We start from the raw sequence: 232,163 nt of genomic DNA, 5'->3' as shown, positions 1-232,163 counted from the left end.
AAATGCAATCAAATACATTTTAGTGATATAATGCTGCAGAACTTTTAAGACATCAGATGTGCTGGAGGCATCAACCTCGAACAGAATAAATCATCTTTATTGTATAAATAAACTCTTTTATCACATTTATAATAATTTGCTGTGCGCCAACAAGCTTCACCTTTGCTGTTTTGGCATCAACTCATAGATATTTTGTTTTGGGCTCCTTCTCCAGGGGGTCATGGGTTGCAAACTTTTGTGGTAGAGATCTTCACACAGAGATAAGATATACTTTATTCATCCCAGCAGGGAAATTTAGGTGTTCCAGCAGCCAGCATACATACAAACACATATATACATACATATCCCACCCATACAAAAAACATGAGCCCACAATACATAGCCAGGATAAAAAAAAGTGGTATGGATGGTCCATGTGCATAAGTAGCTGTTACTCATAGATAACAGTACAAAATACTAGCTCTGCCAGTGCATAGTATGATAGATAAATAAAGAATTATTATAAAAAAGCAGTCAAGTGTGCAAATATACAGTTTGATGTATATATGCAGCTCAGGCTAAAGTTTAAATGTCTTCTGTCCTTACTTAAAGGGGAGTCGGTTGCCATCATCAGTCATTGAGGCGTTGTCTTTAAAATTGATTTGTGAAACATTTATTTTAGGATATTGAAATATTTCTGTGACAGTATTGTTATTGCTTATCCTTTCATACAGACATCTTTTTATGTATGCATAGACGTCAACGCAGCAGCTTGGGATCAAAGAAGAAATATTGATTGTGTTGCCAATATTGTCTACTTTCTGCCAGTTGGATTTAGATGTCAAACGTGGGTTATTCTTTTACTCTGCCGTGCGATTGAGGTTACAAATATGTCTCAAGAAACCTACCCTAAGACACGTGAGGTTGAGGGTATTGTGTAGAACATGCAACATCAAATTTTATTTTATTTGTGTTTGGTACAACTGATTTGCTAGCTACTTTCTTTTTGAGTGAAAAAAGGTAATTCAAAGTGTCTCTTGTTCTTCATCTTTTGCAGGATTTGCTCACGGACAACAGCACCAGCGCTGCCCTGAACAACAAAACTTTATACCCCCGATTCTTTATTTGAGTTATCGTCCGGCCAAAAAACGGAGGTCGTGGGGCTAGAGTGTGTTCTCATGGCGGAGTCAGAGACTGAATGTGACACACCCGGCCTTGACACGCTTGGGTCGGAGTGTGTCATAGCCCACAGCCATGTCGACCTTCATTATGGAGCAGAAACCGAGATCATGACTGAAGAAAAGCGTGGATTAGAGCTGGAGATCCATGGCTCAGACTTAAAGATCCAGGGGCTGGGAGAAGGGCTCGGAGCTGTAGCCTGTGTGGATGCAATTGTAGCTGAAACAGACCACGATTACATAAAGGTGGAACATGGCGAGATGCACTGTTTCACAGGAGCAGAGATCAAGACATCAGGGAGTGAGGCTCTGCTGGGCGAGGTGCTGCTCAAGGCGGAAAGCGAACACGTGGTAAAAGTGGAGTCTGACCATGGTGGGGAGTTGACAGTGGAGTCCGAGAATGGTGTGATCATACATGAAGCTCATGGTCTGCAGTGCAACGAGTGTGGAGAGATTTTCGGCAGCATAGCTGATCTTCACCAGCATTTTGAGATACACAAGGACCTTAACCCTTACATCTGTGTCCACTGTGGTGAGAGCTTTGCTGTGGAGGCCAGCCTTAAGCAGCACATGAAGATTCACATGAAAGAAAAGCCCTATGTTCCCCCTGGAGTTGATATTATGGGCAAAGATGTTATTGATGCCTTCAGCCTCAAGTCCCATCAGATGATTCATTTACCAGACAAGCCCCACAGATGCTCAGAGTGTGGTAAGAGCTTTGCCGCTGCCATCACCCTGAGAGAACACATGAAGATGCATTCAGAGGATAAACCCTACAAGTGCACCCAATGCAGAAAGAGCTTTGTCCGGAGGAGGCATCTGAAAAAACACCAGGAGGTCCATGCACGTGAGAAGCCATATACCTGCGGCCAATGTGGCAAAGGCTTCGCTACAACTTCCAACCTGAAGCAGCACCAGAAGACTCACGCTGCTGTTGTGCTTGGTGACAAACCCCACCGATGCGCACAATGTGGAAAGTGTTTTGCTGCAGCTGCCACTCTGAGAGAGCACCAGAGGATCCACTCGGGTGAGAAGCCATACAAATGCAACATGTGCAGGAAGAGCTTTGTCCGCAAACGCCATCTGAAGAAGCACCAGCAAGTCCATGCCGGAGGGAAGCCCTACACCTGCAGACATTGTAACAAGGGCTTCAATCATTCATCTTCTCTCTCTCGCCACCACAAGACCCACCTGCAGAACCCAGTGTTTTCTCCTCCTCAGCCTGGAAAAACCCTGTCCTATGGCACTCCCCCCAAGCAGCGGGTGCACCAGCAGGGAGACAAGCCCTACATGTGCCACCACTGTGACAAGGGCTTCAATCATTCCTCTTCCCTGTCCCGGCACCAAAGAGTCCACTCTGAGGGAAAGAGTTATACGTGCGCTCACTGTGGCAAAAGATTCAATCACTCCTCCTCCCTGGCTCGGCATCAGAGAGTCCACTTGGAGGGCAAACAACAGCAGCAGCTGCCACAACCGCCGCCACCACAACCGCAGCAGTACACCACCATTCCCACAGGGAAGGGTTTCCCTAACAACGCCTTCCCAAAACAGCGCATCCTGTCTGTTGAAAAACCATACAGGTGCTCCCAGTGTGGAAAAGGCTTTAACCATTCATCTTCGCTCTCCAGACATCACAGGATCCATGTAGATCAGTAAGCCCCTTCTCCCACCCTGACATGCAAGTGCAAATATCCATGCTCCCACACCCTGTTTCTGTTCTAACAATGGTCCCATCGTTAATATTGGAACACCACAGGAAACACCAGTTCAACTTCCATTGACAAAAATGGTCAGGACAGCGAATTACTACGTTAAAGTGGAGCAGCTGAGACTAAATGGACAGTAACACTCAAGTCTTCAAAAGGAAAGGACTACGTGATCTTTAATCCAGAGCTGAACCCGGGACTTTGTGCTCAGTATAAAGAGGGTGATATTAAATTGTGAAGGAGCCTCTGTTTCCTGTTTGTGATTGTGCTTCACTTGCTCCAGGACCTCTTTTGAACACTTTTAAAGGAAAAAAAAAAATTGACGATCGATGTGAAAAAATTGTTACCCGGGGAAAATTTGCTTCACCCTCTGAGAAGTCGTTTTGATAAAAGAATTCAGTTTATGTACCTTCAGGTGGGCACCTGCGCTTTTCAGCTGCAACTTTATTCAATGCTACCAACACAATTGGTGAACTGTTGTCTCAATTTAAATGTGTCCTTTTTCACCCACATAACCCATTTGAAGCAAACATCAGAAATCCAATGTAAATACTTATTGATTTTTCTTTTATATATATGTATAGGTGACTAGTGTGCTGTTCCAAAAGATTACATTTTTGATAGAAAGATCCACTTTGTCTCCACCTTTTTTTTTTTTTCTTTTATGACTTTAATTTGTTTTAAGTGTTGGAGATAAACAGGTTGCAGGTGTTCTCATGCAGCTTGTTCTTGAATTTGGGCTCCATCAGACAAGAGCCATCTTGTATGTTTATAAGGTTGTTTTCTTCTATGTCTAAGATGGGTTAGCACTGCTGCAAAGACTGTACAGAGAGCAATACTGGCTGACACCCTAATTCTATTATGACATGCAGTTAGCCATGAGGAAATGCATAATAGAAAATAAAAAACCTACTGGGTAGCATATAACAACATGACCTGTGTCCTAATTTTTTACTGTGCATTTTCCTTTGGTACCTGCGCACCAAATGTACATGAAATGCAAAATCACACTTTAAATGCTTCGGATACTAATTCAATTACCTGTGTGTTGAATAAAGGAAACTCAGTCATGTTGATCTGCGACTTCTCACAATTTGATCTGAAAAAAATAAAGTTGTGTGTACTAAAAGACTACAAGAGGTTATCTCACTTTTACAAGACTTTAAGATTTTTTTCTGAATTCTAATGGATTGCGCTCTATTTACTGTTCTGTGTAAAATATCTTTTACAAACTGATGTATTTTTTTAGATATGGCTTGGGTTATATGAAAGGGAATGAGAGATATACAGTTTTTATGGGAGTGAACATGGTGAGCAATATTTTCTTTTATTTGGATAACAGTTGTGCTTCAGACTGTAGCATAGTTTTCTTCCTTGTGTTAGATAGGTGCCTTATTGCATGCTATGTAGAAATGTATGCCGAGCTGTTGAGAAAAAAAGTTAGGGATTTTTCAGGCGTCTTTTGTTCTTACTCATACTAACTTACCCTACATTTTAATTTGATGTCACTGATACCTGTTGCTTTTTTTTTTTTTGTTGCTTTTGTGTATATTACCATGTGTTTACACTGTTACGACCATATTGTCTTTATTTCCTTTCCCCTTCATTTTTGTCAATGGCCTCATTGTAGAAAGAAATTGTAAATCATCCATATAGGCTTCTCTTAAGGGCAAATCCTGTAACACCTTCCCAATTTCTGAGTGGCACATATATGGATAAATAAAGGTTGTTGACTCTCCTGTGGTGTTTAATCAATTGATTTTGGTATAGAAAAAGAAAGGACATATGTCTCTAATTTTTGTATTCTATGTAGATAGCATGTAGCTTTTGAATAAAGGCTCAATATTAAGTAATAATAGTCATCTTATAAGATATATTTGACTGAGCAACTCAGAGGAACATCTCTCATAATTGCACTTCCTTAATGTGTCCACATGGTGTCACTCTTTCCTAATCTAGCAAGCAGGATGGTAGTAAAATATATTCAACAGTGATGAAAGATGTGGGAAAGGAATTTATGCCCCTCTGCTTTTTTTTTTTTAAAACTCAGATTATAGGTTCATTGTCCTTAAGGCTATAACAGTAAAGTCTGTGACTGTCATCTTTGGCTATTAAACTGACTCAAGCTGTCATTCCAGCTGAGTTAGTTTTAAAGGTAATCTCTGTGAGGTTAAACTCATGGGAACTGTGTTAAAAAAACAATGACAGGAAACTATCATATACTCTGCTGGTTTTCTTTCATTCACAGCTGGAGGTCTTTCATACCGTCACTGTAACCTTCAGGATGAATGGCTTATCTGCCCTCAGGGTCCATAAGGATGTCTGGTTAGTATCACAGATATTTACACTATGCTAGAGATAACACTAACATGCTTTGAGCCCATACAAATGTAAAATGATCTCAAACCAACAGTCCACCAAAAAATACAGTAAACTGCAAATTAAAGATAAATATAAATAAAATCTGGTAGTTGGCTATATGATATCCATAAATAAAACCATAAATGCAAAGTCAACTATTTAAAAATACATGCATGTTGAGATAATTTGGATTGTTTCTGTGGGTAAATTCGTTTTTCTTTTCTTTTATGTCATTCAGGTAAATGTTTTTCAACAGTGCAAAAATCTGGAAAAGAAAGACGCATGGTTTGACATACACAATTTTATTTAATAATTCCTACTTAACGGGTCAAAAGGTTATGCAATGAGAAGTTAATGCTTTGAAAATGATAGCCAATGGCTCATTTAAAGAAAGATAACTGTACATTTATATCGTATTCAATGACAATACACACAATTAACAGAAGACGTTCATTGAATGAAAAAAAAAGTCAGCATATATTTAAAATTATTTACAGAAAGAAAAATATTTATTTATACTTTACACCTGTACAAAAGACTAATTGTTGTCAGGTAAACGTGTTGTTGGATATGTTTCTGACCTAGAAATTGCATAGAACCAAATATTCAATCTTGTAGTTTTGGCTTTTACGTATTAAAGAAATCATTCTTATACGTTCATGACTGGAGTCAGCTGTAGCAGCGAGCTCTGTGGCCGAATAGCGCTGCTCTTTGCATGCAGTTTCTCCAAGTTTTGTAGAAAGCCTCTCCTCTTGAGACCCTCCAGAATGACAGTGTTGCTGGAGGCCAGGCTAACACGGGTCCTGTAGAGGAGAAAGAGGTGTGCATGAGGTTGATTACATCTATAAATATGCCACATAGTTTGTAAAGGATGATGTTCTCATGAGCACCATCTGTCCTCCGATAGCGTAGGAGCAGAGAGAGTTCAATGTCAGAAAAAGAGTCTTTTCTGCCTCTTTGATTACAATATGAGAGTTTAAGTGCTGCTCAGCAATTACACATAATTATCAAAATGACTCCCTTCTGTCCAAATACTGGATGCTGTAATTGGTCACAAGGTGTTTGCTCAGCTTGACTTTAAAGGAAAAAAATCAAATTGGGAGGAAGGCCAACCACAGGCAAATAACCTAGAGGTTAACTAACCAAAGTATAGTGTTTATTTTGCCTGTCTCCTCCAGAATGCAGAGGGATAGAGTCTAGTGTAAGAGGTAGAACTGGAGCCTAAGGTGTGAAATTACCACGTTAAAGAAAATTTGGATCTTTGTTATGCATTGGGAGTTTTTTCTTTATTGGTTGTGATATTTTTTCCTTTTACAAAAACCTGTTTTTCTTCAGTAAGTCTGTTAGCTGTCTCACTTTCAGTAAATATAGTCTCTTAGGAAAGATGTCCCTTGTCTCAAAGTGCACTATAATGAAATGGAAACACAATACAAGGTATCTAATAACACTGTGTGAACAGCTATAAAGGAGAGGCACTCACCGAGGAGAATCTATACCACTGTCGCCTGTGATACTCTGGTTCTCTCCCATTTCCACCACTTCCCCAGTATCTGCCCCTCTGGCTCCACTGGCCATGCTCATAACAGCTCTATGGGTTTGAGGACCTTCTGTCTGGTTGAACTCATCGTTGTGCACTTCCTTCACATCAGCCATCCATCGAGCTGATTCCCCGTCGCCCTCATCGGCTGACTTGCGGACAGTTTCTGTGTCTGACTCTACCTCACTAGTCTGACAGTAGTCGAAGATGCTGCTGTCTGCAACTTCAGATGGTTCGGGACAATCCAAATCCAGGCTGACCTCATGTCCTGTGTCCTGGGTCAATGTTACTTGCCTGGGGATGGAACCACTTTTGGCTCCTGGTGATCTAGTCCTCTGATGGTGATGGTGGACTCTCCAGCTGGTCTCTCCAGGTCTTGTCGGGCTGAGGGAAGCTTCCCTCTTGGTTTCTTTAAAAGTGTTGTCCCTTGAATCTTGTATCAAGGCAACTTGTGGTTGGTGCAAGTCGGAATTGTAATAGTGACTGTTGTTTCCCTGATACTGCAAATCTGATTCATGACTACGGTAAACCAACGGGTGGTCGCAAAAGTCCCCTAATCTTGTTTGGTACACATTCCCAGAATCAATTATCTCCTCCTCATTCAGACACAAGGAGCTGCAGGCGTCTTCATCCTCCCGCTCCTCTACTCTCTGATAGAGTCTGAAGTCGTCTTCTATGAAGCCGTCAGTGTCCGTTATAGAATGAGTTCTATCAGCTATCAGATCCACCCTGTCTCCTTTGCTCATAGTCCTTTCCACTCTGTTACCGACAAGGAAACATCTTGTATCCTGATGTTCCTCGAAGGCTGTAATTTGACTTGCCTGCTGGAGTGAAAGGAGTTCGTCAGGTAATTGGACGTCATTCCTTTGAGGGTTTGAGAGTCTGAGGGAGTGTTTACGCTGTAAAGAAGGCTTCGGCCAGGGCAGACTTGGGTCGTATGAGTGACTGATGGCTTGCTCATGGGGATGGGCAGGGCGGTCGACATTAGTATTGGAGTATTGTTGGATATGTGAAAGACAATCATCTATGGTTTTGGTTTGGTTTGGTACTGTGTTGGACTCAACCTCCGGAAAAAATCCCTCTTTCTCCCAGCTCTCCTTGCCTTCCCTCTGATGTCGGACCTTGTCGTCTATCCGGAGCGTACTGCTCTGTGGGTAGGCTGAGCTGTAGTCAAGTGGCAGTTCTCTGCTTATCTTTATGCCTGCTTGGCTCGGATGATCATCAGTAAGGTCCCTCTCATGGACACAGTTGTACCTGTCCTCAGATGTTGGGGACTTTCCTGCATTCTCACCATCTGCTGGGATCACTTTGGCTCGATGCGGATCCCACGATTTGGAGCGGTGACCGGCTCGTTCCTTCCTCCCTGGCCCTGAAGCCTTTCCCTCTTTCATGTCTCGTCTTCTGTTCTCTTTGTTGATGTTGGAAGGTGTAGTGGGGTCAACTTCTTTTATTGGATTCGTTTGGAAAGGGTTGTCAATACGTTTCTTATACAGAGATTTTCCCTCAACAGCTCCACCTTCTTCCACTTGATCTGGTTCGTCAGCAGGGATTTCCACTCTGAGTCGAGACGGTATCAAATCCTCCCCCTCCGGATAATCATCTACACATATAGGGGCCTTACTCTTAATCCTCTCCTTCACCCTTTCCCGCTGCTTCTCTTTGGAGGAATGGGCCCTCCTCCTGCTTCGAGAGGCCTTCTGAGTAGATCTTTTCCCTGCCACTGCCTTAGACGAGTGATGATGCCTTGGTTTGGAAAAGGTTAGGATCTCAGTAGACATTCCCTTGTCAACTCCCTTATCGTCCTTTTCCAGGGCCCTGTCTAGCACTCTGTCATTCCCTCTCTCTTTCCTCTCCTCCAGCTTCTTCATTAAGACCGTGTGGCGCGTCAGGTTGTCCACGGTCAGTTCAGGGTTGATCCGTTTGATGATGGCATGTTCCAGATCACGGGGTAAGTTGTTGAGGTCGTCTTCGTCTCGCACCGGCCACTCTTCTGGAGGAAACTGTCCTGAAAATGATGCATACTCCTTCTTTGGCTTCTCTTTTTTACCTCCATTCCTACGAAACAAACTGAGACCAAACTTCCTTCCTGGTTTGTTGTCCTTTTCTTTGCGGCCAGTGGCGTTAGTAGTGGCTGTAGTTTTGCTGATCTCACTTGCCTGACAATCTGCAGCTGTTGAGGTGGACTGATGCTGCACTGTGGGTTTGTGATCTAATGGCCTTGGCCACTTCAAGCTCTTGCCTGTGCATTCACTTATCGAAACAGAGACAGAATGCTGGTCTGGGACAGTAGAGGGTGGGATGGTAGCTGTTAAAGTGGTGGAGGTAATATTAGAGGATGTTTGAAGAGGACTGAAGCAGCTGCAAGACTTGCAGTGCGCCACTGGTGGAGTTTGAGTGCTTTCCACACATGCATCGTTGCTCAATAGGTAAGTAATGGGAGGAGGTGAGGGAGGGTCTTCAGCTGAACCAGAAGTCCACCAGCTCTTCTCTCGGACCATGTTGTTGGTAATGAAATAGGTCTGAGGTGTGACGATGAAGTATCCCTCGCCTGTATGGTAGATTTTGCGCTCCTTTATGAGAGTGCCAAGAGCATTGTAGAGGATGTCCTGAGTGGGAATAGTTATCCCTAAAACACAGAAAGAGGAAAAAATATGTTAGGAATAAAAACCCATGTCTTAAAATCCTATTAAAAAAATGTTCTACTATTGTGAACCAGGACAATTAGTTAATTAATTAAGAGGATTGAAGTAATACATGAAGCTACAGCCGTCAGAACTTAAGCTTAGCCAAGCAAAAAGACAAGAAAACACGCCCCCTGTACAGAGATTATATTCCTCAAAGTGGGCGGCCCTGAATAGTATGCCAAGGTGTAGCCTACTAAAGAATTAACTTTGATTTTTTTTTATTTAATAGGGACGATGCAATTTAACAGTTTCAATAAAAGACATGAAACTAATGTGCTGCAGAGAGTTTGTAGCTAATGCTAATTTCCAACTCCTGATCATACAATAACACAATAATATTCAATAACATACAACCCAATAACACTATATGAGGATACATTAAAATACATATACCACAATATGAAAATACAAATAGTATATAAACTAATGTAAATTTTACATTTAAGATACAACAATTTAAAAATGGGTACAGCTCTGTGTCGCTTTTATCTAGCATTTAACTTTTGTTTTGAAAGATTTAAAAAAAATATCTACACAGGCACACAAGGTGTGAAACTAAACACAAAATATCCAGTAACTGCTTAAAAGCTTTAAAGCTGGTTAACAGATTGTATAACCTTTAGAGAGACCCTCGGTTGTTTTCTTCCTGTTTCCTGTCTTTGTGTGAAGCTAACAGGCTTCCTATTTCTGGTATGGGAAATGCATCAATCTTCACATCTAACTGCAGCTGACACGAGATGAGGGAGTATATTATGGATTACCTGGATGGGCTTTGCTCATGTAATTAATAAGTGCTTCCTGGTTGACGATGATTTGAGAGGAGTTCATATCTGAGATGACGGAGCACAACACCTCAGACAAGGGAATGAACTGGGACTGTGGGACAGCAGACATCTGCACTGGTGACAGATCACCTGAAACACACAAACACACACAAACAGATTACTGGTTGAAAACAGGTGGGCCCGCTGCAGCACATACAAACACACCTGGGTTAGAGAGGTCTCTCTCCGGCTTGTGCTGCCAGTGAAAACAACCTCAAGTTGACATTCCTCTCCAGACCACCTTCTAAATCATGGCCGAGGTGGTCTATTTATGCGAGTTATATGAACCATGCCTGACTGCCTTTGAAAATTCCATCTGTATTGGGATAGACCGCAGAATTCCATTACTCCCACAGAAATGACCACAGGTCCGCCTGCTGGGCAGATCAGATATCCTGCCCCACATATCACACGGCCCCGAACGTCTAGGAGGTGCCCTAAGACAAACATGTTACCGAAAGTGAGAGAGACCCAGAAAAAAGACAGAGACAGTTCGGGAAAAAATAGCCTTTGAAAAAATATTATTAAACATGCAAACAAACCGAGGGACCCTATTAGACAAAAGCCACAAGGCTATAAAGCTTTAAAGCTTACCAGACATTTTAGAAATATTTCAGAATCAATAAACAACCAACAGAGTTTCACATATGGAGAAATGTAATTAAAGCAACATGCAGTGGTTATGCTCATTCAGGCAAACAGGGTTTTCTTGAGCAAAGTGAATGGAAAAAAAGGAACAGGCATTATTGGACAGGCAATCATGACATGACACAGTTGTATTTCAATATTTAGTATCCTCATCGTACACATGGCAGTCTCTAATAGGATCATTGCCTATTAAAAAAAAATCAATCCGATAGGGCTATTGTGGGAAGAGAAGCTGGTGGTTGTCTTCAAAACATGAAAGTGTATTAAGGCATAATAATGCATATATATTTTGTTTCCTTCAGGAAATAAGAGACAGGGTTGAGTTCAAATGTCTATGTATGTTTTGGTTTGGGTAAGGCATTGCTTTGTTGTGGTTATGGTTGCAATAAGAACGCAGACTGCGGTTTTGTTTCTCTGCATAACAATGGAGGGATCGCCAAGAAATCAATACAAACCCCTCTTCAAAAATGTAAAAGGACAACAGAGAAATGTTTGCTTAGCCTCTGCAGCCTTAATGAAAAGTTATTTATTTTACAAACTAAATTATGATCAAAAACATGAACATGAGGGCTCCTATGTCTGCTGTTTTATTCTCAACAATAATACACTCATACACAGGGCACAAAATGTCATGTTTAGTAGAGAAGTGAGCGAAGAAAAGGCACTAAAGCAAACTATCTCAATGCTGGTGAATGATTAGCACTTTGGCTAACTTAACACAGACTCCCTTTATATGAAAAAAGCCTTCATGGGCATGAACATGTCCTTACCCACAGGACTGGAAAATGAGTTTTAGTTAATCAGCTACACCTGATTTACGAGAGGAGGAGAACAGGTAACAGACAAAACTGATTCAACACAAAAATACTTTTCTGCATTGTATTAATCTCATCTGTAGGCGCCTTTTTGACTTCGATATTTTTCCAATGTAAATTCAGTGTGGTTATCAGTTTTCATGACTGCACTGCATGAGAAAAGTCAGACCTGAACTTGGCCACGTGACGTCTGTGTGCGACCGTGAGTGATTCTCCCGTCAGTCTCAGGATGTTCAATGAAAACACTGCCCAGCTCTCACTTGGTGTAAACTAAACATTTACAACTCTCACACTTGAGCCACTTATGTCCGAGGATGGTAAAATAAACAACAAATCAAATATATGCTGCGGTAAAGCATGACAGAACACACACACACAATCAATCAGGGCACGCCCACCAATAATTTTAGTTTGACAAGAAATGTGTAAACAGACTTTTTCTTTTTTTGCTGCTCACCGTTAATACGACCAATGAAGATATGACTGAAGCAGCCAAATGTAAAACCATTAAAATGGAGAAAAATATCATCAGAAGAGGGATTAAAAAGGGTCAGTCTAGTTGAAATAAACTAAAAGTATTTAAGTGCATGATGCATGTTTAGGTGAGCGAAATAAAGACTTTAATTCTAGGCATGTGTTTTAACTCCTTCATTGCTTGTAGGTGTCAAACAGTTAACTAACCAAAGCTGTTTTCAAAAATTGCTGAAAAACCATGAAAACCTTCGGTGGGCTACATTTGTGTACGCAAACACATTTTTCAACACGACTCCTGCCAGTCCCGACTAAAATCTCAGGCTGAGCCAATGTGTGAAATGTGCAGAAAATATTCAAAAATTATCACTGCAAGTCTATTTTCTGCTAGCCAGTATGATTGAATTGGTTCTAGATAATGTGAATATATCGGATTACTCAAAGCTATCGTAAAGTGTCAGTCTGAACTGTCGCTTCATCAGCAATCCTCCATTTCTTTTTTTATGTCAAGTCTTGCCTCCTGAGACCCCCACCTCCCATCCGACATCATTCTGTGAAGGACACGTGAAGAAGTAACTCAGGTAAATTCACAAACAGGCTGTCCTAACATTGTCTACAAACTTTCCGGAGTGCATGTGTGAAAACAGCTAAAGACGCTTATTTAGGGCCTTCCTGCTTTCAATGAACACTCATGGGGTTGAACCGCCACATGTTTAAGTTAAGGTCTCAATTCTAAGATTTTTATACACTAAGTTATACACAAGTATTAATACATGAAGTTAAAAGAGGAGAGAATTGGCATATTTATTGTAATTTTGCCCAATTTCCCAATTTACCAAAAACAATTTCTACCCGCCCAATAAAAACCATTCTGCAGTGATTTATCGGGCAGAAAACACTTCTCCGTCAGGGGAGATAAGGAGAACATTAAACAGAAAATATTTCATCCTCATGTGTCAAGCAGAGTCAGTTAAAAAAAAACACAATTATCAGCACAGTGAGCTCACTTAAGACTCGTAATTCTCACAGAGAGGGGTCTTTCTCTCTAAAACGGATCCCATGACACACGGTGGGATTGTAAAGAAAACCCATCTGCTTCGCCCCAACTCCGACAGAAGACGTTAATCTGACTAAACCTCAGAGCGGATATCTCAATAGGAGTCTCCCTGGGCAGTGAATTAGTGCTGCTGACTTAGCTCCTCATTGTTGTCAACTTCCTATAGGAATGTCTGGCTGGTCGTCCAAATAGCAACCACTTAATGCAGCTGTTAACGGGGAAAAGGCAAGCAAAGGATACGAAGGGGTCAGAGGACGGGAAAGCACAAAATGTACATCTTAATCAATAAACTTAGGGGAAAAACTACCTTTTTTAAATGGAACCCAAGAGAGAGAGAGAGAGCTCAAGTGTTATCCATGTCCTGTTTCAAAGCAGGATATCCTGTTGGACACCTGCTAGCAGGATTTATACTCTTAAGGAAGTTTAAAAACAGAAATACACACCCAAATACCAGCCCGTTATTACAGTCTCAGAGCAATACTGAGTAAAAAATTCAACAGAGAAGAGAGAGTGACATGTTAAAATACAAAAAAAACACCTAGAGATGTATATTTGTGGGAAAAAAGATGAAATGAAAGAGGATTGGTGTTTATTGAGTCTAACATTAGCAGGCGTGACGGTCAGGGGAGTTCACTGTTGTAACCGTCTCCTCTTGAGGGGAAAACAGACCTCTGTGTTCATGTAATCTAAGACCAGGCCACCGACTTTACTCTCATTGTCATACACTGAATGAATACCGTGCTGGGTGCCATGGCAGCCGAACCCCGTGCAACAAGGAAGAGGGAGGGAGACGAACAGGAGACGAGGTGGTTCTAAATAAAGAGATTGGCCCTTCTCTGCTTGGGAAGATAAAAATGTAATTTTTTTTGTCTAGAGGGGATTTTTCAAGGTGAAGGAAATGCCCCGTATGAAGTCACAATGATATCGTTACTATTGATAGAAGCGTCAGCTAAATGAATTGTAGAATTTATATCAACCTGGGGTTATCTCTGCTCGGGGTTACAGAGTACAGATACATTTATATTAAAACGAATGACTTGTAAACTGGCTTGGAGTTTAAAACGAGGGAGTTTAAAAGGCCAGGAGAGTCTTAATCTTTCAGTGTGTGTTCTGTAAAATGCTTTCAGTTGATAAAATGGTGTGCATACCGCCTCACCTCTGCATCAACTATGCAGGATTCACACAATGATAAAGCAGCCGAGCAAAGATGAGAAGGGCATCAAATTTAGTTTCAGCTCTAATTTCTATCCCAATTCAAGTAAACAATTGAGTATGACATTAAGTTGACCCTCGAGGAGACAATTAAAATGTTTGCCTTAATCTGTTAATTAAAACAATATCTGCAACTCTCCGTGGTATTGTCAAGGACAACTACTTTGATTTCGATCAAACTTGTTCTGTTTGAGTATAAACTCAATTCAAAGATCAAATATGTAGGCAAACTACTCTATCATTGGCCGTAATGCAATCCTGGATCTTATCTGCCATCATCTAAAGAGGACAATTTAGTTATTTATTAACTTTATCAACAGATATCTTAATGCAAGTGCAACTTACACTCACTCCACTCTTAAAAATCTAAAGTCTCTCAACTCCATCCTTGCTTCTCAAGTTGCTTGTCAGACCTAACAAAATTCTTTATGGTTAACTTTCAGCTACACTAGAAGCACTGAAAAGTTGGCCATTGCTCGTAGAGGTTATTTCTGAGCCCGACCAATATGGGATTTTTGAGGCCAATATCAATATTGGGGAGAGAGAAAAATCTGATACCGTTATATTGAGCGATATCTTTCTTAGATCTATGTTCGATCTGTAGAGATAGAAAGATATAGATATACCCATTTATTGTGTTGATCCCTCAAATGCACTTATCAAACAACTTCTGGAAAATATATTCAGTATAAGGTAAAAAAGATGGTCACTCAACTTGAAAGTAACTGCACACTGGAGAGTGATAATGCCTGTTGTAATCCATATAGCGCACTCCGCTGGGGAAAGAACTGCTGGTAAGTGCAATATTCATTCCTGGAGTAAGAGAGGAACATTCAGAGAAGTTTATAAAAGAAACGTTTTTGATTAGGTTGAGGTCTGGATTTGGATTTATTTAAAGCGAGACACCATGACCTCAAAAACTGTAACCCGAGTGCTTCTACTGTAAAGTGTAGTGTGTACTATTGCCAGTTTGGCATGAAAAAGAAAATTGCAATTTCATTTTTAATATCATAAAAATAAATTGAAAATCCATACTTTGTGCTCTACACAGGACTAAAAACATGCATTTCATCCCAAGTCATTAACTGAACATCTGAGAAAAAAATGCAGCCTGGGGCATAAAAAAGAAAAATGCCGAAAGCTGAGTGCTCAGATTGTTGAGATGACTGACGCAGACCTTCCCTCTCTATTCCCACTGAAATCTTTTTGGCAGCAGACGCTGATCAATGCCACATGTATTCACATGGCTGTGTCGTTAGCTGCTCTCAGAGCCACATGAGTCCAATTTCATAAGTGATTGCATTACCTCCAGTCCCTTGAAAAAAAATCGTACTTACACACCATACAGTACACACTGTAGACCTTCCATCAGCTGCATTCACTCAGATTGAAAGTAAGGTTTTTATTGTGAATGTCATACTATCTCGTAATTATCTTACTGAACCGAAAAGTCAGAATCCTTCCAATAATGAGTTCTGCAATGTGATGTTCAAAGCCATTTAAAAGAAGGGGCATTTGAGACAAACAGTGGAAGTAATAGAATGCAAGATGCAGACTTCCAGTGATTAAACACGCTGTTCACGATGCATTTATCGTAAAGTGGTAACGCTTAGCTTTTATTGCAAATATTCAGTCAACCCAACAAGAAAATGCTTACCGGTGCTTAAAACAGAAATACAGATAAAGCCTTAATGACAGCTTGCATAGCATGAATCAAATACCTGCAAATCTAATGATATTCTCATGACAGTCAGCCCTACTTCTGTTTAGTGCTAAACTCACATGTGAGCACACTCAAATAATATATGTGGTAAAAGTTTAAACACGCATAAATAAACAAGTTCCATTTTCAAAATGTATATGTTTGCACGCTGAGGATAGAACACTGAGGACGCTGAGCGTGTCGCTAAAACACGGCTTGTCGTAAACCAACCAGGAGAAAAATGGGAGCGCTCCTGCTGCTCACAATTGGAGGATTGTTCTTTAAAATATAATCATCATATATCGACAAGTTTTTACAGGAATTCATCAAAATCAATGTCAACATGGGAGAGCAGAAAAGGTTGCGCAACATGTGACTGAATCTAGTCCATGACCCCTCACCTTCATTTTATCACAGGTAAAATCTAACTGAAACATCATGCTTGTTGTCCCAGTCCCTCCATCCAGGGCCCCTCTGGAAACACAAAAACACACACCATCTTATCACATCCTGGTATCGTCTAATCTTATTGGCTCAAGTAAGCAAACAGGCTAATCTTCTCGCTCCCTCGTTAAGGACACACTGCATGGCATTCAACATAAACTTGAGTACTGCCCAAATGGCAAACCCCCCCTCCCCTCATGTCTACCATCTTCTGAGACCCTGTGACCAACATGCTTCAGCAGATCTAGAGGCTGAACGAGAAAGATCTGTGTTAAATCTCTGGGGAGACAATGTCAAACATTCATACAGTTAGATTTAGTGTAATGGGAGGAGATGCTGACTGGAACTTATGTCATGGATCCCTCCGAGTCCCACAACCACTTCCCTTTGTTATTGGGTCTAACAGGCCTCAAAGACCCCGCCTTTCCCTTCTTGTGTGTGTGTGTGTGTGAGCCCATCAGCCTTTTTAAAAGAGCTTTACAAGTTTTTCACCCCCGTACAACACACAGACGTTCAGAGGTGGGCGTTGCAGTTAAATGGCCCAATAAACTGTGAAAAGATCCCTTCAGAGAGCAATCACAGGCCGAGTGTCCCAACAACCAAACCTCGCCCAGTCTGACAACAACAACAACACTGCCCTTTCCTGTCCTTAAACTCTGAAAAAAAAGACAAGTCAAACTTTAGCTATACACATTACAGGTTTGAGTTTTCATTAAATGCATAGAAAATTAAAAAACATGACCTATCTTTGTAAAGTTGGCAAAATTTTATCATCATGTCTCCCATTGAAGCCGTTAAAAACATCAATAAGCAATAAAATGGGAAACTCGTCTTGAGCCACCAATCAGTTAACAGCTCATTGATTGGTTCACAACAATAAAATCTGAAGGTATTAGGTAAATATTTAATCAGACCTATTGACAGTTCAGTGTCTCAAAGTGCTCGTGTTTAAATATTAAGCATAGTAGGAGGAAAACACTAAAATCTGGACTGTGCCCTCCTTGTAATCCGCGTTTGAGAAGCCATGTTTTTGGCAATTCTGACACAGATAAACTATTTTAAAAAAACCTGCAAATCCTTCTTTATCATTCATTATATGTATGCTTTTTGAATGCTACATCTAATACAATACTCATAAGAACAGATCAGGTAGAAAGCCAAAACGACCAAAGAGGATTTGGCTTTGTGTTGACTCATATCACCATAGAAACCTTTACTGTGGCAGCAACCTGCCACATGCAATACAAAGCCGAAGCTAAAGAAAAAACAGCAGCAGAAGAGTAATATGGGTATCTGTGATTCAGCTAGAGCCTTGGGACTCATTTTGCCATAATCATCCCTTTGACATTTAACATATGTTGGCAAGAAAGCACAAACAGGCTGTGACTAAGAGCCTCAAACGCGCTTTAAAAGAGCTAAAAAACATCTTTGCGGTAACCACAGATATTGGCCACAAATCCCTGCAGCGGCTATGTCATTAAATTATGTTTTTACCATGTGATTCACAGGAAAAACAATCTGAATTGTGGTCAACCTCATACAACCACAAACAAAAGACCTGGTACTGAAGTAGTGTGCAAAAACCTTTTATCATGAAAAAGGAAATATGCTCGACCAGGTGTTTACCAATGTGTCCAATCTCTTTACCTCGTACCTCTTCAGAATTAACAGGACACACCCCAACATTTCTGTCTCTCGTCTGCTTTCATGAACATGAACATTACCCCCACAGCCTGCCAGAGGCCTGGTTAGTCCCAATCATTTAAAAAATATCTTTCCTTTGTTAACGGGCACATGTGTTTTCCTCACTTCTTTAAGAATCCCTGCTATGTATAAGGTATTTTAAACCATGCATATCATCTTAATTCATGGTCTTAATGTTTGGTTACAGAGACAAAAATGTGGGATTTACAGACAGATTGGAAAAGGGAGTAGTCAACATTTTCTATTAAACTTAATAGACATCACTATAGGGGAAAAGAATAAGCCAAGTCAATGCCAGATGTTCTGCAAAAACTTGCTAATTACTTTTCTATGGATCACAACGAGATTTATGAACCAAATGTCTGTAATGACTGTTTTTTTATATACTGTATTTTTTTTTAAACACTGAAGGGCATCCATTGCTTCGCATGTTCTCTCACTGCAAAATGAGGAAAACAAATTTCCCAATAATTTATTGTTTCAAATTTCAAAATTTGTATTCACCGTCTATTTTTAATCAGTCGGACTTCAGATCTAAACAAAGTCACAGCTACTTTCTAGTGTGTATGCTTGAAAAAAAAACGACAACTACATAATGTTGCTCTGGTTGCTGATTCTTAACTGGAAGTCAATGATTTCCTGATTTCGTGAGGACTTTTTCTGGCTCTGAATATTTTTTTTTGTGGGTTGATTTTAATTTATTGCCCGATACCAGTATGTGTCAAACACAAGGTGTTCAACAAGGTGTAATGCTTGGCCCAGTCATGTTCACTGTTTAAACATCAGTAAACGTTAATTGGTTTCACTGTTTAAGATAGATGATATAACTTAATAGTGCTTGTACACGTTAGTCCTGCACTGCTTGTCAGAAATAAGCTTGAGCTTTAAGTTTTTACAGTTTCATTATTGTCAAAGATCTAGGTATTTTCACCCTCCTCCATGTAGCTTTTCCCCACTGACACCACACAACCAAAACATATGCTCACAATCTCAGTGGGTTTCTAGCAGATCCACACCACTTAATCAAGAGTGATGGCAGTCATTGCTGGCAGATGAGACCCATTTCCTCTAATTAAACCTAGCTCAAGCTACAGTGGATTCCTGCATTTGTTATCCCAGTATTTAGAACAGAGCTCCTGTCCAGTGTCTGCAAAAAGATCCATTACATTTTAATGCACCCTACCTGGTCAGCACAAAGCTCAGTGTTGGTCCTTGAAAGCATCTTTCACTCTTGAACTACAACAATAACACAGCACTCTGCTATCACAGAACCAATGTTGGCATACCGTTGCATTTATCACTGCTAAATGAAGCAAAGAAAACATCCTGTCAGGAAAGGGAAGAGTAATAGTAATACCAAATTTAATGTAATATAGCTTCTCTTTGTGTCAACCCATTCATCTGACCAGAGAGTGAATGAATATAAGTCCCACGAGGGAAACCCAAGCAGCTGCTGACAGGGTGTATAAGCTGATGGATACAGAGGAAACTCCTCAACTGTTATTGTTGGCAACGCTCCACTCCAACGCTACGGGTGAGCCCAATATTTGGGTCGATAAAGAGGCCAAGATGCCTGATTTGCACCAAGGGTGAGCTTCCTGCTCAATGGAAAAGGATGTGGCTAACAAATGATGTGCCGAGTGTCATGCACACACATGTGTAGACACTGTGGAGGGTCATGTCTGAGAACAGAGGTCAAGGTTTCTCATATCTGAACCGTATAGGCCTACTAAAACATTCTTACAAGTGTAGGTAATAGTAATACATTCGAAATGCAAGGACGTACCCTTGGCATTGGTCTGTAAAAGATAAAAAGGAGCACTGCTTGTTTAATGGAACTGCAGATTGAATTGACTTACCAACAATACACTTTCAAAAGCAATTTCAAACTTCAAGTAAGCTGATTTTCTTCATTAAATTAAGTCAAATCCTTTCAAGTTACATTTCAATTAATCTTCAGGCAACTGTTTATTTAGCATGAATAATTGAATAGGCTTTGATCAAAGACATCTATCAATAGTACCCCCACACTGTTTAGTCCCAGCACATGGGATGTTTTATTTGGTGTATGGTTCCTCTTCTGTTTTTACAAGAACAAGATCGCACTAACCGCTGTCAAAATCCAGACTCTTCATCATTTTCAGCCTGGAAAACTACAGCGTGTATTTTGTTTGACAGCTTAATGTTTTTATATTGATGTTGTTAAATCAGTGTCAAGGGAGCTGGAGAGTGATTATCTTTAACCAATATTGTTTGAGATCAGTTATCCATGACGGAGCAGGAGCTGATCCCAAACAACTGTGCGCCTGAGGAGTCCGTTCATTTATCTGTTTAACCAGAAATAAAATACACAGAAGCCACATTCAGACTACTACAGGGATGATCAGTAAAGCTTAAATAGCCTAACCAAACATTTTTACAAACACCTGATCCTTAAATTTACAAAGAAAACAGTAAAGTGTGTAAAAATAGTCATTGATAAACTACGATTTGTTAGCTTAAAGTAGGCTAATTAACATTTAAAAGAAGCTAAAAGTAAAAGATTGATATGGATAGAAATATATGGATCGATATATAACATTTTCAAGAATTAGCTTAAAGTAATGAATAAACAACTATAACTAGCAAAAAGCACTGAATAAAAACTTAAAATAGCTAAATGCTAGATGTAGGCGAATGTATTAAAAGTCTGTAACGCAAGCTAAGTTGAAATGGTTTGCTAAAAGTAATAATGCATTGACATGTTTCTTAGCTTAGTCTAATAAAAGTGTAAAGTACTGAAAACTGTTTTTAAATAGCGTGCTAAAACAATGAAAGTTGTTAGTTTAAGAATAAAGATTAGCTAAATTAATGCTAAACATATAGCTGTTAGCTAAAATAAGTCTCATAACTAGACAGCCGAAATTGGCAAGTGGATATAGTAACAATAGTAAGCAAAGTAACAGATGAAATATTAACAGAAACTAATGGGTAAATGGTTTAAATAATCTTAGCTGAAGTAGATAAGCTAATACAAATGTAAAGTTAAAAAAGGGAATCATTTAAATAATTACTATGGTATTTGAAAGGGTATTAATCTAATGCGATTAAAGTGATGATTTTTAAAAACATCAATGTTTTGCCATTCCAATAATTCAATAGTAAAAGCCAACATTAACCACTTAAATATATGAAATATTTGACATTACATTGATTATAATTTACATGGAGGATGATTGGATTGTGTTGCCAGACTTAAAATGTTGGTAACTTCTGTTTAAACTTCTAACAAAGGCTGAACGTCTGTGAGTGAAAAACACCTGGATACTGTATTGATGCATGTTTTTATGCGTTTTGGCTAACAAGCACTCTAAAGCTGTGTGACCTCAACGTAGCTTGTTAGGAAGAAAGGTTGTAACCTTTGACCTGTGCTGCTTAGTTAGGACAGGGTGGGCCATTTAAAGCTGGTAGGGCCCTGCTAGGGGGTGTCATGGTTAATAAGCCAACATCTGGAAGAGTTATGACCATTAGAGAAGCGCTTTGAGACTTTGACAAAACACCCTCATGAAAGCAGACACCCCCAGTGTGAAACTGGGACACTTTCAAGTGAGAAGTAAGGAGCAGAAATGAGGCTCTCTGAGCCAGCGAACTCAGGAAATGATCTCAAGAGTAAATGAAGCATTTCAGGAATGCCTCGCATAGATGGTATGGCGAGTTAAATGAAACATACCATTGAAAAAGAAAACTTGGCTTAAATAGTACAGCATAGCTTTGCTCTAGCTCTCCAGACCTACCAGGTCCCACAATGGTCAAAAAGTGTTTTTCAAGGAGAAAGTGAGAGGTCTGTCCAGAGGACTCATTCATGTCCATGTTCAAGAGGACAGTTTACAGAGGTTGATTGTAGGGGGGGTATAGGACACCTCATTACACCACTGGCTGATTCCATATAAATGTTTCATGCTCATCTTGCTGGAGGGACACTAGTCAGACTCTAAATAATGCAGGACCTGCTAACAGTCGTTATGAAGCCTCTGGTTTCAACAAGAGAGCCTGGTTAGCCTTGATACTGTCAGAAAGAATTTATTCAGACTGTCGAACTAGGCTATTTGGAAATGCACTAACTAAATTTCAAGCTAGATGACAACTGTGGAACTAAAGACAACAGACAACTGACTTAGCTTCCCTGGCTCCTGCAAAATTTGACACATGAAGAAGAAGAAGAACTTTAAACTTTACAAAATAACATATCTGGAACTCCTTCATGAAACTTAGCAAATCAAATATTTTCTACCAATTAGATTTATTTAATGAAAAATTTGCAGTTGGGACCTCAGAGGGAACATTATGTGAAATAACAAAGAAATTGGAAAAAACATGTTTAAAAATCGTTTCATATACTTTTTGACACCTTCGAGACCAACTGTAAACAGCACCTGCTCAAAACCGTATCGGCGTCTGATTATCAGGACTAGTCAGGGTACAGTATTAATGCAGACATGCTAAATATTTCTGTTCTCAACAATAGGGATTTCCTTTCTACTTGTACTTACCATGAATCAAACTATTTTGCAGTTGAACTTCGGCGTGACTTCGAAAAACAACAACTAAGGAAGATATGAAAGGGAGGGATGAAGAGATAATTTCAGAGATTGAGAAACACCCTGCAGACATTCACGAGTTGAAGTGGAAAGGTCAGCCTCAGTACCAGCAGGGCCCATTCCCACAAGGATAACAACACATTCTGTTCATACTAACTCCTCACCCTGTCTGTCAAGTTCTGCCTAACCTCAGCACCATCCCAATCCTCTATTAATCCTCCTCATCTCCCCAACACCTCCTTTTTCTACAGAGGACGCTCAGAGGTGACTGACAGAACAGTCTGTCTTCACTCAGGCTCTGATAATCAGTCAAATCAAACAGGAACTAGTGTATTCAACTAAGGGTCTTTAAGTTTACAATCTTTATCTCCAATTTACAACACTAATTTAAACCACATCTGGAAGCTTTACGCTGATCTTTTAAACCTGTTCCTTAACTTTCCATCAAACAAAGTCCTCTTGCTAGTAAAGTCACGTCTCAGCCTTGCTCTGACCTGGAGAAAGGAAATAGGGTTGTTCAGCATTCACTGTAGCCCATAACTCATAACATTTCTGTTTTCTAGCTGACATATTTATATCAGGACGATGTCAAGGCCTCTAAGTCCGTGCCGGATATCAATCCAGGGGTCTGACTTCCACACTCCCTCGCTGGCCATGAAAGTAGAGGGACATTAATCCTGGGTAAGAGAAAAGCGGCGGTGGTCGGCAGGCAGTCGCTCGGTGATTCACTGCTGACCAATTCTCAGTGAGAAGGCAGTAAAGCAGTTTCTGACAGGCTGCCAGCGCTCATTTCCATACAAATTGCTGTGGTGTGAGGTGGAGGGTGTGTGAAGGAGGAGAAGCAGGTGACAAGTCCACACACAAACGTGTTTGCTTACAAGTTTCCGGTGTGAAGCTCAAACACAATGACTGATCGATTCCTGCCTTGCATTCAACTGCAGAGGTTAAAAGTAGTGAAGAAGAGACCTTGCTGAGAAGAGTTAGAAGAAAAAAGATGATTCCTAGGTGTGTGTTCAGGCGCAGCGTGCAGCTGTTTTGCCTGGCGTGGCCCAACTGCAGCAATGACTTATGTTTATATCTCCACTAGTCATTTCTACTTTACCCACTTACATTACAGTAACAGAGTGATAACATGTAAATCTTTAGAGCTCAATTCTTAAAGGGCTCAAAAGGAAAATGTTAACACTAAGTAAACATTTAAAGGAAATGTGCTAAATTGGAATCCACTTTTGGTGTCCCAACAGTTTTCAAAGGAGACTCTGGCCACTCCTGTCCATCCCCTGGAACCCCCGTGTATCTTTCACCACATATCACACACAACAGATGAAACATCATGAAACAAAAACATATCAAAATGAAATTCACTAGAAAGAGAAACTTGCATGTAATCACTTTTTTCAGTGTTTTGAATTGATTTTAAGATAGAATGATAAAAGACAAAACAAAATCTCCCAAACTTCACTTCAGTTATCGCTGCACAGAAACAAAGAGTGGACATTTTACTCAGATGATTTGAACTTTTTTTTTTAAACTAAGTGTGTATCTTTGACTTAAATTGGACACTTAAGTAGGCCTATTGTTAAAGTGTGACCTTGACGCCTCTATCCAACTGTTTCTTCATGCATGTTCAACTTTACGCTGATGCAGTGGATAGTCAAAGCTCAACTCCACCTTTGGCTAGCATACATTTTGTTTGCTTGCTTGGTTGAATCTCCGGGTCAGAAACTGTCTCACAGCAGGTTGGCATGTTAGCATCCACCTCCCCCCCCCCCCCATCCCGCAGACGCTCCACGCCCTCCCACATCTCCCCTTGTGTGGTCTCTTCTTCCCTTCCTTCACATCACATTCCTCCCTTCACTTGTCTGTGCACCGCTCAATCTGAGAGAGCTGACATACCGATACAATGTCAACAGAGGCGAGGAGTGCAATCCAGACTAAATAACCCTCGAACAAAGAGAAACAAATTATTGGAAAGTTGGACTTAGAAACTCGGGCAAGGCAGCTGGACCGAGTGGCAAATTCAGAGCCAATGTGTGTGTTGCTGGGTCCCTGTTTCAACAACCAAAATTAACATGCTACAGCTGAACTAACATCCAAACATTAGGATAACAGCTTCTAACTCTTTTGCATCCTGTGATATAATTTATATGTTGGAGATGGTGACCGTTAAGTTAACTCCTCAGTTTCTGCATTTACAAGAATCTAAAATAAAGCATCTTTCTACCAAAACATGTGAATAATCTGCTTCTAGATATCACCGTCACAAAGTCTGAAACCTCTGCATGGTTGTCATTTACTCCAGCAGTGGGCCTGTCATGCATTTACAGCCCATGAGATCATGCTATAGGAGGAGACATAAAGCTTTCCATTCATTGTATCTTCAAGCAGTTGCTTTAAAACACATCTGTGTTGGAGAAGAGCAATTAGAAGTAATTACATGGTATACAGAGCTTTGTTAACAAGTTTTGGTAAACATATCACAGCGTTGACAACAAAAGGGAGGCCGACTGGTCCTGAAATCCAATTAAACGCACCAGACAATGATCGGGGGAGGTAAAGGAATATCAGCAATACCAATTAAACTGATGCTGGCGTGCAACGCATGTGTTGCTGAAATGTGTCTGTGTTTTGGTAAGCTGGAGAAATTGCTATTGCTACTCAAGCATGGCAACAATTTGTGGTTTCTATTTAGTTGGAGAAGGGTTGTTGTAGAGAGGTGCAAGACAGAAAGCTTGCAGACTCTCTCAATGCCACACTATGCTTAAATAACATTTACACACTCTCAGCGTACGCCTATGTGTAGAAAGGATTTGTTCAAATAATGCCTCTCTTTATTAAAGGAGTTGTGTATGTTAAAAAAAGGAGAAAAATCATGTTGTTTCAGGAATTTAAACAGATGTGTCCTTTTTTGTTCTGATATTTCTTTATAAGTTTCATCATTTTGCAGCATCCAGGAAACAAGTGACTGATAGAAACATACTTTATAAGAGTCCAAATCTGTTGATAAAATAGTGTTGGAACTAAAAAATACTCCACCTTTTGGGTAAAAGCAAAGAAGAAGTCCGACATGGTGAAGATTAAGGGTTAGAAAATCTGGTCACTGATCAAGGTTTATGACTTTCACACATTTGTGTCAGTGTGTAAAACAGTGTTACTGGTCGTGTGACTCTACAGTGTGCCAGGAAAGTTGTTTTACAAGATCTGATTGATTCATAACAATACTTTATATAATCATTTCTGACAGTGCATTGACAAGACTGATGCTACATACCGACAGCTTTGATGATAAATCCCTTTGGTGACCTCAGAGCTCTGCGCATCCACGCTTCTCTCAGCACCTCCAGGTTGTTTGCGTTGCCGTGAATGAAAAGCACAAAATTTTCCATCCATCCCTGAAAGTACACTTCAGCTATGGCCTTGACGAGTCTCTTATTCCAGAAACTGCGCACGTTTTGCGCTTTAAAGTCCGCAAAAATCTCCTGACCGCTTGTAGTAGTATTGGCGTTAAGTTTCCCTCCGGCGGCGCGCAAACTCTCTTCGTCCGGACCAAGGACTACGGCGAGCGAGGCGGCAGCGAGCTGGACAACCCGCTGCTGGTGAGACATTTCTAACGCCTGTATGGTCTCTAGGAGAGAGCTATCATACCAGGGGTGAAAATGCACTTGTTAAAAGACACTTGTACCCTCTGAAGATTCGAGCAAACTCCGCGTTTTGAAGCGCATTCCTCCACTGTGCGTCTGAGTGCCGCAGCGAGTGAACCGGAGGCGAACAGAGCGTCCGACTGGTTTCTCTCGGCTTCCAGGGAAACCAGTGACGGTGGCAGTGAGGAGGAGGGCTCACCAGACTTGCTGCTGCGGCTTGGTCACACAGGTAGACCTCCCACTGATTGTGCACCAGTGTGTGTCTGTGCTTGTGAGTGTGTTTGTGTGTTGCTTCTGTCCAGCAGAAACCTGACTGCAGGTGCTGTTTCATTGACGGCGTACAAATGAAGCATATTAAGATTTGATTGTGTATAATGTTTATTTTTGCCTGTTTTATTGTTTGATTAGATTAAATGCAATGTATTTGCATCATTTTTTCCATGAAAGAAAGAAAAAAAAAGCTCAAATCTGGACCCAAACCAATGAAAGGTGTTAATTAGGAGAGTTAGGAGAAATTGTAAAATACTTCCTGCATGCACAGAACATAGAAACACACATCAACATCAGAGGGAGCATGTGGACTGAGGTGTCACTGCATGCAGCTTCTGTGTAATGACAAAAAATGAATTTTTATTTAGTCTACTTCCTTTTTTGAGGCTTTATGAATACAAACACACAGGACCAAGGCGGAGACAGACAGGGAGGAGATATCACAAGAAACCGTAAATAATACCAGCCTTCAAACAAAGCTAGTAGTATACCAGCAAACATACAGGCAGATAGGACAAGTCAAGAGAAAGTATTCCAGTAATCAGAGAATCAAATAAAAGTGCATAAATATCTCAAGAATAAAACGACTGGATATTTGTGAATGTGTGTGTGTGTGTGTGTGTGTGTGTTTGGGAGAGTATATGTGTGTTTCCTTAAAAGTCCAAAAAAAGATAAAGCATAACCGTATACAGTATGAACATGGACACAGTCTCAGTGACGTCATCCATCAGGAGCGGACTTTGGAAGCCCATTGGTGAAGTTCGTCGTATTGGACATGCTGTCTTCGGTCAACACAACCTAGCAACAGGCAGGACTGAAGCCTCATGACAAGCAGCTACAACACACTCGCCTATACATCAGACCAGCCACTCCCGTAATCATGAATAACTCTTATCCTTCATGAAATCAAAACGGACAAGTGGTGAGCGGTGTGCCGATAAAGAAATTTGCTATTTGTATCAAAGTTTTTTGTTTTTTTTAACCAGACTGTATTTATTTCTGGATTTTTTTAGTGTGTTGGGGCGTTTGCAGCCAGCCAGTGGACCATCAACAAGTTTTTTGCACTCAACTCTTGCATGTGTTGCCGCTTGATATAAAGCTAAAAAAAAAAAAAAAACATGAAGTGAGAGAGAAGCATGACACTCACTCGTCTCCTCAGTTGCCATGCCAAAAATTTATATTCACATAGGCACCATAACTAGTTAGGTTTTATGGTATACCAGGACCTCTTAAGAGAGAAAATATGTATTCCCCTGTAAAACAGAAACTTAAAATATTGGGTTTCACAACAATAACTTAACAAGAGGATACTCTTTTTCAATAAAAGCGCAGGAGCCTCAGGGAGCACATTTGCCACTAAAATGAGAACCATTCCTCCCAGTGCTCTCAGAGGAGGGACCCCATTAGTCCCAGCTTTTACTGACATGTAACAGGCTGAAGTCTGAGGCACAGACAGACACACACACCTCATATATCACAGCTTCAGACTCAGTCCCCTGGCTTTAGTTTCAGGAGCACTCAGGCCCCTGAGAGGCCGGGGGCCAGTCTGGCCTCAGTGTGGTTTTAGAGGCCGTGCGGGAACAGGATATTGCGCTTCCTCTGTACATGAAAAGAATACATCACCTCAGTCACACAGGGTGAATTATGTGCAGTCAGTCTTAAAGAAGCAGAGTGTGGATGGAATTGGAGTTTGAGAGATAACTTGCAAAGAGCCGGTGTGGGATAAAAGATGCATGACATTGAAGTGATATCAATCTGAGGGATTTTGTGGCGTGTGATTTCTGAAACTTTCGAATATTGACGAGATCTCTCACAAAGAGAACAGACTCACAGTGTGCAGCCATATTTTCCTCAAACACACAAAACTTTCTTAAAGCTCAAGAAGATATTCCAAAGATACAAAAAAAACAGATTGTAACAAGACATCAAACATCAAAACAATCAAAAAGTATGGCTGTAAAAAAGTAAAGTCTTCAGTTTAAATATTTTAGTCATCGTCACACATCATTAGCTACTAAACTACAACTTTATTATTAGTAGAAAGGATCTGCAGCAGTCATCGAGATGCAACAGAACAGGAAGACAACATCAGAAATATAAATACAGACATACTGAAAATCCACAGCTCCAATGAAAAACAAAGATACTTCAACCACACTGAGACAGGTCAGACACAGCACATTAATGCATAACCTTAGAGCAAAGAATTGAAACAAGCCTGCATGGAAAACATAGGAAATGATACAGTCAGAAAGTGTCACATAAGATGCATGTCCATGGGTGACTGGTTGTGATAATGCACCAAAGAAGACGTTGAAGAGGAGGACTGCAAGCAAGTGAACGTGGGTGTAGCCATTTTTTTCATTCATTTATGTATTTATTTGTACGTTTCATTAGGAAGGAGATTAGTTCAACATGTTTGTTTGTCCTCCAGGATATACACAATGCATATTTGAGGGTATAAGTGAATGTAAACAACTTTTGTTTATACACCAGAAAAACTCCACAGGGCAACTTTAAAGAGTTTCTATCCATCTGCATCACACACACAAATCACACACAGAGACTGATGCATTTCATTGATGGGTCTATGAACAGTTGGACAAGATTACAGCAAATTGAAGGTGTAGTTAATGAATTTACAGGATCATAATGTGTCTCTTGTTTATACATTTTAAGATGAACAGGATCAGATTTTGAGCAGAAGAGTTGATCTGTGAGAGATAGAGAGCAGGTTAAAAGGAATAGTATGTCACCGCCTTTACTCTTACCAATTTATGGTGGAGAAGGGGGTAAAATGTCCGTAAACAAGGCAACGTGTCTGCTTTAATCTGACCCCCTTTCAAGGCAAAAACTCGTGCCAAACACTGGTTTTGCTGAGATTTTTAAATCAATGCTGTTTGAAGTAAATAATGTTCAGAGAAAGTGCAAAAGTGTATTTCCCAATAGATGTATGTCACTCTGGACAAAAGCATCTGCTAAATAAAATAGTAACACTGTACCATCATTATTAGTTCTCTTTGAATTTAAATAATCTGAAACTGTTTTTTAAATGTGTAAATAACCAATAACCACTGTTTTCTGAATGAACCATTAGGCATCAGAGCTCTCAAAGTCCTCTTTTGGTCCGTCTCCTTTCTCTGCGACGGGGTCAAAACTTAGGAACTCTCTACCTACCCCCTTAAAACTAGAGACCACCAGCAACACTTTGAACAGAGGACTCAAACAATGGCTCAAATCTGATCAAGCTGCCTTTGTTTTACAGCTTTTATATGTTATTTATTGCTTCTCTGTTGTTATTGTATTATTATTGTTCATTTCATAATTTCTGTATTTCTCTCATTATTTATTTCGCATTATATGGAAGTGTTGGATGGAAAACAGTTTGTAGCTAAAATGAATAAAGGGAACGACCACTGGGAGTGAAAATGTCCTCAGTCAGACTAAATAAAGGTTACAATCTCAAAACCTGCGCCTGAAACCTTGAAAATGTGAGAACCAGAGATATCAGCAATGATGAAAAAACGTTTCTTGTTTTTCAGATTCCTTTGGCTACAAAAACGGTGCTTTGTGATGACAATCTGTGACTACTTCTGGTACATAAATCATGTGTGGTACTACGCACATGTACTAAACACACAATACATTTTTAGCGCTGTGTGCGTTGCATGGATGTTTGCAGAAATGCTCCCATTGTTTGATACAGTAAACTTCCTCCAGATAAAAACATTGGCACACAGTTTGTTTTATCAGAGCGTGGACAATGGGAGTCGACCCACAGACCTGAACCACATTTACAATGTGAGGGCTCTTTCTTCCAAATGTTTAGTCTGCCGGTTGGACTGATTATCAAGAAGCAAAGTTCACCGAGGTACCATAATTACGTGAATTCCTGCTCTCAGGCCCCTTGATTTTCAATTAGCATACCACTATGTATCTCTCTCTCTCTCTCTTCTGTGCACAGAGCAATTTTAAAGTTGTCTCAAGTTTCTCTGAAGGGCCAACGACCTTGAAGTGATCACTGTGTATATTTTGAATATGATAATTTTAGTGAACCGCAATCCTGAATCTAAAGTTTGAGTCTGTACAAACTGAAACATCTGGTCCTGCTATAAGATCTTGGCTTTTGGGAAACATTGTGACTAAAACGGCCCCAGAGGGTTTCCCCCTTTACCTCCATGCCAAGAATAAATTTGACCCAAGTGGTCCCCAAACCTCAGCTGGATTCCCGCACATGGGCCTGGACGTGTACGGTAAAAGATCTGCATCAATAAAACCTTCACTTGTGTAAGTCTAACATGTGTCTCTCCTCTTTGTTAGGGTTAGGGCGGCCGGTGAGGAATTTAAATCTGAGTCGTAACATGGAGGAAACAGAAAGGGTCAGTGCTTCCTGACATGGTGGAGGTCAGAGGTTCCTTAGAGGGTCAGGTGTAGGCCATTTGTTCGCTAACCTGTCAAAATGGTATTCCAGAAAGGATATCAGGATTTAGACAGCAGAGAAAGAAGCCAAACAGCTATGATTGATTTCTTGTATATTTAGCCGTAAATGCTATTTCTCATCAAGGCATATGTATTTGGTTGCCTCAGCCCTACATATCCAAAGAGCTAGATCAACAATTTAGGAATTCTGCATGTGTGCTGTCCTGCCTTGAGTTAGATTACAATCAGTAACGCAGACAAAATATCTGGCAAGTACGTACAGCTGCAAACGAACAAACATAGGAACAGGCCTAACTTCATGAGTTTGGGCACAAGCAGCCTGGCATGTCACAGTGACCAGGATAGTGTTTTGGTTACTAGATTGTCAAATTATCCGGTTATCATGAGAAAACAAACTTTTATCTTGAGACAATAAGAAAAAAAAAAGGGGGGAGCTCTTGGGAAAACAACCGAAATGGCTCGTTAGCGCTGGAGAATTGAGTAAATTAAATGTATGGATGCAACGTATAGTTTGGGTACAAAATGTAAAGAGAAATACTTAAAATAATGTCTTATATTTTCTGAAAAGGTTGTCAATGGAGAAAACGTTTTCCGTCACTTTGTTGCAGTTAAAATCTGTCATTGTAGCGTTGAATGCTGTTCTCCTGCAGTCTTGTAGATCTGTAACCGTTGCGTCCTTTTAACGTCATCTCTTGTTTTATGAGCAGCAGCAGTAGAGAAAGGAAAGCCATTTTTACACACAAAGAATTTCTTAGAACTTAAAGATAATTGTGGTTAGATTTTTGAAACTTTGGCTGCTTTATACTAAAACTCACTCACTCTCAGCTCAGGCTTTAGAGGAGCTTTCTTTTAGCTTTCTGAAAGAATGTTTTTACCCCCCAAAAAACTAAAACTTCAAGGATCAGAAGCTGGACTTAAAAACATAAAAGTGAAGCTCAGCCAAGGAAGCTGACATTAATGTATTCTCTTCGACCAAAATATAATTCTTTCATCAATCCTCCTTGTTAAGATCTTTTTTCTTCCTCCACGTCGGAGTTTTCTTTTTTGAATCTTTAAGCCTGAGTGAACATGCCCCGGCATCAGCCCTGGTACTCTGTTATTACAATTTCATTATTTCAGCGCTCTGCCATCGCAGCCGAGATCAAAGGACGCCCTGGCTGCTTTTTGGTTCAGTCTCGGCTGTGTTTACAGACATTTAAGACAGTAACGTATGCACACTCGAGTGCGCAGGAGCACAAATCAATGCACATCTTAAGTGAAACCTGCAGGAGCGTACCACTTTACAGAGCCGGTAGGCAGCCAGACAAAAATAATGATAGTGGATCTGCCATAAAACATGATTACTTAAGTCTGGATTATAATTGAGTCATGTTGTTTTAATAAGTCTAGGAACGGAGAGAGAATCCAGAAAAGCACTTTGCTCTCAGAGGGGGAGGGGCTGAGCTTTTTAGAAGACATTTTAACAAAGAGGAAAGAGAGAGATTTAAAGCTACTTTGAGCTCTGTGTGGTGTGTTAAGGTGGTGAGTGATGGTTTACACCCACATCCTTATGAACCACTCACACACACACACACACACACACACACACACACACACACACACACACACACACACACACACACACACACACACACACACACACACACACACACACACACACACACACACACACACACACACACACACACACAAACACACACACAAACACAAAGACCCTGTGGACATGCTGGAGATCACAGCCATGTGAGAGAAGTCTACAGCTGCACTTTGAGGTTGTGTGAGAGCACATGAGGGTCGGGTGGTTCAGTCTCCTCTTTCTTCAAAACTTTCTTCGTTTGGTGATCTGTCCTCGTACACACCGAGGAGTTCACAGGTGCAAACGAGTCTCATCAAACACTGACCTCCCTAAAGCCATAACCCTGTGTTTTAGTACAAGTAGCTCTCTGTGCTCCCGTGTGATAGATTTCTCACAGCCTTAAATAGTGTCTGAATACACAAAACTGAAGATATAGGGCTGGTCAATGTTTCCTGAAGACACAATGTTCTTGTACATTTATGAAAAGTAGTGATAAAAGCCTTGTGAGTTTCTTTGTGCCATCACGCTGCTACCAAGGGAAGAACAGATTCATGGCAGTGATGTGTTTTGCATTTATTTGGTCATGGCAGTATCAGACATTTTGCATATTTCACCTGACAGTTCATGAGAAGGGAACAATAACAAATGTAAATCAACTGATTGAGGATCATTATCATGCAAAAGTCATGGAGCATCTGCCCTCCTTAGAGATGTTTCAATCCTGAAAGAGTTAGCGCTCGACTCAAATGTTTGCAGCATTTTTTCTACATAACGTCACAAGAACTTTGTTTCTTTAGATGTGCGACAACAAGCAATCAAAAGTTAGGATACCGGGAAACTGAGACATTACTTTTTTCACTATTTTCTCAAATCTAAAGTTTATGTTATTCAACTTTACCCACTCCAAAATCAGTGATCTGTAAGATCATCATTATCTTTATTTCAAGACTGTAGGTATTTAGATTAACATCTAAAAGCTCTAATGTTTGAAAAGCCCTCTTTGTCTACATCAAATCGAAAGGAAAATGACTAATATTGTACTTTATGCACTTTATGTTCATATTGTGAACCTGTGTTTTCAGGTCAGACCATCAATCAATCAATATTTATTTGTAGAGCGTCAATTCATTACAAACATGTCAAGACACTACAAAAAGAAAAGGTCTATACTCTTTCTGATACTATTTAAAATGCTCAACATTAATCCGTCATGAGCACAGCACTCAGCAACATTTAACAAAGTCAAGGTGGCAAAGAGAAAAACTTCCTTTGACAGGCAGAAACCTCCGACACAACCGGACTCACGTTGAACAGCCACATGCCGCTCCCGTGTTGTTATTGAACGTGGGATATGACAATCTATGTCGTCAAAGTATTTTCAGAATTACCTCTGCTTCACTTTACCGACCGTTGAAGAAATGACTAAGACTTGACTCCACACAATAAGACTCAGTTGACTCAGACGGCTTACGTTGATGAAAGTTTATACATGAGATGAATACTCGTCGAGGAGACATGATTCAACGTCACACTTCTGTACTCGTGTCTTGCTCAAGCACATCTGCCGAACTTCTCGAAAGGCATCGCATATATCCTAAAAGACTTTATCATTATCAGGGTCACATTGACCCACCTAGACTAAACTGTGACGTCTACAACACTGGAGCAGATAATAAGTCTACCAAACATCCTTGCAGATATCAGGAAGAACAGTTGACACTCTCCAAGCTGTACTTGGTGTTCTAATAACAACTGAACTCTATCAGGTCTGACTGACATTAGAGAACAGTGAATAAACCTAATGACATCTGTACATTACATGACAACTACTACAACTTATCCCTGGATCTAATTTAAAATTTCCACCGAACAAGCAAGATCGGGCTCCAATGTTTTTGAACTCTTGGGCCAGGTTCTGGCTTTTGAACTATTCCCTAAGTGCTGCTTCAATTGGACGCCATCAAGTAATTGGCAGACTTCAGGAGGAACAAGGCTTACTGCAGTCTGTGTTGTGTCACCTGTCACTATAAACATGCAGGCAGCCAATAACTGTATTAAACTGGGACGTAAAAGACTGGAGCTTTGAACTGAAGAAGCAGAGCGTAAAGCCTCCATGGTTACATGACATCAAAGACGCGGGCAGCATATGAGCTTCATTAGTGACCGGCACTGCTGAGGAAAAATGACCTGCTGTCATCAAGCTTCAGAAAGAGACATCAAGTAAAACATGCTCGTATTATAAAACACAGATACACATCCATGCATACACAGAAGATACTAAAGAAGAACAAGTGTCCACTGTTTACATCAAGCTTTAAGGAGAAGTATGCAGGGAATGGCTGACTGCGACTTGAGTACCTGTTTTAGAGATCAGAGGAAGACAGCTGGAAGACTGAGGAGATAGAGAGGAGGCTTTTCAAAGACAGTGACCGTCACCTTATACTGGGGACATGTTGTCTGATCTCTGAAGAGACAGATGTTTCCCTCCAGGGCAGGCGGTGCTAAAAACAAAACAAAAAAAAAGTTATATGTTTTAATAGATTGATAAAAAAGATGTCTCCACTTTTCCTTCCTTCAAATTGTTTGGAGGATGAGAGGGGTAACCATGACAGAACAGCCCAGGGGAAAAGAGGGAGGGAACACAGTGTTAGCAAAAGTGAATAATTTATTTACAAAGGAATGAAAAATCACAACTCAAAACCGAAACAGATGAAAAGCTGATCTATTTTTTTTTACAAAGTCAAAACATTATTTACTAGAATTGCAGTAATGAGGAAACACCTTCCTTCCACAGAAGAAGTTAACACTGAGCAACACGACGTGAGACCGAGACTTGAGATTAGTTTATATTTCGCTTTTGATATATACAGTAACTTATTCTTTTGACTTATCTGTTGTAAAAAAAAAAAAAAGAGAGAGAAAAACATCAGCAGAATTTTCTTCTGAAAAGTTGTAAAATATGCTCAAAGTTTAATTTCCTGTGAGCGTGTTACCAGGAAAAAGTTAACAGTAGATGAGGGCCAATAATCTGCTCATATAAGGACTTGTAGATACAGACTCAGTTTGAGCCTTTAATGAGACATGAACATATGATGTGAAAATTTGACATTGCTCCCAGACAGAGGAGGAGAATCAAATCATAAATCAAGCCTGGACTCCTCGCCGTATTTAAATGAGTTTGGGTTCTTGGCCTGCTGACCTGCACCACTGCAGTGATTTCGTCTGATTGCTGGTTGACTACCTTCTGACCCGAATTGGAACGTTTCCTGTGTTTACCAAGCAACAACACTTACACCCACATTGTCCCTGCACAGATGCACAGACCCGTGTTTGCATGCACCGCACCGTGTCGAAGCCAACTCTGCAATTTTACGAAGGAAATGTTTGTTTTTTTCCAAATAACAAGCTGGCACTGGCAGTCGTAGGTTCCCACTGTATTATTATGTTATTGAGTGACAGAGTTTCCTTCAGGGCAGCATGCAGTGGCAATTAGAGAACGTCTTCTTTTCCCCCCGTAGTGTGGATGCTAAGCTCAGATGAATGCTGCGCTTTGTGTGACTATTGTTAACTGCTGAAATGTGAAACTTGCTTCAAATTGATGCGATTCGGTGTACAGTTGCATTAAAGGGCCGTATGATTTAACAGCCTTGTAAGTGCCTGTCATAAGGGATGATACAGTAGTGTAGTGGACTGTCTCCGGTGGTCCTCAAGGTCGTATAGGACAGCGGTCTACGTGCCACAGAGGTGAGGCGATCTCATGGAGACGCCCCAGAGATTCGCTGTCAAAAACAACTGTGGAACTTTCTCACACTGTAACCCAGTATTCCCAGGGAAAGTCCTTTTAGAGGGGGGATCGTTTCCTCAACAACTACACCACTTTGCTGCGCCGCTCCCGAGGAAGCCTGGTTCCTGCAGCCCCGGCTGAACAGGGCCCCCACTCTCTCTTACTTTACTCCAGCTGGGGCCCATGCAGACTGCAGATCCGCTCAATGCAGCCTCTCATGTATCAATTACCTGAAATATCAAACAACACGTAAGAGGGCGGTCGACCGGTTTGTTTGACTTCGGTGGTCAGAGGGATTTCTGGCAAATTTCAGACGGACATGCGGGGGAAGCTGGGTCATTTGTCGCTTTAATGACATATCTCTATCGCATTTCATCGCCCGGTGAAGTTTAATTCTATACTGCACAATTCAGCCAGATAATAACGAGCAAAGCATCAATCTTGCACAGTTTCAGAGGTGAAAGAAAGTTCAGCAACTTCAGGCACCGCTGTGGTGCTAAAGGACACAGCTGGAGTTCAGTGACTCAATGTTCATTTGATTTCTGAAGTAATAATGTGAATTTTCTGACGCAATGAAGTGACACAGAGTTTTTATGACCCGCGGTTGTGTTTGGCTTCATTTTTGCTGAGACCTCTGTTTGTGTCTTATCATGTAACCATCAGAGGCAGAACAGTCCGGGAACAATGCAGAGAGCTAACAAACACTGACTCCCGACAGGTTTTGAAAAGGGGCTCTATAGTCCGTGTGTGTGAAGCGGGGCAGCTGCTTTTGTCATGATAACTACGACTCTGAACTTTTGACATGCACATAGAAAGCGGGGTGTGAATGGAAAAAGAGTGGTTTGCCAAAGTGTCGACAAGGGAGAGGGGAGATTTTAAACAAATCAACAAGTGTGAAGAAACAGAAGGAATTAGTTAAACTAACAATGAGAGCTGTGTAACATCATGCTACATCTGCACAGGCTCCATAACCACACCCAAAGACTCCAGCGGTCTGATTTGCATGAAAAGCGAGGATCAGCAGAGGGAGAGAGAAAAAACGGAAACGTGAGCAGTCACTAAAGCAAACTCCCCGTTTCTGACCCTGTCTGCCCCCCTCCCCTGGAAACTGCAACCCTGCATTGAAACGGCCTGATTGTCAGCAGACCGGCCTGTGACCGCTCTTTGATAGCAGGACTGAAGGGGGTTTGAAGAGGAGGGGCGGGGAAGTGGCCACAAAAGCCTTCTGTTGCAGTCTGGGAGTGGGGTTACCTGCCCTGCTCTCTGCGGTGGGGTCTAATTTCAATCATCACATCTGCATGCATATGCGTATGCGGGCACCTCCAAAGCATCACTCAGGAGTTTGAGGGTGGAGGAGGAACGTGCGCGTGGTTTCCTTAGGGGACAAATGAGGTTTGTTTGTCGAGCATTCACAGCTCGAAACAAGGACAAAAGCAGGGACATAACCAAAGTACTGGGTAACACGCAGTCATTGTTCTCTAGGAAGTGACACAGACGAGCTGCTGGAAAGAGACAGGGAAGCTCTGAAATAAGAATATACATGAAATAAATCAAGACAGAAAGGTGTTTCCTGACTAAGCTGATGAGCTTTAAAAGATTAGATTCAGACCTGTTTTAAGATTATTGAAGACAAGCGGTAGCAAAAGTAAGCATGTAAGTCACTTACAATGAAGTAAAGATACTTGTTTTAAAAAAAAGGTAAATGTAGAATAATTGACTCGAGCTTTTCACTGAAGTAAAAGTGAAGAAGTACGGGCTCTGACATGTACTCACTTAACACAGTAGTCCCCTGGAGGACATTTCTACCTGTTGTTTTGTGCTCAGGTCTTACTTTAGAGGCAATTCAACTTTAATCATCCTAATCTTAAATTTGATGACAGTATGTTTGAATGTACTGCAATCTTTTTTTTTTTTAACTACGCTTTGTTGTGCAGAATCAATCCTGTCTGTGTTTGAGCTGCATTCCCTTAAGGCCTCTTCTCCGTGCTCCAGTGTCCCTCACTCATGTTCCTACTGGATACCGTAACATCTTTTATTGTTTTTGTCATGTTTGGTTTGTTGTGCTCGATCGGCACTAATAAAAAAACAAACAAAGAATTGCTTTTCTGTAATATCATTGTTGCATAAAATCAGGATAAAATCAGGCATAGTATAAGAAAGATGCAGGCCCAAAATGATAAATATAAAATGAAATGACCCCCTCTGATAAGAACGCATTAAAGCCACGGGGTTAAATTATAAAATAGTCAAACAACTATACTCAATAAAGTTTAAAGTTGTTGTTTTTCCATCTCTTTGTCAAAACAATAATTGATCATTAATCAAAACTAGTCTGTGGTACTGCGTGTGAAAAGAGGAAGTGTAAAGGAAAGTGTTTGCTCCTGAAGGGAGTGGCGGGAGAGGAAGCAAACCTAGAATTACATCAACAGGAGGTCACAGAAGTCCAGCAGCTCAGAGACATAAAAGAGACACGCCGGGAAACCAAAGCTTCAAAGGTAAACGGTCTACATGAGAAGCACAAACCTCCCTGCCCCTCAGACACACTCAACGACGATCTGCTGCATAAATAATATTCCTCAACCAAACTGTGTCCGCTCACTCCCATTACTCTCGCTTTACAGCCACGGGGGAAACGGTTTCAGATTAATGGCAGGAAGTTCCTCTAAAATGAATGAAACTGTGCTTCCCATAAAGTGAGGAAGAGGTTTCGACAGTTCTTATAGGAGGCACTACATAAATAAATAACATCAATAAAAAGGAGGAAAAAGTTCTGCCTACAGTGATTCATTGAAGACAAGAATGTCTATGCTTGTAATTTGTTCAAAGTCATGTTTTATTTTTATTTTGAGAAAACAGGCTTTACTATCTCCCCATACGAAGGTAATCATAATCACGTGTTTGTTTTCCTCTTTTTCTGTTCATCAGAGATCAATGCCAGCTTGAACAACTGATTTAAGCTGAAAATGTCAGATCAAGTAATGTCCATGAGTTCATTCACACAGACAGTTCAGTCATCCATCCTCTCTGAAAGTCACAGCAATGATCTTGAATGCTGAGAGCTAAAGGTCTAAAGCTGGATCCCCAGAAAACTACCAGATTTCCACAACATACTCGTTATCACAGGAAAATGGATTAAAGACGACATAAGGAGGCAAATGCCCGCTTCAGGCTTTAAAGGTTATTCAATTTACTTAAACAGCTTGAAGACTGCAACGTTTCAAACTTATTCATATGATGACTTTGACTTTAGAGTTTATATCAGTTTTTAGTCGAGAAGCTGTTATACTGGACACAAAGCGAGGAGTGTGATGGAAGTGTGTGGGCAAAGTGAAATGCTGCTTCTAGATATATAGAGATTGTGAGCTTCTCTTTTAGATAGAAAACACCATCGATCCCATGAAGTGACATTAGTCTTGTCCAGCTTTTCAAACATTATTTTTTTCATTTAAATGTGCTCTTTTTTATTTGGCTGTGGACTTATTTATATGTCGTGTTCACAGCAGACACCTTTTCAGAAACAGGAGCAAATCACAACATCGAGCAGGTGGAAAAATGCAGACACCATTGAGTGTTAAAATGGACTACTTTACTCTTGCACAAGACAGTCAGAGTACATTTCCAATAGAAAAATAAAACCGCCTGCTTTGGAGCACATTTGAATGTAATTGTGCCGTTTGTCTACGACAAACCCAAACCAACGCACACAGTTCAGAGATGGATTTTAAAATGTTCATGTCTTTGCAGAGCACACATTCATTGAGCTTTTCTTTTGGTTCGTGTGTGGTTTTCTTCGTCAGAAAACAAAGAGAGCTGCTTGTCACAGTAAACATGTAAACTGTTAATGGCGGTGCAGCATTCAGGGGACACAGTCAGGAGATGCAGACAGTAAGAAGGTCCAAGAGAGGCAGGATCCATGCATAGCCATGAGTTTGAAAAAAACAAACAGGAAACTGTATAAATCAGAAGGAAAGTTGTTTCTGAATTAAATTGTTTTGTTTTTAAACGACCATGTCTAAACAGCAGACTGGGACAACTTGCAGGAAATGATATCTGAACATCAAGCCCCCTTCGACCCTCTCAAACCAAGATGAGTTTCTTTTTTTTAATATAGTGTTTAATGCATCCTCTTGCACATAAATAGCATCATTATTGCTCATTAGAAAAACTAAAATCTCAAACAAGAAAAATCAAATCAGAAATACTGGCATTTCAATCTACATGGAGGCGTTTCTTTTGGCCATGACCGACTTAACCAACGAAAAAAAGGTGAGCAACTGAACACAACCCACTCTTAACTATGAACATAAGCGTTTCAAAGCGTTGTCACAGCTATTCTTTGTTTCGTACAAAATTAATCGCTCAGAAAAAAAACGAACGATTGTAAACAGAGAGTCGGAGACTAAAGTAAAGTTAACACAAGAGAACTAATCATTTTTAATTTAAACATGTTATTGGGAAACAATAGGTCCAAAAAACAAAAACAAAGTCAAATTAAGCTTGTTTAGTGAATATTTACAATTCTTAAGATAATCACCGTTACAGTTTAGCTTCAGTTAGAACAAACGTGTCTTTCATTCATCAGCGCCGTTTGTTTGAGACGTCTGTATGTGACCCCCACAGACTTCATCAGCAGACTCGTCGACCTCCTGATCCTGAAGAGAAAAGAGAGCAATCGATGAACAAAGACCTTCTTAATGCAAGAACACGTTCATCTTAAAAAGATAGAATCATAAAGGGACAACATGTCTTTTACTTCAGCGGCTTCTGCTGCATTCTAGAAAGGCTGCTATGAGTTTTGTAAGACACTAGAGGGCGCTGTGCTGCTGAGATTTACTCCCCGAAGCTTCCCAAGGGTCTCTGCATCTATGACAACCCTGGCATTAATGTAATGACTGCTATTGAACTAGGTCAGACCTGGTTCATTTGCTTTATGACTTTCAACAGGACAGCAGTCTGAACAGTCACATTAGTCTGCACGAGAAAATAATCAAACATGCAAGGACGGAGAGAGATAAAACACGTGACCTGTACATTCTTCTAAGATCAATGCGATAATGTTCAACATTGAATTCATGGTCCCTCATGGAAATATGAATGAATTACAATCCTGTTGAACTGTTTACATACAGTCCTGTTAGTGACCCTTGTATCAGAAGTCTCACGATTAGAAGCAGCACTGAATGTTTCTCCAGCTCACAATGGATATAATGATTATCCAATTTGTTTAAAAATCCAACTGTGCTGCAGCCTGCTGACCAATCACATCATTGTATTTTGTTGGAGTTATCTGTCTCTGCCTACTCCCCCTCTGAAATATTGTGAGTACATAGATGTGCTCGTGTCTAAATGAAACTACGTTAAATGTTTAAAACAAACCATCACATCAACATTTAGATGAAACCAGATATTTATGTCTCCCATTTCTGAAAAGGCAATGTGCGCTAACTTCTTGTATTAATGAAAAAAAAAAAAACAATAGATCAAGAGGAATGTCATGCTTTTAAAAATGTTGCACCTTTTTCAGCAGTGCCATTAGGCCTTTGACGGTGGACATCAAAGTGCTGGATGTCCTGCTAAGGTGGTCATGGTAGGTCGTCTTCTGGTCCTCCACCGACTTCAGAGTCTCCTCAGTGTGGCTCAGACTGCTCTTCACATCCTCCAGCTCCTTGGACAAGGATTTATTGGCTTGTTCTAACTGTGCTTTAACCTTTGCATCTTCATCTGGAATGAAACATGACACAATGACGATTACATGGCAGGCAGGAAAACAGTCAAGAAGAAACTTCAAGTCAGAACACACTCATAAGCTCCTTAAACTTAAAAGTAGTTGAGAAACAAGAAGAAGACATTGGGTTTCAAACATTTTTGAAATAGAGCTGCAGTAAAAAAGAGTCACTTGGACAAATAAAATGTACAGATTGAACGTGGGAGTCGTTCGCATTGTGCCAGTCTTTGTGTCGACAGAATTCCAAGGAGGAGTTCTCAATGAACAGAGACTGAAGAGACTTTGTTATAGCAAAACTCAAATTGAGCCAGATCATTGTCCAGCCGGACTTCTGACACAGAGTGTAGCTTGCATCGATGACGTCATGAAATTATTTTCAAAATTAGAACACAATAATGAAATGTTACCCATTTTGGCATCCTGCACCATGAGCTTCTGTTCTATCTCTTCTCTTGACTTTTCACTCTTCTCCAGTTTCTGCAGCATGCTGCCGATGTCGACCAAGGCCCCGTTATAAACCATCAGATTACTGGTCTCACTGGTCTCTAACTGAGAATGAGCTTTAGAAGCAGCAAGTAGTCCCCGGTTACCTGACAAGCACAGTGAAAAATATATTAATACATTTTTTTTCCTTTAATTTTCCTACAGCAGTTGTCCACTGTATGTTTCTTCATAGTTAAACAAAATGGGTTCCTAGTAGACCGTATAACACAACAAACCAAAACATCCATATAAGCTCACCAGTGAGGTTCTCTATCTGGGCTTCATTCAAGGAGGGGATGGGTTCGTCTTTCCCCCGGTCTGTCAGTTTACGGTAGTAACAAGATTCTCTGATCACCGGTTTGTTCAACAGCTTCTTAATCTGGAAACAGACAAAAAAAAAAAAAAAACATCATCGCATGTTATCCGACTGCCCAAGAGTAATTCATGTGAACGAGACAAAGAGTCTGGGATTCACAGCTCCAGATACATTATTATGGGTTTGTTCACCTGAGCACGAGAAAGATGGAGTCCCAGTGTGTACAAAATCTCCTCCAGGTCTCTCTCCAGCAAATAGCCACAGTGGCTCTGGTCAAAGTAGACAAACGCCATCAGCAGATCCTTGTTGTGTGTGACCATCTGCTTCTTCTCCTAAAGTAAGTGTAACAGCCAAATTCATATTTTGAGCTTGGTTAAAAAAAAAAAACAACATCACTGCATTTCAACATGACAATAATAACAACAACAAACCTTGTCCTTTGAGGACCTCTCCTTTGAAGACTTGCGGTCATCCTTGCGGTCTTTCCTGTCTCTGTCATTGGAGTCGTCATCATCTTTGTCTGAGAAATATCAAGTTGGGAAAGTGAGAACAAGGTTAAGAGATATAACATATTTTATTATTTTATATGAATTGAGCTTTTAATAAGTTTTAATACAAGAATAATGCAAATATTCCAGGTTAAAAAAAAAAGGCCTCAGAAACAGTGGAAATGTTTTCCATCACGAACTCAGCGTGGTGCATGATTTCTCATCCTTGACCCCATCGTTTTCTGGAAATTTAAAAAACCATCTATTAGGTTTAGTTAATAGAGAAATGGAAATATTAGTACCATCCTCCTCATCGTCATCTGCATCTTCTGCCTCCATGGGGTCATATTCCTCAGCATTGGCTGTGCTGCCATCATCTTCATTCTCGTCCTCATCTCGAGACGACTCTTTCTTCACAGTCTTTTCATCACCCTGGTTAAAAACAATTATCACATAACTATCAACAACAAAACATCGCTTACAAGGTGAACAAACTTCAAATATGAGGTCGGTTTGAGTGGCTTGCCTTCTTCTTCTCTTCCTCATCCTCTTTGGTCTTCTTCACAGCTGGTTCTTCATTCTCCTCTTCTTTTTCCTTCTTTATTTCACGCTTTTCTGCCTCCTTCTTTTCTGCCTCCTTTTTGGCCTTCTTCTCTTTTTCCTTCTTCTCGTCTTTGGAAGGAAAAGCGGCGAAGGCTTTGTAAATGCGGTAGCCAAAGTCTCTCTGTAGCATCTCATTAAACAGCTCAGCAAATAGAGAAACCTGGTCGGAGAAAAAGACATTAGCAGTGAGTTGACTACCTTAGTTAATGTGCAGTGTAGCCTTCCTTTATTTGCTGTTCTCAGTTTGTTTCTAACCTCAAATGAATGCTCCTTGTTATCTTCCAGTCTGTAGTCCAGCAGCACACTCAAAGACATGACACTGCAGTCAAATTTGCCATTTTTCGCTGCCCAGTTGGGATGTACAATGATGGTTGGCTCATCAGGGAGAATGTAGCGCCTTTCCCTCCGCTGGCGCTCAAGCTCTTCCTGCCTCTTCTTTTCCTCCTCCTAAGACAGAACAGTACTTCAGTAAAAGGAACACTTAGGACATTATCATTTTAATCCTTTTTCTGAAAAAAAATATACAACATTGAAAATACTCTTTGGAATAAGTGTCTTAAGTGTCACAATACAACATACTTAAATACAATAACTCAAGCCTCTCATGTCATTAATATTGATGTATGTGTATCATAAAGTCTCTGAACCTCTCTGTCTTCCTCTGCACGAGCTGGCTCCTCCTCCTCAGGAACTTTGATCTCTGGCTTCTCTGGCTCCTTGGACTCTTCCATCTGCTCCTCCACCTTCAGCTGCTTGGTAAGGCGAGCTATGAGCTGTGACTTTAACCCCTTAGAGCTTAGAGAGCGGCAATCGAGCTCTTTGCGCAGGTCATTCACCTAAAAAGGAAGGGTTGAGATGCTACAGGTTATGACTGGGTGGTCCAATGTAGCTGCCCCGGGTTTCCAGGTGTTTTTGTCTTATGAAATATACAAGCTTTAGGTGTTTAGGCAATCTCCTTGAACCTTACCTTCATTGATTTCGGGTCAAGTTTAGCCCAGTGAGAGGGAGTGCTAACATCCTTTGATTCATCATCATCCTTCTCCTCTTCCTCCTTGACAGGCAACCATTGCAATAGAGACAGGCAGAGAGAGAGAAAAGTGGGATAGAAAGCAGTCAGTACAAAACTCTTGGCCTGGGTGAGCTTAAAAGATAAACCGTGCAAGAAGCAAGGTCAGATCTGTCTTTCTTTGTCTCGTCCTAGTGAGCTCTCGACTGTGTTTAAGTCCACTGCTACTGAAGCATACACAGGGAAGCTCTCTAGCTCTTATAAAAACCAACAGAAATGCCCCCAGCTGCCAATCAATCAATCTGTGGAACACAAAAAAAAGGTAAAAATCAATGAGAGGTGTGTCAAAAGGATGTTGGAAACATCAGGACAACTGAAGCTGGTCTCCAAACGGAGTGAGGATAGGGTGGCCCTATGGTCTATGACTGGGGTATTGGAAATAGCCATTTATGGATTTTATACACCTACATCAGATAGAGGCCATCTGTCCTTCTGTCCAACCAACTGCCCTGGAAAAACCAAGTTCTACATAAAGTCCAAATGAAAATGTAGAATCCAACAACAGGAAGAGACAAGAAACAGGAGTTGGGGGAGGTTCTCATTTTGGAATAAGAAGCTATTAAACTGATTTGAAAATTATGAAAACACATTTCTACAACACACACATTATTTACACGCAACTGAATCCACAGATTCCAGCCTAAGAATAATCACCTCTGGCTTATTATTTCATGGAGTTTGGCAGACAAGTGTTAAACCAATTTGCAAGCACCCAATTTCAAAGCAAGTTAAGCAAGTATTGTTTGAGATAATGCACAACAAAATGCCAGGATTACAATGATTTGTTACACCCAGAAAAGCACCCAATTAGGAGGTGATTAAGGAGCTGGAAGCTGCTTTATCAGATGCAATCAGGGCCTACACAACCCGACCTAGTCTCACTGCTTCCACTGTATGTGTCTGCTGGATGTGAGGGAAGGTGAATGTGCTGATGGAGGAATGGAGGAGTTGGAGCAGAGGAGAAGGGGCAGGTGGAGGTGTAAACAGAAGAATTCTAGGTGAGGTTTGGTGGGGAAATAATCTGCCTGTGTTGGCGTCTGTCTGCGTGAGTGGTGAGGTATGCTTTGTGTCTGATGTGTGTCTGGTTTTTTTGTAATTCCTGTGCCTTCCTGTGAGAAGCGGAAATGAGAAGAGAGGGATTAGCGGTTCAGTGCCTGTTCTCCATCCGCCTCCTTTCGCTCGGCCGACAGCTTCTCAGCCAGCTGCTCCCGGAGTCGCCGTGACAGCACCTCCCACTCTGAGCGGGTAGGAAGACAATGCCAAACATCCGGCAGAAACAAAACCACTGTCTCCACATGAGCAGGGACTGTCCGCCCCTTGTGTGTCTCCTCCGGCCGATGATAGCGAATCTCTGCAAAACGATACCTGTCGCAAAGGAAGAAGGTGCATTGGAAAGAAACATTCTGGTCAGGGCACAGTATAAAAGGCAAGCCTTGCTAGGGCGAGCCTTCTACATCTACTCCCCTCCCAAGAGTCCACTCAATGATTGTAAACATCATTACAGTGACCCTTCTCCCACACAACACACAGCAAAGACATATGGACCCAGTCTGCAGCTCTCCAACTGTTGTCACAGGTTACGGCAGCCGTTTTGAGAAAATTGACAGACAATCACACAAAGTAAATCATTCCCCCAAATTCATCCCCATTATCGCTTCAGCCAATTATGGATGTGTTCTGCACTTAACCTAGGATACACTTAATGCACTACGTTAGGGTTGTGCAAAGAGAGAGAGAATCCACAGGACAGTGAAAGCCAGTTAAATATGTAAGATATTTAACAAAGAAAATAGAAAAATAAAAAACAAAGAATTGGTAGTGTCTTCTGGTCCAGGCTTCTGCTTCCAGCCACAGTCCATGCGTTAGATTTTTTTCACAATGGAATATGCGTGTTTATATAGAGAGAGTATGAAAGAAAGAGAGAGCCAAGACGACAACACACAAAAGGCCGAAAAGGCCGTAGCACAACACAATAAACAATAACAAGTAAATGATATGTAGCAAATCAATAACACACTTCCTATTAATAGAACAAGGAAACAAAAATGTCACTGAACATATCCAGGATTGGATTTATTATAAAAGTAGTAAGAGTAAGCAGTATATTTTAGTTACTCAATCCAAGATTTTAGTCCAAGATAAAAACTCATAGAGACAATCTATGAGAAACTTATGAGAGTAATAGCTCTTACCACTGAGTGCACAGACTAAGGTCTATGCCTGTGAGGGCCTTGCAACAGCGTATGGCTGTCTTTATAAGGACAGAAGGATCCTTCTCTGGGTCAGCTCCATCCAGAGAGGGAGACCAGTGACCACCAATGGCCATGGCCTCATCTTTACCTCTCATTCCCACCAAAAACTAAAGGAGAAAGACAGACGGGGACAAAGAGAGCCACAGAGTAGCATAGGTTAGATGGAATGGGGAATGATAATGCGGATAATGGTTAGGATCGGGAAAAGAACAAAAGAGGGTAGAGACAAAGAGAGATAAAAAGGTCAGCAGTACGTCCAAACAATTTTACCTCTGAGGCGCCACAGGAAAGCCAACCTCAGTTAGGACATTTCCACATTGTAGAAACTCAGCAATGGAATAGGATCATTACATCACTGTCAGCTCACGTGCATCAATCAAGCACGTGAAAAAAAAGTGTGTGTTGTACCTTGATGAGTCTAGCAGGATGTTGGAAGGAGTCTTTGACTTCCTGGGTGTCCTCTGCCAGAGCACAGGACTTGTGATAGAGCTCCTCTATACTGGGGTTAGCCAGCAGCATCACCTGTAACATCAGGAAACCCCGTTGAAGTCATAATCCTTCAAACTTTGATTAAACCTATTATTATAAGGTAATAATCATTTTGCTTTTAAGAGTAAAAAAAACGGACAATACATCGAACACAAAATGCAGGCCCATTTCACTTACAGCAAGTGATACACACACGTCTGCTTATGTTACATGTTCAAAACTTGTTTTTGTTTGTTTTGTGTTATAGATTACAGCAAATGTATTATTCTCAGATGGGTTTCTGTGTTGAGTTTGTAATGCTGTGATGCAGGGGCGATTCCAAAGGGTAGCAGGGCTGGCCTGGGCACGACTACCTTCTTTAAGAATAGAGGCAAGCACATTCATTTTTCATCATTTCACAATTTCCTGATCTGTGACTTAAATTTGTGATCTGATCTGTTGGAACACAACTGAAAACACAGAATTCAGATGTTAAAATGAAAAAAAACTATTTGGGATTTTTTTTTTTTAACTGAATCTGGAAATATTTTAAATGTTTTAATAAGGTGTACAGTCTATCTGTTTCAGTTCTATAAACAGACACATCCCCTTAGTGAGTCCCTAAAAATAACTATTTCTGCGTTGGATTTTTCCAAAATGACGGCGCTAAAAACTGTTATTTCCAAAGTTTTTACCGATTAGGTTCACACTTTGGATGAACTCAAGAGACAGCCTCCTAAATGGTAGACTTAGAGTCAGACACAGACATCTGAGGCAGAACTAATCCTGTTGTTTTAAGGATTGCTTCTGGTTTTAACAAGGCTCTACACACAAGGCTCATCTGTATTGATAACGGAATCTAAAAAACATCGTTTCAGTATGAAGCGCTGGAAGCTATTTAACTACCCTCGTTCATGCAACAAGCACCACGGACAGGAGTAATGAAGTGTGGGTAATACTGGCTGGGAAATCTGTTTAGAATATTTGTAATTAAATATAAATATTGATATTTGGGAACAGCTGATAGATAATTGGATTACCCATCTAGTTGACGATATATTTCCATATCAATATTTGGTCCCGCCCCTACTTTCAAACCATAAAATGCATCTTACTGAATATGAAAGACAAACTAGTACAATGTATTTGATAGTGACAGTTGTACCTTTGCGCTGTAGGTGTGATTGGCATCTGGAGGGTCCAGCACGGCCGTATTCTTGACTAGAGGATCCACCTCTTTGTGCAAGATGTGAAAGTTACAGGCATTACTAAACTGGAAGGGCCTGGTCATAGGGAAGGCATCCACCCATGTGAAGACAGCATCAAAGAAGTCGCTGGGAATGTAGAGGCTCTGATAGCGCCTTCTCAGCTCCATCATGTCACAGCTGGACCTGAAAACCCACAGATGACAGTTTACTTACACAACACTTGACACACACACCACTGACAACTTTAGATACAGTACGATGCTGCAGGGATATGTTTAAGACTGTACTCACCCATCTAAGCTAAACTTCGAAAACTGGACCGTGTAGCGAGGAACCACCCTGCGAGGCCGTCGAGGTGAGCGTTCACGTCTAGGAGAACGCTCTCTGGAACGTTTCCGTGTGGGTGAGCGTTCACGTGACCGCCTGCGCTCCCGATCTCTGTCCCTGTTGAAATTGAGAGTAAAAACACAGAGGTAGATAACCAGGGGTTGACATTTGCCAATTGGGCCATCACCACCAGTATAACTCGAAAACGATGTGAAATGATCAATTATGTGTTACTACTTTTTTTATTTTTTCTGGCAGTATTTGAACCACCCCGTGCAGGTCAGTGGGATGTGTATTCAGCTGGCCTAGAGTCTTTCAATTGGGCATCTGGGCCAGTTATAATTGAGGCCCACAAATAAAAGCATATTACATATATATTGACAAAATCTGACTTCTTGGTGACATTTATCACCACCTCACCTGCGTTCCTCTTTAGTCCTCAGGATGAGCTCAGGGCCTCTGTCATTGCGACTAGGGAAACGAGGTGGAGGCTCGATTCTTCGTACTGGCTGTGGTTGAGGCATCATTCTAACTGGAGGCTGAAGCAGACCGCCAGTAAACACATCTAAAAACAAGGGAAATAATGCAAAGCAACAGCTAGTTCAGCCTACTTATATATACCACAAAGACGTCTTTGATTTTCTTGTCAATGCTGTGCCAAATTGCTGGAAACTATGACAATGCAATTCCACTGATCAAGATTTCACCTTTGGGTGGAGGCTGTGGCAACAGAGGCTGTGGGGGGTTTTGGAGGAGAGGGGCCAGAGAGGCAGCAGAAAGCTGGGCCTGGAGGAGAGATGGAGGGGGGGCCTGGTTCGGAACACCGAATGTGTTTGGAGGAGGTAGTGACTGTAGCATGTTGGGGGCTGTCTTCATCATATTAGGAGGTTGTTGTTGGCTCTAGAGGAGGAATGGAAAAAGAAGGAGATAGTTAATTTTTAAAAACCGATCTGCTGAAATCTACATGTCTGTGCAACTTATAAGAAGAATTCAACAAGTCAGTTGCTGCTGGAAAAATGTATATTGGAGGTTAGGTTTCCTAATCTACAAAATACAGAATGTGAAACGAAGTCTTGGTTGCACTTCCTATTTTTTGACTAGGCTAGCTGTAATATCTATATTTAAATTGAAAAAAAAAAAAGGTCTGTCTTATCCAGCACTACCTGCACGAGACAACCTTAAAGACTAAAATTATATTTTATCCATGTACCCTGCTGAAATAATCACCAATAATATATTAAGAAAACAAGAGTGCAGAAACACCTATGAAAAAAATAAACAGCTCTAGCGTCATTAATTTGTTAAAAAAAAAAAAAAATGTATCCTCAAAAAAGTTGTGATCCCCAACAAAGGCACATTAAGAATTTTAATATTTAGTTTCACTGTTTCCAAAAAAATTTGAATTATCCATTCGGCAAAGACAGCAAACTAAGAGTCAAACCTGCGGTTAGGAATAGATGAATGTATTGAATTGGATGAGCAAGAAAGCCTGGAAACAAAAGAAAAGGCTAAGAAATAAACTGAATAGAGAGAGAGTTAGGGGGTTACATTTTGTCTGTTGTCCACAGCGGAGTGCATGTCTGAGTAGCGCAGCTGCATCCCTGGCTCATTATAAAGGCCGCCCAGCTGTGGGGAAGCTTGAGGTAAAGGCTGAGGCTGCTGCTGATGCTAGGGAGGGAATGAGAACACAACAGTCAATAAAATACAGGGAGGCCCAGGAAAAGATCAAATCTGAAGAAAGAAATAACTCTTAACACTTAAACATATGATGCGTCTCCTCAGACAACGTCCTATGAACAGTCCAGTATTCAAAATAAAACTTTGGGAAACAAAAATTTGAAACAGATAGCTTATTATTATCTCCATTAAGCTCCTGCCACAGAAACAAAGAAGTGAGTTTAACTTTGTAAGATCAAATGAATTGATAAAAATGACTGAATTAAAAAGACGGAAAGTCCAGAAATTATTTTTGAGGCTTTTATTTTTACTAGCGTTTCTGAGAAGTGTACTAAACCCCCCTCCAGTTTGTATGTATGTTAGAAAATAGTGTTTCCCATCCTTCTTGATGACACAGTGCAGCCTCTGAGTGTCCTTACCGACTGATTTGTTAGCTGAGGTAAGGTTTGGATGCGCTGGGCGTTCCACTTGAAGGGCATGTTGGGGTTGTACACAGCTTCCACTAGGACCCTGTCACCCACTTGTGGAGTCTTTCCCTTTACAGCACTGGAAAGATAAAAGACAGCATTGGCTATATGCAAAAAAAGACCTGTTTCATATTTCAAAAAAATGCATGCATCCTATGAAACTGTCTGTTGTGGCTGCCTGGGAAATGACAATGGCATGGTAACACTGACCTAATAAAAAGTGAGTGACAATTTTAAGCACAGAGTGAGAAAAATATACAAAAAAGGCATACAGAGAAATCAACTTTATTCCACTAACAGGCTCATTTGTCTACTATAGGTCTTAAAACCACAAAAGGCCCCATTGTTGTCACCTTAGCTGAAAGAAGACATCCTCATCTACAAAGCCAAATGTGTCATGTAGCTTGTTGACGACTCCAGTGAACACTCGCTGCTTCTGTGGCTGCGTCTGCTGTTGGTGGCTTGAGCGGGGTGTTGGATAGGATACAGTAATCTGGGCTGTTTGCTGGGGGTTGGACAGACTAAGGCTGGTGGGCAGGGCAACTGGGGGCTGAGGGTTGGGAAGAGAGAGAAATTTTTTTTAGCTGTGAACAACAATAGTTCACATGACTAAAGAATATCAGTAAATGTAATGGCTACTCAAGAATAACTAAAATGTATTTTTGAAACAAATAAAAATGTGTGTTTTTTCTGTTTGTACAGTTCAGTAAATAGATATGACTATTCCAGGCATTTCTTCTTCTTCTACTTTGAGAAAAGGACAAACAACATCATGAAGAGTTGTTCTGGGATAAACTAGACGAGAAGTATTTACAGGGTAGTTTTTTGTATGTGACAATTTCAGAGATGGTCTGTTGTGTTATCTCTCAGCACCTCTTCAGGTTTCTGAACATGTTTACATGAAAAATGTATGTGCACAGGTTTCAAAAATACATCTGTATAAAATGTAAATGAAGTCACATTTGTGACAACCCTATTTTGGCCTCTTATATTTGTATTACTGTAAAAGTATGAGATGAGCGGCTGATTTTGCACATTACCTGAGAGAGCAATGCCTGTTGAGGCTGTGGAAGCTGAGAGGAACAAAAAACAAAACAAGAGTGAGGATTTATTTACTTGACAAAAGATTACACTTCTCATCTGTCATGTCATTATTCTTCAACTGAAAACGGGTTCTTAAAACACTAAGAAAACACTCTAACTGTAGCTTGAACATTGTATTTGAATTAAGCTTACAGAACATTCACATGATGCCCTTCACAAGGGACAATTCATTAGAAATATGAATCACTATAGCATTCTTTTTTTATTGATGGACTATAAAGATGAAGACACAAAGTAAAATGAGTCAGTGTTTCACCTGATGAGGTACATTGTACAGTTGCTGTTGAGGGGGTTGCTGCGGAGGTTGCTGCTGTTGCTGCTGCTGTTGTTGTTGTTGTTGTTGTTGTTGTTGTTGTTGTTGTTGTTGCTGCTGCTGCTGTTGTTGCTGATACTGCTGGAGGGCAGAATTTATCTGGGACTACAAAAATAAATGAGAAATTTATTAAACAGTTATTGATGTAGCCACGTAAGGGTGAATAGATTTATTATTCTTAAATCTTCCCGTCTGTGACTGACCTGCTGTAATGCTGCAGCAGCAGCTGCTGCAGCCTGCTGCTGCAAGGCAGCAGTTTGCTGAGAAAGCTGATAGTTTGCAGCAGACTGGTTACTGAGGGAGACTGCAGCCAAGGCGGACTGCTGAGAGTACACTGAGGGAGAGGCTCCCAGAAGAGATGACTGTTGCACACCAAGAGCTGCAGAGAAAGAAATTATGGCAACAGATTAAGAGAAACGAGAGAGAATAGGGTACAATGCACACCTTACAGCAGAACAGGATAAGATGATGTAATGTAATTAAGGTGTATGAAAATAATAATTCCACATATTTAAACATTAAATATTTGAGAAACTGTGTCGCCAATACAATAGGAACGAAGAAGCTCAGAACTTTTTGTTTGATATACTCACAGTGCAGACTGTTGAGGTCAAGAGACTGTCCCGAGTGGCCTGGCTGGGACACCGCTGTGGTTGCAAATTGAGTTGCCCACGGCGGATTCTTTTGTCCCCCAAATTGGGCCATCGCTCTCTCAGGTAATGGGAAATCTCTGCTCACAAGGCTGATGATTGGCACTAAAAACAAACACATACACACACACACACAAAGACAGACTGTTAAAAACCAGCAGATAATTGTGATCATTTTTAACCTAAAAGGAAGATAAAGATTAGAAGAGATGAAACTCTGTGGTATGAGTGATAACACACATTACAGATTACATTTGCCTTCACAGTAATCAAGCAGAGAGATAAACAATGAAGCATTTAAACTGCAAAAGAGCCAAACAAGGTGTCAAGAGGAAAAGTTGTGGCGTATGTGTTATACTTTGGCTGTTAAACTTGAGATAATTTACTTATTAGAAGACATTTTCTAGCAGCTTACATGACAATAAATGTAAATCTTAAATGCTGTTTACATCGGTAAACTACAATAAAAACCTTACTCAGGCGTTTAATCATGTTTCAATCAATAGTTTGACGCAATTAGCCTGACGTAAATGGCTGAAAAAAATGGGTATTTTGAAAGAACCAGTCATGTATTTACCTTGCTTTCTGCAGAGCTCTGTGGATAAAGAGCTGCTGACTCGACAGGTTAAACGCCTGACAGACTCGCTAACATTAGCATAGGCTAGCGCAGCCTGCTAACATTTGAGGTCCGTTTAGCAATGTTTTTCTTTAGTTAACAGCAGCCAGCTAAAGCTTAAAGTCGACGTCACTCTGTCGACGTGATTAAAATATAACTTAACTTATTAAAGCATTAAAAACTGGCAGTGTTTACGCGTCTGTAATAAAGGCAGAGAAGCTAACAGCATTAGCTTCGCGCAGGAGGCCCGGCTCTCTGTAACAGATGGTACTGACCGGTCAATGATTTTAAATCTTATATTCACTGATGGCAGAAACTCTCCTGCATTTATTTCATTAAAGTTTTTCAATTATGCATCAAACGGACATGATACCTAACGCATTTACGTCTCTGAATAAAACATAATCAACACAGCTTACCGTTGTCCTTTGCTATTTAGACATCAACTGCGCATGCGCGGGTTAGAGAAAACGCTTCGTGCCTGAGGGGGTAGTCCGGGTTTAATAGTTTTTGTAATTTTTTACTTTTCTGTTAAAACTACTATACCCACACAGCATGAACACAAATCATAGTATAAAATAAAATAAATGATGTAGTGTCAAGACTGTTTGAAATTCCATTTAATTTGCTTTTTATTCCAGCAGAGGACTAAAGTGTGTACTGCCCTACAAAGGCAAAAGACCTTAACTTGCCAGAGTGAAGAACTGAGAAAAATGACTTTAAAGTCTTTCTGTTGTCCAGCCAAATGAGTTGCAGGCAGAATATTGGAAATGTGGCAATTCTTTGAGATTATTAATGTTCATAAAAATCTTTAGCTTTGACCTTTGACCCTTATTTGGAAGTTAAGATACTCTGCCTTTGCATTGCCTGTACAATAATACAGGGTTAACTTCCATTTGATACTGTATTTCACTTGGTTGCATGGTTAAAATAACACAACCAACACTATTTCTTTGCTATACTTTAGTCAAGCTACTGTGTGTGTCAGAAGTGCTTGATGACAGATATTAAAACAAAGGCATAACACCTTAACTCCACTGCAGTGAAACAGTAACTTCACTTTGATCCGCAGCAAAACAAAGGCAGAAGACCATAACTCAGTTTGAGTATTTCGGAATGCAAAGGTAAAGACCCTTATGAGTGAAGTTACTGGACTCTGCCTTGGTTTCTCGAGGGCTTTTGGAAGTTAAGGAAAATACAACCTACTATTTTCTCAAAAAAAAAACAACACAATTGACTCAAGATATCCGTCCACATAATAAAGCACATCTGTAATGTTCCAAAAATGAAAAAAAAGTTACTGCCTTTTGCCTTTGTAGGGCAGTGTAGTCATAAATTAGTGAGCACACGACAAGAGTTGCTTTCAAACTTTGAACTTTGATTTGATACAGTACATTTCAGGCAGAGCACAAAGCAGATAAATATAGCATACAGATCGTAAGGACGTGAGATGGTTAACCTACTTCAGCCTTATGAAAAAGTGTAAGCTAAATACACTTACAATATAACCGTGTTATATTGTAAATGATGCACAAGAAAAAAAAAAAGGTTATCTTCTATTTTCTCGCAGCAACAACTGGAATTCTATCAGATCATCATTCTGCATGACCATAACAACCGTCAAAGACTTTCACAATATCTTCTATGAAAATATTATTTCAAAATATACAATATTTATAAGAAATAAATACGTCAAAACATTTACAAGCATCAGAGCAGAAAATTTAGACAGATAAGAATAATAACTTTTTTTTTCAGGATCCAGGAATTTCCTGTATCACCTGCTCTCGGTGACATGGTAATACAGTATTCACATACAAATTACAGCTGGAAGGGTTAACAGTTTATGGCGCGCACACAAAAAGCAGGTAATAATGTCTCTCTTCTTTTTTACGACAGAGAGGTAACTAGTGATGGTAATATATGGTTGTGTTTGTTTACACAGTGGAGTCATCACATCATCACAGTCATCATTTTCATTTTACGCAATCCATGACTGCATTTTTAATCTTGTAATTTCCGCTCCAGCTCCGTGAAAACCTTTGCGTTGATTTCGTCCACTTCGTCTTCCACCTAGGAAAACAACGAGTTAAATATTAAAATATTTGTAGAATATTTTTTTTACCATCCGTCCATAAATATCATTTTAGTATCAGGTGTTTAATGCATTTCAAAATCAATCTTTCCTTTTTTTCTCAGCATTTTATTCCATTCTACGTAACAAAGTTAGACTTGAGAGGCCAGAATTGAATAGACTGAATTCTGTCACAACAATTTCCTGCATTTGATGATTCAAACTTTCATTCAGCAAAGTAGAGAGCAGTAAAGCTTGGTCTACAAAAAATAACTTGTAATATTCACTGTCCATTCAAATTGATCCTACAAGCAAACCAAAGTTTATAATCACCTGCTCCACATTGTCCACTTCTGGAATATAAAACTGCATCATGTTCTGAATACCGTTCTTCAAAGTGACAGTAGAGCTGGGACACCCTGTGCAGGAACCAACCAGCTTCAGCTTGACTGTACCGTCCTCAAACCCCTTAAAGATGACATCTCCTCCATCCTCCTGCACTGTAGGTCTTGACACACAGGAACCACATCAGTTAAAACAGAACAAAGCGGCACACAGCAACACAAAGCACAGACAAACTATCTCTCGCTTAATTTGGAGCCTCATTCTCATACGGGCTTTGTAAATCAGTATAAAAGAGACACATTGATCAAGATTAAAACTATTCCTAAACACACATTAACTATCAAACAGTAGGCTAAAAGACAAACAAACAAATGACCCATCAATTCTACTGAAGGTGGCACATTTTGTACCTGATTCTGGTGTCCAGAAGCTCCTTAATCATGGAAACAATATCATCATCATCTTCAGAATGACCTGCAATAAGGACAAAGTTTGGGTACATTTACAAAAATATGCAGTGAACCAGATGCCTAAATCTTTAACATGGATTAGGAGAGACAGCAGACAAAAACACAGTCTGAACAGAACAGGAAAAAACATATAATAAAAAGAGTTGAAATTATATTTGAGTGTAGGGATGTTGTATATTTATTAATGATAACATATATTATGTGTATATATGTGCATTAATCCTTTCTTTTACATTTTAACATTTTAGGTAATTAGTTTATTAATTAGTTGTGGATAGTAAAGAGGAATTCTACTTGGTTTATCCGTTGTTTGAGTTTGTGATACAGATAAAGTGTTGTGGCTTTTAAATTGTATGGTTCAACCGTGAGGTCCAGATTGCCGTGTTTTCTCTTTGTATCAGGGAGCTACTTCACACCTGGCCGTAAAATCTATTAGAGAAGGTGGTAATAAGTTGACCTATACAGACTTTGGACGGCAATGCCATATACCGTTGCCAGTATTTTCTGCCTCCCTTTATCATTCTGCTCTCATTAACTGAAATGACATTTATACTTGCTGTTTACTATCGGTTAAAACCCACACGTCTGCAGCATCACTCCAAGAGGAGTAAAGGGACAGTTTCAAACGTACTGCTTTCATTGTGCACTGCCCCCGTTGTTATCGGATCACCACTCTCAAAGAACTTAGCAATGGCACCCAGAGCATGACGCTTAATGTCCGTCCATTCAACGTCCTCGTCTGTCTGATAAGAAAAACAAAGATCTCATGTGATGTCTCCCAAAGGAATGTTTTAGGTGAGTGGTATCACGGAGACAACGTGCAAAAGTATATTCAATACTTACTTTAGTGACTGTGATAAAGTCAGGACCAAAGAACACACTTTTCACTCCTTCGATCTCAAACAGGTCCCTGGAATAAATATCAAATCATGTTATTGTTCGTTTAAATGAGAAGGATTGCAGCATGGAGTCTGTGTCCACGGTATTCTATTATTTGCGATAAACACATCCACTTGTACCAGCTTTTATCAAGGGAGTCACTCATAAATGCGCTGCTTTTTTCAGTTTTATTAATTGAAATGAAGTCATTTAAGTTTAAGTATTGATGGAATAAATAAGAAAACACATCATGGTATCTACATAATGTGTTAATTCAGCTCATGCTGTCAGTTCCTCTAATTCACAGATACCATGAGTATCACTTTGTGTTATTTGCAAATGGTGCACTGATATCTTCTTCCTCTCCTTACAGGTAACTTTATCACTGTCAGAAAGTGATGATGCTACCATAACAAGATAACAACCATAGGAAACTATTGTAAGTGAGGGTTTGACTGTGCTTCTGCTTTAAAAAAATATATTAAAAAAAAACGCACAAAACTACACACCGGTTTCACTTCTGCCCTTTCTGTCAAAAATACTCGAGCACACGGTCCTTAGTCAAGAGTCTGAGTTCCTGTCCAGAACGATCTGTTTGACCCAAATCAGTCACGCTTTAGGAAGGTTCACTCTATTGAGACTGCACTACTGTCGATAACAGAATCACTACGTCTGGCCAGAGCTGCTGGTCAGTCCTCAGTTCTATTGCTGCTAAACCTGTCTGCTGACACAGTTAACCATCAAATCCTCCTATTCACGCTCTCTGAACTTGGCATCACATGATCTTTTAGAGTGTCTTGGAAGGGAGAAGTGTCCGAAGCACATTTTTCCACAGGGGGGCATCAAGGGTCAGTTCTCGGTTCCCTTCTCTTCTTCATGTACACCACCTCACTTGAGGCAATAAACTGCTCTATGGCTTCTCATCACACTGCTATGCTGACGATCCAGCGCTTCCTGTCATTCCCCCCAGATGACTTTACAGTGATATCACACATCGACTATTGCAACTCCCTACTGGCAGGTTTTTCTACATCAATCAATCAAACCTCTGCACATGATCCGAAATGCAGCAGCACGACCAGTCCTCTACCAACCCAAAAGAGTACACCTCCCTCCGCTGTTCACCTCCATCTAATGGCTTCCAGTTACTTCTTGAATCAAATTTAAAACAATGTTGCTCACTTACAAAACAGCGATAAAAACGGCTCCTAAACATACAGGTCTACATTTCCTCCCGCCCACTACACTCAGCCAATGAAAGGCGTCTGATCCAACCTTCACAACAGGGCCCGACGTCTTTAGCTAGACTCTTCTCTTCCGTCAACCCCCCAATTGTGGAACAAACTACCAAACTCCATTCAATCTGGAGAGTTCCCTTTGCTAAAGACCCAGCTCTTTCATGAACAATTACACACTTAATGATATTGATGAAGATGATGATGATATTAGGCTGGTTTTGATGCTGATAAGATCTCTAAAGAGCAGCTGTCGATGTTGCTGATGATGGTATATTAACTTTAAATAAAAGCGTATGCTAAATACATTTTAGAATTTTAGAATTACCAATAAGAAAGAATTGGGAGAATGGAGAAACCAACACACTTCTTCTACCCTCAATTTCAAGTGTCAAAATGATGACCCCTGCAGAACACGTCGTAACAAGCAGACACAAATAATGAGTTACAGGTGTTCATTTTCCCCATTCTCTTAAATTCTGATGTCCACCTGTAAATTAAAACACCTTTTGACATTTCATTGTGCCTCGTTGAGTTACTTTAAGTTCCTGTGAGGTGTTTTTTTGGCTGGTTATGAAACAAACTGAAATTAAGACTAATGTATCTTTATTACTTTAACCTACAAAAGCAAACCGGCCGATCTAGTGTAGTTTTTCTTTTATGTCTGTCATCACCTCAGGATAGTTGTCAGATGGGGTAAATAACAGCAAACTGCCTAAACAGCATTTTCTTCAGTGTATCCATACCAAAGATTCTTTCTAAGTTAGACAATTCGAATATATATGAGACTTTTTTGTTGTTGTCTGAAAACACGTTTTCTAACCTGTTCCAGACAAGATCAGAAAACAAGTAATTCGTCAAGCTTTCCCAGCAGGGGACCAACAAATCAGTTCAAACAAAAGCTCCTAACATGAGCTTTAAACAACTACTTCTACAAATGAAGAAAACGTGTCTTGAAACAAACATTTCTTGTCTACAATTCACTTAGCAGACGCTTTTATCCAAAGCGACGCACATCAGAGAGTAAGAACAACACTAATCCATTCATACACCGCCACGAAGCAGCGGGAGCAATGCGGGGTTAAGCGTCTCGCCCGAGGACACATCGGACATGTCGCTCAGCTGGGGATCGAACCCTTGACCTTTCCGGTTGAGAGGCGACGACTCAACCAACTGAGCCACAGCCGCCCATAAGTCCTGCTGCTTATTCCAAGACTGTATATTAGATTTCTGTCTCTACAAGAGGAAGCACTGCCAAACCTTCACATGTCCAGAAAGAGTAAAGAGAAAACCTGAAGCACCACCTGGCTAATGATGAACACTCGGCAGAGCTTGGAGAGGGAAAGTCAAGCGTCCCACTTCCTAGAACAGCTTTTCCAGGAAGAAACTTCAAGCTTCTTGGGTTTGGAGTGTCTTGAGTCTGGATTGACAGGAGTCTTACTGAAAAGTATTAAGGGAGGGGGGGAGGGGAGGGGGAAGGTATCTTTGTAAAGTTTGTGATTTGTCGTCTTTTTTCACCTGACATCATTAGACAAAGATGAAAACTATAAATGTGTCCAAACACCGGTTCGGTTTCTCACTTGAGAAGTGTGTGGTTCCTGCCCCGAGCTGAGGGAGAGGTTTTCTGAGGCTCTGGGTCGAGCACTGAGAGTGGTATGAGCTTCTGGTCTTCTCTTGAAACCTTAAACACAAAAGAAATCAGAACACGTTTTGCCAATTAACACTTGGGACTTAAACTCTTCCAGTAAGAGATTAAAATAAAAAAGTTTGATAAGAGGTGAAAGCAACACTTGCACATTTATTTAAAAAAAAAAGAAGAAAGAGTCGAAACTACATTATCCTCAGGCTTTGACATTGACATCCTATTATTAACTTAAGTACTTTACACTTCTAGTTGAGGTAGCTAACGATAGCGGGATCGACTTAAACAATAGTTTTTTGCAATCACCAAAAATGTAAAGTTAAAGATGAATGGGATTAAATTGAAAACCCGGTTATCCTACGGAAGTGTCGCAGTTTGCTTCACGGCTAACCAGCTGCTAGGTGGCTAACATCGTCATCTCAATAAACACGCCCGAACATCAAAGTTTATGCGACACAGAAGCATCACACCGGCGGTACAGACGCTGTTGAATGCGCTTTTTTTCCTTTTTTTTCTAAATCTGGAGAGGTCCAAACCTAAAGTGAGCCGTATTTCTTGCCCGTAACAAGTGGCGAATTCCCCATCTCATGTGCGACGCCATTTTGTTTGTTTTGAAAATGAGGACCCCCGTGTGGTAGACCGCGCGAACTCCTGAACAGGAAGTTAATTGTCTCTGTTACATTTCTATTTACAAATATTTACCTACGTACTTTTCTTAAGGGATAAAAATACACAATGAGATAGTAAAACTGTTTATTTTTTTATTTTTTTTATCAGTAATACAAGTTGTATTTTTTTATTATTGTCTAGTAGTTACTGGTGTCATAAACTGGGACTAACATAACAACTCTTTATTGTATCCTAATATATTATACACAAGCCTTTAAAAACTAAAACTTGCACTACAACAGTATGATGATTTCATTTTTGCTTTTACCCTTTTTAGGCCTACTGCATCATATTTTATACTGTAGTCTTACACTGCAGGGTGACAACATTTGTTTCCTTATTTCACCTGATAATTTGTATTGCCTATTTATTTTCTTGTATTTATTGAGTTATTCATGTTTTAAGTGGATGTGGAAATGACAATAAATGCTCTGAGGTAACTTTAAAAAACAGCTTTTAAGCAGCTTTGTTTAAAAGAAGTAAAGTAGCACAAATAATTTCCTCTTAAAAGTATAAATATTTAGTTGCATGAAAAGAAATAGATCTACTCAATGAAATCTAAGTGGCATAAAACTGTACTTACTTGTTTAATAGTACTAACAAGCAAATTTTTCCCCAGTCTAGTATTTTTTAGGAAGGACTCTCAAAGTCAATATGAAATAAATACACACAGACGCTGCAAGACTTTGTCAGTCATATGTATCGTCACCTATTGTCTAACAACCTCTGTGATGCTTGAAAGGTGGAGCATAAAGGTGAGTCTGTCTGGTATAAAACCAACAATGTTACAGCGTTGAGAAGGCCAACCCCATAGTTCTCAACAGTCATTCCTACAGGGTAAGGCGTAGCTCTGAAGGAGTGGCAGAGAAACAGACTCTCCCATAAAGCAGGACTGTTCTCTGGATGGACGAGGTCTACACCTGACTATACGACAGAGCAGCTATCTGATTAGGACTTTATTCTTATTTTTCCCAGTACAAATCTTGCTATGCAGGTATGATGCTGACTTTTTAAGGAATCTCTGATGCCCTGAAGAGATCTACTGCTGACTTTTTTTTTTTTTTAAAACACCTCGACTTAAAGAATCTTTATTATATCTTTGATATTTTTTACTTATTTTTCTCACCATCAAGACATGGTTCTCTGGATTATCTTCCCCATCCTCCTCTCTCTGGTGTCCTGCATTGGAACATGGAGTGTGTAAGTTTGCAACAATATTACACTTTATCTCTACGTGCTGCTGACATGATCAGAACATTTGGTTTTACAACCTTTATTCTTCGTCTGTCTGTGTGCTGACATGCAAATGCAGAGTGAACACAGTTTTAGACTTTAGCTGATAATATACATCTCAACTTAAAGACTGAATCCTGAAGCTGCCAGGTGCCAAAAACACATCACAACTTCTTCACGATTATTAAAGGTGCACTATGTAGATTTGGTAGTGAAAATTGAAAGTTGGAAACAATTTAATGCTTTATTTTCTGAACTAAATACACAAATTTTACTCAAAGACAAAAATGGGTCCCAGGAACACAGTTTTAATCTAAAAAGCTACCAGGAGAGTTATGGTGTCACTCTTGCGGGCTAACCACCATAACTTCTCACGCAGCATTTTATCTTCAAACAGTGTTTCAGGGACTACATTTTCCACTGAGGACTGTTTGTGTATAGAGTTATGAACATATACCACAAGTTCTGTACATTTCTCCAACTTTCACATTCCTCTACCACAACACCATAGTGCACCTTTAAGATTGACATTTGAGCTGTGTATGTTCTGACAGCGAGCTTGAAGTCATACTGATAAGACTCTGCCTTGAATAGGGAGTGATGAAATGAAATCACATTATTTATAACAATCTTTTTCAGCAAGCTGTTTCCCTTTTCTGTGAAAAAGCAGCATTTGAATTTCAAAGCACTTAGTGTCATGATTTGGTTTCTTATTTTCAGAGTTTATGTTTTCTTGTTGTTTTAAGTTCTCATTCTTCCCTGATGGTGTCGTTTCCCTTGTGTGTTTTCTAGGTTAGTCTTTAGTGCTTCATGTGTTATTTTGTAACTTCGTATCCTCGTGTTTCTTTATGTTCTAGTGCGTTTTGTTTCATTCTTGAGTTCTGTGTGTCAACTAAAAACAACAAGAAAATCTAAACTCTGAAAATAAGAAACCAAATCATGACACATAGTGCTCCGTACAGGTATGCGTTATGTGAAAGAAATTGAAATATGTGTTCTGACTAATTCGGTCTGACGTAAGGTACAGTACGACACGTTGTGTCAGCAGACAAAATTGTTCCAGAACTTGTTCCATCATAGCCGTTCATCTTTTTGGCAACCGTTACACTCTACAGTATTTTTAATAACCACAGCAATGACGTTTCTTCATTCTCTTTTGTCATCCACTTCTATGACGTATTTATCTTTGATCTCGTAGTGACTTATCTCTTTTCAGATGGTAATGGTAAAAACAATACACTAAATTGCTGGAGCTTTTTGTTCACACAGTTTGTCAACCAGAGGTTCTGTAAAAACAATGTCTAGAAAACAATTAATCTGCATGAAAAAAAAGTTAGAGCTTAGCAGACATTCTTCTTCCACCTAAGTATATTTCATTACATGTTAAAGTAATCAAGAAAGTGTCGTTAATGACATCTTAAATATTGTCTTTGCAATGTCAGATATATGTGTGCTGGTTAACCAATGAATCAGCATGAGAATAAAATGAATTAGGCGTAGTGTTTTAATTTCTACAAATGTTTTTTGTTTCGGCTTAACGCTTTAGAGTTAACAAAGAGATGTATGAATTCATCCCTGAAATCCTTCTTCGTTGTTCCTGTCATCGAAATGATACTGTAACTAAGATAAGATATATTTATATCGTTATTGTCCCTGTACAAGTACAATAAAATACTGTTGGAGCAAACCTGTAGATGCCTAGTACTTCTACTAGGCATCTACAGGTTTGCTCCAACAGTATTTTATAGAAAGATAGAAGATAGAATAAGATAGAAGATAGAAAATATAATAAATACTAAACACGCTAATATACACATTTTAAATAGCCTAAAACAATCAAATTTACAATAAGGTTGACCACTTTGTTTGAACAGGGGGAAATGATGCCTTTTAGATGAAATAGTACTGCATTTCAATGATGCCTTTCATACAGTAATATACTGTAGTTCCAGTACAGCCCCAACATTAAATGGTGATGTTTTAGTTTCTCTTTTGTTTTATCATTTCAGATATGGCATTGCTCTCGCAAACTATCACGTGTGCTCTCTCAGTGACTGGTGAGTTTGGTCTCTACTTTACAGATGAACATAAGAATGATGATGCTGCAGATTTTCCAGCACCTCATATATTGTCTTTTCAGGGGGGATGACAACTATTGCAAAGGGAATCAGACCACTGGATGCTGTTTTGTTCCAACTATAAGGTGAGCTATAGGCCTACTTGCTCATTTACCTTCTGCTTATACTTTCCATTACAATCAAATAGCGGAAAAATAATAATTTTTAATGTTCAATTCCAGCTCAAGTGGAAAAAAGGCACCAGAAAATTCACTCTTTACAGCCACGATCAACGCTGGAGCCTTCATGTGTGAGTTTACCTGCTAAGTACCGGACACATTATGAACCCACATGATTTGATTCTTATTTGCAATACCAACTGTGCTCTCCTTTCAGTCCTGCTGTTCTGTATGTTCCATCATGCACACGTTATGGAGAAACATGCGTGTCATGTCATGCAGAGCAGGATCGCGCTGGCGTTCGGTGTGGTGGCATCCATGGGGGCATTTGCAGCTGGAAACTGCAACGTGAGTATTAATTACTCCTCCTGCTGAATGTGTGAAAAGAAGTAACGTGCCGTTTTAATCTGCCGCATCTTATATCCAAACCATGACCTGACTTCATAAGTTAAACAACAACAAAGCTGCACAGCCTTGATTTGCACCCTGGGCGGAAACAGCGAACAAAGCTGGTGAACTATTTGTTTTAATGTCTCCTGTAATGATTTGGAGCACATGCAGAGTTTGTACAGCACGTTCCCAGATGTCATGAGGTTTAAAACTAAATGCATTTCTACACAACTTAATGTGTGCTAAAGACACAATGTCAACATCAGCACTGTAATCTTTTCCCGTTTTAAGCTGCACAAACAAAACAGTTGCACCACTGTTTCTCCTGCATCATAAACTGAAGGTCAATATTTTGTTGCTATGTAGTCACACAGAACCGTAAAACCAGAGTGAAACACAACTTGTTATTGTTCTTTTCTTCATACTACCATTTGTAAGATTTAGATTAAATTGGGATATTTCTTAGAAAGGCATAATTAATGTTTCTCTAATTAAAACTGCTATTTGTCACCTTACAATAACCTAGTTTTTTTTTCTAGCTGCATGGACGTGGAGGTTGTTTTATATATTTCACTGATTAAAAATTCAGTTAAAACACCAACACGTTGTTTATTCAAGCTCTGCCGTGATTCCAGCTTTCAAAACATGACAATGAAAACTGTCTGCCTCTCCTCCGCAGCCGGGTTACCTGGCTCTCCTGCACTACTTTGGAGCTGCCGTCAGCTTCACGTGCATCTGCTTCTACACCGTCCTGCTCACCTCTCTGACCAGGAAGTGTGTCCTGACTGGCTATGAGAAGATTCTCCACCCGCTACGCACCTTCTCTACTGTAGTCCAAGCCATCGTCACCATCTGCTGTATCCTTTTGTACATTTTGGAGCTGAATTAACGGCTGTTTGTCGGCTTAAGAGTTCAAAGCTCTTCTATTTGAGGGCATTTGTGCAAGATGGATAATGCTAGTAATTTATTGTTGGTATGACTGGAAACAGGACATTTGATCAAATGACTCCAGTAGTGACGCCTGTTACCTTCTCCAGCTGCTCTACAACCCTAAAGTTCCTTTGTGCCATATGGATCCAGTCTGCTGCTCTGTTTACAAAGTGGGAAAGGCTGAATGACAGTCATGTAGAACAAATTAGTAGTATGTTTAACCACATCAATCTTTAACCAGTGATTTCCTGTAACACCATGGTAGAAATGTAACACTCTTATACCTTGAAGCTTCAATGTGACATATCAAAAGTCCTCCGGTGGAGCCGTTTATGGTTTGATTTTAAGGTCAAAGGAACTTTAACATATTGACCTTGTGGACTATAAACAGTATGTAGTGTGAAGTCCCCATTTAAAGCGCTGGTCCAAATTTGGTAACACTTAAAAGTCTGTATCAATCCAGTTTTTTCTTTGAAAATCCAGGATAAAGATGATCTTGATAAGGTGATCGTTGGTGGAAAAAAAGTGGATTACCAAATCCAGATCATTTTTATCTGGATTAAACATTTTAAACAAAGGTCCAGGCACTTAAAACTCCTGTGAAGAGTTTTTTTTTTCTGGTCATGAATCAGACTTATATTAATATGAATGCCTCTTTGTGACCTAAAAAAAGACAACAGGACCATCAGGAAGAGGATTTCCTATTTCCGTACTGTTATTATTCAAGCCTGAAACCACTTCTGCAGCGTAGGTGTCAGGTAAAGGGGTAAAAAACATACTGAAGGAACAACCTTTTCTTTGTCATTTTCCGCAGCAAAGATTATCGATGCGTGATACATTTGTTAAAAAGCAATACTTACAAATGTACTGCATGGGCAAAATCAGCAAAGAGAGGTCCAAACCTAACCTAAAGATCCTCAGGGGAGCTTTAATATGAAGTTGCTCGAGTCAAAATGTATTTGTTTCTGTGCTCACTCGTGTACAACATGTGTGCAGAGCAAACATTTAGGCCCTTTAAAATGTGAAATATAGCTTGGGAAAAATTAAATAAAGTAGCAAACAAATATGTGAGGTAATGTATCACATGCAGGACAATAAACTGTCCTCTTCCAGCATGTTTGATCTGTGGTTAACATATAAATGTCTGTTCGATGCATCCTTAACTCAAAACCCTTCAGATACTGTTTTGTTCACCCAGGAGCAGTACTTTTACGTCCACTTGTCGGCTGTATTCGAGTGGATGCTCAGTTTAAACCTTGAGCTTTTTGAGCTCAGCTACGCCGTGGAGTTTTGCTTCTTCTCGTCCTACATGATTACAAATCTGCTGCCCGAACGGGAGGAAGAAAAGCCTTTGATGATGACTCTGTCGTGATATGAGGCTGCCAGGGTCCAGCTGAGGAGCGTGGGCGCTGAGAATGGACTGAGTAAGACATCCTTAGAAACTGTGGCTGGACAGTAACATTTTGAATTAACATGAAAGAGATGTTGAATGACACCTGTGGTGAGAATTGGTTAAAAAATGTGTATTTATATATATAAAAAAAAAAAACTAACTTAAAGCATACGAACAAAACACAAAGGAATGTATTTTACTTTTGCCACATTGCTGCCGTGCCGACAGAACAACCTAAAGGTGTCATACTTTTGTGTACTTTATTTAACACTGATCAGCCGTGACCATTTTGACAACTGACAGGTAAAACAAACAACGTGAAACATCTCTTTACAATGGCCCCTGTGAGAGGTTGGGATATGTCATGACAGCAAGTTGTCCTCAAAGTTGATGTGTCTGAAGCGGGATGAATAGGCATGAGTAGGAATGTGAGCGACTTTGACGAGGGCACAAATTGTGAATGGCTAGAAAACAGGGTCAGAGAATCTCCGACTGCAGCTCCTGTGGGTTGTTCGTCCTGCAGTTGTCAAAATGCACCGTAAAGAGTTCAAGTAAGGAAAACCAGTGAACCATTGAAGCCATTGAGGCCCCAGATCGCAACTTACAGGACTAACAGGATCTGTTGCTAACGTCTTAGATAAATCAGCACACCCTCAGAGGAATAGTGGCGTCAGAATCAAAGCAGCCCTGACCTGACGAGAGGGACACCTACACAACATTAGGCAGCTGGTCATAATGTTATGGCTGATCAGTGTATATTTTAATTAAATGTTTTTTTGTTTTTTTTGGCTTGTTCACATTAACAAATTCTTCATGTTGTGCAAAAGCAACAAGCTGTGTAAACTTCCCCTTTGTTAGCCTAACAATGTGGATCTATTAAGTCTTTAGCGCTTCATAAAAATAACATATATAAGTCTGGTTATTCTCTGTATGCACATATAGGATAGTGTAAAGATAAAGATAAACTTTATTGATTCATTCATTAGGCTTAGGTACAAGGTTGGAGAATGTTGCAGTACACCCATTCACATAGTCTAAGCCCCTGTGACGAAACGAGAGCCAGTTAGACTGGATGATTCATACTGAGTGGCATTCACACAAGTCACTTTTGACAAGTTACTCACACTGTGTACTGAATACAAGGACGTTAAGAAAAAAAGTGACAAATCCTGAAGAGTTAGCTTGGTTACGCACAGAACAGTGGGTGTAGTCTGTGTCAACATTCCTAGGTGTGGGCTGGTTACAGGTGTTTACAGGTATCTCAGATCACGTTTTACAACAAAGCAGAGGGCTGTTTGCTGAATGTATTCCCGACCGGATAATAATATAATTTATATTTCATTGAATGGTTTATAGATTTAAATTGGCATATCTCAGTATTTGTAGTCTAATCTTTATTTTGTCTTTGAGTGGGCGTGGCTTACTTGAAATAGGTGATGTCCCATACCTGGTTCAGTTAATGTGAGCAGACTGAATGTTTTTGTCATAGTTTTATAGAAATATAAACGATTGTTAGATTGCAATAAGGATGTTAGAATAGAGCTTTACAGTTTTATGGATATGCACAGATCCAGGTTATGATAATAAAAATTATCACAATAGTATTTTTTTTTTTACATATTTATTCTATTTTATCTTTGCTTACTGTTTTTATTAAAATTTAAATATATATCCCAAAACAAGTGTTGTGGTTGATGATTAATCTCAATTAGAGCCTTAATAATATTGACACAGTACATAACAGACTGTTGAGTAACTAAAGCTGGTGCAATGACTGAGGATAGCCAGACATCATGAAATGACGGCTCTCTGAGTACAGCTGAGTTTTACTAAATTCTAAAATTCACTTATTTGTTAAAAAATATTGTATATATGAAGACATTCATACATACGCTATTTAGAGGATATGATGTACAGGAAGTTGTCAGTTCTTTAAATCAGCAGTTAAATTATCATTTGATTGTCAGAGTATCAAATACGATGTGTAACAGTGTTTTTGTAAAGATGACGTTTCAGAGACTTCCTGCCTTCAATGTCGCTGCATAACTGTTGGGTGTGTTCACAGAGGACCGTTTGCCAAAAACCTTAAAAACCTGTTCTTAAATCTTGTTTCTGTCGCCCCCTGGTGGTGATAATGTTCTTGTTGACAACAGGTTATGATACATTTTTAAAACGCATACAGTTTCTGAAAACGAGACATCATGGTTCCGGTTTTAATGCAAAGCACTTAACCTTTACTTGAAAGAAGGTAATATACATCCTGGAATTACAGATAATAAAGATACATTATGAGCAAAATCATTTCACAATGAATATCGTCTTTCCTTTGCACCAACCAAGATAGGAGTGTGACATTATCTACAGTTTGTTAGGAAGAAAACAGTGAAAAGCACACCTAGTTCTGTCAGAATCTTTACTGTATAGTACACTGTAAAAAATGTAACCTCTATGCAGTAGTCCACATTATTGACTTTAATAACAAAAAAGAGAAAAGAAATAAAAATCAAATTGAAAATAACAAAAAAAACAAGTTTCATGGTTTCCTTTAACTAAGTAGTTCAACTGCAATGCATACATTATAAATAAATGTAAAGGGAGGGAAAAAAAGTTCAAAAAGTACTACAAGCAATATTCCACAATTCCAGCGTGGCTGAAACAACAAGTGGCCTTAAATCCAAACCCTACACGTTGGAGTGTGACCAGGCCTTTTACACACCTTTAAGATACTGGAGATTCTTCATGCGTAACACTTCTGGATAACTCAAGTTAAAAAATTGACCTTAAAATTTGTTCAGTGAGAGGATAAGTTGCGTACTGTCTTTTCCCGTGAGGTGAGAAACACTTTTTGTATGGAGTGAGAACTCAATATGAGAAGAACACAAGAAGAAGTAAGATAAGAAATGTTTTGAAACTCCAAGCCATTAAAGTAGTTTGAAAAAAAAAAAAAAAAAAAGAAGCTCGTTCTCAGCTATGCACAGAGAGGTCATTAGTATCTATCACAGAACTCTTCAACTCTAAAAGCAAACCAATTGTGTTCCCCATATCTTCTCCTTTAAGACCTCATTATATTTAACCACTCTCTTGTTTGGGGAAGCTCCGACTGTACACACAGTGAACAATTCTCTTTTTAATAAAAGGAAAAGACTCTATAGTAGTCGACAACTCGGAAATTATTATTGTGATGATGCGGTTTGGTAATTGTTTAAATCTACAGCGAGTTGAAATAGGGGAATATTGGGGGGAGGGTTTCAAACTGAGTACATGTTCTTGGTGGTGGATCCGCTCTTGCTGGATGTGTCGTCATGTGACTGGTAACCGATCAAGGCTTTAATGGGGACGGTCAGACGCTCTTTATAGAGTTGCCTGTGGAAAGAGAAAAAAGTGAATTACAGCTTAGTGTCTCCATCTAGTGGTCAGTCACAGTAAGCAAACCTTGAAGGGATAGTTGATTAGTTTTGAAGTGGGGTTTATAAGAGATACTGTTCAATAGCAACTGAATTTACATAAACTGTTTTCACACTTGAAGCCTGGAACATTTCTGAAACATTTCTGGACAGCCTTCTCTCTGAAGTTTTCTAAAGTTGTCACTCACACATGTCCCTCACAGCAATTTACCTGTGCTAAAAAAAAAGAGGAGCTGCTTTATAACACACACCACGATCCACACCTCACTAATCACGTGATATAAATCTCTTTATCAACAACTGCTTGTCTGCACTGCCTTTTTTTTTTGCTTTGTTCACACGTCAGCTCATCCCAACTTTATGCAGAAATTTTAAGAGTCTGGCAGAAAAGAATCGGGTGAAAAATGCCAGCGTTTGTGTTACCACAAGAAGCTCACCCATAGAATTCAAGACATTTTCAGGAGTTTTGTGAATGTGTGAAAACCCCAACAAAGAAGAGAACAGTCAGCATGGACCCTGTTTAGAGACGCCACCCTGAAGAACTATATGGAAGTTTATCCTTTCATCGCTTTGAACCGGATCACGCAAGAGAAACATACTTAAGCCACTTGAAAAAGTCCTACATTAATAAAAGGTTTGAAGCTCCTGTTAAATAGTCATGAGGAGTGTTGTCTCTTTATGTGCTAGAAAAGCCAACAGGACCATTAGAAGATCTACTATTTCTATTCTGTAATACCTGAAACCCCCACCATTTGTTAGTCAGACAAAGTGACTCAGATCATGTGACAGGAACATCCTTATTTGACATTTTTCACTGCAAAGTTTCTTGATGAATGATACAATAAGAAAGCAGCATGACATTTTCTGTTTCAAAATCACTTGTTACACAAAATCAGAGAAGTAATACGAGGTCCTGGTTTGTCCAAAGGAGCCAAAATCAACACAAGCCAAACCTTCCTTACAGAGTCTTCAAGAGCTTTTATTTGTGAATCTCTAACAGCACTATGCGGCATCTTCCCATAGCTTACATTATTTATCATTGAACGTGTTATTTTTAACTCACCCTATCGTCATGATGGCGTCCCGGTTTTGGCAGTTGCTCGTCCAGATGGATATTTTGTCACCTTTAGGTCTGACATTGACCACGGCTCCACACACATCTTCACTTGCCTCATCAAACGACTCGCCAACTAAACACAAGAGCTGCAAAACAACCCGAAGCGTCATGATCCGAATGAATCATTCAGTTTCATTTAACAATGAATCACAAACACGAGGAACGTTTCATTTTTGATCTGTCATTTGCCATCGGTGGCCTTACAGTCTCCATCCAGTAGCGGTCGAGGTCATTGTGTCTCTGTTGTTTGTTGAGGGTCATCAGCCATCGACCCCCCAGCTTGTTCCTGTCGTCCTCCCACATTGGCTTGATCCCATCCTACCACACGAATTAATTATCTGTTAGCAAAGCATGGCGCTAATTTGACAAATAAGTCTGAACGGACATGCTGTCATTTAAAAAAAGAACTCACCTTAAATAAACAATAATCACAGCCAAAGCCGAGTTTGCTAGGTTGCTGTATGTGGTTGTATAATCTGTAAATTACACAGAATAGTGATACCTGTTTAGATCAAATGTACATTCAGTAATAAATTCTTCATCAATTTGACACAGAGTGCTACCTAACACTAAATCTGTACGTCCTTTGGGGCTTGTGAAAAGGTGCCCGTCACTTTTCTACTGAAGTTGTTCGCATAACCCTGTGGAGAAGAAAATTATAAAATATATTTTTATATCTAAACCGGATTTATTTTACTCAATCAGCTTCAGAGCTTTTAAAAAAAGAGGACGACTCATCTCACTGCAGAGTCACAAACTATGACTGAGCCGCAGACAACTAAGGAAAAAGAAAGTGCATCTCTTTCATTTTAATGAAGCTTTATGACACATGGTGATCTTCTCCTCCTCTGCAGTATTGGGTTTAATGTACTCCGGCATGATAAAAATACTGATCAAATCTGCAGAAATATTCTTATCCAATGTTTCATTTATACCGCTATAGAGTGAACAACCATAACGACATTACACTTACGCCCAGAAGTCTTCCACTGTGTCAAACTTGGAAATGAGACGCAGGTTCTCTGTCCAGCTTTTGCTCTTGTCATTTTTGAAATACCACAAGGCCCATCTGAGAGAGGAAAAGAAAAGATGAAAAAAAAAACTGTAAGAAAATGAGAAATGGTGTAGATTTGTTTCATACCAGAATCATATCAGCCAATGAAACTGCCCAAAATGCAGAATCAGGTATCTCTAACTTGTAGACCAGTCAACTAATCAGACCCCCCCCCTCCTGGTTTCAGGTTAACGTCTGGATTACAATAATCATCAACAACAGTGAGGTGCTTGCCGAGAGTGTGATGTTAGTCAATCCATCAAAATGAAAGTAACATATTCATGTTTTTTTTTTATCACAGGTGTATCAGAGAGGTTCTCGGCCTCTGTCAATTATCAGAAGCTAACTATTGGAATCACATCAATAACAAACAAAATATATAAGAACAGACACATGAAGAAAAAAAAAAATCACAATCAATTCATTGTTTTCAGATTGTCGTTTTTTTGTACAGTAAATAAAAACAATATTTCAGAGAAGTGTTGATGCCACAGTTGGGGTAGAAAATGATTTCACAGGTAATTCTAAAGTTTAAGTACATTTTTAAACTTAACTTTCATTTTATGTTTTATTTTGATAGGGGCAGATACAATAAACAGACAAACTGAAAAGGGCGATCCAACGCTATAATTATAGTGTTTAAAGCGGATGCTAATTTGCAACACTTGAACCTTGACGGTCTTTTGTGCAAATAGAAGATTCAAACAGTTAAAAGGGAACAAAGAAAGAGTAAACTGGGTACAGCAGGATACAATAAGACTCACATTTAGCAGACATAGCTGCAAACAATTTAACATGAGTTCAAGTCTGTACTCGTGGCATTTCATTTGAACTTTGGTAACTCTGCCACTGTCCAAAGTAGCACAAGACCTTTCTTCAGAAACATGGAGAGTGCCAAAATAAACTACAAAGTGAGGAGTTTAAAATTAAATATACAACATCTCCTTGGCTGTCAGTGTCGGGTTAACCATTGACAGCTACATTGTCTGTATGAAGTCTGTGGCAGCTATAAACAGCAGCAATATTCATCTATTCTGGCATTTGAAACAGAAGCATGAAGATGATAAGGGGAACTTTGTGGCATTGCGTCACAAGATAATCCTGAAAAAACACGAGACTCATTTCCACCAAGTGGTCCAGTTCAGTTTTGGTATGGTAAGCATTTGTTGGCTTTTCCACTGTCAGGAGTTGGGAATGATACCAACACAACCCAACCGTACCGTCCTACTTTTTTGCTACCCTTCTGTTGGGATGCCAAGCGTACCGATCCGACCCTAAAAGCGTAGTTGTCACACACTGCAGTCCGTTGATAGGTTGAAAGAATCGCCACTTCCCGTTTAAGAGCGCTAATAAAAAGGACAAACACCAAATGTGCCACGTTAAAATATCCCGTGGATTTGAGGGAGTAATTTCTGTCTTTCCTTGCAGCCTTCTCTAAAATAAAGCTTGTCTTCTTCTTCTTGTGATAAACAGCCACATGAACACAAAATGCTTGACGTCCTCCATTGTTGCCCGTCGTTTACTGCGTCACATTATTTAGTAGCTGACGCGGCTATCTCCAGACGTTACCTTAGCTTCCAAGTAAGGGTTGGCTGGCTGTGGAAACGCAAGCAAGATCAGGGTTTACTGTACCCAACTACTAAACCAAACTGGACCACTTGGTGGAAACAGGGCTATATAAAGCTTTAGCACCAGTTGTATCCCATTATAGAAAGGATCCTGAAAGAAGTTGGAGAACTTTTCTCATTGTCAAAGACTCTGATGCCAGTGGACATACTGTATGTGGCATAAGGATTATAATTGATTTAATGCATAAGAACCACATCTGCTATCAAGCTACCTAAATGTCATGCTTCACCCATGTGGATTGATCAAAATGATAAGTGTGGTGGGAAATAAAAGAGATAAGGTTTTACTAGAACAGGTATTCCCAGCCCTACGCCTGAGTCCTAATAACACAGATATGCACCCTATTTCACCACAGCTAGTGACAAAAACATGCAGATCAATGCAACAGCACAGAGAAAGCCAGCCATCATCAGCACCACAAATGCAGCCTTTGTTTCTGACGGTAGCTGTGATTCTTTCATCTATTCCCAGGAGGGGTGGGGTGCACTGAGAGGACACCAGCTGAACCCTGTGCCCCCCCCCTCCCCCCTCCCTTCACAACTACAACAGTAACCACCCATCAACCCCACCCATGTGCGATAAACACACGTTACTACTACACTGAACCGAGCTCAGGCAGAGGGTGAAGCTGTGCTGTCTAGCAGCTCCACTGACACACATCATTACACAACAGCGGCGGAGAGTCGAGACAGGCGCGACTCCACTGATGGTGAACCCAGCTGAGGACACAGTTTGTTTACATGTCCAGTAGAAGCAAGTAAACTAATGTTGCAGACAGTAGGTCAAGTCAATGATGGATTTATCGAGGGCTCTGATCCTCTTATGACAGAAATTCTGTACGACTAATCGAATGTGAACTTCTTCAAAAAGTCTCTGACTGCTGATCCAGTTAACTCCACCTCAGGCGTGGGTGTTGTTTTGCAAAAAAGGGTGAGGCGATGTTGTCTTAACGTGGGCTCATGTTTGGAAATAAGGGCCAAAGGAGTGAGAGACTAAAGGAGGATCAACTGACAAGCTCTGGCAGCAGTCACTTTGTTTGAAACATTAGGTTACTGAGGTTATGAGAGCCTGAGGAGGAGAGGAATTATGTCCATGTTTTACCAAATTACACATCTTGTTTGATTCCAGGATTTTTATTTTCTGATCTATCCTTTGTATGACAGCAGAAATAATTGATACATAATGTGAATAAATGGAATTAAAGAGACAATGTCACATCAACATAAAATGTGTAAGAGCTGTAGTGACTCATTTTTAGTTGATTTATAATTTCAAAGGAACGAATGGTCTTCACCAGGGCTGAAAATGAAGACCTTTATGGTTGAAATGTGTCGGCTTTTTAAAATGATCTAACCTTTATAATAAAGGATTTTAAAGTATTTTTCATGTTTGGTGTGCCTTTTGCTGGTTCAGTTTTCTAAAAATGTAAGGGTTTTCTGCTTTTTGTCACTTATAAAAGAACCTGAACAGTCTTTGGATTGTGAAGGATCAATCCTTGATTTATTGACATTTCATTCAGTGTCTGGAAAAATCTGGAAGAATCACTTCTCTGTTGTATTTGAACGTAGAAATAAATAAAAGATTATTATTGGATATTTAAAACCTCCATACATTCTCAGTCTCCTGTTGTTACCTGATGAACTCCTGTATTTATGTATTTAACGCCGCTCACAGTGTTTGTTGTTTCTATTGTCGGATTCTATGTGGTGGTTGTTTTTTTCCCTCATAGTTGTTCTCACCTGGCTGCGAAACAAATTTCCCCCCGTGGACAATAAAGTAAAGTCGAAAGGTTCAGAAAAATATGTTTTGGCCGTCATTATCTACCAATCTGCGCTAATCATATCAGACATTATTTGTGTTACTGTAGATTCATCTCTCGAACACAAGAGCATCTTTGCATTTTGATTATCTCTGCAAAAAAGAAAATACATAGCCATGTATAAAAAACCCTGAAGATTATTGTACGAAAATATATATAAAAATAGATAAAAGTAATACAAATATGTATGTATTTGCAAAGTATAAATAAAGTGTAAAAGTAGTGTTAAGTATACGAGTGTTATTCGTTTGTTTACCAGTTCATTAGAGTGAACCTATTCCTCATGTTTTAAACAAACTGAATATGTTTCTCTTCACTTCCCACAGATGTTGGTTTCCCCTGATTTCAGTAAATGTAAATCTAGTTACATGACCTGAAACTCTAACTTGATCATCACACCTACTTATGTTACAGCTTGGTAAGAGAGATGTGCACACTGTACTGTTCAAATGTACCGTCACAGAACACACAGTGATGATAACCACGCTCCTGACTGTAATGACAGCAGACCAAACATCAACGTTGTTGGAAGTCTTGTCCAGACTAAAGACTCCACATGCCTCTTTGCTGGTTTGACTTCACTGACCTGCAGCTCTTTGCACAAGTGAGGTTAGAGAAGCGTTTCCAACTAACACCCGATTTCTCCGACTTTGTCTGAGGCCATTTAAGAGAAGCCACAATGACAAAATATGCAACAACATACTTTAAGTCACCACTTTAAGGCACACCTAGCTTAAACTAATACAGTTTAATTCATGTAAAGAGGTGGACTAAATAACGGAAATGGTGACATGCTGATGATGTACATAATATACTGCTTATCAAGTCTATATTTGTGAATACTATTTCACAACACACCAACTTCCTCACAGTCAACAAACTGTTGTGAGGCATGAGAGCAGCTCCAACATGTGGCTGTCAAACCTCCATCATTAGGATGATTAGGAGTGGATGAGTGGAACAATCAGCGTGTAATAACTCGGCCACAGTATGTTAAAACACCAGATGATGAACACCGGCACGACAGCAGACACCACGACCTTGATCTCCGAGGCTGGACTGGACAGGCAGAATGGTCTAGAAGTGACTTTCTACGTGAACTGCTCAGCATTTACTAAACGGCACAATGCTCCTGAATGGGTCCTCACTAGCAAACAAATGTGATAACATTTCTAAAGGACAATAGTGAACGACGGTTAACACCACCGACATGGAGAACAGGAAGCTAATTCTTTTATGTTTAACACTAAAGCCTTTAAATCAACCTCTCATTTTCAGGCATTTGTGATGAGGTTTTTTTTTTCTCAGTCTCTTTTTTGAGTTTGCTGTGGCACACTACAACTAAATGCAAATAACATCCAGATGTTACAAAAGTGAGTTTAACATCATGCTCTAAAATCAGTTTGCAAAAAAGGAACTGATAAAAAAAAAAACACATTTTAACTCAGTTTACAGGAGATTTGGGGTAAAAATGAATCTTCAGAGTCACTACTAATCAGGAGGCTTTCACAACCAGCTGACTCTCTCTTAAAACTGTGCAAGGAGCATGTCTTAAAACATATTCATGTCAATGTTCAAGAGTCAGGAAGTTTATAACCTTTGAGTGAGGAGAATAAGATTGGAGAGCTTAAGTGAGACTTTCCATGAGACAGGCCAAAGATCAAATGAGTCATTCAGTACAAAATTAGACCCATCAGACCTCTTCTCTCTTTTTTTTTTGTGACAAAGTTGAAATAAATCAGTTAACAATTAAATATATAGTACGCAACTCTTGAATTTTTGGACAATAATTCAGCTTTATAAAAAGCCACAAAAAAGGACTAAAAAAGACTGCATATTAATCCTAACACATCTAATATAAAGTATGGAGTGGAAAAAATGAAATACATTATTTATACCTTTATATCAATGACACTTTTTCCTTTTCCTCTCTTCTCAATTACTAAGAAATAAATACGACCTGCTCTGAATCCATTCGGTTTCATTCCTACAAACTCACAACCACATCAAATTAAAGACAACTTCTTTTCCAGATGGAATTTTTGTTGTTGTAGATCCTTCTTTCTTTCTTTCTTTCAGCAAAGTGTATTATTAGTGTTATTCAATTGTCTCATAAATAGAAAATACCCATAGATTAAATTAAAAGAACTTTGAAGGTTAGAGGAGCACACGAGGGTCTTGGCAAAGCGTCACTGACTAAGCAGAGGTAAACTAAAACATAATTCTGGCAACCAGAACCAGATGGTCCTAATGTGACCCGTCACTGATTGTCACTTACTGCAGCTTTTTTTTTTTTTAGATAGATAGATAGATGCACAGGTAAAAAGCAGTACAGGTACATTGGGATGTGTGTGCAATGGCACACTCTTGCATCTTGTGTTACATCATTTGTTTTTCTTCTAGTAAAAGACCTTAGTCCCAATATGTCTTTCATGTTTCTTTACATAATCTTGCGTCTATGCCAAATATTTAAAAATAATAATAATCAGGGCCTTCTTACAGCAGTTGGGCTTTTAGTTGAGAAATGATTAAAAGTGCTAAAAAAGCTAAAGACCCAGCTCTTTCATGAATACCTACTAACTTAATCATGATGGTCTCCATATTATTGATGATGATGATGGTTGTGACGATGGTTTCTGTTTGATAACGACGACTTATAAGATGGTTTCAATACTGATTAGAGCTCTCAAGAACTGCCGTCAATGTTGTGCTTTGCCTCTGGTCACTTCCTGTCAGCACCTGTGTGTCCAATCAGACTCAAAGCTGATCGTTTGCTCTTACTGACATTGTTCCCTTTTTTTCTAGATCCTTGCTTGTGTTGTACTTACTCTCTGATGTACGTCGCTTTGGATAAAAGCGTCTGCTAAGTGAATTGTAGAAGTGCAGAGTGCAAAAGTTTTGACATTAAAAAAAAATGCTTTTTTACGTTCCAAACCCAGCACTACGAGTGGTGTTATGTAAATTTCCCCGAATATCAGAAGACTGCAGTGTCTGTAAGCGAGAGCACCTTTCAGTAGAGACATCCTGTGAAACAGCAGCTGTTTTATTCTCACCTGTTTTGCAAGGGGTGCTTGATATACTGCTCAGGATTCGCAACAACAACCTGACTGTCGGTCGGTTGATCCTCAGTTTCAGGTGCTTTCTGAAGAAGGGGACAAAAAGGCACACATTACATCTAAACACAAAGCTCATCCAATTTAAATAAGCATGTCTAATCCCTGTATGCATGTGCTTTGATTTGCATCATTAAAACAGAGCTTGCAGCAGTTGTGTGCAAAACTATGACAGAAAAAATTTACATTCAATCAATTACATTATAATAAGATATATATGGGATTGTGTTGAAATGCTGATTTGATTCAGGTTCTCAGGTGACTTTTTTTAACGTACTCTTTTAATGACATACAGCCAGATAATTAAAATAAACTATTATCAAGATTTTAAACCTCAAATGGCATTCAAACATTCATTGTTTATCCTCAGGGGATCATCCTATCACACACTACAAAAATACAAACACTAAATATTCATAAACTTTTGATATAAAAGGTGTTTTTTTTTTAAATAACTTATAAATCTGACTGTTAATGTTCAGGTCTTGAAGTTTAACATTTTAAACACATTACACTCAACAGCTCAGAGAAAACAACTTCCACAGGGCTCAAAAGAAGAATAAATAGTTAATATACTGTCTATCATTTGGTTTAGATTACCATCGCCAGCACTAGTTAGAGGAGAAATGCTAAGCTAGCCACAAGCTACACCCACACGTGTCCAGATTATCAGAGATGTAATAAATATTATCATCGAATTAACATGTTCACGTATTGGTAGTTGACCGGCATATGTTTTGGTTGGGTGTATCAAAGTGTAATAAAACAAATCATCGGCTGGAGTTTGAATGAACGACGTCCAGGGAGTCCCCTCCCTGCCAACAAAGTCAGGCACAGCCTCATCCATCACACTGCTGAGCATGCTAACGCTAATGCTAACTGTGCTCCACGCGAACTGGCACATCTGTTCACGAAAACGCCGGTAATGTGTCAAAATGACGGGCTACGTTTCAACGAAGCAAGGCTATATAACAAGGTCGTTTGATATAGCTAACATGCAGCGAGTATTTCCCATGAAGAATGGTCAAAATGTAAGGTATCTCTTGTCTCTCTTACCGGCTCCGATGTCGCCATCTTGACACTAGAAATGTTCTGCCCGTTCAGCGCTTCTGCGTCACACTCCAACCACTCACACAACTACGGAAGTCGCCCAGGTCCAGTTTAATGTGCGCGAAATCAAAGAACCTCAGGGTCTCCTTATGAAGAGGAAACATGTCCAGATGTCTTTCTTTAACGTTTGATTGCTGTGTCTATGGAAGCCCATTTCCGCCAGTTAAAAAAATAAAAATGAAAATAATAAAGTCATAATAATGAGATAAAAAGTCAAAATTATGAGATATAAAGTCATAATAATGAGATAAAAAGTCAAAATTATGAGATAAAAAGTTGAAATTATGAGATATAAAGTTGAAATTATGAGATATAAAGTCAAAATTATGAGATAAAAAGTCAAAATTATGAGATACAAAGTCATAATAATGAGATAAAAAGTCAAAATTATGAGATAAAAAGTCAAAATAATGAGATAAAAAGTCAAAATTATGAGATATAAAATCATAATAATGAGATAGAAAGTCAAAATTATGAGATATAAAGTCATAATAATGAGATAAAAAGTCAAAATTATGAGATATAAAGTCATAATAATGAGATAAAAAGTCAAAATTATGAGATAAAAAGTCAAAATTATGAGATATAAAGTCAAAATTATGAGATATAAAGTCATAGTAATGAGATAAAAAGTCAAAATTATGAGATATAAAGTCATAATAATGAGATAAAAAGTCAAAATTATGAGATAAAAAGTCAAAATTATGAGATATAAAGTCATAATAATGAGATAAAAAGTCAAAATTATGAGATAAAAAGTCAAAATTATGAGATATAAAGTCATAATAATGAGATAAAAAGTTGAAATTATGAGATAAAAAGTCAAAATTATGAGATATAAAGTCAAAATAATGAGATAAAAAGTTGAAATTATGAGACTTTATTATTTTCATTTTTATTTTTTTTACTGGCGGAAATGGGCGTCCATATATGTCTCTACATCAGGGATGGGCAACTTTGGTCACAGCAAGGGGCCACATTAATTTAATTCTCACTGCCAGAGGGTCAAATTGTAGAATACAAAAAACAATTACAGTCAAGTTTGTCTCCAATTTAACTCAACATATGCCAGTGATCAAATATTATTATGGACATACTTCTGGTTTTCATGATTTCATGGCAGATTTTGTAATGTTTTCTTCATGTTTCCAATTAATTGATGTGTAAAAATTGACCTGAGGGCCACGTTGAGGGTTGATGGGGGCCGCCAGTTGCCCACCCCTGCTCTACATGGAGATTGCTACGGATAAAAAAGGAGATAGAAGATTGATTATTATTTGTCAAATAAGAAACATAAAACTCACCAGCTTACATCACATTTTTCTAAAAGATGTGATGAAGCACACATGGGTCTTCAGTTAAATAATAAATCCAAAAATCACTGACAGCCAGGACATGTAATTATGATCTGTTAGACTTTTTAAACACAGCAAGGGCCACATTCATTTAATTGTCACTGCCAGAGAGCCAAATTGTAGGATACAAAAAACGATTACAGTCAATTTTGTCTCCAATTTAACTCAACATATGCCAGTGATCAAATATTATTATTATTAGTAGTAGTAATAATTTATTTCGGTCACAAGAAAAAACAAAAAAAAAATTTTGACCGAAAAGGTGTAGGCTGAAGCTTTAAATTATTACACCTACCCTTATTACGAATCGTATTATTTAAGACACTACTAGGTTACAAAAAACAAAACATATCAGAACAAAATTTGTTCTAAGAATTTCTTTCAAAACAAAACAAATGAAACAAACAAAAAAACGAGACAGAAGTCACACTCACAAAAAAATAATCAAACCGACCTTTTATATTTGTTAAACACCATTTTTTCAAACAAAAGTTTAAATCTGGAAAGTGAACTACACATTCTTAATTCCATGGCACAAGTATGCCACAAATTAACCCCTTTTACCGAAATACATCTGTTCTTTATGTTTGTCCTTACCTTTGGTTTTTTATACACACCTATTCCCCTTAGTTCATACCGGCTCTCTCTAGTTTCAAAAAACCTTTGAATACTGCTCGGAAGCAAAAGATTGTGCGCCTTCTACATTATCTGAGCAGTTTTTAGTTCTACTAGGTATGTTAATAAAAAGTGCGTTAGTTGGTTCGTAATAATCAGATCTATTTACAATTCTTATAGTAATTATTATGGACATATTTCTGGTTTTCATGATTTCATGGCAGATTTTGTAATGTTTTCTTCATGTTTCCAATTAATTGATGTGTAAAAATTGACCTGAGGGCCACGTTGAGGGTTGATGGGGGCCGCATGTGGCCCCCGGGCTGCCAGTTTCCCACACCTGCTCTACATAGAGAGTGCTACGGATAAAAAAGGAGACAGAAGATTGATTATTATTTGTCAAATAAGAAACATAAAACTCACCAGCTTACATCACATTTTTCTAAAAGATGTGATGAAGCACACATGGGTCTTCAGTTAAATAATAAATCCAAAAATCACTGACAGCCAGGACATGTAATTATGATCTGTTAGACTTTTTAAACACACTATTAACAAAATAAACCAATGTCTGCTCCTTCTGATACACACTACATTTCAGTGTCATATATTATCTACTGTCTTCCTCTACATTCATTGGTGTATATATAATGGGCTATTATACCAACAGACAGATTATGATGTGTTATTTATAATATATCTCAATAGGTTAAATTCACATGCATGCCAGCTGTATACAAACTAAGCTAAATAGATAAAGAAAGCCCTTTAACAAGAGGCCTACATTAAATCAAGACAGTATCTACGTCATTTTTATTATTCTTAAATCACACCAATTAATGAGTGTGATTTATTATATTTTTGTTGATTTTGTGTCTTTGACTTTTCTACACCATTACAGTAAACTTTCTACATTAAATATCTTTGTACTTTTATCATCACAGACTGAGTCACTATAACACTGAAATGATCCCTTTGATTTCCATGGAGTCAACATAACAACAGAGTCTGCAATGAATCTATGTAAATATAGTTGATTTTGCAAACATTTTTCATTTATTATCACTTGAAATAGTTGTAAGATTTAAAAATAGCCATGCTGAACTCTGCTGATTATATTTTAGAACAACTAAGCTCAGCATAATTACTAATTTTTCTCTAAGTCTGTGTAGGCTCTCAGTTATCCAGGAGCTCAGTATATTTTTAGTTGTGTGGTGATGGTTTTAAACCTTCTTAAACCTTCAAATTTAACTTAATACCTGAACACTTGAGTTACTCACTGAGTCCGTATTAGATGATCTCAACCTCAGTGACATCATCCTATCAGCTGTCGACACAAAACTCCCAAAATAAAGTAATGATTCATGCCCGCACATCAGGAGGACAAAGTGACTCACATTCCTCAGCAGTAAGTCATCCAGTATGTTAGTTTGGGTAACTAAGAGAGAAAACAAAGTGAAAGCCTATTTGGCTTTCTTGAACTGAATAAAGGCCATAAAGTGTCACGCTTGGTTTCAGCCATGTTTCTATTTAAACAAAAAATATGACGAGAGCTCGGACACATACCTAAACTAAACAACACAGTTCTTCTTCTGTTACATGTGTACACACACCCACACAGGCATACGCAACAAATGAGAACACAGGAAATCGTGGTAAGGTCCAAAATATAAATATGACTTTATTTCACAATCCCGAAAGAGATCAGCCATCCATTAAAGGAATGCTAAATTGAGTCTCTTCTCAAGTCTAAACTGGATATACTTTCAGCAACATACAGTAATTTAGTTTCAAAATAAGCAAAGTCATCCATTGTCTAAACACCATTAACAGTACAGTAAAAACAATATGGTTCACATATGTATTTACAGCTTTTCTACTCATAAAAGTTTTTTTTTTTTTCATATTTTTTAATGCTGGTGCTCGTTGTTAGTTCCTCATTGATACAAAGACTTTCAGAGTGGACTGAGAGCGTCGCCCACATGAAATCAATAGAAACATTTACTAATGTAACTCTACCATGTTCAAAAATGTTCTTATCTAAATCGGCTTATTTAAAAAAGGTTTACATTCATTATATTTTGTGTGTGTTTCAGAATAGTTGGAGCATGTGGTTACACGTGGAAGACTTTTGAATTATTTGTGATGGAAATCTGCAATCATTTGCTTTTGACCTGCACTTAAACATCTCGATAGATGGTGGGAAACAAACACCTCTCAGCCTGTTATCAGCCAGTTATCATCCAGAGAAACAATAGAACTTCCCCTTTTTTTTAAACCACATAACAGACCAGTGTGCAGAGTTTTTAATCACCATTAAAAGCACCATGCAAGCACCGCTCAGTGTAAGGTTATAGGTCAATGAACTCTGACATCTTGATCTGTTAGCACCAAAGGTCAAAGTCTGTAGAGACCAAAATGTTTCTCCAGCACCAGTGTTAATGTGAAAGAGTTTGTGATGAAATGACAGATTTCTAAAAAGAACAGCTTCTGTGTCATGGTTATAAGAAAAATAAAAAATCCTGACTAACCAGGATTTGAACCTCCTTATTCAGACCCTGTAAGAAAGTGATCTGTAAACAAATTCTTCACAAGGGTTAAGCACCCTGAAATCGTCTCATAGGTAAATTGTCTGACTGTGATGTGGTGTTAAAGTGGTTTTCAAAACTAAACAGAAAATAAAGCAGAAAGGAAGAAAGAGTTTGAAGAGTTTGCGTCGGCTAAAACAGTTTTGTATTTTAGAATATTAACATTAAAAAAACTGGCAAAATCGTGTTGACATTTTAGACACTTTGTGACTTCTTTAAAAACAGAGGTATATTTAGCACCATTTGAATGTACAGTAAGTTGGTGAAACAATCACACTAGTGCCTCATGAAATAGTGTTTTCAAACATGCACAAAACACCTGAACATTTATCTGACATTTTGGAGATGAGCTGCATGTGTGAACTCAAACTTTACCCGGACTTTTTCCTACCAGCACCATAACAAGATTTCCGCTTTAAGTAGTGTGAACACAGCAGGAAATATTCAGGAAAAGTCACTGCAAGCGAGCAGGAGGGGGTTATGGCATTTATATGACAAGACCGGTGTGATCATTGTGCAAGCAATGAAGCTGCTTCACACTTTTTTAGCTCACCAGTTTGTTCTTTTCCACTCGTTTGATGACTGGCAAAAAAAAAAACTGTCATTATTGTGTCTGACTTGCCATCATGGATTTCCCAATTGTCATTTTTCTGTCATGTCTTGCCTCCTCAGACCCCTCCTTCCCCCATCAGACAGGGAAAACGTCACGCTGCGAAAACAATTGTGTGAACAAGCACCTCAGGAAGATTTCCGGAGCAGGCTCTCCTGACATTTTTGAGACATTTTCAGGAGTGCATGAGTGAAAACAGCTAAAGACTTTTGAATTTCTTTTCCAGAAGGTGAATATTAGTTAAGTGCCAACAGTGATAAGCACTTCATTGTTGCAGCATTTCACAATCCTATTATACTAAATTTCACGAGATATGTATCAATCAAAAGAATAAAAATCCAATAATAGAGAAATACTGTAAATATAAAACCGGGTTCATGCTTAGCTGTCATATATATCTCTATCTGTACATACATATCAGGCCTATGTATTGGGACCTTTTTCAAGTTAAGTTTAGAAAAACAAAAAAGTGCTTTTTTAATATGCCACACGCAGCTGTGAATCACAGACAAACAATCCAGATGGAGAGAAAAACAAAGAAAAACAACAAACCAAAATAAAGTACATCTCTTCCAACACCTGCCCACAGACGCCAGAGGCAGCAGAAGGAAAAGCACAATGCTACATGTGACAATCTGTAGTAAATATATGTACAATATGAGTCTTGGTTTTGACATTATGTGATGGGATGAGTTTGCTTAACGAAGGTTACAGTGAGAATGGCACCAATGAAAAGAGCCGATAAGAAAAGAGACTCTCATGAAAAGAGAACTATTGGCTGAAAAATAAAGAGCATAATCCTATTGTACAACATAAATCTGAGCGTCAACACATAATGAAGGGTATCATAGAAATCTTGCAGTAAACAGGCTTACACCAGGAATTAAATAGAAATCGTTCTGATCAGAATAAATAATCACATCTTTTTTGTTCTCAATCATGTATATAAAACCAGTTTTAAAACATCTTTAAAATGCTTCAAAGCACCATCTCTTTACAATAAAAACACCCAAACTCACAGTTAAAAAAAGCCAACAAACTTTGGTCTTCCTCATCACTCCGAAGTCAGAGACAAAGAAGGACAAAGTGAAACAAACCGATATTAGAAAAGCACAATAAAAACAACGTAAAAATGAGAGTAGCAGATTGAAGTGGATTGAGGTAAGGCAGAAGCACAGGGTGTAGGAGTTTTCTCTGTGTGTGTGTGTGTGTGTTTGTGTGAGTAAAACATGGTGACTAAGTCCAGCGGTTGTAGGGACCCGTCACTTGGGTGAGAGCATAGGGGGACACAGTGATGACGCCGTCCCTCGTTCGAGTCCATGCTTGACGTGTTGGGACATTCATCATCTTCTTTTCCTCCTCTGCCTCCTCCCCCGTTTCCTTCTCCGGATCCACACCTCCGACTCCGTTGCCGTTATTCATTGGGCTGTCCTCCATCCTTAACCTCTCCGCCTCCTCCTCCCGGTCTCGTTCGCGCTTTGCCATTTTGGCGTCCCACATGGCCATGCCGTGACCTGGTTCATTTAAGGATTTGTGCTGGTAGAAGACCAGGGAGATGCGGGTGGGGTGGCTGCGGTTTGGGCGGAGGATGGGGGTGGTGGCGTGGAGCTCTCGCCTGGCACACTCTATTAAGATGGAGCCGTGTGATGGTGCCACCGCGACCCCACCAATATTGTGGTCCAGGAAGTTGTGCTCGCTGTCTGACCACACCTCCTCCTGCTTGACTTCCTCTGGTTCGAGTGGGAGAGTCTGCTGGGAAAGAGGGAGAGACGGGAGCTGATGGAGGCCATGGCCCCTGACCTCTGGCCTGACATCTCCGCCAGCCCCGTGGAGTCCATTGAGCCTGCTGAAGAGGCCCTCAGAGGTAGGTCTTGGGGAGAAGGAGGAGGGAGAAGGAGCACTCCCACTGGGGGAGGGTCTGTGCAGAGGAGAGCACTGCTCCTCGTTGGGTTCGGTTTTAAAAGTACGCGGGAAGTCACTAAGGGCGTTATGAAGAGGTATACGTTCTGACAGAACACTGTGCTCACCAGTCGATGGACGATATCCATTCACGGCATCACTCACTGTCTTATAATAAAGAGCTGCACCATTCTGTCCAAACGGGACATGGTGGTTGGGGGAGATGACCTCCTTCTGTGGGCTGACCCCTGCATCCAGAGGGGGGTAGCTGCTGGTGCTCTGGTTGTAAGTGCTGGGTTGGTTCCTCTCTGGTAGGTACCTTCCAACGCTGACTGGTCTGGGTGGTACTCTGTAAGAGCTGTAGAAGCCCTGTGGCTCTGTTTTGGATGGAGAAAGATGCACATGTGTACAAATAAATGTCGTATCAAAAACACATTTACACTATCATAGTAATATGACTGGATCATTTCTATTCAGAGGTGGGCACAGTGAATCAATAAATTGACTCCCATTAATTGGTTAAAAAACATGTTCACTTCAATAGCAGTAAGTCAGTTCATTCTGACTGTTATTAAAGAACTAAAGTTAACAATAACTGGTTTCATAAAAAGAAAACATCAGCTCTTTTTAATGTCGGTAGATTTGAGTTCTTAAGAAGCCATGGTGCCTGGGAAAACTTTCAATTACACACTGTGTCTGTATTGAAACACTACAAATAATAGAGACTTTCTTGATATGTCACCACGGACTTCTTTCTAGCAGCGCTCTAGAAGAATCTTCATGTAGGTACAGCAGATTCGTACAACAAAAAAGCGCCCAGAGGAAGAGATGGACATTTTGGCTCGTTATTCATTAAGCTTTCCAAAGTACAGGAGACAGTCTGCTCTTGCTCAGGTTGTCCGTGAGCCATCTTACCATGTGAGAGCGGAGTATGCACGTTAACTGAGACCAAATGAACCAGAAGTTAAAGGTTTCCATAATCGGCTGTCCACTCTAAAAATGACTAAACAAATAAGTGCTGATAATAACGATTCACGGATAAACAGAGGTGTGCACAGCTCTGTTTTGATTGGTAACATGCCAGAGTCTTCGATTAGATACCTTTGTTGGGGGTTTCACTCTTCACCTTCCCGGGTGTCAGAGGAGTCAGGCCCAGCTTTTTCTCCAGTTTTTCTGCTTGAGCCTTCTGACGAGCCTCTTGTCTCAACTTGCGGGCTGATTTCACTGGCTCAGCCAGAAGACGCACCTGAAAAAAAGAACGTCCCCTATTTCAACATTGTACTTTTTTTTAAAGAAGTATTGTTTGAGCTTTTTATACCTTTATTAGACAGAGGACAGTCGATAGAGTCAGAAAGAGAGGGCGAGAGTGGGGAATGACTTGTAGGAAAGGAGTCACAGGTGGGATTCGAACCCAGGCAGCCAGATCTCGAGGACCTCTTTACATGGTGTGCACACGCTAAACACTAAGCCACCGGTGAAGCCAAATTATCCGTTTTTATTTTTGCAGCAGTGGTCCCAAACCACTGAGTAACTCCATGCACTGTCATTGCATTTAGACACAAAATACAATTTAATAACAAGTGGTTTATAATAAAGTACCACTTGTGATAGAGTATAATAATAAAGCAATCATTCAGCTATTTTCATGATCACTTACCTCTCGAGGAAAGGAAGACAGAACCTGCAGAGCTCCACTTCTCATCTTGGCCACCTGGCCCTCAAACTGACCGAACTCATCCCTGTCAGAGATCCGGTAAAGTGGCAAAACATGGAGCTGCTCATCCTCTGGTATGTTTCTCACGGCACGGTTATCTTCCTTGGTTAAAGTGCATACCTGAAAAGATTCAAAACAAAAGGCGTGTTGTCAAGCAGCCGATATCCAATCAATGCCTCAAGAGAATGAACCTAAACTAGGATCAATGAAGTTACACTCAAGTTGGGGCTTGATTAAACATATGGAGTGTAGAAGGAGTAGATAGCATGCTTACCACAGTGCTGCCGTTATTCATGTTCTGAGTGTCCTTGTGAGCGTGAGCACAGAAATCCACACAGGCTGTGACCCCAGAAAAAGGTCGACCTTCCCTCCTGCCCAGCCGGCAGTCTCCTCCTGCCGCCTCGTTCTCCACCTATGAGAGGTAGGAGGACAAGACATCGAATCAGTTTTGTCATGTCATTGTCAATATGGTAAAATGTTTTTTAAGGTTCTTTAAAAAAAAGACAGTCTAAAATGTACACTGAGGCTGTTCCAAGTGTCTTGGTTCTATATGAACTACATCAAACTGGGAAAACGTCCTTGATCCAATCTGATGTGAGACTTTTAAAAATAGATTCTACTGAGATTCTACTAATGCTAGCGTTAAAGCGTTAAAGAGCAAAATAATTAGTGTTTTAGCAGTACATTTTACAGCTAATATTAAAGCTGTCAGTATTAACTAGTCAATCACAATTAATTAATGTTTGAAATTAATTATCATGATTAATCTCATGCTATGTTGCCCCTTCTTTGGATAAGCCTCTGCAGTGTCTCCCTGTAGTCACAGTGATAGAAAAGAACGACACATCTGCATCTTTGAATGTCTCATTTCACTTTAAAAAAACACCTCTGAAGAGTCAAAAGTGATATGCACCTTATGACATCAAACATTTCACTTTTTTACCGTTCCTTCGAGGCCCTTTTTCTGTGGTACGGTCAATGTCGTAACCTTTGACCTCTATCAGAAGGTCCTTACTTTATGTCAAAATAAAAGGAGGTTTGAATTCAAACAGAAGAAAGTATTCTCAACTTCAGACAGTACAATAATCCAAAATAAAAGCTTAACATTTTTTTATCTTTGAATGCAAAATAATGGCATTTCAAACATGCGATTCATTACGATTAACTATTGAGATTGTGCGATTAAAAATTTTAATCATATGACGTTGCTGGTTCAGTGTTAAAATGTTACATACCTGGTTTTGGAAGGCTTGAGGAGCCAGTCTCTTGTAAAGTGGTGCGAGGTCAGTGGCGAGATTCTGAAGGTTGCTTTCTAATTTCCCCTCCTTAAGAAACAGACAGATTTATGAGTTTCTGTTTGAGTCAGGGTGGACAATGTAACAAGCGTTCTCTGTTTAAACTGTCCTCCCTACAGGAGTGATATTTCAATTCATCGTATACCAGCAGAGGGCAGACGTTTGGCAGATAAGATCAACTACAATTGCACATTTCAGATAAAACACAGAGAAGCAACAGAACAGAAAAAAACCCTTACATCACCATTACATCAGGAGAAACTAATAGAAGAGATTGTTATGATTGTTTCCCTCTCTGATTTTTAAATTGGAAAACTCCCTCACCTCCTCCGGGTAGTCTCCAAGCAGGCGGAACTTGCGTGGCACTTTACTGCGGGCAAACTTACAGCCATTGAAGTACATACTCCAGGAACAGCCGAAGGAAAACGATGCTCCGCAGGTGTCAGGGTGCAAACCCTGGCAGGCACACGTACGACTGCAGAGTAATAGGAACATTAAGAAACCAAACAAGGCTGGGATGAAGGAATGTCGCTGCAAAGAAAAGGGAAGAGGAACTCACTCTTCATTGAGGGCACAGCGGCGGCTGGTGGGGGAGCCATGTTTAAAGAGACTTCCTGTGAGCTCCTTGTAGAGGTGGTCTGCTACTGGCCGAGGGATTCCCTCCCAGGCCAGGATGAGTATCACCAACACGGCCGTGTCACAGTAGTGACCGGGCCTCTGGCGGACCAAACACAGCAGCTTCTCCTCTTCACTGCCACGCCGGATCACCTGCCAGACGATAGTGAAAACAATCATATTATGACAGACAGCACTGCAACAGAAAAACATACAGAAAAAAACAGGCAACTTTGATGCTTTTAGAACTGATCATTGTTTTATTGCCAGACGAAACATTACAACTTTAACACATTTTTCTGTTTGGAAATAGATCATCTTTTGGTTTTGTTTACAAATTTCAAACACACAAACATCCACATACCCATTTAGCTATCGGACAGCCCTGGGAGCTCTTTCCTTCCTTCCCAGTGTAAACAACAACTTCCACCCGTACTGCATTCCCTTTGGTACCATACCTGTGACACACAACGCACATAAAAGAAACTATAAGATTATGTTAAAGACACATGTGCACATACAGCTGACAACACATTTAGACAACATCACAGCAGAGAGTTAAACCTAAAGGGCAACTATCAATACACAAGCACGTACAAGTATGCAAAACGAAAGGCAGAGAATAAATACATAAATCTTCTAATAACAAAACCATTTTTATCAGTTAAGTGTGGCTTTCAGATGGACCCTGATGGACCTCAGGTTGTTTTAACAGGTTGTCATCTTGGTTTACGGGCCCCTCGCTTCAGCTCTAGGGGTTTCCTGTTTCAACATGCTGTGTGAGTTGTGCTGGGTTGTGTGTACATGTGTGTAGCTCAGTCAGGGGGGCTTGAAAATGTTGAGCTAGCTCAGCAATGCTTCCTTTTTAATGACAGACTCTTTCGCTGTGAACCCACCCCATTCCTCCACCGAGTAGACTCTCAGCATGTTTGGCAGTAAAGACAGCCGCATGAAGACAGTGTAAACACAGCTGTAGCAGTTACTCTACCTGTTCTCCATCAACTCCCTCACTGCAGCAACACTAGGTCCTGCCCCAAGGTGAGTATAGTAAGGGCCTTCCTCCTTTTCAATGATTTGGTCTGTGGGGAGAAAGAACAAGATCTTTTGAACATCTTTGCGACGTAACTTTGCACTGTTGCCTTGTCAAGAGACATTGTCAATAATAAAGCTACAGATGTGATTCCTCTGATTGAAGCTCGAGGTGAGATTCATATTAATGTGGTGTACACTGCAAATATAGCTGGATCAAAAATGTAGGGGCCATCCTTTTTTCTAAGTCCACATTAAAAGACTGATAGCATTAAAACAGGTCGACAAGGCTCCACAAAGTATCGCAAAGCCTCCTCCAAATGTGGCAGAGAAATCTGGCCTCATTTTGCATGAATTGCCCCCTGAATTAGGACACAGCTTGTGGGTGTGGGTGTGTGTGTGTGTGTGTGTGTGTGTGTGTGTGCCAGAGAGAAACAGAAAATGAGAGTTAAGTTAGTTTGAGGTCAAAGAACTGCAGCGGGATTTAGTCACAAAGTATCTGATTTGCAGTTGATCTGAGGTAGCACCAACTCACCCATGCATTGACAGGAAGGAAGATCAGCCAGTTTTTTGGAAGGTGTATTGAGCAGGTTCTTGGTCGGGGTATCCAGAAAACTCATAGGAGACTCCAGAAAGCTGTTGACATTGTTCTTGATCGGAGTCGACTCCGCAGAGTCTCCATCAGTAGCTGTGGACAGCACAGTGACGGGTCCTGACCTCTCCAGCTTGTAGTAGCCCTGTTGGCTGGGAGGTGGGGACCTTGTAGCCCCTGAGAAGCCATTAGCCAGGCCATGGTGCCCATTAGGGGGGCTAAAGAGAGTGGTATTTGCTGGGCTGGTGTAAGGATCCGCACTGTGCTGCGCAACCTGAGATAACAAATGCCTGCCATACTCTGGCACCGCTCCTGCAGCATTACCATTGCATGGATTGTGTTGATGGAGCGGTCCATTTGAGAGGGACCATGGCTGGTTTACTTGACCAGGGGTGTGGTGGATCCGTGTGAGAGTGCTGTAGTTCTGAGTCTGCAGCCCTGCGAAGGCTGTATTGTGTGCATTACTGTGATGGATGATTTGCCTCCTCTCCTCCTCAGCCTCAGCCAGGTATCTCTTCAGGTCAATTTGAGCCTGGGGCAGAAACAGGTTCCTCTTATGATGAAGGCCTGATTGCCCCTGAGGGAGAATCTTCTGGCCTCTGCTCTTACTTGGTGTCTCTCCATTATGCATGCGCTTTGAGAGGGGGGTTCTGCCATTGATTCCTTCATCATTAATCTTCTTCTTTCTAGGCTTGGAAGGTGTGGTTTTTGTTTTCTTCATTGGGGTCTTTTTCTGACTCGGGGATTGCTGTGAGTTGTAGTTGTACTTAATGGCCGACACCGGTGTTCCTTTTGGAGGGTTGTTCTCCGACTGTAGGCTGTGTCGAGCCTGGATGATGAAGGCCAGGTCTGCCAGCTGGGCTGCCACCTCCTCCTCATCTCTGTTTCTCCCTCCTTTGCTGACAACCCTTTCTTTGTCGCCCCCAAACAACCGATTATGATCTTTTCTGAACTTCGCGTCACTGTGATCTTTATAGCAGCTTTCTGATTTGAAGACACAAGAACCAAAGCCATTCTCTTTCCTGCCCGTGCTCGTCATTTTGTCGCCATCTGAGCTGGCATCTAGGAGATCCTGCAGAGACAGCCTGGTGCTAGAGCCGGACCCCTTAGAGCACTGGATGACATTTCCTTGTCTGGCCACAGGAGGGCGTATGACTGACGTCTGATGTATTGGAGAGCTGATGACAGAGACTTTGTTGTAGCAGATAGCTGCTGTGGGTTTAGCTTCTTGCAGGGATGTATTTGTATTGGAGGTTGAAGTAGAGATGGGATGTTCACACTTATTTTCAGCTTTAATGGACCCTTGGGTGCTTTGAGGAATAGCTGCCAATTGAGTCAAGGCCTCAATAGCAATAGCTTGTTCAAAACTAAGATTTCTCTTCTCTGCCAGAGACTGCACGCTTGGCAGCAAGACACTTGGGGGAGGTTCACTTTTAATAGCCTGGGGAGTCCTTTGCAGGCTAACAGGAGTGCTTTTCTGTCTCAAGTCATTCTGTAAGTCCTGTGGCTCCTTCTTGATGAAGTGCAAATCTTGCCGCTCTGTTTTGATGGAGCGAAGAATGGAAGAACGTGAGCTGAAAAGTTTCTCTTCCAGCCCCTTTCTCTCTGTGACAGACAGACACACCACCGTCGCCAGCGTGGACAGCGGGTCCACGCAGACCTCTTCGTCATCACTTAGCTTAGAGGTGGCCTGTTCACTGATCCACATCCAGGGCTCCTCCACTTTGATCTTCTTCAGAGGAACTGCCGCGTCATCGTGAGGCATCTTGAGTCCACTTTCAGAGCTTTCTTTAGGGATCGCAGCTATTATAGTCCTTTGATGCTCGGACGCACTTGTAGTCCTTTTTAATGTAGATATCAGTTGACAATGTGACCCTGTGGTCATGTTAGCACCGTTAGGTTTAGTCGGGTTCTCAGTAGAACCGTTCTGAAAAGTCACAGAAGAGCGTACATGTTGGAGTCGTGCATTGCCGGTCAGCTCGAGCCCCGGCTCTCTTTTAACAAGTGCTGGCCGCCCGCCGTGGTCCGAGGCCAGGTTGTAGGTTTGCGAGTAGGCGATGTGGGGAGATTGTGTATGAGGTATGTGTCCTTCCTCCCCCTCATCTTCCTCTGCTGCTGTGTGGGTTTCATCCATCTGTGCCTTGCCTTTGCCATTGACCGGGCCACTTTCTGGAACCACCTGAGACAGAGAGACATGGAGAGAGAAACGAGAGGAGAGAGGTGACTCAACAGGCTCTGGCAGAACACGGTTATTCAGCTTGTTCTAAACAGTCACGGCACACAGCACAACAGATTGCCTCCCAGCATGGAACGAGCATCTGCTACAGCCACTCTCAAGTCTGTGGAAAATACAACGGCATGCGAAAACAAAGAATCTGCTTTCTTTAGATCGTGTAGAAATCTATCTCTAAACAAAGCTCGTAAAAAGTTAAACAGTGTAAGTAGCATATTAAGACTTCAATCAGGACTGCATTCCTGTCTGAGCAGCGGAGTGTTGAAGCCGCAGATTTAAAGGTAGGTTACATCGACTGAGTCAGGAGTCGCGCTCAGTTTATTATTGCGTCACTACACTCAGGGGTTACTAAGGGCAAGAGAGCAATGTGCATGTACTTGTTGTGTTAGTGCTGGCTCTGTCGGTGTGTTCCTGTGAATGCGAGCACATGTGATTATTAACACCGCAGGCTTGCCATGCTAACCCCATTGTGTTGTAAAGTAAGTGATTAACCCACTCCGCGTTTTATCCTGAGTCAGTGCAGCTACAGCGTTGCTTGACCCTTAAGCAGAGGTGGACGACCATCCAAAGGTCCGCAGTATTGACCGATTGATCACCTCCTGAAGCCACATTCAATACAAATACCACAAAAGCAACGAACCCATTAGAAGGCAAAAAACATCAATTAATTTAGAAACAAATACAAGCAAAGGCGTTGAGGATGTCTTCCTGCTACTGCAGTGTGTCAGAATGTTGCTGTTCATATTTGCTTCACATTTTCTAAGAAACAAAGGGACATTAAATGCAAATAGCTTTCTTTCTTATTTTCACCATTAATGTGCATGTGTATTAACTGCAGTATTGTCGAGCTGCTTCTTCTTTTTGGATTTAAACCCGCATCATATTCACAAAGTAAAGCCTTCAGCGGTGGAAGAATGATTAGAAATGTTGCAGCGTGACAAAGTAAAAAAAAAACACTGCATCATGTGCCAAGACTCAGCTGACAAAAGGATCTTAAACTCGTTGAAGGAGCTGGAGGATATGTGTGCACTACTAAGAGCTGTGTGTGTGTGTGTGTGTGTGTGTGTGTTCACTGTGTGTTTATTTGTGTGTTTGTGTGCAAAGCATCCAATTTTCCCTCTAATGAACCTACACAACTGCAGGGCAGCTGTCGTTCTGTTCTTTATCAGTGTTTACCTGGCATAAACACCCATTAAACTCCATCACTGACACAGTTTAATTCAGTTTACAGCAGGAGATGTGTACTCAAAGCTGACAGATCAAGAGCAAGCAGCAGCAGCGCCACTTCAATATAAACCAGACTCCTATGAACCCACAGACAGAACACAAAACACTGCTTGTTTGACTTTGTTCTTCTTCCCAGCACACAGGATCTCGGCTGAACAGACATACTAGTAGGGATGGGAATCACAGGGTAACTCAAGAGACGATGGCCCATAATAATAACTATGATGTCACAATACAGCCAGTCTGCAATAACTGATGCATTGCAGGACATTCAAATAATAATAACAAATTATAACGTCTAATTAAATGAGGAAAACTAAATGCCCTTAAAAAGGTGAAAGTGCAGGATTAATGTATTAATGCACTTTGATTTGTCCGTTTCTCCACCTACAATATTATTAATTATCCTCCCTTCATATTACCCTCATTGTTTCATCAATGCCACTGAAAGGTGACGTGAAGTGGTGATGAGGTGAGCCAAACTGCCGGAAACATATCCTTAGTGCAATGGATTTTTTTTATTGATATTAGCCAACCAGGATTCCATAATTGTGTCACACTAGTCAGAAAGATAACAAAATCTTTCAGTATTGATATTTAGGGGGGGGGGGGGGGGGGGGGGAGCACTTATGAGGCAACATTTAGCCATGAAATGTCCTATCACAAACAGTGGGTTGGGGGCGCAGATGGCCTAGCGGTTAGGTCGTGCCCTATGTACGGAGGTTAGAGGCCTCCAAGTGGGTGACCCGGGTTTAAGTCCAAACTGTGGCTCCTTTCTGGCATGTCATTCCATGCTCTATCCACTGTCCTATCAAATAAAGGCAAAAAGCCCCAAAATAAATCTTTAAAAAAAAAAAGGAACAGTGGGTTGTACAAGGACATCTGTAAGGAACTGAACCGTTAACCCTTTGATGATTTATGACCCGCTCTATACCCTATACAGAATGCACCACTGTTTTCAAACATACCTATGTTCTACTCCTTTTTCACTAAACTTCTTCCCACTCCTTTTCAGACATGTCACTTAAATAGTTTAGTGTCCGACATTTTTTTCTGAATTACACTTTACACTGTTTGTAATTATGATTTGCTTTGTCTTTGTCTTATGCTACATGTTAGGAATAAGAATTATAATCAAATTAAATCAATCATTTTAGCCCTCCTGATAATCAACCCACGAGTGGAGCTGGGCTTTGTCTCTTCAACATATTCTTATAAATCCTGGATGGAGTGGAAACAGTGAGTTTAACTTAGCGGCATGTGAAGTGAAAGAGAAATGGAGCCTTGTGACATCCCACATGTGATGGCAGCTGAGCAGAGTCATGATCTCTCATTCATGAGGCAGAATGCACTGAAAGCAAGACATGCAGCAGTCTACCAGAGATAATAAAAAAACAGCAGTCTCAATCTAAGTAGGAGAATAAAATGTGTAAAAAGCAGGGCCGAGCAGACCTAAGAGGATTAATACTGAGCAATCTGCTGCACTGGTTTAAAGCAGGTTGTTAGATAACACGAGGAGATCTGTTACTGTGCTCTGTGAAGTCGAAGAGGACTTCTGTTTGGTTTGAAGGCCGGCTCTCAAACGAGACGCTGTTTTTGATTAGTAAATTTTACAACCAAGAGGCTTCTGCATTTCATTTTTGACTAACAAAGTGCTGGAGAAACAGAAAGACAAGCAACAAATTGTTGTCAGGGAAAGATTTGAAAGGCAATATTTGTCAAAGCTGTTAGCCAATGTCTCTGGAACAACTTCTACAGCTTCTGGAATTATTTATTTGCTGTCAGTCCGCTGCAAATCCATTAAACAAGCTGTTCTAAATAGAAGCCCTCGTGTTCATACTGTGTGGAGCTGCCACTGGAGGATCCCATGTTCACCACTAGTGGCTGAAAATGTTTCTTATAATTAACTCTTTCTGTAGTGCAGCTGGAAATACATCAACATGGATACACCTGGTTCATGTTTCTGTGATCGTATCAAGAGGCACTAAAGGCACATTGCTAAAGCTGTTTATTTGTATTAAAACATTATAAAGAGCTGTTTGGAGAATGTTTGGTTGAAGTGGAGGTTTACCTTTTATTTGACAATGCAAAGGGTCGCAGTGACCACTGTACTGTTCATGATGAATAAAAACTGGAGATTACACATGATTAAAATGGGTGAGCTAAATAATCCCCGGGCCTGTCCACTGATGGGGTTGTCCTCTTCCCTCTCGGATCCATTGCCGCCACTCTCCGGTCAAATGCACTCCTCGTGGCTGTCACGACTGCGCCTTACTACTACTACTACTACTACTACTAGAAACACACTGATGATGTAATAGATAGCTGGATCCCAGGCTGAGGCAATACTCACGCTGCCAATGCAACAGGGCGAGCTACGCGCTCCGCACGGCATGTGGACCCACCGCAACGTTTAAATGAAAGCGTGAAAAAGACGAGGTGCACGGAGGAAAGAGGAGGGAAAGGCAGTGTGTCATCCACAATAACTGCTTTCAATGACAAAGCAACACTGGCAGGCTTCCAGCACTGCACCACACACACACACACACACACACACACACACACACACACACACACACACACGCGCGTGTCTCTATGTATGTGTATGCCTGTGCATCTATTAGTGTATCCAAATGTGTAGGCTGACACTGAATTATGTCACATTCAGGCTTGTGAGAATAGAAAAGCCTGATGCAGGATGAAAACACACAAGGTCATGTGCTCTCATTAAGTCACCGTGTCTCGGGGGAATGCTGGATCTGTGATGCGTTTCGTCTGTGTCTTTGTGTGGTGTGTGTTGTTGTGTCTGCCTCACGGTTCCTAAAGTCTAAACGCAAACAGAGTTTTCTACTTCTATCTTAGACAAACACGTTTGGCAACCGCTGCGCCTGTCAGTGCTCTCAAAATCAACAAAACACATGCTGAAGTAGTAGCTGAAGGGAGAGTGCTTTACACAAACACACGCTCGGAGATCTTTGCTTAGCAACACAAGTGTGACCACCGGCACCACATGAATCTTAACAGCCCCCCCCCCCCCCCTCGCTCTCTAATGGGTCTCCAGGGAGAATCAAAGAGGTGTGTACCTAATTATAATCCAACAACATAACGTATGAACAAGAAAACATGTTCACGTACACACACACACCTGAAATCAGACTACTACTACAGACAAGAGTGTGCTTGCAATTCATGAAAAAAAACTCATTTCATTTTGTGGCATGTGCAGAAATCATACGCCGTTAGGATCTCAATTTCTACTTCACAGCAATAATACAACGAAACCCTGAAAGAGCGTGTTTCCTTCCTGGCTGAGTGTGAGTCGTGGTTTGTGTGCATTCTTTCTCAACACGTGAGAATTTCCTTCATTCATTAAGTGAGCGCTTCCTGTTGGCGCTGAGCTCGATATCACAGAGTCGAAGCACAAAACACGAAAAGGTGGTAATGAATCCAAAATACACAACAGTACAACAGCACCAACCGGAGCTTTATTTACCATAAAATTGTACACATTAAGACCTTTTCTTCAAACCGCACAATAACAACACCATTACTACGGCAGCCAAACAAGTAGAGCCTGCCAAATTACAAGTTACGACCCAAAGCTTACAAGCACTCCACTTCTCTGCAAAGCTATCAGAAAACAGCAGGTGCAGAAATATGGCTGCAAGAGAGAAAAAGGGGAAGCAAAGGGACTCCTCACACGGTACAAAACAGAGATGTCGGGGGGGGGGGTGGGTTGGGGGGGGGGGGGGGGGGGGACAAGAGCGGTGTCTGTTACCGTGGAAACTCACCTTTTTATTGCTTGACTTTGTTGTCACCTGGGAAAGACAAGCCAAACACTCACAAACAAAAGCTCAGTAGGAAACAATAACAACACCAGCGTCCAAGTATAGCACTCCAATCAGATAAATCCAGGAGGGCAGCGAGAGATACAACAGAGGATAACCTCTTGATGAGCTATAATGTAGCCGCCCCCATTTGCAGAGAGACAATGGACCCCAGGGTGAACACTCTTTACCTTGTCTGTCCTCAGGAGAAGCCCCTCCAGTTCAGGCAGCATATCCCCTAAAAGGTATTGGTGGCCATCTTGCTTCGCCTTCCCTCAGCCTCAAAAGAAAACGCTGGCTACAGTATCCGTGCACAGGGCAAAGCTCCTGCGTGTCATGACTAGGGCGACTGTGAGCCGCTGTAGCAAAGTGCTGCTACAGCAGACGCAGACACACAATCCCTGCACGCACACACAGACATATAGACACACACACGTAAGGGATGCCTTTCGCAGACGCAGACAGAGACTCATCAGCCAATGGCGTGAGGACCTTAGCGGCTTGTAAATTATCTTCCATGCCTAGACTCTCCTAAACAAAGGATCCCCTATGTGGGCTCTTTACTCCAGCCCTACACACATGGACTGGAGGCAAGCTGTGGAACGGATACTGCACACATGCCGGATCAGGATCAGAGAAAAACAGCTCCCTCAGCGTGGAGATATTAACCCCTGAGGCTGCTCACCAACACTGCCTCTGAGCTCTCATCATGGTTGAACAAAGTGCTGATCAAGTCGCAAATGAACTGTTCACTTGAACTTTTACAGATTGATTATTTCAACACATGCCTTTTTTTTATTTATTCCAAAACAAGTAGCATAATAGATTTTATTTAAAATGTTATACCAAATCCTGACAGCTGTTTTTTTTTTTTTTTTTTAGCATTTTCTGACAAGTAACAGTCCATATAAAGAAAAAGCAAACACACTCATTACTAAGATAAATTACAACATTGATTGTTAATTCTGCTGAAGAATGATCAATTCAAATGTTACATTTCCACAAGTGAAACCCTCCATCTCTTAGGCAGAAGCAAATATCATATGACATCATGACACCACATCACATGCTTAAGTGCGTGTCTCCCTCCTTCTTTCACTACCTCCAGTTTTTAGAGAGTTTTTAGGCATGAGGTCTATTGTATTAGAAATGAGGAGCTTTAGTCACATAACTTGAATTGCCCTTTAAACAATTATAAACAGGAGCAGCTTTTTGGCTCTAATTCTCACGTGATTCAGATACATTGTGAAACGATCTGGTGGGAACAGAAGAGAGGATGTTCATAGCATCCATACTGTTCTTCTTCATTCCCTCTCGTTCCACCCCCAGACATTTTTTTTATTTCTCAATGATTCCCAGAGGAAACGCTGTGGTTAGAGAGAACACATGGGTATAAAAAGAACAAAAAAAAAAGTTGAAGAAATGTTCTGAGCGAGTAAAGCACCCCCCCCCCCCTCCCCCCCTCCTCCTTTCTAAAAGTGACCATGTGGCTAAGATGCTGAGGTCACACGAGGACAAGGAAGCATGAAGGCAGCCGGAGCCAGTGCCTGTCGGTAACACTCTAGTAACCAACAGTGTGTTTGATTGTGAAAGCAGAGAGCGTGCAGCTTAATCCACACATAACAATGAAAACTACATCAGCAGAGTGTCAAGCAAGCAATAAACATGCAAAGGTATTCATTCACCCAAAAGGACTAAATTACAGCCAATATGACCGATGGTGTAATATGGCTCATAGTCAGGAAGGACTCAGTCTTCATCACCTCTCTGAAATATACTCCATGTAAACATCAAATATCTGTTTTAAACACGATCTTATGCCTACGATTTTAATTTCAGTGCCATGGCTGCGAGGCCGTTTTTATCACACTACACGGTTCAACAGTTGGTGTTTCAGTTTGTCCGTTAGACGCTTGTAACTTATCACAATCACAATCCTGCACGCTGCGGCTTCATGCACGTACTCTTAAAGCAAACAGTGTCTCAAAACAATGCTAGCCAATGAAATGTTCTGAAATATGTTTCTATGCAAGTGGCTGCTGAGTGTAAAACGTCTTTCTGCCTTTTGCTGGCTGTAAACAGGCTGTTCAGACATCGCTCTATCAAAGCAGATGGCTGGTCATCTATGAAAACACCATCCGCACAGAAACAAATAGAAATCAACATCATTCCTTTCCCCTAACAGTAATTGTCACACATTTCCCGACAGTGTAAAACAAACACAGATGTAGACTAAACACATGTAATACACACAAGGAACGAGGGAGCGATTTTCATGCACGCAGAAAAATATTTTCCCAGCACTGTCTGTAAAACCTCCATCCACATTTACCACGTCTTTGAAGTTATTTTCATCATAATGTGGAACCGTGCCAGCATATTGAGACATCACATTATTGCTACGGATGTTTTTTTCCCAAGGCTGATGGTAACACCTTTCTAATAACGCTGGGTAATTAATCGAGTTTCAATTTGTCTTACGATTCTGGCCTCTCACGAATCACAAATACAAGGTCATGGAGATGAAACTATTTCTGTGCCGCATGTAGTGCCCCTTTTGTCCATAGGTGTTGTCATGTTTGGTTAGTGTTTCAAAGTGTTTGTTGTTATATTCTGGCCACACGCGTACATCACCACTACCTCAAATTCATAGTACATTTATTTCTATATATTTATAATTATTATATATTTATATTTGTTCACTGTGTTACGAGGGGCGGCTGTGGCTCAGTCAGTCTTCTCCTCAAGTGGGAGGTCGGGGGTTCGATCCCCAGCCCCTGCAGCTACATGTCCAGTGTGTCCTTGGGCAAGACACTCAACCCCAAGTTGCTCCCACTGCTTTGGTGACGGCGTGTGAATGGATTAGTTACTTCTGATGGTCACTGTACACAGCCGCCTCCACCATCAGTGTGTGAATGTGTAGGTGTGACCTGCGGTGTAAAAGCACTTTGAGTAGTCGAAAGACCAGGAAAGTGTTGTAAAAGCTCGAGTCCATTTACCATTTTAAGTCATAATCAAGCAGCCCTACTTCCTATGTGAACAAGCTTTAACCATGAAATGGATAAAGTGGTCATGTTAACTTGCATGGATACTTGTCAGATTAATGTTTGTGCACTAAAAAGCTTCATTTCAATGCCATGTAACCCTGCCTGCATTTCATTCATTTGACTAATCAGCTGCACGCTTCTGAAGGATCTGGGCCTATCTTTGATGCTAACAGAGTAGGGGTCATCCTTACCTGGGTTTTTATAAACATAGTGGTTTAAGATTCATAGTGGCAGTTGTGGTTGATCTCTCCTCTGAATAGTAAGAAAAAAACGTCACAGGTCATCTCACAGGTTTGACACAAATGGAAAAGTCTACAAACAAGACCTTAAAACAGGTTACACCAGCCTACTAAATAAAACACACCTACAAACTGCTATCATTCCACTTTAAACTGCCATGTGCTGCTGAAGCTGACCTGCATTTACACAGTTACATACCTCAGAAAGTATGCACCTTATATTAGATTTTAAACGTTATTATTCAACAGCTGGATGGAATGAAATGACAGCAATAGAAACTGTGACTTCCCTCGCAGCTAACATATCATATTTAAAGAAGGGAAAAGGGAGTTTGTGAGTTTTTCCTCTGGCTGTTTCGTTAGTTTAAACAAACAGCCCAACTCTTGCTAAGCTGCTAAGCTCAGCTCGGTACTCTAGTAAGAAGACAGATGTTCACATTTAAAAAAAAAAAAAAAAAAAAGCATTGTAGTGTGAACACTTTAAAACCGGTATGGCAAATGATATGGAGTGTGAAAGTATAAACAACCGGTGTTTTTTGTTCTTCAGGTTTTAAACTGTCATCCACAACTACTACCAATAATCCACCACACCCATCATTTTCAGCTCTTTAAGTGTCCCATATGTTTTTTTCCAGTTTTAACAAGCGGCCCGCTCTCATTAGGAACAAGTAGCCCACTCATTAATCACCCTAAGCTGCAGTACATGAGCACAAGAGTTAGGTAAAGAAAGCTGTTCTGAACCACACTCGTAAACTGTCTCTGACACATCTGGAGGCTGACCCACTGGAGAACGGCCCGGTGATGGAGCTGTGCCAATCACGATCGTTGCCAATAGTTGTCATTACAGCCATTACTGCTGACGCTAATGTAAACTTGTCTCATCGTTAGCATGGGAAAGCTGAGGATCTATGACATGTCAGGAGTTGAGGGGGTTTCTCTGCTTCTTCCTTTTGTTTTAGGGGCATGCTTTTCTCCACATCACGTTCAGGGAGGGGCAGCATGGAGAGGAATACATGTAGAAAAGGAGGGACCTTTTAGTCAGTAGAATCTGCCTGTTTTCAAAGACTCTCTGATATTGAATAAAAATACATTCAGCTCCACGTATGAACCTGTTTTAAAGAGCCCATATTATGCCCTTTTTGGGGTTCATATATTTAATCTATGTACCTACTAAAGTATGTTCACAATAGCTAAAGTTATAAAAAAGTGTCTGTTTAATGTTCTGCCGCTCCATGCACCGGCTCGCTTCTGACTCTCTCTCTAAGGCTCTGAAGTGCCCACGTTCAGAGTCCCCACGTGTGCCAAGTCTGATCTGATTGGTCGGCCTGTCGGCTCTGCTGTAATTGGTCAGTTGCTCAGCACGGTTCTCGGAAATGTCCCGCCTCTTTTACCATATTGGGAATGCAGCCACTGGCTCCGTCCGAGGGGAGCAAAATCATCAGCACCTTAGCACTAATGTGCTACCGCAGGCTGCGGCATACCGTGGGCGTGCTACAGAAGTTAACGGGCGTGCAACATGAGCTGCTGGACTTGCCACAACGAGTCAATGGGCTTAGATCAGTGATCTCACACTGACAATGACGTCGGACTGACAATTTTTTATCGAGGGGGGCTAGAACCGAGCGTTACATGCAGCTAATGCTACAGCTAACAGGAGGACGGAGGAGAAGCTGCGTTTCTGTGGACATAGATGTGCCTAAACATGCACAGGACACTTGGAAAACACACTAAAGAGCATATAAAACCAGAAAAAGCAAAATATGGGACCTTTAAGGTTGACTGAAAGTTGGGTTGAGATTGCATTTTGAAGGGGTGCCGATGGCCTAGTGGTTATAGGTCTGCCTTGTGTACAGAGGCCGTAGTCCTCCAAGCGGGTGGCCGCTATCCACTGTCCTTTCCAAATAAAGGCATAGAAGCCCAAAAATATATCTTATATATATAAAAAAAGAAAGCATTTTCAATATGGCTACCAGCATCAACAGGTTTCAAAACTCCCTTTCAGTGACCAATGGGTGACGTCACTGAGTCACTACATCTATGTATGTTTATTTCTAGTCCACTCCTATACACCCTTTCATACAATCAACAATCATCCACCTCTTTGCACAGGTCAAAGCCAAAAAGACACAGACTTTAACAGACTAAGAAAAAACATATGCAAACACCCATATTAGCACTTGGATCATGTGTACTGAGGCAGTATAAAAGCTGGCTATATTGAAGAAAACCTTGAAACTATAATGTGTGTGTTACCTGAGAGGAAACAGCAGTATGGCTCATATTCAGCAGACCCGAGAGGCTACTCGCATAAAACACTTTGGCTACTTTTCCAAAAGAACATCTGTGGACTCAAAGCTTTGACTTCATGTCTACACAAAAGCTTTCGGCACTCTCTCTCCTGCATGCTCTTTCTCCTCAACAAACACAGTACAGTCATACACACACAAAAGCTTACTGTATGCATATCTGTAGCTTCTTTACTTCCTGTATGGTCTATTACCCATGGGTGAAGCTATTTTAGGGACACAATATGAACACACATATAAAGGCACTTGTGGCCAGGTGGTTAGTTTATGGGCCCATGTATAGAGGCTATATTCCTCAAAGTAATCGGCCTGGATTCAAATCCGACCCGTGGCTCAATTGATGGATATCATTCCCCTCTCTCTCTCTCTCTCTCTCTCTCTCCCAGATTTCTGACTCTATCCACTGTCCTGTCTCTCCAAAAAAGCCCCAAAATACATCTTCACATAAACACATGAGTGTTACATGACAAACTAAAATCAAACTCCTAGAAGGATATGTGCACCATTCAACACCACACCCCGAATCCATATGGACTCAATTTAAGGGCTGACAGTAGTTTGTCAGTTTGAAGGCACAGTGGGTCACCTCGAGCCCCGCCAGGAGAATTGAGATGACTTCTAAACCAGTATTCAGACAAACATGCTGTGTTGGAATCGCTAAATGTAAGTGTTTCACCTTGGAGTGGAGAGAGGACAAAGGTGAGTGAGTCTATCAGTTAATGTAAACACACACACATGCTCAGGCACACAAACACTGTGCAGGCAGAGGGAGCGCAGGGCTCCCAGATTCTATAACACTGAGACAGGAAAAGGCTAACGCAAATTTGACCTGGTAAAACATGCTGAGTTGGCAGGTTGGCAATATCACTGCACATGTGTTTGTATGCATTAAAGAGTGATTACAAAAAGTATACCGTGAAGTACTTTTTTTTTTTTTGCAAAATTGTGGCACGTATAGGCAAGTGCAAAGGAAATATGATTGCATAGGAGATATGCAAAAACATAAAGTTGGGTGGCGAATGAGTCTTTGACTTAATTAAAGTACAAGATTGTGAGATTGCATGAAAGGTTGGTGCAGCATCAGTAGTAATGCAGATATTGGAGCTCGATGTCTGGGGGGGGGGGGGGGGGGGGGGGTAGAGGACTGCAAGAACTTTTGGGAACACTTCAGTTTTAAAAAAGAGAAATGTCTGCACCCAAGTTCAGCTCCCCATGAGTAACTTTGTTTTAAACAGGGCAACGTTTCAATCCAAAGGATCTTATTCAAGCCAACACTTCTGTTTAAAACAGTCAGAGCTGAGAGGATGATCAATGACGAAGACAAAGAATGCACAAGCAAATAACACCTATATTCTAAAAGAGGCAAGCCAGGTTGATGCATGACTAAACTCTGGTCCCTCCAAAAGAAGGCCATTGTGAGCCCTTGATTGGATTTGAGTGGCATTTCTTTTGGGGGGCAAAGTCAGGATTTCTTTTCACCCAGAGAAACCAAGTGGCACGACTTCAAAGCTTATCCAGGGTGCTTAGAGCCTTACAACAGTCATGGCACAGACTCACAGATGCAAAGAACCTAAGAGGGCTCAGGAGAGCAGAATTAGTTATATGAAAGTTTAACTGTGCAAATATCTTTCATTATTAATGCTAAATCACATACAAGCTGCCAAATGAGAAAATACATCGTTGAAGTACTGTCGATTAATAAAAAGAATTGAAAACTGAAAGGTAAACGGAGAGCATCTTAGTGGATCTGCCAACATTGCCTCCCTTTTCTGGTCGCATGTAAGTCTTAAATCTGGCACAGCATGAGCCTTACATCTGTTCTGATGTATGGTGGGCTCTGGCCAAATAACAGAGCCCCAAATCAAATAAAACAGACATTTCTTCTTGTCCAAGGAGCATTTTAATCTGGGCCACTGCCCAAGCCTTTCAGCCATTACAGATAACTGCCTCACAGGGTTGTTGAAATTTAACTGGTTTGGACCAGGTTGACAGAAAACACAAACCAACACTAATCAGAGGCAAGCTCTTGTAATGAAATGTGAGGCTGTGCTGAGGAAAAGGCTGGATGGTGATAGTGGGCTGAAGCACAACGTACTCTGCTTGGTCATTATGAGTTGGCTCTGATAAACTGTTGGTGTTTCTGACATTTAACGAACCTTCCTCACTACCTTGCCCCCCCACGGTCCCACTCATTGACGTAATGAAGCAGAAAAAAACGTGTGGATATGTCCGTCCTTCAGCTCACTGCCAGAGTGCCCACATGCTTGTGTGGGGGGAAACCTGTACTCGTTATTATGAAGGGAGATGATTTATTTTTCAATGACAAGCACACCAAATTCTATCATGGCTATACATCGCACATAAAATTACGTACCTGCATTTTTTAGTAGATGTCGCTGCATATTATTGCTGTGTGGTAGAGTTGCTCATTACAGTTCATGATATTTTGAAATTCAATTTAAGTCATCCCAGTGTTAGTTAACATCAAACACTGGTGGCCTGCACAGGGTTAGCTGCAGAATGGCAGTGCAGAGTCAATTGAATATGCTCTTGTAATTGCATAATTTCTTCCTCTGTACAGTTTCTGATTCAACACTTTATTTTCAGAGAAAGATACAAGCTCTTCATACAAGAAATGTAGTGTTTTTTTTATTGATAACGGCAGCTAACTATAAGCAGCATTAGATTACAATGAATTGTCCTTACTTGGACTAAAGTATATCTTAAAGTGTAATGTCATGTTGAGTCATTTTGTTTTGTTTCCTATGTTATGGTTCAGTATGGTATGGTTCTGTACCTACTGTATCAGATCAAATCTAATAAGGGACCATGACTCAAGGTGAGACAAAGAAAAAGTTCCAATTTTATTGGTGCAGTTTACAAACCTTCAAGGGGATTTCAAGGGGATTAGACCCACTATGAGGAACTTTAATTTTGAGTCAGTTTTAGGCTGATTGTTGTCAGACAACAATAACACTGAATTAAAGACCAAGTCCAATTATTGCCCCCATTTTAGTGTAAGAGTGTCTAAAAAATGTTAACAGTATCTTTAAATGTGTGGCATACCTTTAACTGTAATTTGTATATGTAACAGATATTGAACAGGGCAGACATATCTTAAAAAGAACATGGCTCATTTAATTTCTGTCCCAATGATAAAGTGTAGCTTGCTTTGTCGAAGTAGTACCACAAAAACATGCGCAATTACCAGACTGAAAAGGCTGATTAGCAAAGATAATGCAGATAGATGTGCCATGCTTAAGGTCTCTAGCCCTTGCAGACATCCCTAGCTTCCTTCTGACCCACTGTGAGCAGGACAATCTGGCTAGTAACCCAATTACCTGGATGTAGGTTATGCAGTTCAAAACCTTAAACCAATAATAGTGTGTGTCTACTGGTTATCTCCACTAAGCTTCATTTTGACCCTGAGAGTACTCTAGCAGACAACAGTGGCAGGTCAAAGGCCAACACCAGACAAAGAGATCGTCATGACAACCATCAGTGCTAAAGACCGACACTGCTGCGTGTGTGCGTGAAACGGAGGGAGAAGAGGAGGTCAGACCTGACGGGAGCGTCTGCCGGGACGAATCACGCTCCCTTTACTGATTCCATTTGAGAACAATGAGGGTGTTTTGTTGCAAGACGGCCCCCATAACCCCCATACATCTATGAGCATTGAACATCCCCATTTTAAACCAAAAAATACAGGGATGAGTATTTCACATGCAGACTGACAAAACACAGCTTTGAATATCTGTTAAGAAGCAAACCGTCACTGATAGGTGCTGCAGGCTGCATGTCCTCCCCAGCAGAGAGCTATTTGAAGGATCAGCAAGTGTTTTCCTGATACACGTGTTATCTCAGCTACTCCTCTGACAGATGCATTGCAGTTTAAAAAAAGGGCAATGGAAGAAGTGCTGGAGATAAATTAGATAGCAGGAGGAGTGAGGCTGAGCGAGCAGGCTTACAGGCATGTAGCCAACGATTTGGAAAAAGTATAGGATTGACCTGCAGCTGTACTGTGCAGAACTGAATGCTTCTTCTGCTATGTTATTATGGTGCACATTACCAGGTGCATGGTCTCGATAAATACAGTGACAGAAACACCATGCAGAGATGTTCCAATAGCATATTTCCTTCCAAATGCTGATATTGATACACAGACGGGTATTATCTGATACCGGGAACCCCTCCAACCGGTGTGATGTGTTGTCTGCTTAAAATTGACCTGAAATCAATTCTTCTGTGCTCATCTAAAGAGTATTTGCCAGCCCAAATGTTTATTTTTGCTGGGTTAGCTATTGTAATGGGGATGAACAAACAAGTTAATTTTTAATTAGGGCTAGTAAATTATTGCATTGGATCTGTGCATTGAATGGGAAATCTGTCGGTATAAGATGCCACCTTTAAGGCAGATTCATGGGCATTGTATTCTGGTTTCAGTAATGGAACAATTGTTATAGTTATGTTGAAAAATGATCCAGTAGAAACATAGTGAATGGCACAAACTGAAATGTAAAGTACTTTTAGCTGATGACAATGGAACTCATCTGACCTGCAAGAAAACAACAACATCTTGCATCCTTTATTTATGTGTTTCATGAGATATTTAAGAGCTTGTGTATGTCAAATAAAATGCCAGCACTGACTGAGTGAGGGGCATCTGTCATAGGTCACTTCCTTTTCGTTCAAAGGCAGATGATGGTTATAATGAAATGTTGATTTTACTTTTTGTGCAGAGATTAAAAACATCATCTGAGTGCTGACATGTCCATTGTTAGTCCATAAAAAGTGAGTCAGTTATGCAGCCTACAGCTCTAAACATGTCAGGACCGTTTCAGTCAAATTCACTCTACAAATACAGGAGCTTTTGCACTCAATGAACTAGGTGTTTAGGTTCTGGTGTGTTTGTGATTGCATGTTTGTGCTTGTACTCGTGTGAGAGCTAAGGGCCAGTTCCCAGGTCTTATCCTCACTGCCCACTGCAAGGCGAGGCCACGAGGGGGCCATCAAGGGTGAGTGAAACCAGACAATTTTTAAAAGGCAAGCTTAATGCTAAGAATGCACGATGCTCACACACAAAGCATTGGGGCTCTCAGGTTGTCTCATTGAAACAGATTTTTGTGTGTTTTGATTTTGTCTCTATATATAGATCACCTTTACACTGTTTTATCTGTGTTTTCTGGTATGTTATATTCAGATGGCGAAAACCAAACCACAGCCCCACCAGCATTAGAAGCTCACTGTGGCAAAACCAGGAACAGAATCCACATGACATGAGCTCCTCTGTGGCCTCTGCCTCTTTTTTCTCCACTATCTTGTGCGGTTTGAAGCATTAGTTGGGAGGGTGTGTGAGCTTGATAAGCAAGACAGGCAAGCCAGTTTGTCAAAGTATTACTCATAAAGTAAACTCATAAGCCCTCACAGCGGGGTTTCTTGAGTTGGAAATTTAAATGCAAGCCAAGAGGAAAGCTTGAGCCACCATACCGCATTGAGAATTAACCTGAGAAGTTAAGGAGTTGGAGATGTCCCCTACACCTCAACATGATGATCGCTGTGCTGACCTGTGCAACCTTGCAGCACCAGGTGTAGGCTCCACCCCTGCAGTTGCACAGGATCATTCAAAACCTGTTCTCAAACTACAAACAAACGCAACGCTGTTTGCACTGGATGCTGGACAATGTGATGTCAGCCAAGATTAAAGTGGAAACAACTGGCTCTGCAGCTTGAATGAGAGTGACTACACTTATATGCAATAATCTGCTCATGAGTCTGCATCACACACACGCACGCATGCACGCACACACACACACAAACACACACACACACACACAGACGCACTAATACACACTGACCTACTTTTCAGGGCATTCCAAATAATATGTATGTAAATCTCTTCCTGGCCTGATCTTTTCTCCCTCTCCTCTGCTCTTACGCAGAAATAGTGCTCAAAGGTCGTCAATACTATTACTGCAGGTGTTATATAATCAGCCCTAATCTGCTCCTGCCACTGCTGCAGCTCTAAAGGGGGCTCCACTGCCGGCACATGCATGCACGCTTGCACACACTCGGCCATACAGCCACATGGACCCTCAGTCAGTTGTTCACACAGAGCCCTCCCCCAGCCACATGGACAACACTGAACTATATTCATGCTTATGTAGCTCCAGCTGCTGCCATGATCTCCTATTCCTCTCTACCAAAATGATCAATGATTGCTCTATTAGCCTTCTGTCAATACATTTTATGGATAAACCACTTTAATCAACTAAGATTTTGACAATTTGGCCTAACACCATTTCTGAAAAATAGTTATTCTAATAACAATTTATACCTACTTTAATTAGATTTGGACACAACTTCTTGGAATTACTCCAACACGAGCTGAAAAGCATGAGGCATACATTTTGGCTTCTTAGCTTGGAGCTGAATAAACTAAAAAAAGCTACAAAAACAGACACAACCTCCAACCGTGTGCTGCTGCTGGTCATGTGACAGGTTCCTCCCCTCTGACACGGGACATGATCAACATTTCAGTTGCTCTTGTATTCACACCTAAATTCTTTTCTCTACACTTGTACACACTAGACATACACACACCATGCAAACACAGTTAGTTCCCATTTTTTGACTTGATGCATGCACTTTCATTGAACAAGAGGACACTGTGGAGTAACGCCCGCAACATCTGTAGTACCAACTGAAAAAAATGAGAATCTCAATGTGAAAGTAAATGCTTCTCTTGAAGGCTCATACAACTCTCAGTCGTCACCGCTAGCAGTGGGCGTCTGGGAAATCTCTGACATCAAAAGCAATATGCTGCCATACAGTAGTGAACAACCTTTTTTAGCTGCTTCTAATCAGCTGTTTAAGCTGCGCATAGGCGCATCATAGTCCCACTCAAGTCCTTATCTAAAAACCTTGCATTCTAAGTAATTAAAGCCTCACCTGAGCAGCAGAGAATGTGAGTGAGGATGAAGGTCTCCTCCTCCTCAGTTCCACACACTTCCTCAGCTTACAGATCTGATGTCCTGTCCTGCGGTTCAGACAGCAGCTGCACTGCCCACAGCTGATCTTCCTCAGGCACGGCTCGCACGTCCCACACCTGCTCCGCTTCCTCCTCTCCCTCTTCTGTGTTTTCCGGGCGGCCCAGGAGGGCATTTGGTTCCCCTCAGGCCCCCAGGATCCAGGTAGGATACAGGGTACTGTCTCCCCGTACCCTGCCTCCGATTCAGTGTCAAAAGAAAAAGAGGAACGAGTGCTTTCCGAGCTGAAAGAGAAGCTGGTGGAGCTACTGTCCAGTGAGGGCGTTGAGATCTTTGGCACGGAGACAACACCTTCCTCGCTGTTGTTTGGCTCGCAAGCAGCTGTTAGAGCATCCGAGTTCAACTGAGGAACAACCGACAGGGACAGCGAAGGTGTCTCTTGCTTGCTCTTGCACTCCCGTTGCTCTGGATTAGAGTCACTATCTTTGGTGTGTGTCTCTGCTGGTGTACAAGCTTTTCTTTCTCCCTGCGAGGATGGGATGTCTAGACTTTGTTGTTGGTGGGAATCCCTAAAGCTCATAGGTTTAAGGGAGTCATTACGGATAATAACTGGCGTTTTTCGTTGCACTAGAACAGTCTGAAACTTCGGTGCAGTTTCAGACCAAGCTGAGCACCCTGGCAATTGAGATTTAGCGCCATTAAATGTAGGTTGCATGTCCGTCTTACCCTGACTCAGAACCTCTATATCGATCGACTCTGATGTGGTGGCAGCTTTGGTGGACATTGAGGTAGCTATGTTGGAGACCTGTAGGATTTTTACAGGTGATTCTGACTGTGCTGTCAGGCCATTGTTAGGGGGGGATGGGTGTGAAGGTCGAGGGGCTGGAGTGCTGGGGTCGGTGGGAATGATGGAGACATAATTCTCCTCATCATTTTGTCCTCCCTCTTCTTTCTCACGATCACTCAGACCCTCAACTATCGCCTCCATCTCTTCAGCGGTCTCATTTTGTCTCTCTTCCGTGAAACTCTCTCCTCTCTCATGATTTATCTCCTCAGACTCTTCAGTGACAACTGTCGTTTTTTTATCTCTACTTTTCTCTTCCAAGTCCGACACGTTAGCTTCCTCTTGTTGGACAGTACACACGTCACCTTTACGATAACCTTGATCATCACTGGCAAGATGAGCACGCTTATTTCCAAGGATGGATGAACTGTCGTTTCCCTTGCTGCCGCCCTGCACCCCTGTATCTTTCCATGTCACGCTGCAGAGTCCATCAACATCATCGCACACAGGTGCCGCTGTCACACACCTCAGGTCACTTTCACTGTTAAGAAGGACAGTCAGTTTGTCTTGTTGGGTTGTAGTGCTGTCACTGCTGCCCTGCACACAGTCTTCCAGTGTGATTTCACGTGGTGGTGAATCTGCTTTAAGCGGGCTGCCCTCTTTCGCATTGCTCACACAAAGACCCTTATCTCTGACACCAGCAGGAACATCAAAATCCGTTTTTAGAGCAACTGGAACCATTTCTTCTGCATCACAGATGTCCAATTTCTCATGTTCCCCATCGGATGTTGAATCATTGATGCTGACGCTTGATGACTGGTTTCTTGTATGTCCATGCTGGGATGCTGCTCCTCTCCCTGTGCCCACTCTCCTGTTTCTCCCTCTGCATGGTTTAGGAGGCTGGCAGGGAGTAACAGACACCTGTGTGCCCCGCAGAGACTTCCTTCGCCCTGGGGGGTCTTGTAGCTGGCCAGTGGGTTCAGGCGGATTGCTCAGTCGTCTGAGCCTTGCGGATCCTGTTACACTTAAGGCATGGTTAACTCTGCCAGGTGACCTCCCAGGGCTCTGACTAGCAGGCTCACGAACCCCTCTTCCACGGGGGCTACGGCTTGACTGTGTCTTGGCCCTCGCTGGCAACCTTTTGGGCTCTGGAGGTGTTTTCTGCGGCTTCTCTGCGGCTCTTCCCCTAGGTTTGTTTGAGTTACAGGTTTGCCTCTTGGCGCTGACCACTTTTTGGACATTTTTTCTCTGAGCAGCTGTCTGTCTCCTAGTGGGTTTAGTAGAAGTAGGCATGGCTGAGGGTGTGGAGGGGATGGTTTCTGGCAGCCGGCATGGGCGCAAGGTGAATGTTTACTTTTTGCTTAGCATACAACTTTATCTTTTTAAAACCTATAAAATCTTGCTTCCTTTTTTTTTTTTTTTTTTTTTGGGGGGGGGGGGGGGGGGGGGGGGGGGAATTATGAAGTCATCCTGCAATTCCAGTGCATGACCTATAAAAACAGAGTAGGGGGGGAGGTAGAAAATACAAATATTGTGTCAGCTTTAAATGTAATTTCAGTGTAATAATGAGCCTAAACATCCATCAGGTAGGATATAGTTAGACAATATAACGTGAAAGTATAAAGCTGTTACAATCAATCTATCCCACAATCTGTTAACTTTGTCTGCAGGAAATCTCATTTTGCCCCGCCTGAAATATCTACAAGGACGAGCAAGTGTTTTAAGGTTGACGTCAATATATACACAATAAAGATCATTTAACAGCCTACAACTGGACACAATGTGAAACTTTGACAAATTAATCCGAAGAACTACATTAAAAAAAAAAACAAAAAAAAAAAACTATAGCTTCCTGTGTTGCTACCACGGCTTTAACAATTTAAAGGGCAGGCACGCTGAGAAGTGGGCTCCAGCCGGAGGTCGGATCCTGTTTTCGTCTATGTGCCTGGCGGAAGAGGGGTTATTACCGTGTAAAAACGCGTGAAACGTCACTGTTTATTATTATTGTTGCACTTGACCGCTGTCGTTTTAAAGCGCTTTGAAACTACATGTTGTTTGGTTGTCCGTGAGGTTTTATTCACACGTTAACGGCAGAAATGCTTTACATACCAGAGAGACAGTTGCACTGTCTGAACTGCTAATAATACTCCGCTCCAGCAAGACAGCGAGACCTTGTATTGGTTTCCCTCCTCGACAAATATAGACTGCTGGCAAGTTCAATCCTCTCACGACGATGATGACACATGCACATGATAAAAGCACCAACATGGACAAAACATCAGGCGAAATTGTCGGTTTTCAACGTGCAACCGTGTGTTCTTTACGGAGCACGACACCCGTTAAAATGTAAATCCCTCTAATGTCAATCCATTCAGGGCAGCCCCGCTCACTCTCCCTCCACCAGACGCAACCTATGGTCTCCGCTGGCCAAAAAACTCGTCGTCGGCACTAGAGGGGAAAGAGGATGAGAAAACATGGACTGGATTCTCAGCCGGCTTTGTGTTCCGGTGCTTAGCTGCTCTGCGTTTCAATAAGGTTGCACTGGAGGGCGCTAATAATGATAGAAACATAAAAGCCTACATAATAATAGCACATTAAAATGGATAGAACCATAAACCAGTTAATGACAAGCTAAAATTGTACGAATAGGCTATTGCTCCTTAATGCTACTTATTTCAAAAGAAGGTTATCGTGAAAACATATTGTGTTATTCGTATTTCAACTTCGTATCACAACTTCAGAAGGTCAACACTTTTTTTTTTTTTCATATTCAGGTCTAATTACAGATTTTTTCCTCAACTGTTTAAAGGTTCTTGCTTTAAATTACACATATATATTTTTTATTATCCCTGCATGGGTTATGTACATTTCTTGTATAAATCTATTTTTAATTGCACAGTTTAAGTTTGTTTCATCTAGGGGTATTCTTTAAATCTTTTTTTCGGGTTAATATATATGTATGGGAGGGTCGGGTCGGTTTTTGCGGGTTAATTTGTAACAAATGTTTCATGTCATGTACGTCTTTGTAACCTGCTACTGGATGCTTTGAATTTCCCTCGGGATCAATAAAGTATCTATCTATCTATCTATCTGTCTATCTATCTGTCTATCTATTTAAAAATATATGTTTTCTTAATTTAAAGCCCATGTTACAGCTACTTACAGATGCTTCTGATTATATTGATAGTAGTGAAATATCGTCCTATGATATCCAGTGACGTCACATCTAGGGCGGGAAGCATGATGGTACATCATACCTCGGTAGCACTATTCTATATAACACCTAAATTAACCGTAGTAAATAGTAAATAATATAAAAGCAAGCATGAATTTAACCAACCGATTTCTCAATTATATTACTCTTAGCTGTCTGACATTATATATCTCCAGAGCAGGGCTACGTCTGTCCTTTAAAAAAAAAAGAACAATAGTTATGATGTCTTGTCTAACACTTTTATTTATTGTTATTATTTATTTATTGTTATATATATATTCTGTACATACATAATTATATATATATACTGTACATATATTCTAGTTTTATTTAAACTTTTGGTTCTTAATTGCACTGTACGTTGTTACTCTTTTTACTCTTATCTTCTATACTATTTTTTATTTTTGCATTGTTAAGGAGAGCTTGGAACACAAAAATTTCATTGCCAGCTATGACTGCTTTGCCTGTTATGTTGTGCATTTGACTAATAAAGATAACTTGAACTTATTTATAATTTATGTAATTTGACTTAAGGTAAACATGCCCTACATTTAGACAATTTCAGGCGTTTTAATAACAGAGGTGTACAACTTATTCTTCTAAATAAATGTTTATAATACATGAAGACATTAAACCAATAAATATTCTATTTCCAACAAAATGATTGTAAACATAGGACTTTCAGGAGACACTCCTGTCAATATGTTTCTAATTCTTGTAACTGTTGTAAGTATCAACTTTGCAAATAAACTGTATACTTTTGAATACAGTCAGAATTACTTCTCTGGTTTTGTTGGCACATTACCAAAAAAAAATAAATGTACAAATCAAAGAAGTAGGCCTACTTCTATTTAACAATTTTAAATCTATATTTCAAAATAGTTTCTGACTACCATGAGACTCTTAAATTGGTTGTTATTAATGTTATTATTATTATTATTATTAATAATAATAATAATAATAATAATAATAATGATAATAATAATAATAATGATAATAATAATAATAATAATAATAATAATAATAATAATAAGAAGAAGAAGAAGAAGAAGAAGAAGACCAGAGAAAATAAAATCCCAGACATGAAACAACTGAGTTAACAGCACACAAGAATTAAATATTATTATTGAGGAATTGTGTTAAAGTAAAGTCCGTTTCTTGACACACTCCTTCACGCTCAACGTCATTGAACGTCATAAACATGCGACTGTTTTCCTCCAGACGGGCGAAGGACACGGATGTTGTTACATGAACCTCGAAAGTGCCTCGGATTCATTCATAATAACGGGCTACGTCAAGTTTAGAACTTAAAAAAAAAATAAGCGACGAATATTTCCTTTGCTGTACAACATGATGTAGGTGGTAAAGTTGGCGTTTTTAAAGACCTGTCCGGCGGAAGTAAAAGGTAAAGAAGGAAACCTGACGACGCATCGAAGGAGAAACGGATCCGTTCGGCAGATATCAACCAAACGACCTTTCACTCTGCTACTTTACACTATCTTGTGAGTGACTCATTCTGAAAGAGTGCCAGCTTTATCTGTCTTCTGGGTGTAGCAACTAACTGTCAAAGCCACGTGATGACTCTTAAGTCATGTGTTGCAGTGGTATCTCAGCATAAAGTTGTTTTTTTTTTTTTGTCGTTTATATTACAGCCATGGATGTGTCAGATTCCTGAGCAGGAAGGATGACATCAGAGGCTGCTGTCTCTGCTATCAGCAGTACCCGTGCAAAGAGGGACTACTACTGGCTTCGCACCATTTTAGCTGGAGGTAAGTTGTTAATATTTACAGTCTATGGATCGACACACACGTTTATAAGATAAGATATGTTTATTGTCACTGTACAAGTACAACGAAATATTGTTGGAGCAAGCCTGTAGATGCCTAATATCAGAAAATATACAAATATACAAATACTAAAACCAAATATTCAAATAAGAAATACAATTAAATAATACAATGTGCAATTAATTTGCAGGTGACAGGTATATAATAAGTATATTGCACTTAGTTATACAGGACTCCAGTGGGTATTTTGAGAGTCGGGGGGGTCAGAAGGTGGAGTAGGAAGGGACGGTGGGGGCTTCGGGGGGGGGGGGGGGGGTGTGGGTGTCGCTTCTGTGTGTTCAGGAGTGAGACCGCTCTGTGGTAGAAGCTGTTTCAGAGTCTGGTCGTGTGTGCGTATAACAACAGGTCTATGATGAAGCTGGAAAGACGCTGGTTTAAGCCTTTCTGTCTGCTTTAAGTCCTGATTTTACCAGAGGAACACTGTCTCCTAATTCCTTTGACACACTGAAATTGTCTGCACAGGTGTCCTACCGTAATTTAAATGTTCAGGTGTAGTAGGTTAACAGCTATCTAACTATAGATTAGTCTGCAGGCCCTCGCTTTAAAGAAGCTTTTCTGACTCGTTTGTTGTCCTTCTTTGGATCAAATCCTCTCTCTTTATTTAAATAGAAAAGAAAAGCTTACATGTGAAGCCTGATTGAACAAAATTAGTTTCTACAACAGACAATAAAATATTTAAATGAATTATAGGATGAAAAACAATATATATATGGATATTTCCTTATGGAGCCATATTGTATACAAGAAAAAAAAGCTACTCAAGTGTGTGCTATTGCTTGTTTGTTTTTCTCTGTTTTATTTTGAAACTCACTTTTAATTGGGTTAAATCGTATATTTAAGGATACATTTGTTGATTATTTAATTCTCTGCTTCTGTTGAAGGTGTAGCAGCATGTTGTGCCAAAACTACCATCGCTCCTCTGGACAGAGTCAAGATTCTTCTTCAAGCCCAGAACCCCCATTACAAACACTTTGGTATACAAACACCGAAAAGCAACTAAGAGTTTGTTTTTTTAACGTATGTGTGTCAGATGAGTGAAACTTCCGATTGTTCTTTTGCAGGAGTGTTTTCCATTCTCAGAGCAGTCCCACAAAAAGAAGGCTACCTTGGCTTGTACAAGGGTAATGGGGCTATGATGATCAGGATCTTTCCCTATGGAGCCATCCAGTTCATGGCCTTTGACAATTATAAAAAGGTAAACAAGTTCTTCAAATATGAGCAGCAGGGCTTTAAAACTGACTGTATGTTCACAACCCAGACTCAGGACCATTCACACACTGCACTTTAACTTTAATTGTCTATTTATTTATTTATTTATTCATTCATTGCACTAAAACTGTTTATTTACTCATCCAGTCACTGCACAATAATAAGTGTGTATACTCTGTCACTGCACCATAACTTCACTTATTTGCACTATATCTCTATATATATATATTTGTTTACCTAATCAGTCACTGCAAAACAATAACTGTATATATTCTTTCAGTCACCACAACTGTCTATTTATTTATTATTATTATCATTCATTCACTGAACAGCAAATTCCCTGGCCACTTTTTGCATATTTCTCTGTCATATCACCACAAATATATATATTTTTGTTGTTGTTGTTTTTGTAAACGCTGCTGTTTAGGATTGATGCTAACAAAGTTTCGTTGTGTCCTTGTATACAATGATAATAAAGATTCTATCTATCTTTAAAACAGGGCGTTTGTTAAACTGATGATGGAGGATGTTTAGAGAAACGTGATAGGCCTTTCTGTTGTTACTCTAAAGGCTTTTTGCTTTACATCCCTTTAACCTGTGCATTGTTTTTATTAATACAACTGTTGGTGTTTGAGCCAGCTGTAGCTAATATTTTCCCTTTACAGCTGCTCAGTACACATATTGGGATCTCAGGACACATCCACCGCCTCATGGCAGGATCTATGGCCGGTGAGTTATCTTTCAAACTTAGGAGTGACAATCCTGTGTGTTCCTCTTGAATCATAGACTATTTTTACATCAGCCCTTCAATTAAAAAATAAAAAGATAAAAATATTAAAAAGACTTAATCAGCACGTCATATGAGGGACAAAAAATGACTAAAGTATAAATAAATAAATGTTGGGAGAAATGCATACAATAATGTATAAATAAATAATTAAATAAATACATCAATAAATATATATATATATATAAATAAATGCAACAATTCATATAAAAATATAATATATAAATACATATATTCATATATTTATTTATGTATTTCTGTGTCCATGTTGTACAAGGAAAAGTAAATATGTAAATTAAGTGGGCCGTCCTAACATTACTGGTCAATTTTGAAAAACAGACAGAAGCAAATTTACACATATACTTTTCCTCTTACGACCTGGACACAGAAATAAATAGATGTGTAAATGTAAAAATACGGAAATAAATATAATAAATAACTCAATTAATGTGGAAATGTATGCATTGATACATATATAACTGTAGAAATACGCTAATAAATGAATAAATACATGTAAAATATATATTAATAGCCTTTTTCATTAACAAACTGTATTTATTATTTATTCATTGATGTATTGTTTTCAGCATTTATATATTTATTGATGCATTTATTTATTTATTTATACATTATTGTATGCATTTCTCCCAACATTTATTTATTTATACTTTAGTCATTTTTTGTCCCTCATAACATCACACAGTTGTCACAATTGTCTTTGCACACTGTGAACATATGTGTAATTATTTCATGCCCTGACATCAATAATAAACATAGTTACAATTGTGTGTTTCTACAACCTTTGTTCTTCTGTTGTGCGTTTCAGGGATGACCGCGGTGATATGCACCTATCCTCTGGACATGATCCGATCCAGACTGGCCTTCCAGGTGACAGGGTATCACCGCTACACTGGAATAATTAATGCCTTCCACACCATCTACCTTAAGGTAGTTTGCTCGTCTTCTTACTTCTCAAAGCGACAAACACATTCTTTACAAACATTTCATCAAAATGATGTAACCTGGTTTTTTTTTTTGTATAGGAGGGGGGCGTCTTGGGCTTCTATAGGGGACTCACTCCTACACTTATTGGAATGGCCCCCTATGCAGGTGATTATGAAGGTTATGTTGGATAGTTTTATATCAAAGCTCCAGGGTCATTGTGAATATTGTAATGAACAAACTAGCCCCTTACCCAAGCTGCCAGTGCTCTTTGTGTTCAGTTAGCTCGACTCCTCTGCCTACAACTCTCTCTCTCTTTTTGTTTGTCCCCAAGGTTTCTCATTCTTCACCTTCGGCACACTGAAGAGCCTCGGCTTGAAACACTTCCCCGATCTCCTGGGACAACCTTCCTCCGACAACCCCGATGTCCTGATACTGAAAACCCATGTTAACCTGCTCTGTGGAGGGATCGCTGGTGCCATCGCTCAGACCATATCGTAAGTGCAGCCAACACGATTAGAGCTAATGGCTCAAATAATTGATGAGCTGTCGTGTGTGGTTGAATTTGTGTCAATTACACTGATCCAAGGATGGTTGATGTGACATATTGTGTTTCTTTTGACTAGGTACCCTTTGGATGTGGCACGGAGAAGAATGCAATTAGGAACCGTGCTCCCAGACTTTGAGAAATGCTCGTAAGTGACACCAATTAGCTTACTGTTAGCTTAGACTTGTGCTTTGCCATTGGATAGCCATCTAGTGTCTTCATGTGATAGGATTTGAGGGAGTTTTGGAGATAAATTGTTATCCTATTGATGAACCTTTAAAAGGACAATTATAATATAATTATAATTGTGCACTGTAATACTCTGGCTTCATTATTTTATACACAAGTACCGACCTCCTCTCACCAGGAACACTTAAAGCACCTCTCATTGTATAGACAAAGAACTTTGAAACACACATGGGCACCTTTGTCTTTTATATTTATGTGTCATTGTTTTATCTTGCATGCATATACTCTCCTCCATGGGTTGGACAGAAAATATCTTTTGACTTTTCTGTATGTCCATTACATAGTACGGCATAAATGGAAGGTCAAAGTTGACTTCGACCTTGGCCTTTAAATAGGCTTACCCTGTGACTGCTTCTTCAGTAGTCATTCACCGCTGTGCATACAGAGTGAGTTGAGTAGTTGGTGGTGATTTTCTAGGCTAATCCATAATTCTGGATTTTCCGCCCGGAAAATGCGAACCATGTGAATCATGCAAATCCATGAAAAAAAAAACAAATTGAGAAGAGAGGGGGTAATGAGCAGCTTCGTTAAAAATGAGAGGATTTGGGGACAGCTTGAATTAATTTCATCCTTTTATTTTAGAATCCATGAGGATTTTTTTTTTTTTGTGTTCAACCTTCTGAATTTAAAGAAATCACTTGTGAGTCCTGTTTGGGTATTTGCAGTATATGCTTACTCAACAGCTGAGAATACATTTGTAATGTAGGGCGAGATATGTGCGGGGTAAAAACAGCTGCCTTGTTCTGTACAGTTACCATGGTACAGTAGGAGCTAGCTATGACGTAGAAGATTGAGGTAGTCATTTATTATTATAACATCTAAAGACAGATTTCAGTACGTATTTTATTCAGCTCTACAAACTTGATATCATTCTGCTTTTGTGGAAAGAAACAACATTTAGAAAAAGTCTGTTTAAAACAGATCACAGGACACAACATGTCCACTTTAAGCCAAAACAAAATATAAAACATAACAAGTGTTTATTAACAGTTTTTAAATCATTCTAAATATAGACTAATTTCTTTCTTTTCTTTCGCCCGAACAGAACAATGAGGAACACCCTCTCGTATGTGTATAAGACGTATGGCATCAAGAAGGGGTTGTACCGAGGCCTTTCTCTCAACTACATCCGCTGTGTCCCCTCACAGGCCATCGCCTTCACCACCTATGAGTTCATGAGGCAGGTCCTCCACCTGAATTAACCGCTCTTCAAACGTTCAAGTCTGAAGCCGGGGCCTGTGAACGCCCCGAGTCATAGAACAGATCGACCGTTAATGCTTCCTTCATGCAGTGATCCAAGACTTGCTCAAAATGTCCTCTACTCTTTTATGCTGGAGCTGCCTTTTCCTTGAGTTCACTGAAGGCACCAGGGGAGTCGTTGCGAGCTGAAAAAGTGAGACTAGATCTCAGACGAGAGAGAGACACTCTCTTTCTCGTTCCCGCTTAATTCTCGCTTTTGTGACTCCCCGCTCTTAATAAAAGATATACCAGCAACAAGTGGCTTGGGTTTGAGCGACTTCGACATTAGTGTCACCATGGATACAGTGGGGAAGTGGCACCGTAGTACCTGCTTTGTTGGTCGGATGGCTTGGGTCCATGATATGCACTCTAGCAAAGTTGTTGGCAAACCTCTGATTGTATGGAAGCCTCCTGATTCACATCAAACACAGGTGTCTTTTTCTGTTGATTTCATGACTGATTTTAAGATGGACACTTGTTGAACACTTAAATGAGAAGTTCCTTTCTAATCTTTTTTTATTATTATTATTTTTTTTACGAAAAGGGAACTCGGTGAGTTGCATCACCCCTACGTATGAACATACTTTTATTTGTTTATCATATCTTCTCCTTAAAAAGTGACATATGTGTTGAAATTTGACAATAAGCTCATGATTTGTAGTTCTTTATTCAGGACTCAGTGTGTCTTTACATTTCAGTGCAGATGTGAGATGCAGTAAATTCAGAAGTTTACCTGCTGACAGATGTATAGACTGAACAGAAGAGCACAGAATTTTAGTTTACGGCAACTTGAGATTTTATTGCCAAACCTTGATAAGAGCAGTTACTGAATGTATTGTTAACTGCAGAATGATATTTTGTTTATGTCGTTTAATGTGCACTCAGATGTTTAGTTTGTTGCTTTGATGCTATCGATTGATGCTGGACTCATGATATGTTCAGTTTCCTTTTTCAGTGTTTAAGATGAAAGCTTTTTAAATGAATATGGATGTAGGTCGGTACGAAGCTGCCTGTAGGGACTGAGGAGAAATTTGCACATCATCACTGTAGCTTTCTCTTCTTTTATTTATTGATTTAGCGACCAGTTGCCACTGGGTGGCAGCATTGGATATACATTTTATTGTTTACTATGAGAGCTGCACACATCATTCATACAAATCTCTAATGAAATACTTCCAAGATTATCATTTCTTCCATTTTGCTTAACTAAAGCAAGTTGTCTGTCTGCAGTTTACGCGTAAGGAAGGCTGAACAATATTTACTATAAAGCCTTCAATTTACTGCCAACGTTTGCTCCAGCTTCTTTGCTTTGTCTTATTTTTTTTTAAACTTATGCCTTCCTCTGAAATCAAAGTCTTGAAACTCAAGATTATTTGAGGTATTTTAAAGCAAAACTGTCAAACATTTGCTGCTTTTCTTTGTGTTTAGTAATATTAATGAAACCTTCAGACTGTTAGAGCAATGTCACGACGCTCGTTTTGCCTCGAAGTCCAGTAATGTCCACCTTTTACAGACTCAGTATATTCAGTCGATCATCAAAATGTTTTGTGATTGCTTAGACTTGCCACAAGTACCCTGTGAGGAATGTAGGGCCTGAGGTTTTGATCTGCTGCTTCATCACATTGGAAAACAGTCTACTGAACACTTTGAAAGCTTTTTTCTTCTAATAGTTTGGTACCGAAGAGTTTAATACCCTTTCTGAGAAGGTGTTGTTGAACAAAAGTCTAAAAATCCTCCATCTTGTTGATGAGTAAGAGGCTTCGTGTAGAGCTTTATCACAGAGTATTTAATTATTAACTAACTAAGTATGCCTACATGCCCGGGCACATACCATCAGTAGTGGCAATCAACGTGCCAGCACAAATCTAGTTTTCATCAGAATTTCTGCAGCTGTTGCCTCACATTCATCAACAACACTGCTCTGTGCACGAGCGCTTAATAACTGCTGCTCTTTGATTTGTCTTTGCCTGATGTGATCTTTCACTGTTATAGATGTTTTTTTGTGTCCTATCAATCCGACATCAGCTCTGCTCCTGCTGCTCATTGCAGCAAAGATGATAAAAGAAGGAAATGATTGAGATGTATATGCGGAGATGTTATGTAATAGTTTGATATGTAGCCCCACCACCTGATGTTCAACATGACTGAAAGCTTTGAGAATGACTGAACATTGACAGTGTTTTTCAGTTTTATTTCCTTTGCCTTGCTTTTTATAAGCCCTGTCTGAACTACATTACACATCAGCTCCTTCAAACAGTAACAACCCTTGTGTCTGTGGTTTTTTCTTTGAATTTGAGCTCATTCTCAGACTCTATCCACCATGTTCTTAACTGAGGGAAAAGGAAGAAGTGGATTACTTGGATGTGTATCTGAAGCAGACTGTGACTATCATATGTGCAAACCTCCAGTTACTGATGATGTTAAAGATCCAACTGCAAAACCACAGTGTGACGATGTGATGCATTTGCATTTTATTTAACTGAACTGGAATACACTCGCTGTTGTTTTCTGATGCCATGCCCTGATTTGACTGTTAAATATCATGTGTGAAAGGTGTATGTGGTCCTTGCCACAACATGAGTAAAATACAGTTAGACTGCCCTATTTAAAACCATGTTATTCTGCGTTTTAATTTGCCGTGACGGACACACTTGTAGTCCATCTTTTTGAAAGGAAACCACTAGTTGTTTGCAAACAAAGAGAATTAATTTGATATCACCCACATAAATGAACGACAAAAAAATCTCCTTTCATGACACACCAAGGTAGGACAGCCATATTGTGTTGTGACCTCATTCACAGCACAAGGGAGGCGTTCACTCCTCCTAACACTCAGAGGTGAGAGCTTCTCTACTGTTTTGCAAGTCCCTCTTCTGCACCGTTTCACATGTTCTTGCTGTTTGTGCAAGAAGAATACATCAGAGGAAGAAATAGTTTTGAGCAAGAAGGCGAGACTACATTCACTAGAAACTCAAGGCAACCCTTTTGAGGGGAATAGAAGAAGCACTCCTGCAGATTAGATTTTGATTGGTTTTTTTGCAGATTTTTGGACACTCTTGGAGTCCCCTTTGTCTTGTGTGACCACCATGCCCGTTTACACAGTGACTGTGTCTACAGGGAGCCAGTGGTTCGCAGGTACAGACGACTACATCTACATCACACTGATTGGCACGGAGCACTGCAGTGAGCGGACGCTGCTGGATAAACCTCTCTACGATGACTTTGAGAGGGGGGCGGTAAGTTGTCCACTGCCGAAGTGAGATGAGGTTTCTTTTTTAAATGGATGATCAGCATCAAAAACTGCATATAAACTGCAGGTGTATCCAGATTGTTAGCATGTTGACAAAAAAGAGGAAGTAGTACATAACAGATTTAACTTGTATTGAGTTCAAATGAAACTTGTTCCCTTTTTGACTTCTTCTTTAACTGACAACCTGTTGGCTTCTGTAAACATGAACTGACAAACAGCCTTTTCATGTAGGATATTCTTTCAAGTAAAAGTTTATCCGTTTGAAGGTTTGTTTACAGCTGCTGTTAGTTTCTTTCAGTCAAATTAGGCAAATTACTAATAATAATAATAATAATGCATATTATTCATGGGCGCCTCTCACATCACTCAAGGTCCTCCTTACAGACACAGCAGTAAAACAATAATTAAAAACAAGAACAATCAAATAGATAAAAACAAAAACAGCAATATTAAGAAGTCAGACAGAATAAGCTAATCTAAAAAGGTGTGTTTTGAGCTGTGATTTGAAGGTGGGGAGAGAGTTAATGTCACAGATGTTTTGTGGGACAGAGTTCCAGAGACAGGTGTGTGTCTGGGGGTGGGGGCTGCACAGCTAAAGCTCGAGCCCCCATTGATGATAGGCGGGCAGGAGGTGAGGTTATATACACAACAGCTTTGTTACCCCATAGTGTTTTACAATAGATCGTGTGAATATGAAAGCATTAAAGAAAATACACAAGAAAGCTGTCAAAAATAATAAAAGGCTGATCTTACAAATTGAATGTCGAATGAATAAAAAACAAAATTCTTATAGAGTTGGTAAATTATAAGTTGAAGCTTCTGTGACGAACTTTCGATTTGTGTCGATTTTGGCGCCCCCATGTGGACAAAGTGGTACCTACTAAATATGTCCTATTCATGTAAAAGTAAAGAAACATATCACCCTGCTTTTCGACAACTACCTCCACAGTGCTTTCAGACATGAGAATCACACCGTCTAGACACTGTGGATCGTTATGCTCATGGTCTTGTTTGTTTTTGCAGGTAATAAAGAGGCATCAGTGTACATTTTAGTCATTCTCATAGCCAGCTAAAACTCCTCACAGGTGCTGTCATTTGCAACTGCTTTTAAATATTTCCCTACCATTTATCAAAAGCAAACTTCAAACTTCAGACTAAAATACAAAACAATTTCTAATAGCACAGTTTTATTATAACATGATATAACGTTAATTGTTACATCAGATTTGTTGTTCGCAGATTTAAAAAAAAAAAAAGTCTGTCAAGCTCACTTCTACTAACATAAAAAGTGGTGAACAAGCCCCTTGTAAAAAAAAAAAACAACTTCTAAATAATCAAAAGAGTGTACACATTGAAAAAGGTTGCAGTGAGTGCTGCACTGGGTCAAACATGTGGAGGAATCAGGTGCACACAGAGTTCATTGAGGAGAAAGGCAATCTAAACTGAAAGTATAAAAACACTTCATTAAACAGGGATGTGTCTACGCATTTAGACTCAACCGAGTCTTTGTCCATTTATTTATAAGCCAATGTACAATCTCTTTTAAATTTTACTAGTTAAAAATGTAATTTATCATTTTAAGATAACATGTTCTTGAAACATTTTTTGTCTGTTTTTAAACGTCTTGTTTCACTCTGGATTCTGGCTGTGATTTTCATATTTTCAAATACATGTGGTGACAGAAGAGATTGGTCAAAAATGAAAATATTCACATGATAGTTAATAACTTTTCTACTAATCACATTTACAGGTGGACGCTTATGACGTGAGGGTCGGTGAGGACCTGGGTGATATTGTGTTGGTGAAGATTGAGAAGAACAAGTACTGGTTGCATGACGACTGGTACTGCAGGTACATCACAGTCAAGACCCCGTCTGGAGACTACATTGAGTTCCCCTGCTTCTGCTGGCTGGTGGGCGACAAGGAGGTGGTGCTGCGGGATGGAAGAGGTAGAAATCATTCACTCTAAATATCTGTCTGTCTCCTCTTTTTTTTTTTCATCATCACAAGGTGCTCCAGCTCCGCTCTATCCCTCACTCTGTCTTGTGTCTGTTGTAGCACATCTGCCTCAGGATGATAAGATCAGCTTGTTGAAGCAGCACAGACTAAAAGAGCTGGACATGAGGAGGAAAACCTACAGGTAAGATTATTCTGCATGTGACATTAAAAGAGGATGCTCTCTAAAATCTCTGCTCTCTTCTACAGGTGGAAGGAGTGGCAGCCAGGCTTTCCATTGAGCATAGATGCTAACAGACACAGCGAATTGCCCCTGGACATCCAGTTTGACAGTGAGAAGGGAGTGGATTTTATTCTGAACTACAGTAAGGCGTAAGTGCTCCAGTAATACAGTTTGACAGGTTTACAGTAGTTGGGCATCAGCGTACTTTATCCAAAGGTGCTTTTCAATGAAAAACTTTCCAGATGCCATGATCTGATGTCGGGCTGCAGCCTGATAACGTCATTCTATTTTCTGCTCTCCTGATTACCTGGAAAAACAAATGCATCATTGTGTGTTTATCACCAGGGAACATTTGCATGACATGTTCTTGCAGATAGACACAGCAAAACAAACAGTTCAAAGGGAAGCTGTTTCCTGCTGTATGTTAGTATTATTTCTTCTCAACAAAGCCTAATGCTTTAAACATGAAACATATCTGAAAATGATGTCTGATGATGTCTGAGAATGAAAATGATTTGGGTCATTTTACAGAGTGAGCTTCAAAGCTGTGACAGAGATGTTGCATCTTTGTGCACATAATCTTTTCGAAGTGCATTTGCTGCAAAAACAAACACGTATAAATTCATTATCTGGACAACATTACTTAAAGTGACACCACTCTTTTGTTCTTGTGTATTGCAGTAGTACAGAAAAATACATCAGATTTCACTTTTCTTATGTGAATAGCGTGACTGAAATGATTCTGATGACGTGGTAGAGAATGATGAGAAGGACGCTGACGATGTTCATGTGTTTGCAGAATAGAGAACCTGTGTGTGAACAGTTTCATGCACATGTTCCAGTCTTCCTGGAGCGACATAGGAGACTTTGAGAAAATCTTTGTCAGAATCAAAAACACGATCTCAGGTTAGTTCCTATTTCATTGATCACTGAGAGGATGTGTTTTCACTGTTAAACGTCTGTGAATGTAAAATGTAAAAGTATGCGTGCGATGAGGATGAATCTTTAATGTATTTGATCAAATCCAGAGTATGTGATGCAACACTGGAAGGAGGACTTCATGTTCGGGTACCAGTTCCTGAATGGTTGCAACCCCGTATTGATCCGAAAGTGCACAAAACTTCCCGACAATTTTCCTGTCACTCATGAGATGGTTTCTGTCAGTCTGGAGAGAGAGATGACTCTGGACGAGGAAATAGAGGTATACATGACGGTTTCTTTGGATATATTTTAAACTGTAAGATACATACTTTTACAGTCAGCCAAGAAATAGTCCTTAAATCACTGCTTGTTTTAATTCCCCCAATAATGTTTAATGTAAATCAATGTTCTGGCCCCAGGCAGGTAATGTCTACATAGTGGACTATGAGATGTTAGACGGCATCAGTGCAAACGCCACTGACCCCTGCACACTGCAGTACCTGGCAGCTCCCATCTGTCTGCTATACAAGAACGCTAAGAACAAGATCCTGCCCATAGCCATACAGGTGCTATGATATTAAGCTGCTGTTTTATTTTGAAGGAAATCATACTTTTTTTTCTACAGTATGAATCAATTTGACTTCTTTTTCCTGCCTCTGCTGACTTCTCCAGCTGGGTCAGACTCCAGGTGAGGATACGCCGATCTTCCTGCCCACTGACGGTGAGTACGATTGGCTGCTGGCTAAGGTCTGGGTCCGTTCAGCTGACTTCCAGTACCACCAGACAGTCACACACCTGCTCAAGACTCATCTGATAACGGAGGTGTTTGCTATCGCCATGTACAGGCAGCTCCCTGCAGTTCACCCGGTGTATAAGGTAAAACTCTGACATGCAAAATAAAAGATTGTTCAATCTATGATTGAAGAGTGGACTGATGGACTTTCCTTCCCTCAGCTTCTTGTCCCACACATTCGTTTCACCATCGCCATCAACACCAAGGCCAGAGAGCAGCTCATCTGTAAGTGTGGCATCTTTGACAAGGTGAGCTTGTGAATTTATTGAAGAGGAGAACAAATATAACGGGCAATTTGAAAAACTAAGCATAGCCATTATTTTTTCTGACAAATTATTTCAAGAAAAAACATCTGATTTACAGCTTGCCACATCATATAATAAGCACAAAACAAATGGAGAAACAGAGTGAGCAGCAGCATTCAGACATCAGCATGTCAGTGAGTGCACATCCTTTGTGAGGAGACAGGTCATTAAAGAAAATCAGTCCATCTTTGTTTGCCTCAGAGCCCTATCCATCACTCTCAAGTCATTGTTATCAATAAGTCGAATTCATACAGTAGAAGTCAAGCAATGATTATCTCTCTATGCAGATGATGTATAACTTTATGTATCTGACCCTATTCAAAGAATATCTTAAAAATCAACAGATAACAAAAAATCAGCAAAAGCAGCAAATTCCCAAAAAGTATTCACCTACATATCTGACATTCATAGGTCTATATAATGGAAATGGACACACAATCTCATGCAGATATTAACAAAGAACAAAATCACACGATGAGCTGCAGAAGTAAATCTGATGATGTTGCATCTCTTCCATCCTCTTTGAGGCAAACGCAACAGGTGGAGGTGGTCACGTCCAGCTGATTCAAAAGGCCATGAAGTCTCTGACCTTCAGGTCTCTGTGCTTCCCGGATATGATCAAGTCCCGCGGCGTGGACAAGAAGGATGATCTGCCGACATATTTCTACAGAGACGACGGCTACAGGGTGTGGGAAGCCACAAAGAGGTGAGGAACAGCTATTCCGTGCAAAATACCACAAAAAAACCAAAAAAACATTGTGTCACTCTGATTTTGAAAGTTTGCGTGCTTGCTGAAAAGAAAAACAGTCACACACAGGACGATAAGGGAGGGAACATTGCTATTGTGAGAGTGACGACATTTCAAAGAAAGTGAAGTTATAGTCTTGTTTATTATTTCAGCCTTCCTGCTTTCTTTCTGACAGCTTTGTGTCCGATGTGGTGCACATCTACTACACCAGCGATGAGATGATACAGGAAGATGAAGAAATCCAGGCCTTCATCAAAGACGTGTGCAGCTTCGGTATGCAGGACTTTGACCACTGTGGTGAGTACATATTACAGACATCCGATTTCATTATTCTGCCTCTGCAACAACAGACCAATGTGACTTTCCATGAAGAGAAGCAGCTCACTCCTCCCCAGCATCTCAGAAGGGTAGGATTTTTCTGGAGGAGACAGGTGTGACAGTGAACAGACAGCATTTCAAATTCATATCTGTTTTGTCATAGATGAATGGTTTGAGGCTGATGACAGGAAGCCACAGGAGTCACAGTGTGGTGTCACTTCCTGAGCTCCTGTGTTGTAATCCCCCTTCCTGCGTTTGTCCATTATTGTGCAAGGACATATTTCACAGCAAGACTTGTCAAAAATGTGGGTTTATGCAAAGATTAAAGCTCGTTTTTTTATTTCGGACCGTCTACAATCTGTGCACAGAGTTTCCAAAGTCCCTGAAATCACGCGTGGAGCTGGTGGAGTATCTGACCGTTGTCGTGTTCACCGCTTCAGCACAACATGCAGCTGTCAACTTCGGACAGGTGAGTTAAAGAACATCAGCAGCCTGGTATTCACAAAAACTGAGAAAACTCTCAGAGAGCTCATAACTTCACTTTTTAAAAAAAGTCATAGCAAGGAGTCATAGCTTAGGAGTCATTTAGAAACACTCATAGAGCAACTCTGAGCGAGGAAGAGACAGAAACTTTTATCTTAATGAGGAGGTGCGGTTGACACCATTGCTTTGTATTATAATCGTTCAGAAGCTGTGATTGGTTGATCCAATAAATGTAGAAAAAAGTGCTCTCTTAGTGATAATGGGCACGCACAGACAGTGAAATTGATTAGGCCTAATCATGGAATCTATTCAGACATTGTGTTATTATGAACCTCATGACATCAACATCTCTGTTGAATTAATTGTAAGCTGTACTTTGAAATGATATTTGAAACACATATGTCCACTTGTCCACTTGTCCACTCTTCACCTGCTGAGAGTCACATCAAAGAGCCTCTAACCAGTGATTAGATTCACGGATTGAAATATCTACTTAAGCCCAACTATGATTCAATAAGAAAGTTTTTCATTCAGTGTTTGGAGAACATTTCTCCATTTTCTCTTTTTAAGGACCTAGTCTTAAATTTAAGTGGAAATTCTTATTTCTGATTCTACAAATGTTAAATGCAAATACGATTTCTTCTTAACTTCTTTTTAGGATTTTATTCCAAGTCCCCCCCCCCCGCCATTCATCCATGAGTCATCTGAGAAATAACACTTTGAGGTATCAGCTCATAAAACAAACGTCTTCTGTTCCTGTTTGTAAAAATGAAGTGCATGCTGCATGTTTGTGATTGTTTGTAGTACGACTGGTGTTCCTGGATCCCCAACGCTCCATCTACTATGCGAAAACCCCCGCCCAACCAGAAGGGTTTAGCTGATGTGAACTTGATCATTGAGAGCCTCCCTGATCGTGGCCGCTCCAGCTGGCACCTCGGGGCCGTCTGGGCCCTCAGCCAGTACCAGGAGAACGAGGTATGGAGAAGAAACCAAGCAATCATTCTGTATACTTACACAGCTCATTGGAGACCAAGTTCTTCACTTTGACTTGTGTTTCTCTCTCCCTGCTGTGTGCCTCTGGGCTGGATCACCTCCCCCCCTCTCCGCCTGCAGCTGTACCTGGGCATGTATCTTGATGAGCACTTCATAGAGAAGCGAGTGAAGGCGGCCATGGAGAAGTTCAAGAAGGAGCTGGCAGAAATAACCAGCACCATCAAGAAGAGGAACGAGGGGAAGAAGCTGCCTTACTACAACATGTCTCCTGATAAAATCCCAAACAGTGTTGCAGTGTGAGCTATAGAAACCACTTTCTGGGGTGTTGGGGTCGCCACGTTTTCTTCTCTGTACTTTGTAAGAGACAGCAGATGTTAACGAGCTCTTCAGATTTGCTTTTTAAATTGAACTTGATACGTCCATATATTTAAATGTTGCTTAATTGCAAACTGTTTTCACTTAATCATTTCTTTTTGTCTTTTGGAAACCCTGGTTAAAATCTGAGTCAAATGCATGTGAAAATTAAAATGTTTTCATCGGTTCTTGCTGTCTGTGTGTTTCTATTTGCACAAAAATATCAGCAACCCCCGATTTAAAATGACAACGCCCTTCATCTGATAATACTCATGCCTCAAATCTACTTCATTAGTAAAACCTCTCACTACACAATTTAGATCAAGAACACGTCTAACTGAGCATTCATGAGAAAAACAAAAACAAAGCATTAAAAGTAACTTAATTTTTATTTGGTTGTTCTTTTAATTCTACATACTTTGTTCAAATGGGAAATTAAACTGAAAACACATCAATATTTCTTTTTAAAAACATAAGTACTTTATACCAAATTCTTTACAGTTACTATTCCAAAGAAAACTCACAGACAAACTTGTGGAATGATATCATAAGACAGGGAAACAGTCATATATGTTCAAGTCCAGTCAGTAGTAAACAAATGTAGCTTTATGCAAGTTACACTCTTCCCAGACACGATTAAGCGACAAGGTAGAGACGCAGAAAAGTCTAGACTTCAATCCAAAGCGATGGGACAGTCAGGCTGACTGACGTCCTGCTTGAAAGAATTTTACACTGGAGAAATCAATTCATGCTGATGGAGACCCTTAGAAATGAGAGAAGAAAGAAAAAGCTGCTCCCAGAGAGGAGCACGCCTGCTAACATGGTTTCAGTCGTCATCGGGACATCAAAACGTCTTTCTCAGACTTCATGAAAGGAGCCAGCTCCTATGAGAAGAAAATACAAACAAATCTTCTATGTCAAGGAAACTAAATATGCCACGTTGTTTTTATGTATAAAATATTATTTGTCAAATGAAATGCTAAATCTTAATGTCTATATTCTGCTTATTTAAAACTAAACTCATCAAGACATTAAAAAAAATGGAAAAAGAAAAGCAGATATTCACATTCAAATGAGAATACGAGCTAATTAATTACTCCAATATCTGAATGATAAAGTGCAGAACAAAATGTGAAAGTGATTTCTTGTATTAATGCCTGGGAATCAAATAAAGTGTAAGTTGCATAAAATTACCGATGAAAGGTTTTTTTTGTTTTTTTTTTATGAACAAATTGTACTTTTCTCATTGAAAAATAAATACAACACAAGAGTGAAGAAATAATCATCTTCTCCCCCAGATGACATCCTGGACATTAAACACTGTTACATAACTACAGAATAGAATAACAACAAAAGGGTAATTGCACTTTTTTATCTGTCTAATTGCACTGAGCCTCGTGGGTAATGAAGTTTCAGAGAAGCTTCTCTTTACTAGGTCTTAATCCAACTTGACACACAACAATTCCCTCGGCTCAAATCAGGTATTTAAATCATATTAGACTCCAGATCTCACGTCGCAAAGGGGCTAATACACGAGTACAGTTTGCAATGTCGCAAAAAACCAAAGCGCAGGTTTCACTTATTGCTGCTGCTGAGCAGTAATTGTCAGGTATGTTTGTTGGACCTTTGTTGTTGTTCACACAGACAGTATACTGGTATCAAAGACAGTTTTTAAAAATGTGTGTGTGTGCGTGTGTGTATGTGTGCTGCTGGAATGGCTGTGAGACTCAACATGAGCCCGGCATCGCTGTGCTCCCACGTACACAAAAGCACTTACAATGACTGTAAGCACAAAACACTTTATCGCCCTGAGAAATCCACCGCTGCCTTTATGAAAGTGCACATCCAGATGGATCCAGTCAGCTCACACATGAGGCCTACTGTTTGTCTGTCACAGGTAGCATGTTAGGATGGAGCACTTTAAATTCAAATTGAAGGTTTTGTTTGTCGATGAATGTGGAGAAAACATCAAAACTTCTTGCGTGCTGAAACGTTGCATTTGCTGTACGTGTGCTTTGTTTTTAGAAAAGAAAAGCTGTAACAGTTTGGCTTATTTAAACAACATATGGGTAAATGTGAGAAAACACTCAAATGAGAGGACACATTGCATCTATCTTGTAAATGAAAGCTATGATAGACTTCTCTAACTTCTCTAATGGTGAAGCTGAGACTTCTGCTTGTCTGACATGCTCCCCAATACAAACATCCGATATCTTAGAAAACACTGTGCTGAAGTGTGTCAATCCAGTTGAGGAGACTGATTGTAACTGTGTTTTCTGACCTTCAGAGTAAAAGTTTTGCCAGAAGCATTCAAATGTAGAAACACACACAGACTGTGACTATCTGTCAGAGGCCAATCGATGCACCGCCTGCATGATGGCAGCTCTCGGAGGGCGCACTAAAATAGGCAGCTGTGGATTTCTCAAAGCGTATCCCGTGACGAAGCAAACAAATCAGACATATTAAAAACTGCACAGGGAATATCACTCTGTAAATACTGTGTCATTCACATGATAGAAAAACATGAGCGACGCTGTTTATGCCAAAAGGCTCTCGTTATGATCTCAAGACACGGAAATTATCTCGTAACTTCCTTTGACCAGTAAAAAAAATGTTGTTTGATTATTATTATTTTTTCAAGTTTTATTTTTTTTTTAATCTTTTATTTTTTAAAAAGTTTACATTCTCAAAGCCTTCAGAAAGTTCATGTTGGGGTAGAGAAGTCATGTGGCTGGATTTTCCTTTTTCTGCATTAGATTCATTAGCCTGATGTCGTATTCAAAACCTTTTTTTTTCTATTTTGACAGACAACACACACGTCTTTCTTTCAACATGATTCCTTTCTTTAACCCCATTTCCTTTTTTGTCATCCATGGAAGGGTTTAAATATGTGCGTACGAGGGAATGCAAAGTCAAATAAACAGGAAACAAAGAATTCCAGGTTTTTTGAATCTGCTTTTCACATCGTACATGTAAGACTTAAATCATATTAAAGAAACAAAAAGGAGCAAGAGGAAGGGAGGGGGTTTGTTCATGTAACTAAAAAAAACAAAAGTGCTTCAATGCATGTCCAGATCAAGGCCTGGTCCGATCCAGACCAGCCCAGGGTCGACATACCGACGCAGAGATGGCAGTGGGTGGATTGGTCCAGAGATCCGATGCGCGACGCTACATACTGATCCACGGCAGGTTAGCCCGAGACTCACAGGAGGTAAAAACAAACAAATCTAACAAAAACCCACAAGTAAACAAACCACACATCAGAGACGTGTAGCCCTCTGGAGCTAATTTTGAGTCTGTTTGTCTCAGTCCTGCTCTCCCAGAGGTGAACATTGAAATGTGTTTGTTGTATGGTTGAGTTTGTGTGTGTGTGTGTGTGTGTGTGTGTGTGTGTGTGTGCGTTGTGTTTATAGAGTGGTGTGCCCCAGGCCTCTTCAGACATTTACAGAAGTCCGTAAAAACAGTCCAGTCCTGGGAAGAGGAAAGAGGAGGCAGTGTGGAGGGAGGGATCAAATCTGGCAAGAGGGATGTTGATTGAAGAAGATAGTCCTGGTCTGGTGGTCTCTGGCAGAGTTGTGGGTTTATAACTTGACCAGGCGAGGATGCGGGATCAGAGGAGGGGGAGTGTCGGCTTGTTCCTCAGTTTAAGAGCATTTCCACATCCACTGCTCCTCCCTCTGGGCCTGTTTGTTTGTGTTTATGAGGATGGACTGCGTGGTCAGACATGGAGCACCTCCATACTGTAGTCCTCTGTCTCTGTGTACTGGGAGGAGTTTGTGTCCGACTGGGCGGGGACCAGCGCTTCCTTGTTCTCAAGACTCGGCTCCAGAAGAGGGGGCTTCTCCAGCGCCACCTTTTTACACGTGTCGGGCCGGTTCTGGACGTAGATGACCCGGTTGTAAGCCTTGAGTCTCCTCCATAGATGGATGTAGACTTTGCACTGGACGTACATGAACACCAGTCCACCTGTGAAGCCGATCGCCACCACCACCAGTTTGGTCCAGAAAGGCCAGTCCGTGACCCCTGAGGGACAGAAAACACAAACAAGAAAAACGAGTCAAACACAGAAAATTAAACAAAAATCTTCAAGATAAAATTCTAATCAGTTTGGAAATGATTAAATTTTACTTGATAGTTTCCTGATTTATTTAAGAAAATAATATAACCTTATAAACTTAATTTGAAATAATGGGATTATATGCCTTTTGTAATCATTCTGCACATATCACTCCATTCATTTAATAACATCAATAAAAGCTGACATGGTGTACAATATCTAATTCAAGCAGGTTTAAAGTTTGCATTTTTGTTTCCATGCTGAAGCAACATAAATAAAAAAGAGGAGGGTGCCATAGTGGACTGGTCCAGGAAGGGTAATTTTTTCCATGCCATTCCCCAAATTATCATGTCATCTTTCGACGTTGCTGTCCTATTCAGGCGTAAAATTCCTCCAAAGTAACTACGAATAAGAAAAAGACACACATAACTGCCCCCAAAGTGCTCATAACGCCAAGGTTTTACTAAATGTGAGCCTTTGTGTATTTGCTTAACTGTGCAAAAAACATTTCTACGGCCTTACAGGCATTGCAGCATATTTGAAAACTGCATAAATCCTGACACACCAATCGTTTTCATCCCCCAAAGTAGGGGGGAAGAAAACTGAAATTTGCAAATATTGGTAACCAGCCGCATCATCCAAAACAAAAACGCATAGGGAGAATTGTGGTCTCAAAAAGAAAAAGAAAAAAAGAGGTTGTGAGGTTTCTTATAATCAAATCCCTCAGTCACAAAATATGATCACAGCCTGTTCCTTCATTCGGTCGTTCTGCATTTGTTAGGCTGAACTTCCAGTGTTGTGTGGAGTGAATGTAACAGGCCTATTTGGGGTGAAGAATGAATATTTACATCCTGAAATCAAGGCACAGGGAAAGGGAAGGAAAAGGGTGTAGAGAGCAGTCAGAAAAGAACCGGATACAGCTGACAGACGACAAAGGCTGACGGGGGGAAAAACACAATTTAAAGTCAAAGGTTAAAGTGGAAATGTTTACCTGGGATTCTTCCGTCTGCATGAGTGAAGAAAGTGTAAGTATCATGTATTACCAGAGACACACAAACAGATTGAAAGAAAAGGCAAAGCCCAGAAATTTTTAAAAAGATTTTCAAATGATAGTTGCACTCTTTAGGATCATGTAAATCATAAACATCAAATCTGCTTAACAAATTCAGAATAAACATTAAATACATTTCACTTTGCTGTAATCTTTGTGATCTAATTGAGAGAAAAAAATAGCCATGGTTCTTTGAGACTTGGCAGAAGACAAGCAGGCCTGGTAAAAACTAGTTGGTATCACCATGGTGATTGAACCTGACAGCCCTCTGGGACTCTAACAAGTGTGAATCATCAGGTTGGGCTAAACAGGCACAGCTTGCTCTTCCATCTGTACACCATCTCTAAAGCACCAAACATGCCAAGACGAAATGAGTGTCCGCACATGAAGAGCCAGCCTATGATACATCAGCTCATCATCAAAGCAGCCATCTCCATTTTTAACCCGGGCAGCGAGAGCACACGCGGCTAGAGCAGAGCAATCTGTCTGTAACTCAGCGCTGCTTCGGTCAAGATGGAGGCAGCTATGATACAAGGGGCTGCAAAAAGGGTTTAAAATGTGAAGTCAGGGCTCCTGTTATTCTGAATATTAAAGGTTTTAGTTGCCCTTCTGACCACCCGCTAAATAATATTCTGTAGCATTCAAAGTCTGTAGCATTCACAGGTTAAAGTTAAGAAAAAAGCTATGGGACAAAAAATGAAAGAGAACAGTGAGGCTGTGCGGTAACAAGTGTCACAACGCTTATTTTTGGCCCAGTATAGTTCAGTATAGCAAACTAAACATGAAGTTACAGCAAGCGATCTCTTAGCTTAGCCTAGCACTACGACTGGAAACAAAGAGAGACAGCTAGCCTGATTCTCTCCAAAGGTAACAACATAAATCTGTCCGCACTTCTTAAGCTAATTACTAATTTACAGCTTATATCTCACTTGGTTTAACTGTCCCAAAATGTGTTTTAGTTGCCTGAAAATTCACAGTGACAAGCCTAAAGAGTAGCGTTACCAGCCATCAAATATTCTTATAAAAGCACCACATAAACCCACAGAGTTTTACACTTTTGTCAAGATAAACCCGTCAAGATATATTTGTTAGTGTTCTTTAGATGCACTGTTAGGTAAAGTTTGGTTTCTTTTGGGCTCAGCCAGGATATCTGTTTTCTGTATCTATGCTAACCTAAGCTAACTGTAGCTACAGAGTTAGCCTACACATGATTTGTATCAATCTTCTCATCAAACTTTTGACATAAGATGATAATTAACTAAATAGAAAATAGTCCATTCTTTTAAGCCTCACAGAAAATAACATTTAAGTTCACTCTGTGTTTTAATTCACCTTAAAAGTGTGTCCAGTTATAGCTGAAGCACCAAAACTGCTTTTAGACCTTTTACCCTAAGTTTCATCAGCTTTATGTGTTATAACCCGTGCACCCACACACACAATCACATAGTGTTACAATTATTCACACAAACTTACACACTCTTATCATTATAAGGACCTAAAGTCAATTACAAGACTCAGATCAACTCGACTTTAAACACAGTCATTTTGATTCACAGCACGCACAGAGAATCTGCTCTAAGCCTCTTGAAGAGGAATGAAGCAGAATCACCTCAGCTCTAAAAGTCTAAATCTCTAACTACATCTAAGAGCCACAGATGTTACATCTACTTTTTTTTTTAAGTCTCTTCCCTCCATTTCTTTTATCTCTCAATTTCCTCTTGCATGGATTACAGGTCTAAAATCAAAGGGGACTAAATTTAAAGTCCAAAAATCTCACAGCTAGAAAATGATCATGGCACTCTCTTATTTGTTCGGTGTCCACTGAACTCCTGTGAGTGAATAACGCCCACATATACTCCCGTCTGAAGAGAACATTTCACACTACTCACACTTGACACTCGCAACATTGAATTACACTTTAGATGTGCAGATTAGTAATTAAGTCATGAATGACTTGGCAGATTGGGGATAAATGAATCACATCTTACAAAACACTAAATCAAGCACAGAATGATGTTGCGTTACGCTAAATGTGTGTGTCTGAGGCTGTGCTGACCTCGTCTGATTTCGTCCGCCGTTCTGTCGATGAGAACATAGAGCGACCACACCACGCAGGTGATTGCGATGACGTGGAACGTGACCGAACAGATGATCTTCCTTCTCTCGCTCGCCGTCATCTGTAGCTTCTCCCACTGTGGCAGAAAGGAAAAAAAGGGAAGGACGCAAGGTCATGAAAAAAATTAATCAACACACAGAAACCAATGAAGGAAATGGTTAACCGTTAAATACGGCCGCTCACTAAAAGTCAATGATTGTCATTATTCGGCATCAACGTCGAGTCAGGAAAGGTCTATACTGAAGGACATTTTGCAGTTTAACTCAACAGTTTTTCCCCTCAGAAAAGCCCAGTGTTGGTTTAATATCTGATGTAGACGATTTACTCTAATTAGAATCCAATAATGCATATGGTTCTTGGTAGGGTGAGTAAGCTAGAGAAGGGAAGTGGCGCAAAGCAGCATCCAGCACGCAAAGGACATGTTACCTTGTCTGTCTCATTCTTCACAGTGCATAATCAAGAAATGAGCACAGCCATATGAGCAAAACACACCAGCTGTACTGTATGGCCTCGCTAATGCATTATTCAGCAGTGAAAGGGCACAATTGCAGGGTCACTATGACAAGGAGTAGGCGTCGAGTGTGAGACGGTTCCAAGCATCCTTTGATGAAACAAAAACCCTTCACACCAGGCTCAACATCTCATATTGAATTTTTCTGCATGCTTAAGACTTCCAATGTACACCGGTGGGAATCCGAAGCTATTAACAGCAGAGCATTTGTTTAAGGCCTTATGTGCAGCTAATGAAGGGCGGAGGAATTTTAATTAGAGTGTCCTGCTATCTCCAGGCCACAGAGATTGATAAGAAACTTTAATGAAAGTGTGATGCCTACAAACCGTTTGAAATGAATCACAACCCCCATCCCCTTCAACTAGTTCCGCTTATAAAAACAGCATCAAAGCTCAGAGTCATGGCTGTGTTATCTTCCAGACAGATTGGAGACAGCTTTTGGCATTTTAGCTACATAATGAAGGAGTGATGTGAGCTCACAGAACCGCAACCACAGGCTGAGTTCATCAGCTGAGACTGAATTAATGGACATGAGCATTAATTGGCTCTACATGGAAACTACGTCTTACCTTGCGCAGCGGTTTGAGCTTAGTCTCCATGATGAACTCATATTTGCAGAGCTCACAGCAGCGCGTGTCAGAGCTCTTGATCCACTGCTGCAGACAGGACTGGTGGACAAAGCGCAGGCTCCCCGTGCAGTGGCATGGTGTGATCAGAGGACTCTCGTCATCCCCTTCACAGTGACAAATCCTACGGGAGCCAAAAAAACAAAAAAATACAGTGAACACTTTGCCAGAGGAGAGACAGCTGAAAAAGGAGGAGGAAGACAGGACAGGAGATCAAAAAGAGAAAAGTTGGCAGGCCGGGCTTGCGGATATTTCCCCTAAGTCATTAAAACTTGACTTTTTGAGGACAGATGTCAGCGAACTTGTTGTTCTCTCCAGTAGTTTCTTTTAATAACACAAGATGCTAACAAAATACTCACTCCCCTTGATTGCCACGGATGCAAGAATGCATGACTGGTGGGAATACAATTTCACAAACAATGTAAGAATATCAAGACCCTGAATGCAAAAGATAACACATGTCCCACATGTATACACTCAATCAAGACAAAATAATTTGATTCAAAGCACTTCATTTGAAACTCAAAATGACATTTTCTGAAAATAATCATCTGTTAGCGCAGTGTGGCAGCACTAAATTGAACACGGCTAATCTAATCTCAGATACCCTGCAGTCGAAGCTGCAGCAATCTTAGTCCCAGTGTGGGGAAAAACTGATAAAATGATGTACACCGACTTTTACAAGGAGGAGTACAATGTCTGTCAAACAATGCAGATGTAAGATTAACCTTAGTTGAGTTTTGAAGGCTTCTTAAATGTACGAGTTGTTGCAAAGCCTGGACTTTGGCACAAACAGGTGAAATTGTACTCGACCTCTGTACATGCCTACCTCTTCTGTAAAGTATTCTGTGCACAGATACTGTCACCTGGAACATTCGATTAGGTGTCTGCTGCCTCAAAGCTACTGCTGGACAGGTCTTTCTCAGTTAAAAAACCCAATTGGATTTTTAATATTGGGCTAAAGCCGACTATCTCCCTCTTCAGGATCACCACTCGCACTTTGACTGACAGGTTGGAGGACAGGAGCCGTAGTCACCTTCTCTGAGGAGGAGTGTGTTTGTCTCCTATCGGTGATAAACGACAGTTAACTCCAGCCAAGTATTTCTACTGCACAAAAGGCGTTCATGCCATGAGAGCTGACAGAGTACAACAACACCCCCACATTTCAGTATCTGCATCACACTGCTTCAGGTGTTCTGAATACAGTTCATTATTATTGACAGTAAACTGTGTCAGGCTGCATACCCTCACACTGCTCATGCTAAGAATAACATAATGAGAACGTAGTGTGTTCAGAATTCATAGTATGCAGTTTTGTGTATGCAAGAAAGGGCCTGGATGTATACTACAGGAGACTGCCCATAATTTGAGTCTGATAGGAGAGCTCACTAGGGCGTACTCAACTGCCCCACAATGCATTGCAACTCTTCGGAATATCTTATGGCAGAGCTTGCCAGTCAGCCAGCCAACAAGCGCCGTGTTTGTCCAGACCTGTACCTCTGAATCAAACAAGCCACTAAAGCAGCAGCGGAACAGAAACTTTATTTTACTGTTTGTGTTTTATATGGTAGATAGAGATGAGTGCACACAATACAAATAAGCATTAGTTGCAATAGCAAACAATTTGAAATGTTGTACCAAGCAATATCAGCACAATATAGCGCTCAAAATATCAGCACAATAAAGTTTGTGTAAAAGTTGTCTCACTGTTTTTATAGCTCTATTTGTTACCTTATTTATTGCAATGTTTACTTGTTGTTATATTGTTTCTTTTGACTTCACAGTAGAGATAAAAACCACAAGTTTTAACCATAAAAGTTTTCATCGTACCTTGGTATAGTGACAACAAAGATCATTCAGATTTTGATACAGCAATATCAGCACTGTGAGATTATTTTTAACACTCTGCATTTGGCCTTGAGTCTGTAGCCCTTTTGATATTGAGATTCTGTCGCTGTGCAGCAATGAAGCTCTGCCTTTACCCTTCCTTTGAATTTTTTACACTGAACCCTGCAGCAGCATAATAAACGTGTCCCAGTGTATGATATTACAGTACGTTACAGGGTTGCGGAAGCGTGAGAGGTTCGACATGTAAACGAACACTGGGAGATTCATATACAAAAGTATAAAATGTTGTCCACACTTCCACTAGTAAGTCAGCTACAGTTTGTCGGAGGGGTAGGTTTAGGTGCGAGGGGAGACAAAATGAGGGGCTGGAGAAGGCTATTAAAGCTACGTATTACCTTCAAATACGGTCAATATCACACTCACACACCCCAGCGGCAGGAATCAGGAGCTAAAGCCATTAAAATCTAAGAAAAGTTGTTTTTCCTTTGGGCTGTTTACTCCACAGGGCCCTCAGTGAATGAGCAACGAGAAAGAAAAATCAGCTGCTGTCGTTCCTCCTCTGCACACCTTTGATTAAAAGGTCAGGATGGACCAACAGAGATATTGTAAAGGGAGCAAATACTGTTGAGAATAAAGTGCACATGATGCCCCTTGCAGAGGCTTCATAGTTAATGGGTACACGTGAAGGTGTAAGACTGATCCTCTTTTTCTACACATTTTTACCAGAAGCTGCTGCTGCTGCTGCTGCTGTGTTTTCCCCTGAGTGAGATGCAGAGAGCAGTGGTGCTTCTCTCTGGGGAAGAAGAAATAAATAAAGGAAGGTGTTGGAGATGAGTGGAGTCTGTTCAGCTGGGGTTTACCCCGGTTCATGGGAAGATAAGAACCTATTAAGACACACACACACGCGCACACACCCACGTGTCCACACGTGCCCACACATGTCAGAATCTTAGCGGGAAAAGGAGACGACTATTTCCAGACTTCACTGATCTGACCAGAGTTTTACAAGATTAGACGACAAATATGAACACAGGAGGATAAAAATAGGTCATTTCTATGGGTTTCTCAAATACAGGAGGAGGTGGAGGGAGGGGGATTAAGGGATAGAAGAAGCACAATTAACATCTCAGTCAGAGTGGTTTTTCTGTCGGTTATGGCTGGGATGCTTTGTTTGTGTTTGTTTGCATGGATCACAAGATGAACTGCAAATTCTCATCCCACACACACTCTATAAAGAACTCGAAAACAGAGCCCAGGGACAATGACTCTCTTGCTTATATCAAATGAAATGGACCGATTTGATATGTCATCCTAGTGTTGCTGTGGATTTTTTGTTTTCACGTAGGAGGGGATAACCACAGAAAAATCCCTACACCTCCACATGGAGCCACAGGGGAAATAAAGCAGTAACAACATGAGTGTAAGAGACTGAAGGGGTCTTGGAATATGTGATTTATGGAGGCTTTATTTGTTAGCAACAGCTACAAAATTCTCCAAGAGGTCCTTTTAGGAAAAAATCCAATAAATAGAGATGAAGAAATTCAGCTTTGTCATTAAAATAAACAGGTTATCTTTTAGTTTTTACAAAGGAACCTTCCTGCACTTCCACAGATAAATTTGGAGTAAGTGTGTCAGCTGCTGCACCTTCCAAGCACCGTGAGGCATGGGAGGGAGGTTAAAATTTAATTTGCGACGCCTGAGCAGCCGAAGCACACCCTCTTCAACAGTAATTTAAAGATGGCAGAGGCGCTTTTGGAGTGTGTCAACATCAAAACGTGAGAATCGGGAAATAACAAGCTGACGGGGGAAACAAGCTCAGCAACATTGCCGCCCCGGAGCGGCATTCATTTTATTCCTGTTCTTGTCTGTTTCCTCGTAACTTCTCTCCTGTGGCATTCAGACACCCCCCGCCCCCGCCGCCCCCCGGCTATTCCTTTATCCACCCTCACCCTGAAATGTTTACATATTTATTTTCCAATGAATTTTTAAACACCAATCTGCTGTTTTTGCTTTTATGCTGAACATATTTTCAATGGGTGTTAAGGGGCAAAGAGCAACATATGAAGCATTTTGTTCTCTCCTGCTCTCTGTCTGAACAGTTTAAGCTCACGCTGATCAGAGAAAAACACATTTCAAGTAGCAGCACCGCCACTGGAAGCCATCTCCCTTTCCCTCCTTTCCGCCTCTGAGTATACAAGTCTTACAGCGCTGACATGATTGGCTTAAAAGAGAATATTAAATATGCCAAGAAGAAATGTGTCTTTCAGAGGAAGGTTAAGGAATTACACAGGCTGTGGCTGCTTCACGTTGTCGGATGTGAGAGCTCTAAGGTACCCTGCAGAGGGTTTTTTTTTTATGCTAGAGGCACTAGGGAGCACTGTTCTCTGTTTTATATGCAGCTGCTGCTCTGCTAGTATATGCTCGAGGACAACAGAGGGTGGGAATGCAAATGTGCAGAGTGAACAAGAAAAAGAGACAAGCAAGATGCAAGCCATGGAACATAATCCTAACTATAATAATTTACATTAACGCTGGTAAAAATCTATCAAATGAAAGTCATTTTTGAAGTACACTTAGTTTAAATTCTGATCTACAACATAACAAGTAGCAATGTATTCACAGAAGTCGGGTAAGAAGACAACAAGTAGTTGATGAATACAGATGTAAGAAATGCAAAAGCAACTTTTTAAAAGTATTTAGTCTGGGAAAACATGTGTATGAACATTAAAGTTTCTCTAAAAAGGAACATTTCTAACATTTTTAGAAAAGAAAAAGGTTTTAAATGACACTTAGTCGTTGAGCAATTCAGAAATGTGACAACACAGAAGTGCACTGCCACAAAGTGAATCATTCTACATGTAGGAAATGCAGTTGTTTCAGCTTTGGATCAGCTTTAAACAGAGAGACATATACAGTACGTTCCTCAATGAATTGACAATGAGGATCAAGAAAGACATTATTTGACTACAAAAAGACAGGAAAGGAAAATAAATCCTGATTAATGAACATCAAGGTGGAAGTAATTCAGGACTTAAGATATTCTGCTTTTAAAAGAGAATCGTTCCATATTAGGAAGGGGGATATTCTTTGCTGTGCCATTTGGTAAAGTGTCGAGCGTTGAACTTGAAAGAAGGTAACATCACAGCTACTAGTTCATGTCAACACAGAAGCAAGCTATGCAGGTTTTTTTAAACTAGGAGGAAGAATGTTGTTGAAGTTTCTCTAATAAACGAAACTTCTGCCATGATAAGATAGAGGTGTTGAATGACACTTGGCTGAACTGTGTGATGGGTTAAGTTACAACACAATGAACACCCAAACAGCAGCTATGAAGACAAATATGAACTTTTTATAAATGCTAGGAATTAAGGTTTTTGAGGAATTTAGCTAATATATTTAGAGGAGAAACATTGAATGTAATCACTGATTTGCACCTTCAAGTGTCTTGCAAAGGTGAACTTTCTGATAAGAAGTCAAAAGAGGATTTTAATGACACTTGTGTTTTTTTAATGCTGTTTTACCAAGCTGCAGAGCACTACACAACCAAAAAGGCAGGAAAGGAAGACAACCACTTTGCATATTAACATGTGAATCATAAATGCAGGTTTAATAAAATAGTCAGTACTGGATTTGATTGAAGGAAGAAATGTTGAATTTTAAACCATTTTTGCCTTCAAGTTTCTCTAAAAGGTGGAATTCCTGAGAAGAAAAGGGTCATCTTTATCAGACTTACAACCAGCACTTCTGAAAGTTTATCAATAAGAGATCTGGCCAATCATTTGCATGCCATTCAACTGTGAAAAACAACCGTCTGCTCTCACACACACACACACACACACACACACACACACACACACACACACACACACACACACACACACACACACACACACACACACACACACACACACACACACACACACACACACACACACACACACACACACACACACACACACACACACACACACACACACACACACACACACACACACACACACACACACACACACACACACACACACACACACAACACACACAACACACACACACACACACACACACACACACACACACACACACACACACACACAGTGCAGCAGGTGAGGTGAGCCTCTGCTCTGAACTCACGCTCCGAGCCACCTGACAGAAAGCTGGCAGGATGTTTGTTTTTCTGTGTGTGTGTGTGTGTGTGTGTGTGTGTGTGTGTGTGTGTGTGTGTGTGTGTGTGTGCGTGTGTGTGTGTGCGTGTGTGCGTGCGCGTGTGAACTCAGAGACTGCACAGGCTATTTGAAGCCAATAATCCACCTCCTGATCTCTGGCCTTCACCTTTCCAATTCTAAGCTCATGTTTCTCAATCAGCCCATGAATGACGTATAAGGAAAATAATCTAGAATCTAGAGTCCACGCACAGACCAAAAAACCTGAGGGGACATGTACTTTTTTTAAAAATGTGTAAGACCTAACTCATTTTAAGCCGGTGACCTGTCACAACTTCACATTTGACAGGCAGGCAGATACTGACACCCAGAAGAGATCAACATAATCAATGTAGGGCTCTAAACTCCTTTTCTGGGAGACATAGGACAAAGTTAGATCTACTACTAGCAGGCCTCATCTGCAGGGAGCAAGTAGCCATGACCTGCTCTTTAATCAATTCTCACTATCTCTCCTTCCTAACATAACCAGGCTCCTGGCTCGGCAATTCACACTCTGACTGCCACTTATAATGGCCTTTCTTACCGAATCAGACAGACTCCGTCAGGTTCAACACCTTTTATCATCCCCCGTCTGCCTTTTGTTACACTATTTCTCCGACAGAAACAAACTCCATTCCTCAGTTCTATTACATTGTCTGCCCTAACCTCTGTCTCTCTGCCTTTTATATTAAACACTGCTGCCATTGGACCCTTTTCCCCCAGCCTCCACAGCAAAGCTTAAGGGCAAAATCAATCATACATTTTTTCGCAGCCAATGCAAGACACTTTAATGCCACATTGATCTAGTAACAATGAAAAAATATCTTAAAAACACAGCCTGACAGCGTGATTAAAAATACGGCACACCGCTGAGATAGTAGTGAAGTGAAATGAAAATGTTCGAGATGAAATGAAGACACATTTCTGCTCTACACACACACACACACACACACACACACACACACAGTGGGTTTATACAAGGAAAGCCAAAGAGGAGGAGGTCTGTAGTGTGTTGCATTATGTATGGACTAAAGTATCTATTAGCCTGCTTACACCGGGATTAACGTGCGTCTGAGCCGTTCTGATCTCAAGTGGACGGCTCTATGTGCAGCTACACACTGTCATTAATGCATCTCCATGTGTTTCACCAGTGACCACTCATTGAAGGTTCTCACTTCCCCCCTCTCATATGCAAACAGGTACCCTCTATCACCTGCATTAACCTACGAATAACTTCATCTTACAAAAAGTTTGATAGAGCAGATAGAGGGAGAGAGAGAGAGCCAGCTCCAGTGGGCAAGCAAGTCCCCTGACAGGAGCGTTGGCATGATATAAAAAAACAACTTTCTCTGATCATAAAGCCTTGTCTTGTTCTATTGAGTCTCTGTTGACATATTTACTGGAGATTAGCAGGTCAAACAGACTGACAGATCTTAGTGTTACAACCTGATCTCCTCTATAAAACGTATACGTCTTCACATCATTAAAGCATTAACGATATAAGATCTGCTTGTTGGTCTCATCTCTCTCCCGCAGGTGATGTCTACTCTGCTTCCCTCGTCCCTGTACACGATCGTCCATGGTGAAAAATACAATGCACTGTCCATTACTGAATCTAGTTTTGTGCCATATTTTGGTACACGGCCTCCCCGTTTCCGCATGAATGGCATCAAGTGACGCATGGAAAACACAGAAGTATAAGACGAGAATGACAAGTGAGTGGTCTGTCATTCACTGTCGTTGAATCTCAATGCCTCCTAGGCGTGTTTAAACCTGTTCTATGATCAAATCACTCAAGCTGCATGTTAACACCAGGCGTAAAAAAGGGCCTCTGTGTCCTCTGAGCCAGGGTTGTGAGGACAAATACAGCTGCGGTGTTGAATATTTGCTGAACTCTACAGGGGGAGAAGCTCTCCACTATTCCACAGGGCTCGTGGGCTAACTGCACAGGGGTGTTCTGGGTTCTACCAAGTCACAGAGAGGGTGCATGTGGACATCCAGACAGTCACCCACCTGCAGCAGTCCCCAGAGAGTGAAAAAGGTGACATTGGCTCGTTTTTCTCCGAAAAAGGGGACGGGCAACAGTCCAAGTCGCAGTCCTCGTCCATAAAGACCATGGGGGCTAGATGTGAACCCTTCCGGGCCGTTGTGATTGTTAGCGGGGGAGGACGCCTGCCGGTTGCCTTTGCAGGAGGACTGGACTCCTCAAACACGTCGTCATCTCCCAGTAGCTCCTCTTGGGGAAAGCCGGCCTCGCTGCCTTCCAGCAGGGCACTGGAGGACTTGGTGATGTGGAGGTGAGAGGCGTAGCTGCTCATCTCAGAGCACTGCAGGCTGGCCGAGGTGGAGGAGCGGGAGAAAGGGAGGAGGCGGCGGAGGAAGTTGGAGCTCGGGGAGTGTTTGGGATGGAGGTGGTTGTGTGAAAGAGGGGGAGGGGGAGGGGGAGGAGGGGCAATGACGGTAGAGTCAGACGGGAGACAATTTGCAGGCGGGACGCCCAACATGCACTTGTAGTTGTTGGTGAAGGAGGGGACCAGATGGGGGTGGGTGTGTGTAGAGAAGGATGTATTTGGGTTCTGGTGTGCGGGTGAGGAAGCCAGCTGGCCGTTGAGCGTGTGCGCCCTGCGATCCGAACCAGTCGACGGAGCGGGCTCAGGCTTCAGCTCCAGCTCTCCCTCTGAGCACGTCCGGTCTATGAAGTGCAGACCCCGACAAAGACCGTCCACACGCTGGCCCACATCGTTAAGGGACGCGGAGAACCTGAGCGAGCCGTTGGTGCGGATGTTGACAGAGGAGGGGCGGAGCAGGGTGAGCCAGTCTCGTTGTTTGGCATGTTTGGACGCAGGCAGCGCGTCCGTGCAGAGAGTAGCGACTGAAACGCCTCCTGACCCTTGAGAGGATTTACAGTAAGGGCTCAGCAGAACCACTGCAGTCTGCTTCTGACACTCCTGATCCTGACTGCTGTCGTAAAAGTGTTCGCGTGTGTGTGTTTGTTTATGAGTGATGAAAAAGACGACAGTGGAAAAAGACAGCAGGAGAAGAAGCAGGAAAGGACAAAAAAGAGAAATGGAAGACATCATGCATTTGAAATCAAAGGATATTGAACAAAAGGTGTTGGGGGCTTTGAGTCTGAATAAAAATATCATAACTAGACGACCGAAGTTACTATGAAATATATTCTACAGCTTATGCAGAACCAAGATTATTTCCCACAATGGCAGCATATTTCTAAGGGTAAAAGCTAAACCAACATCGCCCACTGATATCGCTCTTCACCAGTAATGGACTTGTTAATAGATTCAATTTAAGGGCCTCAAGTGTTCACATCACTGTGGACATAAATCACATCACTGGCAGTAAGAGTGAAGTGCCGTCGAATGGCTTCGTACCTGCAGATGTCCTGGCTGGAGGGCGAGACTGACGTCCTCGAGAAACTGCACGGAGCGTTGACTGAAGTCGGGCTCCCCGCCTGAGGAACGAAACACATGCAGGCAAATGTAAATAACAGAAATAAGTGTTTTTTTTTTATTTTTTATTAAACAAACAAGATCAAATCGACATCAGACGGGTCCTGTGTGGGGATAAATATCAAGCTATCAGGGCCTCGATCTGATCCGCGCACAAAAAGAGTGAAAGCTCAGCATGGGCTGATACGCAGGATGATGGGAAGGAAAAACACAATACTGGCAGTTAATCTATCTGATTAAAGTAGCGCCAGGCAAAATCTGTTGCAGTGCGTCACAGAGCGAGCAAAAGCACCAGGCTGCCACGGAGGAGACAGACTGCGAGACAGAGGGAGCGTTATGAAGAATGAGGCGCGCAGTCAGACACAGCTGGAGGATGTGGAGCTGAGGACTTGTTCAACCTCCACGGAGAATTTACAAACAGATGTGCCGTCAGGTACAAGGCTGAGGTAATCAAAATAACAACATCTTCTGTGGCTTTGCAACCAGGGTTTATTATACAGAGACGTTTACTTAAAATGGTCTTAATAGTTTCCGGTTAATAACTTCAATTTGGGTTTTTTGTTTAAGGTCTGATCACTTTTTTGTCTTACTGAGAGAACCTCGAGGATTAAGATAAAGATACTTATTTAAAAACCAAGTCAACTAATAATAAGGAGTTATTCACTTATTGTTATGAATGTCGGCTCGTCAGTCCCAGCTTCTCTTGGGATTACGACACGGGCAGTTGTTGTTTAAGTTGTAGGCGACATACTGTTAAGGAGACAAACCTTGTGGAGCGCTGGTAGGACTGAAAAGACTCCTCATTGTGACCCAGCAACGTGTGCAGGACATTTGGTCGTGGGCTGCGGGGTCTGTACTTCACAACTATCAACATTACCGTAGGCTGAGAGCTCAACGATCATACCGCTAGCTAGCACGGTTGCAAAAATCCACATGGCAAAAACAGATGGTACTAAAAGAGCTTCACAGCTGCACAGAAGCCGCATGTTTTGGACTTTGCTGAACGCAATGGAAGGCGTCACTCAGCAAGACAGAGTGGAGCGTTTTTCCCTCTAGGAGAGCTCCTAAATTAGACTTTGTCTTACGTACCCGTGTGACTTACACTCTGGATTTTAAGGTAGTTATTTTGAATTCAAAGCTTGATCCAAAAGGAAGAGCTTGAAGAGCTTGAAGACGTTTCACGCCGACCTGCCTAATAACCTTCTTCCTGACTGCACGCTGTGTCTGCACTCACTGCCTCTTAGTGGACTCATCCTGCGCCACAGGTGAGGCACAGCATGTTCATGTGTTTAATGAGAGTGCCTTTTCCCTTTCCCTGGCAAGATAGTTTAAAGGCAAATTTGACTTTTTGCTCTTCTTTTCCCAAAGTTGCTCATGATGTTTTAATTAGACACGTTGAATTAAAGTCCTGGATGGATGAAGACCACAGAAATGTGCCCACTGTTGATTCATCTAATATATATCTTTGCCGAACAAAGCTGCAGGCAAGCTTTTTCAGTACAGCTTCTAGGCTTTATGCTAAGCTAACCAAATCCTGGTTTAGCACACGAGAGTTATCAATCTCCTCATCTGTCAACAGGAAAGCCTATAAGGCATTTCCCCAAATTAAGGACTATTGTTTTAACACTGTATCAAATGTCCCACAGCTCTTCAGGAGTGCAAGAATGCAGACTAGTTATGGACAGACTGTAAACAATGGGACCAGATGGCGTTTAGGTTTCTAAGGTAAAGACGAGGGGGGTCTGGTAATTTCAATAAGAGACTAATTACCTATTGATTGCTCTTCTAACTAAGGGGGAATTTATGGCTCATGGCCTGACACCAATCGATAGAAAAATTCAATGTGCCCTTACCCGTTTTTTCTGTCTACATGAAGAGCTACACTTTAGCCAGCATTACACACACACACACACACACACAGCCCCTCTCCTTTCTATTTTTGTTCAGAATTCTTCCTCCAAGGTTGCAGCCTCTCTAAATCTTTATCTTGAATATTTAATTCCATTTCCTTGTTTTATTTGTAGAATTTCCGGGTTGCTGCAGGAGTCTTGACTATGGATGTAAAACAAGCAGCATAGAGAGGAGGAGAAACGACAAAGTGGGAATAGAGAGGTGCTCACTTCAGATGTGCCCTTGAGCATGGCACCCACTACCCAACTTCGAGAGGTGCTCATCTGAGTGCAGCCCCCTCACTTTAACATTAATGCATGTCCACAGGGTCCTGTTTGTGCCTATCTGTGAGCAGCACTTTTCAATTACGAGATTAAATTGTCCCTCTGGGATTAATAAAGTATATCTTTTTTTATTACGTTTCTTTTGTTGCCATGCCTTTGAGCAAGCAGCTCTCCCTCTGAGAGTCATAAATATGAGGAAAGCCCTCACACGCGAAATCAAGGGAAACAGTTCTTCTTGTAGCTTTTAAATAAATAAAAAATCAACTTAAAACAAAATAACTCCAATCACACCTTTTATTTCATTATAGTGTTTTCTCTCATATTTTTGCTTTAAAGCTCCAGTGAGGAGTTTTTAGATGGTTATGAAACAGACTGAAATGTATACCGATTCCTCTTTATGAGCTAAAAAAGCAAATGAGACCGTCATGAAGCAGACTGATTATTTCTCAGTTGTTATTATCAATGTCTGAAGTCGCTGCAGCTGGGTAGGTGTCAGACAAAGTAAGTACTGTTACACAGAAATGCTAAAAACAGCATTTCATTACATTTTCCAAGTAAAAGACTCACCATGAGAGGTATACTTCACAGTTTAAAGAAAGATGGATGCATTTTTTGATGGAAAAACATGACTTGCACATGTGTACAAGACAAAATCAGAAAATGGATAATACAAACCACTTTGTCCACAAGGGGCGCCAAAATCAAGAAAAACCCAAAGTCCCTCACAGAAGCTTTAAACTTGACTTTTTTTTGTGGATTTGTGCGCGTATGTTCTCTCCAATACCTCTGCTTTGATCTTGCCTTGCACATTATTTGGGGGACAAGTGTGTCTCTGTGTAACTTCAAATTCGATGTCATGTGGTCGAGTTTGTAAAGTGCTGTTCTCTCACTGCTGATGAAGTGTTACATGAAAATTGATTACTCTGGAACGACACACTAAAAAGCATGCAAATGGTTCCTTTTACACAAATGACATGACAAAGTGTTGGGAGTGCTGTTGTGCCTTTGTTAATCAGTCATGTCACCTCCTGTGAGTTAACGCAACAGATCACAGTCTGAGCAGAATCAATCCACAGAGTGATGATAACATGGTAGATAAAGCAATGTTTAACTTTCTAACTGTCTGTGGCTCTTCAGACCTCTATTACACATCTGCTTCCTCATAACTGGCTTCTGACGAGATGAGAGCTTTTGATGAGTGAATGAGTGCCCGAGTTTAAAAGGTAACTAAAACAGCATGAGATGATACTTCAACAACTGCTGACTTTTTTTTTTTTTTTTTAAATGGTGGACAACTTAAAAATAAAATCTAGCCTTGCATCATAGCCTCCCTGTATGAACACCTGTTTATTGTGTGTGGTTAAAGAGCCTCCCATTCATTATCACAACTACTTCTTTAACCTTTCTTCCCAAGCACTCGCACAAACTCTTCACAAAATGCATAAATTACCCTCTTTTTCATGTGTTTTAGCTTTTTCTGAAATCTTACTATAACCTCTGCTTCCATTTTTCTTTCACAGTCACCATCTGTACCTGCGGAGAGCTGCAGCTCTAATTCTGTAGCCACCAGGGCCTTTCAAAGAATAACCTTTCAAATCTAACAGGGACAATGAAGCAGTGCCTCCCAGCGAGACGCTTCGAACATGCTGAACACAAGCTAAACACACTAAGTGAATGGACGGGATGTTGACAAGATGCTCAAGGAAAAACAACTGGAGATAAGCATCGAAAAAAAAAAATACTTGACCTTGACGATGCTACAGCCATATCTCAAGGTTTCCAGGGTCTGTTTGTCCTCATTGATATCACTTCAAATCTAAATATCACTACACTCTAGTAACTTTGTGAGTAAAACATTTACTTCTCTTTGCTTGGAAAACAATCCAAGTTGACTTTCTGTCTTTTTGGAGATTCAAAGGAAGAATGTAAGCTCAATCAAAAACCCCTACTTCAAGTTTAAGTATCAAGCTACAGCATGCTTTAAATTTGGGAAATGATGTTCTCATAAAGCAGGGTTTGCTTTAGTGCTTGGCTTGGATTGACAAGTTACAATCAACTTCTCAACCAGAGCAGGGACACGATAATTTGTATCAACTCTGAAAGAAGGTCACTTCTGGCTCCACAAAAACAAAACGGCAATGTCCAAATGTAATGGTGAAATGAAGGTTTCAAAAAGGGGGTCCACAAGGTAGCTTCTTTGACTTCTTTTATGCAGTTGAACCGTGCCACATGGTCGGTGTTTGTCATAACAGAGCAAACTCTATCCTCTGATTGAGACTGAGCTTTTGACATTTTGGTAGAGCCAGGTTTATTTACATCACTACCAAGTGTAAGGTGGAGATGTTGACGCGACGCTCGTGCCAGAAACGGCTTCACATAGCTTAGTTTAGATTAGTTTAACGTAAAGCAAAGCAAAGCCTCCTTTACTGAAGCCACAAGAGCCAGCTCAATAGCTCAACAGAGTGAGTATATGCTGCTTCGCTGTTATCTTTTGATATCAAACCATGCAACCTGCTTTGATCAACTGGAGCTCTAACAAACAATAACAAACAACAACAACAACAAAACAATTCTTTAATTAAACAATAATCTGCTAATACATTACTTACAAAAATACTCATTATACTTGTAGCTCCTTATATCTTAGATTCAGCAGCATAGCATTGATTGTGAATACCAGTTTATTGTTGTTGTTGTCGTGGATTTTTCTGTATTTAACAAAAGATCTCAAGTCAAACCGTTTGTCTGTGTGTATTTTATTGCTCGAGTGTAAAGGGTTTCTTTTGCAAAAGGGGGAAACTTATACAGGAGTGACAATCAGCACAAATGCATAGCAGAATCCCGCTCGGGAGCGGTTTCATCGAGACATTTATACCAGACTTCGCAAAGCAGGGCACTCTCATTGGTTGAGTCACGTTGATGTGTCTTAATCTGCCTAGAGACTTGCCTATAATTATCTCATGACAGTTATGTTCGTGTGTTGTTTTGTGTACGTGTTACTTTTGATTTTTCCACTGTGCAAGCAGAAATTCGTATGTGTTAAATGCATAAGCAAGAACATATATTTTTCCATTACATTGTTATTTTCCAATTTTGAAGATACAATAACTGAAGGCTAGAGGCCACCAAAAGCATTTTGTAATCACCAATTTAAGTCATGTCTCTCCAAAGACTAAGACCTCAAAAAATGAGAAATGCTGCCAAATTGAGCAATTCAAAAAAGAAAAGAAAACAAACCACGGTGTGGTCCAATAAATTAAAAATCAACTCCACTTCATCAAAACAGTAGCTTGGCTCACTTACTGCTTTCAATATCTAAGGACTACTAAGCTGAGCACAGCACCAGACCAGCTCCTGATGGGATCTGGAGGACAGACTCGGGTTGTGCTCTGCAGCAACAGATCCTGAAACGCTGCAAAACGTCAGCAGCTTGAATTTTAGGGCAGCACCAGATGTTTGGCTCACTATCAGCGGCGGCCCACGGAGCGGTGGGTCGCCGCTTTGTGTCGTTACGACGACTGTAATAATTTAATCCTTTCCAAACAGAGTAGGAGGCATCGCACAGCTCCCTGGCACCGTGCTAAAGAGAGAAACGGCTACAGCTAAGCCTCCTGACCTCGCCGAGTGGGAGATCAACTCCTGCCAAATAACGGGCAGTCCTGGGTCTACTAAAGCTGTCGGAGCTGCTTTTATATTCCATACACCGAGCCATTTTTTGATGCAACCAATATGTTGAATTTTCAGCCTCAGGTTCACCTTTTCTGTCACAATTCTACACACCGCTTCTCTCTAGGTCGATAACAGGCAGCTTCTGAAGAATGAATCAATGAACACATAAACTGAGAGCAGACGTGAGATAATGAGTTTTTGTTTTTGGATTTATGTTTAAATTTATACTTTAAAACCTACACCTAAATCCTCCACAGTGGCAAAGCACACTGATGGAGGCAATATCATCTTTATGAAACAATTCAGCCCACAGCTAATCGCTGCCGCTTGTTTTCCTCTTATTATATACTCTCTCTCTCTCTCTCTCCTGTTATGTGTGTCTACTACAGATGTGTGTTGCAGTCAGCTGGAGATTTTTCTGAGTCATTCTCAAACAGGTGAACGCTGTTCTTTTTACAAAAACACAACTAGTTAAGCTGCTGCCAACAGAAGAAATCTGGAAAGAAGAAAAAGAAACAACAGTCTCTTTGACAGAATGAGCAGCATTTTTTTGGCCGTTTGAGTATTCAAGCACACAATTATGCAGACTGTTCAGACTGTGGTGCCAAGCAGGAGATGTTATGAAATATTCCTCTCTGGCCGACGCTGTGGTTATTTATGTAGAGTGGAATCATTTAAGTAGGTCAACAATCAGATACGAGCGCATTCATTTTTGATTTGATCCGACACAAGCTGATGTGATTCAACCTGACTCGGTGCCACGCAAAAGCAGTTCAGGGTTTGTTTGGTGTCCCGGTTTTTCAGTCTGGCTGTAGCTCATGTGGAAACGAACGACAACAATCGCGTGTCGGTCAAGATCATCTGTTCCACTCTCATGACAACCCGAACAGACAAGGCACACGCGTGAATGAACCGTAGTTCTTACCAGCTGTACATCCGTCTTCATCTTTTATTTTACAGCTCTTTAAATCATGAATGAACTCGACCGACATTTCATTTGATTTAAATAAAAGAACATTTTGGGGCTGGAAAATGAAAATCCTCCGTCTCATTCTGCAGAGCGCAGGGAAACTGCAAAGATTCTCCCACAGATCATATTCAGATTCCCGATGGTGCGTTAATTAAAAATGTATATATTTCATCGTCCCTCATCACCCTCTTTATACATCAGTAACTTCAGAGTAAGTGATGTGATTGGACAAGAGGCACTCTTGTCTCGCTGAGTGTACAACAGCATTGGGACTTTTAATTATAGCTCTTTTGACATTATGATTTTTGTACAGTGCCCTAACAAAACTCCACTGTCACTAAACCTTTGCGCTTTCAAACTGAACCTCACAACGGCGTGATACCTTCAGTCCCAGTGTCTGATTTCACATTGCGTTACGCCATTTCTCCACAGTTTCATCTCTGTTACCTCTGCAAGAGTTGTTTTACGAGGAACGCTGCGATGGTGGATCAAAATCAAAGATCACATCAACAAATCTGTTGATACTTGCTTTTTACTAAAAACAAAATGTTGCTTGCAAGCTGTTGTATAGACTGATCTGAAGAATGACCAAAAGTTGACAAGCCGCCATTACTGAGGTGGACTCTGTGAACAATTGTGAAATGTAACATTCATGTCTTTGTTTGGCTTATTTACTTTGTATTTATTCTTAAGTACATCCATCTATCCATCGTATCTTATCCTATTGTATCCATCCAATGGAACAAACACTTAATAAATATCTATATAAATGTATTTCATAACGCAACTGTCTTTGACAATTTAATGCATCAGTTGATTGATTAAACTGAGCAGAATAACGTTATAACATTATATTATACTGTGTCATCCGATGTGTATAATCAAATAAATGTAACGATGGCCTGTTTAGAGTCATCAGCAGCTGTGTAATGTTTTTAATCCAACTATCTACGCTGCGGTCACAGTCTGTAGACAGCAACGGGTGCCGAGTTGCCACTGTAGCTATTGCGGCCAATGCAAGATGTCGGCGGCCACAAATCGGCTGTTGGATCCCTCTATAACATAAATATCACCATAAAAAGGTCAGACTGTTGTACTGAATATCGACATGGCTGTGATTATCTTCAGCCCTTTGTCTGCAGCTTATGACGAGGGTTGCTTAAATAAAAGTCCACTGTTCTTTTACAATATCATCCAGGATTGTACAGCAACTTCTCCAGTCTCAACCTTACTCACTCTCTTTAACAATCGAGACTCTCGGCGGACTTCACCACCCAGAGAACAGTTAATACAGATTTAAGACCTGTCAGTCAGTGGTATTTCCCTTTAGGAAAGAGTAGGAAACACCAGCTGGCAGAGAGGCCGCTGATTATTAATTAAAGCTGTCAAACATAAGAGACGTGTTCATACTTTATTCCTGTCACTCCATTTCACACATATTTATTGGCAGTGTAGGTAGGTCGTTCAATGACAAAGCATCGAGTCCAGAAAGTGCCAACAAATGAAACCCACCCCTTCCCTTTATGGATGAGATAGCTGGCACTCGGCCATCTTGTGTTTGTGTTTGTACAAAGAAACCAGTAAAACAACTAGACATGCAATTCTTAATAAATCTTTAAAAAAAAGAAAGTCTGAATTGATGGCCAGCTATTTTGCAAATCATTAATTCATTTTGTGTATGTGTTTTTAAGGATGAAGAAGTTGAAATTCTCTGATTCAGTTGAGCACAAAACAAGACATTTGAGGATGTCATCTTTTGGCTTTGGGGAACACAGATTTACATCTTCACCATTTTATGACTATTTATTGACCATACAACTACTACAATGAACTGGGAACATACTGGACAGATAGGACAGATATGGCTGCAGACTTTTCAGACCAGACCAAACTAGTGATAGCCTTTCTTTTCAAAACTAGACTTTAAAATCACTGGAATGTCCCCAGCTCATCTGGATGATCAATATCTGAGCCAAACAAGGCCCGACGAAAATCAATCTGTTCCAGCTTCAAGCTATTTTAGGCTTGATTGATCCATCAAACCAAACTCTCCTTCTACAGCAGCTCCAGACTGACACTATCCTCACTGTAGAAACCAAACTAAACCTTGTTAACAGTTAAATAATTAGTTAAACATTTTGGGAAATGTAGCTTTATTTATGTTAACCTATGACGTTTACCATGGAAATACTAATTGGTACTTCTTGGGTGCTAGAACGTTGGCCTTGCTCACGTTTAAAGACCGACTGGTTCAGGGATCAAACGTTATTCCCAGAGTGGTCCCGTGCCGATGAAGTGACCCTGACATCTATTAGCACCAGTAAAGAGTTTATCCTATAAGAGGCTCAGGAGAACGTGGACTCAAACCCTGGAGTCACGTTCGATCGCAGGTTCTAGCTTTGCCTGAGGGAGCGATGGGGAAAAAAGCGGGGAGGAAAGACGAGGGGAAAACAGAAAAAGACTGGGAGTCGCTGAGAGTTGACGGGCTGTCTTGACAGAAAGCCACAGTGAGCTGAAGAGCTGAGGTGTAAAGACACGTCTGCTCTCCGGAGGATGATCAGAGAGGCGGCTCTGATTGGGACGATGTGACGTGATGGAGGCAGGTTATCTATCAGCTGTTCTCACTCGACTGCACGTCGTACATCTCTCCTGTCAATCGCTGCATTCCTCCACAGCTCACCTCACAGCCGCCCTCCTGTCTTTATGCTCCCACTCTTTTCTCTCTTTGTGGCGGTGAAAGACCGTACATCATTCATTCAGATTTTTCCATTTGTGTGCATTGCTCACCTTTGATATATTGCTGGACCTGCTGGCAGAATGACCCAGAGGCTTTTCATTCTGTGAAAGAGAAGAACAGAGAAAGCTCCAGTGAGTGAAAAAGTACATTCAGAAAGAGATGCTCTAACCTGCACATTTTCTGCACACTAAGGACTGGCATACAGCCCATGGTGACTATCTGTAGACCACTGTGTTTGTGCTGTACAGTGAGTCGACAATTTCAAACGGAACAGACGCATAAAGGAGATATTTGCAAACATACAAACAAACAGACAGACTGTTAACAAAACAACATTTATGCTGTGTCAGAATAAAGACCTATTCATCTAAATGCAGAACAACGACCTGATGGGTCTGTAAAAAACGTTTCAATGACCTGTGCAATTTACATCATATTTTGAAGAGACAAAAGTTACACTTGGCCGATGAAAAAACTTTGGTATTTCATGATTTGCATATAAGTGTTAAGCAAACGTTTAGTCATTTGTCATATGGTATTCATTACTTCCCGTCCACATAAAGTGGCGCAGATCAGATACAAAAGTTGTTTACATGCATTAACGCTCATACCAAGAGAGATATAGGAATATTTAAAGTTCAAACTGATGCATGACAGAAGACAAGGAGGCTATAGACAAAGATCGATTCAGCGTTGCATGTTCATAAATCTGTGCGCACACTTTAGTAAACCCCGCACCACAGATTGAAAATCTGTGCACAAGGATGTGTAAACCTTGGCGATGGATTTGCAAATGATTTTTTTTTTATCGTTTTCTTACCTGAGCCTTGCAGGGCTCAGCAGATTAAAAACTCTAAAAGCGTTCCAAAATACTATGTTCAATAAATAAAAAAGTATTCCTTTGTAAATATGTTTAAATGGAGTAAGAATTGCACGTCCTGTATTATGTAAAGACGGCAGCATAAAAACAGATCGCAGTTTCAACACAGGATCTCAACATAAAACAGGTCAATCTAAAAAGTACTAAACAAAGAGGGCTTTTATGTTGTGTGTGTGTGTTTTTTTTGTCCTTTATTTTGCAGGTATTTGGTCATTTGGGATCCAATAAAGGTGGCATGAAAAGTCAGGGACTCCAAATTAAGTTATTACAAATTATTCAGACGGAAACATGGAAACAAGCGAATCGATCTTGTAGTCGTTGAGATACAACAGACTGGAAATAAGTAGTAAATGTGCAGACAGAGAGAATACTGCCTGGAGCCAAGCTGCTAGCTTAAAAAATGACATTGCCATCAGCAGAGGCATGTAATGCAAAGGTTTCCATAGTGTAGATTTGGCAGTATGAATGAAGAAGTCTTCTCGTTGGTTACAGGGGGATAGAGAACACTGTTTCATGGTTCTTCTCCTAATGAGGAGCAAAACCACATCTCTCAGCAGCTCAGGCGCCTGTGAGCATTTCAAGTCGTTAAATCACATTTTTCTGGCTTGAGACAAAAGACAGCAAGCTGACTACATTCAAATCTGTCCAAGCTCCAAATCGAATGGTGTCACAATATTTGTATCATAACCCAGAGCGAGAGAGAGAGAAACAGGCCAAAACTGTCAGCACTGTGCAGTCAAGTTTTGTTTTGAGGCTTAATGATCCTCGATTCTCACTCAGTGTTCCCAGTTTGCGACAAACAGCCACTAGGGTGTTGCACTGCATTCAGTGTCCATATTAAAGCCGTATGTGGTCCTTTAATGAGTAATCAATCATGGTTACATAATGCGGAGTTCACACCAGGGCTGCCCTGCGCTGGACACAAACAAGTCTTTGCATGGGAACTCCTCTAATGGGAGAGTGTTTTAAAAAGTCCACAAAGAAGAGAAACATTTAACTATTAAAGGGCAACTATTCATCCTTCTCAACAACTAAACATCCTTCAGGTGCATTGCACACAATAAACAAGACATTGCAGCTTTATTTTATAACCAGAATATTAGAGAATACAAGTATTAAAGTACAGGAATGGTACAACAGTTCACAAAATTCAAGCTCCTTCATTTACGTTTTCTAAAATCTGGCAGATGTTGCCTTATCCTCTGAAGGTTAATCGTGATTCTCTTTCGCCTTCATTTTCAATCATGTCGCAGCAGATGGCTGTTCACTGATAAGTCTGGTTTTGTTCGAGGTCTCTGCTTTTTATAAAAGGATGTTTTTTTCCCCCTGCCAGTTACCAAATGTCACCAAGTGCATGTTCTTGTTGCATCTGTGTTGGGTCTCTCTAAATAATATAACAAAGAGTAAAGTCTAGCTCTTTTTGGAGAAATGTACTGAGATACATTTTACTGAAAGAAAAATCTTTTGAGATATTCATTGAATAGTAGTTGAAATATTCCAGACGGGCCCAAAGTGTTGGAAAAACTCTAAAAAAAACCAAGTTGATTTCTGCCAGAAAAACCATGAAATATTGCATGTTATTCACTTGAGAGCGAACAAAGCCTTGATAACTCTACAGCCGAGTCCTGAACAGTGGACAGAACTCAGCTCAGGCTTTCAACCAGAACTAAAAAAAACATGATCACATCACTCCTGATTTATCGTCTTCACACTGGTATGGTTTTTGCTTTTAAGATTTTACTGATTACGTTGAAGGCTCTCCATATGACCTTTCTCTCCTGGGGCAGACTTCTTCCATGTGTTTTAAATTCAAGGCTGAAAACTTAAGGGGGCAGAGAGTTTACTGAAAGGGCAACCACTCTGTCCCCTTGTTTGTCATTTCTTAATCTTTGCTTTTGCTTATTGTTGTATGACCTGCCTCTTTAATTCTGCTGCCTTCTGGAGGCTTGGATTTGGAAAATGTGCACTACTATATAAACAAAGGTTATTATTATTATATTATTGTGATAAACAGGGAAATTTGTAAATGTAGAGATGTTGACCCTGAGATCTTTCCTCGTGCTGTTCAGAGGCGGTCACAGCTTAAGTGTTACCTCTGCTGTCCTCGCCCAAACAAGAAGTACATTAACCTTGACACCAGAAACTCACCGAGCCATGACTACACACACACACACACACACACACACACACACACACACACACACACACCTCTAAGAGAAACATGACTCCAATTGATAATAACTCAGAACTTCACTTGTGTCCTTGCCGTGAATAGTTGCCATGGTGACGTGAGCCAACTCTCCATCAGTCTCCCTGCATTCTTATTTTGCTCTTGTCTCACTACACGCCTGAGGACATCTACACACAAAAAAAAAAAACCACACTAGATAGTGGTCAGACAAACACAGTAAGATCCTCCCGGCCATGCTGATAAGACGACAACATTTGAGATCCGTCGTTGTGATAAAACATTTTTACCAGCGATGTTTGGATAATTCAACACCTGCACTCGGATTCAGACGAACAAAGTCTTCTTGTCCTTTAAAATAATGTAACATGTTTTGTCCCTGATGTGGTTTGAATGTGCTGTCGGTGCAGATAAAGTCATCACAAAAGATGTCTTATATGACACATATTTTATGATCAAACAGTGATTGCACATAACACAGGTTTCCATTTAAATCAAAGAGCCGAGATGTTAGAAGACGGAATATAAAATGAATTTCAATGCATGGTTGTTAGACCAGATAACATCCAAAGCCAAACTAGGCAAAGATGAAACGCATTAATGGCTTATGTGACATCTTAAAGAGGGTATGAGGTATTGGCAAAGTGGAAACCTCTGGTGTTAAAAAATAAAGCCAACGTGTAAGTGCAAAACTCAGATGTATTAACCATGTCACAAAAGCTGTCACTCCTAATTACACTGTTAGGTTGTAAACGCTGCAACGTCGTGACTTTGACGAGTTGTCGCTGGAGAAACTGTTTGATATTCGTATATACTCGTACACGTCGGGTCTTCTTTGGCTACAGCTTGCTAATGGCAGCATCCTAAATTTCCCCTCTTGGAATCAATAAAGTATTATCCTATCCCTATGCATGTTAGTAAATGTTTAGCTTTGACTTCTCAGCAGGTGAGAATTGTCTTTCTCTCGTTATATTTAACTTTGCTTTTTGGGAGGGGATTATCTCTTTGTTTCTCTCATTTGGTCCACTAAATATGAGTACTTGATCACGTCTCATTTGTACTAGAGTTTTTAGTTCTTATGGTAAAATCAATACAAACTCAAATGAAATACAAAGGATAAATCACAATCCTGTATAAAGATCTTTGTGCTATTTTGTCTAAAACTAAAATGTTAGTTGCAACCGTGTAGCAGTTTGTCTCAGATCTCGACCTGTATTAAAGCTTGTGTTTTAATCTGCAAACTTTCTGTAAGGTGCACTTCCTTATTACAGAAAAGAGGAAATAAATGACGACATAAGCAGACATAAGGCCAGACCTTAACCTCTTACTGCAAGATTAACATGAAGCAGTTTCCTCTATCTCTATGTCGCTAAAGTCTTCTATGTCTTCTATAAATTCTTGCAAAAATGGTAAACGTAGCTCTCTGTGGGTGCAATTTGTGCAGAAAATTCAACTGTGAGATTGTCAAGGAGGATATAAATTCAGTTTTTACAGCAGATGACAACAGAGGATAACAGGCAAGGCCGAGTAAAGGAGCAAATTGATGAGCCTTGCCCCTAATCCCTCTTTCTTGGCCAAAAATGGAGTAACAAGCAGAAATGCCCAGACTGAGAGATTTTTGTGAAATAACAAGGCCACAAATGGACAGACAGGCTCTATGGGCAGGAGTGATTAGAGCTGAACTGCTGCAGACAGATGAGGAGAGATGAATAAAGGAAATAGATCAAGACCATTACTTTGCTTTCTCTCTTTCTTTTTGACCCACTCTCCTTCAAAACCTTCCTCCCTAACTGTGTTACCTACAGAACAAGGTCCGGGAGTCACCTTCACTGCCGTCATGACGGTAGAATATAAAGGGCCTTATTCTCTGAGCTCATGCATAATTCTGATAAAGAAGGTTTCAGGTTTCACAGTCGGCTGTGTCTGTCTTTCTGCACCTCCTCTGTGGGTCTGTTCGGAGCCCCGGGCTTTGATAACACCACTCTCAGACTGGACTCAGAAGGGCTGAAGCTTGTAAGCAGACGAAGCTTAGGAGAGCGCGGCGGCGAAGGAGAGGTCATATTCAGAGGGATCGTGGTGTCTTTCAGGGCTCTGTACTCGGCCCACAGGGAGGACGGCTCAGCTCGCTTTCATGACGGATTCTCAAAAAGATAAAACCTCTGTGAATTTAAGCCGGATTCTTTGAAATCTTTCTTCCCAAAGTTTCTTTCTTCAACACACTTTTTAAATATTAGAGTCAAATCAACCATCCGTGCCTCTCTTTCTTGAAGATGTGACAGATTTGACTGTAGACTAGAAGGGCTGCAATAACATTTTCATTATCAATGAATGGGCCTTTTATTTCATATGTTTGAAAATTATGAAAAAATCAATTTCACAAAGCCCAAAGTGATGTGTCCAAATTACCTCCTTATCCAACAAAGACTCCAAATATGAAATGTACCCCCATAAATTACAATTAAATCACGATTAAGAGGCCGGGGAGAACAAACGTTTCAGTAAAATAAATCATTGAAATTTGATACTTTCATCACTGCAGCTCAGACTAGTACATGCAGGAAAGAGCTGAAAGAATCAGTACATTTTTTATCAGTCATGAAAATCAATTGGTCCCAATTTGCAAATTGATTAATCGTTTCAGTTGCTAAATAAAGCAAATCACTAAATATGCTGCCTCAAGCATGTTAACTAGTGATACTTTTCTGCTTAGTATCACCATAAACTGAGAAGATATTTTGGTTTTAGACCGGTGGTCCAACAAGACTTGACAAGTGTGTGTCACAGAATTGACTAAAAAAAATCCCCAAAATGTAATCAGAAAGTTTGTGGAGAGATGAATCTATGTTAAAGCTCCACCAAGATTTTTGGTTTGGATTTATTTCTGGATCCCCTATGGCCAAAGCTGAACCTGGTGTCCTTCTGTACATGTGTAAATAAAGTTGTTTAACAGAACATTTCATCCAGCTGTCTTTCAATGGTTAAATGTACCACTCATCAAGAATCTTTGCTGTTAAAAAAAATATACACAAAAAAGGTTGTTTCTGAATCGTGCTGTCAGTCACTCACATCCTCTTGAAGCGATGGAAGTAAATAAAATAACTTTACAGAACTCGTCAATATTCATGCTGATGGTCGTGTTTGCATTTGCATAGCCCATAAAGAGGTCAAATATTGATTTCATTCTGTTTCTCCTCATAGGGGCTTTGAAAGCAGCCATTAGTTTCACAAATAAAAACCATCTAAAATAAACCCAGCCAGTGGGTACATTTCTCTTATTGTTCACAGATTCTGTAAAGAAAAGTGAGCGTTGCCTCCTGGTTTCTGCACCATCATACTGTGTCATGACAGACTCTGGGCATGAATTGAAGATATGTTTCACACCCTATCTGCACTCGCTTCTAACCAACAACAGCTTTGTTTCCAACAGAGATATGAAATGGGAGGTCAGGGCCGAGAACGAGAGCTGATAGAGCGTGAAGCCCTTCAGCTTTTACATTTCTAATAATAGGTTGCGAGATTTTTCAAAAGAACATCAATGCAGCGGACCGCTTGGGGAACCAAACAAAAACAGATCTAACAAAAAGGTCTGATAAATGCATGATATATCATGCATACGTTTACACTTTCAAGGTTCCTTTATGATTACAAATAAGATCTTCTTGGGTCTATTTTCTAAACTGACGTCATCTTCTTTAACTAACCTCTAATTCCTGCAGTCTCTCAGAGGACTTGCCGTACTCTGCTACTCAGCAACAAGACGAGTGATTGTGACACTCAGACAAATAGTTACGTCAAAAGGGCAACACTACGAGCCTTTAACATGCTGTATTTTTATATGGTAAAAAGAGAAGATATAATCATTAGATCTCAGCGCTGCAAGCAAGAAGACAAAAATATTTGTAATACTCTGATCATATAACCAGAAATGCTACAAAAAGCCCCAAGCTCAGAAAACAAAGAACAAAAACCAGCATTAAGTCACAATGGGGACATAATCAAATAAAACCTTCTGTTTCCTCCGTTTAAGAGCCAATCAGTGACTGCAGCTACACAATATACTGTAATGACAAACAAGCTTTTTCTAGGAATAATGGAATCACACACAGTAAATATGCAGCACTTTTTAGGGTGGTAATTGGTCGAGCCATGAGGCAGAAAAGAGCAGGTCAAGGACGGTTTCAAACAGTAAAAATTGATTCTGTTCTGGCCAGTAAAGGGGCAATTTTAACAAAAGCAGTGGGAGTCGGCCTCCAGCCCAGCCAACACAAACTATAAACGATTAACAATGGCACCTCTGTGAACTTAATGCAAACACATCCCTACTGAGCTCTTCAACATACTTCACGTGGCGGCTACTCTGTTGAAACAGGGCCAAAGATTTCAGCTGACAACGTAACAGGACAAGGAGTGAGCGATCAAGAGATTGTAGGGAAAACTGGGAGGAAGGGACATAAAGTAAGTGACAGACAAGCCAAAGAATGATAGCTATCGGACAGTGGTAATGAGGGGCTGTCGCAGAGAATTAAATCAGTGAAATTAATGGACTGAGGTTTGTGTGTTTGTGTGTGTGGAAAGGAAATTACACATTCCTTTTTTTTTTTTTCCCCCGGTCCTGTTCTTTCTCTTTAAATTCATTAAATGTCTATCACAAGTGACGTCTGCATGCTGCTGAACACAGGAGGGCTCTAATTTCCCCAATCACTACAGTTTAACATCCGGCAGCTTATCTACACTTCCCTCTTCAGTGACCCAACACATTCAAAAACAAACTTTTGCTTACAATACGGTGGGGGCAGGTCTTTGAAGATCAAGTCAAAAGTAACTACAAGATTATCTTGCTCGATAGATACGCCGTCTAAATTAAAAGAATTTGATAGTGTGTACTGTTATGTTCCCCCAAATCCACATAGTTTATGAACCTTTCTAACTGTTGTGAGTTACTATTAAAAAGAGCACACGCACGGTACAGATGGTCCTCTGCCTCTTGCACTGTGGCATTGAGGGCTTCAAACATTTTGTTCAAGGCCCTGCACACTCCATACTACACCCACACACAGGATTTCATTTGTTGTGAATAATTTGAGCTCCTTCCAGGAATGTGTGAGTGCAGAGAGTTCATTTCCTCACCTCCAAAAGATAGAAAAGAAAGTGTTCCCTTGTGTTCCTGGCCCCAGTATGATTGAGAAGGCCTGATCTGGTGTAAAGACCTTAAAAACCTTAAAGTTATTTATATTGTATATACAGTATAGTACACATTTACAGCTGCGTGTCTCTGTTCCTTGTGTTACATTTGATTCTATAAAGTTGTACTTCCTTTTTTGTCTGACTTTGAATTAAAAAAAAAAAACCCTGATGGATGTGCACTTTCTGAAATAGCAAATTAAAAAGACATCTTCATCATGACTCTACTGGAATTAAACTATATTGTTTGACACTGTATGTATACATTTAACTGTCAGACAGCTGCAGCATGTTTGTGGTCTGGTGTTGTGCATGATTGATTTAATATATCAATCTTATTCTTAATTGAGCATGTTGATAAAAAAAAAAGGATCTGCGCATAATGTCACATGATCAGATTAAAGCTAGTGGACAAATGACTGACAGGAGAGGGGGTAAAGCTTGTGGACCTGCAGCTTTGAAGAAACTGGAAGTATAAGAGTTTAGCCAGTGGCAGACTGCACACAGCAGTGACTGTTTACATCCCGAAAGCTCCCCTTGAAATAAATTGCATGAGCATAAAATGATCTGCTGAGGGCTGATCAGTCAGCCAAATGCAGATCTAGAAATGAGGCCACCCTGTTTGTTTTCTTTTCTCGCATGCACAACTTGCTGCTCTCAAGCCGACTCTGAATTTCCTTCACAGACAAGAGTCAAACTGTGATCCCTCCGAGAAATCTTTCTCTAATCACACCAATCAAATGACAGAAAATACTGTAAACACAATAATAGCCCTGAAATACAAGCTAGAATGCCCAATATTCAGACAGGGAGAAACAGGCAGATAAGAGTTAGCATTGCATTAAACTCCTCCCCTCCCCCGCAGAGGTCACAGGTTTCAACAAACGTTCCTGACAGAGAGTCTAATCAGGAAAGGAAGTGGGTTTTATGTGGTTTCCTATCCCTGTCAGTGGCCAGCAGCCACTTAAAACAGAAAACGCAAACTGACTCTGAGTAGGCAGCTGACCAGGGGAGCACCAGCAGATGTGAAATCTAAAATATGCACACAGCAGAGAGATTGGCTGACCACAGACCTCTAAACAAACCAAGGATAAAGACGAGTGCCATTATGTTTGAAGACAGGTCGTGTAAACCCTAAGGCCACCTTTAGTCTTATATGTATGTCATGTATAAGGGTATATTCTAAAAGAGAGGCATTGGTTTATAAATAAACAGTACAAGCTTGCAGCATCTGTGTGTGTCTGTGTCACAAAGACACATCAGACTGAGGTAACATGTAAAGTGAGATTGCAGGAGAGGCAGGAAACACCGCAGACCTACATCTTCTGTGTTTTTGTGTGTGAACATGCATGACTGTCGCTTTCATCGACAGGATGTGAGCTTGTGGTTTCCCCGTTCCTCCTCCTCCTCCTCCTCTATCTGTCCCTCATCTTTCTTCATCTGGGGTGTAATTACATCCTCATGTCCAAACAGGATATGGCGGAGGAGAGACAGTGACCGTCATATTCAGTGCAGGGACATGTAGAGGCTCATTCTGATGCGTCTATGGTGCATCATTGTAGAAGAAATACCATCAATATGTGGAAAACTCACCATATACTCATGTCACACTCACACACACACAGATAAACTATCAGCCGAAGGCACGAGATAAAAGCAATGTTTTGTAATGTTAGCTAGGAATTGGTGGGATGCTAAGATAGGCACTTGTTTTTATTGTGTTACTGTTGTTTTTATTTTTTATTGTGTAACAAACAAGCGTCAATCTCCGGTGTTGAAAAATGAAGTGCAAAAAAACTGCAGTTCCACACGTGTCCACTTGAGGCTTGCGCCCAGAAAAGTTCCATGCAAACCCTGACAGCGGACATTAACATGTTTACAGCCTGGTACGAACAACAATTTTGGTCTGAATAGCTCAAGTCATTATCGGGAAACACTGTACGGGTTAGGGGGTCCGATTCGTTTTTTTTTTTATTTGAGTTATTCATAATAAAAGGAGCATGGCTGATCTGACTCAAAGACGGGCGCGGCGTAGCTGTTTGTCAGGACCGGCGCTTTGCCTGTTACAAGCTGCCCGAAAGTTAGTTTGAGTCAGTGTGGTGACTGCCGCGAATGGAAGATATGAATTCTTATCTAATGCTTATTTCAGACAGCTATTGGCCGACTGACAGCACAACTGATAAATAAGTAGATGTTGGTAAAGGTGATGTTCAGTGGAGTAAAATATGAGAAATACTTTATCAAGAGAGCAAAGAGACCTACATGTACAGTGAAATATGTACTCATTAGCCTCCCTTGGAGTCTTTTTTTTCCAAATGACACGAGTCATTATTTATGAGTCGTGTGAAGAAGTCAAGAAACACATAGACTAATTAGCACAGCGTAGTGTGCTAATTAGCCGTGTTGTTGCTGTGTGAACCCTCAGACCCCTTGTTATATAATGACAATGACTTCAACGACAGACTCGCAGAAATAAATAAAGCTAATAGAAAAGAAACAGGTCAGCCCTTAAAAGAAAACTCAGAAGTGAAACAATGGCCCAGACTCATGTAAAAAGGCTTAGCCGATGTAAACACCAATCGAGTGAGTCTTCCCTGAAGAAGAGACACTCTATCATCGACGCTCAAACCAAGAGTGTGAGTGTGAACATCCTGAGCCAAGCACATAGCTTCTTTATAGCTTGCAGCATTTGGCAGCTGCTCGGAGAAGCATTAGCTGTGGCCCCTGCTGGGAAAAAAGGGAAGTTTAGCAACATTTGAAAGATTCTTTTTTTTTTTTTTTGCTTTTAATAAAAAAAAAAAAAAAAAAAAAAAATCTTCCCCATCCAGCATGCTGAATACTAACTGCATGAGCGCCCCGTTTTCTGTGTGCAGCTGAACGTTAAATCATGCTCAGGGGTTTAAAGCAGCAGGGAAAGATAAGCTGAAGATGAAGATGATACTGTGAATAGAGAAGCTCAGTGGGTAGCTGCAGAACACCCAACACTAGCACAGTGCTGCAGGAAAAGCACACAGCAAAACCGTGTTTATTTAATGTTTATTTGTACGGGAACAAGTATGTAGCATGCAAGCCACTGCCACACAATAGGGCATTTAGAGCCTGATAACCCTGTAGGCCTACATCACAAACAACAAATATGTAAGAAATAATACCATCAAGCAGGATTCATACATGACTGAACCCTCTTCTAAAACAGTTTCAGTTGGAGTTTGTAGTTCAGGTTGATCATATTGATTCAGAACAAGTGTGTGCATGTATCTTTCCGCTATAGGATCCTCTCCTGTCCAGCCTTCCTCATATCGCCCTCCATCCCCTCCTCCTCCTCCTCCTCTCTCCAACAGGTTTTAAGCTCTACCATGACATGTGACTGCATTAATCTCCCTCTCCCTCCCTCACCCCCTCCCTCCCTCCCTCGACTCCCCAGCTGCAGATTTGACACAAAGCTCAGTGATTTGGTGCATCAGTCGATGATGTGATATGCTTAGCTGGAGACAGAAGGAAAAAAATATATATATTTATATCACATAACCGAGGCCTTGTAGGGTGGTCATGGAGTTCCTGCAAAAATCACACATTGCAGGAGCTGCTGCCTTCTCTTTGCACAAAACAAAAGTAGAGCACATGGGTTAAAGAGACAAGAGAGAAAAAAAAGTTGTTGACAGAGCAGAGGGGGTTATTGAGTTGTTGTGGGCTTAATCTGACCCGATATCGTCTTTTCTAATGACCTGTATTCTGGAAATCTAGCACCAAACACTGTCACAGCATGGAAACAGCCCCAAGAGATGACTGCACAAAACAATGATTGTTTTAAAAAAAAAACATGCAGCTGTGTGCACTGCAGTAAAAGTCAATATCATAATACTCATGGGCCTCTCAAGTGCATGGGCCACATATACTGTATATCTGTGCCCCCCCCCCACTCATCCTGAACAAAGGGCAGAGGCGTAGGAGAAAGTGGGTCAACCTTTCACACTGGAGAGGTGGCAGACGCTCCTCAAACAAACACCCACAGAACTGTCATGCATGCACGCTGGGCACATGGGTTGAATTTAAGATGACATCCAGAATCCCTGAGGCATTGTGATGTGTATAGAACAACATGTAGAAAAAAACAACAGAGGAGCGTACTAACACATTTGATGTTGCCAAATACATAAACACATGAATAACCTCAGACATTGAGGTATCAGCAAAAAACATTTCTGCTAATTTTGCTGTCCACTTCTCCATTCCTCTCTCACACAGACAAATATAAAAAATAAAAAAAAACCACACATTCCTGGCAACTCTTTCATCTCTCAGCGACTGCAGCAGAAGCTCTCTGCCATCACCACAGAAACAGAAGGCCTCACCATAACAACCACTGAATGGAAACTGCAATGAGCCCTGTTTCCTCTTTATATCATCGTCTTTTTTGTTTGTTAGCGCCTCACATGTGAACAAATAAGCGTGCATAAATGATTTAATGCAGCATTTGGATGAAAAGCACACATCTGAGTTAAAGCTGCATCATTGTAAACAATGACAACAGTGACACAGTGATCACCGTATACCGAGACAAACATCAACAAGACAAGAGCATAAAAGAAGAAGATTCTTTACCTGGATCTTCATTTTCCAACAGGAATTCATGTCCGGATCCTTATTCCCCTCACCTCTCTTTCACACACACTCATACACACACACACACACCCACCCTCACACAGACAATGGTTCCTCAGGGAGGTTACATGCCCCCTCTGTAAATCCTCGAGGCGAGTGGAGACAGAGAGGAGAGAATAAGAGAGAGAGAGAGAGAGAGAAAGACGGCCGAGCCACTGCAAATACGGAAGTGGAGCTGAGGCAACAATGTCAGCCGTCGCCCTGGCGACTGCAGCTACAGCAGCACGGCGCAGAAACAAAGACAGACAGAGGAAGAGATAGGGAGAGAGAAGGCAGTGGGAGGGAGAACGAGCGGCTGCCCTACATTTTCTTCACACAGACACACAAACATAAGAGCTGCTGCTGCTGCTGCTACTTGTCCGGGCTTGCTCTTGCTCTCAGCTGCTCACACACACACACACACACACACACACACACACACACACACACAAATAAACACAGAGTCAATCCGGTGCTTTAATCCCATTGGCCGAGCGAGCACTTCCTCCAGCTGATCTTGATGCGACGTGGGGGAGGGGCAAAGTCTTGTTGAATCATTCATGAGAGGGAGGTGTTTTCCTTTAAATAGCCTCCCCCTGCTCTGCACACTGAGCTTAACCTTAAAGCACATCCCCCTGACCCCGCTTAAGCCTGTCCTGATACTACACACACACACACACACACGCTCATCAAACGCAGACACACTCACATGCAAACACTCACTCCTTCCTCTAAAGCTCTGTCTGTTTTAAGGCAAAAATGTCAAGCACAAAAAAAAAACCTGTAATAAAGCACTACCACTGTCCACCTATCAGAGAGGCCATTACTGCAGGCTCCACCAATCCCCAGAAAGCACAGAGGGATATGAGGTGAAGCCGGGATGATAGAGGGTGATTTCTAACAGACATCCTCACAGCTGTATTCAAGGGCAAAGCTACAGCCCAGGACAACCTCTCAGATACTGAGTAACACTACAGACCACTACAGGCTGAGGTCTAAACACAACGATTAAAGCTCTTAATACAGCCACGAGTCATTAAGAATAACAGGGCTTGTTTAGAGAAGAAATAGGCCAACAAAAGGCAATATGCTACCAATGTTTAAAGAACGGGAACACTGGCTATGAAGGACAAAAGTATACAAACTATCAACAAACGTGATGTTTTAAATGCAGCCTTCAAAATAAGAGTCAAAACAAGTTAGACATTGAAACCTGTAAATATTGCCTGCCCCACCATCAGCAGCCATATTGGATTGAATTCTGGGTTTTTGTGTTGTATTAACACAAACTGTATATCATTGACTCTATATCACAGTATTGACCTCCTTTCATATTGATTATTAACCTCTGATTTATACCTTTTATGGTCCAAACTTATATTATTTAGTGAGGATTTTTTGAATCTTGTGTTATGAATGTCTTACAGGTTTCCAGTTCAAAGCTGACAACAGGGGAAAACCAGTGGCACAGTGTAGCATCAGAGCCGGCGGGGCAGAACAGCGCTGTGCGTGTGCATTTCTCAAAAGCCCCTTCTAAAGTGTAGAATTGCTACAGCGCCACAACGAAGCTCGGCTGTTATTACATCTCTTCACTTTTACATTGATTCAGCAACGTTCTTATAGTGTTGGGAGTCTGTGAATTCACATTGCATTACTGCGTTGATGAAGCATGACGTGTAAACAAACAGCAGGATGTTTGCTGTTTGTTTACAAGCTGTTACTTCTCTACTTAAAGCTGTGATGCAGGGTGACATACACTATGGGACACCAGTATTACGGTGTTGTGGTTGCAAAGTGTAAAGGTGTAATGACAGCAGAACTTTGTCAGCAGAGTTTCAGAATCTGAGAGCGACTTTAACTTCAAACAAAATAAAATATAAATACTCTATATTTAAGATGAAGTCACCTTTTTATCTTTGTTATACTCGTGGATGTTCCTTTTTTTGAATTTATTCCATGAAAGTAAATAGCCCATGTATATTTCCTCAGCTGGACAGTTACAAAAAGCATTTCATTGTAGCAGTATTGATCTTTGTCTAACTGTGTGTCTGATCAATTTAAGTTGAACTGAACTCTGAAAAACTTGCTTTTGTCTGTGTGTTCATGTTTAAATCAAACTTGTGAGTTGAGTAGACTTTTCATGCTTTCATGTGAAGTCTGTGGGTTGAACATGTGCAATGACCGCTCATCTTTGTGATGAAAAACAAAATGTTGGTTAAAAAAAAAAGATGCATAATTCTTCTTCCCAGATCTGCTTTTTTCTGTTTTGAAATGTTTCAGTGACAAAAAGGGAGAGTTTCTCAGCCAGAGCCTATCTTCACGCTTGGGGTCTGTTCAGGTGTTTTTATTGGATAAAGAGCTGAGCACCTCTTTACTTTCATTGAGTAACTCGACTAAGAGGGCTTTCACCTCTAAATACAGTCTTACTGCAGGTCCACTGGCCCCACTCGTGGACTTTAGCCTTCTAACACAAAGAAGTTTCACATGTTTCACATCAACTTTTTTTTTTTTTTTTTTACAGCCTTTAAACTAAAGATGCTCCAACTTTTGTTGAAAATAACCAAGTGCATTAACTCAAGTACAGATTTTAGGTACCTGTGCTGTAATGTTTACTGTTTCCTGGCAATGACATCATTTCCTCTGTCTCCTTGTAGAGATCTCTTTTATTAGCCTGATTATACCTGATGGGTCTAGAAGACATTCAGGAGATTTAAAACTGGATCTGTAAAGCCCCAGTCACCAGTTAACATGGGGGAGCGTCAGTGCAGACCAGGGTCCCTTACAAAAATTCCTAATTTGAGGCACTGTGAATGAGCAAGTGAATAAGGATCAGAGAGTTTCAGTTTTCACATTGAGGATGTTCTAACCTGATCAGGATGAGCAATGATTGATTGTTGCCCCGACTCTGCTTCAACACAGTTTCAAAGACAATTATCAGTCTGCAGAGGGATAAACCCAAAACCAGAGCAAAAGAACCTCATCCCCTCTTTAAACTGCAGCTTCGCTCATCTGGACAACTGCATTAGCTTACTCGCTTTCCTCATGTACGGGAGAGGCGTGATTACTTCAAATAAAGCAGAATGTATTTGATCATTTTTATGTCAGGCAACATTACGACTGAGTCTGCAGCCGATGGTTGGTGAGTAAATGTAACTAAAATACTGAGTTTTATCATGCAGAGCTGCAGAAACAATCTTCTCCACTGAGATTAATCCTCCACAGAATGTTCTGGTCTATTGTCTTTTTACAATTTCATCCATGAGTAAAAAGCATGCGCAGGTACAAACCCCAGCAGTGTGTAGGTGAACAGTGGGAAATAGGACACATGCAAGCAGCAGTTAGGTGATGAGGCAATAGCAGGAAATAAGAGGCGAATAAGCTGCCGATTTTACCGAGTGAGGAAGTTGGCATCACTAGCTCCTGATTCATTTCAGATGGACATGGTTTCCAAAGGCAGAGATAATGCATCTAACTCACAGCATGTCAACACAATGTCTCCAATCCTGCATCTTGAGCAACACTAAGCTTTCACATGTTAAGACAAAGGGAAATGAGTCAGCCATCAAAACTCTTGGGGAGAAAGAGAGAATCAGAGAGAGGGATTGTTAAGCTGAGGTGAGAACAGTGTATAACTGCAGATGGAGCAGGTGTAGCTTTCTGGCAGGAGTGCCCCTTCACACAACATAATGAGGTGGTGATCTCACAGCAAGAAGAGTTGGACAGAAAAACTGCAGCGTAATCTGAGGGAAAAGGTAGGATATAATGAACAGAGGTTGAACTGATTAGATGATGAACTGTCAGACAATATCACTCGTACACTATAATGTGAAATGAATAAAAGTCTGATGGCGGTGAAGGCACAAGAGCGGGGACATTCAAAGTCTACGACCTAAGAGAGGAGGAGATGAAATATTGGAGGGTTTGGTGAAGCAGTAAAAGAGAGAAATTTAAGGTAAAGTGTGAGAGAACAAAAAAGAAATAAGGAAGACAGAAGTGCTTTCTACTGATGGAGAAACATGTCAGAAGTCCCACCGGGCATGAAATTGAGCCGTAATAGCCTTTTTTCCTAGTTCATATTCAAATACTGTCATGCATACTGATAACTACAACACTAAAGCTTGTCTGCCTGCTGCACTTTTCAATCAAATCTACCTTAAATTAAGAGAAAGAGACAAGCGGGGTGAGACGGAAACGAGGAGATGATGCATGAAAAGAAACTCTCAAACTCTTCAGAAATAATTTAAAGTTTTTTTTTTTCCTGGTTTAATATTCTGTAAAATGTTGAGTAACTGCACAGGGATCCTTTGCTTCTTATCTGCTGTAACCGTATGCAATGCTTTGATCTGCAGCTTTGCATATCTGTGTGTAATGCAGCGGAGGACGGCGTGTGAGTACATGGGACATAATCCGCACACCAAAATACACACGCACGTGCATGAAGTGGGCCGTCACTGCTGCGGCAAGATGGCCACATAAAGACATCCATTCACCATCCTAAAATATCAACAAGTCAACTGTAGCAGATTTATTGATTCGCAGCTCTCCCCACTTACCACTGTCCCACTGCCCTCTCTCTATCTCACCTTTTTTTTTTTTCAATCCTGACACCCGATGGAGCTCATCTATCTCAGCCTGTGAAAGCCAATAGAGATTTGTGGTAAGGGGCTTCTGCAGTGAGCGCACGTGAGTGTCAGCCAGGCAGTGGAGTGTAACAACAGGGCACACTTTTAAATGACCTCTTTCTGCCACGGCAACACTTTCTAAAATGATTTTTGACAGGACTGCAAGGCTGTCAACAGGATTGTGGAGTGTGCTGGTGTGTATCCACCAAAATCCTGTTTATCTTACAAAATCCACTACAGGGTATTCACACCTGTTGCAAGATGATGCACATGCACACAAAAAGGTAAACATGTAGGAATCTTTGTAGCAATGCCAAGCAGCGCACATTTTAAAATTATTCCAGAAAAATAAACTAATCTGTGATTAAATCATCATACCCTGTTCTTACAATAACAGCTCATTTTAAAGTCCTGAGGGCCAGAGGTGTTCCAAAGGATATGTATGAAGTGCAATCATGTGCAAAGATCAAACTGCAGGTTTGTGTGTAGGACCAGTAATGATGTAGAGGTTACAAGTGGTTTAAAATATTGTGTGTTTTATTTGTGAGGCGAATGTTAAAAATGTCTTTCTGTGCCAGTAAAGTCAAAGCAACAAAAAACAACCCATCAACAGCTTAGCAAGTAAATCCCTGTCTATGGACCGCAAGCATTGCATCTCTGCAAGTCCAGAAAAGGGAATTCTTTCAGTTGCTTTTTCCAGTGAAAGGATTTATGGGTGTTTCCTTATCTGAGAATATGACCTCTATTCCAAAGAATATGAGTGAGAGGATAGTGGGTGTTAAATTGTAAAGCCTGATGATGGGTGGGACTTGAAACTAAAATGGACTTGGCTGGTTTTGTGATAACAGATGGATGTTCAGTAATGGGTGTGATTCCCAAAACTCGTGAACCAAACTAGATGTACACTTGAACCTCAAACATGGAAAACAGTCAAGTTTTCTATAATGTGCAAATATGTAAACAGAGCCACTCTGTATATCAAGATATTTATATATTTTTTAAATCTTCCGAATTTTACTTTATATTTTTCTTGGCCAATGCTGCAGCCTTACAATAATACAATAATCATTTGAAGTTAACATTATTCTTACATATTCAAGGACTATGGATCTTTATTTCTTATCTCCTGATTGGTCTGCAACAAGTCTGTGGTTACACTTGTACGTCAGGCATGTTTTATTTAATTGACTGGAGTCTACAGCAATCTGTTTTATTTTATGAATATATATGAACGCTGTGTTCTTCCGTGAGAGGATAATCTACTCACGTCAGCCGTGATGCCGAGTCCTTTCACAGTCTCTCGCCTTGTGTTCTCCATACAATGACTTCAAGTACAGAGCAGAAAACACTCAGTATCACAAATGGGTGACTCACTATTATGGCAGAGAGCAGGACACACTGTACTCAAAAGAAATATGATGATAGACAAGGTCACGCTGTCTAATCAGAGCAGCCATTATAGTACAATACAACCGTAGGAGAGACTAAATGAGCTGAAAGATAATATTCACAGAAATGTCTTGTTCAGGAGGTTCATAGGGCTGGCAAAATATCAGCCAGAGCACCTCAGAAGAATACATTCATCCAAATATTAATAATCCTAATGTAAAAAATGTCCTTCTGAAGTTCTTCTAGGATAACTGCACATAATTTAAATGTATGTAAGCTTTAAAACACTGCATAAAAACTCATTTATTTACCTACATCCTCCTTTAAAATGTAAGGAAAATAAGTCCTCGCTGCTAGTCAGAAAAATAAATGCAATAAATCAGTGGTTAACACCTAAAAGAACAAGCACAAGGCCTGTGATGTAACGCTCTATAACCACGATGTTCTCATGAATAAGTGACTGTGGAAAGGTGCAAATGAGCAACAGATTCCTGGATCATCAAGGGCCTATCATAAATCCTGTTGCTGATCAGAGATCAAAAAGCCGGACGGTCTCAGAAAAGCATCCCAACCATGCCTACAGTTGAAAAATAAAGCCAATTCAGAAGGGCAAGAAGCTGCAGTTCCTCAAGTCAATTTGAGGTTGGCTCCAAAAACCAAGGAATCCCCATTATGTCCCATATTACAGAAGAAATGGTCTCTATAACTCATTTAATTATCTGTAAAAACTGTCGAGGGGTGATTTCTTTTTTTTAAATAAATCTGTTTTGATTGTATTAAGCCTAAGAGTTGTTCATGAATTTGTTTATTTAGGGTCATGGCTGAGTTGACAGGTGGGCTTGTTGTAGCTGTTTGACAGGCCCACCTCAACTCCTCTTTGTCTGTTTCTGGATCTAAGTAGAGAGAGCATCCTGACCAGCTGCATCACTGTGTGGTTTGGGAGCTGCACTGCTGCCAACCGCAAGACCCTGCAGCGCACAGTGAAGGCTGCTGAACGGATTATCGGTGTCCCACTCCCCTCTCTCCTGGACCTCTATGGTACCCGCCTCACCCGCAAAGCAACCGGCATTGTGCGTGACCCCACCCACCCCTCACACAGCCTCCTGCCATCGGGGAGAGGGTACCGCAGCCTGCGGGCCGGCTCCACCAGACTGGGAAACAGCTTCTTCCACCAAGCTGTCAGGAAGCTTAACTCTCTCCCCTCTCTTCCTTCCCTCCCCTCTGCCCCCACGAACACTGGACGTTGAAACCCCCTCCCGTTTGCCACCAAGAACTCTGGACTAATAACTCTGAAGCTAACTATTCAAAAGTACACTCAGTTTACTGCACATTGCAAGTTTACTTTTTCTTTAAATTTTCTTTACCATTTTGTATCTTTTGCACTATTTAGAATGTATTACTGTAAATATTATTTATCTTATTCTATCTATTTTACCTCATCTTATTTTACCTTATTTTGGTTGTATTGCACCGTGGGACGGAGACAAACGTAATTTCGATTCCACTGCATGTCTGGCATATTTTGAAATTGACAATAAAGTTGACTTCGACTGTGACAGCATTTCCAACATGGCGACCGCCGTCATTGGGCTTCAAAACACCTCTTCAGAAACCAATGGGTGACGACATCACTGAGAATACAGCAATGATTTATACAGTCTATGACTTTTATCAACTGCATCAATATTGTAAATGACAAGTACTGTTTGAAAACATGTGCAAAAAAAACATAAATCTCAATTAGAGCCGCTCCAAACTACTGTAATCTGTCATTTTCCTGCAGGTTTGAGGTAATCTTTACATGCAGATTCTATATCAAATGTTTAAAAACACAGAATCTGTACGTCAGGGTCTGGATATACGTATAAGACGTGTTAAGGTAGAGCCAACAATGCGCTCTTAAATCTTGTTTCTTAACACTCAGTACATTTTTGCTTTCCAAGTTGCTCGTTGGATTGAAATGCACATAAAAAGGAAGTCTTAGCTGTCCTTTATTGCTCGCAACCTGCTACAAACAAAAGTTCAGAAAAGTCAGCCGTTATTGCTCCCACAGGCTACACACATCTTCTAAGGATTGCAGAGGGGTTCTGAGATTGGGAGTGAGATATCGATGATCTTGGGGACATAGCAATCTGCAATCCCATGGTGAATCAGCAGCTTTTCTTTTACGCCGCAGATAGATCGTGCTGCTCCAGGGATGAAACGTCACCTCCTAAGAAGAAGAACATGGAGGTTGACGCAGCACAGACTCAGAGGATCTAATAGACAGGAAGTGAGGAACTGGCTCGTGTGTGTCTCTAATATCCACTAATAACGTCCCACATACACATGAGTAGAGGATTGTGTAGCCTCATAGCCTTCTCTTTAATGTATGCCAGCAATAAATGCTTCTGAAAAAAGCCCCAGCAGCAGTCACTGTGTAGACATAAATATTGAGTCTATCACTTTCTGCATCAGCACCTGGGGCTGCTGATAACCTTCTAAAATGAGATAAGTATTTCAGCAGTGAATTAGGATCTGTAAGAAGTAAAGGACAACAGCTGAGGCTGGCAGGAGACGTAGATCCTGCGTAATACTTTCGACAGGGTGGATCTAAGTGCCACTGAGTACGAGGAAAATCTCACTCACTTAATTAAACAGCCACGATATGCCTGCGTGTGCGCGTGTGTGTGTGTGTGTGTGTGTGTGTGTGTGTGATTGCAGAGTGGAGTCATTGACATGCAGACAGCGACACAGCAACAGTTGCAGAGCTCTTGGTGCTTTTAACTGTTGACCTGGCCGACCTATTGTCTCCAGCATCAGACGATTAGTCCGACCACCATTAGCTGGACAAAACCAGCTTCATCACAATCAGAGATACACACATTTAAAACTGAAATGATTGCTCACTCGTCCTACTGCAGAAGTAAATGGTCATCACAGGAGCTGTGCGAAATCTGCAGCTATAAACTTTCAGTCTCTGGAGGGTAATTAAGTTTGTTTCCATGTCTTTCTCTTTGAACTATGAGTATAAACAAAAAATGTAAGGGCTCTTCTTTATTTTCACAGACTTATTCAGCCCTTGCAGAAAAGAGGAATGGAGGATTTTTCAAAGGTTGTGTGAACACGATTGATCCAGGCATTTATTCCAAAACTCTCATTAGATCAATCAAATGTGAATCCCTGCAGGAATGACCTTGATCTATTTTCTTTAAAGGAAGAAAATAACACTAATGCATCCCCCTCCTCATTGCCCACTTTGCTCCCTTCCGGCCCTTCCTCTAGGTGTGACATCATCCGTCATCACCTGCTGTTAAACAGATGGCACCCCATTACAGACCACAGACAGGTGGAGAAGCGTGTCTTTTTAATATACGGATAAAAGGTATTTTAAACACGTGCACACACTCTGAATACAACAACATCCTCCTCCTCAAAGGCTGCCGTGCTTTGCTTCCAAAGATCTGATCAGGATTTCGGGGCTGTAAGCAGCTTCCCTGCAGCAAACAAACCCTCAGCAGGAGACTCCTGGCAGAAACACACGCCTGGGGTTACAAAGCTGCTTCTGTTGCATCTTAACCTTCAATCCAAGCCTGCAGAGGCAGCCAACAAGTCAGAATAACCACAGTGAGAATCTGTTCCACCCTAAATAATGAGCGGGGTTAGATTGGTAGAAAGTTTAACTGCTTGTCCTCTACTCCAGCCACATACTCTAAGAGAGGTGATTTGCACAATTTGTTCTTGAACCCTGAAGCATACCCTGCTTTGTTGTATATATAGTGTGGAGTTTGTTTCCACACACACAGAAACCAGATATGGGTACAGGTCAATCAGTGCAAGACCAAGTCAAGCCTCAAGTCACATTTGAGTGTGACCCAAGTGCAACTCGAGTCTGAGTCTCAAACTTGACTCCACATCTCTGACAAAACCAGAAAAATATTATAAGAATGTAGTATATATATTTTTAATTTAAAGTACAAAGGTGAGATAACAGCACAGCAACTGGACGCTGTTTACCTTAGCGGTTATGTTGAAGGCTGTAGTCCTCATCCCAGCTGCTGTGGGTCTGAATCCGACCTCGGCCTTCCTCTGCATGTCATCACCCTCTCTCTCTCTCTCTCACCCACATGTTCTGTCCCTCTTCAGCTGTCCTATTCAATAAAAGGCATAAAGGCCCCCCACAACGAAAACAACAACGACAAAACAGCACACAGCAACATAGACGTAGTCTAAGCTTTTTTTAAGGACTCAAAAAGAAGATGTTTGTCCAAAGTCTCAAATTAAAGTTCTGACAAAATGAAATGTGCCGCATTAAAGTGGAAAGAAAAGTCTGTTGCACTATAAGCCAAAATAGTTGAGCTCATCACAAATTACACCTCTGATAAGGCAAATAGCCGAATATAGTTCATGACATTTGGGTGACCAACCAGAATTCAAAGGGGACCCATGGCCTCCCCCGTGGATGGTTCCAAGCAATCACTTCTCTTAGCACCCAGTGGAGTCACCTCCTTCTGGTCATTAGACAGAATGCAGGTCTAAGGCACTTAATGCACACACTGGCTTCACTTTCTAAACCAAATGCTGAATCCACATCATACATACGGTCTATGCATCCAGCTGAGCAGAGCCTGAAAACATCTCCACACACAAAACTAAACTAAACAAAGAAGTCTAAATAATCCCTCTAAGCTGCACCATCAGAGGACAGCAGCTTCAGAAGAGTTTTGCTTTGCTGATGAACAAAAGACTACAGTAAACAAGAAACTCCTCAGACAGTTTCACTTCTTGCTAACTCCATTTGTTTGTAGCGTTTCATGCTTTGATGTTGTGTGAAATTAAACTCGACTCACACCTCTGTACGACAGCCACCTTGAGGCCAGTAACCTAGGATTTACACACACTCATCCTCCCGCCGCCTCCATGCGCCGACAACGGATGAAGGATTGAGCAATGAATCTGTCCCCCACCCACCTACTCCAATCGCAATTTTAATGTCCAGCCTCATTTGGCTTCCAGATAAATAAGGTCCAGAGCAATTTGCATTTAAAGGCTGTTCGTCTTACATGCCTCTTGCCTGCATTTCACTGAGCGGTACATTTGCATTTTGAATGCCTGAAAATGCCCAAATCCAAAAGCTCAACTTTTCATTTAGCAGAGGGAAACTAGGGAGTTAAAATATTTGGAATTTAACTTCTGCAAATGCATGCAATTACAAAAAAAAGTAAAAAGCTACCTTCTCGCACAGAAAGTTTGAGGTGAAACTAGAGCACATTCAGGACACAATCCCCCCTTGAGGCTGCAGCACAGACATTAAAAAGCCATCAAACTGGTGTGGAGGAAGGTTGAAACCTACTTTGACCCAAAACAACAAGAGACACAACAAGAGTTTCTGTGATGCATCAGAAGACAAATCCAAATCAGGTGGTCTTCAGAGGACAGAGGGAATGTGAAAGACTGGACAATCTGATGCACTGTTTGCTCTTCTGCCCCCTGCTGACCCGGTCCTGCACATACCCCAATCTCACCTTTGAAATAAAATCCCTTTCACTAGGCTCAAAGACGTGAAGATAAAGCATGCATTGTTAGGTCTGAGAACAGGAAACTGCAAACAACCAAAAATATGTAAAGAATGTGAGAATAAGGGAACACATTAAAAGAAAAATGGCTATAAAAATCGAAAGAAAAACACGACTAGTTGGACACATTTTTATTCAACATTGCATCCGACTGTTGTTTAAAAACGGTCACAAAGTGTGCGTCTCCCACTGCAAGGGAATTCATAGTTTGGTGCATATGTCGCAAGAGCTGAGCTGCAGGTTTCCCTTGATTGTGACAGTTTTTAATTGGGAAAACCTGCTGCAGGGGATCAAAGAAAGAAGAACTGGTGACTCATGCTGACTTCCTCCACAAGATAAATGAGATATGGCTGTCCATTTCCCAGCAACGTCAACCTTAAGGTTAAGGTCACTTCCCCTCTAAACTCATAATTCTCCTCTGTTGTAATCTCGAACACCCCCAGGCTTGTCTCCATATCCACATCATTCCCTTGTTCTCTCATGTTTGTCACCTCAGTCGACATCCCTGATAGACTGGAGACAAGCTGCTGGTTTACATGCTGCTAACTAAGCTCATCAACATTCATGTTTAGTCTCCCTCTTGGTGAAGCTCTCAGGGTTTACGTCTGGATTGTTCTCAGCTGTGAGGGACTCACCATGTGGCCGAGGCAAGCTGTCGTGACTCGTGTCAGATCATTTTCATGACATCACCAGACAGCAGGACAACAGAAAAATGGAGAAAAAGCACAGAAAACAGAGACAGATCCAGCTTGATTCTCTTAATAACATCCTCTTCTGCACTCTCAAGGGTTGTTTTATTATCACAGCAATCATTTAAAAAAAAAAAAAAAAACCTTCTATTTCATGACCTGCTGCTCGGGTTTAAAAAGAGGAGGGGAGTGCAGAGCCGGGGGCGCTGAGTGAGCTGGCACCCTGGGATGCACAGGTTGTCTCTGTGAAAGGAAACTCAAACCGAAAACTATTAGGCCTCACATTCTACGAGATGATCCACTTCACCTCCGGTTACGAGGAGAGAGACACAGAGAAAGATGGAGGAAGAGTGCAGAATGTAGAGTGCATTTTTACAGCCGCTCTTTTGAAGTGATAAGCATGGAGTCAAATTCCCATCGCTCCTAGCCAACCGGCTCTCAACCTTTACCCCCCCCCCCCCCGACTCTCTATTTCCATCACCCTCTGCTGCCATCTGAGAGATATACTCTGCAGTCCTCCTCCCTCCATTTCATCTTCATCTACATTTTCCTCCTACCGACTCTTCATTTGCTCAAGCCTCCTTCCAATCACTCCTCCAATCTCACTTCCCCCTGTCAATATTTGTCTGGCCAGCTCTCCGTCTGTGTGCGGACAGCTTTAAGCAAACGTCTTAAGTAAAGAGAGCGACGTCTCCTCGTGGAATAGGACTGAAATCAGCTCTCAAATTGGAAGCAGGTGGTGATACTTTCCTGATGACATCTTCTGGCTTTTTCCACTGTTTCTCTGCAGCATCTTCCAGCCCTCAGTCTGTCTCACGTAATGCCGCACATTTTCCCTTGAACTTTTGGAGCTTCATGAGCTCCTTGCTCTTTGTCACAGCCCTGAGTCAACAATGTTTCAAGTGTAGTCACACACACAATCCCAAAGTATACAAAGATGTTTTACATTTTTGCATCAACCCCCTCTTATAACTCATCATCAAATGTAACTTCAGTTTTCTGCCCCTCTTTGCTTATCTTTCCTCTCAATTCCTGCTTTGAACATTATTACAGATTATTGCACAACTGTCTTTACTGTCCTCCCCCACCATGTCCTGTATGCTTTGTGTTGTTTAGCACTGGTATTGGTTTCATATATTTTTTTTAAAGCAGCAGCATCAAACTGGTTCCAGTCTTTTGCATACATGCACATTAATATGAACTGATAGGGAGACTCTGATATGTTGACTTCAAGGAGGATACATCCATGTTGTTTCTCAACAGGCTGAACACCTTTATCACTCATGCATAGAACCCATAAACAAATACACAATCTGCCTCTCTCTGTCAGCAGTTAGCCTTTTACCTTTCTTACATATATTCATCAAACAAAATGTGTATACGAGGGAATAGAGGGAGTTTATATTTCTGTTCTTCTGCCTTTTTTATTCTAAAAAATAAGGTCATCTTTTATTCTTATCTCAAAAACAAACTCTTCCATTTTAAATGTATTCAAAAAGTATTCCATATCAGAGGAATTACTTTTTTAAGATAAACTTACACCGGCTCTATCTTCAAAAGTAAAAAGAAATGCCTCATTCCAATATGCAGTAAATAACTAATCGGTGATTACCGTTTATTACACTTACATACATTTGCTTTCAATACATATTTAAGACACATGACAATCTAATTAGGGTTTGTGAAAGATTGCAGGGAGAAAATGCATCAGCCAGCTTATAACAAAGATATCAGATGTCCCCAGGAGAAGAGCGGAGATAACATTTTTCAAGAAGACAATCTTTCACATTCCTCTCATTCATACTAATGCGTCCTTCTCTGCAGCTATAGAGTTTCTGTGTTTGTTTAGGTGAATAATCCGGCTCTCTGGGAGATAAACAACAGCCTGTATGTGTTGTATTCAGTCAGAGGACTTTGAGTGGTCAACAGAAGAAACACATCGGGTCCTCTTTCAGGAGCCACTTATACACCATTGTCCTCGCTCCATTCTGTCATCACACAGCTTAGTGTATCACCGCAGAAGCAGATTCAGGTTTCAATCATTTTGCCAGCTTTGTTTCTACAGTATTTGTGTGCAAGCTCCACATCACACCCAAACACCCATGCGTGCACATGTTCACTCTCAACAGGTTTACTGCCAATACAAGAGGAACATCTCTTATTCCTTTCTCAAACACGCACGCTTCCTGGAGACATGGGCGCAGACTACAATACAGGACGCTTTGTTCTGAGTGTCTTCTGCTGGGAATGAGTCATTTTCCACAATAAAATAAATTAAAAAAATACAATTTTTAAAGAGAAAAAAAACACGGACAAGATTTAAGGTAGTACTCTACAGGCGACAGCATCAAACATTGAGGCTGCCTGCACACATTGAAGACATTACTCACCATGCACTGCTAATAGTGACTTAATGATTGCAGCAACAAATTTATTGTCATTTATTCATATGCAAACAATTTATTTGTTGTATTTCAAAAGAAGCTTAGCATATGCAACACTCACCTTTAACCCTTTCTCTTATGTCAACTTGTCATTACAGTACATGGGTATAATGTGAACTTAATCACAAATGTAAAAAATGAAAGCATCCTTCAAAACAATCATCTGAGGGAAACTGTACGATTTGTGTTGAATTTAAAACCTAGTTTAAAGTCTGGGCACTACGCCTTGGCTATTTCAAAGCTCCTGTGAGGAACTTTTCTTCTGTATTGATTCTGGCGTCCCCTGTGGACAAATTAATACCTTTTTTGTCTTCCAGTTTACGACTCCTCACGAGGCTGCCTTAATGTGTGGCTTGAAGGTATCCAACAGGATGAGCTACTTTCACAGAATCTTAATGCTTAGGGCAACAACAACAACAACGTCTTTTGTATTTCCAAGAAGCTGAGCAGCTTCAACCCTTAATTTAAAATGAAATCTCTTTTAAAAAAAAAAAAAACAATCCAAGGCACACTGTAGGATTTGTGTAAAAATCAAAACGCCTCGTTGACGACCTCAGTTGTTCACAAAGTTTTGTCTGTTTTGAACTAATCAGAAAAAAAGAGTTTCTGATTGTATTTGTTGGAGAGTTGCATTTTTTATATTTTTTTCTACCAGAAGACTGCTTCAAGGGATGGAATAAGCACTGCACACCTATAATCATCCAAAAAGCATCTGCATGTGATTTCTCTAAAGACCAAGAAGCTTTGTCTTCCTCGTTGTCTTCATCCTAACCTTCAACTTGTTTGGCAGAAAGAAGTACAAACAAGACATTCCTTAAAATGTATGTTAACATAAAAAGTGTACTGTCCCTAAAATAAATAATAGTAAGATTAATTGAGTTTGTAAAGTCTAAAAAAAGATGGCATTTACTCCATAAAACATATAAAAGGAGTCCTTGTGGTGCCAGGTGCAAAGTCCTCGAGAGGCTGTTTCCAGTGCTCATTTTCTTTGTTCTCTCTTTCTCATCTCAATGGCCTCAGATTCTCATGTTTCACAAACAGCACCGTCGTAATCTATTAAGCGAGCTTGAGGGAGGCCACAACCCTGAGAGAGATATAAAGAGGGGTCTGCTGGAAAGTGTTTGTGCATGCAAGAATTCCACAAGACACCGCCTGATTGTTGTCAGAACCTCGCAGCGTGACCTGAGGCGACGTAGAAGCAGCCTCTTTAGGCGCGTGTGGAAGGAGCCCAGGGTTCAAATAAACACATCAATCACGAAAAGACCGAGGACTGACAGCGACGATCCGCGGCTCATGCTCTTACAAGACAGGCTTCACCTCGATTTCACACAGCGGAGACATTTTTTCTGATACAGGCTGCCCTTGCAAAAAAAAAAAAAGATTTAAGATGTGCAACACGGGACATTGGTTTGGATGGCAGACGGTATCAGTCCTCCGAGGACATGCCACATGAATACTCATTGGCCCAATCCCGGTCTCCGCCCTGAAGCATAAGCACTGAACCCTTATGGATTTTAAAGATTTCAGTTGGGTGGGGGGGGTCCATGGGGGTTTGAGATGGTGTAAAAATGAGGAATGGAATACATTATCGCAACATCACACATTGCATGTAAACAAGATGCCAGCATTAATAATACAACAAAAACCAATCTGCTTACAGTGTTTTTAGCTTAAAGTCAGAAAAGTCATTCTCATTTAACCTCCTGTGAGGGATGTGAGTATTGAGCGTGTTAACTGCAGTGTGTAAAACCCTGTGAGACCAAAACCCAGTGTCTTGCGATGCCTGTAACTCACACAACACTGCACCGTACACGGGGCTGCAGGTGTAGCTACTTTAAATAGAGCTTGCCAAAATGGCCACCTGGTTAACAGCCTGAATATATGGCTGCAGTGTTAATGAGGGACGAGGTGCTTGCTGCTCATATCGGGAACCAAAGCTCTACAAAGCTGCCTGAAATAACTGAACGTCTGCCGAGCATCCAGCAAACATTGGTGTGTAACTGCAGCTGTGTCCTGTACAGTCACGTGACCCTCAGACTCTGCATGCACAGGAGTCAGTTCACTCTGTGATCTTGGTGAAGGGCTGCGATTATGCAATGTCAGACCTTTTCTGTATATTAGTCATGAAGACTGAGAAATGATGACGAGAAACCGGCGCGTTTTTGTTCTTCATTAAGCACCATCGAAGTAGCGGGATGAATTGTTTCTATAGATAAATGCAGATGGTGTGGGTGCACATGAGAAGCAGCTAGTGCCTGAGAAATAGTTAGGACTTGCCCCGCCCCCCGTGAACATAGAGAGCCTAAGTCACAGACTTCACGATTCGACTGCGGTACAACTCTAAGCATTCACACACTCACAGTGAAGTCAAAAAGCCACAAATCAGTAAATCAGTGAGTGTGGAGATTTGGTATTGAACCAACGATGTATGAGCATGCACATGAAGCCTTCGACAGCTCTGACAGCAGCAAAGCTGATAGAAATTGGGATGAACAGCAGACCAACACTTTACATTCTGCCTCTGCTTCTTCAGTCCTGCAAACAACACTCTTATTCAGTCTGCTCCGTTTTTACATCGACAACAAGCTCCTCTCTGGCTCTCGCTCACTTTTCCATCACCTCGTTTACAACCCAATGAAATTGTGCTCTCTTTCACCTCTTTTTTTTTTTTTTATCCTCTAACTGGGGCCCTCTCTCTGAGCTCGTTCAGCGTGCTCTGACTGAACTCTGTTTTCTCCTCCTGGCAGGCGGAGGTGAATGTCAATGCGGGGCCGCAGTCCTCTGCTCTCTGCGGCGCTTGGTGTTAGCCTCATCAGGAGACTGGCTGCTAGAGCATTCAGGCAGCTGTGCCAACCTCAGGCCGGGGAGGGATGAGATAAGCACAGTGAACACAATTTCACGGGTTCAAGAGTGGCTTATGACCCATGTTACAAGTCATGATGACTCTCAGTGTCTATTATCTTTATCTGTTGCTCTCTTTTCTTGAATGGGTCCAGTAGTGCTTTGATGGACAAAAAGTAGATTCCCTTTCCACAGTCAAGGAGCAACATTGGTGTCGAACTTTCTCAGGCTACAGCCTTTCATTTACATATAGAAACTCTGAATCTAAAACCCTTCAAGGCTTGTGAGAGAGAAAGCACTGATCTAAAGACGGATTGCACTTCTCTAAAAGAAGCTTCTTACCAGAAATCTTCAGTAAGACACTTACTGAAAACTGATAGCAAGATTTTAAAATGCACTCTGTGCTTCAAGCTGCAGACATTTCCCGGCCACAAACATCTGGTATTCCGCTCACCAGAACAGATTCACCCCCTGAAGTAATACATAACAGTGCAAGTAGCAGATTTGTCCATAATTTAAGTGATCTTTGGTGTATGCAGGGATTTAAACTTTGATAAGGAAACAAAGCCAATTTGTTTCTACTGATTTGATCTTTCCATCAAGTGATTCAAGAATGCATTTTGAAAGAAAGACAAGGTGAGATAAAAGCTCAATTAGGGGATTTAAAGCTCTCCTATGACAACAGCTCATCTCACATGGTTTTAAAATGTTGTTTCTGATGATGATCAGAGCAGCACACATGGACAAAAACATCCCCGAGAATCATCATTATCAAGGAAAAGATCTTTTTCATCATTAATTAAAGTTGTGGATTACGAATCATGGACATGAATATCTATGAAGTCCATGACTGCAGTTTGATCAAGAAATGTTTTGAATACGATTATTTGATATCATCTGCAAACAACATGTTCTTCCTTTGATATCCATGTCACACAGCTGGAATGTGCACACTTAAAGTCATTAAAGATGTCTTTCAAATCAGAATGAAAAAAGTATTTAAAGTTGTCTGGATCCAGACTCTCTGACTGTGAGCGTGCTAATCACAGCCGCGACTCTTTGCCTCTGCGTTCTTCAGTCATTCAGAGAAAAAAAACAACTTCTTAAAGCAGAAATTAAAGGTAATTACTGTTTATTCTACTACTCAGTTTAAAGCCCTGAGTACACTGTTGGAAGTCACAGTCAGGTCAATCCTGTCACACACAAAGACAAGAGAAAGAAAAACTGAGGCAGAAGCTATTTGTCACTGTCGGCATGTTATGGGAAAGTCCAGGTTTATTACAGATTTGATTAGGTTTTCCCGTCATTCCTACCTAAAAAAGAAAAACATTTTAAACATCACCTTAATTATTGAGGGGTGAAAAAAAAAAGTGAGTTAGGGCAGGTCACATCAGATAAAAAAAAAGGAATGATGGTTTAAAGAAAAAAGGTACATTCTCATCATCCATCAACAACTCTCCGCTTCAAATTTGACCGGCCACATCGGCCAAATATGATGCAGTGACGCTGTCTCCAGCAGTCGACTGTGACTTTTTTCAGCTTTATCAGCAGCAGACATAATGGTCACTAAATAGGAACATTATTTGCAATAGATACCATATTCATTATTTAATTTGCTATAATGACCTTGATGTAAGCTACAATCATAGCTCAGTGAGACAACATAATAATAATACTTTATTTGTACAGCATTGTTCAATACATAAAAGGGCTGCACAGAAGACGATAAAAGCAAACAAGTAAAAGAATGTCTTGAGAAGAGAAATAAAACGAGGGACTGACTCTGAAACAGCCTGCAGAGGAGATCAGACTCGCTAAGTCTGGGCTGGCTCTAAAAGGCCCCTGTCCCCTTTGGTTTACAGCTGGGACCTTGGAACAGCCAGCGGAGCTCTACCAGAGGATCTCAGACTGCGTCCTGGCTCATAGCGGGATAAAAGCTCAGAAATATAAGAAGGGGCCAGCCCATGTTGTGCCTTAAAAGTGAACATGGTGGTGCTTTAGTGCTCTAGAAAGTTCTGTGAGGGCTTTAAAGTCAGCTTAGTGCCTGCTGTAAAACTAACACTGATTCTTTCTGTCCACCCTGTTAAAAACTTTATTACTACATTTTGTACCTCCCAGCACAATGCATAATCGTATATAGAGCTTAGTTAATGACCTACTTGAGTCCACTACATGGGGTATTAAATTCTAACTACAGTATAGTGTTCAGCACTGCAGAAGAACTCACTGTGCAGTGGATCATTACGGCCACGCTCGATGCCAGAGGGTCACCAAAGTCTGCAGGATTGATGTAGGAAGACCTACATTTTGATGTCTATAAACATCATGGCTGAACATCTTTTCCTCACTCAACGGTATGGTAAGGGATGTCAGTCTACTGCAGCTACTAACACAACTGAATACCCTAGCACTGCTGGGCTGAGGTGTGGATCACACATGTTCACTGTAGGCCACAGTAGCAGAATTACGCTGTTCACAATCAGAGCTGAGGGAACTGTCTGCTATTGATTGAACATCTGCAGCTGGTGGGCATCTGCCTCCCCAGACGGCCAGACTGAGCATCAAGGACGAGTTCACAGTGTGGTCAGAATGAGGAATCCATAGGCGCAGAGATTATCCACGCTAATCTTCCACTGGATAACACCATGAGAGGAGGATGAAAAGAGGAAGAGGAGGGAGGTGAGAGGAGGGGGAGAAGAAGATAAAGACTAGATTCTGGTGTGTATTTGTGCCTCTAAAACATTTGTTCTTATGTTCATTTTGTCATTCATTTTACTTGCTTTATTGTAACGCTATCTGTATAAACTTCCTCTTCCTTGAAATGTTTGATGGTTTGGAATCTCCAGACCCACGAGGAAGTTGCGAATCAGTGAGTTAAACCGATCAGAGCTTTTTGTTGCAACATTACACATATATATATTTTTTTTTTGTTTTTTCGATTTTTTGTTTTTGTTTTTACGCCTTTATTAGTGAGACAGGACAGTGGATAACATCGGAATTCAGGGCGAGAGAGAGTGGGGAATGACATGCGGCATACTACATACTGTAGTTGGATTTGAACCCGGGCCGAGCTGCCCGCTTTTAAGACTGTAACCTCTGTACATGGGGTCCATAACTAACCACAAGTCCACTAGCACCACACGACATTGAAATTAAAAAAAATCTCTGCAACATGAAAGTATGACCTGAGGGTGTCTTTTTTTATATTTGTGTCTTTTTTTTTTTTTTTTTTTACATTCAGTGAAGCACAGAGCTGCACTGCTCCAACTAGACCTGCGGTGTGATCATCTCTCTTTAGTGGGCTTCCTAATCTGACCTCAAACTTCAGGGTGTCATACTTTGAGTCTACTGACCAGAGGCTGTTTTCAAAACTTTCCACCAATTAAAGGCTCCGTTAGAAAAGTGAGTCAGCGCTGATCCCAAAGAGCGTTTGTACAGAAAGGTAGTAACCCTCCCATATGGATGGCATTGAATTGCAAAGCTAGTTACTGTAGTATTTCATGGCATCTTGGATGGCTGTGGCTGAGTGGTAGGGAAAGATTGGCGGTTTGATCCCCGGCTCCTTCAGTTGACTGTCAAAAGTGTCTTTGGGCAAGACAACAAACCCCCAGATGCTCACTAAGGCACAGCCATTAGTGTATGACTATAAGATTAGCACTGATGAGCAGATGGGAACAATACATAGAAGCCTGCACAGAATGTGCAGCCAATTTATCTTGACACAGAAATGGACCTGAAGTGATGTCAGCAGACAGCTTGCATATACAATAGTTGGCTTTTATTGACGCATTTGTGCCAGCTGCTCAAAATTGATGTGTCACAATAAAGAAAAAAAAAAAAAAACACAGCAAATTGCATTGTAACTTTATGGAAAACCTGAGGCAAAATCAGATCTTTAAGACCACAAAAATCTCAGAAAAAGGCTGTGAACTTCTGGAGGGACTGAATCTCATAAATCCCTTCCTGGGGAGCATCTGACTATCTTTTACTAAACGCACAGAAGAGTTGTACCTGTGAGCTTGCTCTATTCTGTGAACCACAGTAGAGTATGACAGAACTGTGAGTCCTATCACACTTTCATTATACAACCATCGTGCATCAGACTCCACAAAACTCGACAGTGTGCTGCAGCGACAGAACCATCTGCAACATCTCCCTGCGTGCGAGCTCAGGGAGACTCCGCCACTGATGCGGCTGGCAGTGGCAGAGTGTTCAGGGCCGTGCGAGTCACGAGAGTCAAGTCAGCATGTCACAGGCAATTAAACGGTGTCCTCAGACACTCCGCTGAGACACCTTTACGTGAACAGAAGTACGACAGAAAGCTCTGGATGTCGAGCAGAGCGGAGACTCGGGCTGCAGTGACGCAAAGTTGAGGGAGGACGGGCCTGATGCAGCCTTTTATTTCTCCTTCCTCGATTGACTTATTAACTTGTTTTTTTTTTCTGACTCTGGCTATAGTGCACAGACGCAAATCAAGAAGATAACCACAGCCGCTCCTAGAAAAGAGTGTTTTTAAAAAATATTATGGTCTGCACCCAAGGTAACTGAGGAAAAATGAAATTGGTTCCCTTAAATTTATACCCGGGAAATTGGCTGCTTTCACAGCTAAGAGCTTTTTTTTTAAAAGTTCAGGAGCACTTAGTGTTCCTGCGGAGTGTGACAGGCTCAACACATTCTTGTAGGTTAGTAGGTTAATAGCTATACATCTGTCAGATTAAGTTATACAACAGCCCACATACTATGTAAATCACCAGATTATCATTTGAAAATGTGTTTTCCCTCAGAGAACATCTGAAAGAAGCTTAACAACATATTTACTTGCTGAATCTTTTCGTTTATACGCAAAGTGAGCTGTGAGAGTGTTTATAATGGGAGTGTGGGTGGAGGTGTGTGGAAGGTGCAGGGGGTTAATTAGAAGAAAACGCCGCCGAAAAACACACAGAGAAGGAGGCAGTAGAGACAAAGTCGACTCTGTGTCGTATCACAAAACATTAAGCAACGTCTTCAAAAATACAGAGCAGCTAAATTGGCTGTAATTATTTCCTGCCATTGCTCTTAAAGTCTATTTTCTGTTGCTACGGGTCAATTTTAATCGGATATGGAAAACTTAATATAGCTCAGGGTGTCACAGCTAGACAAAGGAAGTAACATAACCCACAGAGCTGTCACAGGAGCTAATGAAATGAAAAGAGAAGTCATTTCTCGTAACACTCAGGGCTCATAAGGCGCTACAGTCATGTCACCCTTTTCTCTTTAATTATGTGTTTTAGTACCTCAGACTCAAGTGGATGGAGAAGTTCCTGCACAGACTCCATGACTATAAACACCAGTGGATTTTTTTGTAACTGCACTTAGATTGGATGTCTGCACGTCTCCAAAATGAGAGGTTCAGATGAAGAGACAAAGAGCAACAGGAGAGAGGAAAATAACAACAGCAGGTTTACAGAGTGCAGGACATATACCCTGGGTAGTGCCATTTATCAGGAAGGGATATCATACTTTGAGTTGTTTCAGGTTCTTAGTTTTGAAGTTATTAGTTTACCTAGTCTTCTTCATTGCTGCTCTGTTTCCACTGTGTTCTGACAATAGACTATAAAAAGGACCACGGTGATGTCGCTCATTAGTTTGTGAAAGCCTCTTTTGAAGTCTGAAGTTGCAGATTTTGGCATTGGGGATGGGAATCACAGGGCTACTCACTATGCGACGGTACGTGAATCACAATACAGTGAGTCATAATTGAATTATTGACAATCATATCACAATCAAGACAATCATATAATATCGCATTTCAGACTTCCAGTCCGAGGCGTGAAATGTACTCCCCTGTGATGTCACAGAGTCGTAATGGGAGTGACAAAGCGATCCCACCTCAGTGCTATCATCAGCTATAGTAACAAAGGCCTACCATAGGGGAGGCGGGATTGGCAGCCGGGAAGAACAGCGCTGTGTGTGAGTGTGCAAGTTTGAGTGTGTGTGGGTGTGTGTTTGGAGCCCCCACTGTTTGTTTACACGTTTAGCTACCTAAATGCCATAATGCAATGTCAATCTACACATCGGGATACCAATATTATGCCACTGCGCAAACACAATGAAAGTAAAAAGGCGTAATGAAGGCGAAGCTTCATTAAGACGCTGTTGTGGAATTACACTCTGAAAAGGCTTTATGAGACATCACAATATCTCATTATAACATCAAAATAGAAAATGTACAGGATTCATGTTTTATTCACGGCAGATTGAATCTGGAAAAAACAAAAACAAAAGAAAGCGCTTGAAATGTCTCACAGTTAGTTAAAACTCTTACTGCAGACGACATGTTTCTGCGTGTAAAGCACGACAGAACATTTTGAAAGCATTGTTTGCTTCTCAGTCGGTAATAGTTTTATATCACATAAACAAACTGTTTTGTTTATTTAGGCTGCTGATATTAACTTTATATCGGCAGCTCAATGCTGAAGGTTTGCAGAGTTCATGAAATCCTTTTTATGAATTCCATGAGCGTCAAATGTAAAGCAGCAGAGGTTGCTGACACACAGCCTTCATGCCTTTATGAAACTTTCTGCCAGAATAGAGAGAATCCTTTTCTGTTCATGTGTTATCTTCTCCCTCCAGCTGCTGCTTTATAGACAGGCCAGGGGAACCCGTTGGCCTCTGAGCACCGACACCAGCATGAACATACAGGTGTGTGCATGGGTGTGTGTTTATATGCATTGGTGTGAGAAAAAAATAAAATATGTGCACGTGTCATTGTTTAACCTAAAACCGGATTAACACCTGTGAACAATATGTGCGAACAGTGTGTCAGACTATTTTTGCATAAGCATAAACCAGTTTACAGCCCATAGAAGCATAAAACATGGCTGCTGCTTTTTTTTTTTTCGACTTGCATCTGCAAATTAAGTAAATGACAACAACACACCGTGACCACCTTCTCTTAACTCCTCACACACTAGAGCTGCAAGCATGTAAACACTCATTTGCCTGATCATTCAGCATCTCCTGCCCTGTTTACTCAGCCCCAAGGCATTCTGGGCGATTTTCATGGCATTTCCATTTGCACGCCCCTGGGCACAGCAATCTGGAAGAGGACTGATTTGGACACTTTAGATCCACTAAATGTTTGCAGAGAGTTTCCCTGCCCCGAGGCTCGAAACATATTTTCAGGTATTTAAAAAACACAAGTTGAATTCAATCAAACTATATTTTTTTGGACAAAACTTTACACTTAAGGTGAAGCTAAGCATAAAGAGGCTCCCTTTCTATGTGCCATCTCAGTCAAAAATGCATCTACTGTATGACAAACGCAACATCAACGTTAATCAGATGTGAAATTTGAGGGAGAAAGTGATGCCACCATGGTGGAAGAGCTTCATTAAATCAGAAAACACAGACACATTAAATAGTCCCCTTCAGGCCTTGAGCCTGTACTGAAGTTCCTGTAGTGGCGGTTAGTGTTTGATATTAGCTTCAGCTCCGTCAGTGCCAAAGAGCTCGGCGGCTGTTATCAAACATCAGAGGAGCGACAGAGAAGCTTTTCTGTCCTTGACTCTGACACGCGCTCATCGGAGGACAAAGCTTCCAGCGCTCGCTGTGTTTTCATAAAAGATACATGCAGCATCAAAAGGGCGCGTCAGTGTCAGTAAGTTCAGTGTAGTCCAAAGATACAATGCTAAATATAAAAGCGGTGTGAGTGAGGCTCTGTGCGTTGGTGTGAGAACATGTGTGAATGTGGAAATGAAACTACAGCTGCTTTTACGGAAGCAGTTTTTTACAGTAAAAACACAAGTGAGAAACAGCACAGATAGTAAGCAAACAGCTACAGCTCAGTGTGCATCGCAAGACTTTCCTCTTCCCCTACCTGCCAAACTGCAGAGCTTACTTTATTGTCAATTCATGCATAATCCATTCGCTGCACGCCTTATCAAAAAACCCCAGGCACAAATACATCTGACCGTATTATTTGCCAAGGCTGAGAACTGTCAAGGAACTTTCCTCCTCCATCTCCCGCTGACGCTGATTTTTAAGTATTTTTTAAACCTCAATTTATCTCCCCTAACACAAGTTCTCTAGTGGGAGGACCACAGTGCATGGACAAAGTGCAAAGACGATTTGAAGGAAGACAAATGAACTTGAGCGGTGGAGGAGGAGGGAGGCCAGCGAGGGGCGAGCAACAGTTAAAGATGTGATGCTCTCTGAAGGAGCAGCTGACTTTCTCTGAATTCTAAGTAGAGGAAAAGTTCTGGTTTTTTTTTTCTTTTTTCTTGCGGCGTTAAAAGACCGGTTGTGTTGTCTAAGGGAGCCAGATGGGCTTGTGTTCTGTGACTAAACTCTGGGAACACGAACACACACACACACACACACACACACACACACACACACACACACACAGCCAGGACCATAAAGCTCATTAGCATTCAAAGTAAATGCTCGCCATTTCTCCCTCTGCTCTTTTCCAACGCTCTGTTTCTCCTTCCTCCCCTCAGCTGATGGTTCCACAGAGAACAGGGGAGTTGCTGCTGTTTATCCACTTATTCCTCAGGGGGAAAAGAGGAGGCTCAGCCAGCAGGAGTCAGACAGAGGAGGAGGAGGAGGAGGGGGGGGGGGGGATGGTGAGCAGTGATACACAGGGTTGAAGCTCTACACTGATAGCAAACATGGTGGCAGGAAGACCAAATGCCCTGCAGATATTACAAAGCTTACAGTTTCACCTTTATTACCCAGCAGACCAAGGTTACCTTCCTACTCCTACTTCCTACACAATCAGGAACATTATGAATTCATGAAGAAATATAGACGTATACAAAGTACCTCATTAAAGATCACATGTTTTTTTGTCCTATTGTTTCTCTTTGTCATTCATGCATGATTGTTAAAATAATATCTAAATGTTTATTATGGATATTCAAATGTTTATACATTTAAAAAATGTAATAATAATGATTATAATAATGTTATTACTACAAAAAAAAAAAATCCAGTTTATTCTGCAGTTTAGCATTTGGTTTTGAGCTGAATTTTGAGCACTGCAATCATAGCAAGGGAGATCGGGGAGGGTAAAAACAACGTCCTACTTCTTCAGGATTCAAGGATTAAAAACTTTCACTGTAAACAATGAACATATTTCAAACCATAACTTTACAGGTGTGACATAGAAATTAAAAACGTTCCTCTCCTATGCTCTTCAACTAAGAAGGGCCAGATTTCAGAACGAGTGAGCAGGGCGGCTGTAAAACAAACACTATATAGAAAGATGACTCAGCTCATACACACCTTAATTAACTGTTATCAAACCAGTTCTGGAATAAAATCCATTTCATGATTATGAGCTTCTTGTAAATACAGATTTGGCTGCTGAATGAATCATATGTGAGGTGTGTATGTGTGCGTGTGTGCATGTGTGCGTGTATTAAGTAAAAACACATATGCCAGTGCCAGTTTGCAGCTTGTGTTTGCCAACACTTGTACAGTGAAGGAAGGGTGAAACACAGCACCATATGCAGCATGAAGAAGGCTCTTAAAAACACCTGTGCTGCTGCACTTAACCGCCAGCATCTATTGTGATGTGACGAGGCCGAGGAGAAAAGGGCAGGCCGCAGACATAATGTCTTAGCACCTCGCTTTGTTCCACAGCTCAAAACAAAACAACAGCAGTCTGAGAGCACTTCACTGAGGTGTTTGATGGTGCTCGAGAACTGGGAACAGAAAAGAGGAAGAGAAAGTAAAGATCGATAAGCTGCATGTGAGACGATCCGACACCTGCATTTTTCATTTTTATGGATATATCAAATGTTATAAAAAGTTCACAGGTGGAACAAATCGTGGCATCGGGACTGGAAGGTCTAAGGACTTCTAAGAGTAATGATTGGATTCTGAGAAAAAAGTCAGAATTCAGAGAATAAAGTCAAATTCCACGAATCAGAAATCTGTGACACACTCATGAACTTTCAGATGTGGCTCTAATCTCTATTCGGGCTGATAGATCGCGTGTGGCCTTAATTAGGCAGATCTGTTGTTTTTTTTCCATTTCCAAGCAGCAGAGAGTTATAAATGAAAGAGCTCTAGGTTAGGGATTTTCCTGATTTCTTTTGTCAATGTTAAGCGGCCTGCAATTTGTAAGGTACCAAAGCAAGAATTTGCTTCAAGAGTCCAATACTAAACTGCAACACCAGATGGCCTGCGGTCAGTTTTGGGCACAAATGGGAAAAGCAGAATCAGAGACTCTGACCAGCCTTATTAGATGCACAACATCAGCTCGACCCACAGGGGGAACAGAAATAATATATTTGTTAGAGGACGAATGTCATGCAGTGTGTAAGATTGACACCCCTGGCATTAAATAAAATTAACTTCCTGATCGTTCTCGCAGAAATGACACCACACCTCGGACATCAAACCTGTTAGTCTGCATCTAGTTAAACATCCAAACAATGTTTTCACAAGGCTTTTAAAAGCCTACTGTATCTCTTACTATGAGAAAGGTTCATCGAAAATACTAATTTAAAGCTATCTGAAGGTATTCGGAGAAACACTGACTCCACAAATTGAAAAGGACCTGACATTATCTGGGGAAAATGACTTCCTGCGGGCGTCAGAGTGGCAGCAAGCGTCAGTCTGCATCTCAGAGCCACAAAACAGTGAAACTCTGGCAGAAAGAAAAAAATAACACTGAAACTAAAAAAAGACCAAATTTAGACTTTCTTTGCTCTGTGCTCGGTTTAAAAAACGACGGGGTCGTTTCTGTGTTTTAAAAATTTATGAAATGACGTTTTGTTCCTGAACTAAAGAGGAGGAAATTCAGCCTCATTAACGAAGCAATGTCACACGAGAGGGAGTCCTGTTGGCTCTGATTCAACGATAGTCAGAGCTGTGATATTCAGTACAACAGCACAGCCCTCGTGTAGTATTTTTACGAGCAGCTCATAGTAAAAAGTCATGTGCAAGTTCAGATCGCTTTTTTCAACCATCCATTTCAACACTGATGCCAAGCAACACACAGGCATTTCCTCCAGTACTCTTGCTTCTTTTTCGCAGAGCAGCCAGTTTGTGTCACGTAAATTTATCAGTACAGTATGTTTTTATTATCGCGCACAAAGTAAATCTAGAGTCTGTAAAGTTGCTGTAAGGTGATTTGACAGTATTTACATCACCTGAGGTGGAGTGATAAACACAGTTAGAGGTCCCAGATCTGTTACACCTAATATCAGCGCTCAGAGAATATCTCTTATCCAATCTAAACTAACAGTTGTATAAAGTCCACTATCACTAAGGATATAAACAGCACTTGGTTAAAACCATTGACTATATAAAAATATGGACAACTCGTCTTATCTCCATCTGTGGTAAAACTGTTGAAGACAAAATATCTTTATAAATATGCTCTGGTTACGTCATTTGGAGCCAAGACATGCGGAGAAGGAATTTGGCGGATGGAGCCTTCAGCTAACCCCACTTCCGGGGTTTAAGATGTATTAACGCAGCCAGCCAGAAGGGGGAGCTCAGAATCTTTTGGCTTCACCTTCAGGAGGTTGTTGTATTGTCCATCTTTTTATACAGTATTTGGTTTAAAACCAACCAATAATCCTCAGTAAGTGTAAGACTGTTCAGTTTTCTGTCCAGCCTATTAACTCTTCACCTACCTGCTTGTCCTTGTCCTTGTCCTTGTCCTTAGCTTTCCCGCTGCCAGACACCCGCGACGAGGTGACATCACGGGGAATGACAGAGATTTGATGCAGTGGCATGTTCATCCCAGCAGATCCAACCAGGGACGCTCAAACACACACTTCCTGTCCCGCCGCCAGAGCAAAGGGCATGATGGTCTGAACTTCAACACTGTGCGCGCACTGCCCTGCAGAAGACACACAGAAGGCATTCAATACAAGACAACCAAATCAAAAGATGAAAACAGCGACCGATAAGAAACAGGAGATGAAAGGCATTTGTGTGGCAGATGTTCATTTGTGTTTTTGTCTTGGCAGCTTATCACTTCAAGAAATGTAAATTCAGATTGTGATAACAAGTCCCTTTGCATCACAGACCTGAAGCTGGTTCCTTTTCTGAGTAGCATTACGTTTTTAATGAAGCATATCAAACTTTATTATTTGACATTTAAAGTACAGACAAGCAGAGGACCCTAGTTGATGAAAGGATCTTAAGTGGTTGAGTGCTCCATGATATAATTTAAGTGACAACAACTCAAGTTTAGATCTTATATGGTTCTATGTCTTTTTTTGAATTCCTTGGCAGCTTTAAACGTTGATGCATTAGCAAAATCTCATGTTTGGCAGGCCAAGTTTAAAAGAGTGTTTAACAAAGACAGAAGAAATGTCTGCAAAGTTAACTCAGCTGGGTGATTATTCACACATTCTAAAACATTTTACATCCCTACAAAAATACACGGATTAGAGGTTATTTGCAAATTACCTACAGTACAGCAAAGACACTTTTGGTCTTTTCTCAAACCTCCAAAGACACTGTTATCTCCTGTGACTTTGCACGGGGCGGTATAAATTTGTCTTAGAATAGCTCAAGCAGAGTGCAATAAATTATCAGAGGTGATCCCAGAAGTGCCATAAATCACTACTGTGCTATGCAGGAATTCATTTTTCTTTCCAGAAACCAGTAGACTTGGTGCCATGATTGCCAGAAAAGAAAGAATGGTGTGGTGTGTTTTCGAGACCGATTCAAACAGACAGGGCGAGGAAAGCAGCGGCAGTGCGAGGCTGTCCTGCAGAGTTACACAAGAGGGTTTACATATGGGTCGTTTTAACGACAGTTAATGCAGCCATCTGTACTGTCACTGACAGCTATTAAGCTTTAGCTCCTTCTAACCACTGGAACGAGCGTGTTTATGTGTGTATTTGCACACAGGCACATTTCTTGCCAAGCCTACCCTCAGCCTCTGCAGTTTGAAAACGACAGGATTAAGAAAACCAAAAAAAGCAAACAGACAGATGGGAAGTCAGAGGAACGTCAGTAATCACAAACCAGCACTGAAGGCTTTAGGGGGGGCTGATGTTGGAGGTCACAGACCCTGACATTGGTTCACCATAGACTGTATAGAACATGGGTGTAGTCTCAGTGACCTCGCAGATTGGTTTCTGAAGAGGATTTACGAAGCCCAATGATGGCGGGCGCCATATTGGAAATACTGACTCTATTAACCGACATCCAGCTAATTAGGAAGCAGGCAGAGGTGGAGCTGAGGTGGGCTGAATATACAGTATATATTAGCTACTGGAAAACACCCATCTAGCTCATCATCCAGTCAGCATATTTAAATTTTTTTTTTTTTTTTTAAAACACAGATTACAGTTTAAGGGCAGAAACAGAATTTTGTTTACGAGAAGCCGAGCCTCCAGGCTAACAGTGCCAAATCGGCCACACCCCTTATGTCTTTTCATGCACAGCTTTTATCCACATCTAAGTGATGTGTTGTTACTGTTAAGTTGTTCTGAATAACATATGAGCTATAGAGATCAAACTCACGAACCAGGGGGTTAAAATGTTATATTTCTACTTTAAATTGGGCGTTGGACTCTTAAGGGGACTACTTGGCTTTTGCAGTCAGCCTCAAGTGGACACTCGAGGAACTGCAGTTTTTTTCTGCACTGCTGCTTTTGCTTCATTTTTTCAACACAGAGGTTTGCACCTGGGGTTAACTGAGGTGAAGCTTCAGAAACAGACCAGGAGAGTTAGATTTACCACTGTCTGATGAATGTTTATGGAGATTTAAAGTGACGATGCTCATATCAGCTCTCAAAACAGACAGCAACAGCTTGCAGCCTTTGAAACACTCCTCATGCAAAACAAACAAATCATAAAAAGAGTTAGAGTTGCAGTGTAGGGCTGAAACAGAAATTATTAAACACAAAGCACAATGACTGCTCTACTGAAACATTAAGCACTGCACACACACCCAGGATGAACATTTTCTTTAACAATAACAATAAAAACAAGTCCTAGAAGATATCTTAAAAAAGTTATCATTTTCTGCTTGCTGTATGCACGTGTTGGATGGTCTGCCTTGTCCACATGTGGTCTATAAACACTGACGTATTCTTATTGAAAAGTCTTTTTAGGTCTGCTTCCCGTCAAACCTACATCATACAAAGTGGTAGGAACTTAAAATCTTCAATCACAGCAACGTTTACGGTTGTCTGCTCAAGGCTGAAGGGGGGGAAAATGGTGTTTACATCTTCTGCTCCATTTACTTGGAAAGGATTGCAACGAGACCTGAAACTTAACGGAACTGTTCTTTTGTTGATTTTAATGTTTCTGTTTCCTTTTGTCGTGATGCTTTTTAATGTCTTGTGTGAATCTCTTTCACTTCCCTTGTTGCTGAAATGTGCTATAGGAATAAACTTGCCTTGCCTATTGCATGCATTTACTGGAAGCTTGAATGACTTGCAGGCAGGCACACCTGTAAGTATGTGTTCTGTCAGTAGTACTGATGATTGAGGTGGACCTTGGCTACCATTGGCTGGTTTCACTTGTAATTCGTGTTTTATTTTAGACACGCATGTTGAATTGCTGCTCGTGGTATGCTAACTGTGCTGCTGCATGGCTATACTTCTGAAGGAGAGCTTTTCCTGGTTAAATAAAAGGTTTCATTAATAAATCATTGCAAAAATCATAATGTGACATTTAATGGAGTCTAAACTGAGCTGTTTTTTTTTTTTACTATTTCTTGTGCTTTTATTGACACAAATAGTACCCTTATCAAGAAAAAGCTGCATCTTGTGCGATTGGGATTGTTTTCATCATTGTTTTGATCATTGCAATTTTGATATTTGGATGAACTGTGCAGCCCTAATTAAATCAATGTTTGCCGCTGAAGCTGTTCTGAAGGCTCAAATGCGGCTTTTCTATTACTCGTCTCTATTTGTCTCCAAAGATAGTGAAACTAATTAGCGACAGTAGCCAAGTTAACTCAATACAACAGTTTGGGGAAAAAAAAATGTGCACAGAGGGAGAGCTTACTCAAGACTGACACCAAATGCTGATTCACATGCCAGTAAAAACCCACAGTGTGTTTGTTTGTTCTGAAACATAAAATAGATTACACAGCACACGCTCCCGGGGGGGGGGGGGGGACTAAATATATCATTTTGATTTGACGATTTTAGACAGCCGGCGGCAGTGTGCCCTTTACTGTATGTAGAGGTCAGGTGTGCAAAAAATGAATAATTGTGTTTATTTAACCAAACCTAGAGCTGCATTTTGAAAAGCCTCTTACGATGCTGCTGCAGCGGCATGTGTTGGCAGTGAACTCTGTTCTGTGTGCACGCCTCGTTTCTTTTCTTCCCCGAGACATCAGCCTTGATCACGTTAAAAGTCAAGAGGGTTCAGTGACTTGCATGCACGAGCTGTAAAGTAATCGTACCCCTTTAAATAATTCTATCTGTATCATGAGCCATAAAGTGACCTTGTGAGATACGGCAGAAGAAAACGGGTCAGTTTGACGCAAGCAGAGTCATGCTTTGTACGCGCTTGTCAAGCTAATGCAAAGCAGAAAATAAGTGGCAGAGATAGCCACCACATGGTTGCGTCATTAAAACCACTGCTGTATTTTAGTCACCGATGTTTGTATTAATTACAAAGTGGCCTTTCATGTGTCATTTCTTAAACTGGGTTGTCAAGTAAATAGACGGGATGAAGACAATAAATCATGATCATATTTGTGCACTACTTCTGCAGCAGTGTGGGTTCACTCCGATGTTTTCTTCCTGCAGTCCAATGAAACAACCAACAACATCCATCACTGCAGCCACAACAGAGACCGCCGCTGCACCAGCGAGCTCGTTACTGTGCACTCAACGAATAACAACTGCAGTAAAATCCGCCACTCCACTCTTAATTGGCATTGTATCTCAAGCATGATGTCCTTGTTGAGCTGAGGGGTTGCACTAATGGGGCAAGAGATGGACAGTCAGGATTACACTTCACCGTGTACATGTGCTCAGATCACTTCTGTAGTGTGAATATTTTTAGGATTAATAAAGCTAAAAACTCAATCCGTCTATCAAGCAGGTCAGAGGAGATGTTACAGGACATTAACTGTTTGGTTTTTTTTTTGTTTACTTGTGCGTGCCTGCCTGCCAGTCAAAGAGTTCACTTGCCATAATATTCATAGCTACAATTCCTCCTGCCGTCAAACCAATCACAGACCTCCTGCGGTTCAATTATGATGCTGCCCGGTTGCCGTGGAAACAGCTCTAGGGGTCAGTTTAAGCTGTTAAGGGGAAGAATGCTTCAGAGAAATGATGCACTTCAGACTGGTAACAAGACACACACACACACACACACACACACACACACACACGAGAAGACAATAACTAAAATGACTTGTGTCTGACCAGAATATCATCACTGTGTTTGTTTTTTTAACAAGGGTCTTTTATCTGAATTAATGACTCAAAACTGCGTAATTAGAAAAAATAAAAAAACTTAACTTCAAAGTCATTTTGAATCTTCCTGAACCACAATGACCCTCGTGATTATTTTCCTGACATACTCAATTGCCCTTTTTTCTCAGTTAATTCATTCAGCCTGACATTGTGGTCATTGTCATCAGTTTATTTGCTTTAATGTCTTTGTCGTATTTATCTTATTTGTCTATTTGTGTATTTGATATTACCATTTGTCCTTGTTTAAATTGTAGAGCACATCTTAACTTGTTTTTCAAAAGCGCTATATTTATTTACATCAATTTGGAGTAGACATCACGATTACATCACAGCATCTGCAGGGCAGAAAAACACTAGAAGCAAGTCAAGAGAAGCACTGCGAAAGAAAGCCAGGTCCCTGCGTATAAGGGAAAAAAGTCTTGTTGTGCCGTAGGATGTCAGAAAAGGAACGCAAATAAACATGACCTCCATTTCTTTAGAATACCGCCGTTGAAGACGCCTTTGAATCAAAATGCAGACCTTTATGGTTGCAGCAGCACAACCCCAACTAGCTGTGAATGACCCAAATTAGAGCGCAAGTACATGTAAACAAGAGCTGGAGATAATATTCACATATGCACTTCATAGAGAGCATAATGTATTAGAAATACAAGAGCATGACATAATTATTAAGGCCTAGATAGCAGATAGTAGAGCAGCAGTACATGTATTGATTTATATTATTCTAAGATAAAATAATTAAACTATTCATAATAAAATAAGGAGAGTTAATAATACAAACCCAGCCATACAAGTGCAGTGACTTGTTTCTGACAGCCCACATCTTCAATAGTTACGCTTTATGACCGCCAGCTGGCAAGGCTGTACACTACTTTGTGTACAATACACAAAAAACATCTGAAAAATCTGGTTATTCAATGTTGCTGACATGAACATAAAGAACTAAATTGTACTGTATGTGTCAGGCAGTGGTTGGCTCTCAGGGTCAGCCTCAGAATTGTTCCCATTAGTTTATCTTAGTTTTATAGCTACTGTCTCAGTTGCCCTGCTTACAGTGCAGCCAGTTTTAATTCAAGCTTTTATCCAATCAGATTTCTTAGTTAGTTAAGACAATATTGTTGGTTATCATATACTTTGACATATCAGATTTGGAGTTTGACATACTGGGGGTATTCTTTGACATGACAGAGCCACCTTGCCTGTGACACTAGATGCACGAGAGACATGAGAAGTACTCGATCGTTAGAAGAGAAGTTGAACTGATTGTGAGTTTGGTGACGTTTAGACTTTGAGCACTTTTGTTTATGGCAAATCCTTTTACGAGAAGGACACTTCAAGAGAAGCTAGACGTCTTGAAAAAAAAAAAAAAAGGTCAACCAGCCCCACAGCTAGCAGCTCGGACTGAGTTTTACTGTCAAATGATTACAGTTATTAATCATAAGCCTCAAATACAAAACTTAATTGCAACTTATCCTGCAAACAGCTGTGTTAAAAACTCACTTCCAAAGCAAATGCATATGCTAGCCAGATCAAATAATGTGCAACATCAGGCACACAGCTTTCACAACTTAAATCTGATTCCCCCTAATGCTTTAAAGAAGCACAGTTGAGCCGTTCTCTGCAGCTCCCGCAGCAGGTATATCACCGCCCTGTCTCCTCCGTGTTCTGCTCAGCTGAGCTCTGCTGTTATTCAGTTTGCAGAGAGGCTCCTGTGTGTCCCTGCTGTCAGATCAGACCTGAGATATGGCCGAGAGCCCGCTCGCCGCTTCTGATGAGCAACCAGGCGGAAAAACTCGGCCGTGTATCAATCAATCCTCACATCACTGTACTGCAGCTTCAGTCTATATTTTTAAAAAGGGTGTCTCCCCAACGGATTGGCAAATTATGACACAGAGTAGAAGTTGGCGATATAAAGGGTCTTAATACTGTTATGCTTAGGAGAAATTATAACTGCATTTTGGATCCCAACAGAGTTAGATTCTATACATTACATAGCTTTGTTAATCAAACCCCTTAAAAAAGTTGGCAATAGCACATATCCAATAAATCATGGTGTTTCACTGTTTGGAAAATCATCACATTCTATTTTTATTTTACACAATGTCCAACTCTTTTGGAATTCGGGTTTGTAAAGTGAACAGTTTTCTGCTTTTTCATCCGTCCCTTTATGTTGAGAAACTCATTTATAAACTGTGATGAAAAATAAAGAAGTGACTTTGCACTTGCTCTGTTCCTTATGAAAGAGAGTTCTTGTGAAACTCACTTCCACAGAAATGTATTCAGAGTTTCGTTTGGCAGGTGCAGCACGGTGCTTAAAAATGTCATTCCTGTCTTTGATTGCTGTTCCCTCAGAGGATGTGTCACTAAATAAATCCTTCAAGAGGAGGCGCAGATACACCTGAACGACTGCTGGAAGGTGCAAATCAGAGCGATAAGGAGGGCATTCATTTCATCATGGCACACGATCTATAAGTCTGTTGACAGCACTGACTGGACGTAAAGCCCAGCCAAAACTCACACACACACACACACATACAAACAAGCACACACACACCTGGGGATTATCTCAGCCGACAAATTTCCTAGCAGGTTAAACAGAAATACAAATTCTGTTTAACTGACTAGACTAAATACAAGAAAACACACCAATAAAAAAAGTCCAAATTGAGTACAATGTATTCAAACTTGTCTGCGGGTAAACGATGTACTGTGTGTCAGATGTTTGCACAGACAGCCAACTGGCCTTCCTGCCAGTTTATTCTGACACAGCCTGCATACATTGGGGCGACTGTGTGAATGTGTAGGTGTGACATGCGGTGTAAAGGCGCTTTGAGAAGTCAGATAACTATAAAGGGCTATGTAAGCTCAAGTCCATTTATCATACATTCTAGCTCTATTTTCTAAATCAACATTCTGCCAAACCAGGCAGTTCCTACGAGCTCTGTTGTTTACATCCTGGTTTTAGAGCAAGGAGAGCAACTTTAAGCAGTCTTGTGAAATTCTCGGTTCCATGTAGGGCAACTATCACATAATTTGCGAAACAAGCCGTTTCTGCAGACTTATCCTGGGAGTAGTCCGACATGCGTGATCTGAAACGTGCCCGTGTTTAGTATGGACATGCAGCATTGTAACACCACAGGTGAGTTTTAAGATGGGGCTCAGCATAATAGTTCAACTTTAACCATTTAGTCGTCTAAACGGTTAAAGTTGAACTATTCTGCACACACACCACAGAGACAGTAAACACACCAACAGTGCACATATCACATTTGTCATATGAGCTATTCATAACTCTGATAACATGTTAAACAAATGTCTCCATCCACAAAAAGAAAAAGAATTTAACTGTCACTGACATTGCTTACATTTCACAAACACACAGACATGCCGCAGCTACACTGAGCTGCAGACTAGTGATTACTTGAACACCTTTTTCATGACATACAGGAATAAATTATCATAATTTCTCTCTCTTTTTTTAGCTCATTGTCATTTCAAAATGTAGCTGCATGTTTTCAGCACCACTGTTACTACAGATTCATATTCGTATTCGTCTTCTCTGCCTCCTAATTGTCTCTGCCTTTTTACCCTATATGCAGTATTAATCAAAAGGAATATATGACATTTAAGTTCCCTTAAACTATATGTTAATGAGTCCTAGTGTGGTTGTGTTTGTGTGTTTGGGGAAGAGAAATCCAGGGGAGCTGAAGCTTCTTACACACATCGTATTCATTTTTCAGGATACATTTTGCAAAGTGACCTTCACTTTTTATTAAACACTTTTTCTCCTCAAAAGAGAGAAAAATGCAGATGTAAGTGTGCATACACTACATAGACAAATCAACAGCCTGTGAAACCTCCTCTTCCTTTTCTGTAAATCTCGGTTTTCTCAAAAACCGAGAAAGAAGGATCTTCCCTTACAGTAAATGTTTCAGTTTCAGTACAGCTACCAAAATAGCGACAGTGACTCTGCTGTGCAAACACAGAAGTGGGCCATTCAAGTTCAGTTAAATACTTTGACACAATTCCCCAGCTCAGAACGATGACATGCAGAGACTCTGATGCCAGAAGCTTGAAGGAATCAGCGAGTTGCCTTTACCTTTCCCCTCAACATCCATTTCCAAAGGGGCCCCCCACAAGAGCCTTTTTATTATTTGAATTCCAGTAAAATTACTTCAACCATCAAAAGTACCTCTACTCTATGTTGGACTTTTTGATCGTCTCTTACATGAATAGTTTAAACCGACTTCTAGAAAGACAGAACTTACATATTACACAACTTCCAATACAAAAGGAACTTGTCACTTCTACTCTTTCATATGGATTAAGCAATCAAAAATAAAATATATGTTTTATAGTGCTGGGTATTTCCCACCACCCCCGATACAATATGTATCATGATACAGAGGCACATTGGGATTGATTTTGGATAATGTCCTACAAAGAATTCACTACAACAGCTGTTCTTTATTGTTGAGAATAACATCAGAGGATCCTACAATTTAAAAAAAAAAAACTTCAATTCAGCTCCTCAGAGATCCGAGAAATACATTAAAATATTTGAATCCCAGCGCTATGGCTGTGGTGTTATTGTGAACTTCACCATGGGTCAGTTGTCATTCAAAACTTTCATCACAGCTTTGCAGTAGTATCGATTCTGTAACATCTGTATCGATACAAGTATTTGAAAGGAGCACATGACGATATTTTGCCATGTCAATTTGTTTTTTAGCACAGCCCTTTAGCGGTGCTGCTAGGATTTTCCTTTCAGATTGAGCAGGCTAGTTAACCCTGCAAACAGTATTAATGCTAGTTTGTCTTTAGCTTATCTTCTTATCTACAAGGCAGGTAGACAAGTATTTTAAATAAACACAATGTACTTGTGCCCTTAATGAAAGAATAAGCGTTCACTGAAGACACCCTTCATCCCAATTATACACCTATGCCCTACTGTTAAATTGCATAATCTACCATATGGCCCTTATTTGCCCCCGCAACCAAAACAGCATTGCCACCTTCAGCAGACCCAGGCTCCTTTTATGAGCGCTAACCAGGTAGTGACAATGTCTTTACTACCTATACCCAGTCGCATGGCCCCTTCAGAGCCCCAAAACTCAAGCCTGAATGTTCTTGGTTTTAGGTCCAGTGTGTAAGATCTGAGGATTTTCTATTGTTCGGTTGGTTATTGCAGAAGGAATGAAGGATTTTTTTTGTGATGTTTTTTTTCTGGGCCAGAGGGACTTAGTTTTCGTCTGCCTGATGGCAGTAACTGGAGGCAGTGGTAGAGGGGGTGAGAGGTGCTCTCTGTGATCAGAGTGGCTTTCCTGATCACAGAGCGACTGTGCAGTTCACAGAGACGAGGTTGGGGCGAGGCGATTATTTTCGCTGGCCTAATTAACTATGCCGGAGAGTTCTGTTTAGTGTTTGTTGGTGAGGGAGTTTTAGTTTTACCAGGAAATGTTGAAGGTGAAAATATATCATTAGAGGCAGATGGGGTCCAGGGGTAGAGCCGGTCGTCCTCTGAACAGAAGAATAGCATCCCCAGCTCCTCCGGCCTACATGCCCCAGTTTCCCTTGGCATGACACTGGAGACAAATTTGCTCCCCACGGCATGACCTGCATGACCTGATTGGTTACTCGTTTATTTCATTTTATATACTTTAATCCCAGAGAGGAAATTCTGGTTTACATTCTGTTATTGAGAGACATACTACTCACACACAGACCCAACATACACACATGGACAAACAGGACCTGTGGACATGCATTAATGGAGAGATTGTCAGAGTGGGGCTGCTACGTGCCAGGGTTGTTGGGGTTTTCGGTGCCTTGCCTAAGGACCCCTCTGTGGTACTCGAGAAGTGACCTTCAGCCTCTGCAGCAACCAGACCAACTTCCACACTCCTTTGGTCCATAACGCAACTTCAACTGCTGACCCTCTGGTTCAAGTCCCTCAACGCTGAGATACTGCCGCAATGACATGGTGCATAATATAGTGAATGCTGATTTAGTGTAAATGGCCGTCAGTGGTCGGGAAACGAAAACAACGCAACATAAGTGCACTCCATTTCGGGTGTTTGAGTTGATACAAATTGTGCAAGCTGAAACAGATTTGATAGTCATATTCAGATTCTATTCAACTTCACAGACCAAACGCCACAGTCTGTCAACCTTTATACAGACAGAAGACTGCAGTAGCGAAGACAGGATGCAGCCACAGGAGCTGCAGTTCAAAAGAGAAAGTTTACTCTACATACTTTCTGAGAAAAAAAACAAAAAAAACTTTTGGGAATTAATTTTCTGTCTGACAACCGCCCAAGCAGCAATGACAGGGCGAGAAATCTTGATAGCAGTAAGTGTCAAAAATAACATTGTATCGATGCATGCATGACTCGAAGGATTTTGACATGTTGATGCTCAGTGCACTTTGAGAGACGAAGATAAGAGGGAAAAAAATAAGAATGTATGAGTACTGATTTCCCCGGACGAGCAAAATAAAATACGTGGAAAGGAAAGTGCACACACATCAAAATTACAGTGTGAAGAAAGGAACTGAAATTGTTAGACAGGGCAGTCACTCAGATTGAAGGCAGGCTCCACAAAACACACACACACACACACACACATCTCTGTGCTACAGTTCACCCTGTAAAGAATCAGAGAAAGATGGAAGCCATAGCTCCAAACTTTACCAGACCTCCTAATCAAAAGGTTTGCTAGTCTGCACATGTCCAAATCTAAGTCATGCCTAATCCCAAATAGCCGTTAGAGGATATTTATGTGATCATGAGGCAGAGCACTGCCAGCAAACCAAACAAACCTGTGCACACTTAAACTTACTTGTGCGCACTTTTGGGGAGATTAAAGCCAAAGCTGACACTCGTAATAAGTTATGATAGCAGCTGCACGCCCCTGGATGTTGAACGCTGGCTGTAGATGTTAGAAAAAAAACACCTGTAACCTTTCTGTGGCCTTGATTCTTTGCTGCAGCTAAACTCCTTTTAACTTCTGTTTCGGACATGTTTTTAGCAGGTTTCTGTTGATCCATCATTCATATGTTTCAAGTCAATATGGCTAGTATTGATCAGGCAGTTGGGGAAAGCTGTTTAAATCACCTGCTGTTGGTTTTAATGAGGCACGTTCAGCGCCGAGAGACGCACCAGCAGGTAAAGTGTGACACTGCAGGACTTATGTTGTTCATTTCAGAGTGTGAAAATACCAGCAGGGGGCTAAACATACCTGGTCCAGTGTGGATCTGTTCGGAGAGTTTACCTAAACAAGATGTTTTACACAAAAAGGCACAGGACAATCAACTGTCCCTTATTCTCCAAATAAATACGAGTGCTAAGCAATAAATTGACTTCCAATTTGAAGTACAATTTTGGCTTCCCACGATCATGAAGACAAGATAACGGAGATTAAACCATTACTGTGCTGCATGCCGTGTTGCACTTGTTTGGTCCATGGTGTTGTCACGTGTGGGAAATGTTTCAAAGTGTTTGTAGTTATATTTTGGAGTACATCACCACTACCTCAAAACACAGTTAATTAATTTGTATTTATTTATTATTATAAATGACTTCTCTGTTAGTATGTATTTATAGTTTTTTTCACTTATTTAGCTTGTCTTCAAAGTGTTCAGAGTGTTTATGTTTAATAAATGCATGTTGTAAAATCAATGAGTAACCGTGTTTCATAGTCAAAAAATGATTTTTGCCATAATCAGGCAGCCCTTAACAATAAAACATTAGAATAATGTATTGAAAAGTGAAAATTGACACCAACATTTCATAGAGCTAGAGGTGACAACTAGATGTCTTGTTTTAATCAAATAAAACCCAAGTATCAAAACATGACTGATCTTCTGCTTACTTATGTAAAGATATCGACATTTCTTTGTCTACAGTCTTTCTTGTCTGCAGCAGCTTGTGTAAGTGGACGATCTCTGGGGTTGAAAAACACTTTAAAAAAAGGGCCAGTTGTTCATCGACATCGGTTTGACCTTTTTAATGGAACGCTTGATGTTGAAATGCATCCGTTTGTTTGTTAAGAATACAAACAAAAAGCATTGTTATAGCCATCCCATGACCTTTAAAATCCAAATAAATCACATTTGTTTTTTTCTAGACAAACAAACCAGTAAAATTTTTTTTTTTTTTAAACAGATCATAAGACGAAACAATGATGTAAACCACTCGATGTTACAGCTCTGAGATGTCTTTTTAGCCAACTGACACAAACCTAAAGTTCCACACAGGAGTGGATGTTTTGTTGTGGGAACCTCAAAGCAAATGAAAAATACTCAGCCCATTTTCTGTCACTTCTGTCAATTTCTGTCAATGATATTAAGCCTGAATTATTCATAATAAGGGGTAAGCCACTTTGAATTTCTGGCATGTTTGATACTTTGCACCTTTAAGAAAAAGCTAAAGACCCCGCTCTTTCATGAACACCTACGACCTTAATGATGATGACGATGGATTCAATATCATTGATGATGATGGTAATGATGGTTTGTTGATAACGACGATTTTAAGATGGTTTCTATAGTGATCAGAGCTCTCAAGAACTGCCGTCGATGTTGTGCTTTGCCTCTGGTCACTTCCTGTCAGCACCTGTGTGTCCAATCGGACTCAAAGCTGATCGTTTCCTCTTACTGACATTGTTCCCTTTTTTTCTAGATCCTTGCTTGTGTTTACTCTCTGATGTACGTCGCTTTGGATAAAAGTGTCTGCTAAGTGAACTGTAGAATCGTAGAACTGTTCACAGGACTGCACACACTTGTACAGTGAGAGCAGTGCCACGAGCAGAGATTTTTCTCTCCTGATTGGAACTGCGCTGACAGTATTTAAAGGCACCGTGGCAACAGCAGGCATGCCTGTGTGACGTGTCAAGCAGCAAGCCTCTTTCGCATTTGCTTTTATCCTCATTGCAATATACCCAAACAGTAAGTAACAAAACACAGATGTCAGTTTGGTTTGACATAAGTGACCCAGCATCCTCCACATACACTCCCCTCATCTTTTATAATGGGTTAGATGAGTCCTTCCTAGCTCCAAGGTTATTCACCTTCATTCTGTACGCCTTGACACAACTTAATCACAGCTGTGTTTAACAGCATGCACGAGTTACACAAGCTTCACTGACTCATGCAAACACAAAGAAGTGTTGAGCTCAGAATATCTTCAAGCAGAGAGGATAAAAAGACATGTGGTTACGCAACTGTAATCACCACATTTTCCCGTTTCAACTCCTTCAATTGTCACATGTAACAGCACAGTGTCATGTTAGCCTCGTAATGCGACACCTGCTATCTTAATCCCTCGCCGGACAGCACACATTAAAGCTGTCAAGACGTATCCATCTCAGACATCTTTGCCGCTGTTCACCTCGACAGTGTCAGCGTTATCACAGCTGTCCAAGTGATCGCGGCCGGTGACAACAGCTGCACAAACACTGCCACTTCCACTCAGGAAATCAAATAAATATTTGCAATACAAACTAATTTATTGCTTTAAACTTACTTCATCTCATTAGGCACAAAACCAATTTGTCTAAGCAATAACAGGATGAATTAATTATTTAAAGCCTATTAAAAAACTGCTACACACTCTGGATGGATTTAAATGATCAAAGGCCCACAGTGGAGGCACAGTAGACATTTATTTAGAGCTGGGATTATTTTGGCTGCTGTAACTGGGGACATTTCCTGACAAGGGTTTACTATTTGATGAGATTTAAATCATGAACACTCTTCAGTTAAAATTGCAAGCAGTAAACCTCCTCTGACAAGGCAAACACCACGAGCAAAAAGTGTGGAACAATATGAGGTACCTAAATATCATAAGTTGTAAAAACAAGTTTCATAAACTCATCGTTGAATGACAAAATGAAAGATGTTCTTGTAGAGAAAGCCACAATAAAGCAGTGGATTTAATCTGTGCTGTTTATAGACTAAAGTAAATGACACATTCTGGGTTGATTATGTTCCACGAGTTGCATGGCACATCCTTAAGAGTGCACGACAGATGTTGTGTTGCTCTTTTCTTTGTCTGCCACAGTTGCTGCTGCTGCTCAGGCTAATTAACCATTTTTTCCCCTCCAGTTTGCAGCACAGACAAAACACTGCTGCTAAAAAGCAAATATAGAAACTTAAATGAAATGCCTAAGGGTCGAATTTCTACTGCATAACACACCAGCGAAAATGAGAGTTACCAATAAACAAAGAAATGCATTCACATGGAAAGGTCATGTTTGCATAACCGTTTTTGGATTATACAATGCTACTTTGGGATAGATAATGAATCACATTAACCAATATGAATGAATATGCCGTTGAGAGAATAAACGTTAGTGTTGCACAACTATCAATACTATTTAAATGATTATTATAGTACCTGTCAGGCTCTCTTTGCCACATGAAAGCCTCAAAAACAAACTATTTTCTGTGTAAGAAAATGTGAAGCTTTGAAAAAAAATTAGGGAAGAATCTTTACAGTGATTGATTACCTCTCATACAAGATTACTCAAACAATCAAACAAGTGATGAGAATGAAATGTAAATCAATAAATAAATAAAAACTTTCTAGTTGTCAGGGGCGTGTCAGACTTTAGGACTGGGGTGGCCCAGATTACTTTGGCCGGGGTGGCCTGAAGTTTGTGAGCACAAACATGAAGAGCATTTATTTAGCCATTCTGTCTGCACTAATCACATTGACTTTTAAGTAACACAAGATAATGGCAACATATACATCTTCTCAGCTTAATTCTTCAAGGACAAAAAATATGTCCAAAGTCATAATTTAAAGTATTTTAAAAATGGTGAAGATAACAACAACAAAAATTCAACATAAATCCCACTTAAGCTAATCATAGTTAAGGATTTTGGGGTGGTATCTGGGGTGGCCAATAAGATTTCAAGTGGGGCCCATGCCCCCCCCCCCCCCGGCCACCTCTCTTGACATACCCCTGCTAGTGTACCATTCAGGTGTAATGTGCATGAGTTTAAAGGACTCGAAACTGAACTAGAGTCTGCATAACGTTTTTCATGTGAATCAAAGTTCAGATAAACATTACAGTAGTAAGTAACACTCCACAAGCGCTGCCTGAGGTATTTTAACTGATTTTCTTTCTTTGTAATAAAAGCCTTCATGCTTTCACACACAGTCTCACAGTTTGAAAAAAAAACATGTCCAATATGGTGTGATGTCCTGCCAGTGTGAATAAATGTGTCTTTTCATAGAAAATCAAATTGCAGACTGAGAGTCTGTCGACAGAGCTCAACAAAGACATAAATGTGAATCAAATACACACAGTCTCCGTTCTTAATGTGGAGTTCAAAACAATTTGCATCCTAATTTCCACACTTTCTTATCATTCTGTCTGATGGGAGATGAAATGATTTGAATTAAACCCTATGACCTTCACAGGTTCCATAACTCAACCTAAGCTCCATCCACCTTGGTTACTGTTGCTAAGCCTCAGAAGCGTTCTCTTATTACTAATCGGCAGACTTGCAATTCAAACATTTTTATTTCATTTTTATCAATTGTCCCTTTGTTTCACACAGAGAGGAAGAGGAAAAAATGTGTTGCAGCTCAAATTAGTGTTGTAGTCAAGACCACAGTAACCAAGACCAAGACATATACCCGAGACCAGAGTCCTCAAAGGCCAAGACAAGACCAATACATTTAGGGATTGAGCCCGAGACAAGACCAAGACATTTAGGGATCGAGCCCGAGACAAGACCAAGACCTAGGCAGGGCGAGACCAAGACAAGACCAAGACCATAAATATCAATGGAAAACAATCAACAGTGTGCAGGGGGCGTGTCACTCACTGTAAAACCGGAAAGCTTGAGCAGGTAGACTAGTCAGAAGACTAAAAAAAGGTCTATCTCAAGTCTATTCACCGTTTACCAAATGAATAATAGGTTTTTAGAGGATTGGTGTCTGAAAGGTTGAAAATCCATGACAGAAAGACATGAATTTGTTCAGGGAGCTTATGATAGCCTTATGTCTTTCTAAAAACATTATATTGATAATTTAAGAGGAGTTAGTGTTTCCAAGTTAAATCCAGCTATACTTTTAAATGTGCTGCAGCTGCAGTTCAGCGCAGAGCAGACCCTAACCCGTCAAGCAGAGAAGAGAAAAATACCCAAAAGATCAGGTCTTTATCCCAGATTAAGTCGCTGTCCATGCAGAAAAATGTGTTTTATCTGGCTACAGTAACACGCAGCACTGAGTTACGCTCGTCTTCCTGACGTGTTGCTGCGAGCAGACAAAAACCTTGGGAGTCTGTGAAATCCCTAATGACATCATCAACCAAAGCCCGCTACCTGCTGCAGTGCCATCTCACAGTGCATTCAGCTGAGCCAGCACCTCTGCCCGGCTGATGTATAGCAGCTGTCCAGAACAACCCCCCCCCCCCCCACCCCTCCTACCCCCATCATGCCATACATTATGATTTCACTGCACCCATGCAACACACACACACACGAAGGAGACCAACTGTAAGTCTTGGAAGATCTGCAGAAAATATCAATACTGTTCTGTTGTTCAATAACTTGTGTATTTCTGCTGTTAGCATTAATCCAAGGAAGTTTAATTCACGAGGATGTATGATATCATCCACAGGAGGAAGTCATTACATCGGATCAATACTCTATTCCCTCCAGACGAAGACCTGCGACACAGTAGCAGACCAGGTCAGGATTGAGTTAGTGCCCAGGAGTGGAAAGGGAAACGACACCATATGATACCTTTCTGATGTTATTATATTACAGCCGAGCCACGCCGATAAGACAAGACAAGCAGGGGACGTATTCATGCGATTACAGTCAAGGATCAGATAGCAGAAGCAGAGCAGGACAACTGCATACTAGTCTACAGAGCACTGGGACAACTTTCATTTGGTTTCAGCTACCATATGGTGGTGATATTCTTGATATACTTTTAATTAGTTCAGCCCGAAGTCCAATTAGAAAAAGTACAACTTGCTAAGCTGGAAGGCTATAAAGCCAGGTAATGACTGCTTTCACAATGACTTTCTTAACATCGCACTTACTCCTGGAAAAGGACTAAAGCATAGGAACAGTAAAAAAAATTTTGTTTGGATCCATTTATTTCCTCTATTTGTAGAATTCAACAGAGAGGACACAGAGGTAAACAGCTCACACAGAAAAGTAGGTAAGAGTCAAAGCAGCATCTGCAGGTGCCTCACAATAGGATATGATAAGATAAGATACGATAAGAAATAAGGATAAAATCACAATACAGCAATTCTGCAATAACTGATATATTGCAGCAGGGCAACCTTAGTGATACATCACAATATCTGATTTACTAAAAAAATATAAAATGCCACTAAAAGGTAAAGTCTTTGACGTTATTCGGCTGTCTTGTAGGCTGTCTTTTTTTTTAGGAGCCCAGGAGGCCTTGTCCCGGCAGCAGAAGCCAGGCTCTCGAGTAGACGGAGCTCCCCCAACCTTCAGCGAGGTGTTCTGGCACTACTATAACACCCGCCGTCCCCGACGCCCATCCACTACCTTCAGACTGTGTCGTCCCAACCACCACCATTGGACTGCGTCATCCCTACAACCACCGCCGTCCTCATTCACGAACAGCCTGCACCAACCCGATAAAATTGTTGCGACTATATTCTCTACCACGACACGATCAGGAGTGAGTAAACACGCTGTTGCTTGGGAGAGGCAGGTTTCACGAGTGCTTACATTGAACATCATAAACTTGATGTAAGTGAGCAAAAAACAAAGCTTTTGTGGCAGAAAGCTACTTTTTTTTAAATTGAGGTAAAGTTTCTAAACATAATTTGATTTTTAATTTAAAAATCCATTCTTGCTTAAAAAAAAATAAATAAAATGTCATTAGGTCGTTACTTGGCATGGCTATATTTTGTTCTGCGGTGTCTCTATTTTGTTTAATTAAATATCTTTGGATTGTAGGTAGGACAAAACAAGATGTTTGAATAGGTCAGTTTAGGTATTTTCTGTCTGTTCTATCTGACCTTTTATACTGTAGAGCACAACAGACAGATTTATGAATGATGAAATAATCACAAGCTGCACACTGATTATTGAATATGCTCACAGTAAATATCACCTGCAGTACTGTCCATCTATAAGGTGACACAATACAAATGTAGTATTTTCAAGTCCAGACCCTTTGAAACAAGCTGGACTGGGAAGAACAAAGATAAGCTGCTTTTACATTGGAATAAACGCAATGTGCAATACAAAAGGTGAACCAGACTGAAAAAAATGTCCTTTTCTGAAACTTTTCAACAAGTCAAAATGCTCCTGGCAGTTCTGAAATAGAATTTGATTGAAACCTCTATAGAGAAGCACAATAGGTGCTGTCAAAATGTTCCTCAGCTCCATATTGTAAAATATGTGGGAGGCACATTTCACCCTGTCACAACCAATTGTGTCAAACAATGGCGGCAGTTAATTGTCAGAAAGCTACTATGGGAGCCTTCAGATACTTTTGATGGTATTCTTCCTGCCCTTCAATTATTTCCCTCTGAGCGTATCTCTCAGGACACAAAGTATGAGTTCATTTGCAGGCACACAATGGCTCAGTCCATTAAGACTGCATGCTCCTCTGCTCACGGGTTCTTGCTGCTTAACAGACAGTTTCAGTCGCTTCCTCCCGTTCAAAATCATAATCATGGCTTTACTTTCTCATTTCTCCCCACAGTCGCTCCCGTCAGGACGACAGACGACTTCAGAGCCCGCCGACAGCTCGGACAGCTTGGTGTCTGGAATAGATGAGATTTCTCATAAAGGCAGGATGCTCGTTGATACCAGCAAAATCCCTCTTTGTCAGAGGGCACAAAGTCAGCCGGTGAGGGAGAGGAAGGCAGAGGGAGAGGAGAAGACTGGCTTAAGAGTAAGATATGTAAAGGGAAGGGGGACAAAACCATTTCCTTACAGTGCTTCTTTTTTTATTTATGTGTGGCTATATATTTACAGTAATTTATTTCTTAACATGCAAAACATATTTCATAACTTGTAGTAAGTGACAGGTTTGGCATGCTGTTAAGAGGCCAAAGAGAGGAAAATAAATTATTGAAGAAAGATGGACAGACTGCAAACTCAACATTATAACTCATCCATTTCCATTTCATGAAGGATAAGAGTTATTCATAATTAGGGACGCGGCTCATCTGAGTGATTGGCGGGCGTGTTGTAGCTGTTTGTCAGGAGGCGTAAGGCCCACCCCAACTCCCTTTTGCCTTTAACTGGGTTGACCAAAATTTAGTTAGAGACAGCATTTCCAACATGCAACCGCCATCAATGGGTTTTAGAAGATGGCTTCAGAGACCAATGAGTGACGTCCATTTTTATATACAGTCTATGGTAGACACATGGGAGGATTCTATACTGTTAATACTCGTGCAAGTGCATAAATGGTTTTGTAAAACTATTTGAGAAGAGAGATAGCAGCTTTTTTCATCCCCTCTTCAAGAAGAGAATAAATAGACCGCTAGTCAGTCGATATGGTTTCCTTCTTATGACAGTCTGCTATGATCCAACCCTGAACATTTGATGTCACCGCTGTAATTCAGCTAATAATATAAAATCTGTGCACTCGACAGGAAATCTTTGACAGGTTGAAGGTGGCTCATGAATAGAAGTCCTGACTTCTTTTCATTTTTTTTCCCTGCTTCTGTTGATCAAAAGTGTCCCCAATTGCTTTTTTTTTTTTTTTTTCATCTTCAAGTTTCTCCTTTTCCACTCAAACCTAGATTAGAGCGCCGACTGCTCGCTTACAAAAGGCCACGGTCCGTCGCCATTGTTCAAACACTCTACTGTGCCAGAAACTTAAACAGTGTTTGTGTGCAGAAGAAGCCAATCTATATGCGGTAATCCCATGTGACGAGGCGGGATTAGTTACACAGCAGCACAACACAAGAGAGAATAAGCATTGTGTTATCTGCAAGTTTATGCATGCGTGCTTCACAGATACCAACTGGACAATAAGGCCTCTTATCGCAACAAGACCTCACCATTTCAAGACACATTGGCAAAGACATAACCACACGCTGCAGTGATGTAACACACACACACACACACAGCTGGTTCTTTGCCTGACAATAGCTGAACACCACGCTGAAGTTTTTTTTTTTTTTGGGCCTTTTGTGCCTTTAATTGAGAGATAGGACAGTGGATATAGTTGGAAATCAGGGAGAGAGAGAGAGTGGGGAATGACATGCGGGAAGGGAGCCATAGGCCGGACTCGAACCTGGGCCGCCCGCTTGAGACTGCAGCCTCGATGCATGGGGCACGCACCCTAACCACTGCGCCACCAGCGCCCCCCCCAAGATGCTGATTTTGACACGACATCAAGACTTGTTACCTCTGAATGAAGACGAGTAAAAGAGATCGCCCTTCCTCTGAAAAACTCAAATACCAAAGCAGGCGTGCACAAAGTGAAAGCATACAGAGCACACAAGCCTTGGACTATGAGAATTAATTGTTACTCAAAAATCTAATTGGATAATGGTGCACCAGATTGAACGTGAGGATTAAATACAAGTGACACCAAACACTTACTAGCCAACCAGCCAGTCAGTCATAATTGTTTAGCTCTACACTCAATTGAAATGTTTTCTTACAGTTCCACTGTTGAACGTTTTTTTTTGTTTTTCCAATGACACATTTCAGTAAGGGGAGATGTTTAAGGGGTTCAACAAGCTGCCAATGCAGTAGCCCCATGCATGCACGGACTATACAGCAGGTTTCATAGCAGGAGCAGAGCCTATATGGTGGTACAAACTGAGGAAAGCTGATCCTGCAGCCACTGAGATGACAGGGTGTAACATGAGAGCCACTCTTACTACCGATTGATTGTTGTGTCTGGGGGCGCAAAAAAAAAAAAAAATGAACCATTTACAAAGGCCAAGCAGCTTTTTATAGGCTTGTCCGAGAGTGACTGTGCTGATATCATGCTGAGGATTTGAAACTAGAAGTCACTGTTCATGTGGTGCAGCCATAGGGCGCTCCACTCGGGTTTATTATGGCTCATAATAAGGGGACATCCGGCCGGACAGTGCGCCTCAGACCCGGAGTCTACAGTTAATGTGACAATACATTAGCAAGAGTCCTGGGAGATGAAGGGATACGATGAGATCGCCTGAAGAGTCCACCATGCAAATCTGACCGTTAACACCCAAATCAATATTGATCCAGTAAGGGAACTGAGAGGAGGCAGAACAGCTGTCGTATCACGCTGTCCACCGGTTAATTAAAGCTAATTTAAGTTAAAAAGGCATCCCAGGATGCCATAATGGTTTAATTTACAAAAGGCATATTGTATGTAGGAATGCAATGATCATATTTTCTCTACTGCTGTCCCATTGTAGTCCACAAACTGAGCGTTTCAAAAGCTTTAGGAGACTAACAAAAGGCTTGCTCGGACACATTCAACATCACGTCTCCCCCCCTCCCTTGAGTCACAAACACATGCTGAATTGACAAACCCAAGCAATAAATTCATTACAAACAGGAGACATTTCAGCTGACACAAACGCGTTGAATTTCTGCTGCAGGAGCGCACCATGCAGTCTCTTATAATAAACTCAATCTCCATAACCTACCTTTATATTCACAACAGGCTACACGGTGACCCGCCTCGGTGATTTAAAAAACAAAACAAAAAAGGAGCTAATTCTCACACATTCACATCCAAGCACAGTCCAGACGTCCGTCCGTCCATCCGACCGAGCGAGCGTCCGCCGCCTCCGGTTGGTTTTTACTAAAGAGCGAGGCGCAGCGGAGACAGAGGAGCCTCACAGTGTGGACGGACGCAGAGCTGCATTGAACCCAAATGTTCCTCCATAATCCAAGTTACACAGAAAAAAAAGGAAGACACTCACCGCTGTGTTCGACACCGAGTGACGACGATTTGTTTATTTCATTCCTCCCCGCTGAGCAGCTGTGTGTAGTGGTGCGTCATTGACTTCCGCGTTAAGATGGAGTGGGGAAAAAAAATGTAAGAGAAGTATTCAATTTAAAGGACAGGCGGCGCACACGGGCACCTTGATGGCTGTGCAGGATGAAGCTAATGAAGAAGGTGATGATGAAGACAGTAATAAAGGCAGTGTTGAGGGGGAAATGTAGCCTATTTGTGAAAATGATCATGATAGATTACATATAAATCTTATATAATAAGTATTTTCTAATTAAAAGTCTGAATACTTTAATCCACTTTAAGTGTCTTCATAATCATGTTTGGGTTATCTGGCCTGCTAATTTTAGTGGTTTCATCGTTATTTATCCAAACAAAATAAACTTCAATAAAAAGTTCAATTATTGGTATTATATTTATCGAAATGAAACCATCTCCAAATTAATGCTTATATTTCTACATGTCTGTAGTTTTATGGACAAGCATCATGTTTTAGGCTACTGCTAAAAAAGATGATTTCCTAAACAAATTGGAAGCATTCAAAGCAAAATATCCACATTTTGGGAATGCCCTTTACACTCTTTAGTGGTGAGATACATTAGAGGATAAAATGTATCTAATATCTAGTTTTGATATTTAATAACAGCTAAGTAATTTAGCTATGTGTCTTAGTGAATACTACAGACTGTAAGGTGAATACCCTGTAGTCTAAAGTAAATACAAAGGGAAACGACCCGCCTAGCTTTTCTAAAAGTCTAACCAAATCCACACTCCAGTACATACGAATTCCACTCATTAGCACATTTTGTTATATGAATTTAGTTCATACATAAAAACTTAAGTTTAAAAATGACATTTCTCTGTGTTCATTGTAATTAAGTTACAACAGTAGCTCAAGGCTTTTGCCAGCAACCAGCTACAAGAAGCAGGTCTATTTGTCTTGGCCAGGAGAAAAAGTAGGCTACCTTCGATACAAAACACTGAATCCCATTTTACACTTCAGATATATGATGTGTTATTTAATGACTTTTAGCTTGTGTTAGTTGGTGTTTTTTGAGACTGAACTAGGCTAGCCTTTTCTCCTTGTTTCTTGTGTTTTCGTCTGGCTAGCCTAAATGGCAGTTTACTGTGGTACTATATTCACAATCAAGTAAGAGAGTGGGATCAGTCTTCTCATTCAAGTCTCTGCTTTAATTTGAACAATTTGTAAATGTCAAACTCTAAAGGCGATTTGTAATGGTTACAAAGATGATGGAAAGATATATGATTCAGAACAACAGATATTCTTGAATAGATAGAATAAAAATACATTTCTTGTCATATTGAAATTGCAAAATGGCAAAAGGTACATAATATCCACCAGAAAACAGCTTCAGTCTGTTCAATTCTGTTAAAATATTCTAGTATGTCAGTCATGATTTCAGATTATGAAAGGCCTGCAGTGTACTGGACGACTAGGACGACTACCCTGACTTGAGTGAATCACATAATGCACTGTAACTCCACAATGTAACTCACAGTGCAGTATGTTGGGAGAGGCTAATTTATTAAAGGAGGGAATGTATCCTCTGTTGACTCAAAGCCTCGGCTCTATCTCTGTGAAACCTGTCATTGTGTTTGGGCTTATTACTGATTCACAGTCCGCCACTCCGTTCTTGGGGTGGGACAAACGGAGCCTCTGTGCTCTGCCTGGACGAAGTGGGCACCTCAGAAGTGAGTCTGCCAAATTGTCATGCATGTGTCTCTGCGTCAGAGAGATACTGGCAGACTTGCAGCGTGGCATGGAAGGATTAGGATGTAGCTTTTTCCTGTTTCAAATGGAGTTCGGAGAGTGAAACAAAGCTGCCGTGTTGATACTAAAACAGCCTATTCATCACGTTTACAGGATTAAGAAACTCAAATATTTGAATATTACTAGACTATAAAAGCAGCCACATAGAGCTCACAACCATGCAATAAATTGAGTTTGAATGATGTAAACAACCCTCCTACAAAGCCAACAAACTTGAACAGTGTGTGCGTGTTTAACGGGGAGGATTTCGCTGCGTAAGAGCAGGAAGTTAACTAAGTCCCATGAGGTTAACAAGAAAGGGATTTTAAGAAAGAGGAAGCAGAAAAAGATAACACAGAGATTAAAAAAGGCGTTGTTGGGTGGTAGACAAACAGAGTGCAGGCAGACAGGTAAATAAGAGGTGTTGGTCCTCGGAGGTCAGTGTGCCTGTCAGCAGATGGAAATCGAAGTGAAAGAGGTGGGAAGGTAAAATATTTTTATTTATTTATTTTCCATGGTGTCCTTTCTGTTCCTTACCTGGTACATGAACCTGTCAGACTGGAAGTGCTTTTATCGTCTCATGTCTTGATCCCTACAGCCGCGTGAACGCATGACTCAGCAGAGTAAACGCTGACACTGAACTCTTCAAACACGGATATGATTTAAAACAACAGATCCTGTTTTGATTTAAGATCATTACCCAGACACCTTTGATGTGATAATACATAATGAAAAAGGAACAACAAAAAAAACTGTTCCTGCTTTTTAACGTTATATTATCTTTGCAGCTACCTGACTTGTGCAATTGTTATCTATTGCAACACCATAAATTAATGAAGTAAAATTACATGTGCAATAGGTTTAGTATGGGTCCTACTTTTCTTTTGCAGAAGTCATTTCAAATACTATTTATTAGGCCGTATGGGCAATATTGTTAATGTTCAATATCTGTTGTTTGTATTTTTCATATATGTGCTTTATCTGTTTACCTGTGAGTTGTTGTTAAGCTAAATGTCCGCAGGTCTGGTTTCCAACAGGGTGTATCATAGTTGACATAACATTTTATTATATCCCATATATCCATCCTGTTTATTATCTATACCGCTTATCTCAGTGGGGGTCACAGAGGTGCTGGAGCAATCCCAGCTGTCATTAGACGAGAGGAAGGGTGCGTCCTGGACTGTTCACCACTCAAGCACAGGGCTGACATGTAGACAGACAAGCAGGCACACTCACATTCACACCTAAGGGCCTACAGTCACCGGTTAACCTATAACGAGCATTTCTTTAGACTGAGAGAGAGAGAGAGAGAGAGAGAGAATCCAAACATGCACAGTCACGAGAACATGTAAACACCACATAGAAAGGCACCCGCCCATCCAGGGATTCAAATCAATTTTAATACTTGCTTTTTTTTAAATGTATATTCTGTCTCTCTCTGTCATAGTTAGTAACTCTTATTTCTCTATGGGATAAATAAAGGTTTCCGATTCTGAATCTGAGGATCCATATTCATTTACATTCAAATCTTTCTGAGCCTGTCTACATTTCAGTGTTGAATACCACTGCCAGCCTTGTTGAGCTGAATTTCTTCCTCTCAAAGTCATGTTTTAAAGAAAGAGAAAAGGATGTTTTTTTTGTCCATGCAAAATATAGTCCTCCAGCTCTTGGCAGAGTTGCAAAAGGCAAGTAACAATTCTGAAACAGAAAATAGACATTTGGCTTGTTCTGTTTGTATGAGACACTGCACAGAAACAGTGGAAAGTATTCCGCTAAAGAAAAGGCTTAAAGAAGGAAACCATATCAGACACTCAGACAAAAACTGAATATATCCACATAGACAAAGTACACTGTATTATAAGAATAAAAACAACCCACTTTGGGAAGAGTGGAAAGAGTGTTTAGTGTTGCACTTCCATTAAATTGGTCGACTCACAAGATAGATTTTAGAAGTGTCAATCTCAAGCTGAGTAATTCAGACTTTTAGTCCCTAAAGTGAGACAAATCTGAAAACACTTAATTCTGCCTCCCAGACTTGTAAATACTCCTCTTTCAAACTCCACACCCTGTTTCGTAATACTGACTTAGTTTAAAATGAAAAGACTCTAAAACACGGCCAAAATCTTCAAGAACTACAGAAAACTTGATGGACAGCAAGTGTTCATATGAGTGGCCTAGAGGACATTAGTACCATAGGCCAAAATACTTCAGGTGCCTGCTCCTTTTTGAGTCCAGTCAAATTGACCTTTAAGAACAAGGTCAATTTGATAAACAAACTGATTACAAGAATGTAGGTGAAAGAGTATGACTTAAAGCTAGCAGCACTGTGAGTCCGTACTTTAGCACAGTAGTGCTTTGAACTAAATGCTGACATCAACATGCTAACAAACAAACGACGATTATCATCATCCTAAACATGCTAATTTCTGCTCATTGGCACTAAACACAGCTAAGACGGAAAGTTTTGCAGGTATTTGATGATAAACTTGGTATTGGATAAACTGAACTGAGAGGTGTGTGTGTGTCTGACTGACTGTTGAAGGGAAACCCCATAGATTCATGAATATCATTTGTTGCCACTTTCTGAAGGCTGAGACAAATTTCTTCTAAGGTAAATCCTATCAGGTGATCAATCATTTATTATTTGTATAGGCCAATTCATAACAACTGTTATCAGAAGACTCTTCACAAGTAACAGAGGTGAGGACAAACCGTCTTTTAACAGGCAGAAACCTTGAGCAGGACCAGAGTCGTGATGAAAAGTCATGTGCTGCGACTGAGAGGGGCTTTGCTTTAAGTGGAGCTAAGAAAGAGATGGATGGACAAACAAACTGAGCAACAACAAGATAATGGAAACATAATAAAAATGTCCTCCCTCCTGCAGCAGTGGGGAGCTTTTAAGAACAATCGTCACTATATATTTCTCTCTTGAGACGCCTCTAAACTGTGAAACCTTTTGAAAATAAAAGCCTTTTAAAATGTTATGGTAGATTCACTGAGCAGATTCTGGCTGTTTATGCAGCGAAGGAGGAGAATGAGGATTCAAACACTACATCGTGACTCAGGTCAGTGTTTGTCTGATGAAAACCAAAACAGATCCTTAGTGTAAGAAATTTGAATAACAAATAGCGCTCCCACTTTTCTTTTACAGCTTTCTAATGAGTGACTCACCAGCAAAGAAAGAAATCACATTAGTGCTTTTGATTACACAAACTGCATTTACTGATGCAACATTAACTACAGTGCACTCTCAAGGCTTAGTTTGTATTTTGTTTGTGTGTGCATAAACTACAGCTTTGAAGTGCTCTCCTTGAGAAGATTAGTTATTTGCAGACATTGAACATTACAATGTGAACCAGATGTGGCACAAGGCCCAGTGGGATCAATCCATCTGTCCGCAGTATTCTAACAAATGAAAGGTTTGGCCGTGCTTTAAATCTGAATTTCTGCCTTTGTGTATCGTTTGTGATACTAAAAAACTTTGTACTTACATAGAAAGATTCAACTCTTAAAGCTAATTACCATATTCATACTTCATTAGTCAGGGTTTAAAACTTGTTTCGAAAACTATGAAACACAACCTACTGAGAACATAAATTAGCCAATAGGAGCTTGGAAAGAAGACTGGAGTTAATGTGGAGATGGTGACACAGCAGTAATCAAAAAATACTTAACACAACAACGTCCTCAATTATGTCTCGAGTCGGGGGTGGTGGGTGTCTAATGTGAAACATATAAAATAAAACA

General features: G+C 40.7%; 10 protein-coding genes across 13 annotated transcripts in view; 4 read left to right on the top strand and 6 right to left on the bottom strand.

The window, feature by feature from the left end:
- The window catches only part of si:ch211-198a12.6 (uncharacterized protein LOC563253 homolog), a 6,182-nt gene extending 1,581 nt beyond the window's left edge, over positions 1-4,601 (top strand). Inside the window, exon 2 of the mRNA XM_061039802.1 lies at positions 1,037-4,601. Within this exon, the coding sequence (XP_060895785.1) occupies positions 1,158-2,813 (1,656 nt within the window). The 5' untranslated portion in view covers positions 1,037-1,157 and the 3' untranslated portion in view covers positions 2,814-4,601. The remainder of the gene's footprint in view (positions 1-1,036) is intronic.
- A 909-nt stretch (positions 4,602-5,510) lies between these two features.
- stox1 (storkhead box 1) lies at positions 5,511-26,716 on the bottom strand. The gene is made up of 4 exons (XM_061039801.1): positions 26,171-26,716; positions 10,207-10,359; positions 6,705-9,387; positions 5,511-6,027 (listed from the first exon to the last, which is right to left on the bottom strand). The coding sequence occupies exons 1-4, from the start codon at positions 26,502-26,504 to the stop codon at positions 5,874-5,876; spliced, it is 3,324 nt and encodes a 1,107-aa protein (XP_060895784.1). The 5' UTR covers positions 26,505-26,716; the 3' UTR covers positions 5,511-5,873.
- A 13,458-nt stretch (positions 26,717-40,174) lies between these two features.
- On the bottom strand, positions 40,175-53,862 carry ccar1 (cell division cycle and apoptosis regulator 1). The gene is made up of 25 exons (XM_061039800.1): positions 53,701-53,862; positions 53,311-53,486; positions 53,051-53,212; positions 52,731-52,763; positions 52,044-52,240; positions 51,643-51,769; positions 51,095-51,214; positions 50,254-50,446; positions 49,967-50,111; positions 49,511-49,663; positions 49,177-49,402; positions 47,952-48,065; positions 47,484-47,650; positions 46,446-46,656; positions 45,193-45,276; positions 44,873-45,061; positions 44,481-44,672; positions 44,149-44,385; positions 43,925-44,054; positions 43,566-43,654; positions 43,326-43,466; positions 43,077-43,197; positions 42,743-42,925; positions 42,126-42,331; positions 40,175-41,262 (listed from the first exon to the last, which is right to left on the bottom strand). The coding sequence occupies exons 1-25, from the start codon at positions 53,810-53,812 to the stop codon at positions 41,182-41,184; spliced, it is 3,789 nt and encodes a 1,262-aa protein (XP_060895783.1). The 5' UTR covers positions 53,813-53,862; the 3' UTR covers positions 40,175-41,181.
- A 1,115-nt stretch (positions 53,863-54,977) lies between these two features.
- Positions 54,978-61,662, bottom strand: zgc:110319 (uncharacterized protein LOC796111 homolog). Its single transcript, XM_061039798.1, has 8 exons — positions 61,555-61,662; positions 60,957-61,057; positions 60,681-60,816; positions 58,106-58,172; positions 57,894-58,005; positions 57,203-57,266; positions 56,781-56,955; positions 54,978-56,446 (listed from the first exon to the last, which is right to left on the bottom strand). The coding sequence occupies exons 1-8, from the start codon at positions 61,617-61,619 to the stop codon at positions 56,378-56,380; spliced, it is 789 nt and encodes a 262-aa protein (XP_060895781.1). The 5' UTR covers positions 61,620-61,662; the 3' UTR covers positions 54,978-56,377.
- An 860-nt stretch (positions 61,663-62,522) lies between these two features.
- On the top strand, positions 62,523-70,881 carry si:dkey-228d14.5 (uncharacterized protein LOC796266 homolog). The gene is made up of 7 exons (XM_061039796.1): positions 62,523-62,887; positions 64,930-64,977; positions 65,061-65,123; positions 65,220-65,287; positions 65,374-65,504; positions 66,226-66,403; positions 67,655-70,881. The coding sequence occupies exons 1-7, from the start codon at positions 62,823-62,825 to the stop codon at positions 67,846-67,848; spliced, it is 747 nt and encodes a 248-aa protein (XP_060895779.1). The 5' UTR covers positions 62,523-62,822; the 3' UTR covers positions 67,849-70,881.
- On the bottom strand, positions 70,069-81,202 carry eif4e1c (eukaryotic translation initiation factor 4E family member 1c). The gene is made up of 7 exons (XM_061039797.1): positions 81,062-81,202; positions 79,946-80,034; positions 73,364-73,459; positions 72,803-72,866; positions 72,595-72,708; positions 72,337-72,476; positions 70,069-71,232 (listed from the first exon to the last, which is right to left on the bottom strand). The coding sequence occupies exons 1-7, from the start codon at positions 81,077-81,079 to the stop codon at positions 71,118-71,120; spliced, it is 636 nt and encodes a 211-aa protein (XP_060895780.1). The 5' UTR covers positions 81,080-81,202; the 3' UTR covers positions 70,069-71,117.
- A 3,539-nt stretch (positions 81,203-84,741) lies between these two features.
- On the bottom strand, positions 84,742-116,493 carry tet1 (tet methylcytosine dioxygenase 1). Of its 2 annotated transcripts, XM_061039794.1 has the most exons (12): positions 116,186-116,493; positions 113,255-115,566; positions 93,371-95,606; positions 92,795-92,885; positions 92,171-92,264; positions 91,751-91,959; positions 91,516-91,666; positions 91,132-91,221; positions 90,171-90,308; positions 89,840-90,016; positions 89,284-89,428; positions 84,742-88,559 (listed from the first exon to the last, which is right to left on the bottom strand). In XM_061039794.1, the coding sequence occupies exons 2-12, from the start codon at positions 115,367-115,369 to the stop codon at positions 87,520-87,522; spliced, it is 6,486 nt and encodes a 2,161-aa protein (XP_060895777.1). In that variant the 5' UTR covers positions 115,370-115,566; positions 116,186-116,493; the 3' UTR covers positions 84,742-87,519. The 2 variants fall into 2 exon arrangements, with proteins under 2 accessions (XP_060895777.1, XP_060895778.1); XM_061039795.1 differs by lacking the exons at positions 113,255-115,566; positions 116,186-116,493 and adding an exon at positions 100,906-101,300.
- A 2,187-nt stretch (positions 116,494-118,680) lies between these two features.
- slc25a16 (solute carrier family 25 member 16) lies at positions 118,681-126,623 on the top strand. Its single transcript, XM_061039811.1, has 10 exons — positions 118,681-118,789; positions 118,941-119,059; positions 120,019-120,111; positions 120,199-120,332; positions 121,012-121,075; positions 121,960-122,081; positions 122,177-122,243; positions 122,410-122,572; positions 122,702-122,770; positions 123,917-126,623. The coding sequence occupies exons 2-10, from the start codon at positions 118,975-118,977 to the stop codon at positions 124,071-124,073; spliced, it is 954 nt and encodes a 317-aa protein (XP_060895794.1). The 5' UTR covers positions 118,681-118,789; positions 118,941-118,974; the 3' UTR covers positions 124,074-126,623.
- Positions 126,624-126,798: 175 nt separating this feature from the next.
- On the top strand, positions 126,799-134,641 carry alox5a (arachidonate 5-lipoxygenase a). The gene is made up of 15 exons (XM_061039807.1): positions 126,799-126,948; positions 127,153-127,346; positions 129,111-129,309; positions 129,419-129,500; positions 129,566-129,688; positions 130,339-130,445; positions 130,568-130,740; positions 130,880-131,026; positions 131,133-131,336; positions 131,415-131,501; positions 132,086-132,264; positions 132,482-132,603; positions 132,993-133,093; positions 133,912-134,082; positions 134,221-134,641. The coding sequence occupies exons 2-15, from the start codon at positions 127,197-127,199 to the stop codon at positions 134,398-134,400; spliced, it is 2,025 nt and encodes a 674-aa protein (XP_060895790.1). The 5' UTR covers positions 126,799-126,948; positions 127,153-127,196; the 3' UTR covers positions 134,401-134,641.
- A 183-nt stretch (positions 134,642-134,824) lies between these two features.
- Positions 134,825-226,745, bottom strand: marchf8 (membrane-associated ring finger (C3HC4) 8). 3 transcript variants are annotated; one of them, XM_061039810.1, is made up of 9 exons: positions 226,614-226,745; positions 203,946-204,154; positions 161,930-161,980; positions 152,252-152,331; positions 150,876-151,823; positions 142,759-142,939; positions 141,619-141,754; positions 139,503-139,517; positions 134,825-138,477 (listed from the first exon to the last, which is right to left on the bottom strand). In XM_061039810.1, the coding sequence occupies exons 2-9, from the start codon at positions 204,051-204,053 to the stop codon at positions 138,173-138,175; spliced, it is 1,824 nt and encodes a 607-aa protein (XP_060895793.1). In that variant the 5' UTR covers positions 204,054-204,154; positions 226,614-226,745; the 3' UTR covers positions 134,825-138,172. The 3 variants fall into 3 exon arrangements, with proteins under 3 accessions (XP_060895793.1, XP_060895792.1, XP_060895791.1); XM_061039809.1 differs by lacking the exons at positions 139,503-139,517; positions 150,876-151,823 and having other exon boundaries at positions 226,614-226,744; XM_061039808.1 differs by lacking the exons at positions 139,503-139,517; positions 152,252-152,331; positions 161,930-161,980; positions 203,946-204,154; positions 226,614-226,745 and having other exon boundaries at positions 150,876-152,219.
- Between the last annotated feature and the right edge of the window lie 5,418 nt (positions 226,746-232,163).

This window comes from Labrus mixtus, chromosome 6, assembly GCF_963584025.1.
Source record: "Labrus mixtus chromosome 6, fLabMix1.1, whole genome shotgun sequence".
In the NCBI taxonomy this organism is placed as follows: Eukaryota; Metazoa; Chordata; class Actinopteri; order Labriformes; family Labridae; genus Labrus; species Labrus mixtus.
This window is presented reverse-complemented; position numbering and strand designations above follow the sequence as displayed.

Bases quoted from the DNA above. Each gene is read 5' to 3' on its own strand.
- slc25a16 (XM_061039811.1), top strand. From the start codon at position 118,975: ATGACATCAGAGGCTGCTGTCTCTGCTATCAGCAGTACCCGTGCAAAG. The intron at 119,060-120,018 runs GTAAGTTGTTAA...CTTCTGTTGAAG, and splicing joins TCGCACCATTTTAGCTGGAG to GTGTAGCAGCATGTTGTGCC. The intron at 122,082-122,176 runs GTAGTTTGCTCG...TTTTTTGTATAG, and splicing joins TCCACACCATCTACCTTAAG to GAGGGGGGCGTCTTGGGCTT.
- ccar1 (XM_061039800.1), bottom strand. From the start codon at position 53,812: ATGGCCCAATTTGGGGGACAAAAGAATCCGCCGTGGGCAACTCAATTT. The intron at 43,467-43,565 runs GTTTGTTGTTGT...CACTTACTTTAG, and splicing joins AGAGGTCCTCAAAGGACAAG to GAGAAGAAGCAGATGGTCAC. The intron at 41,263-42,125 runs GTGCAACATTTT...TTTTCTCTTCAG, and splicing joins TAATGGCACTGCTGAAAAAG to GATCAGGAGGTCGACGAGTC.
- zgc:110319 (XM_061039798.1), bottom strand. From the start codon at position 61,619: ATGGCGTCGCACATGAGATGGGGAATTCGCCACTTGTTACGGGCAAGA. The intron at 57,267-57,893 runs GTACGTTTGAAA...TCCTTATTGCAG, and splicing joins GGCAGTGCACAATGAAAGCA to GTCATTCTGAAGATGATGAT. The intron at 56,447-56,780 runs GTGATTATAAAC...TTGTTTTCCTAG, and splicing joins AAGTGGACAATGTGGAGCAG to GTGGAAGACGAAGTGGACGA.
- marchf8 (XM_061039810.1), bottom strand. From the start codon at position 204,053: ATGAACATGCCACTGCATCAAATCTCTGTCATTCCCCGTGATGTCACC. The intron at 161,981-203,945 runs GTAGGTGAAGAG...TCTCTTTCACAG, and splicing joins ACAAGGACAAGGACAAGCAG to AATGAAAAGCCTCTGGGTCA. The intron at 141,755-142,758 runs GTAAGACGTAGT...TTTCTGCCACAG, and splicing joins AGCTCAAACCGCTGCGCAAG to TGGGAGAAGCTACAGATGAC.
- alox5a (XM_061039807.1), top strand. From the start codon at position 127,197: ATGCCCGTTTACACAGTGACTGTGTCTACAGGGAGCCAGTGGTTCGCA. The intron at 129,310-129,418 runs GTAGAAATCATT...TGTCTGTTGTAG, and splicing joins GGTGCTGCGGGATGGAAGAG to CACATCTGCCTCAGGATGAT. The intron at 129,501-129,565 runs GTAAGATTATTC...TCTCTTCTACAG, and splicing joins ATGAGGAGGAAAACCTACAG to GTGGAAGGAGTGGCAGCCAG.
- tet1 (XM_061039794.1), bottom strand. From the start codon at position 115,369: ATGCCTACTTCTACTAAACCCACTAGGAGACAGACAGCTGCTCAGAGA. The intron at 92,886-93,370 runs GTGAGTTGGTGC...TTCTCCCCACAG, and splicing joins TCCTTCCTGTCAATGCATGG to ACCAAATCATTGAAAAGGAG. The intron at 90,309-91,131 runs GTATGTAACATT...TACCTCTCATAG, and splicing joins CTCAAGCCTTCCAAAACCAG to GTGGAGAACGAGGCGGCAGG.
- stox1 (XM_061039801.1), bottom strand. From the start codon at position 26,504: ATGTCTCACCAGCAGCGGGTTGTCCAGCTCGCTGCCGCCTCGCTCGCC. The intron at 10,360-26,170 runs GTATGTAGCATC...TGTGTGTTTCAG, and splicing joins ATTTATCATCAAAGCTGTCG to GTGATCTGTCACCAGTGCAG. The intron at 6,028-6,704 runs GTGAGTGCCTCT...TCTCCTCTACAG, and splicing joins AGTGGTATAGATTCTCCTCG to GACCCGTGTTAGCCTGGCCT.
- si:dkey-228d14.5 (XM_061039796.1), top strand. From the start codon at position 62,823: ATGGTTCTCTGGATTATCTTCCCCATCCTCCTCTCTCTGGTGTCCTGC. The intron at 65,505-66,225 runs GTGAGTATTAAT...TCTCCTCCGCAG, and splicing joins TTGCAGCTGGAAACTGCAAC to CCGGGTTACCTGGCTCTCCT. The intron at 66,404-67,654 runs GTATCCTTTTGT...AAAACCCTTCAG, and splicing joins AGCCATCGTCACCATCTGCT to ATACTGTTTTGTTCACCCAG.
- eif4e1c (XM_061039797.1), bottom strand. The intron at 72,709-72,802 runs GTGAGTTCTTTT...TTCGTGTGGTAG, and splicing joins GTGATTATTGTTTATTTAAG to GATGGGATCAAGCCAATGTG. The intron at 71,233-72,336 runs GTGAGTTAAAAA...CTCTTTCCACAG, and splicing joins GACGCCATCATGACGATAGG to GCAACTCTATAAAGAGCGTC.